The sequence below is a fragment of the Podarcis vaucheri genome, assembly GCF_965113315.1.
Source record: "Podarcis vaucheri genome assembly, chromosome: 5".
Classification (NCBI taxonomy): Eukaryota; Metazoa; Chordata; class Lepidosauria; order Squamata; family Lacertidae; genus Podarcis; species Podarcis vaucheri.
This window is the reverse complement of record NC_138763.1, coordinates 11,581,482-11,869,839: the sequence shown is the minus strand read 5'-3', so window position 1 is coordinate 11,869,839 and position 288,358 is coordinate 11,581,482. Positions and strand designations below refer to the sequence as shown.

At 44.7% G+C, this 288,358-nt stretch overlaps 3 protein-coding genes and 2 long non-coding RNA genes across 12 annotated transcripts in view; 3 read left to right on the top strand and 2 right to left on the bottom strand.

Moving 5' to 3' along the window:
• Positions 1–5,497, top strand: part of NDUFB5 (NADH:ubiquinone oxidoreductase subunit B5) — a 9,313-nt gene extending 3,816 nt beyond the window's left edge. Inside the window, exons 4-6 of the mRNA XM_082224675.1 lie at positions 603–664; positions 1,853–1,959; positions 5,265–5,497. Coding sequence (XP_082080801.1) covers positions 603–664; positions 1,853–1,959; positions 5,265–5,385 — 290 coding nt within the window. The 3' untranslated portion in view covers positions 5,386–5,497. The remainder of the gene's footprint in view (positions 1–602; positions 665–1,852; positions 1,960–5,264) is intronic.
• Positions 1–49,630, bottom strand: part of LOC309533422 — an 83,785-nt gene extending 34,155 nt beyond the window's left edge. The window contains exon 1 of the long non-coding RNA XR_014220235.1: positions 49,594–49,630. This is a non-coding gene — a long non-coding RNA (uncharacterized lncRNA). The remainder of the gene's footprint in view (positions 1–49,593) is intronic.
• On the top strand, positions 11,684–93,998 carry USP13 (ubiquitin specific peptidase 13). Of its 2 annotated transcripts, XM_082224161.1 has the most exons (21): positions 11,685–11,898; positions 23,026–23,151; positions 30,852–30,912; positions 47,445–47,566; positions 48,087–48,229; positions 50,503–50,687; positions 61,289–61,383; positions 62,675–62,862; positions 64,558–64,629; positions 65,380–65,473; positions 73,548–73,673; positions 75,363–75,516; positions 76,782–76,956; positions 77,359–77,447; positions 77,682–77,804; positions 78,535–78,561; positions 80,900–81,043; positions 82,037–82,203; positions 83,508–83,670; positions 86,567–86,651; positions 87,298–93,998. In XM_082224161.1, the coding sequence occupies exons 1-21, from the start codon at positions 11,785–11,787 to the stop codon at positions 87,389–87,391; spliced, it is 2,547 nt and encodes an 848-aa protein (XP_082080287.1). In that variant the 5' UTR covers positions 11,685–11,784; the 3' UTR covers positions 87,392–93,998. The 2 variants fall into 2 exon arrangements, with proteins under 2 accessions (XP_082080288.1, XP_082080287.1); XM_082224162.1 differs by lacking the exon at positions 78,535–78,561 and having other exon boundaries at positions 11,684–11,898.
• A 10,204-nt stretch (positions 93,999–104,202) lies between these two features.
• Positions 104,203–277,790, bottom strand: PEX5L (peroxisomal biogenesis factor 5 like). 7 transcript variants are annotated; one of them, XM_082224205.1, is made up of 15 exons: positions 277,188–277,790; positions 215,856–215,963; positions 161,957–162,061; positions 150,234–150,345; positions 142,722–142,931; positions 139,688–139,814; positions 137,574–137,682; positions 125,661–125,756; positions 114,883–114,999; positions 113,883–114,026; positions 111,324–111,394; positions 108,642–108,839; positions 107,210–107,375; positions 106,644–106,801; positions 104,203–105,504 (listed from the first exon to the last, which is right to left on the bottom strand). In XM_082224205.1, exons 1-15 carry the CDS (start codon positions 277,206–277,208, stop codon positions 105,300–105,302), a joined length of 1,947 nt encoding a protein of 648 aa, XP_082080331.1. In that variant the 5' UTR covers positions 277,209–277,790; the 3' UTR covers positions 104,203–105,299. The 7 variants fall into 7 exon arrangements, with proteins under 7 accessions (XP_082080331.1, XP_082080335.1, XP_082080333.1 ...); XM_082224209.1 differs by lacking the exon at positions 142,722–142,931; XM_082224207.1 differs by lacking the exon at positions 161,957–162,061.
• On the top strand, positions 115,009–119,166 carry LOC309533381. The gene is made up of 2 exons (XR_014220192.1): positions 115,009–115,268; positions 118,572–119,166. It is a non-coding gene; the product is annotated as an uncharacterized lncRNA (long non-coding RNA).
• Positions 277,791–288,358: the final 10,568 nt, after the last annotated feature.

Genomic DNA, 288,358 nt, shown 5'->3' with positions numbered 1-288,358 from the left:
CTGTGAAGTAAAGGGAGCAGTTGCATCTCTCCTAAAGAGCTGATCTTTTTCAATGACGTTAAATCTGGTTTGGGTTAGTACAAGAACTGCAAGGTGAATTTTCAAAATCCCCTGGAAGTAATGGTCACAAGGAGTCCTCCTTTCTCCTGGCCTCAGTGGATGGCGTGAACCAATATCTTAGTTCGCTTAAAACAAAAAAAACCTGTAGGTGTTAAAACTTTTTAATAACTACCACTTAACCAGAAAAATGCGTCTCTTGGCCAGTTTGTTTTCATGCCTTATCTGCTACCTGTAAAACTGAGAATTTTTAACGTTGGTTATTTGTTATGTAGAGTACAAAGCATGAATTGTGTTTGTAGGGACAGGAATTCCCCACCCTCATTTGCATGTTTCTCCGCAGTTTTGTGTGTGCGCTTGCTTGAATGTACGTCTCCTTGAACTTGGTGGGACTTACTTCTGAGCAAACATGCTAAGGACGGGACAGCAAACTTTGAATTAGTCCTATTTTGAAGATAATACGTTGTGGCTGGCAACAGTATTCTTTCTTGACAGTGTTTTTGGAAGTCTATTGCATTTGAACTGAGCTTCTTCTTTCTCACCAGGTAAAGCTGAACTGGCTGAAATCCCTGAAGGTTATGTCCCAGAGCACTGGGAGTACTATCGTGTAAGTAATAATAAAATATTTTAAATTTATTATTTATACCTCACCCATCTGGCTGGGTTTCCCCAGCCACTCTGGGCGGCTTCCAAGAAAGATTAAAAATACATTAAAACATCAGTCATTAAAAGCTTCCCTAAAGAGGGCTGCCTTCAGATGTCTTCTAAAAGTCTGGTAGTTGTTGTTGTCTTTGACATCTGGTGGGAGGGTGTTCCACAGGGCGGGTGCCACCACTGAGAAGGCCCTCTGCCTGGTTCCCTGTAACTTGGCTTCTCGCAGTGAGGGAACCGCCAGAAGGCCCTCAGCGCTGGATCTTAGTGTCCAGGCAGAACGATGTACAGAGCTGAGTGCTTATTGTAATCCCGGCTTGGGAAGGAGCTTTCTGGGCTGCATCCAGACTTGCCTGCCTGCAGATGAAAGGACTCCTTTTGTTCATGGAAGGGAGTTGGGTCCAGTGGAAGCTTCCACCAGAGGGAGGAGGATGGTGGCAATTTCTGCCAGTTTTCTTTTGCTCCTTAATCCCACCACCGATGCTGATCCAAACCTCCAGAGCAGATCTTTGGAGGGTGGGAAATAGGGGGCTGTGAATTCTGGAAGCGTGAATTGCTGAGCACCCGTCCCTCTAGCACAGGGTTGGTGGAACTGGATTGAGTCGGGCAAGATCCTGACATTCCCCAACCCCCGCAGGTCATGTTAACAGCTGGATTCAAGTCCTAGCAACTAGAGATGTTAGGATTTGATCCAAGAACATCATGCATACTAGGTACATGGTCTTCCAGTGAAATATTTTTTTTCCGATTCCTCCATCTGCCCATCTTGTCAGATTCCTGTATCTCGCTCCATTGCTTTCTCAGCCCCTTTCCTTCAGCAATTGGTTCTCTGGGTTCCTGACCCCTTAGATTCCTACCTTTTAGGCTCTCCTGCCAATCAGCTCTCCACCCTTAGCCCGCCTCACAACAGCTCCTCTTCCCTTGGGGTGTGTACGAAATTTTAATCCCAGTCAAACTGGAAATTTTACTTCCATTTGCTTCTCACAGGACGTTTCGTTAATGACAGCTTTGCCCCCCCCCCGAGTAGCTTGAAGATTCCATGACATCACACCAGACAAGCCAATCCGTGTCTGAGGCTTCTCTGCTGTATATGCACGCAGGTGCTCATGATTCCTTAGTGATGCCTTGCTTTGCTTTTCTCCAGCATCCGATAACAAGGTGGATTGCTCGCAATATGCTCGACCCTCCTGAAAAGGACTATGAAAAGGGGTTGGCATACCTTTATGCTGAATCCGAGAAACTTGAATTAAGGTAGGGAAAATCAACAGGTAATTTGGTGGTTTCCCAAACTTAGGGACATTAGGAAGCTGACTTATTGTATACGGAGTCGGGCCTTCGGCACACCTTCTGCAGTATGGTCTGTGGGAAACCTGTGGCCCTCCAGTTGTTACTGAACTCTGACTCCCATCAGCACCAGTCAGACTGGCCAGTAGTCAGGGATGATGGGAGTCCTAGTCCAAGCACACTTGGGTGCCCATGGGTTTGCCAATAATAATAATAATAATAATAATAATAATAATAATAATAATAATAATAATAATAATTTATTTATACCCCGCCCATCTGGCTGGGCTTTCCCAGCTACTCTGGGTGGCTTCCCAAAAAAATATTAAAATACTGTAATACATCAAACATTAAAAGCTTCTCTAAACAGGGCTGCCTTCAGATGTCTTCTAAAAGCCTGGTAGTTGTTGTTCTCTTTGACATCTGGTGGGAGGGCGTTCCACAGGGCGGGCGCCACTACCGAGAAGGCCCTCTGCCTGGCTCCCTGTATCTTGGCTTCTCGCAGTGAGGGAACCGCCAGAAGGCCCTCGGTGCTGGACCTCAGTGTCCGGGTAGAACGATGGGGGTGGAGACACTCCTTCAGATATTCTGGACCAAGGCCGTTTAGGGCTTTAAAGGTCAGCACCAACACTTTGAATTGTGTTCGGAAACGTACTGGGAGCCAATGTAGGTCTTCCAAGACCGGTGTTATGTGGTCTCTGTGGCTGCTCCCAGTCACCAGTCTAGCTGCCGCATTCTGGATTAGTTGTAGTTTCTGGGTCACCTTCAAAGGTAGCCCCACGTAGAGCGCATTGCAGTCGTCCAAGCGGGAGATAACCAGAGCATGCACCACTCTGGCGAGGCAGTCCACAGGCAGATAGGGTCTCAGCCAACGTACCAGATGCAGCTGGTAAACAGCTGCCCTGGACACAGATTTAACCTGTGCCTCCATGGACAGCTGTGAGTCCAAAATGACTCCCAGACTGCGCACCTGGTCCTTCAGGGGCACAGTTATCCTATTCAGGACCAGGGAATCCTCCACACCTGCCTGCCTCCTGTCCCCCAAAAACGGTACTTCTGTCTTGTCAGGATTCAACCTCAATCTGTTAGCCGCCATCCATCCTCCAACCGCCTCCAGACACTCACACAGGACCTTCACCGCCTTCACTGGTTCTGATTTGAAAGAGAGGTAGAGCTGGGTATCATCATACATGGCCTAGCAGAGACTCTTCAGGGTTTCAGACACTGAACATTCCCAGCCCAACCTTGAGATGCCAGAGATTGACCCTGGGACCTTCAGGGCAGATGTGGTACCACTGAGCTCTTCCTAAAGTTGTGTTGAACTGTTGCTGAGCTGTCATTTCAGGCATGAGCCAAAGTCAAGCAGGGGGTTGAAAGACAGACTTCCTGCTGTTAATTGGAAATGTTTTTGCTACTCATCGTTCTGTGGCCCACATTGTGTTTTGTGGCTGGAGATGCTGAGCTGTGATGTTAATATCGTTGGCCAACGTCTGCCAACACCCTTGGGGGGGAAATCCATCTAATCCAGTCCCCCCACCCCCCATGCTGTGAAATGACATCCAAGCAGGGCAAGGGAGGGACTTTTCCCTCCTGGGAGCCAGAGGCAAAAAGTGGTCACGGTCAGAGGCAAAAGGGAATGAACAGTGGCGACTCTCTCCTTTGAGTTGCGGGCCTCAGCTGATCTCTGCGTAGTGAATAGCATTGCTTATGGGCCTGTCCCTGGTGAATAAACAATTGCCCCTCCTGTTGCTAGGACTGGTTCAGCTCCTGTTGCCGAATTCTTCCCCACAAACTTGCAGGCAAGCACACAGCCACACGGAGAAAGGCTAGCCTGAATGCGCAGGAAACCGGCGGCCATTTCCACAGGCCTGGATGTGAACGGTTTCCAGGAGCCATAATTGTGGCTACAAGTTTCAAGCTCCCCCAAATGTTCATTCTTGTGCATGGTAGTTTTTCTCCACCTGCTCCCCTTGTATGGGCTCATGCGGAGGAATTTGGCACTGTGAGCTGGCCTTAATTGACCTAATTGACCAACTTAAGTACCCAGGCACATGGGTATTAAATAGCATATGGGTTGCAGCCTCCGCCTGCCAAATTCTACATCCAGGCAGATCCATCTGTTCTGCTGCTTTAAAATGTTGGCCTGACTGGTTGCATTTGGCTTGAACAATGGATAACGTTGGCATGGCTCATCAGTCCCTTTTGAACACGGTTAAAATAGACTCGGTTTAATGAGAACAAGCAAAATGCTACCGTAATCACAGGTGAAATATGAAACCACAGGTGCTTTCTGCTTCTGCCAGGAAACAGGCCATGATCCGGCTTGTTGTGTAGTCTGAACTTGGCCTCATGGTTTCCTTCCAAACAAACCACGGAGTGGCAACAAAGGCTTGCTTTTGGCTTACTGCTCATGGTTTTTTTTTTGGGGGGGGGAACAAACCATAACCTTGTGTTCATATGACTTAAGAATCAATCAGTTTCTGTAAACTGCTTAGAGGTCTTTCTACAATCAAGTGATATAGACATTATGTTAAATAATAATAATAATAAAAATACAGATTGTGGCTTGTTTCCTGGCATGGGGGCAGGAAAGGGTGAAAAATGTGTCCACGATTCCAGCAGTCTTCACTAATCCACTGCGCATTCACATTAAACCACAGCTTATTCTAAGTATGGTATAACGCTGGGGTCTGCAACCAGCGGCTCCGGAGCCGCATGTGGCTCTTTTACACCTTTACCGCGGCTCCGGGGCGGATACTAGCAAGGGGAGGAGGCGCATTGTGCGTCCCGGCACTCCCCACTGTGGGGGGCGCTGTACTGGCTGTGACGTCACATGGGGGCGGTGCGTGCGTTAGTCACGCACCGTCCCGACGTCACCTTACTACCCGCCCGCCCGCTACATTGTAAGGGGCATGTATGCTGGTCACTGCATTGAAAGGGGGCATGTACGCTGGTCACTGTTTTGAAGGGGAGTGAAGAACACACACACACAAAAAGGTAACTTGTTAATTTAACGTTTATTTCTATGAGGAGGAGTAATTCTGAGGGGTCAAACAAAGAAATAATTTTAAAAAGTGACAAAAAAGTTATTTTTATAATGACGAATTTTGCGGCTCCCAGTTTTTTTTTCTTCGGAAACGGGTCCAAGTGGCTCTTTTTGTCTTAAAGGTTGCAGACCCCTGGTATAACGTAACGTGCGAGCCTTTGTACAACTGCTTGATCGTCTTAATTTCCTGATTCTCCTTCCTCATCCCGCTATTTTCCTTTTATAGGAAGCAGGAGAAGAAAGCACGCAAGCTAATGCAACAGCGGGGGGATGGACCGTGGCATTTCTATGAAACCACCCCTGCAAGTCTTATTGATTATTCTAACAAAGCAACACCTGACAACTAAGCTGGTTATCCACCTGTCTCAGAGGTGTGCACCCATAAAAGAGTAGCGGAATTATGTAATATATATATATCTGACTTCGTAACTCAAATAAAAAAAAAGATTGTTTCAATTACTTGCTGTGTTGAAGGTTTCCACACGGACTTTCAGATTCTACAGAGAAAGTGCAAGTTGCTTTTGCCATTAAAAAAGAAAAAAAAAAGGATTTCCAGCTCTCATGCTTGTGGACCAGTGGTAAAGATGTGGTAAAATTTAATGGTTAACAGACACAGATTTTCCAGCGTTGTATATGGAAAGACAAGTTATGGACATAGGCAACTAATGACAAAAATTTGATATTTATTGGTTAATAACAACACCACTTATTTTAGTAGTAGTAGTAATATTTTTTAAACCATGCAGGGAATATATTAAAAATTTGGCTTCTGGTTCCTTTCCTCGCCCCTCCTCCATGCACCCAGAATCTGCTTTGGGGGTGGTGGTTTCCCAGTCACCTGTGACTTTGGGGGATAAAGGTAAAGGGACCCCTGACCATTAGGTCTAGTCGTGGCCGACTCTGGGGTTGCGTCACTCATCTCGCTTTATTGGCCGAGGGAGCCGACGTACAGCTTCCACGTCATGTGGCCAGCATGACTAAGCCGCTTCTGGCGAACCAGAGCAGCGCACGGAAACGCCGTTTACCTTCCCGCTGGAGTGGTACCTATTTATCTACTTGCATTTTGACGTGCTGCTAGGTTGGCAGGAGCAGGGACTGAGCCATGGGAGCTCACCCCGTTGCGGGGATTCGAACTGCCGACCTTCTGATTGGCAAGACCTAGGCTCTGTGGTTTAGACCACAGCGCCACCCGCGTCCCTTATTTTTTTTGGGGGGGGGTAGGCTCCTCTAAATAAGAATCTCTTCGGCAGGTGATGGAAAGAAAACAGCGAAGGCTGCTGCCTGACATCAATAGGAAGGGAGTTTCCAAAGAGTCAGCTCTGCAACACTAAACAATTGAGTCCTTACGGATGCGGTTGCGGGTATTATGTGGCACCTGTAAAAGTGCCAATTCTGCCAGTCGAAGGGGTTGAGTTGGCACATAGGGGGTATGGCAGGCTTGTAGGTAAACTGGTCCCAAGTTGTTAATCTTGAAATCGTCCCAGTCAGGAAATCAGCAACCAGTGCTGAACTCGAGTTGCAATGTTTTGCAGTAACTGCAGCTTCCGGCGCAAGCTTGGAATCAGAGAATGGTAGAGCTGGAAGGGACCTCAAGCGTAATCTAGTCCAGCCCCCTGCAATGTAGGAATCTCAGCTGAGCTTTTTGTGAGAGCAGCATTCAAAATATGCTGTCGCCCAGAATTCCGACACCTCATTCTGCGTAAGGAAATGCATAGCTTAGCCCCGCCTCCTAAGTGTGATGTTTTTGCCTACTTTTGTAGGAAGATGCTACTAGCGGTTGTTTGGGACCACTAGAGGGCAGCCCTGTCTTTCTACATCACAGCATGGCCAGAATAACAGCAGCATAGGGCAAAATCCTCACAAGCTCTCCTGCCCCACACTATTTCCTATGGCTGTGCGACCTGCATCCTTTCCAAAGTTTGATGCCATTGTTGTTCTTTCTCACAAACTACACAGACCTTGCCTAGTTCCCTCTCCATCACCTGCCCTGCTCCTCACATGGACAAGCCTGTACCAAAACAAATAACACTCCACAGACAAGCAGGGTTGTATAGAGTGATTGATTTTGGCTAGAGAGTCTGGGTTGAAATCCATGTTCTGCGATGAAGCTCACTCAGTGGCCCTGATTCTTGGGGGGATAACATCAGCTGGGGTGCAGGCAGCGGAAGACCCCACAATGTATGCATACTCCTTCCTGGAGGAAGGTAGGATTAAATATATGCAATGTCATTGGGGCCTTATCTAATAGGTGCTTAGCCTCTCTGTTATACCAGGTTAGTTGAGTCACCTGTGTCCTCTTAAGTCAGCTGCCCTCCTGATGCTGTTAGACCCCCAACTTGGAATAGCTCAGTCGGTAAAGGTAAAGAGACCCCTGACCACTAGGTCCAGTCGTGACCGACTCTGGGGTTGCGGCGCTCATCTCGCTTTATTGGCTGAGGGAACTGACATACAGCTTCCGGGTCATGTGGCCAGCATGACTAAGCCGCTTCTGGCAAAACCAGAGCAGCGCACGGAAACGCCGTTTACCTTCCCGCTGGATGGTACCTATTTATCTACTTGCACTTTGACATGCTTTTGAACTGCTAGGTCGGCAGGAGCAGGGACCGAGCAACGGGAGCTCACCCCGTTGCAGGGATTCGAACCGCCGACCTTCTGATTGGCAAGCCCTAGTCTCTCTTAATTTGTGGATTGTAGGTTCGAGCCCCAGTTAAAAAATTCCTGCACTGCAGAGGGTTGGACTAGATGACCCTTGGGGTCCCTGCCAACTTTTGCTTGATTCTGCTTGCCCTGGGGCTGAGATCTACAGGGGAGGCCCTGCTGGTAGTTTTGCAGCCATGTGAGGTTCATGGTTTGGAGGCACGTGAGAGCCTTTTCTGGGGTGGCCCCTCAAGAGTGGCATGCTCTCCCTCCGAGATGCATGTGGTGGCGTTACTGTATACATGTTGGCATCACGTCAAGGCACACTTTTTTTTGCACAGAGCTTTGGTGGTGGAAGTTGTTACTGCTCACCATATGCCTAACCCTCTGTGCAGCCATGTGGCAGAGGGGAGGCCACATACAGCCTATGAATAAACAAACCCCAACCAGCATGGCTGAGACAATCTGGAAGACCAGAAGTTCCCTGATTCCTGGTAAAGAGAGCTTTAGCCAAAATGTGCAGAGGGGCTTACTACTACAGGTTAAAAAAAAGGTAAATTAGAGGTAAATTCTTCGGACACAGGGCCACATTCACATGTAATGGCATGCCTGGATTCTTGGCTTAATAAACCATACTTTGCATATTGTAGCAGCAAAACAACTGGGGAGAAGCAAAGCAGCTGCAATCTCCCAGAGCACATATAATCGTGCTAAGTTATGTTTTTGCTCAACAAGAACTGCGAATCAGGCCATTGCATACTCCTCTAAGCCAAAATTTATAAGCTGTGCCAGAATGAAGTCTAGTTCACGTTATATTTTGATGTGCTAAAACCAAACCAAGGTGAATTTTACCACCATTTGGCATGGTTATTATTTCGTTAGAATTCATACACTAGCATTCTTTGTTCTTGCAGATTAAATAAATACTAGCTCTCCCCAGGGGAAGATGTCCCCTCCAACAATGCAATTCCTGTACCAGATTTTATTACTGTTCGAAACAGAACATGTTAATCAGCTGTGTCTCTCCTTAAAGGAACAGGCTGCTTTCGAGGTACAACTGAGGGACCAATAGCAAACACGTGTATTGGCTTTAGCAGCAAGTGATTTTCACAAGTGTGTCACACACATTGATCACCGTTGGTAGAAATTGCACAACTCTGCTTCCTGGGAGATCAGCTCCAAGCCAATGCTTTTCAATGGAAAGAGTTCACACATTTGGCTGAGAGTTGCCCAGCGCTGATCCAGCAACCAAGTGTGCAGGCAAAATCACATGACCTATAATGGTTTTTGGTGTTTACCTATAATCTGTAGAATTAAGTGTCTCTGTGGTCAGCAATAGCCTGAAATTACTGCATCAGCTTCTTTTCTGTGTATGTGTGGATCTTGCTGAGATTTTGGCAACAACTGATTACTGAGTATTAGGCTGTCCCAGAGTTTCCTCCTTTTTCCTGATTGTTTTTTAAAAATCACATAAAAAGAGGCTATAAAAAGCACAGTCTGTTATCTCAACAGGATTTCTCTTCCAGCCCTCCTCTCTGGTAAAACATTAAAAGGTAAAGGTAAAGGTACCCCTGCCCGTACGGGCCAGTCTTGACAGACTCTAGGGTTGTGCGCCCATCTCACTCAAGAGGCCGGGGGCCAGCGCTGTCCGGAGACACTTCCGGGTCACGTGGCCAGCGTGACATCGCTGCTCTGGCGAGCCAGAGCCACACACGGAAACGCCGTTTACCTTCCCGCTAGTAAGCGGTCCCTATTTATCTACTTGCACCCGAGGGTGCTTTCAAATTGCTAGGTTGGCAGGCGCTGGGACCCAACGACGGGAGCGCACCCCGCCGCGGGGATTCGAACCGCCGACCTTTCGATCGGCAAGCCCTAGGCGCTGAGGCTTTTGCCCACAGCGCCACCCGCGTCCCAAAACATTACTCATTGCTTAATAACAACATCAACATGAGAATGAGTATTTCATTTTGTTAACTGAATTTCCAGCCCACCCTTCACCAAGGGCTCATTCCTTGCATACAAAAACGCAATTAAAGCCCCATCTGCACTATATATCCAAAGCAGTATTATGTCACATTCAGTAGTCGTGATTCAGCACAAAATCCTGGGAGTTGTTGGGAAACCCCTATTCCCCTTCCGGAATTGGTAGTCAACCCCTCTTCCCAGGCAACTCTGCGAATCTTTGGGCAGAGCCACGACGGCTGTTTAAAGTGGTATAATTCTGCTTTCAAATGCACAGTGTGGACAACGCCTAAAACAGTGAGCAGCAATTCCAAATTGCAATCTATACAACAGGTTTTGTGGAGGGCACTCTCCATGAAAACCCCGCAACCAGTTCTTCAGTGCCCAAAGGCCAGAATAAACTGGTGAACCCTCAGCAAGCCACAGGAACTGAAAAGGGTTGGAGATGTGTTACTGGGGCCACCACCGAAAAGGCTCTCCCAGGAGCCACTGGTTGGTCCCCAAACCTCCGAAAGCTGGGACGACGATGGCAACCCACAACTGTGTCACCTTTTAAGCTTTCCTCCCTTTATGAGACCTCGGTTCCCCACACCTTTTTCCTCTTCCTATACTTAACCAAGTGGGTATTTCACTTCATTTCATTTGTTCTCTTTTAATTTGTATACCACCTTTTCTGTATTACTATATGCAAGGCAGTTTTCAAGCTGAAAGAAACAACAAAATAGACAGTGGGAGTGTAAAAAGGTGAGAGCCTTTTGGGAAGTGATATATAATGAATTGAAAAAAATGTTGAAATATACATTTGTTAAAAAACCAGAAGGCTTTTTGTTAGGAATGGTTGGAAATGAAATAAATAGAAAGGACCATAAATTATTTTTATATGTAGTAACAGCAGCAAGAATACTACTGGCCCAAAAATGAAAGCAGGCAGAATTACCATCGATAGAAGAATGGAGAATGAAATTAATGGACTACGCAGAATTAGATAAATTAACAGGAAGGGTCCGAAACCGACAAGATCACAAGTTTACCAAGGACTGGAGTAAATTTGTGGACTATATGAAAAGCATATGTGATACGAAAATAACGTTTGTGGGGTTAACAGGAAGCTTTGTGAAGAAATAATATTAGAAACACTGTAAAAAAGGGAACAAGGGAATAGGTTTATTTAAAATAAAAGGCAATGTTAAATTTAGAATTGCGGATAGAAGATTAGAAAACGGAAGATTCACGGATGAGCTGAAGGAAGTAAAAAATATGTATTTGTGACAATATTGAAATGTATGTTTAAATCTTATATTGGAAATTGAATAAAAATAATTTAAAAAACAAAACAAAACAAAATAGACAGCAAAGACCACCTAAGTCATAACAATCTGATCCAATGCCAAAAAGTCACGATGGCTTTAAAACAAACAACTTGTATCAAATAAAGCCGCATTCAACAATCCATAGTCAACAACGAAATAAATTAAACATCAGCAAGCAATAATGAAACAGTTTACACTGATCAGTTACAATAAAATTACTAAACTATAGTCAGTAAAAATGACCGCAAGTCACAACACATAACATACCACACAACATACAAAGCCATGGAAAAAGATCCAACTGAGAAACCAGGAGGCACAACTTGCAAAACTATTATTTTTAAAAAATAATAATCCCTGAACTCCTCTCTTCCCAGCAGCTTCCGCTGTTCCCAAAGTCTGGGAAAGGCTCCTTGGGCAGGTGGAAACAGCCATTGCCTGATGGGCAGCACAAAGTCTCCTTAAACCGCCCCTTATGCCCTGGGTTGGGGTTGAAGGAGGAGGAGGACAAGGGCGCCTCGGGGCATGTGCAGAGCTCCGGAGAGCGGGATTCCCTGGGCGTGGCCGCAGCTGGTTCCGCGAGCCCCGGCCCCGCTCCGCCGAGAGAGATTCCCCCGGGGCGGGGCGGCCCTCTCCCCCCCGCCGCTGCCATTGGGTTAAAAATAGCGGCTCGGCGCGGCTCTCCTCCCCTCCGGGAGGGCGGGCGGGCCGGCCTGGGCTGCGCTCCTTCTCCGCCTCCTCCTCCTCCTGCTCCTCCGCGGGGCTCGGCCGGCTGCGCTCCTCTCTGCTGACCCACCGGAGCCGGGCGCGCTCTCGGGGAGCGGCCGGGGGTGGCAGATGGCGGCGGGGGACGTGGGCGAGCTGCTGGTGCCCTACATGCCCACGATCCGGGTGCCCAAGGCCGGCGACCGCGTCTACAAGACCGAGTGCTCCTTCTCCTACGACTCGCCCGTAAGTCAGGCTCCTCGCCCGGCAAGGGGGTCCCTCCTGGCTGCGCTTCCTCCTCGCTGGCGCCCCCCGCCCCTCCAAGACCCACACTTCTTCTTCTTACTATTATCATTATTAATTATTATCTTCTTCCCCACCCAAAGCTCTCCACCAGTCCGCCCTCCCCACTTCTCGTAGGCACCTCCGCTGCCCTCTACTTCCTCCCCCTCCCCACTTTTCATAGGGTCCTCGGCCCCACAGAGTATTGGCATCTCCCCCCAGCGCTGTTTAACCCTCAATCCCGTTCTTAGGGTACCCCGTTGGCTCCCGGTAGCCCCAGAGAAGATTTCCCCATTGCCTCTCCCACGCCCCTCTATTCTACTTAGTAGGGGCCCCTCCCATCACCCCATATCCCGTCTGTTTCCACTTAGGGTGCTTCTCCCCTTACCCCATATCTCTCTCTTCTACTTAGTAGTGTGCCTCCCCCATATCCCTCTTTTGTTCTACTTAGTGGGGTTCATAGGAGCCAACTGCTAGGGACCGAGGTCCCTTTGCCTTCCCCAATAAAATATTTGACGGTACCCCACCCCAGTTGATGGGCAAATGGTGTGTGTGTGGGGGTGATTATGTGGTGCAGGTTGCCTGCCCCCCCAATATTCAAGTTGGCACCCCCAGTTCTGCTTAGTAGGGTGCCTGCCCCCCCTCAATATCCCTCTGGTCTCCCCCCATTCCTCACATCCTTCTGTTAGCAGGCCAGGTCTTCTATTTTTTAGGGTGCCTCTTCCCATCAGGGCCTGTATTCTGAAGGAGCTCTGTGCTGCCTTCCGCCCCACCCCATAGGGCCATAGGTTTTCCCCCTTGACAATTAGTTCCCCAAGTTTGGGTCTGTCGTTGCTGTCGACCCTCAAGCTCTTTCTCTTTGGTTCCTTTGTATCTTCTCATGATGCGCCTAGGCCTGTTGCCCCAATGTCTAACGCTCCACTGTTACTATCTTGGTCTTTCCCATGTGGGTCCAGAGGCAGATTTAGCAGTGGCTACTTCAGCCTGACACCCCCTCAGTATCGGGGTCAATGAGTTACTCCCTCCAAGCCCTGTGCTTATGCCTTTGTACTGTCCCTCAACCCCTCATGGTCCCCATTGCCCCTCAACAAACCTCCCTTTTTTCATAGTTCCCACCTTGAAACTTGGGAGTTTGCAAACTCTGTCTCTCAGCATCTACCTGGATTCGCAGAGTGTCCTCTGTTATATTCAGGTTGCCGGTCTCTCATAATAATAATAATAATAATAATAATAATAATTATTTATTTATACCCCGCCCATCTGGCTGGGCCTCCCCAGCCACTCTGGGCGGCTTCCATAAAAACCAAAAATACAATAAAATATCACACGTTAAAAACTTCCCTGAACAGGGCTGCCTTAAGATGTTTCCTGAATGTCAGGTAGTTGTTTATCGCCTTGACATCTGCTGGAAGGGCGTTCCACAGGGCGGGCGCCACTACCGAGAAGGCCCTCTGCCTGGTTCTCTGTAGCTTTGCTTCTCGCAATGAGGGAACCGCCAGAAGGCCCTCGGCGCTGGACCTCAGCGTCCGGGCAGAATGATGGGGGTGGAGACGCTCCTTCAGGTATACTGGACCGAGGCTGTTTAGGGCTTTAAAGGTCAGCACCAACACTTTGAATTGTGCTCGGAAACGTACTGGGAGCCAATGCAGGTCTTTCAAGACCGGTGTTATATGGTCTCGGCGGCCGCTCCCAGTCACCAGTCTAGCTGCCGCATTCTGGATTAGTTGTAGCTTCCCAATTCCACCTGTTTCCCCAGCCGCACCCCCAATTTCTGGTGCCTAGGCTAGTTGAATAGTGTCCCCCCATACATTCCATAATTGGTACCGGTTGCAATGTCTCCCCCACCTATGGCAACTTAAATAATTCCTGCCTGTTACTTAACCCAGAATGCACCACTCTTTTGCTGCCAGTTTGTGCCCTCCTCCTTGACTACATAATATCCCCCCCCCATCCCCAATCCATTGTGCTCCTTACCTGCAAGCCTACTCCTTTAATTCACCTTTAGGGAGCTCTCTCTTAATATTCTCCCCAAAAGTGGAAAAATATTTTAGGTTTGACAACAAAATAGAACCTCCACCTTCAGTGGCAGCCGGATACTGAAAACCAGGTGCTGGGGTTCGACTCTGTATTATTATTGTTGTTCCATTCATTGCCTGCTTTTCACCCGTAGGTCCCAGGGAAGGTTGTAGCAGTTTTAAAACTCAGAATTAAAAATAGTTAAAACAGATCACAGGAATAGGGTGGGTTGCCTTCTGTCTACTTCACAAACTTGTAATGGCTCATTGTAACACTTGCTTGGTTTGCAGTAGGTTCCTGGCACCTCCAGAGCTGGATAGGAAAGAACCATGTCTGAACGCTTGCTTCCAGTCAGTGCAGACAGCAAAGGTTTAGATGGAAGGCAGTTTCTGTGCAGGAAATAGCATACAAATCCATAATTGGGTTGTTTCATGTGATGACTGAACATGTGTATGTTTTGCTGTGTTATGTTTTAGGATGCACACGTGCACAATTGCTTTCAGTGTTGGAAATGTTGCAATGTTTGAAAGAGTTCCAGGTAGCCCTTCTCCTTGGAAGTTAGAAATTCGCCCCCGTTTCCCAGTGATAAAGCTGCTTTCATGCTGCCTGGAGCACAGTCTTTGTATGTCTACATTTAGGAGCTGCTGGATTTAGCAACATAGAAGTGTTTGTATTTTGGGAGTGGGGGGGGGGCGGGCAGGATGCAGCAACTGTGCAACTGCCAACTGGGATTTCCTAAAGCCCCCCCCCCCATTTCTTCGCATTGCAAAGTACAAGTGGCTTGGGATAGTGAGGGCTGCAGGTGTAAATTCTCCTTTTAAAATTAGCTTGAACCAGACTTGCTTTTCCAGTGCAGCTGAAGCTAAAGACCACGAAGTGGATATTGAGTAGGTTAACTTCTCCAGGAAAAAAGTTTTCCAAAGTTCTTGGGTCTCCAAGTTTGGCATTCTTATTTTACTTTGCGATCCTGATTTACAGCTGAACAGAGGGCACATTGCTGGCTGGTTTCATATGAACCTCGTGTTCTTCCTCCCTCAGGGATTTTGTAATAATTGATTAGACACAGATACTTTTTCATCCTCTGGGGTCTCTTGCTAGCCTTCTGGCTGGCCTTCTGTAACTTCGCAGAGCCTTCTGTACAGTGCTTACTTGCACACTTATATGGAGAGTGGCACAATTCACAGGCCCAATGTAATTCTAATTAATAAACACACAGATAGGCACACAGTGCTTATGTTCCTTTTAATTAATCTGTGATTATGTTTAATCACTCCCCTGGTTCCTAATTTGCTTATGAGTGTGTGTGTGTTTGCCTGCCTTAGTGTAGCAAACAGCAGTTTGCAGGGGTGATATAGCTCTGCGAAAGTCTTGAACCAGCCGCACCCCTTGCTTCAATCCAATTTGGAACGAGGTATTGTTAGCTGCTTTTAAATGAAAATTAAAATGCCTAGAAATTTGGCAACAGATTATGTATTAGAAGCTATATAAATACTTTGGAATTGGGTGAAATACCTTCTCTACCATTTGTTGTTGTTCTGGTTTGCATGTACAGAATTCTGGTTAAAGGATGTCCGCACCGAGTGATCACAAGTTCAGGGTTCTAATTTACCTCTCCGCAGATATTTGCCCAGCACTTTCTGTGGGGGTTTGATTGTCCTTATTCAGCACATCCTTATAGGTCTTGCGCTTGCTGTGTCCCACGACCTGTCTGCATTGCAGCAGCAGACAACAGCATAATCTGAAAGTGTTCTGTTGGCATTTAAGTTTGGCAACACCTGTCACAAGATTTCAGTGGCTCCGAAAAGCACTGAACGGCGTATGTGCAAAGTCTCTTAAGGTAAAATGGCTATTGCCTCAACCACAGCTTACAGGCACTTTTCATATGGAAAATGTTCGTGGTCCAGTCCTCCAGGACTTGCACCACTTCAGACTACAGGAGGAGAAAAGCGGCTCATTTTTAATGCCTCTCCATGTAATGTAATGTCAGCTACGATTGTTGTAGTCTGAATACGCTCTAATACAGATGGTTTAAAAATAGACAGTTACTTTCCTATCTTGCAATGCATGCTTATTCCTGCTCTACTATTCCTAAACTGTGTTGGTGGCAGGGCTGTCTTAAGCATATGCGACGCCAGGGTGCAAAGATCCACCTGGTCCCGTCCCCCCCCCGGTTGCCCAGTCCCAGGCGTGCAGGAGGGCGGAGCCAGCTGCCCGCCTCAGTGCCTCACTGGCTCGGTTGCCCCCAAACTTGCGGCGCAGAGCCGCCCGCAGCAGAAGAGCCTGCCACGGTTGGGCTCTTCCCCGGCAGTGGCGTAGCGTGGGGGGTGCAGGGGGGGCCGGCCACACCGGCCGCAACACCTGGGGGTTAGGGTTAGGGGGCGCAAATCCACAGGTTAGGGGGCGCAAATCCACGGGTTAGGGGGCGCAAATTATTTGCCTTGCCCCGGGTGCTGACAACCCATGCTATGCCACTGTTCCCCGGACTCAACTCTCGGGCCCTGGTGCCCGAGAGAGCTTGGCACCCGGGTGCCCTGCACCCCTAGCGCCTATGGGTAAGACGGCCCTGGTTGGTGGTTTGTGAATATTGGAGGGAAGGGGACAGTGAAATGAAAATGGAGGAACTGTGGTCTCCCAAGCATTGGGGATAGAAGGCAGGTTTTGTCCATGCTTCATTTGCGGCTTGCTGTGTTACTTCCTCCTCATTAGAAGCGAATTTTCACAATTCACTTAATGGGATTAGGGGAAAGGGTTCATTCAGGGACATCACTAGTGTGGATTTAGGCCCGTTCCCGGCAATTTGTGACACCAGCTATTAAGAATTGAGCCTGGTTCAATATATATAACCCCAGGATCCTGATGATCAGTCAAACTAGAGTGCAGCAAAGTTGGGAACTGGACAGGCTCCTTAGCCAACCCCCCCCCCAATGTTTTATCTGTGCTTGTGGGCTTCAGCAGGCATGCTGCTGCTGCTGGTGATCTGAGCATTTTAACTTTCTACAATGCCCCTGGCCGAGTGTTGGCCCCAAGGCAGCCTCATTAAACATATTTGCTGGTTTGCTGGCTTCCCAGCAACAGCCTGAGGGCACCCCATTCTGACTTAGGCTCTGATTGGGCAAGGAAATTATACACACTCACACACACCTGAATGAACACATGTGGATACCCATAATTCCATGTGAATTTTGAATGTTCCCCAAAATAGACACATTATTTCCCTACTTCACTGGTTCAAAATTGTCACTTCGCTGGTCTCTCTCTGAGTTCATTTTGGACTGTCTGTGCTCACTTGCGCATGTTGTCAATCTCCAGATTTCATACATTGTAATTTAATGGTTTGCACACAGTGGGTTTGTTTGTCTTTTGGGATAAAAAAATGAGGTGCCAGTACGAGACTCATCCGACTTTTTTAGGTGTTTGATTGCCCTCTTTTTTCTATTTTGTTTTGTGACATTTTGATCGAGAACCTATATGGGATTCAAAAGTGACTCAGCTGCCTGGTGCTTATCATCTCTCAGTGGAAGGCAGGTTCTTTTTATAACCCACACACTTCAGATCTCAAGTGTCGCCCAGCAGCTCTCTGAGCAGAGACTCACACTGATTAGGAAAGGCCAAAGAAAATTCCAAAACAGTGTCAAGATTTGCATACTTAAGGTAGACCAGCTGGAGGAAGTTCCTGCCTTGCAAATTCTCAGGCTACCACTTTGCTAAGGCAACTTCCTCTGACCCATTTCCATTCGCTTAAATGGGACAAAAATGTGTCGTAGTCCAGTCCAATTTTCCAGGCTATGGATTGGGGCTATATTTATACATAAGGAAAATGTATGCCCTTACGATGGATGGCAGGTGTGGATGGAGAGGCAGGGGCGCTGTGATTTTAGTATCCACTGTGCATGACATGCACTACACAGTGACTGTCAGATCCCTTGGGGCAGAGGCTGGCACTGTGTGTTGGTGTTCTGTGTAGGTTTTGCTCCAACGGCACGCTAGTCCCACTAGGTGGACGGGAAACAGCTTAAATTTTTTAACATCAGCAAGTGAATAGCCAGTAGTAAAGTTATGCACTTGGGGACATCCTTTGAGATAGAACCTTGCCTGATTCCAAGGTGACCTTAAGAAAGCTGGAGGGACAGCTAGATGGAGATGTCAGTTGCTCTGAGCCCGGCTTTGGCTGGGGAGGGTGGGATATAAATAAAATTTATTATTATTATTATTATTATTATTATTATTATTATTATTAACCAGGCATCCAGAGACCTCCACATGGTCGCACTTGAACCCGCGCCGGTCGCAAAAGGCACCTGGCACCTGGGTAATTTCTAACACTGCATGTAAGCCCATATTTTAGGTAAGCTATCTTGTATTAATCCTATTTATAATAATTATTTGTGGGGATCAATATCTGCAGGGCTGAAATACTTTGTGATTGCAATCTTGTGATGGAAAGACCAGGCAACGTACGGAAGCCAGAGCTCCACACGGTGTTCCAGTTGTGGCCAGACTTTCCACCAGCCTTCTGTTACTTTTAGATGATGCCATTTTGAGCTCTTGGATATTTCTGAGGAACAGATTGCTTTGGACTAGGGGGATGGGCTTTAGCTCAGCGGTAGAGCATCTGCTTTGCATGCAAAAGGTCCCAGTTTCAACCCCCAGCATCATAATAATAGTAACAACAACAACAACAACAATTTTATTATTTATACTCCGCCCATCTGGTTGGGTTTCCCAGCCACTTTAGGTGCCTCCTAGCAGAATAGTAAAAACACAATAAAACATCAAACATTAAAAACTTCCTTAAACAGGGATGTCTTCTAAAGGTTGTATAGTTATTGCCTTCACATCTGATGGGGGTGGGATAGGGCGGGCACCACCACCAAGAAGGCCCTCAGCCTGGTTCCCTGTAGCTTCACTTCTCACAATGAGGGAGCCACCAGAAGGGGGTTGGAGACACTCCTTCATAATGGGCCGAGGCCATTTAGGGCTTTGAAGGTCAGCACCAACACTTTGATTTGTGCTCGGAAACGTACTGGAAGCATCTCCAGGTTAGGGCTGGGAATCAGTACAGTGGTACTTCGGAAGTTGAACGGAATCCGTTCTGTAAGTCCATTCGACTTCCAAAACGTTCAGAAACCAAAGCACGGCTTCCAATTGCCTGCAGGAAGCTCCTGCAGCCAATTGGAAGTTGCAGAAGCCACATCAGACATTTGGGTTCTAAAAAACGTTTGCAAGCCGGAACACTCATGTCCAGGTTTGCGGAGTCCGGGAGCCGAAATGTTTGACTCGTGAGGCGTTCAGGATCTAAGGTGTGACTGTATAGAGAATATGGTTTGACTCGGTATAATATGGCTTCCTATGTTAATTTCACATGGATCTCACTCACATGTCCTTCCTTTTCCAACGTTGCACATGCAGTCCATGTTATGCACTTTGACTCTTCTGTCCTCAAACTTCATTTTTTGAATCCTGGAAAGGGTCATTTGCCTGACAAATCTATAGAACTTGGACTTGATGCAGTTTGGCTCTCTGTACCTTCTACAGATTTTGCTCATACGTTTTTTGCAAATTCAAGGAAGTGTCTTTTTTTACAGCCCTGTCAGAGCAAATTCCAGTTGCTTCAATTGCCTGACCTGCTTTAATTTTCAACCATATTTTAATAGCAGCAATTGCACTGTAGTTTCTGACTGATTTCTCTGGCCATAGTGTTTCCTCAAAGATTAGATGTTCCATCTTAGAGCCGTACCAATGATTACATAGGCATCAAACTGATGAACCTTAAAATGTTGGCTCCTGTTGCGTTTTGGCTGGCTTGAATGAGCGGTGTGTTGCTTTCATGCAGGATTCACCAAGATGCTTACATGACCTGGCTACCCCAGCAAGCCTTTGATAGTAGGCTTGGACCCATCCATGGAACCCATTGGTTTTTGATGGAAGAAAATAGACTGTTATGTAATGCCATAGAGGCATTTAATGTGCATGAATGTGTCAAACAGGCTGACAAATAGTCTTCAGGGGGGAAAAAACCCCCCATATAAAACCTTTTACTAGCCTGGCCTTCATATTGTTATACCCATCCCATTTCCCTGAATGGTAAGGAGACCTGGTTCCTACCTGGCTTTGGGTTTCCCTTGGAAGGTGAGATCCCTATATAGCTATAAATTTTCCACAATATTTGAGTTTATTTTCAAAAATAAAAGTTGAGCAAAAATGGGAGAGCACAGCTCAACATTCTTACTTTGCAGCAAATCCACTGCCCTACATAATCTTGCATCTCCACATGCTTTCTGCTTAAGAGTAACTATTCCAAACTAATTGCTGCTTCTCTGACTCGCCCTCCTCGAATACCTGTTTCTTGGGGCATTATTTTCCTTTCCCCCCATTAATAAAATGACAGGGAGGTCTTGCTGTCAAGAAACCCATCTTTTAAGAGATGTTTCTGCAGGTGGTGTGGAACACGGCAGCTAGGTTGCTTGTGGGGGCAAACATATAACACAACAAAACAACAACACCACAAACTGGCTTATAAGTATAAAACCAAATTTACTAGAATAATAGCTAGAATAGAGATAGACTTATAACCATTCAAACAACAAACATACTAAGGTGCCATGTGCAAGACAAAGCCTGGAGATACTGTAAACATGGAGTACATAAGTTACATGTACATAAACATTATACAGACTGGATAAATGAACCGTTCAACAAGTAGCGTAAGTCCAATCACGGAACGGCAAACCTGTGCCGCCACAACGGCAAGGGTAGCACACTGGAGAAGATGAAAAAGTTTTTCAAAGCTGTTTTTCAAAGATTGAACTGGAAGAGATGTTCTTCAATGGGTCTTGAGTTGGAAACACAAAGCCGTGTACATGGATCGATCACGGGAAGGCAAATCAAAGCCACCACCCTGGTGAGAATAATGCAAGTGAGCAAAAGGAGACCTGTTCTCCGGATATATTACAGGTTTCGCTACACGCTTCATCAGTCCGAAAAGCTGCGTGATACAAAATAGCACTCCAATTACAATGTGTGGTAAACCATAAAAATTAGAAAATATCAGTCTCATACTATACCTTACCCAATCATACAAAACAGTTTGCTCAGGATAAAGAAGGTATTCACAGGCACAGCTAGTGTTCAGATTCATAACAAGCAGTTAAATACAGTACAGGTGTATAGAATTAATCATCACATGATTACATGGTTAAAGGTGCAGCATCACTTTTCTGTTACAACCAAACAACAGTATGCATATTAACTCATACATAGCATTCCAGATGGAATTCAGTATTCAAACCCTTTGGATATAAGGTTCCCATTCAGTCAATTTATTAGATTGAAAAGAAATTCTTCTCTTGAATCCGATTTTTAAATTTTTAAAAAAATGTTTCATCTCTTTCCTCTTCATTAAGAAATAGAGGCTATCTACAGACTGTAATTCAAACAGCCCTTGATAGGGCTAAAATAATTTACAGACAGGGTTTGTTGGTATCGAAACCCAAGAATGAACAGAACAGGATTTTCGGTTCTATAGAGTATAATTGTTTATCCTCCTCTATTGCAAGAGTTATTAAACAACATTGGCATATCATCTCCCACATTCCAGGTAGTGAAAATTTACCAATTTTAGGCAAAAGGCAGACTAGATCATTTAGGGACGTTCTTACCCGCACTGATTTATTGGAATATCATAGTGTGGATCCTCGTATGGACTACTGCAATGCGCTCTGTGTGGGGCTACCTTTGAAGGTGACTTGTAGTCTCCTTTCATAAGGTTCCATGTGCTGGGTATATAATTCAAGAGGATATCTTGCTCTGTAAATGTAAGGTTGTTCCGTAAAGTTCTGTTGATAGTTTCAGTTACGTTCCGCCAAAAATCTTTCAATATAGGACAGTTAAAAAACCCCATACATTTTAGAGAAGCATTATCCCTACTGCATCTCCAACAGTTAGATACCTCATTCTTAACACTAGAACTTGAGGACCTCCAATGAAGCTGAATATTGAGAGAATTAGGACAGGCAAGGAAAGTACTTCTTCATGCGACACATGGTTAATCTATGGAACTCAATCCCATAAGATGCAATGATGGCCACCAACTTAGATGACTTTTAAAGAGCACAGGGCAAATTCACGGAGGATGAGGCTACTAATGACCACGAACCATGAAGGCTGTGTTCTTCCTCCGAAGCTGCTTGCTGGAAACGGAATAATAATAATAATAATAATAATAATAATAATAATAATAATAATAATTTATTTATACCCCACCCATCTGGCTGAGTTTCCCCAGCCACTCTGGGTGGCTCCCAATTAAGTGTTAAAAACAGTACAGCATTAAATATTAAAAACTTCCCTGAACAGGGCTGCCTTCAGATGTCTTTAAAAGAGAAGATAGCTGCTTATTTCCTTCACATCTGAAGGGAGGGTATTCCACAGGGCGGGCGCCACTACCGAGAAGGCCCTCTGCCTGGTTCCTTGTAACCTCACTTCTCGCAATGAGGGAACCGCCAGAAGGCCCTCGGCGCTGGATCTCAGTGTCCGGCCTGAACGATGGGGGTGGAGACGCTCCTTCAGGTATACTGGACCGAGGCCGTTTAGGGCTTTAAAGGTCAGCACCAACACTTTGAATTGTGTTCGGAAACGTACTGGGAGCCAATGCAGATCTCTCAGGACCGGTGTTATGTGGTCCCGGCGGCCACTCCCAGTCACCAGTCTAGCTGCCGCATTCTGGTTTAATTGCAGTTTCCGGGTCACCTTCAAAGGTAGCCCCACGTAGAGCACGTTGCAGTAGTCCAAGCGGGAGATAACCAGAGCATGCACCACTCTGGCGAGACAGTCCGCAGGCAGGTAGGGTCTTAGCTTGTGTACCAGGTGGAGCTGGTACAGAAGGGGAGAGTGCTGTTATGTTCTGGTCGTACGTGCATGTTTCCTATAGGCCTCTGGTGGGCCACTGTGAAAACACTTCTTTGGACTAGGCAGGCCTTTGGTCTAATCCAGTAGGGTCTCCTACCTTCATGCCGAAGGATGCAATCAGGTTTCTTTCACGATGTAACCACTCTCTCTCTCTCTTTTTCTCTTCAGGATTCCGAAGGAGGCCTCTACGTGTGCATGAACACCTTCCTGGGATTCGGAAGAGAACATGTGGAAAGGCACTACCGGAAGACGGGTCAGTGTGTGTACATGCATTTGAAGCGGCACATGAAAGAGGTAGGTGCTGTTGGGGCCAACGCATCTGAAGGCTCCGTCGAAAGCTATTTCCTTCTATTTGAGAATTAAAACAGCTAGCCTGAAAATAATAATTGAAGATTGGTATTAGGGCTTGTGCTTTGTAGTTCAGGCAGGCATATTTGGAGACTACCAGCTGTAGACAGTACCTTTTGTAAGCAATGCGCGTACGCAATTGGTTTGCTGGGAAGCTTTTGGTGGCTTTTGCATAATGGCCCAATGGGCGTTGGTTGTTGAGAACCCTCCTGGGTCAGAAAAGAAGTCTGTCTTAGTGCAACATTCTGTTTCTCCCAACCAGATCCTTGCAGGAAGTCCCACAAGCAGAACACAAGGGCTGTAGTCCCCACCCTCTCAGTGGCAGTGCCGGATTTATGTATAAGCTAAACATACTATAGCTTAGGGCCCCAGTCTCTTGGGACCCCCCCAAAAATTTAAAGGACAAAAAACTTGATGTACATTTCCAAAATATAAGATAAGTTCAACAATTACTTTCATAACATACGTATTTTGTTATGTGCAAATGGTTTTGGATACCTATTAGGTCCATAAATTACCATATACAGTGGTGCCCCGCAAGACGAATGCCTCGCAAGACGGAAAACTCGCTAGACGAAAGAGTTTTCCGTTTTGGAGGTGCTTCGCAAAACGAATCTCCTATGGGCTTGCTTCGCAAGACGAAAATGTCTTGTGAGTTCCTGCGGGTTTTCCCCCTTCCCCCCTTTTTCTAAGCCGCTAAGCCGCTTATCAGCTGATCCGATAAGCTGATAAGCCGCTAAAAGCCGCTAATAGCGCTAATCCGCTAATCCGTCAATGGGCTTGCTTTGCAAGACGAAGAAACCGCTAGACGAAGAGAATCACAGAATGGATTCTTTTCGTCTTGCGAGGCACCACTGTACAGTGGAACCTTGGGTTGCAATCATGATCCATGCGGGAGGCACATTTGAAACCCACAGCGTTCGCAACCCGCAGCGCTGCGTCTGCGCACGCACTGGTTGCGATTCGGCGCTTCTGCGCATGCGCAAAGCACAATTTATTTTCTCTGCGCATGTGCGAGCGCCGAAACCCAGAAGTAACCTGTTCCGGTACTTCCGGGTTTGGCACGGTGCGCAACCCGAAAACATGTAACCTGAAGTGTCTGTAACCCGAGGTACCACTGTAGCAAGTATTCAACACAAAAAACAGTGACAATTTGTTGTTGACAAAGGACAGCTGGATACAGTGGTACCTGGGGCTACATACGCTTCAGGTTACATACGCTTCAGGTTGCAGACTCCGCTAGCCCAGAAATAGTGCTTCAGGTTAAGAACTTTGCTTCAGGATAAGAACAGAAATCGGGCTCCAGTGGCGTGGCAGCAGCAGGAGGCCCCATTAGCTAAAGTGGTGCTTCAGGTTAAGAACAGTTTCAGGTTAAGAACGGACCTCCGGAACAAATTAAGTACTTAACCTGAGATACCACTGTGTATAAAGGGCCCCATTACCTTCAGTAGCTTATGGCCTCATCAAACCTAAATCCGGCCCTGGTGGTGATGCTGGTATCTAAAGCTGGTTGCTGGGAGATGTATTCCAATAACATATGGAGGGCTACAGGTTCCCCATCCCTGCTTTAAGTTGTGAGGTTGAATGCCCCTGATAATGTAAAGCAGTGTTTTTCAACCTTTTTTGGGCAAAGGCACACTTGTTTCGTGAAAAAAAATCACGAGGCACACCACCATTAGAAAATGTTAAAAAATATAACTCTGTGCCTATATTAACTATATATAAAGTAATTCTCTTGAATAGGAATCAAATAAACACGAAGCATGGTTTAACATTCAAGCATGGTTTAATATTTTTTTCTTTAATGGCAAACAAAAACGTTGCGGACCGTTCTCTGCTCAGCGGGGATCGATCCGCTGATCCCCGCTGAGCCGGCGGATGACAGCTCCGTCTCCGCACTGTGTGTGGAGAGGGAGATGTCAGAGCCCCGCTGCTCTCTTGGGGAATCGGATGAGAGCGGACCACCTGTCTGCTCTCATCCGATCCCATCCGATCTGATCCCCACCCAGGATGGAGGGAAAATAGGGTGGACACAGTCCAGCGCCTGCCTAGTGGGTGAAAATTTGACTTTTTTTTTAAAAAAAAAAATCTTTCGAATTTTTCAATTTTTCCCACGGCAGACCAGGCAACATCTCGCGGCACACTAGTGTGCCGCGGAACAGTGGTTGAAAAACACTGATGTAAAGGACTACGTGGGGTGGTTATGGGGAAGGCTATGCTAAGTTCACTGTGGCATATTTATCATTAGTAGTTCAGCTGATGGGGCAAAGTGCCCTTGCAAAGCGCCGTTGAGAACCTTTTCGGGTTGCCATGAAGTCTTCTACTTGTCCTCTCATCTGTTTCCCGTTGCTGAGTTGTAATTGCCCCTGCACATCCTTACCCCTTACAACTGCTGCCTACCAATCATAAAAATTGCTTCTGTTGTTACAGCAACACTGTTTTGAGTCCACTTCCAGGTTCTTTTTTTAAGAACTGGTGACTTTTAGTTGAAAAGACCAAGCATCACTTTAACGGCAGGAGGAAGAGAATATATCTTAATGCACTGTGCTTGGTCTCCTCTAGAGAAACAGTTTGCTGCCCTGCTTCTTCCAGAAACAGTGCACTCTCAGGGCAGCAGCTATAGCACTGTATTTTTATTTATTTATTAACATGGAGCAGTGCTATGGGTGCTGCCAATCTTAATTTTTAAAAGGCTTGTTCTGGTATGCATGGGGAGGTGGGGAAGTAGTTTGGGAGGAAAATCGTAGTAACGCTGTAGTGCGCATGATGAGGGTTGGGCAACAACTGGTCTCGTGGATAAATATTTACAGTGCTGCTTTAGTGTTTGGCACTGACCTCCCAGTGAAATCTTTCCAGCAGGTTGAAGCTTTGCACTGAAGACATGTACCAGTAAGTTTGGCTTCAAAGACTGTTTACATGTCAACAAGACATGTAACCTCTTCAGCCCTCCCTGGCAATGGAGGCTAACATAGCCACTGTCCCAGCAATGATAGGTCAAAGTTGGTTACCCTGTTCTGATTGCCCGTGTATTCTTCTGCTGCCCAGTTGACCACGTAAACACAGCTGTTTGCACTCTGTACCAGGGCGGTTCCACCTCTGAACCTCCCCACTAACCCCTCACAATAAATACGATAATATATGGATTTATTGGAGGCATCCAAGTTGTGTCTCTAAACCCTCCCTCTTCAAATATGCTTACTCTTGGTTTCACGAGCCATGGTTGCAGTCTGTCCAAACAGGCCTTGAAATGAACATACTTGCGTGGAATAACAGGTGTATTTTTAAAATTTGCTGACTGTTTTGTGATTAGATCATCACCCGCTTGAATTGACTTTAAAAATACCTGAATCGGCTGTCAACTTTGCTCTGCGGGATGGCTCAGTCAGTAGAACAAGAGACACTTAATCTCAGGGTTGTGGGTTCGAGTTCCACGTTGGAGATTTATGCATCGAAAGGGAGTTGGACTAGATGACCCTTGTGGTCCCATTCCAACTCTACAATTCTTTCTTAGGAGAATGAGGCTATCCATCTCTCTGCCTCGCTAAACTGTTGCTGGGATTTCAGTTTTCATTACTATGAATTTTTTTAAACTTGAGATGTTGCATACGCCTGGCCTTCCAGATATTGATCTCTGCGGCCTTTTGCCCTGCGCTCTTTGCCTTATTCTCTGGACCCAGCATATCACCTTTTGTATGAAGAACACCGGCTTATGTGTTCAGTTATCCTTTGGTGATAACACCAACTGAACCTGCATCAGTCTTTGAGAGCTGTCTCACACTTTACAGAAAATGATGCACCCCTAGATCTGTTCTGCAATCTTTGAAGAGGAACCACCTTTAAGCGAAGGGGCAGAAAACAATTGCCTGGGAGTGGAGACTGATAGAGACTTTTGAGCAAGTTTCCAACTTGTTTGTTTACATGCATCCTAGACTATGCATCCATAGTCACTTTGACTATGGGAGAGGGCAGTGGCGTAGCGTGGGTTGTCAGCACCCGGGGCAAGGCAAGTAATTTGCGCCCCCTAACCCGTGGATTTTAGCAGGGGGCAGAGAGCTGCGAGTGCGAGCGCACCACCCCGATGTTGCGCCCGGTGCGGCCGGCCCCCCCTGCACCCCCACGCTATGCCACTGGGAGAGGGGAAAATGTGGTTGGCGCAGAAGCCCCTGCTCACGTGTTCAGGGTGAAAGTGTGTGGACTTGAAGTGAGAAGGGCTGTCTGTGGCTTGGGGATCAATGTTAGAGCACCTGCTTTGCACCCAAAAGGTAAAGGTACCCCTGCCCGTATGGGCCAGTCTTGACAGACTCTAGGGTTGTGCGCTCATCTCACTCTAGAGGCCGGGAGCCAGCACTGTCCGAAGACACTTCCGGGTCACGTGGCCAGTGTGACAAGCTGCATCTGGCGAGCTAGTGCCACACACGGAAACGCCGTTTACCTTCCCGCTGGTAAGCGGTCCCTATTTATCTACTTGCACCCAGGGTTCTTTTGAACTGCTAGGTTGGCAGGTGCTGGGACCGAGCGACGGGAGCGCACCCTGCCGCGGGGATTCGAACCGCCGACCATGCGATCGGCAAGTCCTAGGCGCTGAGGTTTTACCCACAGCGCCACCCGCGTCCCAAACTTGCACCCAAAAAGCTTCAGTTTATTCACATGAAATGGAGAAGCACCTAACTGTGTTCATCTTAAGTCCACATGCATTTAACCAAACACATGAATTTATGTTTGCTTGCAACGTGTCAAGCAGCTCTCATTTGTTTTACATGTTTAAGAGGAAAACTGAAAGTTGAAGGAGAGTCAGCGATAGATGAGGGCCCTACCCCTTTTATCCTGGGATAAATAGCAAGGATGTTATCTCTAGGAATAAGGTAAAGGGTAAAGGGACCCCTGACCATTAGGTCCAGTCACGGACAACTCTGGGGTTGCGGTGCTGATCTCGCTTTACTGGCCGAGGGAGCCAACGTACAGCTGGTCATGTGGCCAGCATGACTAAGCCGCTTCTGGCGAACCAGAGCAGTGCACGGAAATGCCATTTACCATATTTTTTGCTCTATAGGACTCACCTTTTCCCCTCCAAAAATTAAGGGGAAATGTGTGTGCGTCCTACAGAGCGAATGCAGGCTGCACGGCTAAGCCCAAAGCCAGAACAGGGAGACAGAGCGCTGCACAGCGCTCCGTCTCGCTGTTCTAGCTTGTGGATGGCTGCGCAAAGCCTCCGCAGGGCAGCGGGGTGCCTTCACCCCACTGCCCTGCGGAGGCTACAAAGGCTGTCCCCGAAGCCTCAAGCCTTTGGAGTGCAGCGGGAACTCACGCTGCGCTCCGAAGTCTTTGGGTCAGCGAAAGGAACCCGAAGCCTTTGGAGCGCAGCGCGAGGTCCCACTGCGCTCCAAAGGCTTCAGGGATCTTTGAGGCTGGCGATCTTTGAGCCTTCGCGCTGTTCCCCGACCTGCTCTTTGGGGCTGGCGGTGGGGGAAAGCAGCGCTTCACTGAAGCCTGGAGAGCGAGAGGGGTCAGTGCACACCGACCCCTCTCGCTCTCCAGGCTTCCAAGGTAGCCACCTGAAGCCTCCAGAGTGCAGCGGTAACTCCCGCTGCGTGCCGGAGGCTTTGGGTGAATGCACCTTGAACGGGCCTTGTTTTAGAGGGGGAGAATATGAAAAAATCCCCCCCCCGTTATCCTCCTCCTATGGTCCGGTGCGACCTATAGAGCGAAAAATACAGTACCTTCCCGCCAGAGCAGTACCTATTTATCTACTTGCACTTTGACGTGCTTTCGAACTGCTAGGTTGGCAGGAGCAGGGACCGAGCAACGGGAGCTCACCCTGTCACGGGGATTCGAACAGCCAACCTTCTGATTGGTAAGTCCTAGGCTCTGTGGTTTAACCCACAGCGTCACCCGCGTCCCTATCTCTCGGAATAGTGTTCCATTAAAAACACACACAAAAACCTAATGATCTGGGAATTACACACTGAAGGTGTGTGCAAGAATTCACTGCTTCAAGTAGCTGTCTCAGGATAGCAACAGAACCTCAGTACAGAGCCTCCATTTTTCTGGATATGTTTTTGCACTTTGGCAGAATTTTCCCTCGTCTTTTTCATTCCCCCCCCCCTTTTTAACAATGAGTAGTGTGATAGCTGACAGATGTAGTAATGGAATGGTTGGAGAAGCAGTACATAAGATTTGGTTGTTATAAGAACTTGGAACATCTTCATTGCTAAGCATGATAGACTTTGGGTTTTGGGGTCGAGGGTTTTTTTATTTGCTTTCTATTTATTTTTGGGATGGCCCTCTTTCGAAAACCTGCCAGTTGCCATAATGTCCATCAAAAAATTGGTTTAGACTCCAATCCTTTTGAGCTTTAGGAAGGATTTAAATGAAAATGCTTGCATTTTGGGTAACAGAGAATGAGATGCAATACTCAACCCAATAGATTGAGGGTTTGGCACCCATGTCTTATGCATCTAGGGATGTGACGTTGGCCATACGAATACTACAAATATATATCTGTTTCCTACCAGTGTGTCTTTCTTGGCTTCCCCCAAATCATCCCACTGACTTCAATTTGGTGAGTGTTCAGTGTTCTGTGTTACAGACCCAGACCCTCCCTTTCCAGGGACAGTCCTGGATTTGCAGAAGCCTTCCTGGTTTCTGATTTGACCCTGGAATGACCCGATTTTCCTTAGGACTTCCCTGTTTTAATTGGAAAAATGTTGGAGGGTATGGCGTTATGTGACCTCCAAGTCAATGAGATAAGTAACTATGCAATCTTTTTAGAAGACATTTGAAGACAGGCTTGTATAGGGAGGTTTCTTAATGTTTAATGTTTCATTGTATTTTTATATATGTTGGAAGCCACTCAGAGTGGCTGCGGCAACCCAGTCTGGTGGGCAGGGTGGTATTATTATTATTATTATTATTATTATTATTATTATTATTAATTGAATAGGGAGGGCATGCAGACCCTTAGTTCCCCTAGAACAGCGGTTCTCAACCTGTGGGTCCCCAGATGTTGTTGGACTACAACTCCCATCAGCCCTGAGCTTGCTAGCTAGGGGTGATGGGAGTTGTAGTTCAACAACATCTGGGGACGCACAGGTTGAGAAAGGCTGCCCTAGAAGTACAATTACCATGATTTCATGGTGAAAGGGAATTGCTGTTAACCCAGGTTAATGTGCTGTGTGACTTCCTCAGAATGAATCTTGGAGGCAGAGCTTTGATCAACAACTCAAGGTGCTAATTGTCGACTAGGGTACTTGAAGGCAAAGGAGAAAAGAGTTCAGGTACCCTTTAAACAGGTGCATAGGAGAAAGAGTGTTAGCAGGTGTTGCTTGACAGGCAAGGCTAAGAGGAATTGCAGCTGCTGAAATCCTCTCTTCTTAACTATCTGTTAAAGCCTGATAGAAAATAAATACCCTTGGCTGCACTGTCAGCTATGATTGATGATGATTAACACTTTAGATTTCCCTTCACAACAACATTGCAAAGTGGGAAAGGATTCACTGCCATGCAGATTTTGCACTAGACTGATTTGATTCCAGTTTCCTATTTTACTTTTCTGAGTATTTTATTTTTCTTGTAGCGACGTGAGTTAGACTTTTAACCTTTCTTCTTCTTTTTCTCTCCATCTCCCTTTTCTCTCTCTTTCTTTCCAGAAAGTAACAGGGGCATCTGGTGGAGCTTTACCAAAAAGGAGAAACACCAAGCTATTTTTAGGTATTGTAAAGAGCCGTTTTCAAACCTTGTTCTGACTAACTAACACAGGTGCATGTTTGAGGTGGGTTTTTTGTTTTTGTGAGTTCCAGTGGCTTTTGTGTATTGCAGTTTCTTTTTCACAGATCAAACATACATTATTCTGATGATAAGGGGGGCATTTTTAAAATCATTTTTTTTAAAAAAAGTTCTTGTTATAAGCTTGCAACCCATGGGGACTGCTTTGGAAAAAAAAAAATCTTTTCAATTCTGTTTCTCCTGCTTTCTTTCTGCACCCATCTGTGTCCTAATAACCCTTTGCATGTGTTAATAAATTAAACCTTGAAAAGAAATTGAACGGTGGAGACAGTGTTAGGCCCCAAGGTCAGGGAAGAAGTTTGAAATTGAATTCCTGACTCCAGAGTTGCCCTTGCTTATTTGGCCACAAGGCTTTTGTTCTCTCATAAGACGGACTGAGTTAGCGCGTTCAACTGGTTTTCAGTAAAAAGGCTTGCTTTTTTTCTTAGAAATCTATTGCCGCTTGCTTGGGGTGGAAGTCTGAATCTGATTTGTGTGTGCATTTGTTTGGCTAAAATCAATTGGACTTGTGCACGTGTAAGTGTACACATTTGTACAGTGGTGCCTCGCAAGACGAAAAGAATCCGTTCTGTGATTCTCTTCGTCTAGCGGTTTTTTCGTCTTGCGAAGCAAGCACATTGACGGATTAGCGGATTAGCGCTATTAGCGCCATTAGTGGCTTTTAGCGCTTTTAGCGGCTTATCAGATCAGCTGATAAGCGGCTTAGCGGCTTAGAAAAGGGGGGGGGAGGAAAAAACCCCCGCAGGAACTCGCAAGACATTTTCGTCTTGCAAAGCAAGCTCATAGGAGATTCGTTTTGCGAAGCACCTCCAAAACGGAAAACTCTTTCGTCTAGCGAGTTTTCCGTCTTGTGAGGCATTCGTCTTGCGGGGCACCACTGTATATATGTGAAAGTGTTCGCATATCAGTTCATGTGATATATATGTGAGACTTGCGACTCTTTTTTTCGGTCTGAGCTCCTCAGCCTTTTAAGAAGTACAGATCTGAAGGGATGAGGGGGACCGGTGAGGAAACAAGTTATTTGGGACCCCCTCTCACCTTGAGACTGTGTTTAGGCAAAGGTACTTTAGAAGCCAAAAGACTGGGAGCCAGCTGTAGACTTTAATTTGAAATTGAGTCATTTTTGTTTGGTTTACAGGTCTTAGGTCCTTTAAAATACAACTCGACCGGTTCAGTAAACACACATAGTGCCGGGAGGAAGGTAGGGGGGCTGTTAATGAAAAAGACGAGCCCTATCCTTTAGCAGTTTGAAAGCACGTCAAAGTGCAAGTAGATAAATAGGTGGGAAGGTAAACTGCGTTTCCGTGCGCTGCTCTGGTTCGCCAGAAGCGGCTTAGTCATGCTGGCCACTTGACCCGACAGCTATACGCCGGCTCCCTCGGCCAATAAAGCGAGACGAGCGCCGCAACCCCAGAGTCAGTCACGACTGGACCTAATGGTCAGGGGTCCCTTTACCTTTATCCTTTGACTCCACCTCAATTTTAGCCAAATTGTCTCTCCTCCAGGCGCATAGGTTTGTAAAACCTAGCAAAGATTCAGGAAAAGGTGGCACCAGCTAAGTAGTTTTAAGCATGGGTTACAAAAATCAAATAGTTCAGTGTGCATGGTTTTGCTGCTGCTGCTGCTTCTCTTTGGCCAATGTTATCCCCCTTCCTGAACCAGTAAGTCATATTTGCATTTTGGTGTTGTGAAACTGATCCCCAGCGGTTGATCCAAAACATCTCTGTGATGTGTATTGTGATAAATATTAGAGGGAGCTCAGCGATACCCTTTTGTTTGTTTGTATGCATTTTGAATAAGACCTTGCTCTGTGTTTTCATTTATTTACTGCTTTTTCAGTCTTACAAGAAAAAGTCTCAAGGCGGCTTTCAAATGAACTAGAATGAAACAGCCAGATTTTATTTTATTTAATCATGATTTACAGAAATGAATATAATGAATAAACATAACTGGGTTCAAATAAGCCCCCTCCCCCCCTTCCAATGCCCCTTGATCCCAGAATGAAGCCTCCCCTGTTATTAGGATTCAGGTTTTGGTTGAGAAGGGGGCCTGTGGTTGCCTAGCAACTGCAGCTCAGCTTACTGCTTCCCTAGAGCTGTCAAAATGGCTGACTGAGGCTGAATGCGGCCTGGCGGTCAGCGGCATGGTCAAGGACAGGCTAGCAGCTTCTGGGAATGCCTGGCAAGCTGTTAGTTTGGCACAGCCTTTAGGGTTACCATTAGGGACAAATTCCTTATTAGTCCAATGGGTAAACTGGCTTTGACTCAACTAATATTTCCTTCTCCCAACTGTTGTTCATGAAGCTCTCTCCTTTTTCGCATTTTCTTTAAATAGATGGTTCCAAATGCCTTGACTTCTTTTGTTGTTGTTGATGACGGCGACTCTGTTTTAGTGTAGAGAAGGTGACTCATTAGGATCACAATGTCCTACTGGTTTTGCTTTATTGTTTCTGACCAGCTGGACGTCTTCTCCTTTCCAGTTTGTGTGTGTGTGTGTGTGTGTGTGTACAAGTTCCACAGAGAAAAATACCAGAGGCACAAGTAGCTGTTCGGATTTCTGTGTTGTCCATATTGGAGGGGTTAACCCCCCACCCCCCAAAAAAACCTTTCCCCTGGCTTAATCTGAACAATAGCTTAGTACCTCATCTGAGAAACTTAGATATGTGGAATGTGACTCTTAGCACAACTGAACAGTAGCCTAAATCATCCTCTGCCCTGCCTTTTTGATGCCACCTCCTTTCATTTTTTTCCCCAGCATTCAGAGTAGGGTTTTTTTTTTTTTTTGGAAAATCAGGATTGAGGATCAGGGAAAAGAAACCCTGCGAGCCAAATTAATGCAGCTGAAACTTTATAAAATGATTTCTCTGCTCCCACACCACCACAATTTATTATTGGGGAAAATCTATTCTCTTCCAGTTCATCAACTAGCCCAATTGTGAGTACAGATGAGATTCCCGCTGCACCAACATGAGCATCATAATTCTGCAACCGACATTTTTAGCTTAGAGAAACGTTTGCGTCTACCTGTGTTTTTCTGCTGCCACAGAGTGACAGCTAAGTGATGTCTAATTGACAGAAATGGGATAGCCTCTGTTATATAGGGTGGGTTTTTTGTGGGGTGTGTGAACATTCAACCTATTACCCAACTCATTTAGCGCTTAAGCCCGTAAATAGAGATGCTACTCTCTGGAACTGGGAAGAGTGCTGAATATTGGTGATTTAAAGTACCCCTGAATAAGTAGCATAGCATGGGGGGGGGGGGGAGAGAGGATGCTTTACTTGTGTAAAAAATGCAGTGGTTTTCAGGGGTGCTTGAAATCCCCCCCAACTTGGAAAAAGCAGTAGATTAATCTAAGAAGGGCAGGCAGACTGGTAGTCTACCATTGCAGTTGGCAAAGATGACACCTAGGAAAGTGGTCTTGCCTTGTTTATAATTTTATGTATCCCTGTTGACGTATCAAAATGATGTGTGAACAGAGCTGACCGCAGGTTGACCGCAGGTTATTGCAAGAAAGTTTCTGGTTAAGTGAATGGATAAGATGTTGAAGGTTGTTGTTGTTGTTGTTTAGTCGTTTAGTCGTGTCCGACTCTTCGTGACCCCATGGACCAGAGCGTGCCAGGCATTCCTGTGTTCCACTGCCTCCCGCAGTTTGGTCAGACTCATGTTTGTAGCTTCGAGAACACTGTTCAACCATCTTGTCCTCTGTCGTCCCCTTCTCCTTGTGCCCTCAACCTTTCCCAACATCAAAGTTTTTTTCCAGAGAGTCTTCTCTTCTCATGAGGTGGCCAAAGTATTGGAGCCTCAGCTTCACGATCTGTCCTTCCAGTGAGCACTCAGGGCTGATTTCCTTGAGAATGGATCGGTTTGATCTTCTTGCAGTCCATGGGACTCTCAATAGTCTCCTCCAGACCATAATTCAAAAGCATCAATTCTTCAGCGATCAGCCTTCTTTATGGTCCAGTTCTCTTTTTTTTAAAAAAAAATTTTTTTATTGGTTTTTCACCTTTTTTATAAACACATAAACACACAAAAAGACAAAAGACAAAAACATATATAATTTCAGAAGATCTTATTTTCCTAACCCTGTTCCCTGACTTCCCCCCACCCCCTCTCTTGCATCCCAATTCCCAAAATTATGTCAGCACGTTGGTATTTCTCATTTTGACCATCTTAATATTACGCCTTTTATAAAAAAAAAGGATAGATTTTTTCTAAGTTGGACCCAAGTTCGCTTCCATCGATTTCCCATTTTATCTTAGATAAAGATCATATTTAACTAAACCCCATTGTCTTGAGTGTTTTTAAAAAACCATTCTTCCCTCCCTCCCATCCCCGGTTTTCGTCCCTTCCAAGTGCATGTCCAAAATAACAGTTCTTAGCCTGGGTTCCTCACGTCCGAGGCTTTCAAGTCTCTTTCAGTCCCTCTCCGCCGGTCTTGTTGATAATCCTCTTTGTCGGTCGTCAAATCTCGAAAGAGTTCTATCACCATCAACCCATAGTCTCTTCCCATAAGGGTATTTGGAAACAGCTGCTGGTAAACTTCCACGAAACCTGCATCTTCAAAATCAAAGTCAGAGTCACAGTGAAGGCCCCAATTATATTTCTTTATTTTCAGTTCCTGTATTCCATAAATTCCCAGGACCTCCACTTTCATCTTTTGCTTCTTTCGCAGGTTGGTGGTAAATTTACTCCAAAAGTTTCCTTGCCTGTTTCCCACAGATATCAATTTCTGGTCGGTACTTTCCAACTTTACTTTCTCTTTTTCTTGTTTAGACTCTTCCATTTCTTTAGATGTCATTTCCGATGCAGCTGTGGATACTTTCTCATTCAGGTCCTCATTACATTCAACAGAGCTGCTTGTTCCAGAAGTCAAGGTCATAAGTTGTTTATTCATAGCCAGACTCTGTTCTTGTAAGATTCCCACCAAATAAAACGTCCTTTCGATTTCCACTAGTAACTTTCCATCCACAGCCATTGTAATTTCACAGAATTCCCCCTAGAGGGAATCTGGTTACTTGGTATTCTTTTCCCCCCCCCAACAATCCTCTAACTTGTTGTTATTACTTTGTTTCCAACAATTTTAGTTCAATTGTAACTTTTTGGTCCAGAGGGATCTTAAATAAGAATTCTTCCACTCTAAACTGTCTGTTTGGCAGCTTTGACAGCTGTCAAACACTGCACCTCCTGCACAAGCTCCAAAACAGGACGCTCCCGAGCCCGGGAGGGGGGGTTGTTTACAGCAGAAAGAAAGCTTCCAAAACTCCACTCTCCAGCTCAAAATTCTTTTTACCAAATCTTGGAAGTTAATGTCTTTTTAACTCACCCCTCAAAGGGTAGGCTCTCCAGCTTAGTTCTTATATTGTTGCTTTGGATCGTCTGCAAAGGAGGGGGTGCGGACTTCCTTTTAGCACACCCCCGGTCGTCTCCAATTCACAGGATAATGTTCTTAAAACCAAATTCCGTCTTACTCACGGGTTGTTCTTTTCAGTCCAAATTTCAAGGAAGGAAGTCAGCGCTCTCCAGTCATGGCTCGCGGCTTTGCTCAACCGAGGTAGCGATCGACTCTCAGTGCCACGCCACCCCCCGTATCCTCTCCGCAGCCTTTAAAAAGGCTCTTCGTGAATCGGGGGGCGCTTAAGGCACCCGCCGAGTCTTCAGTCCGCAGGCTTCCGCGCCTGCGATTTTTAAGGGTCCCCGCGTCGCCGGCGCGGCAAAGACCCGTCCTCAGTTGAGCCGATTCCCTCCGGAGCTCGGAGGGAATCCGCCATTTCCAGATCGCGCCAACCCGGAAGTCCGCGCCAACCCGGAAGTCCTTTATGGTCCAGTTCTCACTTCCATACATCACTAATGTTGACGGTACTGATGAACAATTGAGTTATCCAGTCTGACAGGGGCTGTGTAATAAAATTTGATTGAATAAAAATATGTAATGGTTTAAGTGACCTGCTTTTTATTAAATGGGGGAGCTGTGACAGAGAAGCAGTAGCAATTTTGAACTTCTGAATCCGCACCTAGTGAGCTGTATCATTATCTTGAAGATTTTTCCTACAGCTGGTTGATGGTTTGCTCAGGTGCATAAGCGCCAACACTTTCTATCCCTATTTCAAATGTGAGTCTAACCTGGAATTGAAAAAGTGTTGTCTTATATATGCGCATCTTCAATTTGACTGAACCATTTCCAACATGAACAAATAAGACAGTTGGGGACTAGTTATTTTACTTAGCTGGGGTTGATGCCTATGACCAGTGCTTCCCCCCCCTAAAAATAATGTTTAGGGGTATGAATACCCCTGCATCCTCCCAGAAAAAACAACACATTGCTTATGACTGTTTTGCAGGCTTGGAAAAGTTCCCAACGTTGCAAAAATAGCAACGAGGAAGAGAAAATAAAACTAATCACAACGTGTGAGTAAAACAGAAAGGAATTGACTAGCACAGAAAGCAGTATGCGATTAGATTCAGCCTTACTTAATCCCGCATCAAAAGGTACCCGCAAATGCAGCCTGCCAATCCAGTTTGAACATTTGTTGCATTCTTGCTTGTAATGCTCTTTGAGGTAGAAACCTATTAAGGACATTAAATTCCCTCCAATCCCTTCTGTATTAGAAGCATCCTTAATTGATCGCCTTATGCAAATTTGCAAGCAAGCAATCGCAAAGACAGAGCGGAAAAGAAGGTGAGGTTTCTTTTTCAAATATTCCATATGCGGTGGCTCCCATTTCTTGTCTACTGCCTGTATTTGTGGAGAGGGCTTCAGTCATGGTACACTACCACATACGGTGTTTCTCAGGCATTTGCAGTGCTGGTCTAAAAATTGAAACCTCTGCATCATGGTGCGTGATCCTAGCTGTCTATCCAGGGGCTGGGAGCTAATATGTGCAGGCATTTCCTACGGCTGACATTGTAGTGTGAGATAATCTCAGTCAAGCCTTAGCTTGGCCATAGATTCACTTCAAAGCCTCATTTCCCCCATCTGTGAAATGGAAAGAGTGACGCTGTGTCTCACTTATAGGGTTGCTTTCAGCGTGAATGAAGTAAAACCTATCTGAATTGCTGCGCTGTTGGAAAGATGCAGTAGTCAGTTGTTGGTTGGGACACTATTTCATTTGGCTTGGGATACCCGCCTCCCCCCCTCCCTGTTTCTATTTCATTTCGAGTCTTTAAAGGCGCATGCTGTTGCATGCATGCCACAATGCCGTGAGTGTCTCGCCATAAAATTAGGCTTCAGGGCCCTGGCTAAAGTGACCCATTCCAAAGTTAACAGCATAGCAGATTCTGGTAAGATGCATCATAAACCCTAAATTGCCCTGTAAGCTTGTTTTTCCAAGCAGGCAGATAATGGTTCCCAGGGTGCATATATTATTCATGGTCAGTTTTTATAAGCTTGATTTGCTGCAAATAGAACTTTCTTCCCCTGAATTCTGACCAAGCAGGCAGATCCCATTTTCTCAAACACCTGATTTTGCTGATTAGCAGTGGTGTTAACAATAATTTATGTCAAGTGATTGGGGCAATGTGAGTTTGACGTATATTTAATGTTTAGTTTTATCAGTATCCTTTAATGAATGTTGCATTTTCCTTGTAAACTGCTTAGAGGTTCTACTACAATCAAGCAGTACTGTATATACGTTTTGTTAAATAAAATAAATCAAGGCGTTGCTTTGTGTAAACCACTTTGAGGCTTTTGCGAATTAAGTGGTATATGAATTTTGCTAAATTTTAAAAAAATTCCAAGAACATCTGGATGATGCCATGTTGGCTACCCAATAATAATTCTTTCAATAATCCTGTATGGCAGACCAGAATTGTCTTTGATTTGGCATCCACCTTCACGGTGGTCTCTTATCAGTTTTCTCTGGCAGATGAAGACCCTCCTTTATCAAATGACCCTTCCCACATGTTGGTATATAGAGGCATACAGTTGGTATACCAAGGCTGTTGGATGTTTGTATGTTTCTAACTGGACTATTTGCTGCTGCTGCTTTTAGTTAAATTGTGGATATTTGAGAGGCAGTCAGATGTAGTGGTCAGAGTGTTGGACTGGGAAGGTCTGGATTCAAATCCCCAGTGAGTCCCAAGGCTCAGCATGTGGCAGTGGGCCAGTGACTCTCTCTGGGGGCTAACCTACTTCATAGCGTCATTATGGGGACATGAACGTTGGGCGGGAAGAGAACCGTTGAGTTCATCGGAGGAGAGGCAAGACATACTATATTTACTCGAATGTAATGCTCATCTTTTTTGGCCAAATTCCGTCACGAACATTAGCATAGGCATTAGATTTGATGGCACCAGCAAATACTTTTTTTGGTTTCAAGGTTTTGAAAATGGAGGTGCGCATTAGGTTCGATGGTGCATTTGATTCATGTAAATATGGTATATGTAAAAGGTAAAGGTAAAGGGACCCTAACCATTAGGTTCAGTCGTGGCCGACTCTGGGGTTGCGGCGCTGATCTTGCTTTATTGGCGTACAGCTTCCGGGTCATGTGGCAAGCATGACTAAGCCACTTCTGGCGAACCAGAGCAGCGCATGAAAACGCCGTTTATCTTCCCGTCGGAGCGGTACCTATTTATCTACTTTGACATGCTTTCGAACTTCAAGGTTGGCAGGAGCAGGGACCGAGCAATGGGAGCTCACCCCATCGTGGGGATTTGAACCGCCGACCTTCTGATCGGCAAGTCCTAGGCTCTGTGGTTTAACCCACAGCGCCACCCGCGTCCCTATGGTATATGTAATAATGAGCAAATGAACACGGAATGGGGTTCTCCCCGCCTCCCAGCTTTCTCATTCAGTCAAGGCTGCAGCAGCTCATACTCTCTGGGATGGGATAAAATACAGGGGTAAAAGGGAAGTCCGCACTTGTGCGCGATCCTCTTCTTATCTCCCTTCCTTGACTGCAGTGGGCATCCTCTCTGGGAGCCCAGCTCGGGATCCGATTTATACTGCTATTAATAGCACATTCAGCTGGTAACATCTAAATCTGATCTGGGCATGTCTAGTCAAGCCGCCCCCCGTTTTCTTTCCCCTTCCAGCATGTTAGCTTACGGCTCCCTTGTCTGCCTGCAGCTGGGCTTCAGCTGCTGCTTTCAGTCAGCCGGTGGCCAGGCGTTTGTCATCGTCCGTCACTAGAGTGACGTGCTCGTTGAACTTGGCCAGATGGCATCTGAAGGAAATTTACCCTACTGACTGCCTGCCCAAAAATAACAGCTTCTGGGCCCGTCTTCTCTCCCTCTGTGTTCACCCGCCTTCCCCGCAGCCTTACACCATCGCTTATTTTGCTTTGCCTGCTCTCGCCTATTCTTTTTAAAGTGCGGTTTTGGTGACCTTTGGTTGTGACTCTTCTGATGACGGCACTGTTTTAAAACTGTGGTTCTGATTCACTGAGCTTCCAGCCCCGTAGAAGGGAATTGCAACGTACTCTCTGCATTAGCTTTTTCAAACCTTTTAATAAGTTTATCTGGCAGCAGCTGGAGTCTTCGCTGAAGGGGAACAACGGAAACCCTCTCAGTGCTACCCAAACACCTTGAAGCGCTCATCAGTTTTGGAAGAGAGTTCTTTATCAAGATGGCTTCTGTGTCATAGAAGGACAGCAACATCCAGTGAATTGTTCAGTTTTCTGTTCCAGCATTTTGAAAGAAAGATACCCATTTCATAGAATTGTAGAGTTGGAAGAGACCATGTGGGTCATTGAGTCCAACCCCTTGCAATGCAGAAATCTTTTGCCCAACATGGGGCTCGAACCCACGACCTTGAGATTAAGAGTCTCATGCTCTACCAACTCCACACACATTTTAAGGGATGGTGAATTTAAATTTATTTCAGGTCTCTTCTATCTATCCCTTCATAAACTAGAAAATATTGCAGGGCTCAGCAGGGAATTTCCAGAGAGCAGAATCCTGTAAACATTAATTAGATTAAGGTCAACTATATTACGCCCTTGTAGTGGTATCTCGGGTTAAGTACTTAATTTGTTCCGGAGGTCCATTCTTACCCTGAAACTGTTCTTAACCTGAAGCACCACTTTAGCTAATGGGGCCTCCTGCTGCCGCTGCACCGCCGGAGCACAATTTCTGTTCTCATCCTGAAGCAAAGTTCTTAACCTGAGGTACTATTTCTGGGTTAGCGGAGTCTGTAACCTGAAGCGTATGTCACCTGAAGCATATGTAACCCGAGGTACCACTATACTTGAGCAAGGAAAACTTGAGTACCTGAGTATCAGTAACAGGGGCAGGAAATCTCAGGCCATGACCCTCAAATGTGGCCACACTGTCTGGCCCTTGGACTCTCTGCGAGTCCGTCAAAACTTGCCTACTGTACAAAGGTAATGTTTACATTTGTTGCTCCACCAACCTCTGACTCCGCCCACCACTGGCATGTGGCCCTCAGCAGATTGCCCAGCAGGAAATGCGGCCCTCAGGCTGAAGAAGGTTCCTCACCTCTGTGCTAAAAGGTTGAGAAGTTCTACCTTTTACTAAAGGAAAAAGAGATGGATCCCGCAGCCATCTCTGATGTGTAAAAGGGACCCTTGTGTCATCCTCTTCACAAATATCAGCTATCTTGCAAAATATATGAAAATCAAAGAGGCCCATCATAACATTCATGCTGAGCTTATGTGAAGTGATTTATGTGAAAATGTGCAGTGTCTTTTTCCTCACTACACACAGTTTGGGAAAGATCTTGGAGATCAGGTTCCAGATCAGGTTCTGGCTAAGGCGTTTTTGAATTACCAGCATCCTTGTTTGCAGGAGCGAGCATGGTGTTGTTAGGTTGTTGTTGTTGTTTAGTCGTTTAGTTGTGTCCGACTCTTCGTGACCCCATGGACCAGAGCATGTCAGGCACTCCTGTCTTCCACTGCCTCCCGCAGTTTGGTCAGACTCATGATGGTAGCTTCGCGAACACTGTCCAACCACCTCGTCCTCTGTCGTCCCCTTCTCCTTGTGCCCTCCATCTTGCCCAACATCAGGGTCTTTTCCAGGGAGTCTTCTCTTCTCATGAGGCGGCCAAAGTATTGGAGCCTCAGCTTCACGATCTGTCCTACCAATACTAAAATATAGGTTTCAGATTACAGTGGTGCCCCGCAAGACGAATGCCTCGCAAGACGGAAAACTCGCTAGACGAAAGAGTTTTCCGTTTTGGAGGTGCTCCGCAAAACGAACTTCCTATGGGCTTGCTTCACAAGACGACAATGTCTTGTGAGTTCCTGCTGGTTTTCCCCCTCCCCCCTTTTTCTAAGCCGCTAAGCCCCTTATCAGCTGATCCAATCAGCAGATAAGCCGCTAAAAGCCGCTAATAGCGCTAATCCGCTAATCCGTCAATGGGCTTGCTTCGCAAGACGAAAAAACCGCTAGACGAAGAGAATCACAGAACAGATTCTTTTCGTCTTGCGAGGCACCACTATACTAGTCACCTGCGTGGCTGGGCACCAGGAATTTTTCTAGTACTGAAATATTGTAGAGTTTTAAAAGCACTTTTGTCAATTCCAAATACGTGGCCTGCTTCCTGAAACTTGATACAGCTTTTCCTCAATGAACGTCTTATTTCCCTAGCACCTTTAGCATGATTAAAACTCTATTGTAGAAGTTTCATGTTTCCTTCTAAAAGAACCCTGTGAAAGAGATCATTAAGCTCATTGCTCAAACTCATCCGGTCCAGGAAATAGTTGCTTGCATTGAAGAAATACTTGAACCCAGGAGTTCCATATGCAGCACTTGTTTCCATTGGACTTTTTGACTCATAAATTGTCAGAAGGGACAACGCTGTAGCATTTATAAAATAACTGAAATGCTGCTTGAGACTTGAAGACCAAGATCCTAATTTCCCATAATTGCTGGGTAATTCAAGGGATTAGTTAGTTGACTGAAATAATAGAACCTTTCAACTCCAGGTCACTGCTTCACTTCCTGATGGGGGTCATTCTTGCCAGCAAAGTAATTAACATCCAGTTATTGGAAAGTATTCTGAGTTTAAGTAGGTGAAATTCCCATGTTTCCATTTGGAATGGACCCACATTTTATAATGGGTGCATTATGCCAATAATGAATTGTCCTCAGTAGTTAATGAAGTGAAGAAATAAGAATATTGGCCATTGTGATTGAAAAGAGCTTGCCGCAGAGAGCAAGCTCATCCTTTCCCTTCTTTTAGGTCAAACAATGTGTGGAAGATAAAGAAAAGGGTCCGCGGTCTGAAAGTTTTTTGTTCCTCTGGATAAATTGGCCATATACAGCTCATTGCATACTTTAAATCTGAGATTGTTCATGAAGGGGTGTGCATGTAATTCAGGTGTCTGAATTTTTGGCAGCTTATTTGGAATTGTGTGTGAATTAGAGGGTCAGACTAGATGACTCAGTTTGCGTTGTGAAGGAACCCCCCCCTAATATTACACAACATAATGCTATTATTTCCTCCATGGCAGAATTGCTTTCTCTTTAGTCTCACCGGGGCGTAGCCCCAGAAACTCTCTTCACAATGGCAGGAGTGAGACTGAGAGTACCTCTGAGCAAGTACAGTTTTCGTTATTTCTTTGTCTCTTGTCTCTCCCACAGCCCCAAATCACAGCCTGACTCAACACCTAGGACAGGGGTCTGCAACCTTTAAGACAAAAAGAGCCACTTGGACCCATTTTCAAAGGGAAAAAAAACTGGGAGCCGCAAAACTCGTCATTATAAAAATAACTTTTTTCTCACTTTTTTATTATTTCTTTGTTTGACCCCTCAGAATTACTCCTCCTCATAGAAATAAACGTTAAATTAACAAGTTACCTTTTTTTGTGTGTGTATTCTTCACTCCCCTTCAAAACAGTGACCAGCGTACATGCCCCCTTTCAATGAGTGACCAGCGTACATGCCCCTTACAATGTAGCGGGCGGGCGGGAAGGTGACGTCGGAACGGTGCGTGACTAACGCACGCACCGCCCCCATGCGACGTCACAGCCAGTACAGCGCCCGCCACAGTGGGGAGTGTCAGGGTGCACAATGCGCCTCCTCCCCTCGCTAGTATCCACCCCGGAGCCGCGGCAAAGGTGTAAAAGAGCCACATGCGGCTCCGGAGCCGCGGGTTGCAGACCCCTGACCTAGGATTAGGAGGCAGGCTGTGCCTTTGAGTTTAGACACTGAAGCTCAGGATCTCCTCTGTCTAAAAGAATGAAAGTTTACTACCCGTCTTCTCTCCCCCCTTTCCCCCCAATCTTATACTGTATACAACATTAAACTCTCACATCAAATATAACCGATCTGTAAAAAGGACTTCATGACCTGAAAACTGAGACAATGTATGTACTTTTGAAACCCAAGTAAATCATTAATAAAAACATTTTTTTTTTAAAGTAGCCATTACACTTGTGTATACTTTCCGCTTTGCATGTAAGTGTTGAATTGTGGGAGATATTTGTTCTATTAGGTATAGTGTTTCATCATTACCTTTTGGCTAAAATAAATATGATTAGTTTTAGCAATTGGGAGAAGATTCTGTAATTTCATTCCCCAATAGCTGATTGAGCATCTTTTCATACATGGGAGCTGGTGACTTCTCCTCTGATTTTCCACCCCTGTATGGGAATGGGCTGTTGGCGAACTAAACAATCTATGGTCTTTTAAACTGTGGGCTTTTAAAATTGGTTTTTGATTGTTACTGTGTTACGTACTCTGTGTTTTTACATTGTGAACCGTTCCGTGAGCCTCAGGTGAAATTCAGTCAATGAGTGTGAACTGGGAGAGAGCCACGGATATTACTCTGGTTGCATCTGGTTGGAGTTGTTGCAGCCTTTGCGATCTTGGAAGAAGCATAAGACTGATTCCTGGTACAGCCATGGCATGACCCCTGGCTGTATTGGTGACCCTGGGGGGGAGTTCCTAGTTGATGTGCATCAATAGGGCTCCCCCTACTGGTGGTTAACCCTTCTGAGACTTCCTGTAGGCGGTCAGGAATCAGATATACAGTGGTGCCCCGCAAGACGAATGCCTCGCAAGACGGAAAACTCGCTAGACGAAAGAGTTTTCCGTTTTGGAGGTGCTTCGCAAAACGAATCTCCTATGGGCTTGCTTCGCAAGACGACAATGTCTTGCGAGTTCCTGCAGGTTTCCCCCCCCTTTCCCCCCTTTTTCTAAGCCGCTAAGCCGCTTATCAGCTGATCCGATAAGCCGATAAACCGCTAAAAGCCACTAATAGCGCTAATAGCGCTAATCCGCTAATCTGTCAATGGGCTTGCTTCGCAAGACGAAAAACCCGCTAGACGAAGAGAATCACAGAACGGATTCTTTTCGTCTTGCGAGGCACCACTGTAGTCGATTTGGTTCCAATGCCTAACCCAATACCACTCACATTCTGTAACCAATAAAGTTGTGGCCTTTTTTAGCCCATTAACCTAAAATACTTGAGTCAAGTGTCTTTATTCCAACTAAAGGGGGAGGGTTCAGGGCCTTGCCACGCAACGGATGTTTCCAAAGGTGCCTATACAGTGGTACCTCGTGTTACGTACTTAATCCCTTCTGGAGGTCCGTTCATAGCAGGAAACAGCTCGTAACATGAGGCACACTTTCTCTAATGGCGCCTACCGCTGCTGCCGCACCATCGGAGCGCAACTTCCGCTCACATCCCAGGGCAAAGGTCGCAACAAGGGGCTTCTACTTCCGGGTTAGCGGAGCGCATAACCCGCAGCATTCATAAGGGGGACAGTACGTAACACGAGGTAGCACTGTATGTAGGAGAGCCGGGGGTGGGGTATAGGAAAGGGGTGGTTGGCAGAGTGGGCAAAGGAGAGAACTGACCTTGAGCGTCTGCGTGGTTCGTATTGAACTGCTATTGGGGAAACCCAAACTGAATGTACTGTTTTTGCAGCACATTTATTAGCAGAGTGAATGGAGCGATGGATGACTGTAGTCTGGGGATTGACAAGATATATTGGAGTGTTTGGTGTGTATTGGCAGAAAGAGTGACATTGGATGAGCTTGTGAGTATTGTCTGATACGTGCTTTTGCCGTAGGAAAATTAGTAGTATTTAAGAGGGATTCTGGATATTATGTGTTTGTGTGGGTAGGGCTGAGCGCTGCTCAGGGACGCAGGTGGTGCTGTGGGTTAAACCACAGAGCCTAGGACTTGCCGATCAGAAGGTTGGCGGTTCGAATCCCCGCGAGGGGGTGAGCTCCCATTGCTCGGTCCCTGCTCCTGCCAACCTAGCAGTTCGAAAGCACGTCAAAGTGCAAGTAGATAAATAGGTACCACTCTGGCGGGAAGGTAAACAGCATTTCCGTGTGCTGCTCTGGTTCGCCAGAAGCGGCTTAGTCATGCTGGCCACATGACGTGGAAGCTGTACGCCGGCTCCCTTGGCCTATAAAGCGAGATGAGCGCCACAACCCCAGAGTCGGTCACGACTGGACCTAATGGTCAGGGGTCCCTTTACCTTTACCTTAAGAGGGATTCTGGATATGATGTGTCTGTGTGGGTGGGGCTGAGCGCTGCATGTTGTGAGTCAGGCCTTGACAAGAGGGGAGGGATCCCTGGCGCTTAAGATGTTTCGCAATGTGATGCCATGTTTTTTTTCTTTTTGTGGATTCTAAATTTTGTTTGGTATTGTAGTTTATCAGTCTCAGTATTTATAGATAGGGATATTGTATTGTTGTAACCAGCTTATATGTTAACATTTGTTTATATGCAAATATATAAAATATATAAACATTTGTTTATATATTACATCAGTGTACAGGGGGCTGTACACAGCCAGAATAAGAATTCTACCCCAAAGGGTGTACAGTCGAAAACAGCCAATATAAACAATACAGTAAAAAATCAATAGTTTAAAATGTCCAGTTCACAAACCATTGCACCAGCTATACTAAAACAGCCACCCACAACTGGAACCAGAAGTCTTCACTGTTTAGGGCCAACAGGGATTGCTTGGTTGATGGATGAAACCTTGGTTTGCACCTCTGGGCGATGGCTCCCATAAGTACATACCTGAAGGGTTGGAGAAACAAACATAAGCTCAGAAAATATGCTGAAGTCTTCCAGGTGTTTCTCTCTCACTCCAGTCCTCTCCTCCAGCAAGCCAAGAGGCTGCCTTGGTATCAAGCGTTGTATATATACATCCCCATATATATTCATGAAATGAATAAATAAATAAAATTTCACAGTTTGGGTACATGTGGGTGGGAGAGAACCACGTATATAGCCTTGACCACCTAGGAAGAAAGGTTGGAATGTAATGAATAAACAAGCTGTCATTTTTAAAAAACTGACATTTTCCTCAAGAGGCTTAATTAAAGAGAGAGAGAAAATATTGCCTGAGAGTACATGGTTTGTTGAATTAACATTTGAACTATTGTTGTACTGCTAATTGATTTAAAAGTGTTAACTTGAGCAACTAGGTGCCTGGGAATTCCCCAAGCAAGGCCTGGTGTAAGTCTAGTATCTTTACCTGTTATCATTTTAATGCTCTGAGTTTTCTCTCATTCTCTCCCTCTTGCAGACCTAGAATCCAATGGTGATTTAAACAACGATGATTATGAATTTGAGGATGAAGCTAAACTTGTCATATTTCCAGACCACTTTGAAATTCCTTTACCCAACATAGAAGAGTTGCCAGCTTTGGTAAGTGTGGGTAACAGACAAAGAATGGGATTTAAACTGATTTAATCTGTTTTCACTCTTAAAGGATCATGGGTGCCAAGCCTGGGAAAGACCTATTTGTGGGATCTTGGAGAACTGCTAGAATAGGCCACGCTGAGCTTAAGTAGGTTTTTAAGGCAGAGCCTTATATTTTGGTAGAACAGGGGAATATAATGGCTGAGAGTGTATGTGTTGCATGGCTGAGTCCTTTACTGAAATCTTGACTCAGCCTTGAACTCACTTGATGGTCTTGGGCAAAATGTTGTCTTTTAACTCCACTCCTCTGCAATATAGGGATACTTTTGACCTGCCTTGCAGGACTCTTGTGAGGACTACGGAAAGAGTGCAATCATTCTAAAGTGCTATATGAAAGCTAATTGCTTATCATTACTGGTGCACTTGGTTGCAAACACTATAACGTAGGGATAGTTTTGTCTTTTGGTTTTGGTTTTTTTACGTTGCCTTTTATGTTCAGTTTGACTTTGCCCCCCCCCACCTCTAGGTTACGATAGCTTGTGACGCAGTCCTCAGTTCGAAATCTCCTTATAGGAAGCAAGACCCAGATTCGTGGGAAGAGGAGCTGCAAGTCTCCAAACATGCCAACACTCTTGTACAGATGGACAATGGAGTCAGGATTCCTCCCAGGTGAGACTGTTTCACTTTGTTACCTAAGAACTTCCCTGTGGAACAGATCCCAGAACCCACCTAATCCAGTTTCTGCATCCCGTGTTAACCAATTGGATGCCTTTGGGGATGGGTGGTTGGGATAGGTGCCTGGTTAAAGAACAAGACCAGAAAACCACACTTGCCAAGAATAATGTGATATAGAGAGAAATACCGTATTTTTCGCCCTATAGGACGCACCGGCCCATAGGACGCACCTAGATTTTTTTTGGGGTAGGGAATAAAGGGATAAATTTTTATTCCCCCCCCCCCAGGCGCGGGGCTGGGGCGGGGGAAGCCCGAGCTTCCCCCTCCCCCAGCCCCCAGAACAGGACCCAGAGCGATGGCGAAGCTGCGTGCAGCTCTGGCATGGCTCTGGGAGCTTGCGGGGCTGGAGGAGGGGGAAGCCCTCCGCCAGCCTTCTAACCAAGTTGGGGGACAGCGCCTCCTGCTGTCCCCCGAGTTTGCGGGGCTGGCGACGGGGAGGAGCAGAGCAGGCTTCTCCCCCCCCCGCCAGCCTTCTAACCAAGTCGGGGGACAGCGGGAAAGGCGAGCTGCGCCTCTCTTGCTGTCCCCCGAGTTTGCGGGGCTGGCGACGGGGAGGAGCAGGCTTCTCCCCCCCGCCAGCCTTCCAGCCAAGTCGGGGGACAGCGGGAAAGGCGCGCTGCGCCTCCCCGCTGTCCCCCGAGCTTGTGGGGCTGGCGGTGGGGCTCTCCAGGCTTCAGCGAAAGCCTGCATCTGCCCCATAGGACGCACACACATTTCCCCTTCATTTTTGGAGGGGAAAAAGTGTGTCCTATAGGGCGAAAAATACGGTAGCTAAGGAGCTCTCGGGTAAGACCTTCCAGGAGGACCCCACCTCAACCCCATAGCACATAGATATGTAGCGCAACACTTTTATAGAAACCATCTTATCTGTCACTCCTTTCATTTTCTGTCTGCAGCAGCCATTAAGTTCCCTGTTGGCAGCTATTTACGTTTTCTTCATACCCATTAACACTGCATTAATCCATTATCTGCCTCACGCAAAGGACATTAAAGTTAATTAAATGATTCTAAAGTGCTCTGCAGTACATTATATGGTTTTATAACATTTAATATACAATGTTTTAAACCATTAGCAGGTCTTTCTGCTTTATTTGACACATTTGTATTGAGTGTTCCGTATTGAATACTCAGTATAGGAGGACAGTTTGCTCACATTAATCCCTTTTTACCCAGTCCTCCCTGTTCCTGCCTTTCCATCTTTTTGTTCCCCCACTACCGAAATGTTGGTTGTAAGTTTTCCTAGAGCTTAATGTCTGTTGTGTTCCTTTTCTTACGTTGGTCTGTATATATACACACACTGTCTTTTTCGCCCCATAGGACGCACCTAGGTTTTTTTTTTTTTGGGGGGGGGAAATAAAGGGAAAAAAATTTATCTCCCCCCCCATGCGTGGGGGCTGGCGCAGGGGAAGCCTGAGCTTCCCCCGATCCCAGCCCCCAGAACAGGCTACCGCCCCAAGCCTCGCGCGCCCGGCGGGACCTCCGGCCGGGCGCACGAGGCTTGCCGACATCTGTTTGAAGCACGGGGCGTGCTACGCAACACGCCCCGTGCTTCGGGCTGCAGGCTGCTGCCCGCAAGCCTTGCACGTCTGGCCGGACCTCCCGCCGGGCACGCGAGGCTTGCGGATAGCTTCCTGAAGCCTGGGGAGCGAGAGGGGTCGGTGCGCACCGACGCCTCTCGCTCTCCAGGCTTCAGCGAAAGCCTGCAATGGCCCCATAGGACGCACACATATTTCCCCTTCATTTTTGGAGGGGGAAAAGTGCGTCCTGTAGGGCGAAAAATACGGTATATTGATAGCACCGTGGACCAGATTCAACTAACAGATCCTCCTAGTAGACTTCTCCTTGCACAACAGAGCTCCCCTGCATGTCCCCCAATTGGCTCTGGGCAGCTCAGGAGTGAACATAAGAAGGAGAGGCTTGTTTCCTCAGGCAAGCAGAAACGCTTATGTTAAGAAAACATTTGTAACAGAGCAGTACTGATTTTCTTCCTCCGTACAGTTATCGTTAATGAAGAGCAGCAGTTTTTGAGGATTGGTGATGTGGGGCTACTCAGATGGCGGCAGATTGTGGTTGTCCCATTGGCAGTTGACAAGGAGAACCCTATGGTTAATCCAATCTGGGAATCTTGGCCACTTGCTGGTTTTGGAGGTAGACCCAGGTTTCCCCAGTATTGCCAATCTAACCCCTGAATGTTTCTTGCTTTTCAGTGGCTGGAAATGCTCAAAATGTGACCTGCGGGAGAATCTTTGGCTGAATCTCACAGATGGGTCAGTACTGTGCGGAAAGTGGTTCTTTTACGGCAGTGGAGGAAATGGACATGCTCTGGAACACTATAAGGAGATGGGTTATCCCTTAGCAGTGAAGCTTGGAACAATTACTCCTGATGGTGCAGGTTAGTCAGTAAGAAAATAAGTACCTTTTATCAGGTAGCCCACATCTCTTGGTTTTATCACAGACATGTGGGTATAGAAGAGGGCAGGAAAATGAGGAAGTAAGCAGGGGTTTTACAGAAACTGAATTCGGGACATGGTACAACATTCTGCACTCTCACAGAACCGGGATATACACAAGTGTCCTGGATGATGTCTTTTCTGCATTGCAACTCTGGGCCGCAGGAGAGCTGGCTGGCTTGTCTAGGGCCTAATGACCAAGCAGAGTTTTGAACGTTGAGTTTGCTATGTTCTGTAGTTGACGGGATACGTCCTCCGAACAATACTGGAACCGCACAGAAAGGCCAGTAACACATCTGACTGCTCTCAACAAAGGCAGGCCATGTTGTGCAACTCAAAGGATTCTTATTCCTGCCCATGCACACAGTTTTGCTGCAAAGCGGGGAAACACATCCTTTCAACATTGCCACGGCAAAACAGATTTGGTGCTTGGCTTGAGTGTGCCACATCCGAGGAGGAGGCTGCACGTTTAGAACAAAGGGATTTGCAGACCCCTTCAGCATAGCCCCACGTTTTTGTTACCCGGCTCCCAGGGGCCCTGTGGCTCAGCTGGCGGCTCTCTACAGCTCTCCTTCCACCCCCAAACTCTTACCGTAGAATTAATGCAGCATCAGGAAGCACATAAATCATTGGAACTTCTGGCTGCGACTGAAAAGGGCAGAGTGGCCTCTTGTCATGTTAATGGTTGTGCACTGAGGGCATAGGGACAAAATTTATTAGGGGAAGGGATGCTAATGAGGCTTATGTGCCCATCTTGATGCACGATTGACATACTGCTCTGGAGGGCTTCCATCTGGCCAGGGGTGGGGTGGGGATCAAAGGCTCTGGTCTTGAGTCACCTGCATAATATTTTGGCCAAAGCAGGCTATTAAGAGGACCGACATATTGCAGTGGGAATTTGCGTAACAGTACAGATTTCAGTTGGTTAATAATAGAACAGAGCCATAGCAGAGAATTAAACATGCACGTAGTCTTTTAAGTATCCTAGGTTACCTTTAAAATCTTTATCATTCATCCTTGCAAACAATTCTTTTAGCAGGGAGGGGAGGAGGGACAATAGTTCTCTGTGTACTCTTCGCTCCCTTCGTCCCCCCCCCGAAAAACACAATAGGCCAGACAACGTGTTTTATTCTTGCTTACAGTAAACAAGAGCAGTTTACTAATCCTTAATATTTTCTTTTTGTCTAATTTGTGATCAGTTAGATACCAGAGGGTCCTAAATACAAAAGGAAATATGAAACAAGTTTGCAGTCAGTATTGTGAAAAATTCAGGTTTTAAAGTGTACTGATCTTTTGATTTCAGCGGAGAACTGTAAGCTTCAGTTTCATCCCATTCTTATAACTGCTAAAAGGAATTAGTGTAGTTTGCATTTCCAGGGTTCCTTGAGTGCAAACTCAAATGAAAAAAGAAGAAATTTTAAAGATATCCAGAGGGGTTGCTTTGTAATCTGTTTCTGCGAAAACAACAAAGAATCTTGTAAGACTTTAAAAGACTGACAAATTATGTTATGTCGTAAGCTTTTGTGGCTTGGAGCCTTCTTCATCAGAAATATGAAATGTAATCCTCAGTTGGCATGGATGTAATGTAAAAGTTGGAGTAAAATGGCAATGAAAGGCAAACAAAGATTTGTATCCAAGTGTCCTTAGGTGAATATCAGCACTTCAAAAGTTGACCTCAGCTGGCCTCCAGAATGGCTTATTTGCCTGGACTTTCAAATGTTATTGTTTTGTCCCTGTTTTGTTTTATCTCTAGTCAGACACCCATATGGATGTTTTTTCCAGCTGAAGTGAAATGCTTCAAATACTATTACGGATGTAACCCAAGGTTCATTTAGTTGGCTCTGATAAAGGCGACTCTGATAAAGCACACAAACTTTTTCCAGGTGTCGCACAGCATTGTGACTTAACTGGAAAAGCACGAGAACACCGAGCTCTTGTTTACAGAGGGGAACAATAACATGTACCTGGAAACAGAGACTCCTTTGGCATGCAATGGCAGCAGAAGGGCACCATGCCTATCCATAAATGCCAGCAGGGTCACCCTTGGCAGACACTGGCGGAGAGAATGCTGGACTTTATCAGCTGGACATCGCAACGCTTATCGAGAGGAACACTGCTCCTGTTTTTGCCTTGCAGGATTTAGGAGGCCAGAAATTATATGGCTGGATGATGCTCACGGTTTTAACTCTGATAAAACCTTAGTATGCTGCTTTTGAACCCAAATTAGGATTACAAGGTGATTTAGCAGCAGTAGCAGATCTGAAATTCCAGCTAATTTTAACCAGACTTAACACGGACACTGGCACCAGAGCCTGCAATAAACCTAGATGCCAACTTTGCTGCTACATACACCCGGACAACACCATTACTGGCCCCAACAACATCACACATACCATCTCGGGACTATTTAATTGCTCATCGTCTAACATTGTGTATGCCATCAAATGCCAACAGTGTCCTTCAGCTCTCTATATTGGACAAACAGGCCAAACCTTTGTTGTTGTTGTTGTTTAGTCGTTTAGTCGTGTCCGACTCTTCGTGACCCCATGGACCAGAGCACGCCAGGCACTTCTGTCCTCCACTGCCTCCCGCAGTTTGATCAAACTCATGCTAGTAGCTTCAAGAACACCATCCAACCATCTCATTCTCTGTCGTCCCCTTCTCCTTGTGCCCCCCATCTTTCCCAACATCAGGGTCTTTTCCAGGGAGTCTTCTCTTCTCATGAGGTGGCCAAAGTATTGGAGCCTCAGCTTCACGATCTGTCCTTCCAGTGAGCGCTCAGGGCTGATTTCCTTCAGAATGGAGAGGTTTGATCTTCTTGCAGTCCATGGGACTCTCAAGAGTCTCCTCCAGCACCATAATTCAAAAGTATCAATTCTTCGGCGATCAGCCTTCTTTATGGTCCAGCTCTCACTTCCATACATCACTACTGGGAAAACCATGGCTTTTACTATACGGACCTTTGTTGGCAAGGTGATGTCTCTGCTTTTTAAGATGTTGTCTAGGTTTGCCATCGCCTTTCTCCCAAGGAGCAGGCGTCTTTTAATTTCGTGACTGCTGTCACCATCTGCACTGATCATGGAGCCCAAGAAAGTAAAATCTCTCACTGCCTCCATTTCTTCCCCATCTATTTGCCAGGAGGTGATGGGCCCAGTGGCCATGATCTTCGTTTTTTTGATGTTGAGCTTCAGACCATATTTTGCGCTCTCCTCTTTTATCCTCATTAAAAGGTTCTTTAATTCCTCTTCACTTTCTGCCATCAAGGTTGTGTCATCTGCATATCTGAGGTTGTTGATATTTCTTCCGGCAATCTTAATTCCGGCTTGGGATTCATCCAGCCCAGCCTTTCGCATGATGAATTCTGCATATAAGTTAAATAAGCAGGGAGACAATATACAGCCTTGCCGTACTCCTTTCCCAATTTGGAACCAATCAGTTGTTCCATATCCAGTTCTAACTGTAGCTTCTTGTCCCACATAGAGATTTCGCAGGAGACAGATGAGGTGATCAGGCACTCCCATTTCTTTAAGAACTTGCCATAGTTTGCTGTGGTCAACACAGTCAAAGGCTTTTGCATAGTCAATGAAGCAGAAGTAGATGTCTTTCTGGAACTCTCTAGCTTTCTCCATAATCCAGCGCATGTTTGCAATTTGGTCTCTGGTTCCTCTGCCTCTTCTAAATCCAGCTTGCACTTCTGGGAGTTCTCGGTCCACATACTGCTTGAGCCTTCCTTGTAGAATTTTAAGCATAACCTTGCTAGCATGTGAAATGAGTGAAATTGTGCGGTAGTTGGAGCATTCTTTGGCACTGCCTTTCTTTGGGATTGGGATGTAGACTGATCTTCTCCAATCCTCTGGCCACTGCTGAGTTTTCCAAACTTGCTGGCATATTGAGTGTAGCACCTTAACAGCATCATCTTTTAAAATTTTAAACAGTTCGGCTGGAATACCATCACTTCCACTGGCCTTGTTATTTGCAGTGCTTTCTAAGGCCCATTTGACTTCACTCTCCAGGATGTCTGGCTCAAGGTCAGCAACCACACTACCTGGGGTGTACGAGACATCCATATCTTTCTGGTATAATTCCTCTGTGTATTCTTGCCACCTCTTCTTGATGTCTTCTGCTTCAGTTAGATCTTTACCACTTTTGTCCTTTATTATGGTAATCTTTGTACGAAATGTTCCTTTCATATTTCCGATTTTCTTGAACAGATCTCTGGTTCTTCCCATTCTGTTGCTTTCCTCTATTTCTTTGCATTGCTCGTTTAAGAAGGCCTTCTTGTCTCTCCTTGCTATTCTTTGGAAATCTGCATTCAATTTCCTGTATCTTTCACTATCTCCCTCGCATTTTGCTTGCCTTCTCTCCCCCGCTATTTGTAAGGCCTCGTTGGACAGCCACTTTGCTTTCTTGCATTTCTTTTTCATTGGGATGGTTTTAATTGCTGCCTCCTGTATAATGTTGCGAGCCTCCACCCATAGTTCTTCAGGCACTCTGTCCAGCAAATCTAAATCCTTAAACCTGTTCCTCACTTCCACTGTGTATTCATAAGGGATTTGGTTTAGATTGTATCTTACCTGTCCAGTGGTTTTTCCTACTTTCTTCAGTTTAAGCTTGAATTTTGCTATAAGGAGCTGATGATCTGAGCCACAGTCAGCTCCAGGTCTTGTTTTTGCTGACTGTATAGAGCTTCTCCATCTTTGGCTGCAGAGAATATAATCAATCTGATTTCGATGTTGGCCATCTGGGGATGTCCATGTGTAGAGTCGTCTCTTGTGTTGTTGGAAAAGCGTGTTTGTGATGACCAGCTTGTTCTCTTGACAGAACTCTATTAGCCTTTGCCCTGCTTCGTTTTGATCCCCAAGGCCAAACTTGCCAGTTGTTCCTTTTATCTCTTGATTCCCTACTTTAGCATTCCAATCCCCTATAATGAGCAGAACATCCTTCTTTGGTGTCACTTCTATAAGGTCTTGTAAGTCTTCATAGAATTGGTCAATTTCAGTTTCTTCAGCACCAGTAGTTGGTGCATAAACTTGGATTACTGTGATGTTAAAAGGTCTGCCTTGGATTCGTATCGAGATCATTCTATCATTTTTGAGACTGCATCCCAGTACAGCTTTCGCCACTCTTTTGTTGACTATGAGGGCCACTCCATTTCTCTTACGGGTTTCTTGCCCACAGTAGTAGATATGATAGTCATCCGAACTGAATTCGCCCATTCCCGTCCATTTTAGCTCACTGATGCCCAGGATGTCAATATTTATTCTTGCCATCTCATTTTTGACCACATCCAACTTACCCAGGTTCATGGTTCTTACATTCCAGGTTCCTATGCAATATTTTTCTTTACAGCATTGGACTTTCCTTTCGCTTCCATGCATATCCACAACTGAGCGTCCTTTCGGCTTTGGCCCAGCCGCTTCATCAGCTCTGGATCTACTTGTACTTGTCCTCCGCTCTTCCCCAGTAGCATGTTGGACACCTTCCGACCTGAGGGGCTCATCTTCCAGCGTCATAACTTTTATATGCCTGTTGTCTTTGTCCATGGAGTTTTCTTGGCAGGGATACTGGAGTGGCTTGCCGGTTCCTACTCCAGGTGGATCACGTTTGGTCAAAACTCTCCACTATGACCTGTTCATCTTGGGTGCCCTGCTCGGCATAGTTCATAGCTTCTCTGAGTTCTTCAAGCCCCTTCGCCACGGCAAGGCAGTGATCCATGAAGGGGAAAGAATACGCCAAAGAATAAACGGACATAAATCAGACATCAAGAATCACAAAACAGAGAAACCAGTAGGAGAACACTTCAATCTCCCAGGACATTCTATACAAGATCTCAAAGTAGCTGTTTTACTGCAAAGGAATTTCAGAAATAGACTGGAAAGAGAAGCTGCTGAATTACAACTCATTACCAAACTTAAAACCATGGAGAGACCTGGTCTGAACAAAGACATTGGATTCTTATCTCATTATACATGACTCAGCCATTTTTCACCTTCTCACCCCCTGCCTTTTCCTGTAAGACCTATTGCAGTCGTTAAGAGTCGTCAACAGGCTCATCTCAGCTATCTGCCAATCTTCCCATTCCCACCACCCTTCTGAGTAATACCCCTCCCCACCTTCTCACTATATAGAAGGATCTGGCAACTTCTGTTTCAGTGTATCTGAAGAAGTGTGCATGCACACGAAAGCTCATACCAAGAACTAACTTAGTTGGTCTTTAAGGTGCTACTGGAAGGAATTTTTTTATTTTGACTATGGCAGACCAACACGGCTACCTATCTGTAGCTAATTTTAAGTTTCTCCTTCCACTGTTCCTATGGAGAAAGAGGTCATTTGTATTATCGTTTTTCAAATAAAGAAGGTGGCAATTAGGGAAGGCCTATCCCGTTTCGCTGCCTGAGACAAAATGGGAAGTTCCCCACCTTTCTGCCCCTGCCAAAGCCTCATTTACCAGGATCGCATGCCTATAGCCTCTGCAGAAATTCTGCTTCTGGCTGCTGGTGAGCTCTTGCAACAGCCCCACAAGATCACACAAAGGCCTCATACAACCTTCTCAATACCTTGGGTAAACAAGGCACTCTGTCTCTCTTACCAGCGTCTCAGGAAGGGCGCACGAGGCTCTGCACAACCTCCTGGAGCTCTTGCGTGATTTTGCAGGGCTCTTGTGAGATCTCCCTGGAGCCTGGAAGCCACTGCACCCACTTCTCTGGCGATGGTATGTGCCTATGGAGGTGCCCCTTGGATTTTACCGCCCGAGGTGGCTATCTCAGACTGCCTCATGACCCTGGTGGAAATCCTTTGAACTTACCCTCATTGGCAATATCAGCATTAGCAGATGGCAATATATTCCTTAGCAGATGGGAAGCTATGAGATGACTTGCCCCAAAGGCACACGGTATGCTTTGAATGCAGGTCTTTCAGATTCAAGTGCAGAGCTTTAATCTCCTGGTTCGCAGTCTTGTTCATCCTTCTGTTTTGCCGCACGTACACTGAACATTAAATCCGCTACAGTTAAAACCCAAATGAACTGGTTCCCTGCTGTGCTGTAAGTGAAGAGGAGACATGGACAGGTTGCCAAAAGGCCAGAGATGCCTGCCTGATTCAAGGAATAAGGTAGCCCAGCAACCTCCTGCAGGGGATGGTTAAACAAATATAAACAAACAGACATAGGAGTCCTTAATGGATCTGCCTCATGGAGAAAAACATCTTTGCCAGCCTGTTTAGATGCCACAGCTTGGATCCTAAGTTGCTCCTCCATCCATGCAATTGGGGGTTTGGGAGGAATTGCTCCCAGCTCCTACCCCCTGCAGCCCATGACACCATATGCCACACACCATTCCCAAGGCTCCTGCAACCCCAGCACCATATTTTTGTGGGGTGTGTTCGCGTGTGCGCATAGAGGGGTCTGCAGAGGAAAAATAGAGGCAGGAAAGGAAAGTTTGGATCCACACCTATATCCACACCATGCCAGTGTGGTGCAGTGGTTAAGAGCGGTAGACTCGTAATCTGGTGAACTGGGTTCGCATCTCCGCTCCTCCACATGCAGCTGCTGGGTGACCTTGGGCCAGTCACACTTCTCTGAAGTTTCTCAGCCCCACTCACCTCACAGAGTGCTTGTTGTGGGGGAGGAAGGGAAAGGAGAGAGTTAGCCGCTTTGAGACTCCATCAGGTAGTGATAAAGTGGGATATCAAATCCAAACTCCTCTTCTTCTATAATACTATGTGTAGTAAGCACATGCTCTCAGATTGGGGGAGCACACAAGGAGTTACAGGGATGAGGAGAGCAACAGGATTTGTGGGGAGGCACATCTGGCATGTGCTGATGTCTTTTGCAATTGTACCCCACACTTCTTGGATGGAATTCTGGGTACCTCAAACTTGCTGGTAAACCAAGGCTTCATAGAACCATAGAATTATATAGTTGGAAGGGACCCAGAGGGTCATCTCATCTCCTGCAACGCACCTTTTTACTAGCTTCTTGGGCTGCTAGGGCCATCAAGGGAAATGTTGTCTGCTTTCAACTAGCAGGCTATGCAAGAACCTGGGGGGTGGGGAGTGGGTCCACCTTCTTATTTTGTACATAACAGCCCACACAGCTGCCCTCTCAGTGGCTACTAATCCTGCTGATTACATACTACCTCTAGCGTTAGAGCCAGTATGGTGTTGGTGATCGCTACTGCATCTTCTGACAGCAGATTTCATAGCTGAAGTGCAGTCCCAGGTTCTTCTGCCCCAGGGCAACTACACCCTTATGCCAATTAATTGAAACAAACAATGTAGTTTATTGTACAAAACTCACATATACATGTACAAAATTCACATATACATACATTAGTAACGGGTATGACCTCTGCTGTTTTTAAGCAGCATTTGAACACGGTTTGACATGGAGTCTACTAGTTTTGAACAGTCACTGCTGATTTTCGGATCCCTGTACCACACTTGAATCAGCGCCTGAATGAGCTTTTCCATAGTCGTATAGTCTACAGCACTGAGGCGACTATTGCATATAGCCCACAAATTCTCAGTGGTATTTACATCTGGGGAATTCCCTGGCCAATCAAATACCTGTATTTGTGGCTCTGTCATGAATTTCTTCACCACTTTTGATGTGTGACTGGGGGCTAGGTCCTGCTGCAATATCCCAGTGCCATCAGGACACCTCTTTTCCAGCTCTGGAATAACTCTATTTTGTAGAACCTCGATATATTGTGGCCAGAGCATCATTCCTTCTATTGGCTGCAGGCTTCCAACACCATAACGATCAACTGACTTTTTGTGTTTGTTGGGGGTACAGGATTACGAGTAAGATAGAAAACATGCTTTGTTTCAATTAATTTGCCCAAGGGTGTAGCATTTGGAGCAGAGTGTTCTTTCTGGCAGGTGGGGCAGGAAAGTTCTCAGCAGCTGCTCTTTCTCTTGCTGATGAAGCAACAAGGCAGTCCTCCCCTTGCTGTGTTATTTTCCTCTTGAAAGGCAGGGGTTGACCTGCGCTGCGCCCTAGCTTTTAGCTAACAGTTTTTTGGGCAGAGGAGCTACTTGCAGCCTGGTGGGGAGGCGGGGACTCTTCATTTGCTGGTAGGCAGCCACTCTGATCAAGAGAGAGCACCTGTGTGCCAGTTGCCTTGATTTGATTTCATGGAGAAAAGTGATCCCACAATCCCTGTCTCTCTTAACATTTGGAGGGGAGGATCCCTCTGGGTTTATTGGAGCAATGTTCATAACCCTTCCCCCTTCCCCAGAGACGACCTCTGAGTGGCCTTTTTGTTCTCTGGCCAATGGATGCTCTGGCCAGTGGATAGAGCCAAAGTGAGCTTATACTAAATCACTGGTTCATGCATGAGTAAGTAAGGTTAAATGATAAAGGGTAAGGATTTGCTGAATTAAATATCTGAACTGGAGTACAAAAAGGGAGGTGTGAGGAAGTCAAGAAACTAGTGAATGAAATGTGGGATATGAAAAGGTTGACCTTTTTCTGTTTTGTTTATTGGTGTTTTTATATTCTTTTTTTCTATTTTGTTGACTGTTTATTGCTGTGTACTTTTTATGTGTTTTGCTTTGTACTTCTTTTTTCTGTTTTTATAATTTTGCTTGGCTTTTGTATTTTGTGTTTGGACTTTGAAGTTTTTGATTGTTCTGTGAAACTTTAATAAATATTACTTAAATAAATAAATAAATAAATAAATAAATAAATCACTGGTTCATGCAGCCCAGCATTTTCTACTCCTGACTGGCAGTAGCTCTCTAATTTCAAGGCAGAGAAAGTGTGCCCTCTGATACCTTAAAACAGGCATGTCCAAAGTCCATCTAATCCAGCCCCTATGGCAGTTATTGGTCTATAATCCTAAAGAAGCTCAACAACTTTGGTCAGCCCTCATGCATGTTCATTTCATCTAATCTGAATGTTATTGTTATTCATGTTTTTATACTGTATTTTATGCTGCTTGTACAATTAAATGTTTTAAATTTGTTGTTAGCTGCCCTGAGCCCGGTTTTTGAACCGGAAAGGGCGGGGTATAAATAAAAAATTATTATTATTATTATTAAATCTGGCTCTCTTTGAAAAAAGTTTGGGCACCCCTGCCTTAAAAGAACTGGAGATTCCAGGGATTGAACCCGAGAACTACTGTGCGGAAAGCATTCATTCTGCCTCTTAGCTGTGACTTTCTTTCTAACACCTGAAAGCTCACTGCCGCAAGGACAGAGCCAGTTGCCTTATTCTGCGCCTCCCAAATCGCCCCTGCTGCAGGCTGGGCAATGTGGGATGAAGCCACAGAAGAGTGGCACCCCAAGCTGCTGCAGCAATGTCTGAAGGGCACCTTCGAATAGGGATCTCTTGGTTGCCAATGGAACCATTATATCGTGGAGAACTTGGTAGCGAACAGAATGTCCAGAATTTGCTTAATAGTTGAGCTGGCATGTGCGCAGCAAAATTACTATCGCTTGGCGTATTATGTAGGTGGTAAAGTTTCAAGAATATGCTGTTGTGAAATAACGCTGATGGGTAACACTCGGTGAGCAGTCCTTTTTCTTCTTTTCTCTGCAGATGTCTATTCCTTTGATGAAGAGGAGGCGGTTTTGGACCCACACATAGCCAAACACTTAGCACATTTTGGCATTGATATGCTCCAAATGCATGTAGTAAGCAGCTTTCCTTTTATTCAGGATCTGTGTCTTCAGCAGTCATGGAAAATAGCGGGGGAAATCAGTGCCTCAATTGGAAAAGCACAGTTTCCATTCTTGCGGGAGATACTTCTTTCTTTTAAAATATATAATCTGCTTTTCAGTTTATGTTCTCCTGCTAAAAGGCATCTGATAACATAATAAAATGACACCAGGCTGTTTCTTTCTTTCTTTCTTTATGAAAGATTTTCTTGTTTTACAGAAGTAAGTGTAATGCCTCGTATTTTTTCCATGTAACATTTTTACAAATTCTGAGTTTGGTAAGGCTCTAAGCATGTAGAGTGGGAAGTGAGAAAGAAGTGGGGAACCTTTCTCAGCCCAGGGGCCACATTACCTTCTGGGGAATCTTTTGGGGGCTGCTTGCAAGTGGTTGGAATGATGATTGTAAACTTAGGATCAGATACAGAAGCCTGGAATGCTGCTTTTGGCGTGAAGTTCCCCAACCCTGATGTACGATATATGTGTATTTGGAAACCAAGGCTACGCTTGCCCTCCTGCCCCCAGGATTGAACAGTACAGTCACATTTTGCAAAGTTTAAAAAAGTAAAGGGACCCCTGACCATTAGGTCCAGTCGTTGCCGACTCTGGGGTTGCAGTGCTCATCTTGCTTTATTGGCCGAGGGAGCCAGCGTACAGCTTCGGGTCATGTGGCCAGCATGACAAAGCTGCTTCTGGCGAACCAGAGCAGCGCACAGAAATGCCGTTTACCTTCCCGCCGGAGCAGTACCTATTTATCTACTTGCACTGGCATGCTAGGTTGGCAGGAGCAGGGACCAAGCAACGGGAGCTCACCCCATCGCGGGGATTCAAACTGCCGACCTTCTGATCGGCAAGTCCTAGGCTCTGTGGTTTAACCCACAGCGTCACCTGCGTCCCTAAGTTTAGGTCTCTGCAAATCGGACTCTCCATTTTCATTTTTATTTACCACATATTGCATGTGAAGCTCCATGGAAAAACGAGGGAGCTTTTTATGGGTATAGCAGTATCTCTTTCTGTGTTGCGGCTATAAAAGTGGGAGTAAGTTGTGATTGCAGTTGCTTAGATAATTCAGCAGGTGGCGACATGATTGCATTTGTATCTCAGCAAGCAGAAAGCAAACTATTTTATTGCTTAGTGTTTCATTTGGGAAAGTTCTCAGAACAAGGTGTTTTTTTCATTTTTCTATTTAAATACACCTGCTTTATAAGTTCATAACATACGCTTTTGAAAACTGCTGCTGCTTAAAAGCTTCTTTTTTTTTTGCATTCAGACGGAGAATGGCTCAAGAGATAACGACATCAAACCCAGAGTCTCTGAATGGGAAGTGATCCAAGAGTCTGGCATGAAGCTCAAGCCAATGTATGGTCCAGGATACACAGGCATGAAAAACCTGGGCAACAGCTGCTATGTCAACACTGTCCTACAAGCCATTTTCAGCATCCCTGAATTTCAGAGAGCGTAAGTCGTTCTAGGGAAGTTTTGCAGCAACCAGATTAGAACCTCTTATGTTCCTCATTGCACTACTAAGGCTCGCTACAGTACAGAATGGCAGACTCCAGGTCTGCCCCAGTGCTTATCCCCAACAGGGAGCTGTGGTTAATTGGGACTTCCATTGGTGAATGTAGTTGTTGCATCCTCACTTTACATATTTTGTTAGATGTGAAGTGAGTCTAATAGATACATGTCCAACCCATGTTTTATTTTTTCCATCTCTCTTTTTTTGAAAGCACTGCTAAGCTTGCTGGATTTTAAAGGGATCCTTCATCCATTAGGATGCGGGTGGCGCTGTGGGTAAAACCTCAGTGCCTAGGACTTGCCGATCGCATGGTCGGCGGTTCGAATCCCCGTGGCGGGGTGAGCTCCCGTCTTTCGGTCCCAGCTCCTGCCCACCTAGCAGTTCGAAAGCATGTCAAAGTGCAAGTAGATAAATAGGTACCGCTTTATAGCGGGAAGGTAAATGGCGTTTCCGTGTGCTGCGCTGGTGCTGGCTCGCCAGAGCAGCTTCGTCACGCTGGCCACGTGACCCGGAAGTGTCTCTGGACAGCGCTGGCCCCCGGCCTCTTAAGTGAGATGGGCGCACAACCCTAGAGTCGGACACGACTGGCCCGTATGGGCAGGGGTACCTTTCATCCACTATTCCCACCCCTGCAGCAACCATCTGTTTATTGAGTGCATATATAAATACTTCCCCTGAGAGACCCCTGGCCAGAGGGGATGGCTCTTCATTAGAATCCCTTCCCCCTGCACACTCTTGCCTAGCAACATAGGCAAGAGGCATAGCTGTCCTAGGAACTAATCCACTCCATCCTTCAGCCAAATGGAGATGGGGAGACAGAGGATCCCCAACTGCTGTTTTGCTCCCAGAAGGAACTGTATTGCTTGTGGAGTTCTAGCAGGTGTCTCACAATTCCAACCTCCAAAATTTGAGGATAAGCATTCATTTATTTATACACCACCCTTCTGCTGTTGTACTTAAGAGTGGCTTTGCAGCAATAAGGATAAAAACAGAGCACTAAAACTATAAATATACAAATTGGGCAGATCGTTAGAACATACAATGAGTGGTTTTCACTGCTTCCCCTTTGCTGACGTAACGGAAGGGAAGGAACGTCCAGTGATTCCTGTTTTTCCTCTCTGCAGCCCCCTCTGCCCCGGAAATCTGTTCCTGAAGGACCCCCAGTCCTCCAGAGCAGATTTTGAGGAAGTGCATGGGAAGGAGGAACAGGTGAACATTTCCTTCTTCTCGCGTTCTGCTGCCGGATGCCTTCTGTCAGCAGTGTGGAAGCATTGAATACCACCCAATGCAAAGAAAAAACCAACAGTGAGAGACTAAGAATGTTAGCAATTAAAATCCACCAGAAGTAGAATTAAGAGATGCTATATGTTCAAAGCTCATTGAATCAGATGGAGATGGTGTCTGACTGATGGATTTTGACTTGGGGACCTCAGCACTGTTATAGGAAAGACCCGGCCTCTCATTCTTGTCACACTGGGTATATTGAGATGGCAACAAGAGCAAGACCTCTGAAGTAGATTTTAAGGCCTAGGGAAGACTATATGGGAGCAAATCGTCTCCTCAGCAAATTATGTCAATGGGAAACAATCTGCTCTGTTTGAATGTTCTCTTCTTCTTCCACAATTCTCTCTGGATAGGTACGTCGGAAACCTTCCAAGAATATTTGACTACTCTCCTCTAGACCCAACACAAGATTTCAACACACAAATGTAAGTGGCAGGTTTTATATTAAGCAGCAGATTTCTCTGAATGGTTGAATCTCCCACATTGTTTGTTGCTTTAATAACCTTTAGGAGGTACCCAGACAAACACCGTTCGGGACATGGGGGAAAATGTCCTAATTACCTTTTGGCATTCTTATTAAATGACAGATTTTCTTTTGAACTTGGTTAGTGGCACGGCTTGCAGCGGCAATTATTCACGGTAGCTTTATCTTATAGGATGTAATTGATTATAAAGCTGACTTTAGCTGTTTCCATTCTGTGGATAGTGCCAAGCATTTGTTGATTTTGTTTGTTCAGTATTTATCTTGCTGCTTTACAATTTTCATTTAATTTATTTTTGGAACCACCTGTGACATTTGAGAAATGATTGTGCTTGATTGACTTTGATCTGATCGCTGTCTTTTGATTTGACCTGGACTTTCACCAGAGTAGTCCTGTTGTTTGTAATAAGCATAGCTATGTGGTATGGAGAGTATTTTCTCCCACATAGCTAATGCTACAGTATTTTGTGTGACTTGCTGCTTTTTGAAATGGGGGTGCCAAGATGGAAGAAGCTTAGGTAGATCATAGTAAGGATGTGTGTTCAGTGTGTGTGTTAACAGGTGGGCCACATTTAGCCTTACTTTCACCCTCCTGCTGTTTTCTCCCTACTCTGAGCCTGGTGGGAAACATTTTGTGTGCTTTCTCTCTCCTTCCCTACTCCCACCCCACCCCTACCCCCTCCCTCTACTACAGGGCTAAATTGGGACATGGCCTCCTTTCAGGCCAGTACTCTAAACCACCAACGAAATCTGAGCTCATTGAACAGGTGATGAAAGAAGAACACAAGGTATTTACCTAGCATGCACAGCTTGATAACTAGGTAGAAGATGTCAGGAGTTCAGCCTACACTCGAGTAGGACCCTGGCAGAGACACATGCACGATTGGCATGTTCCCTCCCTCCTGGACGATCGTTCGGGAGCTTCATAAGCTTTCTTCAGCCTGAACATCACAGTGACCGATGCCAACCGACACCGGCACACTTAGGGATCCGCAGAGTATGCGCAGTTGCGTAACAGACCTCAGCAACTCAGCATTTTGGCTAAACTACTTTACATATAAACACACACAGAGCACTGCAACATGGCTCCCTCTCTCTCTAGCATCAGACAGCAAAGAGAAAAAGAACAAAGGACAATAGTCCCACTTCACGGAACACAGTAACATAAACATCCTGTCTCCATCACTTCCCACTGTGTGGAGTCAAAACATACACCGTCATGTGAAAGACAAAAATCCAATGACTGCAATCATGGAGCAGGAATTCTAACAGAAGAGGCATCCAGACAACAGCATAGCTAGCTGCTTGGGTGCCCAGGGCAAGCTGCCCATGGGGGTGGGGCAAGCTGCCCATTGGGCGGGCCGAACCGGGGCAGGGCGTCCTGTGTGGAGCCTCACTGCCACCTCACCTACAGCTGTAGGGAGGCTGAGCCTGGGGGAGGCGGGCAGACGCAAGCCCCATGCTGCTGTTTTGGGCAGCGCAGAGCCTGCAAGCACCCAAGCCACCCAAGAGGCATGCGTGGCTAGGGCGCTTGCAGGCCCTGCGGTAAGTGCCGCCCCCCGTGGTGTGCCACCCCCCACCTAGCTACGCCTCTGTCGACAGATCTGGTCTGTGCCCTGCATCAGCTGAGCATGGCTCCCCAGAACATGTTCTTAGACACATCTATAATGTGTCTTGACATGAGCCAACAGTGTGACGCGGCAGCTAAAAAAGCCAATGCAATTCTGGGCTGCATCAATAGGAGTATAGCATCTAGATCAAGGGAAGTAATAGTGCCACTGTATTCTGCTCTGGTCAGACCTCACCTGGAGTACTGTGTCCAGTTCTGGGCACCACAATTCAAGAAGGACACTGACAAACTGGAACGTGTCCAGAGGAGGGCAACCAAAATGGTCAAAGGCCTGGAAACGATGCCTTATGAGGAACGGCTAAGGGAGCTGGGCATGTTTAGCCTGGAGAAGAGGAGGTTAAGGGGTGATATGATAGCCATGTTCAAATATATAAAAGGATGTCACATAGAGGAGGGAGCAAGGTTGTTTTCTGCTGCTCCAGAGAAGCGGACACGGAGCAATGGATCCAAACTACAAGAAAGAAGATTCCACCTAAACATTAGGAAGAACTTCCTGACAGTAAGAGCTGTTTGGCAGTGGAATTTGCTGCCAAGGAGTGTGGTGGAGTCTCCTACTTTGGAGGTCTTTAAGCAGAGGCTTGACAACCATATGTCAGGAGTGCTCTGATGGTGTTTCCTGCTTGGCAGGGGGTTGGACTCGATGGCCCTTGTGGTCTCTTCCAACTCTATGATTCTATGATTCTATGATTCTATGATAATGCATTGGCAGTGCCGTAGCAAATCTGCTGTGGTTTCTTGCCAAGGTGGCTCAGTGTGGAATGAAGCCCTGAAGGCAGAAAGCCTGATAACTGCTGGTGGCAGATATACCCCAAAAGCAGCCCAGAGTCCTAGCCAGAGCAAATGCATATAGAAACAGGACAAACCTGAATATTTTTAAGAACTGCAGCAAGGAACGCAGCACAGATTTGACTTCAGCACCTCTGAGCGGTTGAGGACAGCCTTCTCTCTATCTTTCCTTTCGTAAGGTAGTTTTGTTGCATTCTGGAAGCAGTGCTCGGAGCTAGTATGTTTGGCCCACGGGGGGATTTTAAAAAATGATATATTTATGGCTGCCTGCCGTATAATCTTTGCTTTTATTAGGACACTGTTGGACATAGTTCAGCTTGTGTCCAGTTAGTGTTTTGTGTCGCTGTCAATCTTTTGTTACCCTAAAACTTGGAAACTCACAATGTCCCCACCCTTCCTCTCTAAGGTGGTGTGTTTGGAAAGGAAAGGTCACCATGTAATGGATACAGGAGATGCAGTAGCTGGAGAGGAATTTTTGTTCCTGGAAGAACTACTCAGAGTAAACGCAGTGGTGTATTTATAGCAGGGTTGCAAGTTCAACCAGAAGAGTAATTATTTGTTTGAAATCATTTTAAATCTGCAACACATTTTTTTTTTTAAAAAGCTTAAAACTTTGAACTGAGTAATTACTCAAAGCTAATTTTAGTCAGCTAAGGCAAATTCTAATGGGCTAGGGCCAAGAGTTAAAGATATGCACCTTCTGCTTTTTGGGAGGCTGTTTTGGTTCTGGTATGTTCCTGCTTAAATAAGGGATTAAATATAAAATGTTAAAGATGGCATAACCCCCATCCTTTTTTAAAGGACTCACCTCCTGTACCTATTATTCTTATTCTTATTAAAAATACATCTTTCCCTGAATTGGGTTCTTAGTGGTCACCCATCCAAGTTGCAAATTGGGGCTACAGTGGTACCTCGCGTTAAGTACTTAATTCGTTCTGGAGGTCCATTCTTAACCTGAAACTGTTCTTAACCTGAAGCAGCACTTTAGTTAATGGGGCCTCCTGCTGCTGCTGCACCGCTGGAGCAAGATTTCTGTTCTCATCCTGAAGCAAAATTCTTAACCTGAAGCACTATTTCTGGGTTAGCAGAGTCTGTAACCTGAAGCGTCTGTAACCTGAGGTACCACTGTATATTTGTTTAGCAGCAAGATGGTCCCAAAGATGGCATTTCCTTTCTAAATGATAGTGGCAGCTTTTCTTTATTAAAGTCTAAGCTATTGCACCCCTCAGGATCTGTAGAAAGGTAGCTGTATGGAGGCTTTGCTAAAACAAAAATTTATTTAAACGTGGTTGGTTTATCAATTAGCTAACAATTCTTTAATAGCAGTCCTCAGTTTATAGAGTCCCTAAAGAAGATGGGGAGAATTGGAGCTTATTCACATGACCAACTGAGCGCAAATTAGTTCTAGGGAGAGCCTATGCATTTTAGCTCCTGGTCTGTGATGAGGTGGCTGTGTTGCCTCTGCCAACATATGAAATGTTTTGATGTACCGCTGCAGATCTTGCTTCTCGGTTGTTTTTAGTGGTGTTCCAAAATCTGAACCCCGTGCATAGTAGAACATGTGTATGACTGGCTCAAGCCAGGATGGGAGCCAGTAGTGGTGAGCTTTCTCAGTGGGTTTTCTTTTACTACTCTTCATCCACCCCCTATTATTGCCTTATGGCAAGAGCAGAATTCTTGTTTTGCTCACCCCTGCAGCCAATGGCTGAGGCCAGGGGAATGGGAGAAACCACAGCTGCCCTGCACTAGAGAGAAGTTAGGGGCTTGCATGCCTCTTTGCTTCCCACTTTTGTATCCTGCCTATCCTCTGGAGTAACTCTGGAGTAACATGCATGGAATTCCGTTTTACCTTCACAACAATTGTGTCGTTGAAGATAGGCCAAGAGTTTTAGGCCAAGTTAGGCCAAGGGGTTTTGTGGCAGAGTAAAACCACTCTTGCCACTCTCGTCTTGGATCAGCATCATGTTTCTAGTAGCCTTTTCCCAAGGGTCATGCTATCTGCTGGAGATGCTGTGTTAATGAAGAGGTGCAGATTGCAGCTATAACAAAGGCGGCATTTTTTCATCTCCGCCAAGCTAAGCAGTTGGCTCCTTACCTCTCTCGCCCTGACCTAGCCACTGTGATCCACGCGACGGTCACCTCCAGACTGGATTATTGTAACTCGCTCTATGTGGGGCTGCCCTTGAGACTGACCCAGAAACTCCAGCGGGTGCAGACTGCCGCGGCGAGACTCCTTACGGGGTCCTCGCTGCGAGATCACATTCACCCGGTGCTGTACCAGCTGCACTGGCTCCCGGTGGAGTACAGGATCAGGTTTAGGGTGCTGGTTTTAACCTTTAAAGCCCTATACGGCCTAGGACCCTCATACCTACGGGACCGTCTCTCCTGGTATGTCCCACGGAGGACCTTACGGTCTCCAAACAAAAACATCTTGGAGGTCCCGGGCCACAGGGAGGTTAGGCTGGCCTCAACCAGAGCCAGGGCTTTTTCGGCTGTGGCTCCAATCTCGTGGAACATTCTGTCACAAGAAACTAGGGCCCTGCGGGACTTGACATCTTTCTGCAGGGCTTGCAAGACAGAGCTGTTCCACCAGGCCTTTGGCCAGGGCACAGCCTGACCCCCTCCTTTGGTAATCCTCACAGAACTCTAGCCTAATGGTTGCCATTAGTTTGATTTGAACTGATTTTATAATGAATTGATTTTAGAATGCTGTATTATTTTACTGTTGTTAGCCACTCTGAGCCCAGCTTTGGCTGGGGAGGGCGGGATATAAATAAAATCTTATTATTATTATTTATTATTATTGATGAGGAAAGTGTTGAGCCTCTATGTGATCGGTGGAGTAAAGGGTGTTTTGACTTGGCCATGGGCGGAGGACTGGATGAGAGGCATCAGCGGAGCCTCCCAACCACTGTGGGCTGGGGTGCCCAAGCTCAGTGCAGCCAAAGAGTTTTCTGCCTATATAACCTACAGAAACAAAACAAGACAAATGCAAATCCCGTTGCTGATGTTTTGCAAAGCTTCACCATCCAATTCTCCGTGTTGCAATTGAAGGATGGTTTCCTTGCTCTCCATGTTACTGCCCCCCTTTGCCCCAATCTCTCGGGCTACCTGTACAAAATCACGACTTTCATATTATGTGTGACTCCAGAGTAACTTATCGGATGTTGGGATATTGGGCAAACTGCTTTCTCTGACCGTCTCAGTGGAACTACCTGTTTGCCTGCCCCCGCCCCATGAAAAACGTAAGTTCAAAACCTATTTAACAAAGGAGCACATTTCAGCTTTAGTTCATATTAATGCACTGCCATCATGAGAGGCAATGCAGTCGAAACAGAAGTGTCATAGCAGTGATTAATTTTACATTTTCTTCCTCACACTCTTATCCCTAAATGGCCTTGGTCCAGTATACCTGAAGGAGCGTCACCACCCCCATAGTGCTGCCTGGACACTGAGGTCCAGCTCCGAGGGCCTTCTGGCGGTTCCCTCACTGTGAGAAGCCAAGTTACAGGGAACCAGGCAGAGGGCCTTCTCGGTAGTGGCACCCGCCCTGAGGAACACCCTCCCACCAGATGTCAAAGAGAAAAACAACTACCAGACATCTGAAGGCAGCCCTGTTTAGGAAAGCTTTTAATGTTTAATAGACTATTGTATTTTAATATTTTGTTGGCAGCCGCCCAGAGTGGCTGGGGAAACCCAGCCAGATGGGTGGGGTATTAATAATAATAATAATAATAATAATAATAATAATAATAATAATAATAATTTATTATCTCTGAGAGGCAGTGCCAAGTTTAGTGTAAAAATGGTCCATCAGATTTACTCGGATATATCTACCTTGTTTTTCACGCCAATACCGTGGCACATTACATGGTGCCTGTTAACACACTTCATAGAGAGCTGCTGTATATTTTAATTTCTTGCATCTTTGGAATCCATCCATCGTTGGACGACGTCATTGGGTGCCTCCTGCCCAAAGCGTTCATGTGAGAGATTGAATGATCTGACCCAGCTTATTTTTAGCTAAACGGTTTTGCAACTGTTGATGGGGAAAGCGTTGCCAGAATTTTCTCTCTTGTTTGCTCTCAGTGTGTGTGTGTGCGCGCTCTCTCTCTCTCTCTCTCTCTCTCTCTCTCTCTCTCTCCCCCCCTCCCACACAAAACCAAGCAAACACACACACACACACACACACACACACACACACACACACACACACTCTTTAAAATCTACCTGTGCACTGCAGCAGATTAGCTTGGCAGGAGAAGGAAATTCCATAGAGGACCGTTTATCAAAGTAAATAATAAACAGGAGATTTGGGGGAGGGTGGTATAAGGAGGGGAGTGTTCAAGGGTAGCAAACATGGTGCCCTCAAGATGTTGGATTACACCTCTCATGAGCTGCAGCCAGCATCTTCCGTGTTTGTCAATACCAAGAGCAAGAGCAAACATGGCAGAAGAGCAATAGCCTTAATGCCCTAAACAGATGGACCCTTGATCTGATCTGCCAGAGTTCCTCACGTGTTCTTATCCTTCTCTCATGCAAACAAAACTACAGGCTTCACAAGAGGGGATGGCTATTAAATCAGTTTCAGCCCATAGTGTGACTGCATCCAGCATTGCATTGCCCAGGTTCCCAGTTCTCCTGGCCCAACAGTTCGTGTCGGGACGCGGGTGGCGCTGTGGGTAAAACCTCAGTGCCTAGGACTTGCCGATCGTATGGTCGGCGGTTCAAATCCCCGCGGTGGGGTGAGCTCCCGTCTTTCGGTCCCAGCTCCTGCCCACCTAGCAGTTCAAAAGCACCCCTAAGTGCAAGTAGATAAATAGGGACCGCTTTATAGCGGGAAGGTAAACGGCGTTTCTGTGTGCGGCACTGGCTCGCCAGTGCAGCTTAGTCACACTGGCCACGTGACCCGGAAGTGTCTTCGGACAGCGCCGGCTCCCGGCCTCTTGAGCGAGATAAGCACGCAACCCTAGAGTCGGTCACGACTGGCCCGTACGGGCAGGGGTACCTTTACCTTTAACAGTTTGTGCATCTGCATTCCTCCTGCCCCTTACCCATGTGCTTTCTGGAAGACAAGGTCTACAGCTCCCACCATCTCCAATCACTGACCATGCTGGCTTACCTAAAAACCCTTGAATCTTGATACGTCCCTCTTTCAACAAGCCTTCTGAAATCTTTATCCTGGCTGTTACCTTGCCTTGTGTTTTGGATTGATTTTTATGTATGTGCCATTCCAATTTTTATATTTATAATCATTTTTTAAATGTATTTGCTATATGTGTTTATATTGTCAATGGCTTTGAGATGCCTCATGGGCAGCGATTCAGAAATGAAATGAAATAGATAAATAATGCTGCTCTACTTGCATTGCATGAAGGCAGCATTGACCCTATGGCCCCTGTTGCCTGGCAGGTTTGATTTTTAAATTTTATATTATTTTTTCTAAAGCTTTCTGACACAGAACTAAGCAGCATACAAGGTAGCTGGAGTTTTGTTCAGACTTCTGTCTGCAGGGCAGTGGAGGCCATATGCGTATTGCCCAAAATAGTTTTCAGAATTCCCAGTATCTCCCTTCACCTCCCTGAAATCCTTCCATAGATGTGGGGAAATGTAAAGACAATCCCTGCAAGGTGTGTTGGTGCATGCTGGTCTCTGTCCATTTAGTAGATGGGCAGGAGGAGTGTTACCTAAAACAACCATAACTAAACTAAAATTAATAATAACCCTGCTTTATTGCAAATTATGTGATGTCATTACAGTGGTGCTTCGCAAGACGAAAAGAATCCGTTCCGTGATTCTCTTCGTCTAGCGGTTTTTTCGTCTTGCGAAGCAAGCCCATTGACGGATTAGAGGATTAGCACTATTAGCGCTATTAGCAGCATTTAGCGGCTTTTAGCGGCTTATCAGCTTATCGGATCAGCCGATAAGCGGCTTAGCGGCTTAGAAAAAGGGGGGGGGAGGGAAAAACCCCGCAGGAACTCGCAAGACATTTTCGTCTTGCGAAGCAAGCCCATAGGAGATTCGTTTTGCAAAGCACCTCCAAAATGGAAAACTCTTTCGTCTAGCAAGTTTTCCGTTTTGCGAGGCATTCGTCTTGCTGGGCACCACTGTATGTACATTTGGAGTCACACATGCATGACATTTCGTCTTTTTCTGGGATTGTGTGGGTACCTGAAGACTTGCTGTCACCTCCCACCTCACGTAGAACATCCATACATTATCAAGCGGTGTTGTGAATTGCACTAGTTCATCCCTAAACTTCCCATGTGTACCATTGGGTTAATAATTAAATCCGTTCCTCTCCCAATGGGAATAGCTCTTTGGGTAACTTGATACTGAGAAAGATGGGAAGGAGGATCATAACCGTGGTACAAACGCCGTTTTTGTCACATGCACCAAAGCATTAATTACAAAGCGTCATGGCATATTTTATTCTGTCTTTTTAGCCTCAGCACAATGGCATCTCTCCTCGCATGTTCAAAGCTTTTGTGAGCAAAGGGCACCCTGAATTCTCCTCCAATCGGCAGCAAGATGCACAGGAGTTTCTCCTGCACCTTCTACATCTCATAGAGGTGAGCAAGGGTTAGCCACTACTTGTCTTGTCTTTGCTTGTATCAGACAAAAATGGTATGTTAGGCTTATGTAGTAGTTTTGGTGTAAAATGATTGATTGATTGGCGTGGTACCAGAGGTGTACATGGCACCTTTGTCGATTTACATCAGCAAAATAAGATGTGTCTTTGCCCCAAGGAGCTTACACTGGAAATCTTGCTGCTGTTAGATTTATTACGCGGACTTCACCACCAGGTCCCATGGTGAGCCACAGCAGTAGGGAAGACAACGGAAGAAAGGGAGATGATTCTTTGATCTTTACAAAATAATAGTAATAATAATAATAATTAATTGCTGGGTTAGCAGAGTCTATTTCCAGCAACCAATTCAGCGAAATCGGGACATTTACTTTCAGATAAATCAATTGAGTGAATTGACATGTAGTGCCTTATCATATTTTATCTTGAGGAGTTCCATGAAATAAATTAATAAAAATCAATTCATGAGCCTCTTAAGTATTGACATGGGAGATAAGTACTTACTGAAAGCTTTTTTTCCTTGGACACTGATGACAAGGCCTGAAAAACTTTCACAGTTGTGTCCATAGAGCATTGTAGTGCAGAAATAAAAGATTATTTCCCACCATACAGTTGTGTCGGTACTACTTGATTGCAAGGTAGGCGTTGTAGTCCATGTGAGTCCTACTCAGAGTAGGCAAAGGCAAAGGGACCCCTGACTATTAGGTCCAGTCGTGACTGACTCTGGGGTTGCAGCGCTCATCTCGCTTTATTGGCTGAGGGAGCCGGCGTACAGCTTCCAGGTCATGTGGCCAGCATGACTAAGCCGCTTCTGGCGAACCAGAGCAGCGCATGGAAACGCCGTTTACCTTCCCGCCAGAACGGTACCTATTTATCTACTTGCACTTTGACATGCTTTTGAACTGCTAGGTTGGCAGGAGCAGGGACTGAACAACGGGAGCTCACCCCATCGCGGGGATTCGAACAGCCGACCTTCTGATCGGCAAGTCCTAAGCTCTGTGGTTTAACCAACAGCGCCACCCGCGTCCTCCTACTCAGAGTAGGATTAACTTGTGATGCTGAACTAGTTGAGCCATTGGCCTTGACCCAGCAGGCTCTTCTTATCATTTCTTCCTTTTGGAGTGTGAGAAATTTAAATTTCTGCCTGTCTTGTACTCTGTGTGATGCTTTTGAGACATAAAACATCCCCTAAAATGTAATAGGTATCAGTCATGACAATTGCAAGTTTTCAATATGGCTGTTGAAATTTCACGCTGAAGAGGTGTTATGTCAGTTTGGACTCTTAATGTCTTAGTGCTTCGAGTGTTAAAACTAAACTACTCTTCCTATGTTATTGTGAGAGTATGGGAACAGCTTCAGTGTGGCTCCTTCCTATCACCAGCAACACTTCTGAATACCAGTTGCTTGAAACCACGGGAGGGGAGAGTGCTCTTCTGCTCATGTTCTGCTCCCTAGATTCCCACAGACATCTGGTTGGCCACAGTGAGAAGAAGATTTTGGACTAGATAGGCCTTTGCCCTGATTCAGCAGGCTCTCCTTAGGTTCTCATCAGCATCACCCCATCTCAGAAACCAGGACAAGAAGGAGATGTACTTTGGATCTTCGCATGTGGCCTGGTTATTCTTGGGCTGTCATGATTGTCCAAGAGGTCTGACCTGTTTTCTCCCTTCAGAGGAACCCCATTGGTTCAGAAAACCCGACCGATGTCTTCCGGTTCTTGGTGGAGGAACGTACACAGTGCTGCCAGTCCAGGAAAGTCCGATATACTGAGAGGGTGGACTATCTCATGCAGTTGCCTGTAGCAATGGAAGCTGCAGTGAACAAAGGTTAGGCGGGAATTAGGCTGCTTTGCATGTGTTGGTTTTTGCGTCCTTCAGAAGAAACTTCTGGGTTCAGCTCAGTTTATTCACGCATGCATGTTATTTCAGCATCACAACGGCTTGCATGTGTGAGTGAGCCATTACAGATTTAACTAGATTTAACTTCACAGATAAAACTTTGCTGAGAGAGAGAGAGAAACCAGTTCATTCATCCAGCCTCTAAAGTAAAGGTAAAGGGACCCCTGACCATTAGGTCCAGTCGTGGCTGACTCTGGGGTTGCGGCGCTCATCTCGCTTTATTGGCCAAGGGAGCTGGCGTACAGCTTCCGGGTAATGTGGCCAGCATGACTAAGCCGCTTCTGGCGAACCAGAGCAGCGCACAGAAACGCCGTTTACCTTCCCGCTGGAGTGGTACCTATTTATCTACTTGCACTTTGACGTGCTTTCGAACTGCTAGGTTGTCAGGAGCAGGGACCGAGCAACAGGAGCTCACCCCGTCGCGGGGATTCAAACCACCAACCTTCTGATCAGCAAGTCCTAGGCTCTGTGGTTTAACCCACAGCGCCACACACATGCATGTGTGATACCATCCTTAGTTTTACTGTGATGCAAAATACCTGAAATGCTGTCCTTTAAAATATCCTGAAAGTCTGAGACCAGATGGATTAAGTGGAATACTTCATGACGATCAGTGGAAATTTGCACTTTGAGGGAACCTCTTCTGTGTTAGCTGAGATGGAATCCCAGAGTGTTACAGAGGATTATTTTCATGCATGGCACTAGTTAGGCCTGTTGGGCAACACCTGTTCGAAGTGACAGTTAGGTTCACCCCTTTGTTCTGTATATTGCATCATGGGGGAATGGTGAGACAGGAAATTGCCTTGTCTTGTGTCAGACCATTGGTCTATCCAGCTCAGAATTGTCCACACTGACTGACCTCTGGGAAAAGGTCATAACTCATCTCTGGCTTCTTCAGGTAAGGCTGGGAAAGACACCTACCTGGAACCAAGAGGGTTACTACCAGTCTGTGTAGACAAAACTGATCTGTGTGGACTTGGTATGAGGCAGCTTACTATGTCTTCCTAACCAACTTCAGCCTTAACTGTAAATCCTAGATATCAAAATAACAAACCATGCTTATGGTTAGTGAGGGAAGAAACTTGAAGGAGGCTGCATGTGAGAATGCAGTATTTATTATCTCAGTGCTTCACATAAGGTTGTCCATTCTCCACACGCAGTGGTCCTCTGTTGTTGCTTGTGTTCCTGGTTAGATGAACTGATTGCTTACGAATTGAAGAGGAGAGAAGCTGAAACTGCAAGGAGGCCCCTGCCCGAGCTTGTACGTGCCAAAATCCCTTTTAGTGCCTGTTTGCAGGCCTTTTCAGAACCAGATAATGTAGAAGATTTCTGGAGCAGTGCCCTTCAAGCCAAGTCTGCTGGAGTTAAGTGAGTCTGCAGTTTGTCCTATACATGGGTATGCATGTTAAGAGAGTGAGATGTCCTTAAGAAGCTTCAATCGCAGCCTCCTGAATGGCTTGGGAATACAAATAAAAATAGGATTAAATTCAGGAACCTTTGTATCTGTGTTTGTGGGGACTGGCTTTTCCTTGCTCCCCATTGCCTCCAAATCCCCGCTCCCAGCTACGTATTGAGTACATAAAAGGATTCCTCCTGGATCAGACCAGACTCCAGATTGCTTTTGAACAAATTAAAAGTCACTGGTCCCAATACGGATCCTTCAGTCTCCTTCCGTTCTTCCAGCGTGAATCTGTTTTTGAGTGCAGCACTCTTTTGGTTTTGTATTCCTATGGCTCAGCTTCATTCACTTGAAATTGCTTTTGTTTCCAGAACCTCTCGCTTTGCCTCGTTTCCCGAGTACCTAGTAGTACAGATAAAGAAGTTCACTTTTGGCTTGGATTGGATACCTAAGAAGCTTGGTATGTGCTCTGAATATTCTGTTCTATATTCAACTGTCCTGGGTTCTCCTGTAAGGTTTCATGGGATTCCCTGAGAGTACAGAAACCATTGTTATGGAGAATCAGTCCCTACTTTTTTTTGGTTTAGGACTAAAGCACTGGGTTTGGGGAGCTGAGTATGGGAGCGTGCTTTAATGTTCCTGTAACATATTTGCTGTGCATCTATAGGCTTTTTTTGCCCTGCTGTGTTTGCAGATGTTTCCATAGACATGCCAGATCTTCTGGACATCAGCCACCTCCGTGCCACAGGCCTCCAACCAGGAGAGGAGGAGCTCCCAGATATCTCTCCGCCCATTATCATTCCTGATGACCCCAAAGGTACTGCCTGCTACCACGAGGATCTCTACTCCCCCACCATTCTCCACCACAACTGTTAGTTGAACTTCTTTTCTGTTCCTTTGTCACTTTTGCTCCCTACCTGTTCATATGGGACTTCTTATGGGATGACAAGCTCCAACATCTCCATGGCACATCCTTTGCACCGCAGCCATTGGGCGCTGGGCTCATGGGTGTGAGAGAAGTAGCCAGTTATAGAACTGAGGCCTGTTTCCTGGTTTAGTAAGTGGGATTCCATTCCTTGACAAAATTTTGCGTGGTGTGCAGGCAGGAATTGAGACTGAGCTCCGAAGACCCAACCTGGAAGTAATATGAGGAGCAAGCAGTGGAGAATGGGGAGCCCAGGATCAAGGAAGTCTACTCAAGCATAGGCATTGGGGTAGTTCTGGTGGGCCACAAAGTACATAGAAGATTGAGGACCTGATTTAGAGGAGATGCATAGATGTGGTCAGCCTGCAGGTGTGTGCACACACCTATGCAAAGAAGCAGGGGAAGGTGGGCTGAGCATAATTGGTTAGGCCAAGGGCACAGATCCCCATGACCAGATCTGAAGCCCTAGTCTTATGGAAACAAGCACATCTAATGTCCGAACAAGGCCTTGACTTTATAGCAGTGATGGGATCTAGTGTTTGCACCCAACGCAGAACTGGCCAGCTTCCTCTCTCTCGCCATCCCAATGCACACTCCCTCACTTTGCCTTCTTCACTTTCAGATGGCATGACGAACCATTTCATGGAGCGTATGTATTTCATTATGTTGGCTTTATTTTATTTTTAAGGCTGTTTTAGTGAACTTATTTGCTGCTGCACAGGGGCTCTCTGTCTGTAGAGAGATGCATGGAAGCTCTTCTCTTTGGGCTTTTAATTGCGCCATTGTTTTGAATGTCTTCCAACCTATTCTTAATGTTTGCTTGATTATTTGGTGGAAGATGTGAAAAGTACCAGGGAGACATCAGGGACTGTTCTCCTGTGTTGGAATCGTCTTCATCTTTACTCCCTCACAATTGGTTCAAGGCTTGGGTATGCTAATTTTCTTTGGCATAATTCTTTGCTCCCACATTGGACGGAGCATCAGATTTATGTATTGTCATTGGAATAGCCTTGTTGGATCGAACCCCCAAAACAGTCTTTTGCTTCCAACTGTAGCCAGCCAAATACTTCTGGAAAGCCTACAAAGTAGGGCATGATGACAAGAGCTCTCCCTCGTTGTTTGTTCTGGCTTCCTAGTATTCAGAGGGTGCTGGAGATTCCATTTGGCCATTGAGAGACATATTTTCTTTTTCTGCAAACGAACATCTTCTGACCCCAAGGCCCAGTTTGTCAGATGGGAATAAAGAGGAGCAGATTTAGCTTTTTAACAAATCCCCATTGAATTGAATCAAATCACCTTGGAATGTGCCTGAATATGGTGGTGGGAGAATTGCATAATTGATTGTTAAAAAAAATAATTGTTGATTTTTGGTATTTTATATAGGCTGCTCAATAACATTATTCAAGCAGTGATTCAAAACATAAATATTGCAGGGGTTTTTTAAAGTCCTGAGAATTTTTTTAAAAAACTTTACATTGTGTGAAAATAACCACAAGGAACATTCAAGGTGAGCCTCTCTGGGGAGGGGCACACCACAACCAGGATGCCCAATGCCAACATAACCCAGCAAGTAGAAATATAAAACATTAAACCTAACACCAAAGGTTTGCGAAAAGCATTGTGGGACTGAGGAATTGGGCAGGGTCGACTGGGGAGAGGCCCAGAGGTGAGATGGGAATGTTCTCTGGACTAGAGGTCCCTCGCTCTGCGTTAATTTGAAGACTTCCAGCCTTAGCTGTCTAGTAGACAGAGCACTGCTGTTGCACCTGGAATATTGGGGCTGTTTGCATGACAGTTAATGGCTCACCTGAAGCTAATATTATGGTCTTCATTCTGTATTCCCTATGCCAATTTGCTCAAGTGGCTGGCTTTTAGTGCTAAGGGCCAGAGTGTCCTAAGAAATGTCTGCTTCCAGCTGTGCAATAGATTATGGTTCCAAGACTATTGGAAGTTGCCCTCACTTTGCATTCTGCCTTACACACATACATCCCACAATGGAATTGCGGATTCCTGTGGACGATGAACCATAACATTGGCAATCCTGTCTGAGCTTAAATTGACTGAAGCTATTGCCTTCAGCTCACCCTTTTGCAAAACCTTCGTTGAAAATCTGTTGCTGAGGCTCCAGTAATGTATGTGAATAAACCTTAAAATTTGGAGTAGCTGTGGTTCAGAAAAACCTGGGAAGCTAGCGTTGCTATGCCTCTGAAATGTTCCTTTGTCTCAGCATAGGGAATATCAAATGCCTCAACTGATCTTTGTAGGCTCTCATAACCATTTATGTGCTTGCATCTCAGTAGTGCGTGTCCATATTTCTCCGAGTGATTTATGCTGTGTTATTCTTTAGAGTGAAACTGAGCCTGTGTAAATGCAAGATCATTGTAGAAAGTTGCACGGATGTTCAGTTGTCTGCTGGTCTTAGCAAGTATAAAATTGAATGTGACATTCCATGCACACTAATGTGTGCACATTCCATGCACACTAATGCTTGGGTTGTGAGTTCTGGACAAGATTTTTTTTTAAAGCCTGAACGTTACAATTTGAATAAATTAACAGGAGAGCAGATCTGCTAAACATGCAAAATGTGTGAGAATTAAAAGGCATTTTCAGCATTTGGAAACCTCAAAAACAGGACCGGGCTCAGAAATGGAAAAAAGATGAGTGATTAATATTAGAGGTGAGAGTAAGGATGGTGGCAGCCATGGGAAGGGATATAGAGCTGTAAAGTTAACTGTCTTTCTCTTTTTACTGGATAGTTGGAGTTTCCAACAGATGCTGCCTCAACCTTTTTATTACAATTATGAGGGCCAGAAAGGTTTCGAAACGGGTAGCAAATTGTAGGTTCTCAATTCTATGAAAACTGCACATTTTGTGCCACTGTTGAAACACAAAGCCCTGTCCATAGATGGGATAGGGTGGTGTTTTGCTTTGCTCTTGTTTTGTTTGACAGCTTCTCACATTGGGTATGTCCTCTCTCTCTCTCTCAGCTCCAGATATTGATGAATCCTCAGTGATGCAGCTAGCCGAGATGGGTTTTCCACTGGAAGCTTGCCGTAAGGCTGTCTACTATACAGGAAACATGGGTGCTGAAGTGGCTTTCAACTGGATCATTGCCCACATGGAAGAACCAGGTCTGTAATCTGATTGGGTGCGCATATGTCTGCAATAGACATCGCCATGCCCGCTAGGACAGTTCTGTGCTCTCTATGCTTCCTTTTAATTGGATAGCACTGCAATTCTTATTGCATGATATACATGATTCAGTACAACAAAAACAAAATGTGTACACTTGTAAATTCTCTAATATATTTGAAATCAAATGAACACATGTCTGTCAATCTTTGAAAGTTTGTAGAAGTATAATAAGTCTATAGTTGAAACAAAGTAATAGATACTATCCTGTGGGCTAAGCGGTAAAACTTTTTTAGGCGTTCATGGTGCCGAAGTAGTAAGTGAATAACAACGGAGGACAGTGATCCCGGATAATCTGACTGTTTCGCTGGAATCTTCTTCAGCACAACTGCGAAAGAATTCAAATATGAAACAATGACCTGTGTACATGAAAACTATATAAACTTCACACAGAAGTGCAGTGTTATCTAGTATACTGGTCTTCGTGTCTGTATTCACTTGTATATATAAATTTGTATATATAAACTTCACACAGAATTGCAGTGCTATCTAGTATACTGGTCTTCGTGTTAGTATTCACTGATATTGTTTGTTGTGTTAAGTGTGCAACACAGGGGTTTGTTGTTTTGTATTCCTTTAAATTGGAAGCAATCCACAGACAGCTTCACCAGCTTCCTTCACTGTTCCATCCTAGATTAGCTTATCATTGCAGAATCATGGGTGTGGGGTGGACTTTGCGGGTATTTAGTCATTTGCTTCCTGCCTTGCAAATACATCTGTATGAACATAAGTGGAGACCTGCTTGATCAGACCCAAACATCCACCTAGTTCAAAGTTTCTGCTTCCTCCCCATGGAGCCCACAAGCAAGGCATAAAAGGAACAACCCTCTCTTGTTGTTGCTGTCCGGTGACTGGAACTCAGCTTCTCCTGGTTTAGGAATAGGCGCTCAATTTGTTTGCAGAGATTTAAATATTTGCCGCTTATGTTCCAGATTTTGCAGAGCCCTTAGCCATCCCTGGTTACGGAGGAGCCACTTTTCCTGGGGCAGGTGGAGCAGCAGTTGTTGGGCTGGATAACCAGCCCCCAGAAGAAATGGTTGCCATCATTACCTCTATGGGCTTTCAGCGGAATATAGCTTTCCATGCGCTACGGGCAACAGTGAGTCGGCAAATTATTTGGGGTCTATTTTTAGCACAGATGCAGACGTCCTCCACTTCCTCATCAAATATGACTTTCAAAAGCTGGTATGGTAAATTAATGTCATTATCCAAAGCAGAACAGGCCCTTTTTTGCCATTAGCAGTGGCAGCAGGACATTTGACAAAGGAAGACCTTGCACTACTTTTCCTTTGGGGAATTAAGTTTAGGCGGCATCTTGTTCATAGGTACTGGTCAGGGGAAAATCTTGGCTGCAAAATCTTCTTTGCCAATAGCTTATTGAGGGTTGGGAAGCAGCTTTAGGAAGACTGGCTTGAGACTTTTAAAGAGAAGGCAACTCTTTGACCAATACTCAGAACTTCTCTGTTTGAGGTGCCTATTTATTATTTCTATAGCACAGCCTTCCTCAACCTGGTACCCTGTCATTCTTTGTTGCAACGGATGCTTTCAGAGATGCTCATCTTGTGGCGACTCCTCACTGAGGAGCCCCAGTCTCCGGGTTCCCTGGAACTCATGCTAAAAGTTAGTACACTAGCCAGCAGGTTGATGCAAAAGGCATTCTCACCTGGTGAGGATGGGAAAGAGCTGGAGTGGAAAATTCAGAAATGTGCAGTTTGAGTAACAGTGAACTGAATAAGAGGCTTATAGAATCGTAAGGACAAAGTTATTTGGGCCTGAGATTGATGGGCATGAGCTGACATAATTAGATGAATGACATGGATAAAGTAGACTGTAGCTTGCAAAAGCTGATGCTGAATTAAGTTAGCTTGCATTTTTTATTACTGCTGCAGCAGCAGCCTGAAGGCTCCATTCATTTGTTGCCCTCCCTGGCATCATAATATTTGTAACACTTGCTCTTCCCATTAGTTAAGATAGAGGATTACTTGTCCAGCTATGGGAGGGTATCCTTAGTTTGGTACCAGACCAACACAATCTGTCCAGGCTATGTGGGTGGAAGTTAAACATGACATAGGAGCAAATACGGGATTATGGCAACCACATTGCACAACCTAATACAGCTGCTCTGCTGAACTGAAGGAGACTCTGTTGAGGTTGTCACTGTCCATGGTGCTTAAATCAACTCAGTGAGCTTCAGACACGTAAAGATGAAGAAGCCTCTCTGCTGCAGTGGGAATATTTCCATTTGCAGCAGGTTTTGTCCCTCCACCTTTTGTTTGTGTTTCCTATACAAAGGGAACAAAGCAGCAACAGGTTTTTTTTATTTTTGGGAAAAGGCACACAAGCCACAATGGTTGTACTGATGCTGATGGCTGTTGGCTATTTTATCTTCCTATTGGTTGGCAGAATAATAACCTGGAGCATGCATTAGACTGGATCTTCAGTCACCCAGAGCCAGAGGAGGAGAACGAAACGACTTCTGAAACCATGGACCTAGAGAACCATGTGAATGCCAACATCCTTGCAGAATCTGATCCAGAAGGACCCAGGATCAAAGACGGCTCTGGGCGTAAGTTTCCCATAGACACTTTGCTTTGGTTGTTCATATCTTATTCCCTTTTCCCAAACGTATTTGCTGCGGCTATGAATCGTTTCTCCACCATCAACGGAAATGGTGATGTACAACCATGTACAAAACGTACAATTATCAGTCAGTCTTAAAATGACAAATACCAAAATCAGTTCACTGAAACTGCCAACACGAACTGAATGGCTAAAGATCAACAGTAGCAGTATTAAAACCCCAAACCCTCTCCAGATACCCTGAAATGCCTGTCAGAATGGCTAAGTTTTGTCCAACCTTGTGAAGGTCAGCAAGGAAGGATAGGTTCATTTGTCTATTTTATTCGACAAATGAGGTTATTTTGTGCTGCCTGAGTAAGACCAAAAAAATGCAGAAAAGAAGAGTTTGGATTTGATATCCCGCCTTATCACTACCCGAAGGAGTCTCAAAGCGGCTAACATTCTCCTTTCCCTTCCTGCCCCACAACAAACACTCTGTGAGGTGAGTGGGGCTGAGAGACTTCAGAGAAGTAAGTGTGACTGGCCCAAGGTCACCCAGCAGCTGCAGGCGGAGGAGCGGAGACTCGAACCCAGTTCCCCAGATTACGAGACTACCGCTCTTAACCACTACACCACACTGGCTCTCAAAGTCATATTTAGTCTTTTTTAAGAATTCTAATTATGGCAAACTAAAAACCCTAAATCAGCAAGTTGGCTTTTGATTTCTACAGACCTCTTCCTGATGCAAAAAGGGAATGGGAAGAAACATTTTCATAAGCACACCTGCAAATGTACAATATTCATTGTAATGATGCACTCATTAAGGAGCCAGGATTCACTGCAGGCCCCCTGTTGAATGTATGCTTGATGGCAAACCTGGGCTTGTTACTGTGTAATGTGAGAAAAAAATCTTTGGTGTGCAACAGTCTTCAGGTTTAGCCCCTGGCAACTCTCATTAAAGTGACTCTGGTCGCAAGGCTGCCTTTGTCTTAAGATCCCATAGCCCTAGTTAGGCTAGATAGTGCAAGCTGTGTGGACTATTGATTTGAAGCAGCTTTTGATACAGATGCCCAGAGGGGGCAGACATTTCTCTGTGCTGCTTGGACACATTTAGACTCACGTTTTCTCCTCATTTTTATATCTGGCTGTTACAAAAGATAATCTGCTTCGTTTTTTACCTTGATGGTGACAATGATCCTTGCAGGGGGGAAATCTAAAACCAGCCACAGGATGGCGCTGTTGGACAGCAGCTGAAGAGTACTGAGCAGAAAGAAGTAGACCACAGTCACCTTAGAAAGCCTGGAAGTAGCAAATAGTGCTTGACTCTGTTTCTCACAAGGTTTTTGCGGGGCCATGTGAATAACAGGTCTCGGTGTTTCAATTTCTGGGAATGGAGTTGAGAGACGACCTAACCTGGGGAGAAAACAGCAAAGACCTGGTGAAGAGAGCACAGCAGAGGTTATATTTTCTGAGAATCCTCCGGAAAAACAATCTCTCAAAGGACCTGTTGATGGCATTTTACCATTGCACTGTGGAGAGCATATTACCTTTTGGTCTGTGTGTGTGGTTTGGGAGCTGCACGGCCAGGGAAAAAACACAATGCTTTCCAGGGTTGTAAAGATTGCAGAGAGAATAATTGGGTGCACTCTTCCCACCTTAGATCAAATCTATGCTGCCAGGTGCCATAAGAAAGCGGCAGAGATAGCGCAGGATAGTACGCACCCTGGAAATGATCTCTTTCAGCTTCTGCCTTCTGGAAGAAGGTACAGGGTTATAAAGGCCAGGACTAGCCGCCTGAGAAACAGTTTCTATGCAAAAGCAATTCTGGTTCTAAATGCAGCATAAGGGGTCTCTATAGTATAGTGTATTTTAAAATGGGGTTTCAGAGTTTTTAGGGGGTTTTGAATGTTTTATGTAGTTTTTATGTAGTTTTATGTAGTTTTTCAATTTCATTGTCCTGCATGGGACAATGACAATAAAGATATCGTATATCGTATAATCGGAATATGAAAGTGTATTTTGGGGCATCATAATAATTATTTGGTTGGAGTGCAGTGGTGATAACGCCAATGTTGCAAGTTCTATCAGTTTAAAATATATTCAAAAAAAACAAGCTATAAAATATAATATCAAACATTTGAGCAATTTCTCATTAATTCAAAATACCATTAATCCCATCTATAATACAGGGAAGATTAGGTGTGGTTGAGATTGTGCTATGGCTCCTCTTTGTGCTCTTTGTGCACGACAAAGTATCAAAACACATGGTAGATAATCTCATATAACAGTTGCTACGCCAGCCCCATTACATTACAGTAGAGATAGGTAGCCGTGTTGGTCTGCCATAGTCAAAATAAAAAAATTCCTTCCAGTAGCACCTTAAAGACCAACTAAGTTAGTTCTTGGTATGAGCTTTCGTGTGCATGCACACTTCTTCAGATACATTGTGTATCTGAAGAAGTGTGCATACACACGAAAGCTCATACCAAGAACTAACTTAGTTGGTCTTTAAGGTGCTACTGGAAGGAATTTTTTTATTTTGACATTACAGTATGTTTCTCTGCACAAGCATGGGGTGTAGAGGGGACAGAGAGACCATTCCCGGTTTTTACTTCCGGGTGTGTGTTTACATCAAGAGAAGAACATGAGAGACTATCTACATGCATGTTCCGTGCTATTTTCCAGATGTCTGTTTCATTTAAAAATGGATTTCTTGGGTGGGGGGAAACAGACAAGCATAGTATGTCCCCCTGTATCCCCTGAGGGAGGGGAAGGTTCAAAATATGAAGAGTGAACGAATGGATAACTAACATGATGCTTGCATGATGCGACTGCTGGACTTGGCTTGCTAAGGATATCTCTTCACATCCCTGCTTCTCATATTTGGTATTTTCCTTGCGCAGGATATGAACTTTTTGGGTTCATCAGTCACATGGGAACATCTACAATGAGTGGCCATTATGTTTGTCATCTCAAAAAGGAGGGAAGGTGAGTAGGTGGAACTGTTAGATAATATAAAATTTGTAAAACTACCAGGTTTGAACAAAGCTCAAAGTGCGCTTGGCACTTTGGTCCTAACCACTTTGTCGTGGAAGCAAATTCCACTGAAAGGACTAGGGCAGGCTTCCAAGTTCGCATTGCTGGATCTACCTGATCTCTTTCTCTTCCTTTCCACCTGCCTCAATCCAATCATGCTCTTGTCTCCTAAGCTCTACTATTCCCCCTCGCATTCTGTCCTTTCTGGCAAGATTCACCTGCCTTTATGCTGGGCCCATGCTTATTGCTTCTGTCCAAATGCTGACATGGACTCCAATCTGAACGTGGCTTTAATCCTGCCTATGAAATACAGCATGTGCCAGCAGATCCCTGGACGCAGTCTGCAACCCCCAGTTTACAGCAGAAAAAGAATCCTAAGATTTTCAGCAAATGAGATTAAAAAGACCAAGAGGTATCCAGATTGGGCAGTAAGTTCCTTTGCTCTTTGAGAACTCTCCAGGCTAATAATCCAGACAAAAGGATGCTGGGTAAGGGTAGGATTCTGACCTACGTGGAGCCCCCCAGGATTGGGCATTAAGCCTGATTTCTCAATACACTCATTGCCTTTTTCATTTTTTCTCCCATCTCTTTGTTTCAGGTGGGTGATCTACAATGACCTCAAAGTCTGTGCCTCTGAGCGACCACCCAGGGAGTTGGGGTATATTTACTTTTACCGCAGGATACCAAGTTAGGCCTTAGTAAACGCCCCTTGGCCTTAAGAAGCCATAAGCCTTTTTATTCTGCCAAAAAGTCGTTTCAAACATGCAAAGCCTTTGGACTGCCAAAAGGAGCAAAAAGGAAAACATTTGGGTACTATTTATAGCTTAAAATCAGGATCAGTCATTTGATGCCTTCTTAACACTGTAGTGGAGGAATTTCTGTTGGGTCACAGCGCGTTCTAGGATTTTGAAAAAAAAAAAATGTATACACTTTGTGGCGACCTCAAGGCTGTTCTGATCACTAGCCGAGATTGCAGCAAGCAACTGGAGAACACGAGACTGCTCTCAAACTCTGAAACACCCACCTCTTGCCTCACAAGTCAGTTTCGACCCTCAACAACTGTTACGGAATCAGTGATGGTAGCCAAGCCACTGCCTTTGACTGGGGAGTTTACCACCACCCTGAAGGGAATGTTTAGTGGAAGATCTGTTTGCCAGCCTGAAAAAGTGGCTTATTTGTGATCTCTGTTGTATCTCCATGGTTAGATTTCCTTTTTTCCTTTTCCTTTTTTGAATAGCACTGTGTTATCCCGGGATGTAACGGCCCAGAATATGTTGCAGATGTCAGCGTGTGAAATCAAGGTTAATAACTGCAGCCAAGGGAGCTTGCAGTTTGGCCAAACAAACAAAAAAATCGGGGTGTTCATTTTTTTGTTTTAAAAAAACGGTGCTTTGGGTGGCTTCAAAACATACCTTCCATTTCTATGCCTTGACCTAGCAATTGCTGATGGTTTGAGAACTCGCTTTATAAGAAAGGGCTCATTTCACCCATTTCAGTGGATCGGTATGCACATTTGTGTCTGTGCGTGAGTCTGCTTCTCCCATTGTGAGATAAATGCTCACACATGCAAAAGCTCTGTGTAGTCCTCAGGGTTCATGTAGGGCTGTGGATCAGCAAGCTGCAGCTTGGCTGTTCTTCCTCCTCAGTTATTCATGCTTTTGCATATACTGTAAAGGGAATCCACTCCATGGGTCCCCATGGCAAGTATTCCCATCCTGCTTCATAACGTTTACAAGGGCTCACCTTGTGACTAGCCCTTGCCCCACCTTCTTCCCCTTCCACGGCAACCAAAGGAACTAGAGTTGCTAGGGCGACAGGATGGGGGAGAGTCACATGGTGAGGACATGCAAATGTTTGTGGATCGGTTGGGAATCCTTTACCACAGAAGAAGACCTCATCAGGGTCGTAAAATGTACCGGACCCGAAGTCAGTCTGCTTTGATTTTCCTTCCACTTTTATGCCCCACAAAATATTTTAAAGATAGGGACCCTTTATGGAGAAGCTAAAATATATAACTTTCCCTGGCAATGACGCTCCCTAGAGGAACCGTGTCTAGCAAATATGCAGACAGCCCTTTTCCTCTGGCATAGCTTGTTTAATTATTTAAAATTTCTTCCCATGAAATAGCCTGCTGATGGATTGATTTTTTCCCCCCATTTTAAAACCATCATATTGACTTGTCAGCAGTTTGCAAAGGAGCCAAGTATCCCTTTCTAAAAACCTCCCCACTGCCTCCAATGTCTTCTTTTCAGTTTCACACTATTTTCACTGTACTATTTGATGGGTTTGCAAGTGTAAAAGGGGTGTGTGTATTTTTGTTTATTTGTTTCAATTCATTGTGTGAACTCATGGGCCTGGTAAGTTCTTTTTTATTACTTTTTTGCCTTTGTTGAACTACTGAATTGTTAGGGAATTTGCAATGGCAAATAAAGTGGTGCCTGCTGATTTGGGGCAAGCCAATGCCGCTGTTACCATAGAAAACAGCAGACGAACCTGTATCAAGTATAAATCTTCAGTAAATGACATACTACTTGCGCAGAAGTTCAGGAGACATTACAGTGTGTGTGTGTTTGCGTGTGCGTGTGTATACATGCACATGCACAGAGTTTCTTTATGGAAAGATCGGTGTTGCGGCTATTTATGCTTGGAGCCAGCATCATTTGAGGCAAATGTGATGCAGCTTAAGACCTTGTATCTCAGGTTAGATTCTACAAATCAACAGCCACAAAAGGCAGAAAGAGGCTTTCGAGCCCAGCAACACTGCGAGTGGTGAATCCAAAGCCTATATCTTGGGGCCTATTCTACCATCACCACTTTGCTTTATTTACAGCACTGCATGTTAGAATGCTGATCTGTCTCGCAACCTAGTCCCAGGCTACCTTCAGTTACAGCTTCTCAAGTCACTATGAATGTACCACAAAATTTGCTGGCTGATCTGCTGTTTGCTGTTACCTTAGAATGTGTCACTGGGGGAATATTTGTCTAATTCTGATGATTTCTGCAGAGTCTGGATTTGTCACGATGTGCTTATTTAAACAAGGTCTCCTGTGCCTGCGAAAATTCAGCAAAGTGGTCTTTCCTCCACCTTGTGGACGTATAAGGGCTAGTTCAAAGCAGGCGAGATCTGCTATGCCAGCATCCTGTATCTAAGTGTAAATAATGGGAACTCTCAGTGTGTTCCTTCTTGAATCTGGGAGCCAATTTCCCAGAAGCAAACTTGTTAAGCTATCTGCCTGTATAGAGACTCTGGTCTAAAATAGCCTTCTCTCGCGCTCTGAATATTTATATATGAGAGTGAGAGATGAATGCATGCAAAGCACAGTATCCAAACCCAAAGAACAACAGCCGAGAACATGGGTAGGCAAACTAAGGCCCAGGGGCCGGATGCGGCCCAATTGCCTTCTCAATGCGGCCCGCAGACGGTCCGGGAATCAGTGTATTTTTACATGAGTAGTATGTGTGCTTTTATTTAAAATGCATCTCTGGGTTATTTGTGGGGCATAGGAATTCATTCATCCCCCCCCCCCAAAATATAGTCCGGCCCCACACAAGGTCTGAGGGACAGTGGACCGGCCCCCTGCTGAAAAAGTTTGCTCACCCCTGGCCGAGAAGCTCAGGCATTGGTGCTTAAGGTATTATCTGGCTCTTTACTATCAAACATTTGCTCCCTGCTTCTCCTTCTGGAATGTTCTTCATAATAATAATAATAATAATAATAATAATAATAATAATTTATTATTTATACCCTGCCCATCTGGCTGGGCCTCCCCAGCCACCCTGGGCGGCTTCCATAGAAACCAAAAATACACTAAAATATCACACGTTAAAAACTTCCCTGAACAGGGCTGCCTTAAGATGTCTTCTGAATGTCAGGTAGTTGTTTATCGCTTTGACATCTCGTGGGAGGGCGTTCCACAGGGCGGGCGCCACTACCGAGAAGGCCCTCTGCCTGGTTCCCTGTAGCTTTGCTTAGCACAAAGCTCCACACATATTTGTGTGCATGTGCACGAGACAATTTAAAAAAGCAGGGTAGAAAAACTTGACAGAACAGCATTCAATGGTAGTTGAGATATGAGGGTGGGGTTTGAGGGGGGAGCTGCGTTTTCCTCCAAGTCCTCAACTTCTCCCTCACACAGGCTATGTTTGGGGTCGGTAAATAGGCTTGTATATCTTGGTGGAATTTGAATCTTGGATGCAGATAAACTCTGGATGCCACCTCCCAGGTCTTCCTCATGAGCCCTGTTGAAATGAAATGGGATCCAAAGCACAGATGATTATTATTAAATTTGTGTACCACCCTTCATTCGAAGATCACAGGGCGGTTCACAGCTTAAATTCATTGAACAGAGCTTGCAGAGAGAGGATTTCGGTGGATGGTTCCATCATTTTACATCCGGGCCTGTGCGCATAAAGGTTGTGGGCCAACCCAATGTAGCTTCTTGCTGTGTAATTACTAAAGTGGGGAGTGCCGACAATGAAATAGGTACACGCATGACTCTGGAGGATGAAGGCAAGACTTTGCTTTTAAAAGCACTTCCTCCTCAGTCCATTGGCATTTGAGCTAGGATGAAAGGGCAGTTCGTTCAGCATGGCAAGTACATGGTTATTAGTGATGGACAGCTGAGGGCACTGCCCTTAAATCTGGGATTAAAGCCTAAAGACTCCCAGCTAAATATAAACAATGGGGCTTTTTTTCACCCTCTGGGAAATTTAGAGAATTTGGCTGTGGGATCTGTTTTGGGTCAACACCCATGCTATACTCTTTTGTACCACTTTAACATTCATGACACCCCACCCAAAGAAAGCTGGAAGCTGTTGTGTGTTGGCAACTGTGTCTCTGCGAAGGGACTCAAAACAACTCTCAGCACCCTTAACAAACTACAGGAGAAGTCATGAAGAAGCTGTGACTGTTGTTGTTGTTTAGTCGTGTCCGACTCTTTGTGACCCCCTGGACCAGAGCACGCCAGGCACTTCTGTCTTCCACTGCTTCCCGCAGTTTGGTCAAACTCATGCTGGTAGCTTCACGAACACTATCCAACCATCTCGCCCTCTGTCGTCCCCTTCTCCTTGTGCCCTCCATCTTTCCCAACATCAGGGTCTTTTCCAGGGAGTCTTCTCTTCTCATGAGGTGGCCAAAGTATTGGAGCCTCAGCTTCAGGATCTGTCCTTCCAGTGAGCACTCAGGGCTGATTTCCTTCAGAATGGATAGGTTTGATCTTCTTGCAGTCCGTGGGACTCTCAAGAGTCTCCTCCAGCACCATAATTCAAAAGCATCAATTCTTCGGCGATCAGCCTTCTTTATAGTCCAGCTTTCACTTCCATACATCACTACTGGGAAAACAATAGCTTGCTGTGACTGTTAAAGTGGTATAAATGGGGGGCATTAAATATATGGTTTGGATGTCACCTTAGTTGTCTTCTCTGCTAAATGGGGTTCCTAGCAGCTCTCCCTCCTGTGTGCAGTTGGCAAGCACAGCATTTTTGTCACTACTCCATCGCATCATTGATTTTATCCCCTTCCCAAAAAGGTGCAATCCGCTGGGATGTTTCCCTGCAAGAGCGGCATTGAAATGAATGCGAGCAGCAGAAGAAGACCCTTTGTGTATGAAAAAGCCCCATTGGATCCTGTACGGAGCCATACAATAGGAATAAGGACCTCTTTGCTTCCACTTTCTATTAAGTTTGATAAAAAGACTGCTTCACATTTCAAATTCTTCTGCAAAGTTAGTTGTTGCCTTTTAAGAGAAAGAGGATGATAATTTACTTGGATTAGAATTTGGTTGACTTTTGTTGTAGATTTGTAAACCGAGGAAGAAACCCCAAAGTATTATTTTCCACTTGTTTTCACCATGGTCAACCTGATGGCTGATGTCCACATTTTGAACACCAATTTGGCAACACTCAAGTGACAAAGAATCAAAACTTAATCTTTATTGGACACGGGAGCTGGTCTCTTCCCTCCAATTTGTTCCTTGTCAATGTTAATCATATGCAATCTAGGAGAGTTGCTCTTCCTTGCCAACAAACAGTATGGTGCTAATAAATGAGACCTGTGTACCAAATGTTACACTGGAATAAGCCATTGTTAATGGGGTTAAATGTCTCCTTGATTAGCATCATCCTGTTTGTTGGCAAATAAGAGCCAGTTTGTTGAAATGATCCAGCAAATGCACACATGTATGAAAATCACATCCCCATGACTTATCTTTTCTGGAGGGCAATCCTGCGAGTGGAACCTTTCATTCCTGTTGCACATCAGGGACTCTCCTTAAAAAAAATATTCCATGGATAACTTGCTTCATGGTAACTTTCCCGCATTTAATGCACTGACAAGATTAGTGTTCATGCCCCGAGTGCCTGATGTCAGCTGCGTTAAAATCCCATGCTGGTAAACGCTGCTCAGATTGTGTCTGTCCCACAAATTACAGTGCTGGCTTAGCGTGACGTGTGAACCACTACTTGTAGTTTTTTCTCTTTCCAGTCATGGGAGGAAACCAAGGTTTGTTCTTGCCACCCTGTTGAGGTTTATATGGAGGAAATCAAGCCATCAACACTGGGCTGGTTTGCAAATAATGCTAAGCCAACACTGGTCTGTTTGCAAAGGGAGACACAGGGCAGGCAGTATTTGAGCAGCGTGTACCAGCATGCTTGTTGGTTCACAGTAAACCATGGTTTGTTTGCAACTATGGCTTACTATTATGTGTATGGGGCCCAAGTGACCCCATGGGAAAAGTTGCATCTGGTGCAGGATGAGTGCTATTTCAGGCACCACTTCATGGCAGCAGCACCTGTGAGTGTGGTGTTTGGCCCATAAGTGCCGCGGCACATTCTTCAATCATTGCAGTTGTAACTATGGATGTGGCTTATTTAAAAGTATCTGAATCTGCCATTGTGTTGCAGATCAGTAAGGCAAACTGTATCTTAAACTGTATCTCCAGTTTCTATCCTTTGTTTTCCATCCTTGTGGCAGTTTTGCTAGGTCCCACCCTCCTGATTTCTGAGGCATTGAACGACTATGCAAATTTATGGTGGAACTGGCTGTGCCTTTTAATTTTAATCTCTTACATACTCCTTCCCTTTTCTGCTTCTCACATTGGATCAGATTACTGTACGAATCCTGCCCCACCATTTGAGGTTAACTACTGTATCCTGGAAATGTTTGCAATTTGGATGAGTTTTGCACTGTTCCGAATTGTCGGCGTGAAATGCTAATCATCGTTTGAAGAGAATCTGTCTGCCACAAGAAGGGATGTGAATGAGATGGTTGCAACTGTTTTAAATTAAAAAAGCAAAAAACAATTTTGCATGTGTTGGTTTATGTTGTCTCTTCCACACAGAAACACACTTTTTTTGTGCTCACTATTTCCAGATGATTTGACAGGGTTGCATGCGTCTTCCATCAAATCCTGGATGCATTTGGGGAATGGATGAACAAAAGCGCAACTCAACTCTGGTTCTTAACCATTAACACAACAAAACAACTTTATGTATGGAGGAGGAAATAGCTTTCACCCTGGCAGAAATAAATCCTTCTAAATCTCCAGGCAACAAATAACTTGAAGCCACAGACAAAGTTTATTTTAGAACATATTTAAAAATTGCATGATTTTATAAATACAGGAAAATAAATACAATTTAATAAGTGGAAAAAGAATCAAAGGAAGGCATGCTTCCATTACCGTACAAAAATACATTTACTGTGGTGCTCTGCAAATTTTTTATCTTACCAGCCTTATAAATAAAACACACTAAATATCCATACAGTTCCAAGTTAAAAGCATAGGTTACATTAAAGAGCAGAGCACGGAAACGTCACTTTGAAGCTTCATTAAACTATAAACTGTTGTTTCTTTAACTATTATATGTGGCTAGTAATGCACTAAGTATTTAGAGGCAGAAATGTTTTGTTATTTGCAGGCTAACCTTAAACCACATAGATGTTTTCCTCAGACTGGATTTCTCTTGGAAGTGAATGTAAACATTCAACCATTTATTTGGTTTCCAGTGGCATCTCTCATATTTTAAGGCTCCGCATCCTGCAAAGACGTTCTCGTGTTTGCCTTTATCTCTAGGAATTTTGAACCTAATAGAGTTTGCGAAAGTCAGTATTATATTCTGACCATACTTTAAACTTATAATTTGGAACACAGATGTTTTCAGCAAAAGCTCTTGACCTACCATCATTGTATGGAGAATCCACAAGTAGAAGCTCCCAGGTCCTTTCTCTATAGTTTTCATGCCCCCATTTCTAAAGTATTTACAGTGGTGCCCCGCAAGATGAATGCCTCACAAGACGGAAAACTCGCTAGACGAAAGGGTTTTCCGTTTTGGAGGTGCTTCGCATAACGAATTTCCTATCCTATGGGCTTGCTTCGCAAGACGACAATGTCTTGCGAGTTCCTGCTGGTTTTTTCCCCTTTCCCCCCCTTTTTCTAAGCCGCTAAACTGCTTATCAGCTGATCCGATCAGCAGATAAGCCGCTAAAAGCCGCTAATAGCGCTAATCTGCTAATCCTTCAATGGGCTTGCTTCGCAAGACGAAAAAACCGCTAGACAAAGAGAATCACATAACGGATTCTTTTCGTCTTGCGAGGCACCACTGTATAAACCTCCACAAATCTGGGGTTTCTTCAAGCCTTTTGCTACCACCTCCTTCACGATACCATTTTGGTCACATAAGGATCCAGACTTAGAAAAGGGGTTTGCTTTTAGGATATAGGTTTGCATGAGAAATAAGATCCTTTGGTAAATGACACCTCAAAAAAATAAATAAAAAAAATTTTTTTGGTAAATCTTTGCAGGATTGGTGCCTCCACGAAATAAATTACCCACCAAGATGCAAATGAGCTGCAGACTCGTAAGCTGTTATTGACTGTACTTGAGCTTTAAAATAAAATTTAAAAAAAGACCCAGACTTGTTTCAGGATATTGAAAATTCGAAACTATCGTGTAGCAGAGGCAGCATAAGATTCTGTTCAAAACTATATACCGTAGTTTTCGCCCCATAACACACATTTTTTTCCTCCTAGAAAGTAAGGGGAAATGTCTGTGCGTGTTACGGAGTGAATGCTTCCCTCCTCCGTGGTTTCCAGCGGGAGAAGAGCCGCTGAATGGGGAGGAGAGAGGGACAGAGTGCCTGCTTCTTTAAAGGAGCAAAGCAGGAGGGGAGAGGAGCCACTTACACGAGTGTAAGCGGCTCCTGTCCGGTTGGCTCCTTTAGCCGGGGGGGGGGGGAGAAGCAGAACCTGCTTGCTTTAAAGGAGCAAAGCGGAAGAGGGGAGGAGCTGCTTACACGAGTGTAAGCGGCTCCTGTCTGGTTGTCTGGTAGGCTCCTTTAAAGCAAGCAGGCTCTCTGTCCCTCCAGCAAAGTTTCTCAGCTCGCTAAGGGGGGGGGGGAGGGAGAGAAGCAGAGCTTGCTCCATGCATGCTCCTTGTCCCTTGAGTGCTTTTCCTTCCCTCCCCACTTAAAACGTGGTTACAAAGCACAGATCCATATGGATCCTCAGGATTTTTGCACTGGGTCACCCCAAATTCACCATCAGATCACATAGCATGTCCATGGCTACAGTTTGCACCAAAAAAATCACGCACCCACTGTTGCCTGGGGCTGCAGTGGTGCAAAAACGTGGTTACAAACATGGATCCACATGGATCCTCAGGATTTTTGCATTGGGCTACCCCAAACTCACCGTCAGATCACATGTCTGTGCCACGGCATGAACCACAAAAATCATACACCCACTGTTTCGTTTAGAATATTTTTTTTCTTGTTTTCCTCCTCTAAAAACTACATGCGTGTTATGGGCGGGTGCGTGTTATCGAGCGAAAAATACGGTATGCTTTTAGTTGCATCTATTTAACCTTACACCTGATATATAAAAATATATATATTTATAAACATTTTCCCTAATTTTACAGTTGATAAATAGTACAGATATTTTTTTAAAAGCTGCAAACGTAAAATGCAATCTTCATCCCACTCATGATGCACAGAGAGGAAATTATCCAAACGGAGGAAGAGGAAGCATAGGAAGGCCAAGGTCTTCCAAATACAACTGAGCCATGGATTTGTGTCAGCAGAGCTAGGAGCTGGCCTTTAGTACGTTTTTTCTCCTATGGCAGAGAAAGGCTGGAAGGAGAGTATGAATAGGAAGAGCACCGTGACCTCAATTCTCACCTCTGCAGTGTACGCACACAAAGAAATTCTACGGTTCAATGTCTTTGGCAGCCATTCACCCACCTCTATGACAGACATACATATACCGTGCAGACAAATCTTTTCTTCCAAGCCTTAATGGCAGCCCAGGGATGTGGTTCTGGGTGGGGGTGGGGAGCAGGGACAGGGAGGGTGCAGTTAACCCTTCCTTCCCCAGCTGCTGCCCCTGGGAATCCCATCCCTGTGTTGCAATTTGGCCTAGGAAGAACGGTTCCAGCTTACTTTGTACGTCTTAATTGCCAGGTGGGGAAGCCCAGATTTGAAAGCATCCTGAGCGGAATTCTGCCCACATACAACTGGTTCCCTGAAGTCACTTTCTCTGAGGAGCTTCTGATGGGATAACAATCCTTCCAGCACATCCCTGTTGAGATGAGGGCTCATATTCCCTCTGAGGAGATATTGTTTAACACCCTTGACCCAACACCCTCAGACCCAAGGTGGATGATGGTGGGTGAGAATATTGACCAAACCCCTGCTAGGAGAGTGGGGAATCCACCCGATTTCCCAGCAGTACCTTCAAGCCTTCATATGTGTCAAAGTGACTGTTGTAGATGTATGGGCTCCCAACAATGGCGTAGCGTGGGTTGTCAGCACCCGGGGCAAGGCAAGTAATTTGCGCCCCCTAACCCATGGATTTGCGCCCCCTAACCCGTGGATTTGTGCCCCCTAACCCTAACCCCCAGATGTTGCGCCCGGTGCAGCCGGCCCCCCCATGCTACGCCACTGGCTCCCAAGATGGCAGACATGTCTACACCACCATCTCGAGCTGTGTTAACTGTCATGGTTCCCTCTCACACACACCCCTCGAAAATAGCCAGTGAGAATAAAGGCTTTATTACTATTTAAAAAATTGCAAACCCTAGACTTGCCGATCGGAAGGCCGGCGGTTCAAATCCCTGCGATGGGGTGAGCTCCTGTTGTTTGGTCCTTGCTCCTGCCAACCTAGCAGTTCGAAAGCACATCAAAATGCAAGTAGATAAATAGGTACCACTCCGGCGGGAAGGTAAACGGCGTTTCCGTGCGCTGCTCTGGTTCACCAGAAGCGGCTTAGTCATGCTGGCCATATGACTCGGAAGCTGTCTGCCGGCTCCCTCAGCCAATAAAGCGAGATGAGCGTCGCAACCCCAGAGTCGGCCACGACTGGACCTAATGGTCAAGGGTCCCTTTACCTTTACCTTACAGCCCACTGAAGAAAACTATGACAGTTTATGGCAGGCAAGCCAACCTTGCTCTCTTGTTCTTGTTGACTTGCTGACTTGATGGATGTGGGAATCCTGATGCTCAGCTGCATTCTGAGAGATCCTCTGACCTAGAGGCCCTGCTCCTTCCTCTGCCTCCACTCAGAGGTAGTCTTAAAGCACATGAGTGGGTTTGTGTTCTCTCAGCCCCACTACGTGGTATGACTCACATGGTAACTCTATGCTGTCTGTGCAATAGAATAGTATGGTATGTTTTTCTACATTTGGAAGTGCAGCTGCTGTTCCACTGACATGTTAGGCAAGAACAGTGACCATGTTTTGAGCCGAGGGGAAAAAAGCTGTAAAAGGAACCAAACAAAGAGTGCAAGACCTTTACAGAGAATTAGGCTGTAGCCCAAGGCTCTATGTTTTTCTGTCCCAGCCTGTCACTAGTGGTTTGGTATCCCCACCTCAGCTACTGCTTTCTGCCCCAGCATGGGAAGAATATATATCTCCAGGTAACTGTGCCCCAATATCCCCATCACAACAACCCCATATCTTCTGCAGGCCCCTTGATTCCTGTGGTGGTTAATGGCATGCCCTCCTTTGCTAGCAGTGACTGCATCCCACTTTTGACTCCTTTCTTCCTGCCTCAGTGCTCCTTTTGGACTTGGCGCTTTAAAGCCTGTCATCTTAGTCTCTCCTCCAATTTGTGAGCCATGCAGAATAGCAGCAAATCTGTAAGCAATGGACCACAGCTGGTCCCAAGGCATGTTGGTGCCTGTGGTAGAGGAGTCCTAAATGGGACTCATTCCCCTCCCCACAGTCTGGCAGCAAAACTTGCAATACCTGGCCATTCGCCACCCTGGCAGGCCCCTCCATTTGGCCCGTGGGGCTGTTTTTGCCAAGCTGTGCCCATCTGCCCTGCACCTGATGCCGTATCTGACTTCAGGCATGGGGCAGGTAAGGATGTGGCAAAGCAGGGTCTGCCTGCGCCTTTGTAAGTGCTGGTAATTGACAGATTGCCAGCCCTTGCCTGGCAGTGTTCCTTTGCAGGCAGGGTTTGGATTCAAACCCCGCCTGCAAAAGGAGAGGGGAGATGTCCATTTGCAGGCTAGTGTAAATCCTCAGAGGAGCGCAGAAGTATGGAGCTGCCTCACCAATGGCTACCTGGGGGGGGGGGGCACCTCCCTGGCTAATGACAGGGTCAAGGTGTGTTTCTTACCATCCATGCACCTCTTATAACTCCAAAGCAACATAGCACTGTCCCCTCATTTTAAGACTATATAGCTTTCAAACTATAGAGCTGACATAGCTTTCAAACTCAGTTACCTAAGGGAAGTGAACCGCAGCTTGGTGTGTTGATTTTGCTATCTTAATGATGTAGTCATGCACAGCATAAACTTACGTTTAAAAGATTTGTTGCTTTTTGACATGCATTATACCAGTAGTGCGCTTTTTAGGCTGGTGTTAAATACAGCTCGCATGCACTACGTTGCTACCTGAGGCTATGTAATTCCTTAAAATATATATATATATTTACAAACTTGCACTGCTATTAGAAAACCCCCCTTAAATATATATATATCAAGAGAGGGATATATATACTAACTCAAACAACAATATTTATATGTAGATATAGTTTCTCAACTAGCCATAAAAACAATGTCTTGAATGAGAAAGAAGAAAACCAAAGTTTAGGAAAGTGGTTTTATATATATATATATATATATAAAATCTCAAACTGCAGGAAGAGAAGGCTTTGTTGAAACAGGAAGGCTCCTTTTTAAAACTGCTCTGCTAGAATAAATTTGAAGCTGCAGATACTATGGGTGGTATTCAGCTATGTTTTACTCAAGAGTAAACCCAATGAAATTAATGAACATGACTAAAGTTATATCCACACCACACAAAGCAGTATGATACTTTTTTGAACAGTCATGGCTTCCCCCAAAGAATTCTGGGAGCTGTAGTTTGTTAAGAGAGCTGGAAGTTGCTAGGAGACTCTCATAGAGCTACAGCCTACAGAGTGATTTAACAATCAATCACTCTTCACAAGGGATTTTGGAAATTGTAGTTCCGGAAGGGGAATAGGGGTATCCAACAACTCTCAGCAACTTTAACAAAATACTACAGCTCCCAGAATTCTTTGGGAGAAGCCATGACTGTTTAAAGTGGCATTGTACTGCTTTAAAGGCATGGTGTGACCTTAGCTGAATACCACCCTATGATTTGCAAGAGTGGATCTATGCGTGGCACTTGACAATGGGCTGCTGCCAAAAATGGTATCCCTGTGCTCAATTCTCTCGCTCCCCCCCCCCTTTTCCATGTTGAATTTCTCTTCCTGCTTCCGTAAAGTTTGGTCAGATGTGCCCATGCTTTCGCTCCGCCTTGTTGCTCCACATCACTGGCAGGAAAATGACATGATATGTTTTACTAAAAGAAAGGAGAAGATGTGTTGGCACAGGGATGTCATTTTGGGCGGCGATCCTGCATTGTCCACTGCAAGTAGCTCTACGATGAAGACACAGCTTATAACGTCAAGTGTCAATGAGTTCCAAAGCTTGCACTAAAAGTGAACCTGAAAGATGGAGGCATGGGACAATGTGTGCACTTTCCCCCCTTCAAGCAGCTGCTTATTTCCTAGGATGCTGCACACCGGTGTGTGTGTGTGTGTGTGTGTGTGTGTGTGTGTGTGTGTGTGTGTGGAGGAAACCCGTCTTCATCCTGTCCTCCGCAAGAGCAGGACCAGAGCAGCAAAACGACACTGGCCACTTCCACACTATGGATTTAAAGCGCTATGACGCCGCTTTACACAGTCATGGCTTTGCCCCAAAGAATCATGGGAGATGCAGTTTGCAAAGGGTGCTGAGAGGTGCTAGGAGACCTCTGTTCACCTCATAGCGCTACAATTCTCACATTGGTTTAGCAGTTAATCACAGGGAACTCTGAGAGAACTGTAACTCTGTGCAAGGAATAGGGGGTCTCCTAAAAAAAACACCTCTCAGCCCCCTTAAGAAACTACAGTGCCCAGAATTCTTTGGGAGAAGCCGTGATTTGTGGTTCCCTAGTGCTTTAAAGGTATGGTGTTAATGGGAGCACAATGAGGTACACAGGAGAGGATGGAATCAGCAGGGCAGCAGAAGTAGTTGCTCTAAGGCTACTACTGGAAGGAGCAAAGTCTAGGTTTCCTTCAACAGACAGTAGATCCCTTCTATAGATGAAATACACATGATGCTAAAATTGCACTCTTTTGTAGCATGCATCCTTTAGAAGCCACTGGTCAGTAATTTAACTACTGCCCTGTGATTTAATCAGCATGGTGGTGTGTAGATGCAAGAGTTAGGCTTGCACCATAATCCTGTAAAAATAAGAATAAAAAATAATCCACTTCCCCACCCCAGGCTGCTATTCATTCAGAAGCCCCCATCAGCAATGATATGAGCTGCCCACCCTGTTGGCTTGGGGATGAAGGGAGATATTTTCTTCAGAACCACGAGGAGGGGAGGGAAGGTTAACCGCCTCTCGGTACTGTTGAAAACCACCACCACCAATTCTGGTTGACTATACAGTTTGTTTTTAAAAAGTAGATGCCACTTGTGTGTCGTCTGACCCAAACTGTTGTCCATTTCAAAGGGGCTGGAGGACATCACTACCAGATTGTGCTCCTTGGCTCCCAGCTCTACTCACATCTGCCCTGTCCAACAGACTACACAGCAACAAACTATTCTGAATGGTTTCCAGTGTTGCTAATGAACTGTTGCATCTGGACAATGTGAGCAATGAGACAGCAAAGGTGTTTGTTCGTAAGCCATAAAAATAAATGGCCGTTTTCACCAGATACGCACTAGTAGCATCGCTGCATGCAGAGAAAGAATGGCAAGATGGATTGGGGCATTTACATCCAAGGTTTTATTGCTGTCTGTGTAAAGATCTTTGCTTATTACTACTGAATGGTTAATTTTTTTTATTGGAATGCACTCTGCTTCTGGGACCTACCGATTAGCGATGACAGCTGAACAGAACCTCCATGTCCTTGGGCAGTATATCTTTCAGCCAGGGACAAGCGCCAGGGGAAGGCTTTTAGCTATCATATCCCCATTTATGAATTTACCTGGGGCATATAGCTATCAGCTGTTGGAGACAGCAGTGCTGGCTTCAGCGATGACAAAGAAGAATTAATTTATATACCACTTAATGCCGAAAACAGACTTCTAAAGCAGTGGCTTTTAGACTTTAGGCTCGCAGGACCCACTTAATTGCTTATTTGCTAGAATCCTGAGACTGACCAACCAGGGCCAGGGACAAATGATGTACACTCTAAATTAAAAGAATTCTGAACCCAGAAATTTGTTTTGGATACCATAACTGAGTTCACACTTCTTTCACATTAAAATCCAATCCTAGGTAACCTGTCTTGCCCCATCTCACGTCATCCAACAATGATGCAGTGGATGAGGGTGTGTGTGCCATTTTGTTTTGCCATTGTTAAATGACTGGGAGTTGGAAACCCTTGCCAATCTACTTGCCAGGCTTCTCCCAGCAGATCCTCAACTATTCTGCCCACTGCCGGCCTAGATAAACCTTTGGTCTGAGCTAGCAAGGCAATTCTTAAGGTGCCTTGAATTTAGAGCAGGGGTGGGGGACTGTTGGCTTGGCCAGGCATTGCTGAACTACAACTCCCATTAGCCCTGGCAAGCATGGGCCCATGGCCAGCAGGGATGATGGGAGATGCCGTTCAGCCACACCTGACATTTATGGACATGGTTCTGGGTGATCATTTAAAAGAACATCATTACATTTAGGAAACATTCTCCGCTTGGGCTGTGCCAGCACATCCATGTTTTCAATGAGGTTTGAGAACAGACTGCCTGCTAAGCCAAGTCACCAGCACTGATAAACAAGCCAAAGCGATCAGGCTTCAAGCGATACCCTGTGTGTAACATTCCCAAGTATGAAACGCTGCATAACCTCCCTTTCCCCGTTTTTATACCATAGTTTGTGATTTATTTATTTTTTAAAAGAAAATTACAAATATTCACCATTTTAGAAAATGGAATTATTGATACATCCTCTCTTAGAAAAAGGGGCATGGGGTTTTGAGAGACAATTCTTGGATGGAAGGTTCTTCGTGTGCCTTATCTCTGGCACTTAACGTTCCATTCAAATGTCTAACATCATCTAAAAATCTAGCATTTTGTCTACTCCTGAAATCAACTGGAATTAAAGGGCACTTTATTTCCTCGGGACCCAATGGATCAGGACATTTCTTCCGTGTAAGCCCCACTGAAATCAAGAGCTTCCTCTGCTCGAGTGTGACTCCCATTCATTTAAATGGGGCTCGCTCAACTTCCTGGTGACCTTGAGTGGATTTTTTAAATTCCTTCAAGCACCGAGTTTGAAGATTTTGGAGCTGATCGTGTACCGTCAAGGAGAGTGGAGAATTTTGCCATCCCTTCTCAAAATAGTTCAGCATCAGCTGAAGCACTTTTGCTAGACTAGGGGCTGCAAGCCCATCTGCTTGTTTTCTTCCAAAAGGGCGAGGGAACAGATGCCTGTCCTTCGATTGCTGACATTTGCCTCCCATTAACACCCATGCTATATCCTCTCCCATTTCTTGACTGTAATTTATGGCTCCTATTTGCATTTTTTAAACAGCCTGGAAGGAAGCTGCGTCTTGTGTCAAGTTCCTTATTGGTCCTTTGCCAGCATGGCTGAATCTGCATATTTCTCTCCAAATGTGTATATTATATTTTTTCTCTCCCCCCTAACCCTTTACAAATAAAAACAGAAAAGCTAGATTAAAGTGCAAATGAACCCATTGATTGTGGTCCTGTTGCGAGCTCTGCTCAAAACAACACTTGGTGGACACAGTGGGCATCTGGCCAGAGCACTGGGCAGCCAGCTGCTGAACACTCTGCCATCAGCCGCTAACAGTGTCCGCTTGCTTGATGGAGGGGAAAGAAACCTGCGTGGCAGCTACCTAGCAACTGCACAAAACACTCCCTGACTGCTTGGGAAGTGATTTCAGGTACATTCCTGCACTGCTAGGTACCAACTCACAATTTCGACTGCAACATCCCTGCAGAATCACTGAAAACAGACGTTGGTAGGCTACATTCTTAGCAACAGGTTTACCTCTCTTAGAAAAAGGGGCATGGGGTTTTGAGAGACAATTTGTGGATTCAGGAAGGGGTTCGAGGTGCACCCAGGTACCCATCCTCGGTGCCCAAACAGTTGGGACCAGCCCTACCCATGCATACCCCCCCAAAAAAACCCCCTCTAGTGCAAATTGCAACTTAGCAGCTGTATTTAATGCTGCGCCAGAACCGTTCCACTGGTGTAATGGAACTTCCGTTTCTTCTCCTCTCCCCATGCACCCTCAACATCTGCTCCAGAGGGTTCCCCAAACCATCTAGAGCTGGTTTTGAGGGCACACAGGAGGCTGGAGAGAACAAGAGAGGGAGAGGAAGTTCTGTTGCACGTACAGAAACCCCCTGCATCAGCTGTGCTGCAGCATTAGAAATGGCCCTATGTTTGCACAACCCATCCCCTACAGCATATGATTCAACCTTCAAATTCTCCATGCGTAGACTTCTCGGTTCTTATGAGATCTCTGCTTTGGAGGGCTTCACGGGATCCAGACTCCAGAATCAAAATCCAATTAACGTTTCAGCCGTAGATGGTGGGGAAAACACAGCTACTCCAACGTTTACATATGGATGGCTGCAGATGTGGGAAAGGAACTGTGGAAGATGGAAGTGAGAAGCCATCCACCCTCCCCTCTGCTGCTATATTTGAGGGGCAGAGGAGCTCCTTAGGAAACGCTACTCAACACCTTTTCTGTGCTCTTATGCACATGGTAGCATGATATTCAAAACCCATTTTCTTTGTACAAGTACATGTCGTAAGGAATATCCAGGTGAAATTGTTTTGTCCAGTTCCCCTATGCACCATAGTAGCTGTTGTTCCCATGTGGACTTGAGCAAGGTGATATTTACAAGGTTTTGTGCTTTTAATTTTCTGGAGATCTGGTGGCATCCCGTAGAACCCTTTCTGCTGCAAAGTGTCCACGTTGTCTTTCTCAGTCCAAGAAGGGAATTCAAAGATATTTCTGTATAGAACTAGATGGGTTGGGCTTTCTTTTTTCTTTTGAGGGCTTGGTTAAGTGTCTCTCTGTGTGAGTCTTTCTCTCTCCCTGTGTGCATCAGGGTTCGATGTTGAAAGCTTTTAGTAGGACGTCCAGATCGCCCACATTAGCGGCCTGGAAAAGTTCTGGCTGGTCCATCATAGACAAAGCAATCCGGAGAGCTGCCCAGATATTACCTGAAATTGCAGGGTGAGGAACCTGCTGCTGATTCCGGCTCTTTCGTTGCAAATTGAGAGCTGTGAGGAAATTGCTGACTGCCTCTCTGTTGGGTAGAAGAGAAGATGTGTAAAAACTGGGGCCAACACTTCTGCAGAACAAGAATCCGACGCAGCAATTTGTCATGAATCATATTCAGCAATCTCATTTTTCTACACTTCTTTCCAGAATCACCTCAGGTAATGTAATCCCTTTAAAACAAAATTGCTCTGGCTCATCAGCCCCACCCAATATGGCTAATGGAAGTTGCAGTCTAATATCTGGAAGAGGTCAATCACTTGCAAATATCCAGAGCCCTGCCACTGCTAATAAATCTAAGAAATTGCCATCCCATGCATTTTGAGTTTAAGACAGCTTTCTTCCACCAAGGGAGACCTAGTACACTCTGGCCTACCAGCTTTGCAGGGCAATGGCATGTTATGAAAATGAGAAGCCCCTTGAAACTGCTTGGGGTAAAGGCCACTTTTTCTGAGGGTGATGCATGACCTCCCATTTCTCGTGGCCTTCATGGGCTGTGTCTGGAAGCAGTGATCCCTGTGTTTCTAATTGGCACACAGGAAACATCTGCTGTCTTTGGTGTCCTTCTTTACATGAGCCACAATTTGCACTGGAGATCTGATGGAGAAGCTCTACTCAAATATAGGGGACCATAACCAGGTGGGGAAGAGAAACAATCTCCTAAACCTCTGGAACCAGGCTCATTTGAACTCATTTTTACAAGTATTCAGAAAAGGGCTAAGAACACATCCCCATTCCTTCTTTAGACATCAGTCTTTGAGCCATAAGCTAGCAAAACGGTCATCAGCATGGCAGGTGGGCTGTAGGACCAGGATGTGGAAGCTGTGGACCTCCAGAAGTTGCTTGAAGACAGCTCCCATCACTCCTGACTATTGGCCATGCTGACTGAGGCTGATGGGAGAGGCGTCCATTCAACAACATCTGGAGGGTCCCCACCCCTGGTGTAGGTGGAAATAAAGCAACTTGTGTCCCCAAGTGGCAAATGTTAACAGTATATGGTCTCGGGTGGTCCCTTCTCTGCTTCTGGTCAGCTAGCAACTCAGGCCATTGGAAATCAACCCTTCTCCAGTTTGCATGCCCCCATTCTAGACTCCATTTCATGGTCACACTATAGAATTATGGGAAGAACCGGCTGTTCCATGTAAAGGGTGGCTGAACTGTTCTCACCTGTATGCTCCAAGGTTGATGCAGCTTATTCCTAAATTGTACCTGGACCTGATGAATCCAGGCTGGATTTCCAGTGCTCTCGTGTAAGCTTCTACGGCTTCCTCACTCCGATCTCCATTTGCTAAGGTTGCACCGAGACGGTTCCACAATGAATAATCCTGGCAAACACAACGGCAGCTTTCTAGTATTGGTGCAATCCTTGCACATATAGCTTTCTCTCTCTTTTTGCCAGCAGCCTCAAATTAATGACTGGTGGAATGGAGGGTGAAGGGGGTGGAATTGGAATTAATTGACTTTTCCATTAACTGGCATAGAACATGAGAACATGTCTCGTAGCTGTGGATAACTCCCTATAAAACAACTTTGATTCATTTGCAGGCCAGTCAGAAATGGGGCAGGAATAGAACTTCTTGAAAATGGGACTCTCTCCTTGCAATTAATATTTCTATTTCAGGCACCAGAGTATTAATGGCAGGAGTGACAGCTCATTAATGCAGGCCCGACTTTAAGAATAGACAGAAGAGGAGAGTGTCAAAAGCCTGTTAATGCAGAAGTGTAAAACTTACCTCAGGCCGAACTGTGAGGGCAGCGCTGAATGCATCTATTGCTCTGTTGAATTCTCCGTTCAGGTGGAAGAGCACGCCGAGTCCTGTTTGTAAGTCCGGGTCTATCATCTCCCCGTTCTGATGGGCTCCCTCCAGGTATAGCTCCTTCACCTCTTCCAGCAGTGAACTGGAATAAGAGAGCAGCACAAGACAAAGGCAAGTGTAACATTTTAAGAGCAGTGTAGGATTTGTGAAACGGCCATCATATGGTCCATTTTTTTTGCCTTGGGTATGTGTGAACCCTACTGAAACCAGTTCTACAAATTCTTATATGTCAGACTGAACAGGCAGAGCTTTCCACCAGGCCAGAGCCAGTGTTGAAAAGGCCCTGGCTCTGGTTGAAGCTAATCTAACTTCCTTAGGGCCCGGGACCACTAGGGTGTTGCTATTTATGGACCCTGAGGCTCTCCGTGGGGCATACCGGGAGAGGCGGTCCCATAGATACGAGGGTCCTAGGCCGTGAAGGGCTTTAAAGGTCAAAAGCAGCACCTTAAATCTGACCCTGTACTCCACCGGGAGCCAGTGCAGCTGGAAAAGCACTGGGTGAATATGCTCCCATGGCAGAGACCCCGTGAGGAGCCTCGCTGCAGCATTCTGCACCCGCTGGAGTTTCTGGGACAGCTTCAAGGGCAGCCCTGCGTAGAGCGAATTACAGTAATCATTAGTATTATTAGTATGCCTCCCATCATCTGCAGATCTCAGGGCAGTTCACAACATTAAAAAAACCCACAAAATGCATAGTAAAAATAAGAATAACAACAAACCCCAAATCCCCCCTCCCACAACATGTTCCAAAGGGATGTCAATCAGCCCAAGGCTGGTTGAAAAGGAACGTTTTTGCACGGCACCTAAAGGTGTATAATGAAGGCACCAGCCAAACCTCCCTGGGGAGATCATTCCACAAAAAGGGAGCCACCGCAGAAAAGGCCCGTTCTTGTTTTGCCACCCTCCAGACCTCTTGTGGAGGAGGAACATGAAGAAGGGCCTCAGAGGATGATCTCGGGGTCCGGGAAGGTTCATAGGGGGAGAGGCAATCCTTGGGGTATTGCAGTCCTGAGCCATTTAAGTTGTAGTCCAACAACATCTGGGAACCCAAAGTTGAGAAAGCCTGGTCTAGGATGATGGGAGATTTAGTTCAGTAATAATAATAATAATAATAATAATAATAATAATAATAATAATAATTTTTATTTATGCCCCAACCATCTGGCTGGGTTTCCCCAGCCACTCTGGGTGGCTTCCAACAAAATATTAAAATACAATAATCCATCAAATATTAAAAGCTTCCCTAAACAGGGCTGTAACATCTGCAGGACTTTCTTAAATTACTGTGACTGCTTTTAAGAACTCCCAAATCTATTTCGTAACGCCCATTTACCAGACCTTCTATTACCTTTCTTCTGCTGCCTTGGACATTCTCCTGGTAAGCGCTGGGGATCCCTTTTTACTCCTGACGATGTACTTGTATTTAGGATTCTGCTTGATCCAGTTTCTTAGCGCTTCATAAGCCTCCTGCTGGTGGCTGGTGTTTGTAAAGCTCACAGCCAAGGCCATTAAGGCTTTCAAGTTGTTTGGCTGGAGCTCCAGGCACCTGAAGAGAATAGCGGAAACCCGTATTAGTTAGATCCCTCTCGATGCGTTGGCATAAGGCCGGCTCATTTTAATGCAACACTTAAGCTGAGCAAACAAAGGACTTTGCTAACAAAATAATTAGACATTTATTATTTTTTGGTTTGTTTATAATTAACAATGCAGGTTTACTTGGCAGCAAAGTCCCAGTCTGCAGACTTTGGCTGCAATCCTAACCCCATTTAGCTGGGAATAAGGTGCATGGACTTCAGTAGGACTGAGTAGACATAATTTGGAATGCCCTGTTAAGTATACATAGGATTTCAGACTTGGCTCAACAATTTATCCTTGGTTCCTAAAAACCACCATCTTAAGCATCTTAAGGTCAAATGATATGACTATCCAGCCTGGGATGGATGCTGCGATGGCTTTGTTCGCTTATTTGTTTGTTTGCAGATTTATAAACCACTTCACAACCAAAAGTGATATACAGTGATACCTCAGGTTACATATGCTTCAGGTTACAGACACTTCAGGTTACAGACTCCGCTAACCCTGAAATAGTGCTTCAGGTTAAGAACTTTGCTTCAGGATGAGAACAGAAATTGTGCTCCGGCGACATGGCGGCAGCAGGAGGCCCCATTAGCTAAAGTGGGGATGAATTAAGTACTTAACCCGAGGTACCACTGTACAGTAAAATAAGATAGAACCAGGGCTTTTTTCCCCCAGCCAGAATTTGCCGGAACTCAGTTCTGGAACTTCTCAGGTAGGCACCATTGCCGTTATAAGAGAATAAGGGAGGCGATTATAATATTGTGGCTATGATCTGATAGAAGATAGGGTGAGGCAGAAGGGGGAAATAACAGCTCTACGGGAAAAGGGGTGGGAAGTCGACAAAAATAAGAAAAAAAAGACGAAATCGTGTTTTGACTGTATATCTTAAAAATCGTTGAAACTTAATAATATATATATGAACAAGGGAGGCATTCATGGTGAATTCCAACACCTCTTTTTGTAGCAAAAAAGCACTGGATAGAATACAAAACATTACAAACTCAGCAGGGTTGTATCCAGTGCTGCACAAGCCTACAAGCCCCCTTCGTAAATGGAAGGTTTTTTTGGTGGCGTTGGGGTGCAGGATTCATGCGCATTGTTGTTTCCCACCCCTCCAGTTTATTTATTGTACCCCGGGAGGGAACCTGTGAAAGGGCTACAGTAATGGAAGCATTGTTAGATAAACGGATTAGCTTATTAACACAGCTAATATCATTAGGTTTGGAGAGTATATACTCAGTGTGAGGAGAAAATGAATATGACGCAGCTAACTTTCTGAGCACAAGCAGAGAATAATAACTAGCATTAGAAAATGTGGCACGACCGTTATCTGCCTAGTACTGGAACAGAGGCAGCAGCAGAAACGATCACCATATACTTAACATGCGGCTGTCGGATTGAGTTTAGCTCAATTAAGGAGCACTTCTAATGAAGAGATAAACTTTTAGAAAGTGCGCAAGTGCCAGGAATACCAAGCAGGCCTCCTGTTTGCAGAGTTCCTTGGTTGTGTTTGCCAGACGACATTGCCTCTTCCCACGTTCCCATTTGCTTGATTCAGTAACATACCGGATTAAGTTTTGCAGATCCCTTTAAGGATACATAAGCCTCTGTGCTGTGTGAGCTTAAATACTAATACAGTGGTACCTCAGCTAACATACGTTTCAGGTTACATACGTTTCAGGTTACATACTCTGCTAACCCAGAAATAGTGCTTCAGGTTAAGAACTTTGCTTCAGGTTGAGAACAGAAATTGTGCTCCAGTCGCGCGGCAGCAGCAGGAGGCCCCATTAGCTAAAGTGGTGCTTCAGGTTAAGAACAGTTTCAGGTTAAGTATGGACCTCTGGAACGAATTAAGTACAGTGGTGCCTCACAAGACGAAAAGAATCCGTTCTGTGATTCTCTTCGTCTAGCGGTTTTTTTGTCTTGCGAAGCAAGCCCATTGACGGATTAGCGCTATTAGCAGCTTTTAGCGGCTTATCTGCTGATCGGATCAGCTGATAAGCGGCTTAGCGGCTTAGAAAAAGGGGGGGCGGAGGAAAAAAAACCAGCAGGAACTCGCAAGACATTGTCTTCTTGCGAAGCAAGCCCATAGGAAATTCGTTTTGCGAAGCACCTCCAAAATGGAAAACTCTTTCGTCTAGTGAGTTTTCCGTCTTGCGAGGCATTCGTCTTGCGGGGCACCACTGTACTTAACCTGAGGTACCACTGTAATATTTGAGCACCAAGGTGGCTCAAATATGGCACACCACAGTTTCACACCCATGCAAATTAAAGCAAATTTACATATACTTTGCATAATTTGTTTTGATGGGGAGGGGCAAGGACCAGGCATTGTGGTCAGTCTTTAAAGTCTGTCTTCCTTGCCTTAAGGACTAGAAACTTGACTTCTTCATTATTATTATTTTTAAAAATTATAGCTGAGTGTCTCTATGCAGCAATTAACTATATTTACCTTTGGAGTGCAACAATTGCTCCCTGCTCATTTTCATTCTCAGCTTGTGTTGTCCCAAGGTACTGCCAGGCCTGCAACATAAAAATGGTAAGATTACTGCACAGCTGTGTATCGAAAGGACTGCAATACCTCAAGGACCTCCTCTCCCCATATGAGCTGCCCTGACCTTGCAATTATGATCTGAGGTCCTTCTTTATGTGCTTCCTTCATGAGTGATCCAGAAGGTGACAACATGAGAACGGACCTTTTCTGCAGTGGCTCCTCATTTGTGGAATGCTCTCTCCAGGGAGGCTCGCCTGGCACCTTCATTGCATATCTTTAGGGACCAGGTGAAACTGTTTCTCTTTAACCAGGTCTTTGGCTGATTAAGATTCTATGCCCCTTTAACTGGGTTTGTGGGAGGAGGGTTATTGGTGTGTGTTTGTTTTCTTATGTATTTTGTGTTCTCATTTTGTACAGTGGTGCCTCGCAAGACGAAAAGAATCCGTTCTGTGATTCTCTGCATCTAGCGGTTTTTTCGTCTTGCAAAGCAAGCCCATTGACGGATTAGCGGATTAGCGCTATTAGCAGCTTTTAGCGGCTTATCTGCTGATCGGATCAGCTGATAAGCGGCTTAGCGGCTTAGAAAAAGGGGGGGGGAGGAAAAAAACCAGCAGGAACTCGCAAGACATTGTCGTCTTGCGAAGCAAGCCCATAGGATAGGAAATTCGTTATGCGAAGCACCTCCAAAACGGCAAACTCTTTCGTCTAGCGAGTTTTCCGTTTTGTGAGGCATTCGTCTTGCGGGGCACCACTGTATTTTTATGTTGTGAACCATCCTGTGATCTTAGGATGAAGGGTGGTATACAAATTTAATAAAGAATGAATAATAGTAATAAAAAGTTGCTTTGCAAGTCATTTTACAAAAGTCCAGTCCAGAAAAACCAAAGAAATGCAAGCAAGAGTTGAAAATATAATTTGGGGGATTTTCATTGTGCCTTACAGACATCCATACAGCTAGTGGCCAGGGAACAAATCAGAAATACCTAAGTGTGACATAGGAATTAACAACAACAACAATAACAATACAGTGGTTTAATTTCATTGTACACAGGTTGTACAATGATAGTAAAAGTATTAATATTATTAGTGGTAGCTTGGTTCCCAAATGGCTTAGTTGTTGAACAAATTGGCTCCCGATCGCCACAAACCTGGAAGTGTTTTGGTTTGCGAACATTTTTCAGAAGCCAAACGTCCAACGTGGCTTCCGCTTGAGTGCAGGAAGTTCCTGCGGCCAGTCGGAAGCTGCGTCTTGGTTTCTGAATTGTTTCGGGAGTCAAATGGACACCCGGAATGGATTAAGTTCGAGAACCAAGGTAACAACAACAACACACCACTTATTACTCAACTAGGCTTTTAAACTGTTTACAAAGTATAAAATTAGTTACAGAAGCATTAAAGTATAAACACTCGTAAGTGAAACTTTCAGTAAAGCAGTCCCCTTAAAACAGCAGAAAATTAAAACAGGAGACTTCGGTTGAGAGCTCAAAGGTGCGTCTTCAAAAGCTGGCAGAATGCCAATGCATATTATTGAAATTTACTAAATTTGTATACTGCCCTTGATCCAAATATCACAGCTTAGGCAGTTCACAACACAAAATACACAAGAAACAAAAACAAAACCATAGACAACAGAAGTTAGGCTACCCCTGTCCAGATAGGGGCACAGCTGGGCTACCAGCCAAAACTGATAGAAGGCACTCCATGCCACTCAGGCCACCTGAGCCGCAAGTGACAGCAAAGGACCCAGGAGTACCCCTAACCTGTGTACCCGCTCCTTCAGAGGGAGTGCAATGTCAGCAAAAGCAGGCAACCTCCCATCCAGTCATATCTGGATTGAGCTTTAGTCTGTTGGCTCTCATCCAGTCTTCACATGACCCCTGGTCAAATTACGCTGATTACAACATCTGATGGGGACGCGGGTGGCGCTGTGGGTAAAACCTCAGCGCCTAGGACTTGCCGATCGCATGGTCGGCGGTTCAAATCCCCACGGCGGGGTGAGCTCCTGTCGTTCAGTCCCAGCTCCTGCCCACCTAGCAGTTCGAAAGCATCCTTAAGTGCAAGTAGATAAATAGGTACCGCCTTATAGCGGGAAGGTAAACGGCGTTTCCGTGTGCTGCGCTGGTGCTGGCTCGCCAGAGCAGCTTCGTCACGCTGGCCACGTGACCCGGAAGTGTCTGCGGACAGCGCTGACTCCCGGCCTCTTAAGTGAGATGAGCGCACAACCCTAGAGTCTGTCAAGACTGGCCCGTACGGGCAGGGGTACCTTTACCTTTACAACATCTGATGCAACCGAATATATATTGCAGGCTTTGTATTGGATGTGAAATGTGGGTTTATCCTTAATTTGTAAACTTTCCCCTTTTAATACAATGGTGTATCCCCATCCAGCTTGATAGTACTGGAGACATCATGTTGATCATGATATTAAGCATGACTGCTAAAGGCTTTATTTCCATTATTAGCAAATAAGTTGAAGCCTATGCATTCCAGTTTCAGAATATTAACCAGAGCGGATACCTCGGAGTCGTGAGGATCTTGGAGAATAGCAGCTTCCAGGTATAAGATGGCCAGGGGCAAGTCCCCCTCCCTTAACTTCTTGAGGCCTTCCTCAAAAGCGCCAGGCCAGTCTTTGAAGGGGTTCTCTGTATGAAAATAATAGCCCTAGGAGAGAGAATGAATGTGGTGACATTGAGGCACAGTACCTCAAAAGGTGAAAACAGCCTAGAATTAAATCGCTCATTTCCTGCACCAGTGGTTCCCAACTTCCCACCCCCAGACCACTTGAAAACAGATGAAGGTCTTGGTGGACAACTTAATAATCTTTCTGCCTATTAAAGCAATGGTAATAAATGCCTGTGCGAAATGGGGTGCAATTTTTAATTGCATTTTAATTCCTGCTTTCATTTCTAATACAAATAAGAATCAATACAAATATTTAATGCGGCGGATAGGTCATCTCCCATGTTCAACCACAAACCCACAGACCACTTGAATGAACCTCCATCCTGTCTTTTTTTTTGCGGTACATGAGCATAAAAAGTTGATTAAATAATATAATAAAGCCTTCGCCAACTTGGCGAAGCCCTCCGGATGTTTGGAAACACAGCTCCCATCAGCCCAAGCCACAGCAGTTATTTCCAGCAGCAGAACTGGGGAACTTGATGGACTCACTCGTCCTCTTTTCAGTCTTTTTCATGCTCACATTACACACTCTTTGAATAAGGCCCTGCAACTCCTCTCCTCGTTGTCTTGTGAGTTCCCTCACTTTGCCTTACTAAATGCCACAGAGGAGAGAGGCAGCAGGCATCTTGGGACCACTGCCATGTGGCGGGCGGCAACCTGTATCCCTGGTTTGCTGCTTAAAAGCTGCCATTGGAACAAATTAAAAAGGCATTTGCCAAATTATTTCACCCTCCTCTAGCTACTGGCAAGGGCTTTGGCCTAGTCAAGCTTCCATGGTTGCCCCTGGCAACCCAGCGGCCCTACAAGCCTTCTCTCTCCACAACATCAGCGTTACCTTCTCATTAATGGAGACGGCTGCTTGGCCTTGTGCTTCTTGGCTGTCGGAGATCCAGTTTCTGCGAGCCATTTCTTCCCACTCTGCTTGCATCTTATCCCAAAACTCTGTGTCTGACTAGGGAGAGGATAAATCAAAAGGAAAACAGGGAAAGAAAGATTTAAAAGAAGAAGAAAAAAGCGTGTGCGTGAGAGAAAAACATCTTTCAGCTTCACAGCATCTTCTGTTTTCGTTTTTTCTGTTTCCAAAACTGCAAACTCTGAATACCTAATGCCTCCAGCTGATCTTGGCGGATATTCATCCCAGGCCACCTGTTTAAAATGGCAAATAAAAATGCAAAGTAATGCTGATGACTACCTGTTGATGGGAGGGCAGAAGTCTTTCAGGTGAGCAGTCAAGGGAGGAAGAATTGAACATTACCAAGCCTGAACATTTGCATACACAGTACAGTCACCAATGGATGATTTCCCAATGCATTTTTAAAAATTATATCTACAGTGTTCATGATAGCACATCTGACTCTCTCCTCCACCCTCATTTTTTCATCACTGCAGCCTTACAAAATAGAAACAAAACAAGGTCTTGCAGCACCGTTATTATGATGACACAAGTTTCTGTAGACTACGGTCAATTTCGTTATGTGCATAAGTCAATGAAAGTTTATACCATAACAAATTTGTTAGTGTAGGCACCACAAGCTATTTTTTTATTCTTCTTCAGCAGCAGAGTAACAGAACAACCGCTCTGGAAACCTTTACGAATGAAGTAGGTTGGACAGGGAGAATGTGACTGGCCTACCATAACCCAAACAGCTTCATGGCTGAGGAGGGATTTGAACCCAGTACCAGCCCAAGGCTCTAGCCACTATGCAATGCTGCCTTTCACCTTTTTTCACTCCATGCACCTTAATGAAATGCCACGCTGCAAGCTCTGAGACTGTGTCTTTGCCACCTCTAGTTTTGCATTGCGCTTCAAGCCTGGGATGCATGAATCTGTCAATTTCAGTGTCTCATTTCCCAGTCTTAAATTCATCTACCCACATTTCCAAATCCATCTGCACTGTCCTCGTGAAAATCCATCAAAGCAAACTTCTCATAATGTGCACATTTTTGTATGCAATTTGGCCAAATATACATAAATTTAGCAAATGCTGCTAAATAATATTCCTTAATATAATGTAGGGTTGCCATATGTCTGGACATACTGTAGTCGGAAGCAGTGCCTGGGCAGAAAGCGGCAAAATGTCTAGGAAAATCCGGACGTATGGCAACCCATGTTGGCAGTAGCATTTTTGCTGATTTTTCTTAAAGAATAGCTCAAAAATGTCAATTTTCCCAAAAAACCTCAACAACTTTGCCCCCCCCAAAGCTCTATATAATGCATTTTTGTATGTTCTCTTTGCTAATATTTGCATGCTTATGCACACTTCACTCTGGTATCTTCTTCTTCTTCTTCTATCACTCGTTGCCGAGTAAGATCATCTTCCATAAACACGGTTTTAACAATGAGTCTGTAAGTGACTGTGAAGGCCAATTCTGGATCCACACGTCCTTCCACAGTAGGGACATTGGTTTCTGGGTGGGAGTTGATCATGGTGTGGATTTGCCAAGTGTGCCTTCCTCTTAGCACATTTCTCCCTTGCGTCCTGAGTTCGAGCGTCTTCAAAGCCCATGACCACCTTTGGCAAAGGCTGTTCTCTCTCACCCTAGTATACCCATTCTGGGACACATTACTTGGCTGGAGAACTGCACTACAAAGGTTGGAGAAATGGGGGGTTTGCAGGATGGCTACGTACCATTTCAGGAAGTGCGAATTTGACCATTAAATGTGAACTGAATTGAATTTCTCCTCTCCCCCTTCTCCTTGATTGCTAACATTCTTGGTGAGTCAGAGTATGCCTGAGTTTCGGGAGTGGAGAAGGGAATGAGAGAGAGTAGAACCCCAGGATTCCTAAGAAGTGGGGAGGGGGAGGAATTGTTGTTGGTGTTTAGTTGTTTAGTCGTGTCTGACTCTTTGTGACCCCATGGACCAGAGCACGCCAGGCACTTCTGTCTTCCACTGCCTCCTGCAGTTTGGTCAAACTCATGCTGGTAGCTTCGAGAACACTATCCAACCATCTCGTCCTCTGTCATCCCCTTCTCCTTGTGCCCTCCATCTTTCCCAACATCAGGGTCTTTTCCAGGGAGTCTTCTCTTCTCATGAGGTGGCCAAAGTATTGGAGCCTCAGCTTCACGATCTGTCCTTCCAGTGAGCACTCAGGGCTGATTTCCTTGAGAATGGATCGGTTTGATCTTCTTGCAGTCCATGGGACTCTTAAGAGTCTCCTCCAGCACCATAATTCAAAAACGTCAATTCTTTGGTGATCAGCCTTCTTTATGGTCCAGCTCTCACTTCCATGCATCACTACTGGGAAAACCATGGCTTTTACTATACGGACCTTTGTTGGCAAGGTGATGTCTCTGTTGCTACTAAAATTCAACTAAGTTGCTAGACTTAACTTGGACTTTGCAACTCATAAGAAATATCTAGAATCTAGAGGTAATTTAGCTCCGAATGCTACCAAACCGTAAAGACAGGGCAGGCTCTGTCCGCCTGCTAGCGAACATGATTTGGTTTGAATTCACAGTCTGACAGTCCTCCCAGGGGCTTATCAAAGAGCAGTTTATATAAAACTGGACTATGCTCTCTGTACTTCCTCCTTAATAAAGTCCAAGCAATATAGTTTTATGTGGGCACTTTTGGGAACAACGTGAGGTTATTGTGTCTGTTGTCTTCTTAGCTCTGCTTCTCCTGGACGCAAAATGAAAAAGGCAAATCATAAACAGGATTGTCTTAAATCACCAGCCAGAGCCCCAGGAATAATCCATCAGCATTGTGGGTACTTAGAATTATAACTGCTTGCTAATTAAAGTTTGGCAATCTCAACAACCAGCATTCACAACACAAACACTTTGCTGGTTCAGCTAACATCCAGATCCCCTTAAAGATTCATCATGCTACATTTTGGGTCTGGGAGGGATATTTTCACTTTGCTTTTGCTCTGGTTATTAGTGCAGCTGAGGGCACATTAATTCCATGTACATTAATTCAATGGCTTATTTTAAAATGCAATCTGAGGTGCTTCCTTCCCTCCCCAGCCTTGATCTTGATGGGATTTGGTCCCCCTGCTGCAATTAGCAGTGGAAAAAAGCTGCCTGGAATTTTTGGAGTAAAAGTGTTGTTTCAAATGTGCTTTAAAAGGCATAGTGTGTATGCAGCTTTAGAGAGTTTAAAAACGCACACAACATAATATGATAAGATGCAAGGAGATGTTATATTGTGTATCCCAGCCTTGTCCATCCTCATGTTTTCCAGCAGTTTTGGACTAAAACTAAAGTGGGCTGGGGCAAATGGAAATTATAGTCCAAAACATCTGAATAGCACTGAAGGCTGGCATACTTTGTAAACATAAAATAATACGTTAACATAGACAATGATCTCTAGTTTTTCTTGACTGTTGGGACAGAGCCTTTAGAGTTATGAACAATCAATAACCTGGTTCCTTTTTCACATGGCATGTGAAACTCTCAGTTCTATCTAGCTCTGCAAGAGCCCTCTCAAAGTCCAGACTTGGCAAGGCGTATCCATTTAGATCTGCATATCCCCGTCGCGCCTATGCTAATTCACTGGGCACTTTGATTTAATTTCAGGGATATTCCATCCAAGCTGCACCACTAGAGCTGGATTCCGCTTCTCTTCTTTGATCCAGGAATAAACAGCCAACTGAAACAACTCCTCCGCAGAAGGGCAACTGGTCCGAGGTCTCTATAATTAATGTTTCTTCTCACACACTGGAGTTGGGTTTCTTTAGCCAAAAGACCTTTATCTTGCAGGCAGCATCTGTTCCCCGTGATGCTGGATTTGCTGTAGCTTAGCCTGCATTTTGCTGACAACAAAAATTAACTGTTACAGAGAATTCCATGAAATGAGAGTGCAGGGAAAGCTGCACTCCTTCTGAAAGCTGCCCCCTTCTGAAAGCATCCTCCTCTGCATGCAAATTTACAAATAAATCTGGGGCAGGAGGAGTGCAGCAGACCATTCTCCATTCATGAAAACGTATAGCAGTTGGTAAAAAAAGAGAAAAGAACCTCCAAGATCCTACGTGAGTAATACCCCATAGAACCTATGTACCCGAAGAAAGATGGAGAGCTGTTTTTCGATTCATCTGTGCTCCTTGAATTGTGCATGGAATAGAACTGCTGAAATTAGAAAGAGCATGTTCAAATAAATCCATTATCCTCTTGACCTTGTGATGTATGTAGCCTTTGAAGGTGGTGAGTTGCCTGGATCACGTTCAATTAATCTCGAGCTTTGCTAATATATTGACTACTAGCTGCTTTGCATTTAGCATTGCATGGGAATTTTAAGGAACAAAAAACGCCCCTATCACAGTCTTGAAATCTGTGGTTAAAATCAATGCCGTTTGGATAAGTTCAACCCACCACCTTGATTCAAAATGGCGTCCAACTGTATCCAAACATGGGTGCAAATCTACTCCTTGATTTCAGGAACAAACATGCAAAATTTGGTTAAAATCAGTTGCCTCTGGTATAACCCAAGATGTATGTTACACTTGGACACAGGGTAACCTGTTTAAGTCTACATAACACCGCATGCACTCAATCTTAAAACACTTATAAACTGCGGACAGAGCTTTTCCACCACACCTAGCAATATATTTTCTCTTCCTCACCCCCTGTTTTTTTTGCTCAACAGTCAGACTGGATAAAGGTTCTGGTGCACTTGAAAGCTTGCACACTACTTTGTGACATTTTCCTCAGTTTTAATAAATGGATTATCATACTGCTGCTTTTGGATTTTTCTTTTCTTTTCAAATGGATCAGGGCAGCTACCCACAATTTTTATCTGGATTATGTCTGTTTCACAGAATCAGCATTCAAAGAAGCAAAGAATTTCTGGTTCAGCTGCTACCACAAGTCGTCTAACAGATCATCACAGTACACATGGCTTGCTTCTCAAGGTTGGTTTGTGTTCCAACTGCTCTTGCTTCAAATATTTGTAGTGTGGCAAATGACTGGGATAGGATGGTCAAAAAAACCATGGTTAAGGAAGAGTGTTGGACTCATGTGTAAAGCCAAGCCATAGCTAAAGCAAACCAAAGTTCACAAGTCAACAAACCATAGCTGCAGGCTGTGGTTCATTAGCAGTAAAAAAAACAACACATAGCTAAGCTGCTGAGTAGGGATCACACATAACACTAAGCCAAGGTTTAATCAGCCATGGTTTATTGTCATATGCAAACCAGGCCAGTGTTTGTGTGTGTTAGGGGTGGTAGGACAAAGGGTACATGCCTCCCCATCATAATTCGAGTGAAGGTGCTGAGACATGCCCTCCAACATCCAGCAGAGGAAAATATTTTGGGGAGATGCTCCCACGCGAGTCATGTGACTCACATGAAAGCATGGTCCCCCAAAACACGTGTCTTTGGGGGGCTACGTTCTCAACAGAGTCAGGTGACTCATGTTGAGTACACTTCCCCCATAAAATGAGTTTCTTCTGAGGCCACCCTCTTGCAAGAGCCAAAATGAGACATTCTGTGATTCAATCAAAAGAACAAGTGGCTTCTGTAATTCTGGGGTGTCCTGCTCAAATCAGGACAGTTGACGAGTGTGTTGAGATGGCATGATATAATCTAAGTAGGCCTAATCATCAGAAAACAATCAAATCATAGCCTTATTGCCCTTTCAGTCATACTGCAGTGGCAATTCAATACAGCTGATCTTCTTTTCATTTTACACCCCAAATTTAAGTAAGCTGTATTTTAATTACATTCCAATCTAATAGCTGCTTCGCTCCCACCCCCCACCCACCCCTGGCCATAATATGAATATGTTTTAATTATCTCTCTAGGTGAAATGTTTTAGAGAAAGGATGCTATTAAAAAGAGTCTCTTTACTTTGTGCAGAATGTTTCATAATTGAAAAGCATAGCTGCCAGCATTTTAGGCATATTTGAAGCCTGAGTTTTATTCAAAAGAGAAATAAAGTCTCCTCCCCACTCCCTGCTAAATAGCCAGAAAACCCACAAAAATCGCATGATCTGTACTAGAAAACAAATTGTGGGTTTAAGGAATAATAAGAAAAAAGACTTAGAATTTATATAGCACATTTCAAATGTTCAAAGCACTTTGCAGGAATGGCTTCAATAACACCTTATTATTTTATTTATGATTCATAAAGCACCATTACTCTGCATTAGTCTACTAGGAGCTGGCAGTGTAAATAATGCTTAACGCGGCCCTGAAACACAGACAATGTATAAATGTCACTAGTAATAGGGCTGATCTGGATTGGGTTTGGATCTGCCCACCAAAATTGTAGGTGTGTGCATCAGTTCCACCCTCCTAAATGTCAGCTTCCCAGGGGAAAAAAGAACTCTGCAGCCTCCCCAGTGAAGCTCAGCAGATCCACAATGCCTCAAGGTCCTATTGTGTTCCCCACAACATTGTTGGGAACATAATGAGGTCTAGATGCTTTCACCTCTTCTCCCTGCCAGCTGCGCCACTTGGATGATTCAATGAGGACTAACACAAGGCAGTGCACAAGGTCCAGCATGCAATTCAATATTTGTTGGGAATGTTATGTACTGAAGTTCTCACCCTGGGCCAGCAGGGGGATACTGTAGATAGTTCAGGTCCACATATGCAAATAAGGGATCGAAAGTGACGTTCAGTGATTGGATAGTTACAGAAAATGGTTATTGTTGCGTTCTAGTGGAGCTCTATATAAGCAGGCTGGCTGAACCATTCGGTTCAGTTCTGTCCTGGCCTGTGAATAAACAAAAGCTGTTTGAAGAATCGCTGTGTTGTCTGATATGTTCACCCACAACTTAGCAGGGAATATCAAAGTGCCATTGTACACAGAAAGCTAGCATGTCAGGGAGAAGGCTATGCAGACCACCTTTCCTGAAAAGCTACTTTTCCAAAGGCATCGCGGGCACTTCAATCATGTGACACCCAGTGACAGGCAGCAGAGCCAGACCAGAGTCTGGTAATGCAGTCCCTCAGAATTCCACTCAACAAATTTGAGGGTTTCCTAAAAACACACACCCAACAACAGAAACTGAAGTGTAACAACTGATTTCTGAGTAAATGAATTTCAAGAAAAGCTGTGCATATACTACTGTGTTTAAGCCTGTGACATCTTTATGTTTAAATAAATAAATAATAATAATAATAATAATAATAATAATAATAATAATAATAATAATAATTTATTATTTATACCCCGCCCATCTGGCTGGGTTTCCCCAGCCATTCTGGGTGGCTTCCAACAGAATATTAAAATACAGTAGTCTATTAAACATTAAAAGTTTCCCTAAACAGAGCTGCCTTCAGATGTCTTCTAAAAGTCTGGTAGTTGTTTTTCTCTTTGACATCTGGTGGGAGGGCGTTCCACAGGACGGGTGCCACTACTGAGAAGGCCCTCTGCCTGGTTCCCTGTAACTTGGTTTCTTGCAGTGAGGGAACCACCAGAAGGCCCTCAGCGCTGGACCTCAGTGTCCGGACTGAATGATGGGGGTGGAGACGCTCCTTCAGGTATACTGGACCAAGGCCATTTAGAGCTTTAAAGGTCAGCACCAACACTTTGAATTGTGCTTGGAAACAGTGGCGTAGCGTGGGGGGTGCCAGGGGGGCCGACCGCACCGGGCGCAACATCTGGGGGGGGGGCGCGCTCGCTGCCTCCGGAGTCGCCGAAGAGCCTCCGGCGCAGGCTGTAGCAGAGCCCCATGTCTCGTGGAACCGGCGAGCTGTGCGCGCCCCCGGGCTGAAGGCGTCCGGCAGGCAGCGGCTCTCAGCCCCGTGCGTCAGGGCCGCGGAGGACGCGCCAGGCAGCCCCTCCTCACAGCCCGGCCTCCGCTGCTGCTGCTGCAGCTGCTGGGCCATGTTGCATTTTCCTCGCCTCTCTGCCCCCCTCCTCCTCCGGGCAAGCGGCGTGGTTTGGGCGGCAGCGCCAGCGGCAACTCGCAGGTTAGGGGTTGGGGGGGGCGCAAATTACTTGCCTTGCCCCGGGTTAGGGGGCGCAAATTACTTGCCTTGCCCCGGGTGCTGACAACTCACGCTACGCCGCTGCTTGGAAACACAAGCACTGGGAGTTAACTTATAAGTTAACTTATAAGTTAACTTCTACCTGAAAGAATACATCTCTTGACCCAACCTTGTTTCACCAACTCTCTATCTTTTTTGTAAATAAAACTGTTCTTCTCTGATCAACTCCTGCCCGTGACACTCTGAACTGAAGTTTCCCTCACATAAGAGAAGGCAAGATAGCCTGTGGTAAATTATAGAAATCCATTTAATTGTTGTACTGTGCAGTGGGCCTGCTATATTTAATTGGGGGCAGTTAGCGGGGTCAGTCTGCTATACATCCCATGCCTGTTTGCATTCTGAAGTGGTACAGTCCTTGAAGCGCTGTCACAAACAGCTGTCCTGAATGTGGAAACAGCTGCCCAAGGCCTATGTGAATTGCTGACTTAACTATGTGAATTGCTCTGACTTAACTGCCTAAATTTTGCCTTATGCTTTTCTGAAAATGTCTCCCTAGGCACAGTCCCTAGGCACAGATCTCTTAGTGGCCAGGCCCAGCCTTTTTGCATTGAACAGGGACACTGTCCAGATCCCACTGAGATCCCTGAAAATAGTACAGTAAAAATTCATCCCAAGCCACATATAAGCTGCTAAATCATTTCACGTTGTGCTAAAAGAAAGCCCAGCTTTGGAGTATCAGGGATGCTGTCAGTCAAGGAGAATGTGAATAGAATGGCAAAGATCTTGGAGGAAAGGCTGAAGGCAGATTGGCAGAAGAAGATCGGGAAAACAGAGCCACAACACCATCTCTCAGTCTTTTGGAATCAAGCTGGAGATAAACAAGCAAATGCAATTGCATAAAAATGAGAGAACAGCAATTCTTCCTCACCTAGATTTGCAGCCGTTGGTTGGGATAAATGGTTTTACTGCATGCTGCTAATACAAGAGACTTCTGGATGAGCTCCTGAGACCACAAACAAAATAAACTTATCTTTCAAGGCTCCTTCCCAAATTCAATTTCAAGGAAGGATTTGGAGCAGATCTGTAGTCTGACATTGGTTGTCAGGACCGATATTTTTTGTGCTGGGGTGTGTGTGCCTGGGGTAGGGCACCCTTTGTAAATGCAAAACAAAAGAATGTGAGATCCAAATATCCCAACACAGCAAGGGAAACCTGTGTGTATAACTAGGGTCCGAATTGCACAGCTGATTTGAGTGTCTCTCTATTTGCATCAACCTCGTGATCCTCACCAGGGACTCACACTGAACTGGCTGGGTGCATGTTTCAATGGGTGTGTGTGTGTGTGTGTGTGTGTGTGTGTGTGTGTAAAGTTTGTTTCCCCTCTTCTCTCTTGCTCGTGCAATTCTCGTTGCCCATTCTCTCTGGGCACTTCCAGCCAGTTGATATTTTCGAGTGGGATTTAATCGCATACTGACAAAGAGAGGTTACACAATTATAGTTGATACATGACTAAGCCATCTTTCACCTTCTCACCCCTTGCCTTTTCCTGTAAGACCTATTGCAGTCGTTAAGAGTCGTCAACAGGCTCATCTCAGCTATCTGCCAATCTCCCATTCCCACCACCCTTCTTAGTAATACCCCTCCCCACCTTCTCACTATATTGAAGGATCTGGCAACTTCGGTTTCAGTGTATCTGAAGAAGTGTGCATGCACACGAAAGCTCATACCAAGAACTAACTTAGTTGGTCTTTAAGGTGCTACTGGAAGGAATTTTTTATAGTTGATTTGGTTCTCTTGCACAACCAACTCTCCCCACCTCCCCAGCTTACAAAAAAGCAGACTTTGTAATAAGGAAAGTGAAGGGGGAACATATTGGAAATGGGGGTGACAATTGCTCCATGCGAGGTTTGAGGTTTTGTACAATCCAGCAGTATATAAACTTTATGAAATGAATAAATACACTTTAAAAATCAAATAACTTCTCACAAACAAATCAGAATGAACGCTCACTAAACAGCTAACATTGCTAAAAGGTCTAATAATAATAATAATAATAATAATTTATTTATACCCCGCCCATCTGGCTGAGTTTCCCCAGCCACTCTGGGTGGCTCCCAATCAAGTATTAAAAACAATACAGCGTTAAATATTAAAAACTTCCCTGAACAGGGCTGCCTTCAGATGTCTTTTAAAAATAGGATAGCTACTTATTTCCTTCACTTCCTTCACAATATGTGGAGGAAGCAAGTTTGTTGTGCAAAAGCTCCACCCAAACTTTAATTGTGCAACCCGAACTTTGTAAAATGTGATGGGATCCCAAAGAAAAATAGCAATGGTCTGAAACCACCCTTCTACTGATTGGGGGGGGGGGTCTGGTAACCTGCTGTGAGAAATACCTGAAATTAGGTCTTTTGCTCACCTAGTTACACATATGTTTTTTGAATATTTACCCCAGACTCAGATGAATGGCTATCAAGAACACTCCTGTGCTTTAAACTGTTTATGCTAGAAGCTCCCCTTTGGTAGCACTCCTAAGCGCATCTACTTGAAACCATGTCACAGAGAAACTTGCTGAGGATCACGCCATTATTTTTCCAATGGAAACACAATCACTTTAGCTCCATTTAGCTCAAATTGCCTAATGCCAGGTTGTGCTTTTGTTGCATTAAACAAAAGGCTGCTTTGCTAGATCGACTTCAGGTGGGACATTTTCCAAGACGTCAAACAATACCTCAACAGCTGCTTTCGCTCTTTCAAATTCCTCCTCCATAGAATGATTTCGTGAGAGGAGGGCACCTCCCCAACGTTGGTCTTTGGTTGATCGTGCCTAAAAGAAAAAGTAAAATAAAATGCAGTCAGCACAGAACATTATTTGCTGAGAGTCAATGTCGTGCATTAAGAGCCAGCACAGCCAGACGTATATCCATAATGTATATTTAATGCAAATGGCTTCTCCCACAAAAAAACCTCTGCGAACTGGAGTTTACCCCTGACATCTGGATTGTTCCTCAGTCCTGCCTCCTGCTTTGTCCTCTAGTGTATTATTTATTTAAGCAACTTTTTAAACAAAACCGATCTCTATGCAGTGCACTTAAAACTGTAGTTCTGACTGTTAGAATTCCTGCGCCGTGATTGCAGTCATGGGATTTCTGTCTTTCACATGACATTATATGTTTTGACTCCACAGAGTGGGAAGTGACGGAGACAGGATGTTTGTGTTACTGTGTTCCATGAAGTGGGACTATTGTCCTTTGTTCTTTCTCTTTGCTGTCTGATGCTAGAGAGAGAGAAGGAGCCATGCTGCAGTGCTCCGTGTGTGTTTATATGTAAATAAAGTAGCCAAAATGCTGAGTTGCTGAGGTCTGTCACGCGCAAGTTGTGCAAACTCTGCGGATCTCTAAGTGTGCCGGTGATGGTTGGCATCGGTTGATGTGATGTTCGGGATGAAGAAAGTTTATGAAGCTTCCGAACGAAAGACCAGGAGGGAGAGAACATGCCAGTCGGGCATGTGTCTCTGCCAGGGTCCTACTCGAGTGTAGGCTGAACTCCTGACACTGACATGTCCTAAGGCTTCTGGTCCCTGGCTCACCTCAGCTGCCTATGGCCCAACCCTGAAATTGTGAGAGAAGATTTTGAGTAGGTAAGTAGCCCAGAAGGAAAACCTTCAGCTCCATGTGGCTACTCTTTTGCTCCTGATCATAGGCTCATGTCATGGACTGGCTGGAGAGGAGTAGTGGGAGGTACCAGCTGGAGAACCCCCAGGGGATGAAGGCTTAGAGCCAGGGGTGGGATGGTGGTGGGATGGTGATATGTGGTCAGAGGGAGAAGAGGGAGCAGACTGCGAGAAGGAGATGTCGGAAGCTGAAGAGGCATCAGGGTTTAGTGAACAAGCTGAAGCTGGGACAGAGAGCACTCCAGAACCTAGAGGCAGAAGAGGAGGGGAGTCAGGAGACTAAGACAAACTGCTGAAGAATCCAGGGAATCTCCCCCCTCCTGCTGTGACCAGCTCCCCTTCCCCCTGGCCTCCCAGGACACACAGAGAAATGAAAGGAGCAGAGGAGAGATCGGTTGCACACAGACACAGTCTCCAATTGCTCGGAAAACCCCCTGGAAAGGAGGGGACCAATCAGCTGTGGAAAGAACCTTCAGTCCTCACAACTGCCACACTGGGAAGAGCTGCTGGGATCACTAAGCCTGCACTGTTTTGGTTTCTTTGAATAAAGAGTTAACTTCGCTGACACCGGCGATTTTCAATTGCTGATCTTCACTTGACGCCATTTCCTGAGAGCTCCTTTCAGACAAAAAAGTCAGCAAACCCTCAGCAGAGGGGAACATGCATGATGTCTTTCAGCCCTCAATATTCAACAGAAGCCCATTGATATTTAAAGGCTGTCTACTGCAGATGCTATCCTGTCTGCTGCAGTTGTCACCCCATTACAAAATCTAGAAGAGTTTCAGCAACCTTGTGCTCTCTAAATATTTTGTGCTACAACTGTCATCAGCCCCAGCTAGTGTGGCCATGCACTTGTTCAATTCTTACCAGTCAGATAATCCTTTCAAAAAATGACAAAACCAACCGAGGCAGACGTTTGGAAGTGCTTGGAATAAATTTGTTCACTTAAGTGAAGTTTAAGTGCATTGAACTAAAGGTGCATTAGGTTTACTCTGGGGTAGAACTTTGAACAATTTCAAGTTTATCTGCTCCACCCTGTAGGAGGCCTGGTCTCTTAGCTTTCAGTAAATAAAGAAAAGTAAGACAACTGGACTCCTATAAGTTATAAAGCAAAACATAGTGGAGTTCCAAGGTTTATTAGGCAGGATCCAGAGGTGCTGCTGTTGCTAAGGGTACTTAACCACTTAGTCATTATTGCTAAGCAATCAGAAGGAAGGGATAGGAGGAATTTCCTGTATCTTCCCTGCAATTGAAAAGTATACAAATAGGAACTAATTGAATGATGCCTTGTGCCTTTAACAGTTGTGTGCCTGGCACAAATTAAGCAATGTTTTCTAGTATGGAAATACTAGAATCATAGCTTCACTCGCTGAAATTATGTCCGGCAGAGATCATATTCTTTGTGTGTGGTCCCTGATTTAGTTGTTGACCCTATACTTCAGCCCAGCAGCTGGTAACACTCAGAATACCGAAGTAAAACTTTTCTGCTGATTAATTATTTTATGAATTAAAAAGTTCACTTGGGTGAACTTGAACTAGTTCATTTTTGGTACAGGATGAACTTGAACTAGTTCATCTTAACGTTCCAAACACCTGAGCTTGCTTGATGGAGCAAATTTTTTTGCGTTTGCTTTCCATTTTGCCTGAACAGGAGTGATTTGTCATTTCTCTGCTATTCTTGGCTGCTTCCTTTGTTCAGCTTCCTTCCCAGTATTCTCCCCATGGGGAAAGTACAATGCAAGTTTATAAGCACCCTTTCGTGAAAAAAACTTCTGAATTCATGATCACAGTGAAAAGAAACATCCTCTTTCACTGGAGGAAAAATAGTGCAATGACCTAAAAAGCCTCGATTCTGCTAAGCTCCTGACCCCACACTTGTCTGAGGTTAAACTCATTAGCCAGATGCCTGCCCAACAGCAGATCACAACAGCTTCCACTTACATAATTATGCATTATTATTATTATTATCCTTGGGGGTTATTCAATTGCAATGAGCTGTTTTCATGCTGGCTATAATTTCTGTTGCATTAAAATGAGTCCAGACTGATTTGGGGGGGAGGTGGGGGGTAGGAGGTGTCCATCAACCTTGCACTGAACAGTACTGAAAAAGGAAGTGGTCAGAGGATGTTAAGGTTACCAACGTACATGCAATGCAATCCCTACTAGGATCACTTTAAATTCCAGTACTATACATCCCAGATGTAAGCCCATTGAGCTCAGGGGGAATTACTCCCAGGTAAGCATGTCTGAAATTATAGTCTCAGAGTAAAATGGCTTTGCAGCATAAATGTATAAGCAAAGCATACAGTGTGTTGAGCAGGTTATCTAAGATCCATAATCTAAAAGCAGAGGACAGCTGGTGTTTGCATGGTTTTGGTTCTCCCGCGGAACATAGCATTGGCAGAGAATTAAGCCCAGTACTGTGATCAGGCATGACACTGACACCTTTCCTTTACAAAATGATGGCATGAGCTCTCTTTATGCATGCCCATCACATTTGGACAGTCTGCTCCTCGCCACTGCACAGGTTAAATATGGGTAACCTTCACACAGGGCATTGGAGAGGAACGAGACAGTTGGTGCAGTGTAACTACTAAAAGACTGAGCTACAAATTAGGAAGTCTCTGGTTCATATCTTGTCTCTGCCCTGACCTCATTAGGTGGCCATAGGCAAGTCAATCTCTTTCAGCTTCAGTCACCCCCCCATCCACCGCACAGCATGGGAGATAATATATAGAACAGTTAAGTATTATTGAGAGGAGCATTGATGATGGCCATGTGTTCTGTGTCAGACTTAGGGCTTTTATGGAAAGAGAAGGAGGGGAAAGAGCTTCACTGAGCTCTTTGGGACTTCCCACAGGTGGGATGATGGATCATGTCTTTGTAAATGATAAAGGACAAATCAGTAGTTGAGTACATGGTGGGGCAGAGCTGTGAAGCTACCTTCTTGACACCAGAACTGTTGCTTACCTGGATGGGCCAGCGGCAGGGCAGAGGGGCCAATAAGTCAAGGTTGTGTGAGTGCATCAGTGGGAACAATCTGGTGCTCCCGTTGGAGCACTTATGGGGCCCAGACCTTACTACTATCTGTCCCTTCCTGGTGATGTTGGTGTCAGGAGAGCAGGTATGTAGCTCCACCACAACACTACATACCATTACTATGGAAACAAATGCCACCACAATTATTTCCATGCTTAAAATACAGAATGGGAGGATGACATGCTTGGATTTCCTTGTTCCCGTAATCTAAGCAAGATGTGGAATCTCTGAGCATTGTGAAGGAACCACACGTGCGGAATTGTGGAATTTTTGACAAGATGAACCCTAGCACTTAGCTCAGCTACCCCCAACCATCCATGCTGGCTGGGGCTGATGGGAATTGTAGTCCAAAGTAGATGGGGGGGGGGCACCATGTTGAGGAAGTCTGGATTAGGTAGATGACAGACGCATGAGCTTGGAGACCGTAGTTAAATATGAAGGGCATGATTTGCTTTGTGCATGCAGACGAACAATCTGAGAAACAGAGACCCTGAGGGCATCATTTAAAGTGTTTCTAAGCAGCCAAGATGTCAGAGAATCTTTTCAGTTACGCAACGGAAGCTGCAAAGTTCGAATCTGTCACAGCAACACCATATTGTGGGTGCCAGATATAGCAGGCCCTGTCTCACTCCAAAGGAAAAGGCTGCAATTCCCTTCACGGTTGGGCAGTTTAAATCCCACAGAGATAAATAGCATTTAACCAGCATGGACAGCATTACAGCCTGGCAGCCTGACCCTTTGCATGTGGACCCAGCAGTAAATCCCACAGAGTTCAATGGGGCTTACTTCCGAGTTACAACCTTACTGAGTCACAACTAGGCCTGGCATCTGATAAGCAATACTTGGATTAAAATCCTTTTGATAATAATCTATCAGCTGTTAATATTAATTTCAACCTTTGTGACATTTTAAACTGTTAAGATTAATAAAAATGCTCAAGATTCAATACAAGGGCCTTTTGAAGATTTGAAAAAGGAAGCACGGTAGGTGTTAAAAGATGGTCAAATTGCCTAACAAACTAGATGTGTAGCATGTAGTCTGTTTTTGTCTTTACATTGGGATTTTGGTGCCTGGGGAGGTGAGGTTTAGTTCCCCACTCCCTAAGGGGGAATTGTTCCCCCCACTCCATGGCTAAGGGGCGGGGTAGGCAAATCTGTCAGTTTCAGTTTCTATCAGTTCCTAAATTTTTTCCATTCTTACATTGAATTTGCCACATTTCTGCATTCATTCTGTGCTAGTGACAAGAGAAGGCTACATTCCCCTTAAATAAACAGGACAAAACAACAACAACAACCTGTTCCCTGAACTTAGAGAAAGCTCCCGTCCGGGTGTCTGAGCAGATTTTCTACCTGCAGATCTGAATCCAGTGGTACCTCAGGTTAAGGACTTAATTCGTTCTGGAGATCCGTTCTTAACCTGAAACTGTTCTTAACCTGAAGCACCACTTTAGCTAATGGGGCCTCCGGCTGCTGCTGTGCCACCAGAGCAAGATTTCTGTTCTTATCCCGAAGCAAAGTTCTTAACCTGAAGCATTATTTCTGGGTTAGCAGAGTCTGTAACCTGAAGCGTATGTAACCCGAGGTACCACTGTATGTGAATTTTTCAAATGAGCAAATGGAATGCCTTTCTGTGAGTCATGTATGGATACAAAAAGGAGGAAAGGCCTGGAATTATCCAGGAACTATCCCAGGAATTATTCACCCACTTCCTTATTGAGAATGCCTGCCGGAAGGAGAAAACGAGGTGCAAAGAGCCAGAAGACCATTATTGAGACTAACAATTCCTCTAAAACAAAGAATCGGCAGAGAGCCAACGCCACCTGCCCTGGCTCAGAAACAGAGTGGGTTGAGGAAACCGAGAAATCAGAGCAAATAGAACAAACAGTGAGCAACAACGTTGGGGGAAGCTCACCCCCCCTTAAGGAGGATGTCAATGACCCGACCCCCCTCCTCCCAGAGAAAGCTAATCCGTCCAAGAGGGCAAGAGCAGGAGCAGGAGGGATTCCTCCCACTCCTAACGCTGACCCACCCATGCCTCTAGAAGGCAGAGGAGCCTGCTTTCAACCAATTCGGGATACGCACCCCTACCAAGAGATTTGCATGTTGTCTGCAGAAACTATGGTTCTGGTTCTCCAAAGACTGGATGAAATCCTCACCAGAATAGTTAACATTGAGAAACAATTGGATACTAGTTCCTCCCCTTTAAATGCCCAAGGGCTTAAAAGGATGATAAGAAATGACTCTGTTAACAACTCACCAACTCAAACTATGGATGAAGTGAGGTCCTGTCAAGTCTTGCAAACGAACCAGATAATGCTTGAGATTCACTGATACACTCATAGGTGGATGAACCGCAGACAAATTACTATGTCCTTGTCTCAGCTCCTGAATTACCATTACCGAAATGTAGATCTAGAAAATTTCCACTTCCTGCCTACCTTGAGAAACACCATGCGCCTATTTATGACCTTTAGGTCATCAACCCTCCCATCTCGACTCATGGAGATAAAGGATACCCTATGGTGGTTCCATTCTCTCCGCCCAGTGAGGGTATTTAAGGACAAAAATAGGAGGCAATTGGTCCCTTGCATAGAGTCAAAGCTAATGCGGATAAAGGAAACCAAGCTCAACACTAGAAATACTAATTGCCCGAAGGAAGAAAAGAACTCTGTAAGCCTAGAATTACAAGACCTGAAGAAGAGGCTAATGAGTATAAAGACCGAGATTTCTACCCAAAATATAAGGACAGTAGAGCCTAGAGCACAATATTTAAAGACGTCCAATAGCTCTTTATCCCATAGAAAGACATCAGTGCAACTCCCTGTTCCCTTTTCAAACGACACCAAATTAGATGAGGAATTTGGCACCTCCGACATTTCTATGTCAACAACACCTAAAGAATTCTATGTTGCTAATAATCTGGAGATATCCAGCACCAACTCTAAATCTGGACCTTTGCCAAATGTTCCAAAAACTTATCAGAATGATCATCCTTCTCTACTGTACTCCTGGCGAGACAGGATGGACAGATCTTCCGAATTCAAATCTGGCTTTTTGTTGGCCAGTGATCCACATTTTATAACACATACCTCATTAATACTTCCACAGCCACAGATAGAACCAACAATCCTCCAATTAACCCAGGAGGGCGAGGGGGATTGACAGTTAATGAAACACCATGGGACTGTCCCCCCCGCTTGGGGTGCGGTTGGTTGAGTTTTGTCTTCTAGGGATACTTACCCTATCAGACCTCCACCTCTTTCCCATACCATTTTGACGCAGGAGTCCTGGCCCAAGGATGACTTGTTATTGAGGGGATGTTATCCATCTATTGGGGAGGCTAGTATGGGATCTGGGATTTCCACAATTGAAGGGCTAGGGAGGAATGGCGGTGGGGCTAGATATCTCTATCGGCGAAGGGTTTCGAGATGCAGTGATCCTCGAACCCCTTCCAATCTACGCCCCATCCCAAGGGATGAGGGTAGGGAGAGCAAGGATTACACACCTCCGTCATTGGTGCTGTGCAATGCCAGGTCCATAGGCAACAAAACTGCCACCATGCGTGACTTTTTTTGTCTCGCATTGCGTGAGGATTGACCTGGCTTGCGTGACGGAGACCTGGGTACGGGAAGGCGAAGCAGTCTCCCTACATGAGATAACACCCCCAGGTTTCTCTGTCCTCCATCAATCGCGGACTGTGGGTCGGGGGGGAGGAGTAGCGTTGTTATTCCGGGAGGATTGCTCTTTCAGAGCTCTGCCATCACCGGCGATCTCGGGCATTGAATGTGTTGGTCTCGTGTGGGGCACCAAGGAGAGCTTGGCTGTCTGGCTGGTGTACCGACCACCCAGCACACCTGCAGCCACCCTGTCAGATCTGCTGGAGGCGGTGGCGGGCTGGGCCTTGGAGTTCCCAAACCTACTGGTTTTGGGAGACTTCAACGTCCATGCCGATGCCGCTCCCTCCTCACAGGCTCTGGACCTAGTGACTTCCATGGCAACACTAGGGCTCTTCCAGTTTGTTTTGGGCCCCACTCATCAAGCAGGCCACACGCTGGATCTGATCTTTGGGGTTGGCATAGATGTGATCATGCTCCCCGCTGTGAAAGTGCCATGGTCTGATCACTACGCTTTAAAAGCCAAGATGGACTTCCCGCTCCTCCCCGGCTCGGGTGGCGAACCTATTTGGGCTCGTCCGCGAAAACTGATGGATCCTGATAGATTCCGACAAACCTTGCGGAACCCTGCTCCTCCTGGCGACTCATTAGATGACCTTGTTGAGGACTGGAATAACCGGCTCTTGGCAGCCATTGATGAGATCGCGCCTAAGCGCCCTCTGCGACCCCGTCGAAACCGGGCCCCTTGGTTTACTGAGGAGCTCCGGAAAATGAAGCGGGATCTCAGACGGCTAGAGCGAGTATGGCGACGGACTCGTGACGGAGCCTCAAGAACATCTTATAGGACGCTTATGAAAGCCTATGAGATGGCTATGAAAGCTGCTAAGAAATCTTACTTTGCAGCTTCCATTGCATCTGCTAGCTCTCGCCCGGCACAACTTTTTAGAATAATTAGGTCAATAACGTCCTTAGGAGGACAACCAAATTTAAGCACAAATTCGACCCACAGCTGTGAGGCATTCGCGAGCTTTTTTGCGGAGAAAGTCCTGTTGCTCCGCCGTGACCTCCCTGCCAATTTAGATACAGTAACTGAACTGGAGGCCCCTCGACTGACTTCAGGTCCAGTGTTGGACCATTTTGATCGGATACTCCCTACTGATGTGGATAGATTCCTCCAAGTTGGTAGGCCCACCACCTGCCTCCTTGATCCGTGCCCGTCTTGGCTGATTAGGGAGTGTCCAGATGTTGCGCGGACCCCCCTGGTTGAAATTATCAATTTGTCCCTTGACACGGGGACATTCCCAGGGGAACTGAAGGAAGCAGTGGTGCGTCCACTCTTAAAGAAAACTTCATTAGATCCCTTAGACCTATCCAATTACCGCCCAGTTTCAAATCTTCCATACCTGGGTAAGGTAATTGAGAGAGCGGTTGCTGAACAGCTTGGTAGGTTTCTGGAGGAAACATCGGCATTAGATCCATTTCAGTCCGGTTTCCGTCCTGGTTTTGGGACGGAGACGGCTCTGGTTGCCCTAACAGATGATATCCGTAGACAACTGGATCGAGGCGGGTCAGGGCTGCTGATCCTTTTAGATTTGTCAGCAGCCTTTGACATGGTCGATCATGATCTTCTGGACCATCGCCTCGCAGACGTGGGGATACAGGGCATAGCCCGTAACTGGTTGTGCTCTTTTATCTCTGGTCGGGGACAGAGGGTGGCACTAGGGAGGGAAATGGCGTCACACCACTCCTTGGTGTGTGGAGTGCCGCAGGGCGCAATTCTCTCCCCGATGCTTTTTAACATCTTTATGCGCCCCCTTGCCCAGATTATCCGGAGCTTTGGGCTGGGCTGTCACCAATATGCTGATGACACTCAGCTCTATCTGCTGATGGATGGCCACACTGACTCGGCCCCGGACACACTGACCAGATGCTTGGAAGCTGTGGCTGGATGGTTTCGTGGGAGCCGATTGAAACTAAATCCTTTGAAGACAGAGGTCCTATGGCTGGGTCGGGATGGTATGGGGATGAGGGACCAACTCCCTTCTCTTGAGGGGGCCCAGTTAGTGCCATTGCCTTCCGTTAAGAGTTTGGGTGTAATCCTTGACGCCTCCCTTTCCATGGAGGCGCAAGTTACAGCAACAGCCAAGGCGACATTTTTCCACCTTCGCCGCATCAAGCAGTTGGTCCCTTACCTTTCCCGCCCTGACCTGGCCACAGTGATCCATGCGACAGTCATCTCCAGGCTTGACTACTGTAATTTGCTCTATGCGGGGCTGCCCTTGAAGCTGTCCCAGAAACTCCAGCGGGTACAGAATGCTGCAGCAAGGCTCCTCACGGGGTCTCTGCCATGGGAGCATATTCATCCAGTGCTTTATAAGCTGCACTGGCTCCCGGTGGAGTACAGGGTCAGATTTAAGGTGCTGCTTTTGACCTTTAAAGCCCTTCACGGCCTAGGACCCTCGTACCTATGGGACCGCCTCGCCTGGTATGCCCCACGGAGAGCCTCAAGGTCCATAAATAACAACACCCTAGTGGTCCCAGGCCCTAAGGAAGTTAGATTGGCTTCAACCAGAGTCAGGGCCTTTTCAGCACTGGCCCCAACTTGGTGGAACGCTCTGTCTCATGAGACCAGGGCCCTGCAGGATCTGATTTCTTTCCGCAGGGCCTGTAAGACAGAGTTGTTCCGCCTGGCCTTTGGCTTGGAGCCAATTTGATTCCCTCCCCCCCCCAATTTTCTTTTTTCTTTTCCTTCTCCTGCAATGAGGCTACATTTTAATATTTTAATGTTCCATTATTTTAATGTTGTATTTTATTTTTGTTTTTAAGTTGTAATCATTCATCTTGTTTTTATTATTGCTTGTAAGCCGCTCTGAGCCCGGCCTTGGCTGGGGAGGGCGGGGTATAAATAAAAAATTATTATTATTATTATTATTATTATTATTATTATTATTATTATTATTATCTATCCCAGAATGCTTCTGTTGTGCAACCTCACTAGGTTGTTGTAAGGGGGGGAAAAGGGAGGGTGAAGAACTGCGTATACCACTGTGAGCTCTTTGGAGCAGAGATGGGATATGAATGCGCAATAAATAATTTTTTTTTTTAAAAAAGAGAAAGTAGAAGCCCACTCCTCTGTGTGGTGGCACAGCTGATAACCCATGGTCCTCTGTGCTCCCCTTGGCCATGCTGTGCTGTGACCATCAGGTGCTTGGACCTGTATGATAAGCAGCCTGACTTTTAGTTCTATTAAAAGCAATAAAACCCCACCACATTCCTTAAAATGAATTTAAGTACCGGACGTTAAAAAGCTTACCACTTAGGAAATGGGCCAATGTTTTGGTTACGCGGTCTTTTTTTATTTCTTCTGCTTTTTAGTGCTCTTTTTTTTTTTTTTACTGCACTATCAATCTTCCAGCATGTCTGCAAGAGCTGAGCTGCAGTCACTCTGATTTATGCCCATAAGAGTATTTATGGCATGGAAGTGTTGTGTCAAAAAATCTCATGTTTTTCCGACAGCCAACTGGTGGTGATCTCCACCCCCACCTTGCAATTGACTTTCCAGAGCCTTATATGAAGCAGCACACAAATGATAGAAGCAACAACAAACTGGCAAATCCTGGTCATCTGTAGGATTCATGTCACGGAGAGATGGTCCTAAGTCTCCTCCTTCTAACATAAAAGGTAAAGGACCCCTGACAGTTAAGTCCAGTCGCAAACGACTCTGGGGTTGTGGCGCTCATCTCACTTTACTGGCCGAGGGAGCCAACGTTTGTCCACAGACAGTTTTTCCGGGTCATGCGGTTCGAAGCCCCACAGTGGGGTGAGCTCCCGTTGTTCGGTCCCAGCTCCTGCCAACCTAGCAGTTCAAAAGCACGTCAAAGTGCAAGTAGATAAATAGGTACCACTCCAGCGGGAAGATAAACGGCGTTTCCGTGTGCTGCTCTGGTTTGCCAGAAGCGGCTTAGTCATGCTGGCCACATGACCTGGAAACTGTACGCCGGCTCCCTTGGCCAATAAAGCGAGATGAGCACCGCAACCTCAGAGTCGGTCACGACTGGACCTAATGTTCAGGGGTCCCTTTACCTTTTACTAATGGTCAACTAACTAAGCATGGATGTTATTATACTCCCTCTGCTTAGAGCAGAGAAAAGGCAGAGGGAGTGATGTGCTGAAATCCATCCCCCCGCCAAAGAAATAAATTTAGCTGCTTTTCTCTGGTTGGGGCTGATGGGAGTTGTAGTCCAAAGCAGCTGGAGGACACCAACTGGGAAAAGCCTTCCTTGAACGAAGAACTAGTCCAAATGACGCTGACCTCTTACCTTTGGTGCAAGTGCAGGAGCAGGCGCTAATTCTATATCCGAGGCTGAGTCAGATTCCAGTGCGGTCTTGACAGTGGCCAGCTCTGACTGAGACCTGTTCTCTGCAGACCTAAGGGAGGGAAAGGATTTGTAGGCCCCATCACTGCAACACTGGCAGAGCAGATGCACTCGGGACAAAAGCACACAGAGTCTTGCCTACATCATAGGATGCATGCTTCGTGATCCTAGGTATGTGCAAAACAGTGAACAGAGGAACAGAGGAAGAAAGGGCAGTGATGTGATATGACAGAGGAAGAAAGGGCAGTGATATGATTTTGGCACAACTCATTATAATTCCCAGGCTTGTGGTGAGAGAAAAATGGTTCTGTCCTCGCAGATGTTGTAGAGAGGAGCAACAGTAGTGTTTCTGTGAAAGTGAGCAAAGTCAGTAGCAAAGGTGGGTTTTTTGTTTTGTTTTAAGAAAAGCTTTTTGAGGTTGCTTCCGCATCATATGCTTAAAGCAATCTTTCATCAATTTAAGGGAGATGGCTCTCCCCCAAAACTCTAGAAACTATAGTTTGTTAAGGCTGCTGAGAGTTGCTGTTGTTGTTTAGTCATTTAGTCGTGTCCGACTCTTCGTGACCCCATGGACCAGAGCACGCCAGGCACTCCTGTCTTCCACTGCCTCCCGCAGTTTGGTCAGACTCATGCTGGTAGCTTCAGGAACACTGTCCAACCATCTCGTCCTCTGTCGTCCCCTTCTCCTTGTGCCCTCCATCTTTCCCTACACCAGGGTCTTTTCCAGGGAGTCTTCTCTTCTCATAAGGTGGTCAAAGTATTGGAGCCTCAGCTTCAGGATCTGTCCTTCCAGTGAGCACTCAGGGCTGATTTCCTTCAGAATGGAGAGGTTTGATCTTCTTGCAGTCCATGGGACTCTCAAGAGTCTCCTCCAGCACCATAATTCAAAAGCATCAATTCTTCGGCGATCAGCCTTCTTTATGGTCCAGCTCTCACTTCTGAGAGTTGCTAGGAGACCCTTAACAAACTACAGTTCCCAGGATACTGGGGCAGAGGGAAACCATGACTCTTAAAGTGGTATAACAGTGCATTAAATATACAATGTGGGTGTGAACTTAAATGCAATTCAATTAGGAATAATGCCCAAAACATTGAGCACTATCGTAAAGTTGTCCCTTTTGCTGCTGTGAGGCTTGCCCCAGTGATCTCTTTACAAGCACCTTTTCATTTCCCAGGAAAGAGTGCTTGCAAAATCTAGAAGCAGCAGATGGATATCTTCGCCCTCCTACCTCTGGGAATAGTAATGCCAAGAAAGCCATTGGCGCATGATGAATTGGCCATCCCTGCCATTAATACATGACAGTTTGCTATCCTTTAATGGTAGCTCTGCTAGCTAATATGGTTGCAGGACTGAATTCTAATTGTTGGCACTGTAAACAAGCCAAGGGATGGTTTCCCCATATGTACTGGGAATGCCCAGAGGTAAAGGAATTCTGGAATAAAATCCTAAAGGTTATTAATGAAATTTTTAAAGTGAAGCTTTCAATAGACTTTGATTTCATGACAATGGGTATACTTGGAAACACGGCTATAGAGAAAGGTGACCAGTGTACCTTCAAAGCTATGATATTAGCGGGAAAGGCAATGATAGCTTTAGGTTGGAAAGACAGAGGAAAAAAGGACAGTTGAGGCATGGAATAGTTATTTGTTTGAACTTATTCAGTCGGACATTGTCGCAGTCATGTCACAGGAAACAACGTGGAAGGTCAAGTCCACCATGATAAGGAACAGATGGAACCCCTATCTTCAATGGATAAAAACTACTGGAACAAAAGACATTTGGTGGAAACTAAAGACGCTATGCCCACGGCTGAGGATAATTGTTTGAACCCTTCCAGTGGATATGTGGGGGGGAGGGAGGGAAAGGAAATAATTGTATGGGAAATTTAAAATTGGAATGAGATAATATAACGTATGTAAAAATCCTAAACTTGAATAAAACATAAAAAATAATAAAATAATAATGGTAGCTCTGAACCTGCTGCCCGAGGCAGGATGCTTCACCCTGCACAACAGCAGGGCCGGCCCTGTTGCAAAAGCTGGTAAGTATGTTTTACCATAGAAATTCTTTTGATGGAGCTCTAGTAGATGAAGGTTTTCTCTCCGGTGCTGGGAAGCCTTTGCTGGCTCTGTCTCCATGAAACTTCACATCATCCCATTTCTCTAGCTGCGCCTGGATATTGACTGAGAAGGAGAAAAGAAAACAAGATCTCTCGCAAGGGCTCAGGAATACATTGCTTTCATTCCAGAGCCAAACAAGTTCAGGGAGGAAACAGTCACTCTGTGGAGCTAAAAAATAAATCTCATCCACTCCAAGTTATATGCTGCTCTTATTGTTATCAGTGTTGTTACAGCTAAGGACAAGACGAGCTTGAGAGCCAACAAGACATTTGCACAAATGGTCACATTTCACACAGACATGACACTTTGGGAAATCACTGCGACTTTGCTAAAGGTCATTTCATTCAAAATAGCTTTTGCACCTGCCACTTTCCTAAGCGATGGGGAAGATTTACAGGGACAGTTTCCTTGTGAGGAGAGAGGACTGGAGACATGTGTGTGTTTTGTTGCATCTGTCTCTTTTACAAAAATTGGATTTAACTCAAAAGCCTCTCCTACTTTCAGCACCCTTTCTTGCATGCTGAGAAGCTGGGGAGCATTTTGATGATGATAATGATGTATGTGAATATGAAAAAACATGCAACGACAATCATACTCCCAGGAATACCAATGTTCTAGTGGTTGTCATTTTCTTAACCAGCAGAATGCATAGTGAAGGGAATTTTGTTTGTTTGTTCTCACTCTTAACTGGCTTTGTGATAACCTAATACATCCTGCATCCTGAACGCCTTGGTACTTGGACGTTTTGGCTCCCGAATGCCGCAAACCCAGAAGTGAGTGTTCTGGTTTGTGAATGTTCTTTGGAACCCGAACATCTGATGGGGCTTCCGTGGTTTCCGATTGGCTGCAGGAACTTCCTTCAGCCAATCAGAAGCCATGCTTTGGTTTCCAAATGTTTTGGAAGTCAAATGGACTTCCGGAACAGATTCTGTTTGACTTCCAAGGTACGACTGTATTGCTCTGAAGCCATGAGGGCGATACTTCCTGCCCTCATTTTTAAGCTCGGTAACGCTAACTGGGATTCATGGAAGCATGACAAGGAAAATGGTGAGGCAGGGCAGGGGGTAGTTCTACAAATTCTCCCTAGGATGGCTCCAATTTCAAGCCAGAAATTAATTGGGACAGAGACACACAATCGCAACCCCAAAGTGATACCAGCTCCAACACCCTCAAATGCCTATCGGAGACTTTTTAGCAACCTTTCCCAGCTTAGCTCCCAAATTCAAGAATGTTTGCTTGCGGGCCTTGCCTTGAGGGTAGGTGTGACGGCAAGTACCTCCCAAGGTGTTCAGCTTTTAAAGAGCTAGGGAAGCACAGCAGGTATTGGCAGAAAAGCATTCCGAGCAGAAAGCTAAAGAAAAAGTGCAACTACATGAAAAAGAGTTCTAGGGCCAAGCTGGTGCTGTGAGCAGCTGTTTCCAAATAAAGGCCTGGAGGAATTGAACTGGATGTCTGCTGTGAGGCTAGCAGAATCACAGAGTTGGAAGGGATCCCAAGGGTTATCTAGCCCAATCCTCTGCAGTGCAGGAATCAATGCAGAAAGTACTGCTCTTTCCACTAAGTAGGGATCATTGTATCATTACACCTGCACCATCCATTTAAGGAATTATCATCAGTGGCATAGCGTGGGTTGTCAGCACCCGGGGCAAGGCAAGTAATTTGCGCCCCCTAACCCGTGGATTTGCGCCCCCTAACCCTAACCCCCAGATGTTGCGCCCGGTGCGGCCGGCCCCCGCTGCACCCCCCACGCTACGCCACTGATTATCATACCACTTTAACAATCATGGTCCCCAGCCCCCAATTCCTGGAAAGTGTCGTTTGTAAAGGGTGCTGAGAGTTGTTAGGAGACCTGTATTCCCCACACAAAGGTACAGTGTGGCCTAGGACCCACGTACCTACTGGACCGCCTCTCCTGGTATGCCCCGCAGAGGACCTTAAGGTCCACAAATGACAACACTTTGGAGGTCCCAAGTCGCAAGGTGGTTAGATTGGTCTCAACTAGGGCTAGGGCCTTTTCAGTACTGGCCCCGACTTGGTGGAATGCTCTGTCACAAGAGACTAGGGCCCTGCGGGACTTGACATCTTTCCCCAGGGCCTGCAAGACAGAGCTGTTCCACCTGGCCTTTGGTTTGGACTCAGTCTGACCCTTATGTTTCCCTCCCCTAATGGTTTTGATCTATGGGCTACTTTTAAAATGAGGCTGCATTTTAAATTGCATTTTAACCTGTATTTTAAATTGGCCCCCTCCTCATTATGTTTTATTGTAATTTTATTGGTGTTAGCTGCCCTGAGCTCGGCTCTGGCTGGGGAGGGTGGGGTATAAATAATAATAATAATAATAATAATAATAATAATAATAATAATAATAATTAATGCTCAGAGTTTTCCGAGAAGTGGGATTCATCAAGTGAGCAGGGCAATAGGGGTCTTGTAACAACTCTCAACACTACAAACTTCAGCTCCCATGATTCTTTGGGGAAAGCTATACTTGATCAAAGTGGTACAATACTGCTTTAATATATAGTGTGGATTAGGCCATAGAGCAGGAGGGCACACCGCAGACCGTACAGTCTAAGGTCCCCAGCTCAATGCAGGGAATCCAGAGCATGAGTGTCCCCAATAGATGGCTATCCTGGCTCTGCTTCAAGACCTCTAGTCTACTATCCCCTAGCTCTGATTTCTTGTATCAGGCTTAGCAATTGCAGAGGCTTCCTACCACTCACTAACCAGAGGGCTCAACATCACGTACCACTACTGCATGCCCTCCAGCTACTCAGTTGTAGTTCAGCAACATCTGGATGGCCAAAGGTACCCCACATCTGCATGCAATGGGTAGCTCGCCAGGCTGTGTTTCAGCCTGGCTTCCTGAAGCCCAAGCCCTGCAGTCAAGCAAGGCCTCAAAGAGTGAGGGAAAAGCAAAGCATGTGAAAAATGGGGAAGTTGTAGCTGGTGATCGAAGATGCTAAGTACCTAAATCCAGTGATGACTTCTCGGGAGCTCTGGCAGGCTGGATTTTCTGCTCAGCATCCACACTGATAAGGTCTGGATTGTCTGCCTTTTTCCTGTGAGTTGAAGCCTTCAAGCTTTCCCCTCTTGAGGAATTCTCCAGCTTTTTCACTTTGTTTTGGGTTTGGGAGACTGGTTCGCTCAGGTCCAAGAGATCCAGCCCTGTAGACAAAACTGTCGTAGGCCCAACATAATGAAACCGTTTTAAGCACTCGCTTTTATTGGATGTCGCATTTCCAGCGTCTTAAGAAGAAATGTGTTAAGGGTAAATCAAATTCTCAGACCTTAGAGCAAGTCAAGCTATATGTGACACACAGGTGAGTGGAGATTACACATCTCCTGTATTTGGACTGGGTGGTCTGCCCTGTCCAAATTGAAAGGACAATAAGGGTGTGCTTATGTATCATATCTAATATGACTTCACAGCTAATAGCAGCTCCATGGGGACAATTTACACCAGGGAATCAATTTTGCAGGATTTGTGTGTGTGTTAAGGGCTAAATCCTTCTCCCTATTCTGATTCAAATCAGCTGCTTCTCTATTTACCTTAAATAAATGCTGATTTAATTTTCCACAAGTAGAACTAAAATGTCAAACGATGGGATCAGCCAAATCATATGGAATACTATATAGCTCTCCTGAGTCTGTACTGGTGCAGTGAAGGATTACTTTTCTCTGGCATGAAAAGTTCTCTGCATGGAGAAAATAAACACACCACGATGCAGGGTTCCTTGTGTCTGCCCACTTCCACTTTCATTTGTTTCTTAAAAAGTGGAACATTCAAACATGCAATCCCTCTCTTGCTGCCTAAAGTGGAAGAGTGAAACCATATGCTTTTTCTGCACATGTAGACTGTGTTACGGAAAAGCAGCAATGCGGGAGCGAGCTGCAGGTGGCTGGAAAACAAAACAGGATGTGAATGTTTGGGACTGTACCGGGGAAACAAAGGGGCAGTCTATTCACTGTACTGAGCACCGGATGTTAGCTCAGAGTGTCATTTGACCTGTACTGGAAGTACAGGGGTGGAGTTTGACTCTCTACTGTTGGAGTCTGATGAGTGCAGACACGTTTCTCTGTAATGCTGCAAGGACAGAAATAAAGGCATGTAAATACATTTCTGTCTGTCTCTTTCCCCTCCCTGGGGAAGCAGGGAAGAGAGAAGAGTGGTGTGTTCTCCTCACGCTTGAGGAGGATCGCCGATAGTGACCTAGCCTGTATCCTGCCGGGAGTCGCAGACGGGGAGGTCAACAAGGATCTCAAGCCGAGTGCCTGGAGAGTGGCCAGTTTCCTCTGATAAGGCTCAAGGATCCAACAGACTGGACATTAGGCATAGGAATTATAGCTTGGTGCAGGTGTGGAGCTGCAGCCACAATCATTCTTCCATTTGCACTAACAACTGTGCCAAACTCCAGCATTTTATATATTTGGGTGGCGAGGTACACCCATGGGCAACACACCTCCAGTGTGCCCTGAAAGTTGCCACCTTTGCCACCATGGTTCACCTGTTTACCTATGGACCCAATCCATGCTACTGGCCAGAAGGAAGGGACAAGGCAAGTGGGGGCTGCTGCCCTTTCTGCTGCTTCCTGTCTTTTCCTGAATCCCTGAAGACAGAAGGGGAGCCAAAAAGCAATGGCAAAAAGGAGGAGGAAGGGCTGGACCGGGGAACTCCAGGGGGTCAGCAATGAGATCCCTGTTGAGGGGTTAGCAGGTGTCTGATGTTACCAACCACTGACATCAGCCTTGATTATCAATCCGTTTCCCTTGCAGTTAGTTTGTGTTTCCATATCAAGGATTAGCAGCGGAGTGGTTTGGCGTTCAAAATGAATTGGAAAATATCCTTGTAAAAACACTACATTGTTAATGAGACTCAAGGGCTCATTAAGAAACAGTTATTAGATTCCATATGACAATAGGAATGATTGTGAGCATTGTGTTTAATTAAATCTTGCATTTTCTGCATATTGTTTTAGGGGAGTGCATTAATTAGGGATGCAGATATACATAATCAGCCGGCCCAATGTCAGAATTGGTGTATTTAGCCATTTGAGTTGATGCATGTTTTAACCTTGGATTTCCCTGTCTCCTCCATTGGGATTGTTTGTGTTTCTTTTATACATTGGGGGTTTTGGGTTAAAAAAATGTAAAAACAACTCAGAAATCTTTGGGCATAATCACTCTTAAGACACAATAACTCCAGTGGAAGAGTATGAGGCAGTGTTGTCCAAACTTTTTTCCAAGAGAGCCAGATTTGATGAAGTGAAGGGCCGTGAGGGCAGACCAAAGGGCCAACCGAAGTTGTTGACCTTTTTTTAGGATTAAGGAATTAAGGAAATAAACTGCCACAGGGGCCAGATTAAACCAACCAGCGGACCAGACTCCTTGGCAGGTTTTGAATAAACATACACAAATTTAGTGACTGATAACATGGTAGATAGATAATATAAGGATTGATATACAGTGGTGCCTCGCAAGACGAAAAGAATCCGTTCTGTGATTCTCTTTGTCTAGCGGTTTTTTCGTCTTGCGAAGCAAGCCCATTGACGGATTAGCGGATTAGCGCTATTAGCGGCTTTTAGCGGCTTATCGGCTTAGAAAAAGGGGGGGGGGAAGGAAAAAAACCCCGCAGGAACTCGCAAGACATTTTCGCCTTGCGAAGCAAGCCCATAGGAGATTTGTTTTGCGAAGCACCTCCAAAACGGAAAACTCTTTCGTCTAGTGAGTTTTCCGTCTTGCGAGGCATTCGTCTTGCGGGACACCACTATATTTTTATAATATGCAGAGAATAACATGTGCTGAGAAATCAGACAGAGGAGCTGAGGGAAGTCTCGGGGGGGGGAGGGTTTGATGGGGAATGGGAAAAAAGGAGAAAAATAATGTATATGATATGTTTTGATACATTGTTATGTTGAAATTGTTAATAATAATAATAATAATAATAATAATAATAAACCAACCAACCGGTGGGCCAGAATAGGCCTCCGAAACAGACTTTGGACATGCCTGATATAAGGCATGTGATATAAGCCTGACCTTTCCCATAGGGTTGCACCACAGCACCATAGTAGTAGAGCATCCGATTTGCATGCAGAAGAGCAGAGGTTCAGTTCCTGGCATCTTCAGGCAGGGCTGAGTGACTCCACTGGCCCTGCCTGAGATCTGAAGAGGCGCTGCTAATAGACATTACTGAGCTAGATGAAGCAAAGGTCTGACCCTGGCAGCTTCCTGTATTCCTATGTGACCTCTGTGGCCTCAGTTTTAAGGAGATACCAAATTCTGTTTGTCATTCGAAGGCATGCTCAACACCAGAGTATTTTCGTTTTGTTTGCTGTGCAGATTGTGCACTTTCACAAACAGCTTCATGCGATGCCTATTTTGTGAACACCAGTACCCTGGTCCAGTAAGGAGGATCTGACCACATGGAACCAATGTGGATGAAGATATTCATGAGCATTCTCATCACCTCTGTTTGCCCCACTGCTTTCCTCTGGGGAAACCCGATCTTTAGCGCTAAATTGGAACAAACAGCAATTAAGTGAGGTAGGAGAACTTAGGGGGGGGAAGACAATATATTTCACATCTGGCAACCGATGAGCCCCTATGGTTTCAGATAGTACATGGGTAGATGAGTCTATAAAGCCATTTTTTTAATAACTCTGGAAGCGTATGAAAAATTGTGCGCTGGGCTTTTTAGACTCATACCCATGTACTATCTAAAACCAAAGGGGTACATTGATTGTCAGATGTGATTCCCCTCCCCCCCTAGATCTCCTACCCCACTAATTGGGTTTTGCATGGATTGCTGTTTGTTCTGATTTAGCTCTAAAAAGTTTTCCGGTGTGGCAAGGCAAATGGAGAACTGAAGCAGAAGAGTTTGAATTTGATATCCCGTTTTATCACTACCCAAAGGAGTCTCAAAGCAGATAACATTCTCCTTTCCCTTCCTCCCCCACAACAAACACTCTGTGCGGTGAGTGGGGCTGAGAGACTTAAAAGAAGTGTGACTAGCCCAAGGTCACCCAGCAGCTGCATGTGGCGGAGCGGAGATGCGAACCCGGTTCCCCAGATTATGAGTCTACCGCTCTTAACCACTACACCACACTGGCTCTCTGCTGGGACTCATGCCTAGAAAGCACGAGACGAGTGGGAAACCACCAGTGGCGTAGTGTGGGGGGTGCAGGGGGGGCCGGCCGCACCGGGCGCAACATCTGGGGGTTAGGGTTAGGGGGCGCAAATCCACGGGTTAGGGGGCGCAAATTACTTGCCTTGCCCCGGGTGCTGACAACCCACGCTACGCCACTGGAAACCACTAGGACCCATGCTTCCTAGGTACAGGACAAACAAAAGGTGGATGAGCCCTAGGTCCCAGGCAACCGAATGGATGCATCTTGTGACATAGAGGGTGCTATGCACCCTCACGCCTGTAAATAACTAGAGCAGAATTGAAGCCCTTCATTGAAATCCTAAACAAAACGACTGGTATTCATTCCCCAGTGGGACTTATTTTTAAGCAGCTGTGTTTCTAAGCAAGCATCACTAAGTAAGCAAGTCCAGTAAGGTAGAGCCACCCTCCCGACACCTACAATTCCAGCACCCTCAACAAACTAGGATTCTTTGGGGGGGGTGAGTATACTACAGTTGGACAAAACCCCATTTGCTTGGCCCCAGTGTCATTCAGAAAAAATGAAGCTGTGTGGGATTCTTTTAGGTGACATTCTGAAGCTGTTTCCCTTACCCGTTTTGCTGATGCTGTGAGTTTATTCCCTCCCCTCCCAACTCGCTCGACTTTAACGTGTTTGAACATCTGTGTCAGTGTGGCTTAGCTAAGTTGGCATATACATGGTTCGTAAGAGGATTTCGACAAGCTCATGAAAGGCATCAACAGTTATTAAGCAGAAAAGAGGATATAGAGGTCGTATACAGGATGTCCCCAAACCTCTGGGACTGGTAGAAAAACGGGGAGTGACTGACAGAGGATGGAAGACGTCTGAATGTTTCATGGCATCTCCTTCCTTTTTGCAAAATTATAGATGGATGCTGGGCTGGCTGGATCTGTGGTGTACCAGAGTTTTGTGGTCATTTTGGTATTGGCTATATGTCAAAAATGCAAATGTCTCTTTTCCCAGTGATAGACATGAGAAGAGGTCAATTAGGGTTACCCCAACTTTGTGCAAATCTCTGGGTGAATTACAGACACAGTTAAAATGCAACCATCAAATTTAACATTAAAGCAACAATATCTCCAAATATACAGATTAGGGGGTCAAGCCTTTAGTATGGCAGGCTTGCCCTGTGGAACACTTTGCCACTAGAGGTTTAGCAGGAACTGTCTCCCTTCAAATTGTACTGTTCAGACAGACCTTCACAATATGACTTTCTCTTATTAACCAACTGATACCTGTTTTATTGATTTATTATGTTTTATGGTTATTTATAGGCTGGCTTTATTATGTTTTGTATGTTGTGAGCTGCCTTGGTCAGCTTTATGAAAGTGCAGAGTACAAACATTATCTATTCACTGCATGTCTACCCCACCTCTTCTCCAAGGAGCTCAAGCTGGTTTACAAGGTCCAACCCTTCCTCAGACAACCCCTACAACAATTCTGTGAGGTAGGGTAGAGCGTGACTGGCCCAAGGTCGCCCCGTGAGCTTCATGGCTCAGTGGGGAATTTGAAGGCTGGTCTCACGGGTCCTAGTCCAACACACTAACCTCTGCACCACACTTAAAATCTATCTATCTATCATCTATCTATCTATCATCTATCTATCTATCTCTATCTATCTATCTATCTATCTATCTATCTATCTATCTATCTATCTATCATCTATCTATCTATCTATCTATCTATCTATCTATCTATCATCTATCTATCTATCTATCTATCTATCTATCTATCTATCTATCATCTATCTATCTATCATCTATCTATCTATCTATCTATCTATCTATCTATCTATCTATCATCTATCTATCTATCTATCATCTATCTATCTATCATCTATCTTGTGCCCCACAAGACAAATGCCTCGCAAGACGGAAAACTCGCTAGACGAAAGAGTTTTCCGTTTTGGAAGTGCTTCGCAAAATGAATTTCCTATGGGCTTGCTTTGCAAGACAACAATGTCTTGAGAGTTCCTGCTGGTTTTTCCCCTCCCCCCCTTTTTCTAAGCCGCTAAGCCGCTTATCAGCTGATCGGATCAGCAGATAAGCCGCTAAAAGCCGCTAAAAGCCGCTAAAAGCCGCTAATAGCACTAATAGCGCTAATCCGCTAATCCTTCAATGGGCTTGCTTCGCAAGACGAAAAAACCGCTAGACGAAGAGAATCACAGAACGGATTCTTTTCATCTTGCGAGGCACCACTGTAAAGCATCCAGCCCAGAATATTGTCTCCAGTAGCAGCCAATAAAAGCTCTTAAGGGAGATGCACTCAGCGGCACAAAGCAGTCTTCTGATGGAGACTTAAAGATGTTTTAGAAGTGATGACAACCCTCTTAGGTAAAATTTCTGTTTGAAAACAGTTTTTATTCCTTCGTAGAGGGAGAGAAGGAAGCTGATAAATGGCTTTCGAGGGAGAGAAAAAGCAATGGGCACCAGGAAGTTAGCAGAAGAAGATGATGCAACAGCAGATATATTTGGACAAGGAAGCAGAAGATTAAGTCAGGATCAAACACACGAGGACACAGAGAACAGAGGACTATGGCGAAGGATGGGAGTCAGATGAAAGGCTAAAAATATGAAAGTAGGTCAAAAGATAGATGTAAATGTGCCTCACTTTTTCCTCTTCAAGGGCAGTTTCACCAGCAATTAGGCCAAGGATGGGGAACTTATGGCCTTTCCATTGCTGTTGGACTACAACTGTTGTAATGCCTAATGACTGGCCATACTGATTGGTGCTGGCAAGAGTCTGACAACTGTTGAAAGCCTAACAGAGGGATCATTCACTTAGTAAACTAAGGGTTAATTTTGTTGACAGGCAGCTAACCAAGAGAGGTGGTGACAGTGGAGATGTTTCCTAGGAACCCGTCAGAATGGCGTGATACTTGCTGAGGTAGCGCACACTCTGATTGGCTGTGTAGTTCTGAGGGAGTTTTCTCCTGTGTGTGTTGTTGTAAATCTTCCTGCTGTGAACAAGGCCTGAATGAAGAAAGGCAAAACCTCTCTGTTTATTTCGCTTCATATTATCTACAGCTTTAGTTCCTTTTACCCAGCAAAATATTATCAGTTTCTTTTGCATTCTGGACTCTGCCTGCAAGTGGCTCTGCTAACACCAGTTTGCCCTTCCTTGAATTAAGCCTTCAGTTGTGTGTGTGTGTGTGTGTGTGTTTGCATCCCTTTCTATTAAGTTTATGCTGGACACACATAACTCTCCACTTCATGAGCTTTTGAAGGGTGGTGGAGTAGGGGAATAGCTCAATGCCAGAAAACATCCAAGAATTGCTTTGAACATGACCAACAGTAGTAGAACTTTCAGTTACCTGCTGTATTGGACGTCACAGGCCTTGCAATGGCTTCTGATTTGGTTTCACAAAGAAAGTCATCGATGGAGGGGCTCAGGAGGGGTCTGCTTTCTTGTTGCTCATTCACCAGCTAATGACAGAAAAGCACAAGTGGATGTGTGCGTTTGTGTGTGAGTCTCTCGAATGGCTGAACTATGCATAATAAGTCTTTCGAAAGCACAAAACAAAATGGATATAACAATTGGGTGTGAGGCAGCAAATAAAAAGAGAGACACCATTAAGCAATACCTACGACACTCAACTTTAGATTTCAGCATTGTATTCAGAATTCGAAAGAAATGTTTTACACAATTTATGACCAAATTAACCCAGATTTTGCATGGCACTTCAGTAGCTGGCAGATACATTTTTGTATTTGTTATTTTCCACCTGGTAATTAGTCAGTGTTGTAACATGCCCTTGCGTCTGAAGTGACCTTCCTCCACCAGATGTTGTTGGACCACAACTCCCATCAGCCTCAGCTAATATGGCCAGCGGGGGGCACCAGGTTAGAGTTGTTTGCCCAACAGCAACATCTGCAAGGCACCAACTTGGGGAACGCTGCTCTAGATTACGCAAGAAACTTCAGGAAGTCCTCCAACTCAGGCTAGAAATGCAAAAGAAGAGTCGCATCAACACCATACATTTAAAACACTTTATGCCATTTCAATAGTTACGGCTCCCCCTGTAAAAAAGAAGAAGAAAAGACAATGGGAACTATATTTTTTAAAGGGTGCTGGGAGTTGTAATTCTGATATGTTTTCCAACAACTCTCAGCATCCTGTATGGTGTGGATGTGACCATGGGGGCAGAGATGTGCTTGCGGATTTCCCCTCATCCAATTTAGCTGTACAATTGCCTAAGTAACCAAAAAGCGAGCTTCCAATTTGGACTTTGAGGACATCTGAGATGAGCTAAAGGGCAGCAAAACACCAGTGGATATAAAGTAGGGTCAAACCTGACTAACTGCTGGGTGGAGAGCAAACCAGGGACTCCTAGCAGCATAACCAAGCAAAGAGTTGGGGATGCAATCCTAATAATAATAATAATAATAATAATAATAATAATAATAATAATAATTTATTATTTGTACCCCACCCATCTGGCTGGGTTTCCCCAGCCACTCTGGGCGGCTTCCATAGAAACCAAAAATACACTAAAATATCACACATTAAAAACTTCCCTGAACAGTATGTTGAAGACGGCATACACGCCTTACATTTAAAGCACATGGCTTCCCCAAAAGAATGCTGGACACTGTGGCTTTTTAAGGATGCTGGGAATTTTAATACTGCAAGGGGCAAACTCCTTCTTTGGAGAAAGCAATGCGCTTTAAATGTACAGTGTGAACGCAGCTCAGCAGATCTCAGAAACCCCCTTTCAGGGTTTTCAAGGACCGATTGACTAGGACACTCCAGTCCTTCAACACCAATGGCAGACATACGGGCCACGGACTGTAAATCTAGAAGGCACCAGGTTGGCAAAGCTTGCTAGAGCCAAATGCCAAACTCATTCTTTGAGTGTGGATCCTTATTGAGGGACAATGGGACCATCCTCACACAGGCCACCAGGCTTGGGAAGACCTAAAGAGCTGCAAGAGGACCATTGGGGTTTTGTTTTTAAAGGGGTGGGACTGGGGGTGAGAGCCTCAACAACAATCCACAGTGGACTGACCAAGCAACTCTATGTGCCGGTGGGGTGTGGAGGATACAGGAAATTAGGGTGTCATGGGGAAAGATCCTGCCTGGAATCCCAAACAGTAGCTTTCCGCACAGCAACATTTTCTCGCAGTCCCCACTTGCCTGTGATCATTGCAACCCTTTATATTTATGTATACAGGCTGTGAATGCCTTGTGGAGATTTGCTGTCATAGAGGGGGAGAAATAATAATAATAATAATAATAATAATAATAATAATAATAATAATAATAATAATTTATTATTTATACCCCGCCCATCTGGCTGGGCTTCCCCAGCCACTCTGGGCGGCTTCCAAAAGAATATTAAAATACTATAATACATCAAACATTAAAAGCTTCCCGAAACAGGGCTGCCTTCAGATGTCTTCTAAAAGCCTGGCAGTTGTTGTTCTCTTTGACATCTGGTGGGAGGGTGTTCCACAGGGAAGGCGCCACTACCGAGAAGGCCCTCTGCCTGGTTCCCTGTAACTTGGCTTCTCACAGTGAGGGAACTGCCAGAAGGCCCTCGGTGCTGGACCTCAGTGTCCAGGCAGAACGATGGGGGTGGAGCCGATCCTTCAGATATACTGGACCGAGGCCGTTTAGGGCTTTAAAGGTCAGCACCAACACTTTGAAGAAAAAGGATACATCAATCTCTCCCTCCTGTTACCATCCATGGGTGACCTGCACACCCATCAGGCTCTGGATTGCACATCAATGTGCTAAACCATCAGCTCCAGTGCACATGTGGGAATTTGGAAGGGCAAATGGTGGCTACATTGCTCACTTCAGGGCCAATAAATGCTCTGCGCATATAATTGTACTGAAACAATTGTGATATTCCTTATGCCTATGAAACTACATGGCCACATCAGACCCCCTGATGTGGAACACAGGGTTTACTGAGAACCCTCAACCTGCGTCTGAGTTTTCATTGATTACCTGTCCTACTTTTCAATCTATTATTCGACTCATTAAGTGGCTAAAATAAATCATTTTGTGGCACTATGCTGAGGCTATTGAATTAAGATAACTGCTTCATCTCATGAGTGAACATAACCAGATAATATATTAATTTGAAAGGTCATCTTAGAAGAAACTTGTTGTACCATGATACTGTTTGCCATCAGGTGATGGGGATGAGGTCAGCTCCCTGTTGTTGTTTGTAAAGCATTAAAAAAAAAAAAACAGATCGGCTGATGGAGTGATAGCAGTTTTATCCGCAACTTTAACGGAATTCTGCCATTTCAAAAATAAAATAAAGAACGCTAGAGAGACAATGAATAATGCCATGTTTTGAGGTGGAAAAACAACTGTTTAGCTCTACTATGGATCTCTATGGGCTGCATAAATCAAGGGTAAGAGCAGAACTTTTTTTCAGCCTGAACTCGCTGCAACTCAGTTCTGGCACGTCTCAGGTGGTCGCCATTGCCATTATAAGAAAACAAGGGCATTCTGGCACCTCTTTTTCTAGAAAAAATAGCACTGGGTATGAGGAAATGAAAGGTTGGGAAAGGGCTTGGGTAAAGATAGCGAAGAGAGTTTCCTGAGGGATACCAGTGCAGAGGGCAATATGGAAGTCAGCTTGAGCAACAATGTCAACACAACCCTGGGCTGTGTACAAATGTAACACGATTCATTGCTCATATCCTGAGCCTTCCACCTGCTTGGACGAAGGGGATGAATTGCAACAGATAAGAACTTCCCAAATGAGTTGCTTGAGGCAGGCCTTCAATCACCAACTAGTTTTGCCAGAAAACCTATCCACATTGGCCAAGGTGGAACCAGTCCATTCAGACCCTGCAATGTGCCTTCCAGCAGGGCAATCTTTGCTTCCTGTGGATGGGAGCTGTGAGGCTGGTCCATCACAGCAAATGGAGCACTGCCCCACCAAGCTCAGCTAGGCCTCCCACCGGCCGCCATCTTACTTACATCCAGTCCACTGGCTGTTGGCTTCCTCCTGCTTCAGTCTCAGTGCTGCCATTTGTGGAACCCAGCAGAGAGGAGATTGGGGGCAAAACTAGTTGCCTCTTCCTATTGTTGACTCTGGCACCATCTACTGCTGGCCTCTCTACCAGTCCTCTGCCCCACCAGCCTAGGTGGGCACGGTCTACCAAGAGATGAGGGAGAGAAGGCTGGGGAAGTGACAGATTTGGCCCAGGTTTTTCAGAATTACCAATCCCTGATCAAAATGTGAAGGATTGTCAGTGTACTTGTCAATGGCTCCTGGCTAATTGCCCAGGAAATCAGAGAGGCAGAGAAAAAGCAAGCTTTTCAGTTCTTTCAGAAACTCAAAGAAGCCCAAGAAATGCACCTACTCAGAACCAATGTTACTTCCCTATCACTGAGACTCCTTCTGCTGCTTATGGTGGCTGCTAAGGGCAAACTTCCTTTGGGCTCTCTGTTCAGTTATTCACATCGAACGTCAGATTTTGGAGAAGGTGGGGGCTCTGGTAGACTCTCCACAGACAGCTGGTCATTTAGCTGCTACACAGGCTGTCTCTGTCCAATGCCACCTTGTTCCTACTCTCTGCCACCCATTATTTCCCAACTACTATCTTCTTCTAGCATGTGCCCTGTCTCATGGGATGCGGGTGGCGCTGTGGTCTAAACCACTGAACCTTTTGGACTTGCCGATCAGGAGGTTGGCAGTTCGAATACCCATGACAGGGTGAGCTCCCGTCGCTCTGTCCCAGCTCCTGCCAACCTAGCAGTTCGGAAGCATGCCAGTGCAAGTAGATAAATAGGTACCGCTGTGGTGGGAAGGTAAACGGCGTTTCCGTGTGCTCTGGTTTCCGTCACAGTGTTCTGTTGTGCCAGAAACAGTTCAGTCATGCTGGCCACAAGACCCGGAAAGCTGTCTGTGGACAAACGCCAGCTCCCTTGGCCTGAAAGCGAGATGAGTGCCACAATTCCATAGTTGCCTTTGACTGGACTTAACTATCCAGGGGTCTTTACCTTACCTGCCCTGTCTCAAACCATGCTTGTAGGTCTATACTCTCTGTCCCTTCCTCCTCTCTGAAAGGCTCCTGGGGAGGCAGTCTCTGCCAGTCCTCCTCAACTGCCGAGCCCCTGACAAGGATGTGCTTCCATCTCCTGACGCCCCCTCAGAGTGCTTTGATCCCCTCGGCCTTGCAGGCCAGTGGAACAGATGTTGTTAACTACTCAGTCCCCTTTTTCTTACAACAGACCAGTACAGCTGCATTTTTTAGAATTTGTACATAGACTTTAACAGAATATCGTGTGGTCTAGCTATTCAGCAGTGGCAACTATGCTATGGCATGCCCTCCAACACCTTGATTCCACAAACCGGGATGCACATCTTCCTCTTCGTGTTACCACACGAGTCACGTGACCCACACAAGGTCACGGAGGCCATACGGAGGTTCTTGCGAAAGTATCTTGCGTCCTTTTCTAAGCTTAAAATGCCCCGATGTCAAAAACTTTCCATTATGAGCACGAACACTGATGTCATTATTCTGATTCATTATTAGTAATTGAAGTCATTAGTCACTTAAAAAAAACACAAAAGCAAAAGTAGCTCAAAGTGGCTTACGGCAACAAATAAATAAATAACATATACATTAAAAACTGGCATAAAACTAATAACATGTAAAATATGTTCGTATTTTTTTAAAAGGCAGGACTAAAACATCCCACCCACTGATAAAAGGAAAGCCTGGTGGAAAAGATTTAAAAAACAGGCACAAAAAAACCCTGGTGCCTAAAGATAAGGTAGGTGAGCCTCCCTTAAGTTGTAAATTGTCAGTTAATAAAGATAATTATTCTGTGAGGTTTTGCTCCACCCCGTTGTTTTGTTTATGTTGGATGAATGGATTTGTAGTTCGGGATTTATTTATTTAATTGATGAGCGGTTCAAGTTTCATCACTTGCAATTTGCAGCCTGGGTTAAGCATAAAAGAAACAAAGGTACAGTGGTACTCGAATGGCTTGGCTCCCGAACAAATCGGCTCCCGAACGCCGCAAACCAGAAAAGTGAATGTTCCGGTTTGTGAACGTTTTTCTGGAAGCCGAACGTCCGATGGGCTTCCCGTTCCCTACACCCTCCTGCCCCAATTCACTGTACTGGAAATTATTTATTACTTCATAAAATTTATACACTGCTTGATTGTAAAGAGAACCTCGAAGCAGTTTATAAAGAGAATAAAACAATAGAATTATCAGTAAAAGCAGTTAAAAACAACAATTTAAAATACACATTCAACATTTCCGGGTAGGCTTCTCTGAAACAAAAATATTTTTAGCATTCCTTTGATCTCTCAACCTGAGCCTCCTATTGTTTAAATGGGGTTGTTTCCTTGTGCATATTAATTATGGGCGCTTGTATTTTCAAGTTGGTGTAACTGGTTTTTATACTTGTAAACCGCTTAGAAGCCTATTTTGGCATAAAGTGGTATATAAATTGATAAGTAATAGCGTCAACTTCACCACCGGTGCTGGGGAGAACCCACAGCCACTCCTAGCAAGGGATGGAGAAAGAAGGCAGAGAGACGTTTTCCTCCTCCTCTCTTAATACTTGAACCCACAGCCGTCCAACAAAGCCTAATGTTGGGAGATTCAGGAAGTACTATCTCATACAGTGCATAGTTAAGGTATGGAATTTGCTACCCCAGGATGGATGGTTTTAAAAGGCAACTAGACAGTTTTGTGGAAGATGAGGTTATTAGTCATAATGTCTGTCTGCTCCCTTCAATATTGGAGGCAGTGTGCTAGGAAACGCAATTGAAATTGCTATTAGGGTCACACACTGCTTGTGGGCTTCCTGTGAGCATCTGGTTAGCCTTGGTGAGAACAGAATGCTGGACTAGATGGGCCTTTACTTTGATCCAGCAGTTCTGCTTTTACATTATTACCGTATTTTCCGCTCTATAAGACACACTTTTCCCCCTCCAAAAATTAAGGGGAAATGTGTGTGCGTCTTATGGAGCAAATGCAGGCTCCTTGGCTCCACCGATAGCAATGTGAAGCCTCCGAAGAGCAGAGGGAGAGCTCCCCCCGCGCTCTGAAGGCTTCGCGTTGCTTTTGTGAAGCCGCCTGAAGTCCCCAGAGTGCTGCGCTCCAGGGGCTTCAGGCAGCTATCCGCAAGCCTTTGGAGCGCAGCAGGAGTTCCAGCTGCACTCCAAAGGCTTGCGGATAGCCTTCTGAAGCCTGGAGAGCGAGAGGGGTCAGTGCACACTGATCCCTCTTGCTCTCCAGGCTTCGCTTCGCTGGAGAGGCGCTCCCCTCTCTGCGCAGAGCCCCTTCAGCAAAGTGGGAGGAGAAATGGAAGGGGCTCCGTTTCTCCTGCCGCTTCGCTGAAGGGGCGCTGAGCAGAGAGGGGGAGAATTATTTTTTCCCCTGTTCTCCCCCTCCTATGGTCCGGTGTGTCCTATGGTCCGGTGCGTCCTATAGAGTGAAAAATACGGTCTTTTTAATAAGTACAAATAATAATACACAGCCTCATATTAAAATGCAGCTCAGTGGTTTTCCTTCCAGTTGTACCAGAGTCATTGTGTGTGTGTGTGTGTGTGTGTGTGTGTGTGTGTATATACATAAAATAAAAAGTTAAACTGAAGTTCTTTGACTCTCATCCTTTCACGCTTACTTATGATAAAAACCAGCTAACAGAAAAATCTGCTTCATTTATATGAAGGGAAGGCAACTCAACTTATAGGCAGCCAGCCAATTTCTGAAATCTGTAGTTCAAGGCGGTTTTTATTTTATTTTTTTAATTATTCTCATGGGGATAGTATGGCAGAAATTATACGCGAAAAATAAGTAACAGAGGCAATAAAACATTAACTTACAAACTGTCTGATTATGTGTTAATTGTTATGGCTTAAGAGTTCTTAGAGACAAATAAAGCCTACTGGCAGTTGCCCAGAGATGATTTTTCAAGCTATGTTACAAATCTGGTTTGCTTAGGCGTATGAGGAACAAGGATCAAAACTCAGAGCAAGGTCATCTCTACGATTAGGCAGAAGGAAGCAACTGCTTCGAGCAGCTACTTTTTGGTGTCATGAAAGGGCAAAAGGTTACCGTAATTTTTTATGTAATATAATTATCGTATTATAGAAGGGCTTGTGAGACTTCCTGTCTCAGGGTACAAGATAGCTTGGCCAGGCTCGAGTACTACTCACCTTGAGGTGGGGTTGTGTGTGTGTGTGTGTGTGTGTGTGTGTGCGCATTTGCTATTCCATCTCAGGCAGCAAAATGTCTTTGGCCAGTGCTGATGGCTGCAGCCCATTGGACGGTTGCACCACATTCCTCTGGAATATGGACTCTTGAATGCTCCCCTTTAGGAGTCTTGCCTGATGCAGTCTCTGATGCGCAGGCCTATTTATTGACTCAGACGTCAAGTTCTTATATAACATAATCGCCTGGCTTTCTGTCGTTCCTGTTGGGTCTTCCAAAACACACTTTACCATGGTTTTAGTCCTTCCTTATTTTAGCTACTCAGAGAGGTTTTACCTGAAGAGTGGGAAAGACCTTCCTTAAATAAGTAAACGAAATAACCAACAGAACATTTGGCAGTTTAAGCAGATCCACGGGGGGCTGCAATTACCAGCTTAAAACACAAGTAGGCCATCCTTTTCCTCAATTTGGATCGAAGCTGGTTTGGAGGAAAATGTACCAAAACACAGTATTCCACAAGAAACAACATGGCAGCTACAGGCTAGAAATAGATTTGTTTGTACACCACTTTTTAAGCCAGTGGTGATAGCTTACTGCATACAGTGTTAATGGGAGTGTATATTCAGCCAGGGTTGTAGTAGTTTCCCCTATAACTATTCCCTGTACAAACTATTGTTTATTTTTGTCCATTATGTAGCTGCTGTATCATATAGTACAAGTGACACTTTTAAGTATTACACAGTTTCCAAAACAAGGACGTTCTTGATAAATTGACAGATGGTATTTCACTCCCTCAACCAAATGGGCATACCCTACTAGAAAATACCTGGTATTTATGAGCTGATCTTGCTTAGAAAATATGCTGGCATCCATTCTGCAATGGGTGGAAATATATATTTGAAATCCTGTTGCGTACTATGTTCTCATTGTTAAGATTCTGCCATCCAGGCAGGCAAACCTTTATTGGCCTCATTTTATGCAGAAATCAAAATAAACACACTAAAGTACTTGGCAGATGATCCTGCCTTGGGCAGACAGTTGGGACTTACTAGTCATTCTTACGGTTCTATAATTCCAAGGCTCAATTTACACCAGGGTTGGGTAATCTGTGGCCCTCCAGATTTGGTTGAAAGAAAACCCGCATCATTCCATAGCTGAGAGAGAGGTATGCTGGAGTCTAACAACATCTAGAGGGCCACAGGTTCATTCCTGATTTGTACAATACCACTGTGGCATGGGAACTATTGAAAAACAGCTTTCCTGTGAATCGGTTTAGTCATTTGGATTGCTTGGTTACTTCCCAAGTCAACAACAACAACTCCAAAGGAGGCAAGCTGGCACAGGAAATAGTCACATTACCAAAACAAGCCATTGGTTCAATGCTTATACACATCACTAATGCAAAACGGGAGTCCTGCTACAGGAAAGCATTATTTGTGTGGGTTCCTTGCTGCAAAAGGAATGCATAAATTGGGTCCAGGTCTTGCAGTTTTCCCTGTGGTATTACATTATACCAGACAAATGTTCTGAACAAAAGGTGCACATGGGAAGGCAAAGGACAAAGGCATCATAAAACAGCAAGACATTTATATAACAGGTATGCAAGGGAGAAAGGCAACATGACCCTACTGCAAACGTGGGCACACGCAATGTGGAGACAATTATTGAAAATACTCACTCATCCACTTGGTTTTGCCTTCTCTTGGCTTTGTGTAGCCAACTGGTGCGTAACAAGGATGAAGTCAACTGGTACACAGTGAGAAAAAAGTGTACACAGACTAACAGATACAACATTTTACTTTGAAGGAGTGTATCACAAATGATTTATGGTAAACTGTTACATACAACCAATACAAATGGGGCACAAAACACATTATGAATCAAGTGTCTCGACAGGTACGATTCATAAGCTGATTTATGTAAAATCCAAATAGGATGTAAGAAAGGAGAGCATCCTATTCCATCACCCAGTCATGTCCCAGTGTAGAGATGTTTCACAGGATGTTTTTTCTACATGGGTACATCCATGTAAGAAGACTGTTCATGTGTCTCTTACCACATGTATATATATGTTGGGGAATCTCAGTGGGCAATGGATTCCCAAGGCATGTGCACATTAGAAGCCCAGACTGCCACAATCTTCACACCATTCAGCGTAATCCATGTAGGAAAACTGCCCTGTGTAATGCAATCTAAACATGGGACATTTTGAGTTTCTGTATATATAATGCAGCATTGTAAATCTGTAAGAGCAATCGAGAGAAAGTGATATTTAGGTATAGGATAACGTTGGCAGTTGTTATGCATCATGAACACACAATCTGGACAACCCAGGGGGAAATTTTGAGCTGACCTTTGGTAATTATCCTAGATTTGTCAAATAAACCACCCAGTATTTAGAGAATAGTGGGACTGTGGAAATGATTTTGGAATTCTAATCCAGATAAAATTTTAAACTATTGATTATCAGGGGCTATCAACCTTCCTGCTCACTTGTGGCTAGTATGCTTAAAATCATTACTTTTATTTTACGCATATGCTCCGATCTGGCATTCAACTTAGAATGTATTTAACTTATGCTCCTATTTAATATATAGTACGATAAATATCACTGGAAGATAACTATCACCAAGCAGGCATGCATATTCTAAATTTAGTTGCCATCTAAATTGAGTGACAGAGTACAGAGTCTCCACGTGACAAGCATCACAGCTTAGATCAAAACGGATGCTATTTTATCCAATTCATGTTTAATAGTGTAATTTACACTATTCCTGGTTCGGATGTAATGCTAAACTATGGTTGAATGTTATGTACATGAGCATATGCCCAAACTTTAAATTGCAGTTCATCTTAACTTTGGTTTATTAAAACAGCTATGGTTGTTTGAAGCTGGCTTGCATCAGCAATCAGTACATAACCCTAACCCTATAGTGCGATTAGATAAAAAGAGAAGAGAAAGTTTCAGTCTCTTGCTCGCAGTTGTGCCAAAGGAGGAGAGAACAGAGCTGACAAGCCCAAAGCTCATTCGTTATATTGCATCTGAATGAAGCCAGAATCTCATATGTTGGCAATAGCTAGACCAAAAGCACACAGTTTCAACAAAACAGGTTTTCATTTGATTGGGTGTATTGTTGTTGTTGTTGTTTACAGAAGAACCTATTAAAATTTCTCTACACTTTTACAGCAGTCGTTTCAAACTATGGGTCTGCATATTGACTTTTACTCGTTACGTGAGAAGGGATTCAAATCGAAATGAGGGAGGTCCAGTGTTTTACAGGCACTGAAACATATTTTGCAAAATGACACACACCTCTATGGAGAAGATGTTACATAAAGTTTTATCAACATACCTTTTGCTGTGAATGTGCATTTATATATACTCTGTTATGCAAGTATGGACAGCATGAATCACAGTTGACAGTTTCAATTGGTTTTAGACACTCTACTGGTAACTGACATATGTACGCTGTGGTTCTGTAAATCATTTTCCTCAACTCCTCTGTCGTTTTTGGTTTTTAAGCCCCAAGCCCTAATACACAAGATCAGGAAACACAAAGTGATTTCTTTCACTCTCTCTTTCTGTATAACATTGCGTATTATGCATTTTGGGTTTTCTAAAAGACCAAGCTGAAGTCGATTAGCTAAAGATAAAATGCATCAGCCGAAGTACTAACTATTGAAAAACAATGGCTCCCCCCCCAAAATAAGCCCCCAATGTAATTTGGGGTGGAAAGTGGCCTTACATAAATATCTCTCCCAACCCCTGTTTTTCAGTCTTATGAAACATTTGACTCCAAGAACAGAAATCATTCTCGGCTCATTGTTGGTCTCCATGAAAATCAACATATGTCAGCTTCCTCCTCAGAATCCTACCATTCTGCCCACCTGTGATTTCATAGTAAGGAGGGGCTTTTCCTCGGCAGACTCCTCCCTCGGTATCTCCTTCATCACCATGGCAACAGCCTTATCTGCCGCCCTAGAGCCTTTCCCCTATAACAGTGAAATCAACAATGACTCGTGTCAGGAGGAAACTTAGCAACCTGTTACAGATACAGAAATAGCTTATTATTATGGTTATCATTAGTACTGAGCCCCTAAAAACAACACCAGCCCCAAAATTAAACTAAGGCGTCAAGTGGAGAAAAAGCAATTTTCGGTCACTGTAAACAAAACTGTGAATTTTGCAATTAAAACAACAAGTGTAAAGTACTTAATAGTGATAACGAATAGATATATGATGCCCAATGCTACAGGCTTACTTCATAACAGCCATTCAAGATCATATCAGCATTAGCCATGGGATCTGTGGTTTTTTTCTCAGGTCCCCACAGAAATCCAGTGTATTATGTCGGGTACACTGATATATGGCCAGGTAGTGACATTCAGCTTTGGGATATAAAAAAATATAATAACAATAATTTATTATTTATACCCCGCCCATCTGGCTGGGTTTCCCCAGCCGCTCTTGGAATGCCAATTGTACAGTGTTTTGTTTCCCAGAATTAATTGCTGGCCTGGCTAGTGCAGGACAGCTATCAGACTAGGCTACAAATCAGCAAACCTCCGGTTCGAATCTTGCTTCGGCCATGAACTTACTCAATAACCGTAATATGGAAATAACATTATTATTAATTGATCATGAATTTATTTATTATCTGCCCTTCACCCTAAGGTCCCAGGGCCAGTTACCACATTAGAAACAATTTGAAGCAACTTATTGTATTATTCAACCTTACAGGTTCTTGTAAAGTTCACATTAAGCTCTTTAAACAGTCTAAAAAACTGTATTATTACCAACTGAATGACTGGGCCTTGCATTATTGAAGTTCAAGCCATAGAATTGAGCATCATGTGTGGTATTAATTATAAGAGATGTTAAAGCAAGTGGCATAAACAGTTTTTCTAGCTTTCATTTGCAAACGACATCAAGCCGACCTCATTCATTGTTGGTAGTTTTGGGGTGAATGCAAACAGTCTATAACAATGCAGTTACATGTTCATAAAATCTCATCAGGTATCTACTTTACCCCACTGATAGCTGCTATTCTTAAAAGACAAAACATTAATCTCACGGGAAGTCACCATGTGACAAAAGCTTCAAACAGGCAGGCTATCATGCAATTACTGTAATTATCAAGTGAATGGCACAGGGAGTTGAACATTCATACTGAGACAGAAGCTGCCTGTTGCTTCTGAACTTTGAATTCTTAAAAAGAAGCGTTTAGTTGTAGTTAACATTTGATGCAAAAACTAGTGGTATCCAAACAGAATGTCAAGAAACCTCTTTGAAATAAAATCCTATTTCTCTGAGGAAAATCTTCTCCCTAGAAAATTGAACGAGTTCTCCTTTCAATACAAGAGCAAGTCACAGTAGCAACACAAGCTGCCTTAGAAGAAAAAAGTTATAATAAAATAAATAGAATTTTAAAATTAATGTCAGATGCAGAAGAGTGCATTGGTCAAGAGGAGATCCTAAATTCTCAGAAGTAAAAAAAAGCTTGTTGTAACTCCCATTGGTTTTAACACCCCAATGCAAGTGGAGACTGAATCCATTCACACCATGAATGTCAACTGAAAATCAAACAAAGCACTTCTTTCAAAGGATGTGTAATTTCTCGTTAAAAGCTCAAGAAGAATATGGTAAACTCAGTGACATAAACATGGCAGAGTTGACATAATGCCATTCATACACATTCACAGGGAAGCATCTGAGCAATGAAGCATCTCTTTAAAAAGCAGTATTGTCAGTTTTGAGTCAGTTCTGATATAGCATTCTGGGAAAAAGCCACCAACCTTTTTTGTGTGTACCTTACAATGTGTATCTATAGCACCGAGAACCTGCCAGTTTAACATATATTAACCAACCCCCCCATCCCTGAATACTTTGATGATATAATTTGGTATTCTCCTGAAAAAAATATACTTTTCATAGAGGCACATCAGTGCCAAGACTGGCCACACATCAGCTTGGTCCTCTGAGGAAACTGAGTGATGGACAAAATGGCTTCTTCAAGCACCTCCTACCATGGCTGAGCCATCCTTTGCATTAAGGTATATCTCTTCCAGCTCAAGGCATTCTGGGCTATCATCCAAGATTTCAAAGTTGCATTGGATCTCGCCAGTGTGATCTTAGGTGACAGCAAATTAAACAGATTGAATAAAAATGGGTTCCTTGGTGTGAACTCTTGTTTTGCAGCTTGCCTGATGCATGCAGTCAAATTTTGGATTGACTTGCACTTTGACCCCTCCCCTCTTCTGCTCAGATGGGCTGCCTGACCCCCTCCCACCTTTTAAAGCACCTTCTATGTTTGCCTTTCACATTACCAGAAAAAAAAGAGAACACAGTGGTACCTCGAGTTACAAATGCCTCAGCTTACAAACGCTTCAGGTTGCAAACTCCACTAACCTGGAAGAGTTAACTCGAGTTGAGAACTTTGCCCCAGGATGAGAACGGAAACCGTGTGCCGGCGGCGCAATGGCAGCAAGAGACCCCATTAGCGAAAGCACGCCTCTACTGAAGAACAGTTTCAGGTTAAGAACGGACCTCCGGAACGAATTAAGTTTGTAACTAGAGGTACCACTGTATTTTAAACACAGTTGTTTTTAAATGGCTTCAGGGTTAAGATTGGTGCGGTAACGGAACATGTCAAAACAGCCCTAAACCGTGTAGATGTGGAAAGGCAGAACACCAGACACACTGCTCATTCTAGAGGCGTGGAAAAGTTAATGATACATCAGAACTGGACATCAAGATGACTGCACAGCTTTGTGTCTCTTTGTGGCTCAGCTGGTGAAAGGATAGAATGGGTGGGAAGGGCCTCATGGGGTTAAATATGTGGGGATATTACAACTGCCTTGGTCCCCCCCCCCCATGCAAGGAACCTGGGAGGAAGAATGCAGATGGAAGCTGGTAGTGATGTTCATAATCAAAGGCTGCACACCTGGATTGGACAATGTACAGTGGTACCTCGGTCTATGAACAGTCCTGTTAATGAACGATTCAGGAAACGAACTCAGCAAAACCGGAAGTAGGTGTTCTGGCTAGCGAACTTTGGCCCGGAAAATGAACGGAAGCTGAATGGTGGAAGGGCACTGGCGGCGGGAGGCCTCATTAGGGAAAGCGTGCCTTGGTTTAAGAATGCTTTCGGTGTAAGAACGGACTTCCGGAATGAATTAAGTTCATAAATGGAGGTACCACTGTATTGGGAAAGCATGGTGGAAAAACAACTCTCCTTTGTGTGTGGGGAGGGTAATATGTGGATTCATATACTGTATTTGTACAGTGGTACCTCGGGTTAAGTACTTAATTTGTTCCAGAGGTCCGTACTTAACCTGAAACTGTTCTTAACCTGAAGCACCACTTTAGCTAATGGGGTCTCCTGCTGCCGCCACATCGCTGGAGCACAATTTCTGTTCTCATCCTGAAGCAAAGTGAGAGCCAGTGTGGTGTAGTGGTTGAGAGCGGTAGTATCGTAATCTGGGGAACCGGGTTCGCTTCCCCGCTCCTCCACATGCAGCTTCTGGGTGACCTTGGGCCAGTCACACTTCTCTGAAGTCTCTCAGCCCCACTCACCTCACAGAGTGTTTGTTGTGGGGGAGGAAGGGAAAGGAGAATGTTAGCCGCTTTGAGACTCCTTAAAGGTAGTGAAAGGCGGGATATCAAATCCAAACTCTTCTCTTCTTCTTCTTAACCCAAGGTACTCTTTCTGGGTTAGCGGAGTCTGTAAGCTGAAGCGTATGTAACCTGAAGCGTATGTAACCTGAGGTACCACTGTACTGTATTTGTACTGTACTATAATAACTATACATAATTATACATAAAACCTGCATAACCAGATTTCAGATGAGCAGAGTTTAGACTTTTATTTTCCAGTATTTCATCTTTTCAATTGGCTTTTTTCTCTCCAAGGGAAACAGTTATTTATTACTGGGGAAGGGGAACCAAGCTTATTTGAGGGCTTAAAAAAAATGATGTTGGGGCATGTTGTATCTAAAACTTCATTGTTGGCATCTACCTATCAGGTTACTATGCAGAACTCTTTCAATCCACGGAGAACAAAATAAGACATGTTATTTCTCATATCTGTAAAATGCACCCATAGAGATGTGATTTCTGGAAACATCTACGACCAAAGCAAAAATTTCAGCATATTCATTCAGTGCTTGTGTGGTTACCCTACAGTACATGCTCATACCAAATATCGGGCAATTTAATAAGCATGCTGGTTCCTTTACACTCCACTGATATCCGAAGAACCGGAAAGAAAATGCCTTATAATGGTGTTTTTAATCTGATGAGAAGCACATTCTAGTTGCTAAGCATAGCAAAAGGTCTCTGGCCAAGTATGCACGATTCCATTTGTGATTCAGTCAATCAATCTGTGACAGCATCCTCTTACATGATATGTGGGGCTAGCGGTAAATATCATGCGACTTTGGCAAAGTTAGTCCTTTCGTGCTGAATGTTGGGATGAAGCAAGTTCTGTCAGCTAGGAAGGATGCATTGGAGAAAGAAAGTAAAAACAAAACAAAACATGCAGTGCCTTTTACTTCTTGCACAGGAGGAAAAAACCCACCAAGGCAAAGGTCAGCTCACATTTCTGAAGCCAGAGCCACTTTTTCTTCAAGGTCTCACCTACTGCCTGAAAAGAGTTATGATACCCATGTTAGTGCCTGATATCAGGTTCTTAAATAATCAGTCCATTGGACGGTTGTGATCAGAACACTACAAAACCTTCCACTGCCATCTCAATCTTAAGACATGAGACCCTCCCTTTACTTTGGTCACAAGGGGGCTTTGCTTTGGGTGGGGGGGTAAGGTGGGGGAAGAAAACTTGCAGCCCTTTTTAGCCCTTGTGAACAGTGGCGTAGCGTGGGTTGTCAGCACCCGGGGCAAGGCAAGTAATTTGCGCCCCCAAACCCATGGATTTGCACCCCCTAACCCGTGGATTTGCGCCCCCTAACCCTAACCCCCAGATGTTGCGCCCGGTGCGGCCGGCCCCCCCTGCACCCCCCCACGCTACGCCACTGCTTGTGAAAGCTGTCCCCGTTGTGCTTTTTGAGCTGGTCTTTGACCGTAATAAATTATGATGATGATGACGAACCTGCAGCCATCCATAAACCCTTATAGCAGGTTTACTAGTACACAGGGGAGAGTAGCTGGAAAAGAAGCTCTGTGCTACAGCTGTTGTCTCTCTAGACACTTAGGAACAGCTGTGAGTCTATTTTGTAGCTGCTAAAACAGGAAGAGTGGACTGAATGAATCAGCCCTAAAAGTCAGGATAACACAAAGAAATTTAAAATGAGCCACTGTCCTCTCTCAAAGTCTACTCTTCCAATTTGAGCTATTGTGATACTGGTTTTACAGATGGACCAGGAAGAGTAGTTGAGCGGGTGTTTATAGAGGAGATCAGGGATATTAAAGGACTTGGAAATATGCAGAAAAAGAGTAGCGGAAGCACCTTCCAATTGGGGAATCAGCCTTCCCCAAGCTGGTGCCCTCTCAGTATTATGGACTATAATTCCCATCAGCCCCAGTCAGCATTTCAGCCTAATGAAAAGAATTATAGAAATCTGCCAAATTATAACAATGAAGAATAATGAAGAAAGTTAACAGATAGAAATTCTGTTGGGTGACCTAACAAAATTAAATGGCAAAAGGTGGACTGTGCTTTTCAGCTTCCAGGAAGCATCTGAATGGACACTTTTGGAGACAGATCAATGGGAAAGACAGGCCTTTGGCAGGACTCTTATGTGTTTATAGTATCTCTAGACTTCCAACAATTAGACGCTCCAAAGATTAGACGCTAATGGGGAAGAGAGCACAGGGCACAGCATGTTTGAGCCTGAGTGTTTCTTCGCAGCGTTCAAGAGCTTCATTTATGGGCAGCCTGAGACTTAGGAAGCCTTACATGATTAATCTTTTAAAACAAACACTGAAATCCCCATCTTCTACAAATCTTGCATCAAAAGCTCAGCAACCGATTGCGACATCTTTTCTTTTTTGATCCAAATCACATATGAATTTTGCACAGAGAAACTTGGGCCTCGGTTCGTCAAAGAACTGGGCTGCAACCCATTGCACAGTCAGGGTGCTTAAATCCTATTCAAATCAATGAGGTTTAGCAAACTATGCATATAATTACAACCTTGAGGATGCTTCATATTCCCTTTTTTTTTAAAGGTGTACCCTTCAGATATTTTCATGCACCACTAAACACTAGATGAGTGAATGTAACACATGTCAGAGAGCCGGGGTTAGCTTAGGATCTCTGCCAGATGTGTCCTTGTTTGCAAAACTGGATTTCTTGCATATGAAACAGCAGCCCTACTCAGTCTTTTAACATCTCACGGAGAGAGAGCAGGGTTGCATGCACTTGCCCTGCCTTAACTGTTACATCCTAAGCCACTGCCATCCACATCATGTTCACATGTTGAAGGCATGTCTGCTGAATGCCCATAGGCTGTATTTGTGTAAAGGAACCGTGGCCACAAAGGCTTTAATTGGATGCAATGGTAAACCATGGTTTGCCCAAATCAGAAAGTGAGGAAAGAAATCAAGACTGTGCAAGAAAGGAGGGAGTGTGCCAACTCAAGTCATGGCCCATGTTTTAGCTACTATGTGTGAACTGAGCCGGTCTTTCTAGGACCATCACCAAAAATAAAGGATTAGTCCATCAACGTTTGGAAAATGTAACACAACTGATCATCTGTTTGATGCTGCTGTTAAAAACTAATGATGCCCATATCAATAACCATAATAATAACAATAACAATAATAATAATAATAATAATAATAATAATAATAATAATAATAATTTATTTATACCCCGCCCATCTGGCTGGGCTTCCCCAGCCACTTTGGGCGGCTTCCAAAAGAATATAAAAATACTATAATACATCAAACATTAAAAGCTTCCCGAAACATGGAAGAATGGAGTTAGCTGTAATTTTCTTTTTTGCTTCAGATGCTCTCTAGTGCTAAATATTTTCCATTAAGGTTGGCTTCCTGTACCTTTTACCTGTTTTGTTCTGAAATGACTAATTTTACACTTGCCAGTTTCTGATAATGAATAGCTCATCATTGCTTAGAGAAACAAGGGGATTGGTTTTTTCATAAATGCAGCACCTCGGAGGACTTGGTGGATGAGCTTGACAAATACAAATCTGGTCTGCAGTGTGCAGATTTTAAGATCAGCATGCATAACACACAATGTAACGCTCAAAGGATTGGGCAAGGCTTCTTTTACAGGGAGGTGGGACAGGGTAAACTCTACTTTCAGGGAATACAATTTAACAGCCACTTCTAATGTTCCAGTTTTCATTCAGTGGGGTTCGCAAGGAGGGTCAAATCGTAATGTTGGAAAAGCCCAAGAAACATCACAGCATACCAATGTTGGATTTACAAGCTGATGCCAGGAAATGACTTGTGGTTCTAGCAAAAATGGTAATGCCCAATGTGGCACGAATGCAAAGGATGCCCTGAAACATGCAGTTCCATAATCAGGATACTGGGCATCTGGGTTTATTTATAAGCTACACTTCAGCTGAAAGCTAGCCAGAAGGACAGAACTTTCAATATTTAATATTCAATATTTTAACAGACGTTTTTGTTCAAGAAGTCTTTCCCTGAAGTGTGTTCGAGTCATTATATGGAATATTAATTGTATATACTTGTAGAAATGGTGTTAGTTAGTTAGTTAGTTAGGTTTGGGGTTTTTTGCACTGCTTAGATGCCTTCAGGGCATGAAGTAGATTATAAATCTGTAAAAGAAATGAAGTAACATGCATGCTGTGGTATTAAACCACTTGCCACAGAAATCTCTTCACAAAATATTTATTATTCCATACAACACTACAGGGATGTTGGGATAAGCTTTTAGAGTGCTTTGATTAAAGCCCAACAGCAACTGCTGTGTCCTGCGAATCAGACTCCTTGTTCAACCACAACCTCATCCTTATTTCTCATCACTTCTTATTTCTCTTTTATCTTATACTTGCTATTACGGTATTTTTCATCTTCCTATTTATCTAATTGAAGAAAGACTAGATTTTCCAATAGTTTCACAGGGGCCCAATATATAACCAGGTCCTAATTTAATGATTAGAAACGTTTTTCTTTTTCACCAGAGTTATGTATCACCCAAATGACACATATATCTGTTTTTTTCAAAACTGTTACCGTTTTCGTTCTAGTTTTAGTTTGTCTCCTTTATATCCTATTATTATTTATGGTTATAGGTACAGATAATGAGTAATGTGATTAAGCTACTGAAGTAGGGAACACTGTATGGATGTAATCATATTGCACCTCAATCTACTTTGCATAAAAGTAGAGAGCCACTGAGAGCCAGTGTGGTGTAGTGGTTAAGAGCGGTAGTCACGTAATCTGGGTAACCGGGTTCGCGTCTCCGCTCCTCCACATGCAGCTGCTGGGTGACCTTGGGCCAGTCACACTTCTGTGAAGTCTCTCAGCTCCACTCACCTCACAGAGTGTTTGTTGTGGGGGAGGAAGGGAAAGGAGATTGTTAGCCGCTTTGAGACTCCTGAAGGGGAATGAAAGGCGGGATATCAAATCCAAACTCTTCTTCTTCTTCAAAGCTACTTACCTTCTAACACGCTTTTTGTACCTAATTTTGCTAACTATACACATTTTTGCAAAGCGATTTCCCATAAAATAATGCATTTTTGTATGCTTTTCTTTTACCACTGTGCATATTTATATGCATTTGTGTACACATTGCTTAGCTGCATAAATTTAAAGTTCACATTTAAATCTGGGGTGAATCTACACTGGTTGGTTGTAACATAAAAAATGTGTTATAAAATGTGACACCAGAGGGCGCTGTAGAACAGCGACCCATTGTCCATGGGAAATTGCATTGAGAGCTATATTACTTTTTTACAGCATTTTAACAGATCAGTGTAGATCCAGCCCTGGAATTTCTTTTCCATCCTTATTTGTATGTCACACTAAGCCAAACCATAGTTTAGGATGAATGAATGCACAAGTGTACAGTCCCCAGCAAAGGACATTGTACCCACTTTGCTCCTGCCTGGCTGATCTGCAGCTATACCATGCAGCTATAACATGAGCTAAATTGCAGTTTGACTATGTGTGTTGTCTGAACCTGGGCTCATGGCTTAGCTGTCCTGGACAAACCACAAGACACACCTTGATTACAGCTTGTGATGAGTCGGGACTCTGGAGAGAGCTAAATCATGAGCCCGGGTTCATGTGACACACTAAGAAGAAGAAGAAGAAGAGTTTGGATTTGATATCGCGCTTTATCACTACCCGAAGGACTCTCAAAGCAGCTAACATTCTCCTTTCCCTTCCTCCCCCACAACAAACACTCTGTGAGGTGAGTGGGGCTGAGAGACTTCAGAAGTGTGACTGGCCCAAGGTCACCCAGCAGCTGCATGTGGAGGAGCGGAGATGCGAACCTGGTTTCCCAGATTATGAATCTACCACTCTTAACCACTACACCACACTGGCTCTCAAACTATGGCTTAGCTCAAGCATCAGCTCATCTCCAGAAGGGCTTAGCATGGCACCAAGCCTTTAGACACCATGCACTAATTGTCATACCACCATCATAATAGTCACAGTGTTTTCCCACTCTACTAATATAGAAAGGATGTTGTGTGTGAAGCAGCCTTGAGCCAGAGACTTAATGAGACAGTTAGATTAAACCAGTAATTCTGAAATACGTTGGCACTTCTATTAGTTATAATTGCTTTGTTATGAACACTGGCAGAACACTTTGTTGTGGGCCAGGCAGAAGAGACTTTTAAAAACCTGATATTTGCAAACCATGTAAATTGGGGGTGGGCTGGTTTTATTTCTTGCATGGCCAGTGATGATGATAACGACAATAGAATCCTTGTGGTCTGCTGGTATATTTTAGATTTACAAAGCAAGGGGACATGGTTAGGATTTCTCAGCTGCTATAACAAAAATGTAATTAATTTGTGCTAAGTGCTCCCCAAAAGGCATTATTTGCTTAAGAACACAGATGTGCTAAAAAGAGACATTCAGGTCTGTCTGGTTCAGCGTTCTTTGCAAAAATACAGGGAGTCAAAACTAGGTAGCTCACCTGAAACTGCCCAGTGGACCTTTGCTTACCCTCTGCTCAACCCTGATTGAAAACATTCCTGTAAGATTCAACTGGGTGGGTGCAGGGAACTCCGTTTTTCTAGCAGCTGGTGCCTCTGTATAACAGCTCACAATTAATTTCAGCCCGAGCTGCAGAACTTGCAAGAAATATGGTACTGCTTAATGAGGATTTAATTAAGCTACTGCCACAGAATATTAATGTGATGTTACGAGGCAATCTGAGAGTGCTCTCCTCGCTGAGCAAAAGTAATTCATCACTCAGGAACTCCAATCACAGAAAATGAGGAAATATATATATATAAAAATCTGCCCTATAGTACTCAAACACCTGAACTTACTTTCTGTTGCACACTTTCAAAACCTTTAGGAACACGCTGGTTGCAAAGAACAGGTGAAGCATCTTGGCCACTTTGTGAAGCCTTTAAAAAATCTCACTACTTTCCTCTCACCACTCCTAGTTTCCACATCTGCTGGGCCTGCTCTTCCCTTTGTCTCACCCGATTGCACTGCAGGCTCTTAGATGAGCAAGGAACCTTTGCTACTGGCGCTATTCCATGACCACACTAAGGATGCCACCTATCGGTCCTTTATTAAGTATTTATGTTATGTGATGTTTGTAGTTGGGACGCGGGTGGCGCTGTGGGTTAAACCAAAGAGCCTAGGACTTGCCGATCAGAAGGTCGGCGGTTCGAATCCCTGCGACGGGGTGAGCTCCCGTTGCTGGGTCCCAGCTTCTGCCAACCTAGCAGTTCGAAAGCACGTCAAAGTGCAAGTAGATAAATAGGTACTGCTCTGGTGGGAAGGTAAACGGCGTTTCCGTGCACTGCTCTGGTTCGCCAGAAGCGGCTTAGTCATGCTGGCCACATGACCTGGAAGCTGTACGCCGGCTCCCTTGGCCAATAAAGCGAGATGAGCGGTGCAACCCCAGAGTCGGCCACAACTGGACCTAATGGTCAGGGGTCCCTTTACCTTTACCTTTTCAATGTTTGTAGTTATGTAGGGTTGCCATACGCCCATAATTTCCGGGGCATTGCTGGGATTCGTCCGTCATAAATGGCGTCCGGGCGGAACTTCCTAAAATAGGTAGAAATGTCCAGGAAAACCCAGGTGTATTGCAGCTCACATCGTAAGTGTTATTCCCCGCCAACAACTTTTGTGTCTGGGTTTTGACTTTTTGAAATACGCCAACCCTATAGAGCTTGGTTTGAACTTTGGAAAGGCAGCATACAAATAAAATGACTGATTGACCTGCAGCTAGATCTTAAGAGAAATTCTCTTTTGCACCTTCCTAATAATTCTGCTTGGTGCTGGAGGAGACTCTTGAGAGTCCCATGGACTGCAAGAAGATCAAACCTATCCATTCTGAAGGAAATCAGCCCTGAGTGCTCACTGGAAGGACAGATCCTGAAGCTGAGGCTCCAGTACTTTGGCCACCTCAGGAGAAGAGAAGACTCCCTGGAAAAGACCCTGATGTTGGGAAAGATTGAAGGCACAAGGAGAAGGGGACGACAGAGGACGAGATGGTTGGACGGTGTTCTCGAAGCTACAAACATGAGTTTGACCAAACTGTGGGAGGCAGTGGAAGACAGAAGTGCCTGGCGTGCTTTGGTTCATGGGGTCACGAAGAGTTGGACACGACTCTGTACTTGGAGATGTGGGGAATCAACCTGGGACAAAGCATGTGCCCTACCACTGAGCCACAGCTTAAATGGGAATCTCAGTCACATTGCAGCTCAGAATGAGCAATGTTGTCTCGCCAGCAACTGTGACAAACATGGTTCCCTTGGAGAAATTGCTGTTCTATGGCTACCTAGGTTGGCCTAATAACAGGTCTCAATCCTTAGAACTAAATTCCACAATCTAACATCTTTAGTACGCCTGGCATCAGTGGGTTTTTTTCAGGGGGGGGTGTAGTGGTACGCATACCCCTAAATATTTTGTGAATCTTTGTACTTTTGTCCATTTACTGTATTTATTTCCCCCAATTTGAACTATAAAATGGTGGTTTTCTTGAGTCGAAATGAAAGTAACCCTAAACATTTTTTAAAGATGCCTGACATGACTGAGGAGAAAATCATTCAAAAATGTTGCATTTCCTTGAAATAATTTCACGTGCATACAGAAAGAAAAATGTAAAGAGTTTAATTGAAAATAATTTAGTTGCAAATACTTCACAAGTTAATTTTGTAAGCTATGTGGGTGGCATTTCTGTCCAATAACTTGGTGGGGCATAGATTCTGTCATCTATTGTGTGATCTCAAATTTGCTTTTGGTGAACATGAATATTCAAGTAGTTGACTTTAAAGATTTGCATTCTCATAAATATTCATGTTACTCAGTCTTGAGTGCTTTAATGTTAATATAAGGCAAGCATGAGAAAAATGTGAACATGGTCAAAATGGAATTTGCTTTTGAATTAACTTAATATTAGTAGAGCACTTAGTTTAAAGGAAACAAGCTGGGCAGCTGAATCACTCTTATATGCAAAACTGTGGATGGCCAAAGCCTTGCTTTCTTACAAAGGTTCTCAAATCCCTCAAAGTAGACAGCTTTCAGCCCTCCAGATGTTGTTGGACTCTAATTCCCATCAGCCCCATCTGGTATGGTCAGTGGAAAGGGATGGTGGGAACTGTAGTCCAGTAACCTTCAAAGGACCACAGATTCCTCACCCAAGCCTTATGAGGAGCGGTTGAAGAAGCTGGGCATGTTTAGCCCGGAAAAGAGGAGATATGATAGCCATCTTCAAATATCTCAAGAGCTGTCACATGGAAGAGGGACTCCCAACAATAACAAGATCTAGCTAGATCCAGCAGCCCAATTGATTCTCCAGTCCACCAGCACCCAACAACACTGGACCCAGCATCACGGCCGGGCCTGAGCTCAGTAGATCTGAGCCTGCTGAACTGAGCCTAAGACTGTGATGAATCCAGACCTCTGGTGTCCATAGCCAGAGCCAGTGTGGTGTAGTGGTTAAGAGCGGTGGACTCGTAATCTGGTGAACCGGGTTCGCTTCCCTGCTCCTCCACATGCAGCTGCTGGGTGACCTTGGGCTAGTCACACTTCTCTGAAGTCTCTCAGCCCCACTCACCTCACAGAGTGTTTGTTGTGGGTGAGGAAGGGAAAGGAGATTGTTAGCTGCTTTGAGACTCCTTTGGGTAGTGATAAAGCGGGATATCAAATCCAAACTCCTCCTCCTCTTCTGAGGAACCAGCTCCTTCTACTCTGGAGATATTCACCCCCTGTCAATCTGCCAGTCCTACTGAAAGGAACAGAAGAAACATGCTAAGGCTCAAACTCGGAGCCCAGTCCTTTTAAGACCTTCCATTCCTCCAGCAAGGGGACAGATCCTGAAAGGAAGGATCTGGTCCTGAGAGAATGAAAGCCTTCAGTTCCCTCTTTGCTGTAGTAAGCCGTTCACTTTGGGCTTTCCTTTTCGCTGCCCTAAACTCCTTGCTAACTGAAGGAGAACCAGTGTGCTGTAGTGCTTAGAGTGTTGGACTCAGACCTGGGAGATCCAGAGTTCAAATCACAATTCAGCCACACAGCTCACTGAGGTGACCAGGGGCCAGTCACTGGCTCTCAGCCAAACCTACCTCACCAGGCTCTTGTGAAGATAAAATGGGGAGAGAACCACATATACCATCTTGAGCTCCTTGGAGGAAACATGGGATGTATATGTAATAATAATGATAAAAAACGATGATGATGATAACCACCTCTAATAATAATAATAATAATAATAATAATAATAATAATAATAATAATAATTTATTATTTATACTTCGCCCATCTGGCTGAGTTTCCCCAGCCACTCTGGGCGGCTTCCAATCAAGTGTTAAAAACAATACAGCATTAAATATTAAAAACTTCCCTAAACAGGGCTGCCTTCAGATGTCTTTTAAAAAGAAGATAGCTGCTTATTTCCTTCACATCTGATGCGAGAGCCTTCCACAGGGCGGGCGCCACTACCAAGAAGGCCCTCTGCCTGGTTCCCTGTAACTTGGCTTCTCGCAGTGAGGGAACTGCCAGAAGGCCCTCGGCGCTGGACCTCAGTGTCCAGGCAGAACGATGGGGGTGGAGACGCTCCTTCAGGTATACTGGACCGAGGCCGTTTAGGGCTTTCAAGGTCAGCACCAACACTTTGAATTGTGCTCAGAAACGTACTGGGAGCCAATGCAGATCTCTCAGGACCAGTGTTATGTGGTCCCGGCGGCCACTCCCAGTCACCAGTCTAGCTGCCGCATTCTCCAAGGCAGGGAAAGCTGCTTTTGCCTTGTTGGCTCACAAGGTTTGAAGGCCTGGCTTAGAAATTTTCTGGGACATCAGGCCGAATATCCAAATCTCCAACCCAGAGGAGAAAATAACATTCTGCACTACAGTGACCTCAATTCTCTGCCAAGCAAAGTGAAATCCTGCAAGCCTGAATAAATTTTGCAGATCAAGCCAATGTGCATGCAGTTATTTATTTTTGCAGAGTCTTCCCAATCCTGCCTAGCTGAGGGTCATGGACCTCTCAAAGTAACAGCACCCCATCCTCTGAAGAGCTGAAGCTCCGCTTTGAGATTTTATCTGGCGCCGGCCTCTTATTTTCATGCTTATCACCACAGCCAGCCGGCCAGTCAGAAAGACTATAGAAAAATATGTTTTTATAAGCAGGAGCTCAGATTGTTTGCTTGTATGCCCAACCACCTTAAAGCATTTTGGCATAGGGGCATCTCATTTGAAAGCACATTTTAAGAAGAACAAAAAAACAACAACCCCTTTCTCTATTATTAGGGTCTTTGCAAAGAAAGTGAATTGTGGGTCCTCTGTTGAAGTATAGGTGGATTCCCACGAGGCAAGACACAGCGATAACAGAAAGAACCTTTATTGAACTACATAACTGGGAAACAGGGGCAAAGTATCTGCTTATATACATTCCTGAAAACCTGGGCCACTCCCACTCCCAACCTGATTGGCTGTCTAAACTTCCAAGCTGCGAATCACGACTCAGATTTCAAGGGCCAATGGCAGAGGTCCAAATCCTGAAATGTTCTGTGATTGGACATCATGTATCGAATCAGAACACAGGAGCTCAGAATCCATAGTCCAGACTCAAGCTCAGGCAAACACAGACCACTGAATATATAACACCTGTTACCCTCTCTCTTGATTATCAGGGCCAAAGCAGAAATGGTTGCACTGGAATACCTCTGTGTCAGCAGGATCAGATGTTATCTGAACCCCCACAAAGCAAAAGCAAAGGCCACCCCATGTTTTCCCTTCCAAAACTGTCTTTTAGAAAAACCACGAAGGGGAGAGATAATGCCTCAGCCCTAGGGGTCAAATGTTACTTTATGGAACTCTCAATCTGCCGCTTGGGTCTGTTCCCAAGCCACACACCTCTAGCTACATCCTCTCCCTGCAGGCCACACACCCCACCAGCCTTGCTTTAAACTTCCTTGAGTGCAGAGCCACTTCCTCAAAGTCTGACGTAGCTACCAGGTCTGTGCTCCTAACCTTACTGACATTCTGCCACTTTAGCAATGACCATCAAATAATTCCAGGCTCTTTTCAGCATTTCTAGCTTGGAAATACGGGGTGAATTCCAGGATAGTGTGAGCAAGTGTCTTCACATGCAAAGGAAGGCTTCTTCTCCTTCTCTACTGAAGCAGCCATAATATGCTTCGGAGGGGATTGGGAGGACTGACGCAGATTTTTGGGGCACGCAGTGAGCTGCAGGAAGGACAAGAGGAACCGGAAGTCCTGTTGCACAAGTGGAATTCTGTTATGTACTGAGTTGAATAGGATCCAAAAGGCAGCAGTCTGATTGGTCCTAGAACATTAGGATTCAGAATGCAGCAGTCTGATTGGTCCTAGAACAATAGGTTCCAGAATGCAGCAGTCTGATTGGTCCTAGAACAGTGCAGCAGTATGATTGGTCTGCAGGAGCCACCCAATCCAGCTCCAGGTGGAAGTGAATCCACAACCTGATTGGCCTACAGGAGAATCCCAGAATTAGCCAATCACGTGCGGCCCATTGTGTAAATAATGTATATAAAGCAGATATTTTGGGGGAACTTTCATTCCTCACTACTATGAGCTGAATAAAGAGCATGAAATCCACACTCGTTTCCGAGTATATTTCAAATTCCATAGCACAAGCAGGTAGACCAGGCACCCCCAAATTCAGCCCTCCAGATGTTTTGGGACTACAGTTCCCATCATCCCTGACCACTGGTCCTGTTAGCTAGGGATGATGGGAGTTGTAGTCCCAAAACATCTGGAGGGCTGAGTTTGGGGGTGCCTGAGGCAGACCACACTGAATGTCATGCAAGGATATAAAAAAAAACCACTATGAGCCAGTGTGGTGTAGTGGTTAAGAGCGGTAGTCTCGTAATCTGGGAAACCGGGTTCGTGTCTCCGCTCCTCCACATGCAGCTGCTGGGTGACCTTGGGCCAGTCACACTTCTGTGAAGTCTCTCAGCCCCACTCACCTCACAGAGTGTTTGTTGTGGGGGAGGAAGGGAAAGGAGAATGTTAGCCGCTTTGAGACTCCTGAAGGGGAGTGAAAGGCGGGATATCAAATCCAAACTCTTCTTCTTCTTCTTCTATAGAAAACCTTTGGACTTGGATGTGAGTGTCCTGAAAAGTAGCTTCCAAGCTTATATGCTATATGTCGGCAAGCAACAGTTGAAACGGAGGATTGTTTCAAAAGCAGTTGCACTGAGAAAAGATCTCAAAGAGAGCTTTGGCATGGCTTGAGTAGCAGATCTCTGGATTGCAGCCAGACGAGGCAATGGAACTTTAAAGGGAGGCATTGGCTTTCAAGCTTTCTGCTTTTCCACACGGTCTGATCTCCCAAGGAACCCCTGAACATCTTCCACAGATTCCCTGTAGGCTTTTCTCATGACATAGTCCCAGAGGACCTCTGCTGCTGCTTGCAGCCTCTGGGCATTCAGACAGAGGATCCCAGTCATGCAGGGAGGGAAAGGGACCATATGTCCATAGGCTCCATTCAGACTTCAGTGGTAATGTGCAGAGGTTGAGATGGGGCTGGAGGGTGTGATGTTGCTCTAGGCTGTTGTGTTGCAGTGGTTTCCACTGCTCAGCTGACATGGGGCCCTGGCCAGGCCTGGTGTGCCTTGCCCTTGCGCCTGCTAACTCTGCTATATACCCAACACTATCCTGTGTCTGCACATCGCAGTAAGTTTTGGAAGCTGCAGTAAAATCAGTAGTGGGCGGACAAGCTGTCTTTCAGGAAAGCTTGCCTGTCATAGCCTTCCAGATCTTCTTCCCGAGAAAACCACTGAACTGGCATACTTAATTTGCACGATGTAGAAGCAACGCCTTATACCAGCGCTATGGTGATTTAGCCCAGGCATTGTCTGCTCTGACTGAGAGTCTCTCTCTCTCTCTCTCGGGGGTTATACATCTTTCAAACCATGTGCTACCTTATCCCGTTACCTGGAGAGGCCAGGGATTAAAACTGATGCATCTTGCATGTAAAATACTGCTCCCTGCTGTCTTGATCTAGGCAGATAATTCAATGTAATCTGAAAAAAGGGGAAGTAGTATAGACACATGACCACAGTCGATACCTAGAAACTTCTAAAAATTCCTGATATCCAAAGGTTTCGTTAAGTGGGTCATGTTCTGCAGAATATTTTTGATCCGATATATTTGGTAACAAGTTACCCAGATATATTGGGCCACTAACAGCGCTGTTTCATAGAGTCAGTGATGCAATCCCAGTTACAGCAGCACACATTTGGGGCTACACCCCTTCCCCCGAGGCTTAATTTTTAAATAAATAAACCAACATGAGAGTTTATTTAGTAAAAGGGCACAACCCTAAGGCTAGATGTGACGCAATGAGTTGGGTTAGGAGTCAGTGGGATTTTGCCTAAACCAGGAGATCCCTGGCTCAATCAGAAATATGTTGTTCCAAATCCTGGCTCTGCTGGGGTCAGCTAGCTGATCCAAGCCCTTTGAATCTTAAACTAGAGTAAGACCTTAAAAAGGGGTGTTGGGGGGTGGTGGGACCAGAAGAGGGATTTAGGGTGGATCCTTAGCCAGTTCAGCTAGGTGATGCGACCTGCCAACCCAGCAAAAACTCAAATGAAAAATGTTTTCTTTCTCCCTTTACCAGGTTTAGGCAGCCAATTCAGCCAAGGCTGTAAACTTAGAAACATACTGTATTTTTCCGTGTATAAGACAATGTTTTTTTATGCGGTCACCTTATACACAGATAGTGCAGAGGGGGACAGGCAATTGATGACAGCTGCGGGCAAAAGATTGTCAGTGGCGATTGGGCAAGTGATTGGTGGCTGTGGCAAGGCCTGCTGATGATTGGCTGCTGCTGCGGCAATTGGGTGGGCGCTTGGCGGTTGCTGGCAGCAAGCGTGCAGACGACAGGTGGCTTCGACGAGGCATGAGATTGGCATTGGCGGTCAGGCGGGTGAGTGCTTTGTGGCAAACCCCCCCCCCCAAGCTCAACAACCCTAGGCAACCCCGCCCCCCATTTCCCTAATTTGGTGTCCCAAAAAATAGGGTCATCTTATACCCCGGGGCATACGGTCATTTTATAGATCAATTTGTTTAGGCTTTGTTTTTCAATCAATGAATTGTTTAAAGCAACAATTAAATGGAACCATTCCACAGTCCTCATTGTGTTCTTGGTCTGTGTATAGTCTAAAAATGACAAATATCTAGCACAGAAGAAAAGCAAAACCAAGCCAAAAAAGCTTTCAGAATAGCAAAATGAGAAATAAACCCAAGCGTTAGCCTCCTATATCCTTCCATTTTAAATAACCTTCGCAAATCTGTTGGTATGGACCACATTAACATTTTAAAAGAATCTTGACTTGCACTCTCGAACCCTACTCAATAATGTATTGTGTCCTTTTAACTGCTAAAACAGAAGTAACAACACGATAGTGATATCCTACCAGATAGGCTTAAATTGATACCAGTTCCTGGGAGGTAGAATGAATAGAAGGAGGACTGCGTATTCGCAGTGAGACCCCGGCAGCCAACAAATCAATGCCTGTCTTTTCTTAAATATATAATAAATATATAAAGCAAGATCTCTATCGCGTTCTCTTTCTTTGATCTCAGAATGCCTTTAATCTTTAAGGCCATTTAATATGGCACAACTTTCAGAGTGAGAAATCTCATACTCTTGACTTGTTTGGGGGAAAACAATTTCATCTTTTATCAGGACTCTCTGAGATCAGGCATGCCCCACTCCCACCACCACTCGGCTTTAATGGGCTTCCTGGCACTGAGAAGCATTTCTTTATACAGCGGGAAACTGTAAAAAATGCAATGTGAAGACAGTGGAACAGAAGCTTCCAAGCAAAAATGACTATGTTTTGGTTTGGGTATAATTTTGGAAAGATCGGTACAGGAATGTTAATCTTCAACTGTGGCCAAAAAAATAAATAATTTTTTTTAAATGAATCCATTTTTTAGCCTCCACCTGAGATCCCTTCCTAGATTCAAGCCTAGGTCAAATTCAGGAGTATCCTTAGAAGTGACTCCTTCCACATCTGAACTGTCCAACTAGCAAACATGGGAAATCCCTGTTTAGTTATAAAGACCTAAGAAGAGCCCTGCAGGATCTGTTAAGTATAATTGGTTTAATCAACACAGAAATGAAAGTGCCTGTATATTAATGAAGGTTTAAAATAGAAAATGGCTAAATGTGTATTGCTAACACTGGAGTTTCTCCCGCAGTAGTTTTTCTAAGTGGTCTCTGAGCTCTTGCTGAGTTGATAATTAACTAATTTTCTGCTAGCTAACATGTGAGTGTTGTAACCTTAGATCAGGTGACAAAGGTACTGAGCTGCAAATCTGCCATCTTGAAAGGGCATTTTGATTTATGAAGTTATCTTTTATTTATAAGACACTGAGCTTGTTCTGGACAGCACAATACATTGCATGGATATTTTGGGTATATCTTTGGGGCTTGTGTACTGTTTTTAAAGAGTTCTGTGAGTAAAAGTTTGAATAATATTTTTATGGGTCTGGGCAATGCTATCTTCCAAAATGAGTCAGTTCTTATACTTCTAGTTGCTTCAAACTACACAATATTAATATCTGCAATAGGACCAGACCAAAGGCCCATTTAGTCCAGAATCCTGTTCTCACAGTGGCCAACCAGATGCCCATGGGAAGCCCAGAAGCAGGTCCTGAATATAGCAGCACTCCCCCTGCTTGTGATTCCCCAAAATTGGTATCTAGAGGCATGCTACATCTGATAGTGGAGGTAGAACATGATCCTCACAGCTAATTGCCATTGATAGACTTATCCTCTACGAAGTTGTCTAAAGCTATTTTAAATCCAAGTTGAAGACCATTGCTACATCTTCTGCTAGCTATGGTTTATAAAAGGAACTATCTGGGTTCCAGCATTGATTATGCTCACAAAGGTCTTCATTGACCTACTTTGATCTCCTACTTGCTCCTTTTCCTACATGTCTGTGATTACACATTCAATGAGATATGTGGTACAAACCTATCAGAGCAATGGGCCTCAGAGAAAAACTGGAGGACCACCCATTTGGCAGGGCCCTGCCTATGCAAAATATATCCTTGGCATGTTAGTTATCCATGTTCGTTAGATTCCCTGAAAGTGCAGAGAGACCTTGAGAGCATCTTCTCTTCCAGGGCTCAGCTTGCAGAAGGGTTCATGAAAGCTTAATGTGAAGGGAATCCTTCCTAAGACACTTTCATTCCAGGAACACAAGCAGATTAAGCTTCCCTGTGCTTTATCCTTTTGTGCACCTGGGTAGCAACTCAAATCCTTCCGGGCAGCTGATATAACATCTAATGTATCAATTAATCAGGCTATTCATGACAGATTTGTGCAGAACCAATTGTTACATTCAGTGTCCTTTTGAAATAACTATGGCTGTGCATGGTGAGCCTTTTCTGCTATGATAATGCAGCCCTTCCGCTTCTCTAAAAAGAGTCAGTCCAAGATATTGCGATAGAGCAACCTCTTTTCTCCATCCTGGGATCTCTCGCTCATATACACGCATCTCCTCCATAACTTATTATGCTACTGGATTCTTCCTTGTCCTATTTTAGCATCCCTTTTTTCCTCCCTCCGGGCACTTTTTCTATAAACCACTAAATACCACTAAATATCCAATATCCACTAGATACAACGAGGGTTTTTTTTTCAGCCGGAACGCTCTGGAACTTAGTTGCGGCACCTCTCCTGAGCTTGGCCTCTGCCAATGGTGCAAGTTGATGCATCCACACATTTTTGGCGATTTGCTTCTCTTCTGAAAGAAGCTATTTACGGAAGGCTATGTGGCATGTGTTTTTGGCGGATCCCTAAAAACAGCTTTGGCGCTTCCTTAAAAAATCACCTGAAAGAAGCTCAACAACTTAGGGTTGCCCATCAAAAAAAAAAAAAAAAAAAAGGTGGGAGTTCCTGCACCCATTTTTCTAGGTGGGAAAGCACCGGATGCAATCTTGAGGCAGTTAATTGATGAAGTGGTGGGGTCAATGTCTTGGAACTCTCTCAGGAACATTGGCTCAGAACTGGCATAAAAGTTCTCAGTATTGGCTCAGTATTATCTACAATGACCATCAGTGGTTCACCAGAGTTTCATACTAGGGACATCTGCAGCCTTACCTGAAGATCCCCAGGATTGAACTTGGGACTTTCTGTGTGCAAAGCAGATGATCTACCACTGAGCTATGACCCTTCTTCCTAGACAGGTTATGTCACCCTACTTCAGCATCAATTTAAACCTTCCATATGTTTCCAGGTGGGTGACATTGACTGTCGGCTTCTCATTTTTCTAATCTCATGTTCAGTTCTCTACATTTCCAAATCAGTTTGTGTTAAAGAAAAAGAAAACCATCAAATTATATTGATAAAATTGTAATGCTTTTTTTAACTGTTTAGATGTGTTATCCCAATCACTTTGTATATAATTTTTGTTAAATGAATAAATCAGTATCTTTGTGAAAATTCCTCCTTATACATGTTTCTATGCAATTTTAGTGTGTGTGTCTGTGTATTTGCAGAGCAATTTTTCCTAATATAGCTTGTTTTTACACATTACTTGGCTGGAGAAGTGCATTGCAAAAGTGAGAATTTCAAAGGATGACTGTGTTTCGGCCCTTGTATTGCTTCAGAAAGTGTGAATTAGGTAATTAAAGCTAAAGGGACCCCTGACCATTAGGTCCAGTTGTGACCGACTCTGGGGTTGCGGTGCTTATCTCGCTTTATTTGCCGAGGGAGCTGGCGTACAGCTTCCGGGTCATGTGGCCAGCATGACTAAGCTGCTTCTGGCGAACCAGAGCAGTGCACGGAAACACCGTTTACCTTCCTGCCTGAGCGGTACCTATCTATCTACTTGCACTTTGAAGTGCTTTTGAACTGCTAGGTTGTCAGGAGCAGGGACTGAGCAACGGGAGCTCACCCCGTGGTGGGGATTCAAACCACCAACCTTCAGATCGGCAAGTCCTAGGCTCTGCGGTTTAACCCACAGTGCCACTCGCGTCCCGTGAATTAGGTAGGTTCACCTTTAAATGTAAACTGAAGTTCCCTTTCCACAATCACCAATAAGTTTCATTCCAAAGTGTGTCCATTTGTACAGTTTCACAGACACATTAAAGCTTTTTATTCTCTTTAAGTTTAAATAGAGATATGTTTCTGTATATGTACATACATACCCATATGAGATTAAATTTACACATAAGATTAAATATACACAGTAAGATTAAATTTGAGCCCAATCACAAAAACATTCAAGATCCAGAAGGACAAACCGTTTAACACTTCTAACATCAATTGGGCTTAGACATAACCTATAATTAAAAACCTTGTATTAGTTAAGCAAGAAATGCTGTTCAAGTTGTATAATACCTTCAATTGATAAATTAGAGCTGAGTACCTCACAACAGCAAAAAAACAAAACCAAAATAAAACACAAAACCCAACAACAACAAAGTGACAAGAAACTTAAAAGCCTGCAGGGATCTATTTTTTTTTTACTTCAGTCATGAATTTCTGATGAATGAAAATGAGTCGAGAAAATTAGCAATTTTCAATGTCTTTGTTAAAACCATAAGACACGTCTCCGGAAAGCAGGAATGCAAAATGAGTCTCGCTTCTAGCACACGCTCATCTTTCTGAGTGACTTTATTGTAAGGGCAACCAGGCCCTGCCAATCTCCTTTTTAAGGAAGTGTTTTATAATCTGTCAAGGATGACTTTCCCTGGTACAGAAGAGATTCATCTCTCAGCGGTAATGGGCTTATTTTTTCCAGTACATACAGTAAGTGCTGGAAAATGTGGGCTGGATCCAGTGCAAGGCACACTCAGAGTAAACCCACTGTAATTAATAAGAATGGCTACCTACTGTCTACCCTGAGTAGAAATTGCTTGCCTCCAACCCTGTGCCTTCTAAAAATCCTAATATGGGATTCAGAGGGGCAGAAATGGCAAAACCCTATCTCCAAAATGGTGCCCCCCACTTTTAAGCACTGATTTGTTGCCATTTCCACAATTTCCCCAAGGGCCAAGAACCATTCTTTGTTGACCCTTATGTCCTGGGCTATTGAAAATTTTCCCTTTCCCCTACATCTGCTGTGTCTTCTGACACGACTGTGTCCATTACCACTGCCCAGTGGCGTAGCGTGGGGGTGCAGGGGGTGCCGGCCACAACATCTGGGGGGCGCGCGCTCGCACTCACAGCTCTCTGCCCCACCTGGCTCACTCACTCTCTCTCACTGCAGTGCTGGCTGTGCGAATCCGATCCGAGCCGCTGGGTCGCTGCCCACTGTGGAGGGGGTGGGTGCCAGGCATGCAGTGTGGAGAGAGCACGAGGGACTATCTGGGGGAGGGACAGTGCAGCGGCCGCCCAGCGCAGCGCTGAGCGTGGGAGAGAACCACACCAGACCAGACCAGGCAGCAGCAAGAAGAAGCTGGCAGCGGCGGCAGGTTACGGGTTAGGGGGCGCAAATTACTTGCCTTGCCCCAGGTTAGGGGGCGCAAATTACTTGCCTTGCCCCGGGTGCTGACAACCCACGCTACGCCACTGCTACTGCCACTATCTTGGCATCCGCTTCTCACAAACAAACCAGGAACGCAACAAACAGTATTGCCTTCTGTGCTTTTTCCGTCTTCATGTACTGTAGTGCAGAACCATTTGAAAGCCTTAAGCCTCCCCTCTTAGGAAATGCAAAAGAATAAAACAAAAATCACCTACAACTCAACCGCAAAGCACCACCTCCCGCTCCGAGTCCCTACATGACACACTTTCTGTTGGAGTTCATAGTCTACATGCAGCTTGGCAAGTGAGCAATTAGTGTTTTGACTACAGGCTAGGGCAGGCACCCCCAAACTCGGCCCTCCAGATGTTTTGGGACTACAACTCTCATCTCCCTAGCTAACAGGACCAGTGGTCAGGGATGATGGGAATTGTAGTCCCAAAACAACTGGAGGGCTGAGTTTGGGGATGCCTAGGCTAGGAAGACAGAGCACGGGAGAAATTTGCCTGGAGATAAGAGGACCTAGTAACAGCTCGGTGATTGGCTGAGGTCTCTCTTATAGGCAGCATGACCTATGACATTGTTTGGCTAGTAAGGAGTAATCTGGAGTGCTTGGAGAGTGATGAAGTTCGTGTCTGTATATAGTAACTTGTATATAGCTTGTGAGTTTACTGCCCTATATAATAAACTATGAAATCAAGTTACTAGTCGTCAGCTTTGTTCCTGATCGTCATCCTGACTGAGCAGCCTCGATCGTTGCCTAGGAAAAGCTGCACTACTCTGCTAAGTTGTGCATCACTGAAGAAGTTCAAAGGTGAAGAGACTGGTCCTAGTAGCATGCGAGAGGATTTCAGAAAGTGTCCACAGGCTTCAGAGTTTTAACACTTTCTAACTACTAGAGTCCTTCCCAATATCTCAGCACTTGAGCTGTAGTGCAGGGGGGAAAAGAGAAAAGGTTTCTAAAAGGGGTATTGTATTGTGCAGCCCCACCAGGTTGGTGTGTGTGTAATAGCACTGCTGGCCGACTGAGGAGGAGGCCCCACAGGGCTGTTGTGTGGTCCCCACACCAATGACTGGATTTCTACACCGAGGCACCCAGAACAGTGGAGAAGTCACCTGGGGAGTGCAAAGGCAGGCGAGCAGGCTCCTAGGCATTCCAAGCCAGTGTGGTGAGACACAATTTTTGCACCTCCTTGGGCTTGCACCCTTGCCTGGGGCCAATCTAGCCTACACCTAGGTATGCCCCCGGTCATGACATTCTCATTGGTGGGGTTGGCTACCAGAGTCAACCATCAGGTGACTTCAATCCACAATGAAGTGCAATCAAGAACCCAAATCATCTGGTCACTGTATCTCTTAATATACGGTATATCTCACTGGCATAAGTTTGGTAAAAGGCAGTCATGCCATTTCTAATGTCTTTCTCTCTTCCCCACCTCCTACCCCCAGTGGATTCTGTCACCTGTGTGTCTTCCACTTATTATTCCAGTTTATCAGATAAAAAAGCCCAGGAAGATTGAAGTCTTTGTTGAGTCTGTCATGCTAATTAAATTGAGATGATGAAGGCTCAGTATTGAAATAACACATAATAAATCAGCCTGATTTGGAAGTTACGTTCATGCTTTTGTTGAAGAAGGCTGTGGGCTATTCAGTCAGGTCCTAATGGATTATATGCTGCAAATTTAGAAATACAAAGGAAGGTGGGGAATAATAAAACTTGAATGAGAATAAGGAAGAGACCCAGTTTTTACATGATGATGAGAATTCTATGCTAGCAAATCTTTTCTGAGTCTATTTTTCTTGCGTATGTTGGAATGAAATCCCATGTGTTTTATCTGAAAGAATAAATACATTATGCTGCATATAAACCTGCACCTTCTAGACTTTTAATGTCTTCCATTTTTAGAGCTTGGGTCAAACCTACAAGAGGGCGGCTTCCAGATGTTGTGGACTACAACTCTCACTGTTTCTAGCCCACCTCACCTCACTGCATCCAAGTCCAAAGCCCAGAAACAATGTGAATCACTCCACTAGTGATTCTTAGAGAATTTGGGGCTTTATTGGTTAGAAACATCTCAACAACGTCATCATCAATATAGCTGGATCAGTGTGCATGGTTCTTTATAGAGTACGAGAGGGCAGTTTCCTGCCCTGATAAGCTTACAGTCTAAAGCGGTAATCCCCATTGTGGCAAATAATCTACCAATTTCCAAAGGGGGCTTCGATACGTGTAGAAAATGATATCAGCAACTACCAGCTGACTGTGGCAAACTCTGCATATATCTGCCACCATTTTGTGGCAGGCGGGCCTAAGTGATTTTTAGCCATTGGTGGAAAAAAATTAGGATGCTTCCTTATATTTAGTTGGACCACTGGCCCATCTGATTCATTATTGCCTATACCAGGTTTCCTCAACCATGGCCCTCCAGATGTTTTTGGCCTACAACTCCCATAATCCCTAGCTAGCAGGACCAATGGTCAGGGATGATGGGAATTGTAGTCTCAAAACCTCTGGAGGGCCGAGGTTGAGGAAGCCTGGCCTACACTGATGGGCATCAGCTCTCCAGGATTTTAGAAGAAGTGAAGAAGAAGAGTTTGGATTTGATATCCCGCTTTATCACTACCCTAAGGAGTCTCAAAGCGGCTAACAATCTCCTTTCCCTTCCTCCCCCATAACAAACACTCTGCGAGGTGAGTGAGGCTGAGAGACTTCAGAGAAGTGTGACTAGCCCATGGTCACCCAGCAGCTGCATGTGGAGGAGCGGGGAAGCGAACCCGGTTCACCAGATTGAGTCTACCGCTCTTAACCACTACACCACACTGGCTCCTACTTGGATCGAACCTGAGACCTTCTACATGCAAATCAGATGTTCTATCATTAAGCCAAGACCCAATTCCATTAAAAAGTGGACCCATGGGGCAGAAACATTAAATACACCTGCTATAGATCATTGGCAGTGCATTCATTGCGTGTTCACATGGGAGTAAGTCCAAGTATCTTCAATGAAGTGTGCATAGAATTGTGGCCTACAGACCTCTGAAGGAATCAAACAGATTGGCTAGAAACCCATACATTGGAAACAGAGAATACATGCTGCAACATTGGAAGTGGCTTTCAGAGCTGGCTATGTTTATCTCACGGACCTGTGATATGTCAGCAATTAAACCTGCCAGGAAGCCTCTTTGGAGCTTTGCTTTCTTGGAATGTAACTGATACTGCTTGTATTTCCAAATTGGATTACAGTACATGGAAAATCCCTCCGATGAACCAGAGCTCTAATTAGCAGAATCCTCAACAAGGATGACAAATCAGGCAACGGCTTGTCCCATGTAGTTAAGAGTAAACTCTAAAATGTTCTCTACAGTTCAAGACATAATCATCTATAGTGTGGGAGGTTAAATTGTGTGACAGTAGTTGTCAGGCTGGCTTCTCTTCAAGCACTCACGAAACACCAGCAAAAATTCCCATTAGCGTAGCCTGGCACTTGCGTCCTGCACGGTCTGCTTTTGAGCCTTTCTGCAAGAGCAGGTTTGTTCAGAAGACATTGTTCTCATCCATCAAAATCAATTCTGGTCAAGAGGGAGCTGGTGGCTGTAGCTGCGGACAATCACAACTTGCTTGCTTGTTAGGGGGGGAAAAGCGGCAACCTAATGAGTTGGAGGCAGTGTTGAGCTTCAAAGCCAAATGTTTTGCCCAGAAGCAAGTAAAAGTGGCTGCATACATTTTAAGCCAGGGTCCATAGAGCCCAGCCATTCCCCTTGAAACAGAGCTTGCCTCAAGTCAGGCAAGCAGTGTATGATAAGGCTTTGTCTTCCACTGGTAGAGTGCTAACCACACACAATATTTCCTGAAGACTTAGCAGAGTGCAAATAAACGTTCTTCACCCATTACCCCATAGAACGCATACCAAAAATGAACAACCCCTTTCACATAAGCACGGATAAAGAAAATAATCATACCTGCTTACCAAAGCGTGCCTTTTAACAAGGAATTACTTAGGCTGTAATTCTATGCATGTGCAACTCCCACTGAACTCCAGGGACATATCTCTGAGAAAAAATAAAAAAATTCCTTCCAGTAGCACCTTAAAGACCAACTAAGTTAGTTCTTGGTATGAGCTTTCGTGTGCATGCACACTTCTTCAGATACACTGAAGTGTGCATGCACACGAAAGCTCATACCAAGAACTAACTTAGTTGGTCTTTAAGGTGCTACTGGAAGGAATTTTTTTATTTTGACTATGGCAGACCAACACGGCTACCTATCTATATCTCTGAGAAGACATGCATAGGATCATGCTGTTTAGTGAATTCATGGCCCCAGGTGGCATGTCTGAACTTGCCAACACCCTTTAAAAGTGTGGTTCCAAATTCTGTCTTCAAGGAACTCACCTTCTTCTCCCAGAAGGTGTTCCTTCACATTAAATGTATCTCAACCTATTTGCCTATTTTACTTTATTTTGCTGTCAAAATCACAGTTGCAAAAATACGTTTAAATGTGTTTATTTATTTTTTTGGTCAAGTATTGGGGATTTGGAGATTGCAGAGGTGGGCTGGAGTGGAAAGAGCCAGAATGTAAGTGCAGTGGAGGGAATGCAGAGCTGTTGCAGGTTGCTAAAGTCACGGCATCTTATCACAAGCCTCCCTGTTTAGACCCCTCTGGCACCTGGAGTTTCGCCAGGCCTTGACTGACTGCAGAACAAAGCTAGAAAAATTTGTGGGCAGAGATGTTAGAAGCCTGCTGTGTGTCTTTGCAAAAGACTGAAGGCTGACCTTTTTGCAGATCCAAGTTCCATGCCAGATGGCAGAATTTCATCATTCATGACAATCCTGTGGACACGTGTGACACGCGGTTTCATCCCCCACACTACAAGACTAATACTTCAATACCAGTTGAAGTAAATCTTCAATTCCTGGCCCAATTCCTCAGCTAGAGTAAGGATAAGCAATTGCACAGGCTCAAGGTCCCAATCCAGCCTGTAACATGCTGCCTTCTGGATCTGAGGCTCTCCCAACATTTTCATTTTATAACAACAACAACAACAACAACAATTTATTATTCATACCCTGCCCATCTGGCTGGGTTTCCCCAGCCACTCTGGGCGGCTTCCAACAAAACATTAAAATACAATAATTCATAAAATATAAAAAACTTCCCTAAACAGGGCTGTCTTCAGATGTCTCCTAAAAGTCAGATAGTTGTTTATTTCTTTGACATCTGATGGGAGGGCATTCCACAGGGCGGGGGCCACTACCGAGAAGGCCTTCTGCCTGGTTCCCTGTAACTTCGCTTCTCGGAATGAGGGAACCGCCAGAAGGCCCTCGGTGATGGATCTCAGTGTATAAGCAGCAGCAGTGGGGAAGGGAGTTTACCTGATGTCTTCATTATCTCAATGACATCTGAATTGACAAATAGAACTCCTGTACACAATAGCCTAAGGGGAAAAGCCAGAACCCAGAGCTTATTCATGCTCTGGATGCAGATGGTCTGAGACCTAATTTCCAGGTAGGGGCATCAGAGACTTCTGTCTGGAACCTTGGAGAGCCACTGCTAGTCAGTGCATACAGTGGTTTTACTCCATATAAAGCAGATTATTATGCTCTCTTTTTTCTAGGAATACCCCTCTGACTGCCCAGGGAAGATGAGTAAAGGGGGGCAAGTTGTCTTTCAAAGACAGTTTGCCCACCATTACTGACTTTTGCATTGAGGAACCCCTGACAGTCCTCCAAGGAACTCCAGGGGTCCTTGGAACAGTTTTGAAAACAACTGCTCCATTAAATTATTCCCAGCAGGACCGGCATTTCGTAAGATCTGCATGAAAAGCACACACAATGCAACTCGATTGCTCAGTTCCTGGCCAAAAAGAGGCTGCGTTCGTTACTAATCCTGCAATGACAGGAATAAATTTATTTGAGATTGTTTTGGTGCTCTTTCTCATTTCCTTGCACATCACAGAATGTTCTTTTCAAGAACGCATCCTTGCAAACTGAAAGCAGCAGAGAGCAACTCCATGTCTTTGAAGTTCCTGTTCTACCAATAATGGAAACATGACTCAATAAGTGCTGCCCAAGACTGAAAATGATTTTGATTTCCAATGGATTATTGGTCATCGCTCCTCTTTAGTAGCACGAGTTGCGATTCTCAGAAAAACACTTTTATCTCCCTGTGGAGGGTCTCGCAAATTAACTGTGGAGTTCTAAATTACCATTTTTGAGTGCTGGAATCAAGGGAATGCAGCACAATTGTTGTCCAACTTCACACAAGCAAACTGGGGTATGCATGCAGTAAGCAAAGCTACCTGTGCAAAGGCAAGCCAAATTCTGCATGAAGAAAAAATTAAACCCCCTGATCTGTAAATATCATGTGAATCTGCATATTTTCTTTACTTTTTATACAGTTCTTTTGGTTTTGCTGGCTGCTGCTGAATCCCTTGGCTCGAACCAACAGTTATGAAGAACAGCTTCTCTGAGATATAAGGGAGGGAAGGAAAAAGGTTTCTACCAAAATAGGACTGAATGCATTTGAGTACCTTACTTGTAGTGCAGTGAGTTCTTATAGGGGCTACATTTGTACAGGAAATTCTAGCTGTGTTGAAAGGAAGCATGCCTATATGCCACCGCAATGTGTGTGCGTGTGTGTGTACACATTACTTGTGGAATCCACAAGGCCAACCTGTTGCAAGGACTCAATCTTTTCATTCTTTAATCGCTCCAAGAATATATTACAAATACACTTGAGTTTCACTATCTTCTTAGATGAGGTCAGGAGTACAACACAATAAAACCTTATTTCATCTAAATGCTTATCCAGGCTAAGTCGTAGTCAGATGTTGCAATAAGAATTCTCCTAAGCGATTTTAAAAAGTGATGGCTTGTTACAGGCAAGGTCACAACAGATGAGTGTTGAGAAAATATGGATAACAAACAACAGCTGCCCCATCCCATGTTAGAATTCCTGCTCCATGATTGCAGTCATGGGATTGTTGGCTATCACATGACGGTATATGTTTTGACTCCGCAAAGTGGGAAGTGACAGAGTCATGATGTTTGTGTTACTGTGTTCCGTGAAGTGGGACTATTGTCCTTTGTTCTTTTTCTCTTTGCTGCCTAATGCTAGAGAGAGAGGGAGCCATGTTTCAGTGCTCCGTGTGTGTTTATATGTTTATATGTAAATAAAGTAGATTAGCCAAAATGCTGAGTTGCTGAGGTCTGTCACACGAACTGTGCAGACTCTGCGGATCCCTAAGTGCGCCGATGTCTGTTGGCATCGGTCGCTGTGATGTTTGGGCAAAAGAAAGCTTATGAAGCTCCCCAACGAAAGACCAGGAGGGAGAGAACATGCCAGTTGGGCATGTGTCTCTGCCAGGGTCCTACTCGAGAGTAGGACGAGCTCCTGATATCCCATCCTGGCCACATCTTGGAAGCACTAGCGGCTGTTGAGGTGGTGTGGACGAGGCATTGCTGCTTTTCTGACTTTCCAAAGCATCAGATTGGGGGCACTTGCTAAGAGGGAGAGATACAAGCTGCAAGGAGTTTGCCTAGCGCAGGAGTGTCAGATTAGCTCCCTGCACCTCCCATTTTTCTTTGCCTCCCCCTCTTGGGAGAGCTGCCTCTTAGAAGGAAATCCTACTGACTTAAGCATAACTCACTTCCATATATATCTCCAGCCTTAAGTAGTAAGCACCCCAAATTTTGTGTGGCCTACTTCTGTGGGGAAAAGTACATTGAACTGGGCTACCTAGGTATACAGGTATACAATCCTAGGTATACAGGTAAATGCCTGGAGATGCATATCACTAAATTCAACATAAAGAAGGCTGATCGCCAAAGAATGGATGCTTTTGAATTCTGGTGCTGGAGGAGACTCTTGAGAGTCCCATGGACTGCAAGAAGATCAAACACATCCATTCTTAAGGAAATTAGCCCTGAGTGCTCACTGGAAGGACAGATCCTGAAGCTGAGGCTCCAATACTTTGGCCACCTCATGAGAAGAGAAGACTCCCTGGAAAAGACCCTGATATTGGGAAAGATGGAGGGCACAAGGAGAAGGGGACGACAGAGGACGAGATGGTTGGATAGTGTTCTCGAAACTACAAACATGAGTTTGACCAAACTGCGGGAGGCAGTGGAGGACAGGAGTGCCTGGCGTGCTCTGGTCCATGGGGTCACGAAGAGTCAGACACGACTAAACGATTAAACAACAACAACAAAAATTCAACAGGTCTTATTCGCCATCATTCTCTGTTTGTTTGGGTGTCCATACACAATCAGAACATAGGAAGCAGCCTTACACTACAGGTAAAATAGAAAAAGGCAAGGCTGGTCCAAGGGGTTTTGCTGCCTGAAGCAAAGGGCAAGAAGTTGCCTTCTTCCAGTCCCATGTATGAAACCTCAGTAGACCACTGGCTCTTACCTCAACACTCTCCATGGCACGCCAAGGGCAGTGGCTTAGTTTAGTGGATGCAGGACATGATGTATGGTGCATGCACAGAGACCTCTCCACTCACGGTCCCTCAATTAGGGCTGCCATATGTTCAGATTTTCCCGGACACAGCCGGGAAACAGGCTTGAAAACGGTGTCCAGGTGGATTTTCCTCAGAATTGGCAAAATGTCCAGGAAACCTGGACGTATGGCAAGTGGGGTGTTCTTTATTTAAAATTTATTGAAAAGGAAAGTTTTTTTTTGGGGGGAGATGTTCCCCAAAAAACAAAAACTGCCACCAACAACCACTCAACCACTTTGGGAATATGGCAACCTTATCTCAACATTTGCCACCTGAGGCAGCTGCCTCACTCAGCCTCATGGTAGGGCCAGCCCTGGAGTTGGGTATGTGTGAGTCTGTGCAGAAACTACCCTACTGTACAAAGGTATAATTTGCATTCATTCCCCCACCTACATTTGCTTCTGGGCCTTGAGTCCCAGTCTAGTTGCGTGTTGAGTCCCACAGTGCCACCCACCAAAAAATTCAGACTTCACACGTGAATTTTGTTTAAGGTTTTTGGCATAATTTTTGGCCACAACTTTATTTAAATACAAAAAATGTGAGTGGTTGCTTAGGCATTGGTTATGACTATCTGTCCTTGCCCTCAAGGACAGAGCTGGCCCTTCCGGACACCAACGGAAGCCAGCGTGGGAAACAAGTACTGGGTGAGAAATCTGAAACTGGGCAACAGTCCCTCACTTCTCACCCTCATGTTCCGGTGGGGCTTGCACGGCCGCAGGTCCGACTCCGGGGACAAGGACAAATTGTATGGCAAGCCCCTGGATTCCTTTAACGGAATTCCCTTCGCATCATTTGGAGGGATAGGCACTTACCCCTCCAAGCACCAATTTAACCAATGCCTAACTGCCAACCTTACAAGTTGTGACGATTTGCTATGTAGTAGGCAAAAACCAAATGGCACCAGCCAATCAGCCAGATGGCAAAATTCCTACTAGGCCCCCGCACCAAGGCGGACGACCCCATGACAGGCAATAGCAAGGTCAAGCGAGCAAAACAAAAAACCACCCTATAAAAGGGCGGGAGGGCGGGTGATCCGATGCAAAACGGCCAAGAGAGCGTCCAACGTCTGGCCCCTGTATTTAAGGACTCTGACCCCTCCCCCAAACTGGCCACAATTCAAAACTCCCCAGCAACCCAATTTAACCACTTAAAGGCTTGGGTTCCTTACCAAATTTGCCTAGTCACTGCAGGGTGGCCTGTTCTTCCCAACCGCAACACGTGCTCTCTGTTATGGAGAACACGCTGAAAAGCTGAAGAAGGAGATAATAATAATAAAAATTAAAATAACAATGGGATTCTAACAACTGACTCCTATTCAGTGGGAAAGTTTCCTGGCATGCATATCCCCACCTGCTTTTCTGCCTTGCCTCAACCCCAGAGAAAGGTTTATCTTGAAAGAGTGGTTACCAGGGGGACATCATTCGTGGAAAGGAGCATTCAAAGTATATTTCTTTTCTTACTGCTCATCTTCACCAGAGTTCTCTGAGCAAGCTGAAAGGGCCGTGGAAAAACAGCAAGGCCACAGGGAGGTAAAGAGATTTCTTAGCTGTTATGGGAAGACAGAAAATCTTTGCCACGCAGGTCTTGAGAGATTGCTGACTTTGATGGCGTCTCCCTATAGAACCGTACGGTTGGGTAAGGACTCGAAGCAGAGAAAACCTTTCCCATGCAACTTTGCCCCTTATTAACTTTTGCTTGTTTGGTATGGAAACCCAGCCCAATAGGCACTGAGACTTGAGGGACTTGTACCCATTGCAAAAGTGACAGAAATGCCCAGTAAATAAAAGAAAATGGTCAAAGCTGTCACGGGGAAATCTACAGGGGACACACAATCAACTTTGCTCCCAAGCTATCTTGATGGAAACGTTTTGGGCCAAACAAGATGTACACAGTGTAAATCTGCACTAAAATATTGCAACCATTTCATGCTAGTTTAACTGTCATGGCTTCCTCCAAAAGAATTCTGGGAGCTGTCGTTCTGCAAGAGTCTTTTGTGTCCCTCGTGGGAGTACAGTTCCCAAGATGCTCTGGGGAAAAGGAAATGGCCATGAAACCAATTTTAAGGATGGAACTCCACATTTGGGGGAGACAGTGCTGCCACTGAAAATGGCATCCTCATAACCCTCTGTAACGTTTACTAATAAAATAAAATAGCAATAATGAATTGTTCGTGCTTTTTTTGTGCAGACCTGACTGTTCAGGGAAAATGGAAAAATCTGTCAGTTTCAGTTCTTTCCATTTTTGATTCTTTCAATCTTAAATTCAATTTCCACATTTCTGCCTTTTAGTGTGAATTTCTCCTGATAAACACATTTTTATCTGCAGCTTCGACAGATTTATACATTTTTGCGAGCTTTTTTTTTGCTAATCAAATGCAATTTTGCATGTTATTTTTCACTCATATATTCATTTTTACATGCAGTTTCCCCTAAAATGTGCACTTTTTTCAACATTATAGAGCCGGAGAATTGCATCAGAGAATCCGGAAAAATGTGAATTTTAAAGGATGGCTGTGTTTCAGTTCTCTTATTGTTTCAGAAAGTGAGAATTTAATAGATTTGCCTATAGATGTGAACTGAATCAACTTTCTCTCCCATCCCTACTGCTCATGTGTTTGAATGTGCACCTCATACAGCCCTCTTTACCCCTCTTTCTATATATTAATGTAGCATAATATAAGGTAAACGTTCAAAATGCAGAAACCAGACCCATAACCTATAGTACAGAATTCACCTTACGTGGCTCTTTAAGCCTAAATCTAGCATGTCTAGAGAGCCAATTATGCTTTTCTTTTCTTCTCTAGTCCAGCCAAAGGCTAAATCCTAAGACCTAAATATAATGTTCTATTTGTGGACAGCACATTCTGTGCGACAGTTTGTGTTAATCTGTTCTTAACCTGCAGTTTATATAGTTTATCCAGGTGTTAAGGCCTTTCAAGATGCTGAATAACTTCGCCTTAGGTAGCCTTGAGGAAGAAGCACAGGAGAATGTTAGCAGGTTCTGTTTTTACTTTTCTGGTGTGTGTGTGTGTGTGTGAGAGAGAGAGAGAGAGAGAGAGAAAGAAAGAAAGAAAGAAAGAAAGAAAGAAAGAAAGATAATCAATGCTGTTTACTTTCTTTAAAGTACCAGAAAAGTCACAGAACAATCTACTCAGAAATAAGTCCTATTGAGTTCTATGGCGTTTACTCCCAATTAAATGGGTATAGTACTCCAGCCAAAATGTAACATAATTTGCGGCTCTATCCTTGGTAACAGGAAGAGAAGATTGGTAGCTGAGTCAGTAGACTAGAGCATGGAACTCTTAATCTCAAAGTCATGGGTTTGAGACCCACATGGGGCAAAAGATTCCTGCATTGAAGGGGGTTGGACTAGACTAGATGACCCTCAGGGTCCCTTTAAACTCCACAGTTTTATGATTCTATGAAAGAGATTGTAAACTATGAAATACTTTCGGAGAGCGATGGGTGTCTGGCAAGCTGTGTGCCAGATACTGCCCCCAAAGCAATTAACGGATCCCTTTGTTCAGGTGGTAGCCCAAAGCATTGTTCAGAAAGGTTCATTTAATATCACATGTCTTCTATAGAATTTGAATGCAAAATGTACATAATATATAAAAGCGCATATTTGTATGTAATACTGTGCTGGAGTATAAGTGCTGTGACTCCCTTATTGTTGGATGATGCAAACATCACTCAGACTCCCAAGCACTCGCCAAAGGTTCAGTTTGTAGCTGGGACGAAGTGTTTAGACCAACACTTTTTTCAAACTTCAGTCTAGAAAATGCCCTTCTAAAGACTGGATCAATCTTTGAGGAAGGAACTTTGCCACTTATGGAAAAGCTGCAGCTAAGCGCATCTAGTTACTGGGATAGATCAGTCGGTGGAGCATGAGATTCTTAATCTCAGGGTCGTGGGTTTGAACCCCATGTTGGGCAAAAGATTCCTGCACTGCAGGGGGTTAGACTGTTAGGATACAGTTCTGTTCCACCTTTAGAACAGGCATGTGGAGTTGTATGTCACATGTCTGTTTACTTCCAGCACAGTCTGCTGGGACCTTCCGTTGTATATAGCTTTTTCCAATGCTGTTTGCTTGGACACGAAGGGAAGCAGACATGTTTTTCCTTTGTCCTGTTGCTGAATAAATGCTTGTAAATATGCTTACATATGCCTCTGTCTGCTACTTCTGTTGCAAAGAGTTCTTATCTCTGCTGGCTTGCGTGCTCAGTCTCTAAAGGTCTTTGAGGCTTGAGATGACTCTCAGAAGTACTGTTTTTGGGGGACAGGAGGCGGGAAGGTGTGGGGGACTCCCTGGTCCTGAATGGGGTAACTGTGCCCCTGAAGGACCAGGTGCGCAGCCTGGGAGTCATTCTGGACTCACAGCTGTCCATGGAGGCACAGGTCAATTCTGTGTCCAGGGCAGCTGTTTATCAGCTCCATCTGGTACACAGGCTGAGACCCTACCTGCTCACGGACTGTCTTGCCAGAGTGGTATATGCTCTGGATATCTCTCGCTTGGACTACTGCAATGCGCTCTATGTGGGGCTACCTTTGAAGGTGACCCGGAAACTACAACTAATCCAAAATGCATCAGATAGACTGGTGACTGGGAGCAGCCGCCGAGACCATATAACACCGGTCTTGAAAGACCTACACTGGCTCCCAGTATGTTTCCGAGCACAATTCAAAGTGTTGGTGCTGACCTTTAAAGCCCTAAATGGCCTCGGTCCAGTATACCTGAAGGAGCGTCTCCACCTCCATCATTCTGCCTGAACACTGAGATCCAGCGCCGAGGGCCTTCTGGCGGTTCCCTCACTGCGAGAAGCCAAGTTACAGGGAACCAGGCAGAGGGCCTTCTTGGTAGTGGCACCTGCCCTGTGGAATGCCCTCCCACCAGATGTCAAAGAGAAAAATAACTACCAAACTTTTAGAAGACATCTAAAGGCAGCCCTGTTTAGGGAAGCTTTCAATGTTTAATAGATTTTTGTATTTTAGTGTTTTGTTGGAAGCCGCCCAGAGTGGCTGGGGAATATTTGCATGTGGGCAGGTTCTCAGTGGTGAGAGGAGGAAAGCACTCTGTACATGCTCTGTGGTGCTTGCTCATTTTCCAAAGACTACATATCTCCCAGGGCTGAAGTATTATTATTATTATTATTATTATTATTATTATTATTATTATTATCATGGCCACTTCCAGTTCTTCAAGCCTGTGATTCTATAAAATGGTAAAGTATCAACTTTGCATACAGAAGCTCTCTGGTTCAATCCCTGACTCTGTTACGATATAGAAGCAATGCGGCCGCGAGCTGCTGGTAGCTTGAAAGCAAAACATAATGGGAATGTTGGGACTGTTCCGTGGGAAACAGAGGGACAGTCTATTCACAGTGCGAAGCACCGGAATTAGCTCAGTGTGTAATATGAGCTGTACAGGAAGTACAGGAGGAGTTTGCCTCTTGGCTGTTGGAGATTGAAGAGAGCAGTCGTGTTTTTTGTAACGCTGTAAAGACAGAAATAAAGGCATGTAAATACTGTCTATCTCTTTCCCCTGCCCGGGGGGGGGGGCAGGAAAGAGTGGTGTGTTCTTCTCACACCGAGAAGGATCGCCTATCGCGACCTAGCCTGTATCCTGCCGGGAAATGCAGACAGGGAGGTCAAGCCGGGTGCCTGGAGAGTGGCCAGTTTCTCCTGATAAAGGCTTGATTCCCAACAGACTCCCCCAGGTGAGATACTTCTGCCTGAAACCCCGCAGAGCCACAGCCACACAGTGTCAATCTCTGGGACCACCGGTATGCAAAGCTTTGACCTTTCCACATGGGCTCCCTAGTGGATATCACTCTGATTCTGCAAGGCAATCCTTATGCTCTTAATCTTGCATAGAGCTGAGGATTTCAGAGTGGCGGATGAGAGCACAACATTTTCATGAACTGCAGCGAACGAGGATAGTGAGTTTAAAGGAACTTTCCCCCAGCCCTGATGCCCCCCTGCCCTCTTCAAAACAGAAGAGAATTTTAAGCTCCAGCTGGTCAGGCATCGTTTCCTCCAGCTGTTATTGCTAGAACATAATATTCTCACATTGCCATCTGCGGAGTCCCCCCGTTCTTCCTGTGCATGTTCCCTCTTTCTACAGCTTAAGGATCATTATCCCAAACCATCCTCATTTAAACAAATGAATGTTCAACCTTCGTTAATGCAGCTTTGTTTTAACTGCTTGATCCTCCTGCTACAGTCTTTTTTTAAAAAAAAACAACAACAACCAAGTAACACACATAAAACACAGAACAAAACTGGCACTTTTTAATCACTTCCCTGTATTGCTATCGCTTTCACGTGTCCTCTTTTTTCTAATCCGCTCAGAACATTTCACTTTCCCTAATTTTTGTTGGCATTTCCCCAAAATACACACATGGATGAGAATCCATAGGAAGGCTCCTACTGATCCTGTTTGCAATTCGCAAATGATGCCCTGCTATTGCCTGCTATTATATAAATGGGAAGGAAAAAGTAGGTCCTTTGTGTATTCCTTTGTGCAAAAGGTACAATGGAACCAACTACACAGGATGCATCATATAAAGTGTCTCGCATGAAACCGAAGCTAGCAGGGTCCCTAAGTATATCCATTTCATATCAGACAGGAGACTTCTCTGTTTTTCTTTTTGGTGCCGTCTAAAGAAGTTCCTCTTTCAACAAGCCTTCTAAAAAAAAAAAAAAAATCCCCATTGGTAGCAGTGATTTTATGATACGTGTTGTTGTCTAAAACTGTTTATAGTTTAGCTATTTCTTAAATAGTTTTTCTACGCAATTGTTTTAAACTGCTTTCATACATATAACTGTTTTATATAATGTCAGTCTATCATAAAGACGCCTCTTAGGAAGTGATCCATGAATGAAATAATAAATAAATAAATAAATAAATACACAATGTCTACCGGATAGTTGCTACCAATACTTAATGACACTCTCAGAGAACTCTAAAAGGTAGTTTTACTAGACTTTCTCTTGAAGAAGCCATGCTGATTCTTTTCCAGCAAGACTTGTTCTTCTCTGTCCTTCAGCTTTCTGTCGTTAATTATGCTTTCCAGCTTTCGCAGAACTGATGTCAAACTAACCAGCATGCAATTTCTCTCCCCTTACCATATCCCTGATGTTGCAGACAAATTAATTTTTGTTTTGTTTTGTTAGGGTATAAGCAATTTCATCTGTTGATGGACTGTACGGAAACTTATGGCATGACAGATGTGTTAGTCCTGAAGGCATCACAAGACTCTTTGTTCATCTGAGAGCATGGAAACCTACAAAGTGGTCCCAAAAATGGCTTGGTGGAACAGGATACAAAACCCTTTATCTGCTTTCATTTCTCAAAGAGATGGCACACTCTTTGGGCTACATGTACAAAATGAAACAGAGATACCAGCATTGTAGCTGACACGGGGTCATCCACACTCCTTACATTTTGCAGGTTTTGTCAGTGGTACATTAGTGAGGTCCTTTCTGAGATGGAGAGCAGTGATTGGGATTAAAGTTCATCATGGAGGTGCTACGCAAGGTATATTTTTAACGTGTCAGAACACTGCTTTTCACATTTCCTCCAAGGTTTTATATATGGCTCTATCCTGCTCTTCAGCTGCACTGGAAACTAATTGGGTCTCTTGGCACACAGCTCTGTGTGGCTCCGCTGCCTTCTTGCTCATTATAAATTCTGCAGGTGCTTTTTAAAGAACACTCAGGTGATCAGGGCAGCAAGTCACACGGGAATACCATGGTTTCCATTGAAAGAGCTTAAGACCTTGCCAGCACCTGGGTCTTCCAGGGCCATTTCAAATTTGCCAAGCTGGCAAATCGTTAGCTAGAGCAAAGGAGCATTACTTGTAATGCATGGGATGGGGGAAAATCTAACTGTGCTTCTCCTATAGAAGAAGGGCAAGCTATCCCTCCCTGTGTGACACCAGCCATAAGGACATAAGCTGAGCTCTTCTGGATTAGACGCGGGTGGTGCTGTTGGTTAAACCACAGAGCCTAAGGCTTGCCGATCAGAAGGTCGGTTCAAATCCCCACGACTGGGTGAGCTCCCGTTGCTCTGTCCCAGCTCCTGCCCACCTAGCAGTTCGAAAGCACATCAAAGTGCAAGTAGATAAATAGGTACCGCTCTGGCGGAAGGTAAACAACATTTCCGTGCACTGCTCTGGTTCACCAGAATCAGCTTAGTCATGCTGGCCGCATGACCCGGAAGCTGTACGCTGGCTCCCTCAGCCAATAAAGCGAGATGAGTGCCGCAACCCCAGAGTCGTCCGCGACTGGACCTAATGGTCAGGGATCCCTTTACCTTTAGATCTAGTCCAGACTCCTGATGCAAACAATGGCTACCTGCACATCTCTGGGTAGCCCCCAGAGACAAGAAAGCAAAAGCCCTTTGCTGTTGTTGCTCTTCAGCAATTATTATTATTATTATTATTATTATTATTATTATTATTATTATTATATCACTACTACTATTATTATTGTTATTTAATATCACATCCTTCCTCTTAAAGGATCCCAGGGAGCCAAACACATCAGAACTATTAAAAACATGCTAAAACAAGTTTTAAAACAACCACATTCTTGTCAGCCAATGATTTCAGGGTTGTCAGGAATGGCAGGTTTCAGACATTAAATGCCTGTGTAAATAGGAATGTTTAAAAATTTCTCCTGTAATATAACAGTAAGTAAGACAGAGGTGGGACGTGGGTGACACTGTGGGTTAAACCACAGAGCCTAGGACTTGCTGATCAAAAGGTCAGCGGTTCGAATCCCCGCAACAGGGTGAGCTCCCGTTGCTGGGTCCTTGCTCCTGCCAACCTAGCAGTTTGAAAGCACGTCAAAGTGCAAGTAGATAAATAGGTATTGCTCCAGCGGGAAGGTAAACGGTGTTTCCATGTACTGCTCTGGTTCGCCAGAAGCGGCTTAGTCATGCTGGCCACATGACCCGGAAGCTGTACGCCGGCTCCCTTGGCCAATAAAGTGAGATGAGCGCCGCAACCCCAGAGTCGGCCACGACTGGACCTAAAGGTCAGGGGTCCTTTTACCTTTACCTTTAAGACAGTGGCACTTCACCAGCAAGGGCGTTCCACAAATGGGGAACTGGCACTGAGAAGACATTACTTGTATTTTATTATATATTTATTCCATTTGTATACCCCCTTTATCTTTCAATGAGCCCCCATTTCATCCTCATAAATAACTCTGTGAGGTAGGTTAGGCTAAGAGATGGTGACAGGCCCAACGTCGCCCAGTGAGTCCCCTTTATCTTCCAATGAGCCCCCATTTCATCCTCATAAATAACTCTGTGAGGTAGGTTAGGCTAAGAGATGGTGACAGGCCCAACGTCGCCCAGTGAGTTTCATGACTGAGTGAGGATTTGAACCCTGCTCTCCCAGGCCATAGTCCAACACTCTAACCATTATGCCACACTGTAGTCACAGATCCATTGATAGATTCATCCTTCACAACAGGAAGAATAAGAAGTGGTCCCCTAGATGATTCTTGGGGTTCCTTCCAAGTCTACAATTCTAGGATTGTTCATTTCCAATCTCACCTAGTCCACCTTTTACACCACAAGGGCACCCAGTGAGCCAAAGCACAGAAGAAAGCATTTATGAAAGGCACAATCCAGCCAGCATTAAGTCCTTTTGAGTTCAGCAAGAGGGAATGAATAGCTTCCCCAATTTCCCCACTGGAATCAACAGGAATGAAACACGCTTAACTTTGTTTACAGCATGCCTCATTTATTATTATTATTATTTTACATTTATATCCTACTTCCAAGAAACTCAAGGTGGTATACATAGTTCTCCTCCTCCCCATTAGAAGAAACAAGTAAGTATTAGCGGTCACGTTTATACCGCTTTTTGGGAAGTGTATTATGCAGTTTTGATGGGAAAGTTAATTTCAAGCAATTGCTTAAACCCACCTTTTCTCTTGATGGCTCAGTTAACTTTAATTTCAACTAATACACTCTGATTGTGTGGTTCTTCGGAAACGCAGGAAAGGGACACTGAGGTCCTCACTCATTTGCCAACATCCCTTCTACACTAGTGATATTACAGATGCTGCTTTTATAAAAAGGGAACAGGGCAGAGTGCTGTGTTTTGCCTTGTTAAATTTCAAACCAGCTCCCAAAACAGTCCAGCGATCTTCCTGTCCCATTCCCCATATGCGGGTACAAATACAATTCCCGTTTAATGCGCAAGGCATTTGTTTCAGTCAAAACACTCAGACAACAGCAAAATAGACTGCACGGTTTTAATTACTGACTTTTGCGTTTTGGCTCCCTGCGGGCATTTGAACTTTTGCTGAATGACAAAGGCTTCTCTTGCAGTTTGTAGGCACGCAAACGTAGTTAAGATGTCGGGGGTGAGAAGGGAACGTGGTTCCCATTTGATAAGCTGAAGACATAACGGAACAGAAAGACATTGCCAAAACATCCTTGACACGCTCTCTGTCATGATCATAAAACCCAAGCGAGGCCCTGAAGTGAGGCTTTATAAAATACACACACTAATCAAATGTAGCGCTCGTTTCTCCAGACACTAAGTACATTTTGTGGAAATAAATTCCATGAAAATCACCGGAACATTCCCATTACGACAACTCCTTCCAAGGAGAGGCCGAGCTAATGTGTTTCAGAGAGAGGTGGCTGATCTCAGGCTCCAGGCGTTATGGCCATAAGACGGCCAGAAGGTTGGTATCTAGAACACTGTCAGCACCTCTCTGCATTGGGGAAGTACCCGCCTCCAAATGCAGTAACTCCTTGATAATTATTTTTTAAAAATTTGATGCGCTAAAGATTTGTGATATTAAAAGGTATTTCCATTTTGACAGAGATTCATGTACACCTAAGGCTTTGAGGTAGTGTATCTCTTATTTTTATTTGACATGATTTACATATATATTGATTAATAGAGCAAAAGTCTTGTAAGCAGCTTACAACAGACACCTAAAAGTTTCCTTTAAAAAACCCAATAAAAAACAAAGATCAGAAAAAGGCTACATAAGTACAGAGGTACCTCTGGTTATGTACTTAATTCATTCTGGAGGTCCATTATTAACCTGAAACTGTTCTTAACCTGAAGCACCACTTTAGCTAATGGGGTCTCCCGCTGCCACTACGCTGCTGACGCACGATTTCTGTTCTTATCCTGAAGCAAAGTTCTTGACTTGAGGTACTATTTCTGGGTGAGCGGGGTCTGTAACCTGAAGCGTATGTAACTTGAAGCGTATGTAATCCGAGGTACCACTGTATTTTAAAATATAAAATAACCCCAGCATTCATCCTCACTAAAATCACTTGTTAAAAGTTCATGCTAAAATTACGTGCCGCGGTAGTGCTGCTGGAACAGAAAATGTTTTTAGCAGCTCCTGAAAACAATATAGTGAAGGCGGCTGCCTAGTATCAGGGAGTTTCAAATTGTAGGTGCTGCCACATTCAGGAGCTGATTTCTTGAAAGAGTGGAAGAAACATTACGTGGCATTTGTAAAGTTCAACAGACTCCTGTGGAGTGAGGTGATCCTTCAAGTAAACTAGTCCCCCTGAATACCACATGCCAGGGACATGTGTGTTGGATTCATGCCTCCTGAAGTCATCTGGCTGGCCACTTTAGGAAGGAAAATACTTCAGTGGGTGGGACTTTGCCTGATCCAGTAGGTCTCCTTTTTCGTTCTGACATTGTTTCTTGTCAACACACTGTTTTGAAGCACTGAAAAACCTGAAAAGGCTGTGAACTAAAGCAACAGTGGCATGCAGGCAAACACCTTGGCCAAAAATATCACTGTCATGGAAGCCCATTTTCAGAAAACTCAACCATCATGGATTGGGTTTCCACTAATAAAAATTTGGAGACCTACATAAATTAGGCAAAGTAAGCAAATTTGCAAAATAAGCAGATTTGTTTCCTTCGAGGCCCTCTGCCTCATGTGCCAGGCTTTGTTTCTGCTGGGGACAGAAAAGCATCCACAGTCTGCTTTTGCTCATGTCCGACTTGTGCTGTCTTTGCCACTCAGTAGCTTACCCCAGTCTTAGACTGTAAAACCCTTGGAACAAATGCTACACATGTTTTAGCTTTGTTATTTTGCAGACTGCTAGTATACATAACAAAAGACATGTTAAAAACAATTATATCAATACCACTGGATAGGCAAATATCTGTCCAGGGTACTGAAGTTCTTCCCTCGACTAAGGTAAAGGTAAAGGTACCCCTGCCCGTACGGGCCAGTAGTGTCCGACTCTAAGGTTGCGTGCTCATCTCGCTCTAGAGGCCGTGAGCCGGCGCCATCCGAAGACACTTCCGGGTCACATGGCCAGCGTGACGAAGCTGCAGCTGGCGAGCCAGCACCAGCGCAGCACACGGAAACGCCATTTACCTTCCTGCTATAAAGCGGTCCCTATTTATCTACTTGCACTAAAGAGTGCTTTCGAACTGCTAGGTGGGCAGGAGCTGGGACCGAATGACGGGGGCTCACCCCGCCGCGGGGATTCGAACTGCCAACCATACGGTCGGCAAGTCCTAGGCACTGAGGTTTTACCCACAGCGCCACCCGCGTCCCATTCTTCCCTTGACTACTGGAAATTATCTCCAGTCCCTCTTACAGCTTCTTGATTTTGCCATCCATTCACTATCCATGTACCAAAAACCTACCCAGAGTGGTGTGGCTAACGTTGTGTCCCTCAGATGCTGTAGGAATCCACCATCTCCCATTAGCCCTGGTCAGATTGGACAATAGTCAGAGATGACGGGCACTATGATGGCTACTTTTAGGCTGGGATATTGGGTCAGTGTCCATGGTGACATAAGTTCAAATCCCAACTCATCCAGAAATGCTTACTGTCTGTGTTCAACCCACCTCACGGGGCTTCTGCAAGGCTGATGGCTGAAGAATTGATGCTTTTGAATTCTGGTGCTGGAGGAGACTCTTGAGAGTCCCATGGACTGCAAGAAGATCAAACCTCTCCATTCTGAAGGAAATCAGCCCTGAGTGCTCACTGGAAGGACAGATCCTGAAGCTGAGGCTCCAATACTTTGGCCACCTCATGAGAAGAGAAGTCTCCCTGGAAAAGACCCTGATGTTGGGAAAGATGGAGGCCACAAGGAGAAGGGGACGACAGAGGATGAGATGGTTGGACGGTGTTCTCAAAGCTACCAGCATGAGTTTGACCAAACTGCAGGAGGCAGTGGAAGACAGGAGTGCCTGGCGTGCTCTGGTCCATGGGGTCACGAATAGTTGGACACGACTAAATGACTAAACAACAACAACAACAAGCCATGAAAGCTGCATTGAATTTATTGGAGGAAGGGTGGGCTGAAATTTAAAATATTTTTGCAGTCTTGATGGCTAAAAACTTGCATTTTGGGGCTGTGGGGAAGAATAAGACAAAGAAGAAGAGGAGGAGGAGGAGTTTGGATTTGATATCCCGCTTTATCACTACGTGAAGGAGTCTCAAAGCAGCTAACATTCTCCTTTCCCTTCCTCCCCCACAACAAACACTCTGTGAGGTGAGTGAGGCTGAGAGACTTCAGAGAAGTGTGACTAGCCCAAGGTCACCCAAAAAGCTGCATGTGGAGGAGTGGAGACGCGAACCCGGTTCACCAGATTACAAGTCTACCGCTCTTAACCACTACACCACACTGGGGAGATGAACATAAAACCTCGTCTTTCTAGGATGCAGAAAATACACATTTCTAGATCTTCTGCAAATACCACTGCAGAGTATGTATCCAAGATATATCAGCATTATCCTGTGTGAAATAATTCTCATGTCCAAGGACTAACAAGAAACTGGTGCAAATTTCTTTTTCATTTGTAGAAGAGCAGAGACAATCATTATCATATAGGAATGATTATTGAAACAAACTGAGCAACAAATTAATCCTGAATTCATTTACACTGACTCTACCAGGCTCTTAACTACCTCCACTCATTACTTACTCTCTCTTCGCCTAACACACCTCAGCTTTCTCTGTTTTTCACTCCAAATCCTCAGTCTCCCTTAAATGAACTTAAAGGAGTTTTTCACTGCTTAAGATGTTGATACCACTCTAAAGCATCTCTCCCTCAGCATGTTAAGGCTTAGGGATAACATAGCACAAGTTGGACCAGCTGCAACAAAAAAAGTTTCATTCTCCCATTCCCCTCTACTTCCCGCAACAGCTACTTAGCATTCTCAAGCTAGCTATTGCTACAGAAGGATCATTACTCACTCTGAAAATTGGTACTAGAGGAAATGATTCTGCAAAATACCAGTCACCACCACTAAAGAAGCTGGTTCAGTAATAAGTTACCATCACATCTATCTTCTCTGTATATCTCCCTCCACCGCCCATGATTAACATGGCATTACTTCTGTGCTCATCTATTTTCAGCCAGGTAGAGTCCTTTTTTCCCCTTGGTTAGACAGGTATTTTCCTCAATGGGCTCCTTAGTTGCTGCTGGCTTCTTTTGTCCGATTTCCTGCTCTGCAAGCCACCTGTCACTTTTATTAATATTCAAAAGGGTACTAAGGCTAACGATCTTTCTGCTTAAAAGAGATCACAATATAGCCGTTTTTGACATGTTACAAGGTTAATGGTACCAGAGACCTATGACTGTATGGAAAGGAAAGGAACAACCACGAAAAAACATTTTATTGAAAGAAGCAAATCTTTGGTTTTCCCCACATGTGAACATCATACCTGTATTGTGACGGACTTTAGAGAAAAGGAAAGCGAAAGGGAGCATGAAAGAGGTATATAAAATTATGCATTCTGTGAAGAAAGTGAACAGTGATAAGCCCCTCCCCAATAATACTACAACTTGGGGGACATCCAATCAGTGGCGTAGTATAGGGGGGCTACTAGTCTAATAAGGGAAGGCATTGTTGAATAGTGGGTAGACTTGGCAGACGACACAGCGATTTCTCCAAAGCAGCTCTTTATTTTGTAAGCTGGAACAGAACTGAACAGCAAACAGCTCAGCCGGCCTGCTTTTATAGGCAGCCGGCTGTCAACATTGTAGCAACAACCACCCAGGGTTTCCCGCCTAAAATAACTGACGTGGACCTGAGTGAAAACTATCTACAGTATCCCCCTGCTGGCCCAGGGTGAGAACTTCAGTACATAACAGGCATGATTGGCTAAAATTGAGCAAGTCAGTGGATGACGTTCGCAGATTTCATTATGGGGCCTTCTACCTCCCCACCCCCAACCCCACTTGGTTTGGGAGCTGATTACGCAGCAGATGCATTGTACGCATTACTTTGAAAGTGTATCCAATTTTGATGAGCCGCTGGTAATATGAAATCATTGTTTATCTTAGCCCCAAGGTATTGTGTGACATACCTAGGACCGTGGGAGATTATTATTATTATTATTATTTTAAAAAGCACCGCTTCATGCAATGACTCATAATGGGAGAAATGTTTAAATAACCTAGTACTGAAAGTATTAGCGTTACATAAAAATAGCATATCTATAAATGTGCCATCTGGTTCAGAAGAAGGTATATTAAAAACAAGTAAGAACTAATACAATTTGCATCCACTTGATAGAAGGAACTACGCCTGAAAGTGCATTGATGTTCAGTCTTGTGTAGTTTCTCGGATTATGAATGCAACTGAGTGATAAGTAGCTACTGCAAAAGCATGGCAATGAACCAGTAAAAAAAACCACACAACAACCACAGTTAATTTGCTAGCATTGTAACAATGAAGCCAGTGATCCTTCCCCCATCATACCTTCCTCCCTAGACATTCTGGGCCTAAAAGATACTTGACAATGCTACCTCCATCCTTAGGCTCCATCACAAACTAGCTCTGACTGGGGACACACTTTGAGTGCATCAAGTCAAGGTTATGCAGGCATACAGAAAGGTAGCCTTGGTGGTTGATACTCAACTGTAGAATTTCCTTTCACTGGGAACTTGCCAAAGCTTGAGTATGAGCATCTCCTAGAATAGGTGTAACTTTTTAAATAAAAAAATCTAGTTAGTTTTTGATGGCCTTGGTAAATTGAGGTTGTTTTGATCACTGTGATCAGGGAGTTCATTATCTGAATATATAATAATAATAATAGTAATTTATTATTTATACCCCGCCCATCTGGCTGAGTTTCCCCAGCCGCTCTGGGCGGCTTCCAATCTAGTGTTAAAAACAATACATCATTAAATATTAAAAACTTCCCTGAACAGGGCTGCCTTCAGATGTCTTTTAAAAAGAAGATAGCTGCTTATTTCCTTCACATCTGAAGGGAGGGCATTCCACAGGGCGGGCGCCACTACCAAGAAGGCCCTCTGTCTGGTTCCCTGTAACCTCACGTCTCGCAATGAGGGAACCGCCAGAAGGCCCTCGGCGCTGGATCTCAGTGTCTGGGCTGAACGATGGGGGTGGAGACGCTCCTTCAGGTATGCTGGACCGAGGCCGTTTAGGGCTTTAAAGGTCAGCACCAACACTTTGAATTGTGCTTGGAAACGTACTGGGAGCCAATGTAGTTCTTTCAGGACCGGTGTTATGTGGTCCCGGTGGCCACTCCCAGTCACCAGTCTAGCTGCCGCATTCTGGATTACTTGCAGTTTCCGGGTCACCTTCAAAGGTAGCCCCATGTAGAGCGCATTGCGTGATGCCCAACACTCAAGGAAAGGGCTGCAACTCAGTGGTAGAACATCTGCTTTGCATGCTGATAGTCCCACAACTCACCCTAGCATCTCCAGGGTAGGACTTGGAATGTCCCATCTCAGACCCAGGAGAGCTGTTGCCAGCCAGTGTCTACAGTACTGAGATTGATGGACCAGTGCTATAATGGCCTTGCTATAAAGCAGCTGCGAAGTTTCTATGTACTCTCCCCTTTGCTATAGTTCAAATACAATTACAAGGTGAACTCTCTGGGATGCGGCACCTCTGCATATCCCAGTTTACTAGAAGCAATCGATTTCCTTTCTGTTATTAAGCCTCAGCCTCCTCACAATAAAGGAGAATATTTTCGGAGCAGGAAGCAACGTGATTATATTCCTCATGGGTTCATTTATAGCTCTGATGCCAGAATTTCAAAATGCAGGGCATTTATTACACCGTGCCACAGATCCAAGACTGCCCTGACAAAGTCTCCTTTTTTCTTAACGCATTGTCACAAGTAAATGATCTACAAGCTGAAGACATTAGGAAGCAAGAGTCGATTCATTTTCAATTTACCTTTATTGCAGCAAAGCCAATTTTTCTCCCCTAGCTGTGGGGAACAATACGCTTTGCAGTGTGCATTTTGTTGCCGGGGTCAGAATAGCCACTATTTTATTTACATTATCGCACCATGCTTTGAAAGCTCTGGAGCAGGCCTGTTTATATTTTCTCCCTCTCTTTAGAATATAGAAAATATTCTAGTCCCTGTGTGGGAGACCAGGTAAAAAGGATCCCCCAGGGTAGGAGGCTGTGGGAAGGAACAGAAGTTCCCAGCTCTACTTTTCTGTAGCTGGATAAAGAATATGAGACAAATGTGATAGAGGGTTTTTATAGCTTCTCCTCTCTCTTGCTTCTTTATTTTTTGTTTTTTCCTCTTATTTTGACTTTCCAGTGTCTTTTTCTTCTTTTAGATTAGTTGCTTGGCTTTTATTGTACCTTATGTTGAAAACTTTCAATAAAAACATTTAACAAAAAAAATTGTAGAAATTAGAAAACATTTATGGATAGCCAACGCTCTCCTATGCATGCCAAGTGCAGATTTTTTTGGGGGGGAAATATACGATGAATTAAAAAAGATGATAGGGATAACTTTTACTAAAAAAAGGAGGCATTTCTATTAAGTATTTTAGATAAAGAGATACCAAGAAATCTAAGAGAGGTATTCTTGTATGCAACTGCAATACTTGTGGCCAGCAAACTCAGAGGAAATTCAAAGCAAAAACTTGCAGAAAAATGGAATGGTTATAGAGGATATGTTCAAAAATACAATAATAGTTTTGACTCCGTGCTAGCATTTGAGTGACAAAGGAAGTAAAAGGAGTTGGATGACAATTAAGGATTTATTATGTTTTCAGAATGTATTGGAAAATTTATATAGAAAGGTTTATTGTTTTGTGTACACTCGATTGTAAGATAAAACATATGCAAAGGGACTTGACAGGAAGTCAAAATTGAAGAAAATATTTTGTAAGATAAAAGGGGGGAAACTATTTACTTTCATTATTATCATTTTTGTGTGTGTGTGTCTGTACATATGTGTGTTTTGTATGGAATGTTTGGGAGGAAATAAGATGGTAAATAACAAATAAACTAAATATTGATGTATGTAATTTTTATTTCTCAATTATATTTAGTGGTAGTATGGTTGTAATTTTTTGTAACATAAAATCATTCAATAAAAATTATATATATATATATATTTAAAAAGTGCAGCTCTGCACTCAGGAGAGGAAAACCTCATAGTCGGTAACGAATTTTAACAGGGACTCAGCAAAGGCTGAAGGAACCAGACACCCATTGAGTTCCACCAACTGACTGACTCCAATACAAATCACGGTACAGATAGATGGTTCTCCACAGGGCAAACAAGTAAATCCCATTGAACTCAATCTTTTGATGCCATATGATGTCAGGAGCAGGAAAGTTAAACCAAAGAAAAAGGTAGCAAGAATCAAGAGGCCCCTTCCTTTGCAGCCGTGACTTGAATTCTGTGCTTTTTTAATTGAACTGCCTCACGAAACAACATTAATTCCCTGCATGTAATGACACACACAGCAGCAAGAAAAGTTGACTATAGCTGTTTCCATGATGTGTTATTTTGCTCCCCTGCAGGGTGCTTTTGTTGGAGGAACAGCCCAGAACTCTTACCATCTCATTGGGGTGTAAAATATAGATGAGCTCAGCGCTTGTTGGCTACACTGAGCCATTCCTATGTCAGCTGGAGTTATTACTAGACAAGTAACATATTCCCTTGGGAACTTTCCCACATTCTCATGCTTCTCACTGGTCCATCTACTTATTGATATATTTATTGCATGAATTTTATATACCGCTTGATTGTAATAAAATCTCAAAGCAGTTTACAAGAAGAATGAAACAATATAAGTGAAAAAGGGCAGAAACTATTTTAAACATTTAGAAAATCATTAAAATCAACAATAAGCTAAGTCCAGATGAAAACACATCAACATGTCTGGATAGGTTTTGCCTAAACAAAAAACAGCTGCTGAAAAGAGCATTATTATTATTATTATTATTATTATTATTATTATTATTAAATTTATATACCACTGTATACCCAGAGGTCTCAGGGCGGTTCACAGAAGAAAATCAAAATATAAAAGCACAAAATACATAATCAAAATAAAAACAACAGCCCAATAACCCAATAACACCCTCCCGCAGTACAGGCGACAACCATTTTAGGCACAATTGCCAACACTCAGGTCCTTTAGGACCTGGGAAAAGACACAATGGGGGTGGAATAGGGTGGGGCAATGTACACAAAAATGCAGAGAGGCGGGACTTAGGTTGACTCCAGTCATGTGACCTGGAGACCTGACACTAAGCACTTGCTTTCCTTTTGCGTGTCGAGGTCCCCAGGGCCACCCCAATAACTCACACATCACACAGAATTTTTTGTTTAAGATTTTTGGCATAATTTTGGCCAGAACTTTATTAAAATACAAATTTGTGAGTGGTTGCTTAGGCATTGGCTGCGACTATCTGCCCCCACCATGGGGGACAGACTGACATTCCGCACGATGCGAAAGTCAGAATAGGGGAATACACTTGGGGGTAACGACGGAGCAGGGAACCTGCCCTCACCCCCAAATGCAACCAGGAGCTCATTGCTATGGCCCGAGCCCCCTTGACAGAGTGGGCAAGCAATAGTTAGCCCCCAATTCCTTTAACGGAATCCCTCGCAGCAGCAGCATTAGAGGGGCAGGCACTCAACCTACCAAGGGCAGGCACTCAACCACTGCCCCTCAACCAACCAAACCACAAACCAATGCCTAACCGCAACCTTACAAGTTGTGACGATTTGCTACGCAGTAGGCAAAAACCAAATGGCCCCAGCCAATCAGATAGACAAAATTCCTACCGGGTCCCTGCCCCAAGAGCAGACGACCCCATGACAGGCATAGCAAGGTCAAAGCGAACAACCCTAATTCTAGGGAGGGGGGGGGACGGGCAATCCGATGCAAGGGGCGAAAAGAGGAAGCCCTAGCCTCGTGCAAGGAGTTTTAGCATTTCTGGCTGTCAGTCAACAAATGGCAGCATTAACTTCTTCCCAGCAACAAGGGAAGCCCCAATTGCATCAGTGGCCAACGATCAATTAGTCCGCCCCCAACTTTGGAGTGTCCTGGCGGCCCCCAACGCAACACGTGCTCTCCATGAAGGAGAACACGCTTTGCCAGACTTAAGCAGAGCAGCAGCCCCACTGCTGAATGGAGTTTGGATCTGGCGTAACTTTATGCTTGCTTAACTTACGCAAACTTGCTTAATGCCAGCTTCCTGTGCATAGGATTGCTCCCTCAAAGAATAAAGAATATTAGCTTATTATTTTTTTTGCGGGTTGGGGGAGCTATTCAGTGTTATGTCTTTAAGCAGGAGGCTGGTACTAATGGCCTGAATGTTTTTACACTTCTGTGTGTGTTTTTATCCTGTTTTTTGTGCGAGAAACAGAATATCTCCTGAGAACCTGAGTGTTCTGTTTTGTTTTTAAATTCCGAGGTGCCAGATGGCTATGGCTGAGGTTGAAAAGTATATTTATCTTGCATTTTGAATAACTTTCTGTGTTATATTAGCTGCGGCAGCCTTGGAACAAAGTCACCTGTTTCATTTCGGAAACTCCACATTTTCCATCAGGGATCGAAGCACATAATTCTGCTTCTGGCATGTGTACTACTAGCTTCTTCATGAGATAAGCAATGAGTGGGGAAAAGAAGACAAGCTTGAATTATGGGTTTAATATTCTGAATAACAGGGCAATATGTGAATGAATAGACACAATAAGGAAACGAGACAGGGCAGCTTGGTGGGAGCATCTGGATTAAATATGGAGTGAGAATGAGAGGAAGACTGCTGTGTAAAAACGGCCTCTCAAAACTCTGCCACTCTGCTTTTGGACAGGGAAATTGACGGGGCACATTTCACAGAATTTCTCCCGGGGGATTAGACATTGTACAACAGTTTCCAGAACTCACCATTAGCCATGATTGCAGCACAGCTTCTTTCCTTTCCTCCCTACAATTTGGCTTGTTTGTTCGTTTGTTTTTAGCTCCTTTCCTGTCAGCACTCGCCATCGAAGTTTTCTATTAAAGGGAGCGATATATTGCAATGGAAATGCATTTCTTAGGCGTGCAGAAGAGAAGCTATGTGTTTATTATTACATTTTAAGTTGCATTTTTGTTTTTTACAAAAGGCAACCCAAAGCAACTTGCAAATATAACACAGACTTTAAAATGAAATATGAAAAGCCAGAAGAAAACAAAAGCCTAAAAACCCACCTGTGACACATGCCAAACAACAACAACCAGTTCAAATACATTCCACTACATTTAAAAAAGAAGAAGAAAAGGCAATGGCGGAATATCAATTAAAGCATCCATGACAGATGGCCACCCAAATTAAAAACCTCCAAGGAAGGAGAGTCCACAAACTCCCTACTTGCCATAGAGGAAGAGGCCATTTATTTAGTCACAAACCTGCAGTAAGAATGATCTCATTTCCCCCTGGAAAGCTTCACCCCCTGCCACCCGGTCACTGCAGTCATTGCACCCAGTCACCCCTACATATTACTTTGTTCTTCAGTCATAGAAGTGGCCTACGATATTAAGACAAGGGACAGATGGCTGTTGGAAGAGGCGTCACTTCCCATGAGGTGAACCCCCTGTTGTCTCTGATCAAGGTAGTATTTGAAGCAATACAAAGACCTGTCAAACCAGACAAAAGTACCCATCACCAGCAGTCACCACCTTTACCCACCTCCTTCAAGCCTCCAAGAGAGAGAGGGGGAATAAACAAACTAGTGTCTGCCTCCAGCTAAAAAAAAAACGCAGGGCAATCCAAATATTCCCCAGCTCAATACCAACAACAGGAATTGTTCCAAATGCCCCAAGCAGACCTGCACGCCATCATTTCTCTTCAATGGAATGCAAAAAGGCTGTCATCCGCCATATTTCTTCTGTCATGGAAAGAGGCTTGGGATTTCGGATGCCCATCTGAGCAGGAACCAGAACTATGGAGAATGCACATATGATGTCCATCTGACAGTGCTGTTTATTATTACACTGAATCGGTGGGTTGTGTGTCTGTGTGTCTGTGTGTGTAGGAGGGGAAGGGCTGGAGGAACAGGCAGGCAATGCAAGTTGTCTCGCACAGCGATAGCCTCGTGTAATGTGCAGTGCTGCATTTGCTTCTTGCTGAGCCCTGACAGCAGTGGGACAGCTGAGTGGCAGGTACTGCTGATCATTTTAATAAGGTCTGTCCAGTATATTTCACCTTCATCATTGCGGAGCTTTTGCTCTGCAATGCTTCCTCCTGCAAACAAGGAAAGATTGTCTGTTGGACACAAACTCTGAGGCTGAAGTAGAAAGGAAGATGAGCAGAGAGCCTTTGATAACCCTCTTTGGGTTATGTATGCATGTATTAAATTCATATGCCACCCATCATCCGTAGATCTCAGGGTAGTTCACAATGTAAAAATACAATATAAAACCCACGAAACACACAATAAAAATAAGAACAAAAACAAACCAATAACCCCCTCTCCCACAGCACATTTAAAAAGGTAGTGGATGTCAATAAGTCTGAGGCCTGGCTGAAAAGGAATGTTTTCGCCTGGCACATAAAGGTGCATATTGAAGGTGCCATATTGGGGAAAGCATTCCACAAACAAGGAGCCACCACAGAAAAGGCCAATTCTCGTGTTGCCACCCTCCGGACCTCTCATGGAGGAGGCACACTAAGAAGGTACTCAGATGATGATCATCGGGTCCGGGTAGGTTTATATAGAGAGAGCCAGTTCCTGAGCAGCTGACGTGCTCTTTGGTAGCTACAAAGGTATCCTTTCATCTCCACTGCCTCAAATCCAATTTAAGCATACAGGAAAAGCATATGGAATAGTTCATGGACTATGTACGATTTCACAATGCAGGCGGAGTGGACATGAAGCCACTGTGGTGTAGTGCTTAGAGTGTCGCACTAGGATCTGGGAGAGACCAGGGATCAATTCCCCCACTCAGCCATGAAGCTCACCGGCTGACCTTGGGCCAGCCACTGTCTCAGCCTAACCTACCTCACAGGGTTGTTGTGAGGATGAAACGGGGAGATGGAGGCCATGTACACCACCTTGAGCTCTTTGGAGAAACAGGTGGGTTATAAATGCTATACATCTTATTTAAGTAAATAAATACATGTTCCCACATATCAAAACACCCCTTCCACAAAGAAATCAAGAACAAGGGGCGGAGGAATCAAGGGGGATTATGAGTATAATAAATAAAACCCTATCCCTAACATATGAACTTTCCATGTGCAGAATCTAGCTAAGTTATCAGAATTAGGGAAGGTCTAAATGTCAGCTGTAGGCTGCTCAGGGCAAGGACCTATATTTTCTTTACATTACTCTATAAAGCACCCTCTGCCTTCTGGGTACTACAATAATCCTCAGCAATGTCAGTGTGGGTATACGTAAAAGGAGACACTGGAGCTATAGCAGCAAACAATCCCTATAGGGATCTTGCCGTCTAGTGATTAATATCTTATCAGTTAACTGACGTCTTTCAACAACAAAGGATGGTTATCAGGAAGGGAAGTAATAGAGCAAGCTAGCTGGACCACATTTTATCTGTTTATTTTTAGCAATTTTAATTCTGCACACTCTAAAATAGTCACAAATGAGCTAAATCCCTGATGCTATTTGTCAAAAATAATGGCGACACCTCTCTTTGCTTTCCCCCATCTCATTTACTCTCATTAAACTGACCTCCTATACCCCAGGTGTCATCTGTTCCGCAAAAGAAAAATGATACCCAAGCAGGGGACTCTTGCATGTGTTTCATTATTCCTTTGCAGGCCACAGTGCATGGAGCAATGTCAGCTCCTGAGAAAATCAACACTAATAAACTACTTGCTGTGGGATGCAAATTGGGATTTATAACAAAGTAGGTTTATTGTTATTTGTTTTGTTTTTAATGTCAGCCACCAAGACCTTGTGATTTGGAGGTCCTTGCCGTATTACTTAAGAAAAAAGCATTTGAAAAGCAGATATATAAGAACACAAGTAGATCCCTGCTAGATGAGGACAATGGCCCATCTAGGCCATCATCCTGTTCTCACAGTGGCCAGTCAGGTGCCTGCAAGCAGGATTCGAACACAAGAGCCCTCTCTCCTCCTGCGACCAGAAGCATTACTGTCTCTGTCTGTGGAGGCAGTATAGCCATCATGGCTAGTAGCCAGGGGTAGCCTTTTCCTCCATGATTTTGTCTAATTGCTTTTAAAGGCCCTGCATACCTGAAGGAGCATATCCACCCCTATTGTCCAGCCTGGACACTGAGATTCAGCACCGAGAGCCTTCTGGCGGTTCCCTCAGGGGACACGGGTGGCGCTGTGATCGAAACCACTGAGCCTCTTGGGCTTGCCATTCGGAAGTAGGGCAGTTCAAGTCTGCACCACGGGGTGAGCTCCCACTAGGGAAGCTTTTAATGTTTAATAGACTATTGTATTTTAATATTCTGTTGGAAGCCACCCAGAGTGCCTGGGGAATGAATAATAAATTGTTGTTGTTGTTCCGTCTCAGCTCCTGCCAACCTAACAGTTCGAAAGCATGGCAGCACATGTAGATAAATAGGTACCACTGCGACGGGGAGGTAAACGGCGTTTCCGTGCGCTCTGGTTTCCATCATTGTGTTCCTTTGCGCCAGAAGCAGTTTAGTTATGCGGTCATGCTGGCCACATGACCTGGAAAGCTCTCTGCGGACAAACACCAGCTTTCTCAGCCTGAAAGTGGAGATGAGTGCCACACCCCACAGATGAATTCGACTGGATTTAACTGTCCACAAGTCCTTTACCTTTACCTTTACCTTTACCCGTGGTTCCTTCACTGCGAGAAGTGAAGCTATAGGGAACCAGGCAGAGGGCCTTCTGGGTAGTCACTCCCACTCTTGGGACGCCCTCCCGCCAGATGTCAAGGAAATAAACAACTATTTGACTTTTAGAAAACATCTGAAGGCAGCCCTGTATAGGGAAGCTTTTAATGTTTGGTGTTTTACTGTGCTTAATATGTGTAATTTGTTGGCAGCCACCCAGAGTGGCTGGGGCAGCAAAGTCAGATGGGAGTCATATAATTTATCCTCATCGTCATTCATGTTGCAGCCATCACTGCCTCCTGTAGGAGCGAATTCCATAATTTAGCAATACACTGCATGAAAAAGTGCTTTCCTTTTAAAGAAGTAAGTAAAGGGACCCCTGACCATTAGGTCCAGTCATGACCGACTCTGGGGTTGCAGCGCTCATCTCACTTTATTGGCCAAGGGAGCCGGCATACAGCTTCCGGGTCATGTGGCCAGCATGACTAAGCTGCTTCTGGCGAACCAGAGCAGCGCACGGAAACGCCGTTTACCTTCCCGCCAGAGTGGTACCTATTTATCTACTTGCACTTTGGTGTGCATTCAAACTGCTAGGTTGGCAGGAGCAGGGACCGAGCACCGGGAGCTCACCCCGTCGCGGGGATTCGAACCACTGACCTTCTGATCAGCAAGTCCTAGGCTCTGTGGTTTAACCCACAGCACCACCCGCGTCCCTTTTTGAAGAAGTACTTTCTTTCAAAAGAATACAGGAAACCAAGAGCTACATTCAGGGCTCATTCACACCTTCATTTGTGCTGCACCTAGAAAGCACAGGTCTGAGCAGTTTTCTGCTTGGCTCGCACTTTCTAGGCATGGGTCTGAGTGGTTTCCCCATTGCCCACTCATTTCCAATGGAAAACCCACTCTTTAATGACAGATCAGAACAAATGGCAATCTGGTGGAAACCCGAATTGCCATTTGCTCCGATTGAGAGCGAAACAGCAGTTTCCCCGGGGGAAAGCAGTGGGACAACAAGAAGTGTGGATAAGTCCCTACGCTTCACTTACAGAGTCCATGCCAACTCCAGGTACAGCTGCAACAGACCCCTGCCTAAAACCATGGAGAACTGCAGACAGCCAGGGTATGTCAGGGGTCACCTACATGGTGCCCACACAATTATTAAGTGGGGAGAGCTCTGTTGCAGTCTGGTCCTAAGTTCTGCTGTTGGCCACAAATGGAAACCGGATGCAGGATGAGATGGACCTTTGACCTGATCCAAAACAGGTAGGATGCGCCTGCAATTGTGAGCTCATTCCTAGCTTGAACAATGAAAGCCCTCTCTCCGCGGCTCTTCCAGGTGAGTCATTCTTCAAGGAACAGTATCTTTGGGCTGAGTCACATCAGGATAAGATGGGGAAAGTAAAACTCCAATTGCAGATTGCTAGATCGAACAAATGCACCGTCTGATAATGGAAACAAGCATACCAAAATCCTTATCGCAAGAGAGCTGTCACCTCAACAAACTATGTGAAGAAGCCCTTATAGTTCTCTCTATGGGACTGTGTTTCTCTTTGGGAAACAACGGCAACTTTTTCTTTTCTTTGGACTCAGTTAGACCTGGGTTGAAGCACTGCTGCGGCAGACCTTGGGGTGGAAGAAGAGCTGGTGTGGCCAAGGCAGCAAGAAACTGAGGGTTCAGTGCATTCTAGAAGGTCAACTGACCCTTGGGAGAAGCGTCCGAGCCGTCCAAAGGACGGGTAGGCACTTTATCCATGTGCAGTGCTGGCACAAACATGAATGCACGCAGTGCAGCCAGTGGCGTAGCGTGGGTTGTCAGCATCCGGGGCAAGCCAAGTAATTTGCGCCCCCTAACCCATGGATTTGCGCCCCCTAACCCATGGATTTGCGCCCCTAACCCTAACCCCCAGATGTTGCGCCCGGTGCGGCTGGCCCCCCTGCACCCCCACGCTACGCCACTGAGTGCAGCACATCTGGCAGGGCTGCGTGAGGAAAGTGCAGTGCCTTATTTCAGAGGGTAAGGGCCATAGTACCTGCTTTGTACACAAAAGATTCAATCGTTGGCAACATTTCCAGGTAGTGCTGGGAGAGAACCCTGCCTGAAACCTTGGAGACACATTGCCAGTCATTGAAGAGATTCCTGAGATCAATGGACCAATGGGGCCTGACTTCCTGGAACTTCTCCCTTTGCAAACTTGCAAGCTGCTTCCCGTGTCGGAATCTGCAGTTCAGATTTCGAGAATTGTGCCTTCGGGTGAGACAAGGGATCTCCGGATACACCCCTCAGACTACATGCCGCAGCTACTCATGGCAGCCTACTTTATTCATTCATTCATTCATTTGATCCCATTTGTGAATCGTTTCCCATAGAAACATCCTCAAGTGAAAATTGCCTCGCGCAAACATTTGAAGACTCATTAGAGAACAGTGCCTTTTACAATCACTCAGGAGTATGTGTAGAATTCAAGATTTATTCAGAAAAGTTTCCAGTGCTCCTCACAGGGGGTTTATTCTGCCAATAACCCAGCAAGTCTCGAAATTTACTGAAGCAGAGGGAATGTCTTTACTCAAGCATTTACAGATTTTGCCTCCAGGGACATGGCACTCTTCCACTAAATCCAAAATTTCCTCAGAGCAAACGAAGTGTGTTCTGGCTGTTTCTAATTGTTTGCACGGGGAAGAAATAACGAGGGTAGACATTTCAAGAATCATTTCTCCCCACCTCAACCATTTTTCTTTATAACTTAAGTGGCAACTTCCAAAGAAACGTCAAGACTTATCAGTGTTTTTGGCACACCTCCTATCTTTAGGCTAGCCTAAATGAAAACGAAAAGTATTTGTCAGGCAAATAAAGTGCCATGACATAGCACAAGGGTAGGCAAACTAAGGCCTGGGGGCCAGATCCGGCCCAATCGCCTTCTCAATCCGGCCTGCGGACAGTCCGGGAATCAGCGTGTTTTTACATGAGTAGAATGTGCCCTTTTATTTTAAATGCATCTCTGGGTTATTTGTGGGGCCTGCCTGGTGTTTTTACTTGAGTAGAATGTGTGCTTTTATTTCAAATGCATCTCTGGGTTATTTGTGGGGCATAGGAATTCTCCCCCCCCCAAAAAAAAATAGTCCGGCCCCCCACAAGGTCTGAGGGATAGTGGACCGGCCCCCTGCTGAAAAAGTTTGCTGACCCCTGACATAACAGAAACCAAAAGGCCTGAACACATGCCAGTTAGAGGGGACCCAATTAAAAAACAACAGCTCTCACCTATTGCAGATACATTGGAATTGCAAGAAGGCTCTGAATATTCTGGTTATTCTAACAGAAGTAGGAAGCACAAAGGCTGTATGCTGCTTAGGTACTGAATATAATGATTATATCACCTCTTACACAGTGATAGGAACTGGCCGGACATCCTCACTCACTCAGTGTATTGAAACAAATCTGCACACACCCTTTCTCTCTACAGCTCAGTAATCCTGGAAGACCACGTATGGCACACAGGAATATGCATAACTCGGTGATGCTAATAACAGTGACTCATGTTCAGATCATTGCTGGATTAGTGTGGTCAAATGCAAAAGGGGCCATGGCTTCTGCACCTTTAACACTTTTGTAGGAAAGGTAATTTCTGCAGATAAGCTCTGGCTGCAGTTTCCCCTTCTACACACTTGCTAGAGGTTCTGAAGCGTTTTTTTGTACATGTTCACCCTAGACTGGGTACCAGATGCTAGGTGATCAAAGGATAATTATTGCTACCTTGCAAAGGTTCACATTTCAGGAAAAGATCCCGCATATGTATGAAATCACTTACAAGATTTTCAGCATTTAGCACAGAGCTGGGCTCCCGGACCTGGGTGACTGCTGAAGTTCAAGGCTGGTCCTGACTGGTGTTGATATGTAGGGTTGCCATGCATCCAGGAAAACCCAGACTTGACCTCTTTTGGGGGGCTCACATGCCCATCTGGGCAGATTTTTACATTTTAAGGAAATGTCTGGGTTTTATTTGGGGGGTGGGTAGGTTGGGTCTCAAGCTGCTCTGCACGCTGCGGCCGCTGCCAGCCCAAGCTGTCCTCTTTTTTGCTCTTCAAAATATGGCAACCCTAAGATATGTTCTCTGGAATAGGTCAGGGTGGTGCTGTGTGTTAAACCACAGAGCCTAGGACCTGCCGATCAGAAGGTCAGCGGTTCGAATCCCCTCAATGGGGTGAGCTCCTGTTGCTCGGTCCCTGCTCCTGCCAACCTAGCAGTTCGAAAGCATGTTAAAGTGCAAGTAGATAAATAGGTACCACTCTGGCGGGAAGGTAAACGGTGTTTCCATGCACTGCTCTGGTTCGCCAAAAGCAGCTTAGTCCTGCTGGCCACATGACCCGGAAGCTGAACGCCGGCTCCCTCGGCGAATAAAGCGAGATGAGCGGCACAACCCCAGAGTCGGCCATGACTGGACCTAATGGTCAGGGGTCCCTTTACCTTTACCTTATAGATAAAACAGAGACCAATCATCAGTGCTACCATTTCCTTTGTTTTCGTTGGCATCCATCTGTCTCGAGAGACAATGGAGTGTGCTTCTGGGGGTGAAATCAAACCACTGTACAACTACTCTCTCTCTCTCTCTCTCTCTCTCTCTCTCTCTCTCTCTCTCTCTGTGTGTGTGTGTGTGTGTGTGTGTGTCTGAACGATGTAGCATTTCTTTTCTTACTGAAAAGTGGAACAGTGGCTTTTCCACTCTGCAGAAAGTTGCCAGCATTAAGGAAGCAACCTGAACAAAACAATTTCTGGCAGGAAATTGTATGTGTTTTTCCTTTTGAACACATCCTGAGATAATCAAGCCATTCTGAAATGGCAGGCTCTCACCTCTCCACACGAAGCGACTAATTCCAGGACTTTAATCTCACCTGCCTGTGCAGGGAAAAGAAGAAAGGAGGTTTCCCAGAGGGGAAATGACATGCCTCTACTGGTATTAGCACTGGTGATTTACACCTGAGTTAGCAGAGTCTCCTGCAGATTATTAGCCTTTTCTCTTTTTGACCCTTGAAGTGATTCCATACATATAGTTGCTACCGAGAATGAAAGTAGTATTATGGGAAGAGCAGCAGATCAGCGCTAATGCGAATGCGGAGCTAGCGCAGACAGATTTTGGAGATCAACTACATCCTCAGCAGACGTCAATGAGTCTGGGAATTCAAATAAATAATAATAATAATAATTTATTATTTATACCCCGCCCATCTGGCTGAGTTTCCCCAGCCACTCTGGGTGGCTTCCAAGAGCTTCAAAGTGTTTTATGGTTTATGTCAGTTTCCTATAATGAAATTATTGAAGTTCTGTGATTTGCAAAGTTGACTCCCCTAATCATGGTGCACAGAGCTTTGCAAACAACTGATGTATCCCATCAGCTGTATGCCAGAAAACCTACCAAGGGTGGAAGGCTCAGTCTAGTTCCAATTCGTGTCAATTACACGTGTTCATTCATAAAACCATTCCATCCCATTTCCATATAAATCTCTGATTCCCCCCCACACATTTGCATGAAAATTTAAGATTAAATGCATATTTAAATAGTATTTTAACACAAACGACACTTTTAAATATCAATTTTGCCTCAATGTATGCATTTCTAAATATGTATTTTTTTCCAGATACGTTTTGGTACTTTTCTGAGCTGGGGGCGGCATCGCACAATTCGGAGCCGTGCAAATTCCAAAGTATAAGTTGCGTTGCAATGCACCTATTAGTCTTGGAGCTGAAAATTAGGTTGCTTTTCTTAAAACTGCAGACCAAAAAACGCCCCCTCCATCTGCACTGCTAACACACAAATGCAAACAGACACAAAGTGAGACTGCACCAGGCATGGCTCACTTTCAAACTTCTATTCAAAAGCTAGAAACTTTTCCTTTAAAGGATTTCTCCACCTAATGCTGGCATTATTTGCTTGTGTGGCATGATAGCAGGAGCCAGGCACCTCTGGTCTTGGTACATTCACCCCATTTATGGCCACCTTGAATTATTTATCCATTATTAATTTTCCACTCTGTACTGGATATGCCATATGCGGTTGTTTTCTATGGCAGCTTTGTTCTCCTTCAGCGGGAGCAGCCATGGGGAGCCTTTGAATAAAACAGCCAACTCACAGTCAGGTGCCTGTGTATCTCAAAAGAGAAATAAGACCTCTAATGTTACTGTATCATTAAACAGAGAGGACGAAAAGGAAAAAGAACACAACAGCACTGACGGGAATTTTCCCGTAATGAGAAATGCTTCTTAAAGCGTTCTCAGCGTTGAAGCCATCATGCTATTAAAAGTTCCCAATTCCAGAAAGCTTAAGCATCTCTCCTTTCTCCGTTGCTATACATTATTTAGTACAGTGAAGGATGAAGTTGCCACTGTGAAGTCACACAATCGAGATTATGCAGAGCCCAAAGCCCGGTATCTCAGGCAGGACATCTCTGAGCATGTACAGAATTCTTTCTCTTAAAGGTGAAACACCCCCCCCCCAAAGGACCTGAGGACAAATTATTTCCCTCCACTTCCTTTGTGGAGGGAATGCTCCTTCACTGGTCCAGAGATGGTACAGGTTCACCATGGAGGAGCTATTCATCACTCTCAGTTCTCCTGCCTATAGTTGCAGCAGCTCCACATGCATAATAATAATAATAATAATAATAATAATAATAATAATTTATTTATACCCTGCCCATCTGGCTCGGTTTCCCCAGCTACTCTGGGCAGCTCCCAACAGAATATTAAAAACACAATAAAACATCAAACATTAAAAAATTCCCTCAACGGGGCTGCCTTCAGGCCCCGCAGAAAGATGTCAAGTCCCGCAGGGCCTTAGTCTCTTGTGACAGAGCGTTCCACCAAGTCGGGGCCAGTACTGAAAAGGCCCTGGCCCTAGTTGAGACCAACCAAACCACCTTGCGCCTTGGGACCTCCAAAGTGTTGTCATTTGTGGACCTTAAGGTCCTCCACAGGGCATACCAGGAGAGGCAGTCCCATAGGTTGCAGACTCTCCTTCCTTGGAAGTTTTTAAGCAGAGGTTGGATGGCCATCTGTCATGGATGCTTTAGTTGAGATTCCTGCCTTGCAGGGGGTTGGACTAGATGACCCCTGGGGTCCCTTCCAACTCTACAATTATGTGATTCTATGAAAGCCTCTCTCTCCTTACAGAGGTGTGTCAGTGAAATTATACAACCTCGCCTGCAAGTAGGCAACAAACATGAGCTTGTTTAGAGATGAAGCAGGGAGTTTAATTTATCTTCCCCGAGAAAGAATAAGCAGCTGGGAAACTGAAAACGCACAATTTGTCCTCAGAATCCAGCACACAGTAGCTGCCCTTTGGCAGCTGCTCAGTTAGGCATGACTCTGCAAAAAAGAAGGAAAAAAACCCTTTCCAGAGAGCAAACATGTGATGTCTAAACACATGTTCTGTAAAATTCGTGACATTACAATGCTAGTGGCAAAAGTTCCCAGACCTGAGGGCAATGAATAAGAAGCAAAAATTCTGTGTGCGGTTGAGAACCACAAGACAAAAAAGAGACTTTGAAAGCCTTCAAGATCTGCCAAATATGAAGAGGTCTCATTTGCAAGCTCCTTTCAGACTGAACTCCAGCTGCCAAACTCTTGATTTCTTTCCCTCTCTGATTTAAAATTGTCAGCCTGCTTGAAAATATTTACTTTTAGAGTCTGTAAGGGTCAAAAACAGGTGTGACATTAAACGCATGGCAGCATTTAATGTGTCTCCTCCCCATTGGTGTTAAATGGGGAAGGGGACGTTAATCCTTTCTCTCCTGCCAGAGTAGGCTGAAAGTTACCTAAAGGCTTAAATTATTAGTTCAGGAGGGAAGTTTCCATTAGCTGTGCACACACCATAAATTTAAAGCACATTTAAAGCATATTTCTACACTGCTGAGAACTATAGTTTATTAAGGGTGTTGAGAATTATAAATTTCTGAGAGCTAAACTACAGTTCCCATTATTATTTTTTGTGGGGAGGGGGAAGGTGCTCTGAATCTATAGCATGCATGCATGCCTGTTTGGGCCCTGAGAGTAAAAATTGCTTACCCTCAAGGGCACCACTTCCCACTGTTCTGGGCATGCTTCCTGATTGAAGGGAAGCAAGTCCAGCACCATGACTCATGCAGAGATGCTATGGGCACCCTCCTCTGAGGACTGGTAGTTCCGTTGTGTCCATCTAGTTCAGCATCCTGTCCTCTGAGTGGCCAACCAGGTGCCAATAGAAGTGCAAAGGTGGGCTTGAAGGCACAGCACTCTGCACACCTGTAATTTCCAGCAACTAGCATCCAGAGGCACAGATTCCACAGGTAGAATGTAGCCATCATGGCTAGTAGCCATCAATAGCCTTCTCCTCCTTGATTTAGTCTAAATCCTATGTCTAAAGCCATCCTATGTCAAGGAGCTGTCCAGGAGTCAGGTCATCCACAGGGCAGGCACACACACACACAAACACACACACTACAGGTAGGTAGCCATGTTAGTGCTGTGGGTTAAACCACAGAGCCTAGGACTTGCCGATCAGAAGGTTGGCGGTTCGAATCCCCGCAACAGGGTAGGCTCCCGTTGCTCAGTCCCTGCTCCTGCCAACCTAGCAGTTCGAAAGCACGTCAAAGTGCAAGTAGATAAATAGGTACCGCTCCGGTGGGAAGGTAAATGGCGTTTCCGTGCGCTGCTCTGGTTCGCCAGAAGCGGCTTAGTCATGCTGGCCACACGACCCGGAAGCTGTACGCCGGCTCCCTTGGCCAATAAAGTGAGATGAGCGCCACAACCCCAGAGTTGGTCACGACTGGACCTAATGGTCAGGGGTCCCTTTACCTTTACCTTAGCCATGTTAGTCTGCCATAGTCGAAACAAAATAAAAAAAATTCCTTACAGTAGCACCTTAGAGACCAACTAAGTTTGTTATTGGTATGAGCTTTCATGTGCATACTTCAGAAGTGTGCATGCACATGAAAGCTCATACCAATAACAAACTTAGTTGGTTTCTAAGGTGCTACTGGAAGAAGAAGAAGAGTTTGGATTTGATATCCCGCCTTTCACTCCCTTTCAGGAGTCTCAAAGTGGCTAACAATCTCCTTTCCCTTCCTCCCCCACAGCAAACACTCTGTGAGGTGAGTGGGGCTGAGAGACTTCAAGGAAGTGTGACTGGCCCAAGGTCACCTAGCAGCTGCATGTGGAGGAGCGGGGAATCAAACCCGGTTCCCCAGATTACGAGACTACCGCTCTTAACCACTACACCACACTGGCTCTCAAAGGAATTTTTTTATTTTGTTTCAACACACACACACAGAGAGAGAGAGAGAGAGAGAGAGAGAGAGAGAGAGAGAGAGAAGGCACGGAATGCAATTCGCTTTTTACTAGCAGAAAACAACACAGCAGTGTCCCTGGTTCACCTTCACTCTACAGAGGCCTTCCTGAAACTAAGATCTAGGCACTCCATCCCCCCCTCTAGCTTTTCTCTCTGGATCCCTCCCAAGCAGATGGAGGCTACGTCGAGGGGATGGGCTCCTCCTCTGGGCCTGTCTGACAAATTGCTCAGCAACATGCAGGACCCTCCTAAAGCGAGGGGTCAGAGGGGGAGGAGAGTCATCAGGACGGGGACTGTCTGCCCCTACACTGTGACTCTCAGCTTCTAATCCTGTCCTGGAGGGTCCTAATAATAATAATAATAATAATAATAATAATAATAATAATAATAATAATTTGGTGGGAGGGCGTTCCACAGGGCGGGTGCCACTACCGAGAAGGTTCTCTGCCTGGTTCCCTGTAACTTGGCTTCTCGCAGTGAGGGAACCGCCAGAAGGCCCTTGGCGCTGGACCTCAGTGTCTGGGGTAGAACAATGGAGGTGGAGATGCTCCTTCAGGTATACTGGGCTGAGGCCGTTTAGGGCTTTAAAGGTCAGCACCAACACTTTGAATTGTGCTCGGAAACGTACTGGGAGCCAATGTAGGTCTTTCAAGACCAGTGTTATGTGGTCTCGGCAGTCTCCCAACCACCCTTGATCACTCAAGTCTCCTACTTCTATCAGCTCCCAGCTCGCCCCTTCTGCTGACTGCTCCTCAGAGTCCCACCACCAGGATCCAGGCTCGAAGGTGTCATCTTTGGAGCTCCCACCACTTTGCCTCATCCGGCCGGTCCCTGACATTCAAGCTGGTAGTCATCACTGCCTCCTGTTCCCTGGTGCAACTTTGCCCTGTGTGAAGAAGTGCTTCCTTTTATCTGCCCTGTATCTCCCAACATTCCACTTCACTGGATGCCCATGTGTTCTAGTGTGGTAAGAGGGGTGGGTGGGTTTTACTCTCTCTACCCACCATTGCCCATGCTGGCTAGTGCTGATGGGAGTCGTAGTCCGACAACATCGGGAGGGTACAACATTGGATGCCCTTAGTTTGGAGAATTTAAGGGTCCAACTCTAAAGGAACCAGGGAAAAAACCCATGAAATTCTGTACCCACCCGAATTTTTCGGACTCCGCCCTCATCACTAATCATTGCAGCAATTCCAATGCATCGCATTCATGCAACTTGTTTACAAAGCATAGTGATTCGACTATATATATATAACAAAAGCCTACCGGTCTGCTAATTAATGCAGAAAATAATTAAGGAACTTTCTGCTTTTAAAGGGCAGTTTGAATCATATCTGTGAATTTAATTAAAAGAGAGGCAGCTGGGAAAACTAAGGTTAATTATAGGGATGTTAATAAGTCCCTAAAATTGCATTTTGACTACCGTACAAATTGATTAACCGGGCGGGTTGGGGAGGTATTTAAAAGTCATTTGGAAAGATCGGTATGTCATGTGCCAAATACCATGCAGGTACACAATGGCTTCAAGGTCTAGAGCAGGCATAGGCAAACTCGGCCCTCCAGATGCTTTAGGACTACAACTCCCATCATCCTTGACCACTGGTCCTGTTAGCTAGGGATGATGGGAGTTGTAGTCCCAAAACATCTGGAGGGCCGAGTTCGCCTATGCCTGGTCTAGAGGCACAACATTCCTATATAAAAGTATAGAGGCATTCACACCTGCAGGAATAGCGGTGGGATTACAGAGTGGTGGGATAAAATATCGGGACAATTTAGGCAAGGAATGACATCTCCTGATTTCTCTTTGCTTGATAACAATGCACACCTTCAAGGTTGGGTGCCTTTGTGGGACGGAACACCCTGCCTGGGGCATGAAGGCAAGGTGTTTTCCCAGGCTGGCAGAACACCAAAAATCAGTCTCTGATAAAATGCCATGGCTATTCAGCAAACACAGGGCGGACAAATCCAAAATCACTTAGAACATGGCATATACCAGAGCAGCAGCATTTGGGAGGGAAGGAGAAGAGAGGCTCGTATGTGTTGCATAATGCTGCGATTTCCAAAAATAAGGTGCCATCCATTCTCTTTTGTATCCTGATGGTCTTGGTTAAGAGGGAACTTTAAACAAAAGCATCCCTGGAAACAAAAGCTGCCTAGTAAGCCTAACCCAGAGAGCCATGAAATTTAAGTCTGCTGTTTCGTAAGCCCCTGGGGTTTACAAATGCATGAACGTGCTTGCATTTCTCTTCTTTCTGTAGTGTAATTATATTAGATGATAGTCCTGCGATACCTACTTTGCTTCTGCTTTGCCTGGCTGCATTGTAATTACTCACAGTTTACTATTTGCATCTCCTTTGCTTTCGGCGCACTTCTCAAAAGGGTTGTTCATACATGAGCTTGCACACAATATGGACGGAGCCTGATTTCATAAATGCTGTTTGTGCCACTTGTCGGAGGCTTTCAGTCCTAGAGAGAAGGACCTGCAGGCCGCCACGGGGAAGGACTCAGAACCTGATTCTGACCTTGCAGGTACTTATTGACATCTATGCAATCAAGAGTCAGTCCAGTTATCTTGCTACTGGGTGAATTCCTCATGCCTTTACTGACACACAGACTCCCTTACAAATCCAGCACTGAGGTCATAGCCGCACTCTACATTTAAAGCACATTTAATACACATGGCTTCCCCCGAATAATCCCGGGAACTGTAGTTTTCCAAGGGCGCTGGGAACTGCAGCTTTGTGAGGGGTAAATGTTAACTTGTGGCTGAACATATCAGATGACACAGCGATTCCTCAGACAGCTCTTGTTTATTCACAGGCCAGAACAGAACAGGGCTGAAGGGTTCAGCCAACCTACTTATATAGAGCTCAAATACAAAGCAACAGTAACAACTTTCTGTAACTATCCAACCACTGAACGTCACTTTCAATTCCTTATTTGCATATGTGGACCCGAGAGAAAACTATCTACAGTATCCCCCTGCTGGCCCAGGGTGAGAACTTCAGTACATAACAGTACAGTGGTACCTCGGGTTAAGTACTTAATTTGTTCTGGAGGTCCGTACTTAACCTGAAATTGTTCTTAACCTGAAGCACCACTTTAGCTAATGGGGTCTCCTGCTGCCGCCGCACAGCTGGAGCACGATTTCTGTTCTCATCCTGAAGCAAAGTTCTTAACCTGAAGCACTATTTCTGGGTTAGCGGAGTCTGTAACCTGAAGCGTATGTAACCCAAGGTACCACTGTAAACTAATATTCTTCAGCAGAAGCTGTTTACTTTAATAGTGTGTGGTATGGATGTGACCTAAATCTCCTTCACTCCTCCCCTCACAGGTCCTCTTTTTTAAAAGAAGAAGAAGAAGAGCAGGAGGAGGAGGAGGAAGAAGAGGAGGAGGAGGAGGAGGAGCAGGAGGAGCCTTACATATTGGGGCTACACAAACACAAAGCTGGCTTCTTTTGGAATCTAACACAGCTGTCCTCCTCTGAGCTCGATCCTGCAAAGAAAACCGTAAATCTGATCAAAATGGGGTGAGCATGATTCTATGGCAGCTTGAGCCCCAGTTCTTTGTCCCACTAACACAGAGCTTTCCAAACTGTGCATCATGAAACATTAGTGTGTCGGCTGCAGTGTGTAGGTGTGTCACACAAACATTCCCCGCACTGGAAAGGGGTCAGTTTAATCTCTGGTTTGCTAGTAAAACTGAATGACTGTGTTACAAAATGATGCACGTCTAAAATGTGTGTCCCCAACATGAACGGTTTAGAAAGCTCTGCACTAACACATGAACCACTCCTGGATGTGACGCTTCTGTAAGCCTCCAGCTGAGAAGAAAGGCCGGATACTTCAAAACCACATGCGCTGAGGCTGCTATGAATGGCTTCAAGCGAGAGAGTTGCCCTTTAGAAAACTTCTGCAAGCAAACAGCCGAGAGAAAAGTCTTGGGTTTCAGCAGGAGGCCTCCTCTACTAACCAAGGGCGCTGCTGGCATCTGCCATTTGTAGGGGCAATATCTAATATACTTTGGGATCTCTCCCACAGAGAGCTGTGGCCAACAAGGGGACCTAACCTCCTAAAGGATATTCCAGGAGCCTTTTCTAAATGTTAGCTTTTAAAAAAAATGTATCAAGCTTTGTGTTTGTGTATAAATATAAGGAACAGTATGCAATCTGTATTATTATATCAGATTCACTGAGAAGTAAACCTCATCCCACATTCCATTATTTTGCCCCACTGATGCAACAGACAACCACAAATTGCTCATTTAAAAACAGAGGGTTAATCTGTGACTCTCTAGATCCAGGGTAGCAAATCCTCAATTTGGGGGCTTCATCCAGCCTCCCAGGAATTTTTTTTAACTGTTGCCGCCATTGCAAGAGCCTACCAATTTTGATGGTGGCAAGAAAAAGTTTTTTTTAAAAAATGAAGACAATTTTGACATTTTTTCTAGAAGTTTACACTTCACTTATCACAGCACCTTGATGGGGGTGCAAACTGCCCCATACCCTGGTCATCAGACTGATCCTCTGATGAGCAGGGAGGGTGCAAGAACTCCCTCTCAGCTCATCTACATGGATCATCTGAGATGGAGGCTGTGGCCACACCCACCACTGGAATGTGCCTCTTGCCATTGGGTCGGACAAGGGTGAATGCAGCCCTGAGGCCAGGAAAAGATGAGAGAACTTCTGTTCTCCAGGTGTTGTTGGATTCCAGTTCCCATCAGCCCCTGCCAACAATGGGATGGGATGATGGGAGTTGTAGTCATGTATACCACCTTAAGCTCCTGGAAGAAAATATTTAGGTGTTGCTTATTTTGCCATTATTCCCAGTCATCTGCATGCTGTGCAGCCTTAAACTCTTCTCTTTTTTAAGTTTTAAATGCTTTATTGATCATTTTCCATATATATACAACACATAAATATGTTCATTTCAACCAGTCCAATAAGAATGTCTATGTTCACACACAAAAATTGCATGCAAATTCAATTATGCGTTTTCTACACAAACCTATGACTTAAACCCTTCAACTCAACAACCATCCGTGTTCTGGTGACAAGCCTTCTCTCTCAGATCCCACAGTCCCTGTTATCTAACTCCAGGTGTCAAATTCTCTGCAGTCCAGTGGATGCTGCCAGTGAAGTGGCCAGTACAGGTATGGGGGAATTCAGGAAAATACTTGCTGATCTTTTTCGCCTGGGAAAATCGCCATCATTAGCTTAATCCTGGGGTTCCCATTAACGTTGCTTCGCTTATAATGCTTTGGGGGTACAGCTTCATATTTCAGTGGAAGATGTTCAACGAAAGGCAGCATAAACAAAAGGCACCATTAAGGCAGTGCACACAAATGCTGCAATGATAATGACCCTCAGAGCCCATTCTAGCACTACAATTCTATGACTCTATGATTTTATCGCTTCGCCGTGTCACCCGTATCATTTATCAGACGCGGTGCCATTTTGAGCGCTCGCTTAAGATGGAAAATGAGACTCAGAATCTCTGCGAAACAAATAAATGTTTAGCAGCGGAACTAAGCAGGATTCCCAGGTGAATGATGCTGTTTGTTTTCTGACGCTGGAGCAGCTGGTTCCTACTATCTACACGCAAATCAGCCTGCCACAGGGTTCCTCCAGAGAGTAGTTATTTTTGTTCTGAAAAAAGTCACAGGTGAGTGTATATCTACAGAGTGTCTCTGGTATCATACTGAAGTGTCTTTGTGGGCCACAGCACCTGTCTTCATAAGAAATCACAATAATGACAATCTTATCACATTACTTATCCTTTAGATGGCATGTTGCACTCAATAAGCTTCACATGCATCACTGCAAGCATGATCACACGGGAGCAAATGCATTGTTTTCTGCATTTGTGCAGAAACTGAAGGAGTGACAGCCGCATCTCTCTGCCTGCCTCCACAGTTGAGCCCTAGCTCCCATAGGAAGTAGATGGATTCCTCTTGACATAGATATTTGACAGGAAGAAAACCAGAAAGGTGGGATGGAATGTAGTATCCTGGGAAAGGGCATGGTTGGCTGACTGAAAAGGAGCATTTTGTTGCAGGTCCCCCTTGCATAAAAATAGTAAACAATGAGCAGAAGCCAGTGGCGTAGCGTGGGTTGTCAGCACCCGGGGCAAGGCAAGTAATTTGCGCCCCCTAACCCGTGGATTTGCGCCCCCTAACCCTAACCCCCAGATGTTGCTCCCGGTGTGGCCAGCCCCCCTGCACCCCCCACGCTACGCCACTGGCAGAAGCTTAAATGTGAGGGGAAATATTGATCACTGCAGAATCATCAGTTACAAGAAGCCCTTCCTCCAGGTAATTGGAAGGCAAAGGGGAAAGGAAATGAGAGGATTTCAGTAGGAACAGCAGAACTTATTGGGAGGTAGTTGAGTTGTCCATTCTCCACAGCTTTGGACCAGTTTGCTCACTGCATTCCCACACACTTAAGATATTTTAAATGCCCAACTAAAACTTGAAAGTGTGCATGCAACAAATATGGGTTTTCAAACAGATATATCCTACAAGCTGTACTCATCAGAAAGCTGTGGCTGGCTGCAGCTGCTTGGTGACTGCACATTCAGTCACAAACCGAAATTTGTCTTCTAGTAATATGGGTGGCTGGTTCTTTGTCACAACAACTGTTCAAGGTAGGTTGGGTCAACAGTAGGGGTGGGAAAATCTGTCAGTTTTGGTTTGCCTCAGTTTTCCTATCTTAAACTCATTTCTCCACTTTTCTACATCTGTTTGCTTCCCTGTAAAAAAGAAAAGTTCTCAAAAATTATCAGCATTTTAGCACTAATCTCTCCCAACTTGCAAATTTTTGTATGCAATTTTGCCAAAAAATAAAAATTTGTGTGAAGATGTTTCTCCCTAATATAATGCACGTTTGCATGTTATTTTCACCAACATATGCACACTATACCCTAGGATTTGCATTTTTGCACAAATCGCTTGGCTGTAGAACTGCATAGCAACATTCAGAGAAGTATGGATTGGCTGTGTTTCAGTTTGTGCATTGTTTCAGAAAGAGAAAATCAGGCAGATTTACCTTTAAATGAGAACTGCATTGACTCTCCCATCCACAGTTGATAGTGCCTTGTCCAAGCCCACCCAAGACTGCTATGGACCTGATCACAAATATGAGCCCACATTTACCAGGTCTAAGCCCCGAAACATCAGCCATTCTGCACCACACACCCCTCAAACCTAACCAGCAGTGGCCAACCAAGTATCCAAGACAGCAGGAGATGGAACGAAACCAACTAAGGACACGCTAAGAGTCACTCAAACCTATTGAGACTTCATCTAAATAAAACGAACAGGTTGTGCTTCATAAACAAGTCAAGTGAGCGGTCAAAATTCCCTATAGTGAGCCAAGTGTTTCCTTTGTCACAAGGTAGAGGAAAACACATATTTGGTTCTAATCTGTACACCAAGGAACCTGCGTTAGCTACCAAACTGGGTAAGAGAAATGACTGCAATCATCCTACTTCATTGAAACCAAAAAGGTGAGAGACACTGAAATGAGAAATATCCAAGTTCAGTAAGAGAGATCGAAGGCTCAGGTCTGAGATGTTTTTCGTTTGTCCTGTGATGGGACTCCCACCGCTTTCCCCAGCAAACCTGCTTTTTGCTGCTGAATCAGAACAGATGTCAATCCACAGAAAACCTGTTTGATGCTTGTTCCAATTCAACAGAGAGTTTTCTGAGCGGAAATGGGACGACGAAAGAAAAACCTCTCAGACCCATGCCTAGAGATCACAAAGTGTGGATGAACTCCAAGTGACAATGGCCTATGAGGATGGAAGAAGGGAGAAACTTGCAAATTCAGAAGAAGAATGAGTGGGGATGTTATTATTGCTAATGATAAACACTTGTTAATCGCCTTCCATGAAAGCATCACCCAGCAGATATGCTTAAAACAAAACAACAAATACAAGCAAATCTCAATTTGTGCACGCTTGATACACACACACGACTGCACATGCGCATGTTCTGTTTGGCACCAGAAGATAGTGGAATGGGGGCGGAATGGGGTTATGCGCACTCCACCAACATGTGCGATGACCCGGAAGATAACCCCCATGTAAATGGGGGTTTTTTGTCTGTACAACACAATACAGTTCAAAATAGACACCCATGGCAGAGACCCTTTCATCCACCTGGGAAAGCTTCTTGGAACAAAAGTGTATTTAATTGTTTCTGGAAAGTGCCTGCCATATCTTGACAGGAATGCTGTTCCACAGTACAGGGGAAGCCACACGGAAAGCCCTGCTTTTTATATCTTTGGAAACTTCTCCCATAGACCACAGTGACCTACTGGGTATGTAAGGGATAGATTAGCTATACAGTGTTGAAGCAATGATTCTTCAACATCTACTTCATTGGACTGGTCATGTTTTGCAGATGCCTGATGATCATCCTCCAAAGCAACTACTCTATTCCAAACTTTAAAATGGGAAGCGTAATGCTGGTGGTCAACAAAAGAGGTTTAAAGACTGTCTCAAGGCAAATCTTTAAAAAATGTAGTAAACACTGACAACTGGGAAACACTGGCCTGCGAGCGCTCCAGTTGGAGAACGGCCTTTACCAAAGGCATCATGGGCTTTGAAGACACTCGAACTCAGGACGCAAGGGAGAACAAAAAAGAAGACTGTACATCGTATCGCAAAGCTATGCTAATGGAGGAAACAGGATGCTATATAGCCACACGGAATCAAGGGGAGCACTCAACATTCTGCTGGCTGAAGACCAGTGCCACAACCTTCTCTGATTCCTCCTCATGTTGGTGGTGGTGTTTAGCTCTCCAGGGCCATCTTCTCAGTCAGTAATGCCTTGCCTGTGGGTCAGGCGGCCCCAAAAAACACCTGCGCTGCCACTGTTTTTGCTGTGGAAGCAGCAAATACTGTTCAAAATCTAACAGCAGGCAAAGGTCTCCATGCGGTTAGTGGGTAGGCCGGCCCTGCAAGTAATTATAGTGGGTTGACATGAAACTGTTCAGTAAGATTTGATTAGTATAACAAGAATGGTTAGCAGAAAAAGGACTTTGTTGTTCATATACTTTAGTGATAACGGGGTGCTGGGGGGGGGAAAGACTTTGCATCTAACACTTAAGTTAGTGTTGTACAGCATTCTCGAATCCTCACGAATTCTTGTGTGTTGCAGAAACCTGGCTACTCTCTCCCTCCTGTCCCCATCCTGAGTAGATATAAGGAAGGCTACCTTACATTCATCTGAAAACCATTCCCTACTAGCAACCAACTGATACCGGCGCAGTACAAAAGAACATGCGCAACTGATTTCATCTGGAGTTCAAGGCTGATTCCCCAAATGCCCTCCATAGGTCGGACTACCTCGTGGAGAGCCAGCTTCTATTATGTGCTTATGTGAACACCAAGAAACTGTTCTAAGCTAAGAATCTAATTGCCTTCCTTATTGGAAGATGTAAAAAAGATGGTTAATTGTGCTGATATGACGTTGGTAAAAAGGGGTGCAGGAGATTGTGTTGGGAGGGACGCGGGTGGTGCTGTGGGTTAAACCACAGAGCCTAGGGCTTGCCGATCAGAAGGTCAGCGGTTCAAATCCCCGCGACGGGGTGAGCTCCCATTGCTCGGTCCCTGCTCCTGCCAACCTAGCAGTTCGAAAGCACATTAAAATGCAAGTAGATAAATAGGTACCACTCCGGCAGGAATGTAAACGGTGTTTTCGTGTGCTGCTCTGGTTTGCCAGAAGCAGCTTAGTCATGCTGGCCACATGACCCGGAAGCAGTACGCCGGCTCCCTCAGTCAATAAAGTGAGATGAGCACCGCAACCCCAGAGTCGTCCACGACTGGACCTAATGGTCAGGGGTCCCTTTACCTTTACCTAGATTGTGTTGGATCCCCCTTACTCTTGTTTAGTTGGTGACTGGTTTTACTTTGTAAACTGCTTTAGAATTCCTACAGCTAGATTTATTTATTTTTTATGCTGTGGCCCTCTCTCCACCGTGGCCAGCTGTACAAACCCTACTTACACATCCACACAGATTCCCTACCCATTTTAATAATGAGCAGGGCTTTTTTTTCCAGGGGGAACTCACAAGAACTCAGTTCTGGCACCTCTCAGGTGGGCACCCTTGCTATTCTAGGAGAAAGAGGGAGGTGTTCACCTCTTTTTCTAGAAAAACAGCACTGATAATGGGCATTTCCCTAGAAAGGATTCACGGGCGCATTGTTAAAACAAAGGGTAATCTAAAGCAACAAATCCATTTGCGCGTAACTTTCCTTCTCCCTCAGAAAATCAGGAGCTACCAGCGATTGTTCTCCACAGCTAAAGTGGCCTCGCAGAACTAACCCACCATTGTTGTGTGTGTATATCTATATATTTTAAACAACAGCATTACACATGCTTACCTAGTAGTAAGTTGCACTAAACATAATGGGACTTACTTCTGAGTAGACATGCATAGGATTGCATTTTACATTCAATTAAAAGAGACCCAAAGTTGGGTCGCCAGCTGTTTTTGGACTACAGTTCCTATCATCCCTGACCACTGGTCCTGCTAGCTAGGGATGATGGGAAACCTGAAAACAGCTGGAGACTCAAGTTTGGGAAATCTTTAAAATAAATCTCCAAATGGCTCATTAACACACACACACACACACACACACACACACACACACACAACACAAACAGTACAATGTGCTAAAGTCAATTTCACATACCCTCTCAATAATGAGAATAGGCAAAATAATAAGATCCTGAACAACTGAAGCTTCTCCCTTAAACTTTTTGAAACAGTCCTCTACACAGTACTGAAGAAGGACCAGTGAAACGAACTGAATTAATCCCAAGCAATGAGGCTGTTTGCACACACACCAGTATGGAAAGCTAATGGCAGTAAAAAAAACTCTTAACTCCACATGTCCTGGTGCCTGAACTTTTGAAGCAGCTGCATTACTACCTTCTTTTTATTTAGAGCTACTGCTAAATGTTACTAGAATGTAAATTTATTAGTATTTACTCCCCCCTCCCTATCCCCCCCATTGTCTGCCTGCCACACGCACAGATTTTTAATCTTCTCTTTAGGGAAGACTGTGCTGGAATTCATCAAACTGGATGATGAAAGTGAAGTGAAATAACTTCAGGGAAGTGAAATAAACTTAATAAACGGGGAAAATGTGAAAATTATGTTAGTAAGTGACTGAAATTGCTAGATGAATTATAAATGTTATCTTTGATGAAATTTACAAATAGACTCTCTAAGGAGGTTTTAAAAAACGATCTATGGAAAAAAAGCAAAACCCAACCCAGCTAATAATCTGGGCATGAACTGCATGGCTACAACTGCAGAGGAAAGCAGAGAACAGACCCAGCAATCCAAAGGAGATTGCAAACAACAACAATGCCCTGTACCCTGCTGTGTGCTTTCCTGTTTCTGCTATGGAATTTGATTCTGCAGAAAAGGCAAGCCACTGTGAAATTTTCAAAAAGGCTTGCGTCTTTCCAGTGGCAACTGATGCAACTAGTTCTGAATGACTGTGCATTTGCTCTCCACCCACAGGAGTAGGTAACGCCTTATGAATACTGCCATGGAGTCTAAAGAGAAAACACTCACTTATATTTGCTTCATAGGTTCACCAGTGCAGCCCGGACCTTGCCCCTCCCAGTAACCTCAGTGCTGCTGCTGCTACCAGGAGACACCAGGCAAACCGACCTTGGCTTTAAAGCCATCCCAACAGCATACGAAGTAGGCCTTCCAGAACAGATGAGACATTTCTAGGGAAAGCCATTGCCCTGTGGTTGCACATGAAGAAGGACCCTTCTATTTGGACATGCACTTTTTAGCAAGATCTCCCTTTCTGCACTGCATTTCTCCTCCTTCTTGTTTTCCAAGGTGCTTGTTTGTAGCAACACCCCCAATGGCTTACCTTGCAATATTTTGGAAGCATGCTAGGGCATCCGATCGCACCTGCAGCTTGGATTTGCGTCCTGAGAGAAATCACCTGGTAAAACCAGTAAAGTCCCAATTTTTTTTTTTTTGGTAAGAGTAAGAAGAGGCAGCGGCAGCGGGAGTCTCGTTCTTGTTCACCTGTCTCACCGCAGGAAAGCAGGCTACTTTGCTGTGCGGCCCTAACAATCTAAGTGCAGTGAGGCTGCTGTAGACAGCTGAGGCCGTGCTCCATATGGGCGGAGAGCTAAACTGAGAGCAGGAAGCTTTTACCATGGCCTAGTTCCTGCCAGCCCTACTAATTCAATCGCTCTTATACCCAGCAATAAATTCACATGAAAAATTAACCGAAATCTAGCTGGCAGCCGTACTCTCTGTTCCCTCCTCACCCTTTCCCCGCCGCCAACTCCCTTGCTTTATCTTAACAATCGTTTCGCTCTTAATGGCTTTAAGATACTAGCAGCACATTCCATATTTCTGCACTCAGTGTAACAGAATCCCGGCTCTGTTGCCAGATCTCTTCACTCGCACTCAATTTAGATAGCATCTCCTCCAGCATCTGGGTTTGAGATTTGTCTGTACAATACGCTCATGGGACCCCTGTGACCCAGGCAGAATTGCTTCAGGGCTGTGAAACCTGCCATCCACTTATCTCTCGACCTCATGTAGTTCAATGCATCCTTATTCTATCCTAGAACTCCTTTGCTCTTGGTAGAAATTAAGACCTTCGTAAAGGTCCTGCTACTCCCTCAAAAGTGGGTACCTACAACCGAATCGCTCGCTTGCCAAGGGGAGATATTCTTTCCTCTCTTTGTGCCAGAACTGGTGCGCTTGAACTGATGGAGTCTAGGGGAAAGTTTACCTCCCCTCCTTCAGTCATGTGACCCTGAGGTTTGCCCAAATGTGGCTGGTCTTGAAGCGTTCTGAATTGAGATGGGGGCGAAATTCGCTCTGGAAGGTGAAACCTACCTAATTTGCACTTTCTGAAACAATGCACAAAGCAAAACAGAGCCATCCCTTGAAATTCACACAATGCTGAATTTTGCAATACAGTTCTTCAGTCAAGGAATGTGTACGAAATGCAAGTACTGGGGAAGCCTATGCATTAAAATACATATATATTAGTGAAAATAGCAAACAAGAATCCATTATAGAAGAGGACATTGCTTTGCAAACGTGTATTATTAGGAGATATTCACACTAAAATGCTGGTGAATTTTCATAGGACTTCTAAGTCTCAAACTGATGTGGAAATGTGGAGAACTAAACTTAAGATTGGGGGGGATGAGAAGCTTGTATTTTTGCAAGCCATTTTCTGCCATACAATGTAGTTGTGTATGTTATTTTCACTGATGTTAGTTATTAATTTTGTTTTCACTAGCATACCAGTTTTCATGTAACACTTTCATTGCAGAACTACATCATGAGATTCAGAGCCATGTGGATTTTGGAGTACAGCTGTATTTGAGAAAACCAAGTAGGTCTGCATTAAAACATGAACTAAATGAATCCCACCCACCCCAATGGCTAGGGCCAATTATGTAGAGATGCAAGTGTGCTCACAAATGAATAATCTCACCCATCGCGATGGCTTGCAGAGGAAATAATTTGACTCTTAACTCCTTCCACAGAAAGTGCAAAGCAGGCATCTTCAAGTCGCCCGTAAGTCAATTTTTTAAATCAGAATCTACTCCAAGGCCGAAACTTTCTCAAAGCCTCTGCTAAATAGGAAAAGGGAATAGATGTCACTCGATATGTCTAGAGAATCCCTTCCCTCTCACCAACAGAGCTGCCTGAAGTCTGAGACAAAACCCTTAGCATCAAATCTCTGGTGCCACCTGTCACCTCTAGCCGTCACACAGCTCGGGTTTCTTTAGTGTGTAAAATTTTAGCCTTCGCAGCACATTGCTTCCTTGAAACTGTCAACACCTTACCGTGCCATCGACCGTTCCCTGAGAATGCCGAGTCTATTACACTCCGGACAAAACCTGGTTTTCCTGATTTGCTTTTATTTGGAAATAGCTCCTTTGTTCCATTTAGGTTCTGTGAACATTGCAGGAGTTAAGTGGCTTGTATTTGATTGACCCACAAACTCCAGTTTTTCCAGACACTATATTCATTGCTATTCTGCTGCTTTCCATCAACGCCAGTCAGTAGAGCTTGACAGAATGTATCTATACTGGTTTTGGGTGTTCTCCTCATGGTTGTTCCTCCCTCACCCTCCACCATCTTTCTCTATTCTATGCGTGGGAACAAGTATTTCTTTTAAAAAAACAAAAACACCTAAGTATACAATGGTGCAACAGCATTGTGAGACAACGGACAAAATTGAGGCTTGTGCTTTTGCGGTGGGTTGGGAGATATCCTTTAAAAAAGGAATGATAATACTGAGATCAATCAGAACTGATATTTACCTGAATAAGCCTTGTGTGGTGCAGAGGCCATGCGGAAAACTTAAGTATTTATTTTAAAATAAAAAAGATCAATGTATACAGTGACATTCTTCAAGGAGTAATCACTCATGTGAACTGGGTGGAGATCATGGGAGGGCAGCTCCCCTGAATCAAGCTGTTGAAATGTGAACATGCCTGGGAAATTTGTGGAAATTGGCTTGCTCCCATTGTTTGGGCCACTTTACACGAAATCGCTCAATCCCATCCTCAGAAAGCAAGGCTGGCAGGAAAGTTATGGTGGACCCCTTCTCACGCTCCGAGCAAAGCAGGTGCAGAGCAAATGGAAGGAAAGGTGAGGCAGCAGATGCAACCCACACAAACACCAGCATATGAATGAAAAACTGCCCTGCCCCAATATCTCAAAGCAGCTATGATACTAGCACTGAATGCAGATTTAGAACAGGTTATTTTTACTCACTGAATTTCATGTGGAACAAATGAATCTGGCATGAATGGGTAGACATTTTGATGACAATGCCATCATGTGGACAATGGGGGGGAGTATGTCTGTGAGCAGCACTGATTCTGCAGTAAATTTCCACCCTGAAGCCCCCTCAGTCCACACAATTGTGACCCCAGTGGCTAATGTTTTAGCAAAAACCACTGATCAATTATCAGTTCAAGCCCCCTTTCCTGCCTTGCTATTACTAAGAAGTCTCTAGACAGATTTGCATGCAGTGTAAGATCCAGCTCTTTAACCTGGCTGGGAAGCATCCAATAATGTTTTCTGAGCAGGTGTCAAATGAGCACAGGGAGTCTCTTCTGACTTTGGATCACAACCCTGCCTTACAAGAGCTACGGCAAACTATGCACCACCACAATACATCCTAATTTCCCAAGTGAAATCAACAGGGGTCATTTCCCAAAGTAAGCATCTCAGCAAATCATTCCCCTGTCTAAGAACATTTTAAAAATAAAGTTTTGTCTTGAAGCTGAGTGACTAGAAGATCTTTGAACTTCAGGTTTCAGGCCTATGTTGTTGGGTGACTGGCCCTGGATTTACCTGTGGTGGTAGCAGGCAGCTGCAAGACAACATTTTGAATTTCCCACAGTCTGTTCAGAGTGATGCTAACTTGAAGGCACTGAGAAAAATTCAAAATGGCGGCTTACCTCTGGGACCTCGCAGTTGCCTGAGGGAGCTGGGTGCTAAGGCCAGGCCTGATTTTATGATTCTAAAAAAAATTATAGTAAGTGCCACATTACCTGACAAAAGTTTGAGGTTTTATACAAGGAGAACTGACATAAGAAAAAAAGATTAACTGAACAGTACAAGATCAGTTTATACAAGTATGTTCATCACTCCTTGCCCATAGCATTAAGTGGTGATTTGTATGTTTCAGTGGCCCGTTACAGATTAATCTCAGAAGGCAGAACTTTTGTCTACCATCCCTGATGCTACCTCAGACAGGATCCGTACAGAGGGCCATTTACCATTCAGTGTGTTTGGAAGCACCTGGCAAGCTTGCCAAATGGTGAGGAAAACCATAGAGGGTAGAGAGGGGTGTGTGGGCAGGTGTGGAAACTAGAAGCGTTCCAGAATGCGGACCTTGACTTGAAAAAGGTATCCCACCCCTGGCACAGGTTATTGGTTCCCTGCACACTGTGGCAGGATGCCTTGTGGGAAATGTGTTCTGCATGCTCCCTCGGAATGTGGCATTGACACAACATTATACACACACAACAATGGACAGCCGTCTATGTATTTGTCCTGGCTGAGATGCCGGATCAAGCCACAGAACACTGGCAATGGTACCTGACATCTGTTTGGGTGGAAGGAGAATAGGCAAGAAGGATCGAATTCTTCACCCTTCACTTTCTCTGAACAGATTTTTGGCAATAAAAGATTACAATTTTGCTTGTTGATCTGGCTCTTTGGAGTCTGCGTGTGCCTTTCAGAATCCAGTTAGGGATATAGCTGAGGAAGCTTGTTCTCTCTCTCTCTCTCTCTCTCTCTCTCTCTCTCTGTGTGTGTGTGTGTCACAAACAAATTACTAAACCTACCGCTCATTATTACAAGGAAAGGGCAACTTTAATAAAGTCAAAAGCGCCTTAAGCATAGCCACTGATTAAAACATCCCACCCCTAATTAAAATTGGCACCCACCCATTAATCAGCAAAGGCTTTAGATGACTAATATATCGATTAAAACAGGCTGCAATGTTTATACATTATATGCAGCTTGCAACCCATTTGCATGCTTGAAAGTAAATGCAGAGCCATAAGTCAGTCGCAGACTGCAGGTGGTCTCGCATTTAATCTGTGGAAAGCCTAGCACCATGGGATGTGAAAGACCCTCTGATGGAGACCATGGAATTGCACTTTTGTCTCCAAAGATAGAGAGCGCCCTGCATGCTTCCAGAACTTCCAGTTAGTTTTAGGTAAAGGTAAAGGGACCCCTGACCATTAGGTCCAGTCGTGACTGACTCTGGAGTTGCACTTTCATCTCGCTCTATGGGCCGAGGGAGCTGGCGTTTGTCCACAGACAGCTTCTGGGTCATGTGGCCAGCATGACTAAGCCGCTTCTGGCAAACCAGAGCAGCGCACGGAAATGCTGTTTACCTTCCCGCCGGAGCGGTACCTATTTATTTACTTGCACTTTGAAGTGCTTTCGAACTGCTAGGTTGGCAGGACCAGTTAGTTTTACCAAGTGGCTAATTCTGTCCTGCTCTAGAGCACTCCAAATGAAATCAGTACAACCAATCTGGAGTAAATGATCTGAGTCTCACAATCTCACAGCCTTACAACATGCAATTTCAAGTCCTTCCTTCCTTCCTTCCTTCCTTCCTTCCTTCCTTCCTTCCTTTCTTCTTTTCTTTCTTTCTTTCTTTCTTTCTTTCTTTCTTTCTTTCTTTCTTTCTTTCTTTCTTTCTTTCTTTCTAAAAAGTGATATACGAAAAGGTCCACTCTTAAAGACTCAAGGTGTCAATAACTTATAAAAACAACAACTGGGCTGCAAAGGCCACTTAGTATTTCACATGCTTCTCTCTTGCTGTGGCAGAGGGGGTGATAATGGCTCCCAACCACAGAAATGACCTTCAGTTCTTCTTTAAAATTAATGATGTCAAGCATTCCTTCACAATCATCTGCTGCGTCTGTCACTAAATACTTGCTAATGACCTTTCCATCTTTTATCTGCTGTCCCCAGCACCTTCTAATTGCTGCAACGAATTCATGTAATAAAGCAAATTTCTGAATGGATATGTTAAGGTTCAGATTCTGTAACTACGGCTGACACTGAGTAGCAACGTAGTGTCCAAAAGTAGTTTCATTAGGGTTAGCAAAGATGTTTGAAAGCAACTGCTGTATATACACACACACACAGTGTGTATATTAAAAAGATAAAGGACCCCTGACAGTTAAGTCCAGTCGTGAACGATTCTGGGGTGCGGTGCTCATCTCGCTTTACTGGCTGAGGGAGCCAACGTTGTCCGCAGATAGTTTTTGCGGGTCATGTGGCCAGCATGACTAAGCCACTTCTGCCAAAACCAGAGAAGCACAGAAACGCCATTTACCTTCCCGCTGGAGTGGTACCTATTTATCTCCTTGCACTTTGAAATGCTTTTGAACTGCTAGGTTGGCAGGAGCTGGGACAGAGCAATGGGTACTCACCCCGTCATAGGGATTCAAACTACTGACCTTCCGATTGGCAAGCCCAAGGCTCAGTGATTTACACCACAGTGCCACCTGCGTCCCAGTGTATATTCCATTCGGTTTAACTGCTTGACGTTAGTTGTTTATTTAAAACTTTGCAACTGAGGGCAATATGCCTCTGAATATCACTTGCTGGAAGCCACAAGTAGGGAGAATGCTGTTGGACTCATGTCTTGTTTGCCAACTTCTTGTAGGCCTCTGGCTGGCCACTGTGAGAACAAGTTGGTGGGTCAGATGGACCTTTGATCTGATCCAGCGGCCAGGATTGTTCTTAATCCATTTTTCAACAAAATGGGATCCTCATAACAGAGGGTCCTGGTTGCGCTCTGGCAAACCAGAGCAGCACATGGAAACGCCGTTTACCTTCCCGCCAGAGCAGTACCTATTTATCTACTTGCACTTTGACATGCTTTCGAACTGCAAGGTGGGCAGGAGCAGGGACCAAGCAGTGGGAGCTCACCCCGTTGCAGGGATTTGAACCGCCAACCTTCTGATCGGTTTAGACCACAGCGCCTGCAATTCCACGTTCTGCTTATTTTGTTAAGAAAACAAACCCTTCTGTTTAAAGTACAGTTTAAAGTACAGTATGGGATCCCATACAGCTAGTATTATCTTGCCTTGGGCCTTTCGGCAAAGCTAAAATAGTGTCCTACTGCTCAATATTCAGTCGGTGGTGGCAGCGAACTTTCCGCTGGGTTCTCCAACTGTGGGTTTAATATCAGCTTCAAAGGCAGGGCATTCAGAGGCCCAGGTGAACTGATCTTCTTAGGGACTACCAGGGAGTAGTCAGAGATAAAATGGATCCAAATCCAGCAAACACAGAAGCAGAAAATAAGATAGAACCACAGAATCATAGAGTTGGAAGGGATCACAAGGGTCATCTAGTCCAACCCCTGCAATGCAGAAATCTTCTGCCCAACCTGGGGCTTGAACCCATGACCCTCATGCTCTACTGACTGAGTAATAATAATAATAATAATAGTAATAATAATTTGTTATTTATATGCCGCCCATCTGACTGGGTTGCCCCAGCCACTCTGGGCAGCTTCCAAAAAAAATGACACATTAAGCAGATAAGCAGTCCAGAGTCTGCTAAGATGAAATAAGCCCACAAAAATAGGGGCTCATAAATATTGGGGTGGCTTGCCAGCCAGCCATCAATCCCCTCCACTCCCTCAAGTCTTCCAGCTCATGCAGAGGACTTGCAGTGGGAGGCAAGAGTCATCTCTCATTTGTGCAGGGTATGAAGACGATAAGAAACTGTGGGAGCCTCTCCTGCTGCCCTCACTGAGCTATGAGGAGCAGGGCCTTGTTGTGGTGGCACCCCTTTTATGGAATGCCCTCCTCAGAGAGGTTCACTTGGTGATCATGCCATTGCCAATGGGATCAGGGATGGAGAAACGGGGGAGAAGAAATGGAACCCCTTCTAGGCTTCTGAGGAAAGCCATTCTTCTTCAGTTAGCATTTGTACCTGCGGCTTCTCACTGTGTTAGCCTCCCATTTGAGTGTGGCTGGGTTTTGCCTCTCCCTGTTGATTACATCCAGGAGGCGTTTTAATGCAGCGAGAGCAACTATTTCCTCCCCTGCTGATATTGCCAAATAGGATTGCAACTTTTTTAGAACTGATGATCTTGCAAGGAAGCCAAGACACTCAAGGCAGCCTGTCAGAAGTGATAGATGCAAACTACTGCACAGGGACTTAAACAGCTTCTGAACAAGCATGCCTTAAAGGACTTGGGATTTTTGCAATGGCTCGAGTCCCCAGCGCATTCCTAGCAGAGATAAGTGAAGCAGTCAGAGCAAACAGGGCCTTCTTTTTTGTGTGTGCCTCCTCACATGCATTTTCAGAGACCTGCAATTTTTGCAGCGGACCCTTTGTGTTAATTTACGGAAGCTGGTGTGCATAGGCTGGAAGGAAGAGGAAAAGGAAGGACACGTATTGGGTCTCCAAGATGTGTTCCCTAGCACCAAACCCTACAAGAATGGTCAGCCTTGATTCAAACCAGAGGCCATCAGTGTGCTGTGAAGATTGCAAAAACTTTTGAATTGACTTTTGCTGAGGATGTAGTTGTCCTCCAAAATAAGGGAGCTGGGCATGTTTAGCCTGGAGAAGAGGAGGTTAAGGGGTGATATGATAGCCATGTTCAAATATATAAAAGGATGTCACATAGAGGAGGGAGAAAGGTTGTTTTCTGCTGCTCCAGAGAAGCGGACACGGAGCAATGGAGCCAAACTACAAGAAAGAAGATTCCACCTAAACATTAGGAAGAACTTCCTGACAGTAAGAGCTGTTCGACAGTGGAATTTGCTGCCAAGGAGTGTGGTGGAGTCTCCTACTTTGGAGGTCTTTAAGCAGAGGCTTGACAACCATATGTCAGGAGTGCTCTGGTGGTGATTCCTGCTTGGCAGGGGGTTGGACTCGATGGCCCTTGTGGTCTCTTCCAACTCTATGATTCTATGATTCTATGATTCTATGATTCTAATTTGTCTGAACTAGCTCCACTGAACTAACTCCACTGAACTAGAGCCAGTGTGGTGTAGTGGTTAAGAGCGGTAGTCTCATAATCTGGGGAACCAGGTTCGCGTCTCCGCTCCTCCACCTGCAGCTGCTGGGTGACCTTGGGCTAGTCACACTTCTTTGAAGTCTCTCAGCCCCACTCACCTCACAGAGTGTTTGTTGTGGGGGAGGAAGGGAAAGGAGAATGTTAGCCGCTTTGAGACTCCTTAAAGGGAGTGAAAGGTGGGATATCAAATCCAAAAAAACCCTCTCTCTCTCCATATTTGCACTAGCACTGATCCATGGCACTTCCCATAATACTAAGCCCTGCGATCACATACAATGGAGAACAAGTTGGTCACTTTATGGCTGCAGCATCAACCAACAACTTGCACGCATGGATGAACCAAACATCACAGATGAGGATGATTTAAAGGAGGTATACACCACCTCTTCATTCTGAGTAGAAATACCAGGTGGTACACACAAAAAGACAAATAAAAGGCAAAAACAATTAATAAGAAGAAAACTGGTCATAAGAATACAGCTACCCATATGTAAGACACGTAGTACAATGATTTCATCAAAGTGATCCATAATTAAAATATATAACAAAAAACCCCATTAGAACAGAGTAATAGCTAAAATAATTAGAATGATAAAAAAACTGGGCGCTCAAGTCAGAGGGAAAACCTTGAGCAGCTTAGAGTAAAGGTGGGATATAAATGTAACCGTCATTGTCATCGTTATCTACTGTCATGTATTCAAAGGATAGACCTAGTTCTGATGGGTTTAAGCTACAGGAAGGTAGATTTTGCTTGAGCATTAGGAGAAGCCTCTTACTGGTAAGTGCAGTTTGACAATGGAACCAATTACCGTATTTTTCTGTGTATAAGACAATGGTTTGTTCCCCTACATTTGTTAAACTTGGGGATCATCTTAAACACTGATGGTACTACTTACCTTCCCACTGCTGCCATGAAGAACCTGCAGGAAAATGCTGGTGCCACCATCCCTCCTGGGTGCCCGATGATCTCCCCCAAAAAGTTCAACAATTTTGGGCAATCTCAGGTATTGGTGGGGCACATTCCACTGCCCACACGCCTGCACCCCCCTGCTGCCGCCGCCACCCCAGGCATCAACGGTGGTTGCTACACCAGTGCTTTGAATATTTAGCAAAATATCAAAGTTCTGTTTTGTGTTAAAAATATTGATTTCTTAATTCTGGATTCAAAAACAAGGGGTCTTCTTATACATGGGGGTGTCTTATACACGGAAAAATATGGTAAGTGTGATGGTGGTGGGGCCTCTCCTCCACTGAAGGTCTTCAGGCAGAGGCTGGACAACTCTCTGTTGAAAGTCACATCCACACCATGCATTTACAGCATCCTCGTACCACTTCAGTGAACATGACTTCCCCCAAATAATCCTGGGAACTGTACTACACTTCCCAGGATACTCTGTAGGAATATAGGAAGCTGGGGTCCAGCACCGAGAGCTTTCTGGCAGTTCCCTCACTGAGACAAGCAAAGTTACAGGGAACCAGGCAGAGGGCCTTCTCGGTAGTGGCTCCCGCCCTGTGGAACGCCCTCCCATCAGATGTCAAAGGAATAAACTATCTGACGTTTAGAAGATATCTGAAGGCAGCTCTGTTTAGAGAAGTTTTTAAATAACTGATGTTTTAATGTCATGACTATTGGAAGCTGCCCAGATTGGCTGGGGAGACCCAGCCAGATGGGCGGGGTATAAGTAATAAATTATTATTATTATTATTATTATTATTATTATTATTATTATTCCTTATACAAGCTCAGTCCATTGGTTCAGTACTGTCTACACTGATTGGCAGTAGCTCTCCAGGCTTTCAGATAGGAGTCTTTTCCAGCACTACTTGGAGATGGCAGGGATCGAACCTGGGACCTTGTGCATGCAGTGCAAATGCTTTGCCATTGAGCTACGGCCGTTTATTGACTGTTAAATGTATGGTGCAGATGGGACCCAAGGTACCCTTGCTCTGGATTCCTTGCAACATCAAGCAAGGCGTTGAAGTTAATAGCTTACAAGGACCCCTTTCATCTCTACAGTTTTTGAAGTCTACTTTTGCTGCTCAGAATGGCTGGCCATTATGAATTTGATTGTCCCATAAAACTCAAACCAGTCTCTCGTTGAGTTAGCTAGCCATTTGAGGAGTTCCACTGGGCATGCACAAACAAATTCAAAATGGCAGCTCCTACCCATGTCATCTTGACTACAAGTGGAGCCCTTGCATTTCTGGGTGGTAGTCAAAGTTTGGGACGAAATCCATCGATGCATCAAAACCAATGCATTTCCATATCATGGACATGTGTCTCGGGTACCTAAGGAGATTTCACTCCTCCCATATCCAAGAATCTGCTGATGTTCTCTGCTGATTCTCCAGAGAGGAGGGGGCAATTTCTGCTCTCTACTTATTTCGCTCCAGCCTCATCAAAGAGAGAGAGAGAGAGACAGTGTTAGAGAGAGATCGTGTGTATAGATAAGGTTGCTGCTAAGAGCAGCTGCAGACACTCAGTGCAGTTCAGCATTTTTCGTTTAGACCTCATTTAGCTCTGTACATAGCTGTGTATTATAGTTGTAGATAGAATAAAGAAGATATTCTACAGAGCTGCTCTCCGAGTCGTTTATGCTCTGCTATACTCTGCTGTGCGACGACTGTCTTATTGTTGGAGTGAATCCAGTGCTCACAACTCTAAGCTGTGAGTCCACAGCACTTTGACCAGTTCCTGTGCAGAAGGTAGTCTCTGGAAGTGCTACCCAGCTCGCCTGGCCCAGTCAGGGCTGAAGTGTGTGAGTCCAGTTGGTGGCACTGGCTCAAGGGCGATGCTGACAGTACCGCCAGCTCTGTGTGGACTTTTAAATGTACAGCTTCCATTTAAAGAGCAGTGAGACCAGCGCAAGGCTGAACGTAGCAGTCAACACCACACAACTTTGGGGTGCAAGGTTGTGCTGGTGAATTTTGGGCTCCTCAGTCAACAGGACCACCAGAAGAATCCACTCATTAAAGTACACAATTGCGCTGCTGAAACTCATAATGACAACTCTTGCTTCTAACCAGCCTGAATTTGACTCCCCACCCGCCACAACAATGTGATATTATTTTGGCCCTCAAACTGAGCTATTTTAGCTTCAGAAAGCATGCAACATTATTGGTAGGAACCAAATGAATGCTCTCATTTACACCTTCATTTCCTTCTCACAAACATGGCAGCTCCTGAATTGTTGACAAAGCTCGGCAAGATGTGGATCTTGGCAAACCAACCAACAATCCTATTACCGAGAACTGGCAAAGGGAGAGCCAGTGCCTCCGAGTGCATTTCTTCATAACTGTCAGCACAGAAGAAGCAAGCAAAAGATATTCTACAGCCATAAAAATAGCTTACAAGGCCTGTTTAGTACTTGGCTAGGAGACTGCCTGGGAATTCCAGGTGCTGTAGGCTTTGACTGCTTAGTGTGGTATAGAGGATATAGTGTTGGACTTGGACCTTGGAAACCACAGTTCAAATTCCCACTTAGCCACAAAGCTCATTGGGTGGCCTTGACCCAGTCACTGCCTCTCAGGCTAACCTAGCTCACAGGGTTCTTGTGGGGGATGATGGGAGTTGTAGCTCAAAATATATGGAGGGTTTGTGGAAGGCTAGGTTGGAGATAGATCTATCAAACACTATTGGCCACAATGGCTTCAGAAAACCTCCATGTGCATAAGTAGTATACCTCTGAACATCTGGTATAGCAGGCTTATGCCATCAGCTTTGTACTTTGCTTTTGATTACCTCTAGCTGATCACTGTTGGAAGTAAAATGATGGACAAGTCGACCTTGGACTGATCCAACAAATGAATCTTTATATACTTAGCAAAGAAATTCAGCTGTACCTGACAACTGCAGGTTCCCAGCAGATGTGTAACACATTCAACTGGGGATGCTTGAAGAATTTGTTTTTTGTGAATTCCAAAATCAACTGGCCTAATCCTCGCTTCCTTGACGGGTGCACGGATCAGAATATAGTAATCCTTTACATTTCATACAGCTTTGAATTTTGCAATGCAGTTCTCCCAAGTTTAGAAGTATGTGTTTTGAGAAAAGATGCATCGTTTGAGAGAAAATAGTTTCCAAGTATGCATTTAAACCTGCTTCTTTAAAGTTGATTTTTTTGGTGCAGATTTAAAAAAACAAAAACTAAATGCAGCAGCTTAATGTGGAAACAGGATGGAACAGACTTATGAATGAACACATGAATGAACACATCAATAAGCGATTCAGACCAGAAACAGTTTGATCCTTCTATCCATCGCTACTGCGGTTCCGCAACTGCACCTTGCTTCATTAATAACTGATTATTATTATTAATGGTTCTTGCTACCATTGCTGAACAGAAAAATGAGACTAGAACTCTTCAGAAAGACCCAGCCTCCTAGACATGTGCAGGATGAAATTAGCATTTTAATAAATTGGAAGTCTTTTTATCACTAGACTTATCCCAGAAGCATGAAAAGTCAATAGGCATTGATCTCATATATTGGAAGTCACTTTTTGGCATAGCTGTTGAATGTCTGCAATGTGATAAGCAAACAGAAATTCCAGTGGGGGAAAGAAACACCAGCCACCTAGGAAGGGATGAACTGAGTGCTGTTCTTAAACAGTGACCTGCGTTGGGTTATTCTGCATGCTCTGAAGATGCAAAATGAGACGAGCAAGGTCCAAAATGTCACAGCAATCAATGAGAACCCAACTTAAATTATATTATGAATTTTGATTATGCCGTGGGGTTTCCAGCAGATGACATTGTCAGAAAAGTAGATTCGTGTTCTTCTTCTTTTTTTAAAGGAATGTTCCTGTAGTACTAGCAGAAAACATTTTTATTAAGTCGATGGGGAAAATTTCCTTGTAAGGGTGGCAAGACAGGCTGCCTTGAGTGCTCTCATGTAGTCCTACTTGTCGAAGGGGGAAAAGCTACATTTCATTTCTGAGGATGGTGTCCATTAGGGCTGCTTTGAATGTTCCCAAGAAATGCCGATGCAGAACCACAGAACATTATTTTTTTTATCTGCACTAGACACCATCAAATCTGTATGTGCACAAAGTGCCTTTGAGGGGCTGGATTTCATTACAATTTGTAGGACATTAAGCTAACATGCCTAAAATGTCATATGAATCAGGCCGGACAAAGGCAGAGACAGGCAGTTTCATTGCAATTGCAACGGTTAAAAGTAATAATTTCATTAAGGAGATTAATAAGATTACTGGCCAGTGGACACAGCCATCTGCAACACTGGTGTTGTTAAATACGTTTCTGGATAGAAATTTAGATCTTAATCACAAAGGCATGTTGCGTCATTCACTTTCAGCTGCACAATAAGTTGTGGCTCGGAACTGGAAGATGTTTCAGAACATAAATACTGACCAGTGGCATCAAATTTTTTGGCAATGAGAAACTGACTGAAAAACTAAGGGGACAAAAGTTTAAGGACTTCTTTGAGAAAGCACGGAGAGCATTTCTTTATTATTCAAGTGTAATGGTTAATGCCTGTTGTCTTTGTCCATGGAGTTTTCTTGGCAGGGATACTGGAGTGGCTTTTCTGTTCCTGCTCCAGGTGGATCATGTTTGGTCAAAACTCTCCACTATGACCTGTCCGTCTTGGGTGGCTCTGCACGGCATAGCTCATAGCTTCTCTGAGTTATTCGAGCCCCTTCGCCAAACCTAGACAGAATCTTAAAAAGCAGAGACATCACCTTGCCAACAAAGGTCCTTATAGTTCAAGCCATGGTTTTCCCAGTGGTGATGTATGGAAGTGAGAGCTGGACCATAAAGAAGGCTGATCGCCAAAGAATTGATGCTTTTGAACTATGGTGCTGGAGGAGACTCTTGAGACTCCCATGGACTGCAAGAAGATCAAACCTCTCCATTCTTAAGGAAATCAGCCCTGAGTGCTCACTGGAAGGACAGATCGTGATGCTGAGGCTCCAATACTTTGGCCACCTTATGAGAAGAGAAGACTCCCTGGAAAAGACCCTGATGTTGGGAAAGATGGAGGGCACAAGGAGAAGGGGACGACAGAGGATGAGATGGTTGGACAGTGTTCTCGAAGCTACGAACATGAACATGAACAACAACAACAACAACGGTTAATGTCTGCTCTCCACCCACACTGCATTCTAGACTATGGACCTATTATTTCCCCTTCATCTCAAAAACCCTTAAAGAAAAACCCTGTGAAGAAATTTTTCAGCAGAAAGTGTTAAGATTATCAGTGTATCTAGTTACAGAGCTGCCTTAGCCTGCCATGTTTACCCTTTTGCATGCCTTTTGTTTTGCATTTGCATTTTCCAAAAAGCTTACCAAAAAAAGAAATAAAGAAAAACATGAACAATGATAAATGATACTCATCAGAATAAAAAATACTTAGCATTCTCGTAGCTTTCAGTGTTCAAAACACTTCACGTACATTAATTTATTTATGCTCACAACATTATTTTTATCCTCAGATTGCAAGCAAGGCGAGAAGGCTGAGAGGCAGAATCTTTCTAAGGCTGCACCTTGCAGGCCTGGGGAAGGGATTTAATTCAGAGCTGGAGCATCTGCTTTGCATGAGGAAAGTCCCACTTTCATGCTTTTGTCCGCACAGTGGCGTTTAGCACATAGGCAGGTCATGCTGGTCTAATTTTTCTCTGTGTGAATTTGTCACATTTGCCCATGGATAAATGATTTTTTTAAAGAAAAAAAATGTTGATGTTTCCAATAGACAGTAGTGCATAATGTTCTATGGACAGAGCATTCCACCAGGTCGGAGCCATCACTGAAAAGGCCCTGGCCCTGGTGGAGGATAGTCTGACTTCCTTAGGGCCCGGGACCTTTAAACTATGGTTATTCCTTATATCTTAAGGTCCTCTGCAGGGCACAACAGGAGAGGCGGTCCTGTAAATACAAAGGCCCTAAGCCACAAAGGGCTTTAAAGCTCAAAACCAGCACCTTGAACCTGACCCTATACTCCACCAGGAGCCAGTGCAACTGGTAAATCACTGGGTGAATATGCTCCCATGGCAGGGACCCCGTGAGGAGCCTCGCTGCAGCATTCTGCACCCGTTGGAGTTTGTGGGACAGTTTCAAGGGCAGCCCCGCGTAGAGAGAATTACAGCAGTCAACCCTGAATCATTCAGATTCTCTTTGTACACACCTCGGGTGTTTCATTGCATTGCCAAAACTGCTTTAAAGCAAGTTGCTCCAAATTGTACACCTGGATCACACTATTGGCTTTTTCATCACCTTGCAAGAGTAAATGTCTTTAAAGACCATAGGGGAGCTTTTTGTGTGTGTCCATGCACATGAGTTAGCAACATGAAATTCTCAGAAGGTCAAATTTGTTTTATTGCTATACAGTGAAGTGGATCAAGAAGGCATGACTGTAAGAATGCATCTTTTGGGGGGAATGGGAGGGGCGGAGGGCAAAAAACGACTTTCAGTGGGGGGGGGTTGCTTCTGATTTGCTTTTATGTAAATAGTGTTCCATTTACAGACTCCTTCACTGCAGTAAACAAACAAAAGTGGAGGCCTTTTAATGGACTGAAATACAAACTGGTGAGGCAAGTTATTTTACAAAGCCAGGACTGCAGGATCTTTCTAAGGCAAGCCGAATGAATAGGACAGTCACCTTTATTGTGGCACTGCTCCTGTGTCCCTTAACGTCAACTTGCTCATTTAGCAGCCTGAAATTCAGTACATGAAGCCTTTCTTATTACTTTGTCTGCATGCCAGAAAAGGGAGGGGGGAATCATTTCTCTGTGTCAGGCACAGAGAAAGGAAAACGAAAACAACTGATAAACTTAATCAAGGCAAGAAACTAAAGTTTTGGCAGGATCTCTGGCAACTCCAAAAATTGAAACAGGTTCTCCTAGGAATAGAGTCTCCAGCTTTTGAAATGGCCGCTATAGATGTGTCTTAAGAAGAAACACAAACTGTGGACATTAGCAGGTGATAATGGCTTCATTCCACACAGTTGTGAAGCACGCCGCCTGCTGATTTTTACAGATCAGGCTGCTGAAGGCACAAAAACAGAGCAGACCAGCTTTTTCTAATCAGTTGTTGTTTTCTTGATTTATGAATTGCCTTTTACATATATGTCTCCAATGTGATTTACCGTCACATCATACAAACAGCTAAAATAGATTTTAAAATGGTGCAACCCCCGATCCCTAAATAGTTTATAACAATACATAAGAAACACCCAAAGTAGAGGCCCTTTTGAGCCAGCTCATCAATGCAAATATACCAGTAATGGATGGCTATCATACCTCAACATGAATGCTGTGTCACAGTTTTGCTCCCTTTGCCTGTCACACGATTCAAGGATCCCACATGGGTATCCACCTTCCCTCACTCCAGCACAACTCTAGGACCTGCTCCCTGGATTTTGAGCACCATACCTCAATCCCAAGAACATGTGCTGAAGTAGTGCCTGGTGGGGCGGAGAAGGGTGGGGAGCCATTGCTTGCCTGACTTGCCCAACATAGAAGTTGCTGCTGGCAACTGATATGGTGAAGGACAAGGTGGTGGGAGGTTGGCATGGTGCAGGTGCAGCAGCAGAGCCAATCCAACACTTCCGCTCCTGCACCTGCACCTCACCAGACTCCCTGCTGTCTCATCCCTCTACATACAGTGTTGGATACCAGCAGTGACCTCTGCACTGGGAAGCCAGGTAAACAACATTATTGTTTAGTCATTTAGTTGTGTCCGACTCTTCGTGACCCCATGGACCAGAGCACGCCAGGCACTTCTGTCTTCCACTGCCTCCCGCAGTTTGGTCAAACTCATGCTGGTAGCTTCAAGAACACTGTCCAACCATCTCATCCTCTGTTGTCCCCTTCTCCTTGTGCCCTCCATCTTTCCCAACATCAGGGTCTTTTCCAGGGAGTCTTCTCTTCTCATGAGGTGGCCAAAGTATTGGAGCCTCAGCATCACGATCTGTCCTTCCAGTGAGCACTCAGGGCTGATTTCCTTAAGAATGGAGAGGTTTGATCTTCTTGCAGTCCATGGGACTCTCAAGAGTCTCCTCCAGCACCATAGTTCAAAAGCATCAATTCTTTGGCGATCAGCCTTCTTTATGGTCCAGCTCTCACTTCCATACATCACTACTGGGAAAACCATGGCTTGAACTATAAGGACCTTTGTCAGCAAGATGATGTCTCTGCTTTTTAAGATGCTGTCTAGGTTTGTCATTGCTTTTCTCCCAAGAAGCAGGCGTATTTTAATTTCGTGGCTGCTGTCACCATCTGCAACATTACCCTACCCCAATAGCACATCAGCTACTGATGTGCTGCCACCAGCTACTTTCCTTTTACGGAATATATTGACTGAACTTTCAGTCTACTTAAACAAGACCAATAGATTTTCTTTCTCCCTGGAAAGGCAATCAGCAGAACATAGTACTAAGTTACCCAGAAATAGAAGGAAGGAAATACTTCCTATCTGAAACACTAAGTTAAAGCAAGTACAGTGTGGGTGCTGTTTAGTTATCACAGGAGTTCCATATTCTGTCTGGAACAAGATTATAGTGTTGCATGACAAGAAAGCAAGACTGCCTCCCGAGCTGAAATATGGCTTATCATTCAAGAAGCAGGTTCTCAGCCATGAAGGCTAATGGCAGAGTTACACACGGCTGGGTTTGGACGATCATATCTCATCCAAATGCGGCCATTATGTCAGTCACAGTGGATGATATCCAACATTACTCAGAGTAGACCCACTGAAATGAATGGAACTCAACTTAGTTCTCATTTTGCCAGGACAAGGATTTCTCCTTGTGCAGTGGAATGTTCTCCTCCTGCCCTCCCCTGTTGTGTGCCCCTTAAATTTGCTGTAGGGTTTCCCCCCAACCCTTTGGGATGGGTATGGGGTACACAGAGGGGAGAAAGGAGGTGAGACCTGACTCCTTGCACTGAGGGACACAGTAGTTGAATACCACCCAATGGGTCTACTCTTGAGTGTAACTTAATATCACCCAATCAAGGTTTCCAATCCTGTGTTTGCTAAATGAGGAAAAGAGGGGCATTTGCAAGGGAGATTTGGCAGGCAGTGAATGAGGTGCTTCACTGTCTCCTTCATGCTTGCATTTTCCTTACAAATTCCCTCCACACATTCATTTTACACACACATAGACACCCAGCATTTTTTAAAAACTTACCCCCCTCTCTCTCTCTCTCTCTCTCTCTTAAAGATCAAATTTTTAAGGATTTGCAGAAACTGAGGTATGAGGCAAAATGCACAGGCACTATTCTTTGTTTTTTGTATTGAGAAACTAACCTGCTCCCACCTTTAGCATTTTAATCCTCTCCCCCTCAGACAAATTCCTGCAGGCTCTTATTCCTCTAGTTCAGCTTATTTTCCATTTTAGAGGCCAACTGGCAAAAAAACAGGACAAAATGCTGAGATGGAAAAAGCAGTGGGCAAGAGAATAAGTGGGTGATATCTTTGCACAGCAAAATGCTATCCCTTTCTCCTCCCCACCATGCCCCCTAAATCTGTTCTGGGGTTTTCCCCACCACCACCCCTCTGAAGCAGACTTGGAGACAGCATGGTGTGTGTGTAAATCCCATTGCACTAGTGCTAATCCTTACACTAGTGCAAATATTTCATTTCACACAGCCCACAGTTGAGAATTCACACATATCCCTAAGAAGCATTTCAGTGGAGACCAGGCCCACATTTAATGGAAAATCTAGCCTTATAATAGCCCGGGGTGGGTCTGTTTTAGCCCCAGTGACTTTGGGCTAATCAGATCATTCCTCTTACAGTGACCTCATGGATCTCTCAACTTTATTAAATATGGAAATAAAGGGCTGACTCAAATTGCTACCTCAGCATATTGGTTGTTGCCAAGAATAACTTCTGTCTGGTCAGGGCTTTTTGCAGCTGACATAAAGTTTAAAGCAGGAGAAGGAGAATTGCAACCATGTTTCATACTTATTGTGACTGGAAAGGAAAGCTAACTTCTCGAAATGCCAACTTTTTCTTCTTCTTGGTTCCATCAGGCCCTGTCTGCACTTGACATTTAAAGTGCTATAAACCCACTTTAAGCAGTCATGGTTTTCCCCAAAGAATCCTAGGAACTGCCATTTGTTAAGGTTACTAAGTTGTTAGGAGACCCCTATTCCCCTCACAGAGTTATAACTCCCAGAGTTCCCTGGGAGGAGGGATTGGTTGTTAAACCACTCCATGAATTGTAGTTCTGTGAGGAGGGGGAGACAGGGGTACCCTAACAATGCTTAGTGTGCTGGAAGTTTATTTAAGAGGGGAAATGGCCAGAAGTGAAAAGGTTTTATGTCTCCTTCAACTGTCACTCCTTTCATTAAGAAACTATCCTTTATATTTGTTTAGTGGTCAAGAGGAATGGGCCATTTTTAGAAGACATCTGAAGGCAGACCTGTACAGTGGTACCACGGTTTTCAAACATAATCCGTTCCGGAAGTCTGTTCGAGTTCCAAAACGTTCCAAAACCGAAGGCGGAAGCCTCAAAACGCAATCCTCAACATGGAAAACTCATAACGGAAGCCATGTTTCAATTTCTGAGGCACGTTCAAAAACTGAGGCACTTACCTCTGGGTTTTTGGCATTCACGTTCCGAAAAGTTCGACTACAGGGGCGTTCGAAAACCGAGGTTCCACTGTATAGAGAAGTTTTTCATGTTTTACTGTGCTTGATGTTTTCATTTGTTGTAAGCTGCCCAGAGTGGCTGTGGCAACCAGTCAAATGGGCAACATGCTATTATCATTGTCATTAGCAGTGTCTATAGTGTGGAATTCGTTGCCTCTACATATTAGGCAGGCACCTTCTGTGCTTGTTCTTAGATGCTGGCTTAAAACATTTTGATTTACACAAGTTGCCCTTGCCATGTCATCTATCTTACGTTCCTCTGATCTTTCCCTTTTTATGTTGTTACCTTTCATTTTATACCAAATCTGGGTTCGCTATGTGAACGTTCTGTGAGGGCATGGATTTCTGCTTGTGCAATGGAATATTCTGCTCCCCTCCCCACTAAACCCATTCTTGCACCCTGCACCCAGATTTAGGAAGGGCACAGGGTGCATGCATATAAGCGGAAGTCCTATATCCTTAGCAGTAGAGAAATTTACTCATCTGTTTATTTTTAAAAACTGCTGGCAGGCTGATACACAGATCTTCTGTGCAACATCTCATTTACTTGATTTAGCACAGGCAGGATGAGATGCAAGAGATCACCATTTAATTTTGCCATTTGGAAGCATGATATGTGGTAGATTTTGAGAGATAAAACAGTGGAAACTATTATGGTCAGAGGCAGGGAGGCAGCCTGGGAATTTCTGCCCAACAAAGCTGGAACAAACAAGTTTTTGGATTTATTAATCTTCCTTTATTTTAATTTCTTCTCATGGAACTGCTAGTGAAATGCCTACCACATGACCATAATATGTGGGGAAATATGCCCATAAAAATGGTCTGGCAGCTGAGCAGCTAGATGAATGTTTGGTTTTCCTTTGTTGCTGCGTGACCACATTTATTGTTGTCCTTTTGCTCCCAGGCTTATAAACAAAAACCTGTCCCTTGGTTGCTAGGCATGCAAATAGGACTCAACTGCAGGTGGGAATAGGTGTCAAGACTGCTGATGTCCAAGGTACTGGTGCCTCCATAAAGCAGCAATATTCCCATGTACCTTTCTTAAGCTGAAGAGACATTTGGGAGACTTTCACCTGGGGGAAAGGTTGTAGGCAGAGGAAGGGGAGACATTTGATTTGGTTTGCATTCAAAGGCAAATCTGTCAAATTCAAACTTTCTGAAACAACATGAGAACTGAAACACAGCAATCCACTGAAATTCACACTTCTCCAATTTTTTGCAGTGCTGTTCCCCTGCCAGCCAATGTTGACAAAAACGAATGTGTTACAGGAAAGTCTGCATAAAAGTTAATAAATACAAAAGTGCATTATATTAAGAAAAACTGCTTGCACAAATGTGTACATTATTCAAAACTGAATACAAAAAATGTGCTTGCTAGGGGAAATTCACACTAAAATGCTGGTGAATTTTCATTAGCAATTTTTTTCCCAGTGAACCACTGCAGAAATGTGGAGGACTGAATTGGAAAAAATGAGGAATGGGAAGAACTGAAATGGACAGATCCTTCTATTCCTAGTTCCTCAACACATACAATATCAGCTTTCTCTACCTCTCCTGGTTGTTTTAGTGCCGTGTTGCCTACTCATACTAGTAGACAGACAGACAAATTGTGTACAGTTATCTAGAATATTACTATGGAAGATATCCAGATATGATACTGCATGAAGGTAACTTTTGAGCCTGTCCAATTTACAACCGGTGAATTTACAACAACGAATTTACAACCAGTAAAATTACTTCATTAACCAGCTAAATAACTGGACAACCAAATAATCAATCATTTTATTTGTATGTCACCTTTCCAAAGTTAAAATCAAGCTCAAGGCAGCTTACAACATATAAAAAATTATGTAACTATAACCATAACAAAAGTAGTCATAAACAATAAATAACACAACAAAAAGTACACAACCAAACTGAACAATTTCCACACGATTTATGGAAGACCCAAAATAAAAATATAGTGGTAACTTGGGTTACAGACGCTTCAGGTTACAGACGCTTCAGGTTACAGACTCCGCTAACCCGGAAGTAGTACCTTGGGTTAAGAACTTTGCTTCAGGATGAGAACAGAAATTGTGCGGTGATGGCGCGGCGGCAGCGGGAGGCCCCATTAGCTAAAGTGGTGTCTCAGGTTAAGAACAGTTTCAGGTTAAGAACGGACCTCCAAAACGAATTAAGTTCTTAACCTGAGGTACCACTGTACAAAGAATTAACCACAACATCCCCCACCTCCAACAAAACCGCCTAGACCAGGCATGGGCAAATTTGGCCCTCCAGCTGTTTGGGGACTACAATTCCCATTATCCCTAGCTAACAGGAGCAGTGGTCAGGGATGATGGGAATTGTAGTCGCAAAACAGCTGGAGGGCCAAATTTGCCCATGCTTGCCCTAGACAATACCACAGCTGAGGAGTCCATTCAGCAGCCTTAACTTTTGTAGCTGGAGTCAGTCAGGGCCCTGCCCTCCCAGGCCAGGTGGGAAAAGGCCTTCAAGGCAGGGAGCAGGTCTTCCAGGACTCGCAGACAAGATGGTCAGGCATACAAGATCAGGACTTTCCCTCTAAAAAGATGTTTCTAAACATGTAAGAGGATCTTCCGTGATCTCATGTAAGTTCCTTCTTCTGATTTCACATTGCCCAAGTGCAGTTCTTATGCACAGGGCGAACAAAGTGGCCGACAAATTGTCTGAACCAGCTCTTAACTGAACTTGACCTAGTATTTCAAGTGCTGTCCTATTTATGTTATTTTATTGGAACAAACTATTAATGGTACTGTGAGAGTTTTCTGTCACTGTCACAGAATTTGCTGAACAGGGGTCTTTATCACCCTTGAATAGCTTGGTTAATAATGCCACTAGACAGAGATGAGAACTACATTGAGATGGAAAATTTGTTGTTATAGAAGGAGTTTTGTTAATTTGCATTTACGCCTCCTGATCTGGAACAAGGCATCTACTTGAGTCCATTTCCTTTATGTCAGCTATTTTAAAAATAGACCATACAGCCATATGGAGTAACTGGTCGGTAGATTCACTAGAGTTGAACAAAATACCCCAATTAATATGAGAAACCTTAAAACATCAATCCTTTTAAATGAATCATCATTACTAAAGGCAGCATTATGAAAAGTGTGGTTTAAACCAGGTTCTGCAAACATCTATTTTGGACTTTCTCTTAGCTTACTCGAAAATGCTCATATCATGGTTTAAAATTAATACAAAATAACATGCATCAAGGCTGTCACTCAATTTGACATGTCTTACATTAATTATATTCATTAATTGCAATCAATTGCTAAATCTGCATACACTGGCATGTGAGTAGAGACACGGTATTTAGATTCTGTGCATGTGCACATGTGCACACATGCACACACTAAGGTAAAGGTAAAGGGACCCCTGACCATTAGGTCCAGTCGTGGCCGACTCTGGGGTTGCAGCACTCATCTTGCTTTATTGGCCGAGGGAGCCAGCATACAGCTGTGGCCAGCATGACTAATGGTCATGTGGCCAGCATGACTAATCCACTTCTGGCGAACCAGAGCAGCACACGGAAATGTCGTTTACCTTCCCGCCAGAGTGGTACCTATTTATCTACTTGCACTTTGATGCGCTTTCAAACTGCTAGGTTGTCAGGAGCAGGGACTGAGCAACGGGAGCTCACCCCGTCGCGGGGATTCGAACTGCCGACCTTCTGATTGGCAAGTCCTAGGCTCTGTGGTTTAACCCACAGCGCCACCCGCGTCCCTCATGCACACACTAGGTGCTTCCTAAAACAAAGATAGACTATCTGTGCTCCTCCATTAGTTCTTCGACTCCATCTCCTGTCAGCTCTAACCTGCATGGCAAACAGACAGAGATCATGGGAGTTGAAAACCAACAACATCTAGAGAGCCACAATATCTAAGACACTTTTCCTGCAAGAGAGGAAGGAGGGATATCTTCTCTAATACAGTGCCAATTATTTGTTTTTTAACTGTTTTTATGTTGTATTTTGTATTTTGTTTCTTTTTATTTTTCATTTTCATTGTTATATTTTAAAAACTTTAATAAATATCTTTTTTAAAAAAAGATATCTTCTCTAATACAGTGCCTTACCACACATGTATTTTTGTATCATTGTATTCATTTAAATCTGCAATTAATTGAGCACACATTTTAATCAATCGTCTTTTAGTTGATTTATTGTTGCTGCCCGGCTTAGCGTTTACATGGTGCTCTAGATTGTTTGAAGAACTTCATATGCATTAGCCTAGTAATCCTTACCAACAAACATGTTGGGTAAGTCGGTATTATTGCATTATAGAGATGGGAGTGATGGGCTGAGATTAAAAGGCTGAGGTGAGATATGAAGAAGGGACCTCAACCATGTTGCTGCCCAGGACTGACCTGCTGGGAGCCTGAAGGGCCTGCCCTGCCTCTCTCCACCTGGCTTGGAGCAGGGCCTAGCGGGCTCCATAAAAGACTGCTGCTGCTGCTGAGGGCTCCGTTTTTGTTTTTTAAATTACATTTATTTATTTATCTATGAAATTTTAAATTGTGATTGATATTAATGCTGTATTCTTAGTTTTAGATTTTACGATTTACGTGGTAATTGTTTTCCGTTTGGTTGTGTACTTTTTGATGTGTTTTATTTATTGCTTATGACTTTTGTTATGTTGGTAATTACCGTATTTTTTGCACTATAAGACTCACTTTTCCCCTTCTAAAAAGAGGAGAAATGTGTGTGTGTGTGTGTCTTATGGGGGGAATGCAGGCTGTGCAGCTATCCCAGAAGCCAGAACAGCAAGAGGGATGGCTGCTTTCACTGCGCAGCGATCCCTCTTGCTGTTCTGGCTTCTGAGATTCAGAATATATTTTTTCTTGTTTTCCTCCTCCAAAAACTAGGTGCGTCTTGTGGTCTGGTGCGTCTTATAGAGCAAAAAATATGGTGCCGTATGTAAATCTTGTCATGTTGTAAGCCACCTTGAGCATTGTTTTAACTATGGAATGGCGGCATATGAATAAAATGATGATGATGATGATGATGATGATGATGATGATGATGATGATGATCCTGTCTTACAACGGCAATGATAAACCTGTTATGGGTTGAAGCATTTCAGAATGCAGGTGGGAATGAATGCTCCTCCTTATAAATAATAATATATCTTTTTTATTTATAACCCACCCTTCCCGGTTTAAAAACCGGGTTCAGGGCAGCTAACAGCAAATATAAAACATTGATTAAAATGTGACTTTAAAACAGCATAAAACACAACATAAAATGCAGCATCAATATCAATAAAATTCAAAAATTCAGGGGTCATTTTTTTTTGGGGGGGGGAGAACCCAGTCAGTAGACATCGAATGATCACTAGGGCTAACTGGCCAAGTTGGTGCTACTAGTGCCAGCAATGAGACCAGGGAAGAATTTAAATGTGGGGTCCCAGAAAGGGTTTCTTCATAGAAAAGGAAAGGGAAAAGGGAATAGAGGATCAGGCTAATTCAAATTGAAGGCCAGGCAAAATAGCTCTGTCTTACAGGCCCTGAGGAAGGAGTCAAGTCCTGCAGGGCCCTAGTCTCTTGTGACAGAGCATTCCACCAGGTCGGAGCCATCACTGAGAAGGCCCTGGCCCTGGTGGAGGATAGTTTGGCTTCCTTAGGGCCTGGGACCTTTAAGCTATTATTATTCATGGACCTTAGGGTCCTCTGCGGGACATACCAATAAATGTGGGGGTGAGGATCTCTCTCTCTCTCTCTCTCTCTCTCTCTCTCTCTCTCTCACACACACACACACACACACAATCTATCCATCCCCATTTGGGAAACTAGTACACTGAGAATGGTTCTAGCCTAGCCTTATTTTTGACACACAGTTTTCTATGTGTATGAATCTTTATGCATAGGAATCTCCCTATTCCATGGGAAAACCTTGGATTCCCTCCACCGTCTGTTGAACTGTAGAGCTGGAAGGTACCACAAGGGTCACCCCCTGCAATGCAGGAATCTTTGGCCCAACAGAGGGCGTGAACCCACAACCCAGAGATTAAGAGTCTTGTCCTCTAATCGACTGAGCTATCTTCTGCCTGAAGTGCTACAACCCTGACAAAGGGTTCACTCTAGTGAAAACTAGGCCAGCGAAAAGAGTGTAAATTTTAAAGACTCTCATCCATCAATGCCGTACATCAGCTCCTACTGCAATCTTTTTCTGAATGCAGCAATGGTACAGTTCAGACTCAAAATAACTGTTCTTCTAAAATGCCACTACAACAGGAAGAGGCTGCTTCCTGATCACACACCTATGCCTACCCTGTCCATCACTAACGAAGGTCAACAAAATAAAGATGGAGGACAGTGACTCCAAAGGCAATAAGAAGCACTGGCCAGAGCATGAATATTTCAGAGCCTGTTTTTTGTTTGGTCATGGAATACATGCCACAAAGTGACAAATTACTGCAAGCAGTGATGCTTAGAATGTCTGGTAACCTTACCTTGGGATCTGCTTAGAAATACTAATCTCAGGCACAGAGGGAGATCCATTGCAGGGAGTTGGGGGAGGGGAGAGACCTCAACAAAATAACATTCTTTAGGACTATCCCACATATTAGTAGGGTAGCCACTTGTCCTCCTTTATAGAGGACAGTCCCTCACTCTCCCCTCAGTGCCTCTCCAACTCCTTGATCCATCTTTGTCATGCTGGAACGTGAGCAGAGGAGGGCAACCAAGATAATGAAGGGTCTGGAAACCAAGCCTGATGAGGAACAGTTGAAGGAGCTGGATATGTTTAGCCTGGAAAAGAGGAGGCTGAAAAGAGATATGATAGCCATCTTCAAATATCGAAAAGGCTGTCACGTGGAAGATGGAACAAGCAGGTTTCTTCTGCTTCAGAGGGAAGGACCCAAACCAATATTTTCAAGTTACAAGAAAGGAAATTCTGACTAAACATCAGGAAAAAACATTCTGACAGTAAGAGCTGTTCAACAGTGGAACAGTTTCCCTCAGGACCTTGTGGACTTTTCCTTCCTTGGAGGTTTTTAAGCAGAGGTTGGTGTCTTTTAAAAACTGCGTTATTCAGGCAGACCTTTGGAAACGTGAATCTTTTTCTTGTTGATGGTTTTACTGCAGTACTGTGTTTTTAAGTTGTACACCTCCCGGTTCTGTTTTCTATGAGAGCACAGTTTGTAAATATTTAAATAAAACAAAACAAATGAAAAATGAATCGCTGAACAGAGCCATAGAGCTCATGCAGACAAAGAGCAAATACATAACCTAGCCAGCTTCAAGTCCACCCACTGATAGATTCCCAACATGGTCTAGAAATGCAGCTTAATGTGTGGCCATAGCAAACACCTACTCTTTCTACAACTTTGAATTGGTTCTCAGGGGAATCCCTTGGGAAGTAAAGTGCATTAAGTGGTTGTCGAAATGAAGTAATTGTGTGAAGATGGTCTTGGGACATGAAGCGATTTCAAGCTGTTCCCGCCACCTCCCAGTGCTTTGAAGAGAAAAGAATGGGATGCAGAAAATTTTAGTGGAGTTTGGAATTTATGAATCCCTGCTATTAAGGATTGGCAAAGACACCTTCCAGTCATTACTCGAGATTTCTCAGGGCCGCTTGGTTCTAGAGCTTTGTTTAGGCTTATGTTATAGCTTTCAAAGATATGATTTTGCTCTGGGTCTGTGTGATTTTTTAATTTTTATTATCTTTTTTTGCAGCAACTTGTTCTTTAAAAGGTAAAGGGACCCCTGTCCATTAGGTCCAGTCGTGGCCGACTCTGGGATTGCGACGCTCATCTTGCTTTATTGGCCGAGGGAGCCAGCGTACAGCTTCCGGGTCATGTGGCCAGCATGACTAAGCTGCTTCTGGCGAACCAGAGCAGCGCACGGAAACGCAGTTTACCTTCCCGCCAGAGCGGTACCTATTTACGTACTTGCACTATGACGTGCTTTCGAACTGCTAGGTTGGCAGGAGCAGGGACTGAGCAACGGGAGCTCACCCCGTCGTGGGGATTTGAACTGCCGACCTTCAGATCGGCAAGTCCTAGGCTCTGTGGTTTACCCACAGCGCCACTCGCATCCCAACTTGTTCTTTATGACACCTTTAAAAATGCACACACACACGTAGATACTGGTGCAGGGAAGACTACATTCATTTAACTATGTCCAAGTCTATTTCTCAAACCATTAGTCAGACAGCTGAGGCCTCTGTCATTTTGGTTGTTGTTTTTCTTTAAAAAGAAGATCAACACAAGTTGGATTTTCTACAGTCCTCTGCCTTAAGAGTACACTTTTCGCTACTAGGAATTTCTTGTCAATTTACTGCTCAGACCATCACCAAGAGTACATCTGCAGCGGTAGAGTCTCAAGTGTGAAGACTAATCATTTGGCTTTAATAGGTAGGAAAGACCCCCCTCTGAGTTCCATCATCCAGAGAGAGAGAGAGAGAGAGAGAGAGATTTGGAGTGGACAGAAGGAACTGGAGCCTTTTCCACAATAATCCTTAGGCTTTGGGGTGAGTTCCAAGAATCCCTTCATATGATTTAGGGTGGCCACTTGTGCATTGCCAAAAGGGTGGGGCGATGCATCACCCAAAAAAGAGGACACAGATCTGCACATAATCAATATGATAGAAATATAATCCTGCTCACCATAGTGAGGGAGAAACGTGAAAAGGTGGAAGTCTCTGCTTGCTCAGTCCATGTGATTATTGTTGATGGGCTACATTATGCTACATTATCTTTAAACAAGACCAGACAGCTCTTCCAGCAGAGGACTGAAGGAGTCCATGCAGCTCTTCAAATAGAGGACTGTCCCCTGACAGCCCTTGAAACAGAAAACGGTCATATGTTAAGTAGGGCACATGCCTACCCTAGTCTGATCTCCGGTTGAAATTCTTTCTCAATTGTATCTGTAGTTCATCTGCTCATATTACTTTGGGAACATAGGAAACTGCCTTAGGCCAGGTCAGATAACCAGGCTGTCCATCTTGTTCTCTACTGTACACACCAGGGGCCATCAACTTTGTAAGGCCTGTGGGAGCATTTGGATATTTGAGTGTGACTCTCTCCCCCACCCCCTGGATGTCAAAGGAAGAGCTGAAAACAAGACTATGAAGCAGACTTCCCACCAAGGCATGGACTCCTGCTATGAATGTTTTTTGCCTTAGTTCTCTGCACCAAAAGTTTTTATCATGCACATTATATGCAAACAGATATGCACATTGCTTTCCAATGTGTGCTTTTTACATATTCCTTGATATATAATTGTTGTTCGTGGACTGTGAGTGTGAGTCGTTTCTTTGCTAGAGGCAACCTATATGTAGCGGGGCTGCAGTCCTAATCAGTATACTCAGTAAGTAAGTGCAATTGAATTCAATAAAAACTCAATACTCCCCATCTCAGATAATGCACCGGGTGGTTTTTCTTTTACCTGCTATTTTATTCTTAGCTAGCAGAGCAGGCGTGCTCTGGTCCATGGGGTCACGAAGAGTCGGACATGACTAAACGACTAAACAACAACAACAGCAGAGCAGGGACAGAGGCAGTTGGAGTTTTTCTTCCATTTTGCTTTTTTTAATTGTATGCCACCCATAGATCTCATTGTGGTCCACAGCTTCCGGGCAAGAATCAGGTGTTTGCTTGCTGTGCAACATTTATAATAAAAGTTTAGAAAGTGATGTTCCTGATGCATGACAGAATCATCAAAAGTTAGGCATGACGCAAGTCCTGTTGCAACCAGCGGACTTAATTTAATCACAAGCACAGCAAAATCCTATTCCCTTCCTTTCATGTGGGCTTGCTGGATTATGCTCCTTATATTTACAGGATCATTGTGGGCTAAATCTGTACTGTATACTTGGAGACTACAGACTGGGTTTGTACACACTACTGCATATCTCGAGGTGCAGCTTTTCAGCCTACCAAATTGTCTCACTAATTGTCTCTCTAAACTAACAGTGCATTATGGCTGCTTGTGGAAACATACTGAAAAGATTCCAAGATCTTTAAGGAAACAAAAGGATTGCAATAGTGTCAACAGAAGCATCCAGACATCAGGTTTATGGTCCTTCAAACCATGGTTGGAAGGATTACAAACAAGCTGTGCTCCTTTATTTCCCACTCCCCTCCCCTTCACCTCTCCTCACACACAGCTTGATGAACAACTTCCTGGTTTAATGAAATGATAGCTTGCTTTTAAAGCTGAACGGGCAAACCATGGTTTCAGCAAGTCCTCTGAACTGGGATTGCAAACCAGGGTTAGCTCTACATTTGCGGCATAATGCAAAATGTGGTTTCATTAAACCAGAGAGTAATTTGTTGCAGCCCTGTGCAAGAGAGGAGAAGGGAAGTGGAAGTGGATGAGGGAGCACCAAGCTCATTCATGAACCTTCTAACCATGGCTTGCAAGATCCAAAGAATGACATCTGAATGCAGCCAAGAGCTCTTTTTAAAGAACTCCCACTGAATTGAACAGGCCATCCCTAAGTTAAAAGATCTGATAAATCTGAGTTGAGGGTTCAACAAAGGTCTACAGCTTTGATTGTACAGAGGAACCAAAGTACACTGCCCAGAGCTTGGGGCATTCATAAATGCCCTATGAAATGCCCTATGCTTCATGCTCTGAAACACATTGGCTTGGATCTTCAGATAAGGCACTTCATGGAAGGAAACTTTCACATCTCCTCCTCCCCCTGGAATCACCTACACCCCCAGAAGAACCTCCTCAGTGGGTCAAGGGACCCTCCTCAACAGTGTGGGGTGAGGGACCTCTTGAACAATATGGATTGTTTTTGTATGATTTGGGGCAATTCCTCCTTCCACCAGCAGTCCTCATATTGTTTAAGAGGGGCCCCTGGCCCTTCAGAGAAACTTTGCAGGGGGCTCCAGAGAAGAGACAGGGATGAGAGTCTTTCCTTCTCCTAAACTTCCCTAAGTTAACATCTTAGGATCCAAAGTATGCTTGGAAGTAAGTCCTGCTGGTTTTGATGACACTCAGTGATGTATTTGGAATCCAAGTCGAGAAGGCTGGAGGTATATTGTGATGGCACCTTGGCAAAGGAGGACTAGAAAGCCATTATTTCAAATGCAGAATCATATTGTGTGAGCTGGCTGATCTCTGGTAAGGCCAGCAGTAATTTCTTGCAATTGTAGCAGCACTTTCTTTAGCCGCCACAATCACAAACATATCCGTGATTGCCTGATCTGCACAATGTATTTCTCAGTGCATGAGCCATGATTGCCTGGTCCTTGCTCTGCAGAATTACCATGAGGAAATTGGTATACATGATTCTGTGACTGGAATAGGTTGTGGTGCCCAAACGTGACGCAGTGTATGTCTTTTTACCCTGACATTTGTTCATTTGTTTTAAAGATGTCTATTCCATCCTTCCTTTCTAAATGCCAGAGCGATTCACAAGAACTCTTTCAACCCAAATTGGTGATGTAAGGCTTCAGCAAGGGAGTGGGTGCCTAACTCTTTCCCCTCTTTCTGCTCAGAACTGACAACCTCATGCAAGCTACTTTTCAATGGGGGAGTGGGGTGGTTAGGTGTTTATTTCCCATTGCAAGCAGACAAGCAGATTAGGGAGAAGGAGAGTGCAGCTATTTTGAACCAGAAAATGGTCAGAGGGAGGATGGCCATGCAAGTCCCTCTGCTTAGCCCTTTAAACTCACAGCATCCAGGGGCTGATGCTGGTTGCAAAATGCTGGTGTGGACAGGTGTAGCCAACAAGCCTGTTCATGGGTGGGGTGCAGCTGGGTACACTTCCCCCAGGTCTTGGAGAGCTAAGCCAGCTGGGGGCCCCACCAGGGGCCTGCCAGACTTATGCTGTCATGCCAAGAAAGCCCCATGCCTCCCAGACGACCAGGGACTTAATCGGCGAAATGGCCATGGGCAAAATGCCAATATGCACTGTAAGGCTCTGGTTATAAAATCTGGGCCTGCGTTACTGCAGGTCCCTAATTAACCACAGTTTCTCAGTTTGTCTGAACCAGGAATCTATGACTACCAACTTCAGAGCAAGCCTGGATCTTAAACCGACTCCAACCTATGGCATAAGATCCTAGGTTGTCCCAAAGTTGGCTACCATGGTTTCCTAGTTCAGATGACACAGGAAACTATGGTTAGTTAGAGATTCCTTGGTTAATCGAGGCATGCCACGAAGGGAGGAGTAAAAGGGCTGCATGCCAGGGTAAAAGGCTTTTGTATCTCGGTTTATTAAGCTGACATACAATTGTATAAATGCTTGTAGTCAATGGCCAAAACAGTTTCCCACGCACACTGCAATCAGTTGCTGCAACAACAAAACTTTTAGAGCAACTTTGTAGCCCCACAGAAGTGTTTCACACCTGCCCCAACAAGTGGATCATGGAGAATGTAAGAAATCCATGATCAGCATTCCCGACACCTTCAGGAAGCTTAAAAGCAGCCGATGGGGAAAGGGGAGTAAGTTGACGCAGGACAGTGGAAAGAGAGTGTTTGATTCTATCCTTCCGTGCTGCTTTGCCAATCAAAATCCCTCCCGCCGAAAGCTGCTAATGCACCCACCAGCCTAACAAGGGATAGGGATGGGCCACAGTGGTGAAGTATCTGCTTTACATTCATAAGGTCCCAGGCATCTCCAGCTATGGCTGAGAAAGAGCCCTGCCTGAAATCCTGAAGAGTCTCTGGCCAGCCAGTGTAGACAACACTAAACTAGATGGACCAATAGTTTGATGCACTATTAAAGTTAAAGCAGCTTCCTATGTACAGTATAACTATCTATCTATACCCCTCCCATCCCAGTGGGGCTAACAGCTGCTTTCAGGGGAGCAAGCCAACCCAAGCCAATGGCACACCACAGCACCTTTTAAGTTTTGGGTTTTTAAAAAAATAACGCCAGGAGATCCAATTACAGATATCCAGCATCACATGCAATTTGACCCTAGAGCATCAGAGCAAACACAAAACAAAACTTGACTGCTCTTGTGGAACTTGTGAGCTGCCTTTCTCTCCAAAACCAGGACACTTTTTTTAAATGAAAGAGCCTAAGAGCTCCAAAAGGCAATGTAAGCCGATTTGATCTAGCTGGCTTCAACATGACCAGAAAGACAGGCTTAGAAAGCGGGCCATTGAACTGTAAGTTAAGCTCAGATGTATCAGGTTTTATACCCAAGGCATTCCAATTTATCTTACCCTGCTTGAAATCTTCTACAACATCTCTGCTCTCCTTCACTCCTTTGCTGAACAGCTTTTGGAGCCAAACATTTAACCCTCAACTCCCAATCCTCCTTTGATTTGGACCCTCTTGTTCTGAAGGTCCACAACTAATTTTTCCTAACAGGAGACATAACTGTGAATTAAGTGAAAAGAGGAACTGGATAAACTTTTTAAAGAAAATCTGTAGCTGGCTAACAAAGCTTAGCAAATAATAACAACACAGGGAGGCTTTACAAATTTGTTACTGTCAACATCACAGGTGGACATGATGGAAAAAGGTGGAAATGATGGGAAAAGAAACCTTCAAGCAAATATCACATTATAGATTAATTAGCTATGCCTATTCCCCCCATACACACTGTGTTAATCACAAAAAGGAGAAATTCTTTTTTTAAAAAAAATGTACGTATGTGGGTGGATGGGGAAACTGATGTGGTTTTTAAGAAACATTTTACATTGGGTCAACAATAAGAAAGGAAAGTACTTAAAGCTGGGACTCTAAGCATATTTGCTCGGAACAAAATTATTCAGAAATATTTTTCATTTTCAAATAAACGAGTCAATGATCACTGCCTATAAGTCTACATAAATACCTAATATATAAAACTAAAGAGGACAAGGCGGTCCGGCAAACTTTTTCTAATCATTTAATTAGACATTTGTTCACTGAGCCTATTCTAGATACCAGACAAATGCCTATTTAGGAGTATATTTTATGACTTGAAACAGCTCATCATTACCAACTGTTTTTAGCCTGAACAATTTCCAAATCTGCACACCTAGATGCAAATCTCGTAAAGGAAAGCTTTAAGTGAGCTTTTCTTGATTAAACAAATGAGCACGTTACTATTAATTAACATAACGCCTCCTTTCTGCACTTATATGAAGTGTGCAGTTTCCAGTAGAATTCATACTATGCCAGCGCAAAGTTTGCAGATGCACAAAAGCTAGGCGCTGAACCCAATCTTTAAGTCCAGTTAAGTGAAAATACCTTTATTCCTGTTGAAATGAAGTTAACATAAATTAGTTTGTGACCTGATCCTGTGCACTGACTTTATTGCAAGTTATTCCATGTAACTCCATGATTTGAACTGCAGCCTTAAAACCACGAACTAACCCTTAACTATCTTGTAGATCAGTCTAAAGAGGTACAGGTTGGTGGGTAACACGATTTCAGTGGTCAGGGCAATGTGCATTTCCCCTCATTTAAGGCATAGAATGAAATCAACATTTATTTGTGCTTTTTAATATTAAACTGTGCATGATTTTCTTGATCCAAGCCTTCCCTAGCTCTTAAATATTGCTGAGCTGCACAGTCTTTTATATATATATATATATATATATATATATATATATATATATATACACACACACACACACACACACACACACACACTAATTACAGAGCCAATTCAGTGACCATGAAGAGTTCTTACAGCATCTAGCTCTATAAAGCAAGAAGTGCTGAGTCAGGATGCTCATTTAACTTTCATGTGTCACATTACATATGCACTCCTATGGTTGACATTGACGTGGGCAAAAGCCTGATCAACAAGCCCTGAAATCAGCCAGAAGTACCGAAAATAAGGGGAAAGGCAGGGATTTTCCCTCTCTGCTCTCTGTCCTTATCCTTCCTATTCACGCATGTTAAGATATGGATCTGGATACATACTAGAGGTGATTTTAAAAGTGGGTTGTTGCTGATGTTTTCTTTTGGCAGAGGGAGTTGAGCAAGGGAGGGAGGTTAACCAAGAAATTAGATTTGGTTGCATATAAGGGAAAAAAGGCTCCAAGCAATGGGCTCAATATTTCAGCACTCCCTCCACAATAAGACCTGTTTTCTTTAAGGGAAAAGGACCACGTGAAGAAGGAAGAGAGGGAGTCAAGGTTAAAGCCACCATCCCTAGCGTACCAAGGGAAAACAGCACCCTCCGCTTTCAGGGCTATATACATGGATCGATAGCAGTCGGAGGCTGCGATTCTATCTAGAGATGCTGGAAGACGTGCGTTTGAAATTCCAACCTTTGCAAAAAGCTTCTCTCTCCGTCGCGCGTCCCCCGCCCGCCCGCCCCCAAATTCATTCATTCACTCTTTTTGCTGGGCCAGATCAGGCGCCGCCCGTTTAACGTGGAGAGGAGGCGGAAGAGGAAGAGGAGCTCGGCGGTGTGCGTGAGAGAGACAAAACAAGCACACCCCAAACAGCGGCCGGGGAACCAGATGCGCTTCTGAGGGCGCAGAACCTCCGTCCACAAAGGGGCAGAGGGAAAGAGGATGCACAGGGGCCGGAGTTTGCGCGCGAGGTTTTGCAAAGCCAAGCCCACCACCACACAAAAAAAGTAAAGAGGGAGAGCGCCTCTTATTGTTTGCCCTTCAGCTGACATACATGCAAGGATGCCTTGAAAGCAGGCGCTGGAAAGGAGAGGTAGTGGGGGGGGGGCGTTGTCGGATTTCCACTAGCTGTTTTCCTAGACGGTTTTGTCTTCCCGGGAAAGGCTGACCTGGTGCGTAAAGGTCACCGGTCCAACCGGCGTCCAGGGCAAGACCCCGAAGTTAGTTGCAAAGTTCACCTGCTGCAACCTCTAGCCACCGGCCTCCTTTTCCTGAAGTGAGGCAAGAGCCCGGTCCACCTGTTGCACGAGGCGCAGGCGATGCGTCCCCCTGCCCACCCCAAACCACCCCAGAGAAACTTAACCGAAGGTGGATTTCCACCTTTTGCACAGCTCGCTTCTTGCTGCCTCCTCTTACCTGCATGTGTCCCTGGTACATTCTGCTTTGCCTGCTTCAAGATCCACCCCCCGAGGCCGACAGGTTGTGGGACTGGGGGAGGAGGGGGTCGTCTTCCCCGACTAGGCAACTGCAAGCAGGTACAAGGTGAGAGCGGAGCTCTGGAGGAAGCGGGAGTCTCGGGCGCCTGCAAGGGCTGAGTTAGGTGCCCGGCAAGCTCGCCGCGTCTGTTGCTCGCCGGTGACCTCCGCCGCCTCCTCCTTCCCCTTCAAGGCGGCTCGCCGGGGATTTCTGGCGCGCAGAGAGTGCCAACGGGCAAAGGGAGCTGTCCTTCTCCCCCGGGGTGCTGGAAGAGGAAGCAGGCAGCTAGGCAAAGAGGGGAAGGGATGCAGGAGGGCTCTGTTGCTGCTGCTGTTGTGACTGTTCTTATTTTTGCAAGGCAAAACCCGGGGAGGACTGCAAGCAAACTCTGGCCGCCTCCGCTGCCTTTATAACTCTGCTGGTCTCTTTTTTCAGGCGAACTCTTTTGGGCTTCCTGCTTGGCTCCTTCATTTCGCTTCCTCTCCAAAAGCGACCCCTCCTCCTCCTCCCTCCTCTTGCTGCTGCTGCTGCTGCTGGACGGAGAAGGAGCCTCCCCCTCCTCCCTCTCCTTCCTTCCCTCCTTCCCTCCTTCCTTCCCTCCCTCCCTCTGCAAAGAGCGGAGCGCGCGCCATCCGGGGATCGTTCGAAATACCAGCGCGCGCTCGGCCACTGCCTGACTGCATAGCCTGCAAGGTGCAGCGGGCATTGCCGTTAGGCAAGCCTTGTTTCCCTCTCTGTCTCTCCCTCTGTTGTTTGTTCCAGCCCGCAGGATCCCTCTTCCGGGCTTAAGTCAAGCTGACTGAGTCTGGCTGCTTCCACTGCTCTTTATATATAATATTACTAAGAATAAACCTGTTTCTACGGGAGTGCAAAAGTGACATTGGGAGCCCACGCGCTCCTAGCTCTTCGGCTCTGGGTGCTTGCAGAGGACACGCCGGACGCCCCAAACGCCTCTTGTATGGAGTAGCCAATGCAGATCCGTAGGCCTTCTTTTGTTGACAAACGCAGGACTGACCTAATCTGAGCTCGTGCAGAGTTCCTGGCCTTCCCCGAGAAATCTTGAAAGAACTTTAAGGCAAAGTGTTCCTGAGCACGTGCAAAATAGCTTTCCTAGGTGAAAGGGAGGGTTTTCCAGTTTGCACCTTTCAAGAGGCTATAATTCTGGTCGGGCCAGGAAAATTCTTCTGAGGGCATTGCTGCAACCAAAAAAGTTAAGGACATGGCCAAACAGCTCTAATTAAGGGTATCATTTGCGATGTTGGTCCTTGCACTATACTGTATATATGACTGACCAGAATCAGTGCTTGAGCTGTGTGCAAACCCCAACAGCTGGCTTTTCCTGAAACTCCTCTGTGCTTCCTCCATACATAGTCACCCCAACACGGTTGGGTTGAGCCAAGTGTTGTAATCGGGCAGGAAACCATTATCACAATTCAAACCTAAACAGACAGAATCAAATTTATGGATAGTTATCATTCAGCAGCGCTGGGTGGCGTTTCCTTTTACAAACTTCTTGGAGAAGGGCGACGTTGAGGTCAGCACTAGAAAGTCCCAGGGGAGTTTGTGTTGCTTTTGTGGTTTTGGAATGTTGCCATTTCTGATGTCAAATCAGTGCCTGATTCTGTACTGCTTTTTATGTTTGGGTTTTTTTAAAAAAATAATGATGATGCTGTACACTGCTTTGATATATTGTGAGAGGGCAGTATAAAAATAATTAAATAAACAGATAAAAACAAATATTCCTTTGCAAGGAGACTGACCTGTGGCCGGCAAAAACCTGTAGAAAGCAGAAGGGTATATAGTATGTATCACATTGGAACACGTGTAGATAAGTCCTTGATGCTGTGGATGAAGGTACTAGGGACGATGGGAATTGTAGTTCATAAATAGCTGGAGGCACAAGTTTGGGAAACACTGAGCTAATGGAAGAGGCTGACATTGCCCTCAAGCTTTCAATCATAAAGGCTAGAAACTTGCTTTTAAAAAAAATAATTGAAACTGATTCTCACAAAGCTGGGATCTGTGACAAGTTTCCCTTTCTTCACTTCTCTCTCCCTCCCCCCCTTCTGCCGCCACAACTTTCTGTGAAATGGCATACAGAGCTCTGAGCCTAGATATCACCAAAGCCTTTCAAAAGAAGTGTCACTCTACATAGCATGTGGAGTCTGCCATCTTTTAATTGCAGTTTCTGAAATGTTTGTATTAACTAAACTTCCAATTTTTTTTTAAAGGTGTGTTGCAAACTGGCAAGTGTAGCATTGGGACGGATGGGGAGGTGGAGAACATGAGTCAGCATTCGGCAGCTGGCCATTTTAGATTCCTATACCCCAAATTAGATTCGCATATGCAAAGAAAAATGAGCAATCTCTGGTCTGGTTTCTCTGAGAAATAAATAAATGCATGAACATTCAATAGCACTGCAGAGTTGCTAGCTCAGCAGCCACTGGACCTACCAAAGAAGTAATCAGACTGGATTGCCTTAGTAGACAAATAATTCTCAGTAAACCAGTTACTAAGAATGGTGGATGCACCCATTTCTGCGCATACACACACATACAGAGAGAGAGAAAGAGAGAGAGGGCAGTGGGGAATACAATGCTGGAATTGTTGGTATGTGTACCTCACCCATATGGTCTGCGCAAGCTATAAAATAAGGTGGCGAAATCTTAAGAAAGGACAGTGGACTGCACTACCTCATGTAAACAAAATAATGGAAGCTCCTCACAAGGAGAAGACCAGCAAATTGGAAAGACAGGTCCTAGCCCAGTCTACCCCTGTTGTTTTAGCTTTCTGTTTGCGGTGAGTTTTGAGGATTGTGTCTGCTTGACTTGGTTTTAAAGAAGGGAACAATGCAAAAAAATATGATACCCCTTTGTACTTTGCAGTAGCACATTCCATGATGCTACCTCAGGCTTGTACCATCTCATTCCCATAGAGCGACATTATGCTGACTGAGGTAGAATGCTGGAATATACCACTTCAGTTGTGTGGGCTGGGTGTGTGCCTGTCATATTTTCTATCACTTTAAAAAACATCCCACCCTACCTGGAGTAAACTAACATATCAGGGAAACAATTCCTTCTCAGATGTTCTGTACCCACGGGAACTAAACATGTAATGCAGAAATATGGGACGATGTACCTACCCCTGATGATGTGGGTGTTGGTCACAGTCCTCAGCTATCACATAAGTGACTCAGTCTGAAGGGTTGTGTAACACAACAATCCTGATTGGTCAGAATGAGGAACATAGGAAGAGCCAATCCAGTCCAGCATTCCATTCTCACTGTGACCAACTAGATGCCTCTAGTGGTTCCCAACCTTTTTTGGGCCATGCCCCACCTAAGCATTTCTAAAATCCTTTTTTTTTAAAAAAAAATTTATTGAGATTTTAAACAGTAAAACCAACCTTCCAATCAAACCAAAAAAGAAACAACATTATCACACTCAAAGCAAAACAGATAAATACAATAAAAACATATAAAAGGTAAGAAACAAAAAGAAAAAGAAAAAACGTAAAAAAGACATAAAAAAGACATACAAATCCAAATTTTTACTTATTGTTTTCATAACCCTTCTTCCTGACTTCCTCACATCTCTCTTTTCTGTGTTCCTTTTTACACAATCATATTCAGCAATATCTTACCCTCTTTCAAATCTTAATCTATATTATGCATTTCAACCCATTGTGTCTCCAATTTTCCCCTTTATATCCTTTTGATTACATTTGACACAGTGTACTCTAATTTTTTCACCCTTGTCTTTTGAGACATTTGTTACATACTCCTTTTACTTATATCACTAATGCCACATTGGCTTTATATCTTGCATCATTTTAGCATTCCAACATTTTAACATTCCAACATTTTACAATGTTTTTGCAAATAGTCTTTAAACTTCTTCCAATCCTCTTCCACTAACTCTTCTCCCAGGTCTCGGATTCTGCCAGTCATTTCTGCCAACTCCATGTAGTCTATCACTTGCATCTGCCATTCTTCCAGGGTGGGCAAATCTTGTGTCTTCCAGTATTTTGCAAGCATTTCTAAAATCCTGATGCCCCCCCCATGACATATAATTCTTATTATTCAAAAAGTCAACTCCTGTTCACATGGAGGAAGCCTTAAAGGCCATTAACTGTTAATAACTCATTCTCGAATTGCCCCCCTTAAAAATCAAATTGCTCCCCCCCCCCCCCCGTGGGGCACGTGTCCCATGTTGGGAACCATGGCCATAAGTTGAACAAGAGGCCTTTTCCCGCTCTGTGGTTTCCAGCAACTGGCATTCAGAGGCATGCTACCTCCAACAGTGGAGGTAAACCACTAGACAACATAACTACAGTGGTACCTCGGGTTAAGAACTTAATTCGTTCTGGAGGTCTGTTCTTAACCTGAAGCACCACTTTAGCTAATGGGGCCTCCTGCTGCCGCTGCGCCGCCGCCACATGATTTCTGTTCTCATCCTGAGGTAAAGTTCTTAACCCGGGGTACTATTTCTGGGTTAGCGGAGTCTGTAACCTGAAGCGTCTGTAACCCGAGGTACCACTGTAGTGGTCACAGATAGCCTTATCCTACATGAATTCCTCTACTCTTCTAAAGTTATTCCAGGTTTTAATCATGTGATATGTGAGGAATTGCTTTCTTTTGTCTGTCCTCAATCTTCCTATGGGAATGTTGTGGCAGGAGAGGATATATTATTTATTAATATCCTTCCTAACTTGCACCAGCAAGCTCCTTTACTTAGCAGAGTGCATTCCCACTTTACATGGCAGAAAACTGGTTTAATAATAATAATAATAATAATAATAATAATAATAATAATAACAATTATTTTATTTATACCCCGCCCATCTGGCTGGGCTTCCCCAGCCACTCTGGGCGGCTTCCAAAAGAATATTAAAATACTACGATACATCAAACATTAAAAGCTTCCCTAAACAGGGCTGCCTTCAGATGTCTTCTAAAAGTTTGGTAGTTGTTGTTCTCTTTGACATCTGGTGGGAGGGCGTTGCAAACTCATGTGAGTTTCTTAAGACAATAAGCAATTCAATCTGGCTTGTCCAGGTTGAAATGTGTTCTAGTATTTTCCTGGTAAGACTCCTTGAATCCCTCCTAAAAGAATAAAGGCACCACAGTCTAATTCATAAGCAATAAAAAGAAAGTTTACTCACGATCAGGCAGAGCACAGTGTGATCCCTGAAGGCAGGCTTTTGGCTAGAAGTTACAAACATATACAAACAGGTTTACCCCATAAGGGAGATGACCTGGGCTGGCAGCCAGTGGTTCAGTCCAGGAAGTTCGCAGGACGAAAGGAAGATGGAAGAAGAGAGAGTGTGTCGGCATGCCTTAGCCTTCTACCAGGTCTGGAAAGGTCATGCCCACCCACTAGTCACATGCAAGGAAGGATGCTCCAGCCAGGTGTAACAGGAAGTTTGACTGGCTGGACCAACAGCGCCCTGCATGTCCACTCTAGGAAAACAAGGAATGTTGTATTTGACTGCTCCCATTGGATTACATTCCAAACTTCCAACATTCAGGTTCACTGGATGACGCTGAGTTTTAGAGAGAGGGAGAAAAGCATTTCTCTATCTATATCCTCCTCACCTTGCACAATTTTATAAAGCTGTATCATGCCCCCTCTTACTCTGTCCCAGTGGAGGAAAATCCATGCATGCTGATACAGCTCTTTTCAGACAGAGACAGTCGTGCATTAGTTGGGGATGTCTTCAGCATATGTGGTGGCATCAAGGCAGGGTCAGGCCTTCTCCTTGGTGTTGCTTGACATGTAACCCTTAAACAGGAATCTGTTGAATTTAATATTTCATTATAACAGCAGTGGCTACACACCTGTATGCTCCTGTTTTTGAGGTTTATTTCCTAATCCTTGTCATGTGTCCTTGGAAGCAGGTCCAATGGATTTTAGTGTGGCTTCTTTCCAAGTAACCATGCTTGTGGTAGCAGCATTAGAATTTTAACACATAAAGATCACATCTTCCCCAAAGAAGCCTACAGTGTACCCCTTGAAGAACTGCAATTCCCAGCACCCTTAACAAATAATAATAATTTAATAATAATAATAATTTATTATTTGTACCCCGCCCATCTGGTTGGGTTTCCCCAGCCACTCCGGGCGGCTTCCAACAAAGATGAAAAATACACTAAAATGTCACATATTAAAAACTTCCCTGAACAGGGCTGCCTTCAGATGTCTTCTGAATGTCAGGTAGTTGTTTATCGCTTTGACATCTGGTGGGAGGGCGTTCCACAGGGCGGGCACCACTACCGAGAAGGCCCTCTGCCTGGTTCCCTGTAACTTGGCCTCTCGCAGTGAGGGAACCACCAGAAGGCCCTCGGAGCTGGACCTCAGTGTCCGGGCAGAATGATGGGAGTGGAGACGCTCCTTCAGATATACTGGACCGAAGCCATTTAGGGCTTTAAAGGTCAACAAACCACAGTTCCCAAGATTCTTTGGGGGAAGATATGAGCTTTAAAAGTATGGCCAGAGCCATACAACTTAGTGGTGCATTGCACCAGGGTGCCGGCCTCTCAGGGGCTCCCCAGCGAGTGGGGGAGCTGCGCGGCTTTGCCGGCGGCCTCCCCTTTCCCTGCACGCCCGCCAGCTGTGCCCCGTCAACCATATGGCTGGTGGGTGTGCAGCTTGCCTCCCTAATCCTCCGCGTATGGCATGAGTATGGCATGGATGTTACTTACCTCCGGCTTTCTATAGAATTTCCACTGCCTGCAATGTTGTTGCTTTTTCTCAATAGTCATGTGCACATATATCTCTCCACTGACAGAAACATTCTGTGCATCTGCTGGAGTGCGCTTTAGCCCATGAAAGTTTAGGCCATGATAAATCTATTGGGCTACGATCCTAACTACACATACTAGAGAGAAAGGATCCCTGAGTCCATTCAGTGAACTAATAAACAGGCTTAGGATTGCATTATAAGTCTTTAAACTGTCCATACTCTCTTTGTTGTCTGAAAATTTTAAGAGTTGTTCCCAAGGGCAGAACTAGATGTGATGCCAAAAGAGGACTTGTTGCCAGAATTTATATGGAAATTCAATTAATTAACTGACTTTGTATAACAAAAAGCTCATAATGGGAATTCTCTAGGAGGCCCACAAAGCAAAAAAACCAACCTGTATTTTTTAAAAATTGGAATTTTTGATTTACATTGTTGTAATTTTGCTTGACCAGCTTGTGACAGATTTGTTGTGTTGTTTATTAGCCCTGTATATACGAATATGTATTTTCTGTGTATTTCAGTATTTTGTTTTTTCTCGGTTTTATTACTTTGCTCCCCACTCTGGTATTGAAAACATTCAGTAAAGAGCGTGCTATAAATCTTGTAAACAAGCAAACAAATATGCAGTAAAATGTAGGGTATTCCGTTAAAGGAATCCGGCGGTCGTGGATCCTGTCCGATGCCCTGTCTAGGGCTAGGGCCATGGCACGACCCCCAGTGACATCAGGGGAAGCTTCCAGTTGTATTTGCATCAGCAAGCTCCTCCCACTGTTTGTTAACCTTCGAAAGACTCCCCGCTGCACAGGTGGGGTCATATATACATTGTTTTATCCAATGCCTAAGCCAATACCACTCACATGCTGTAACCAATAAAAGTTGTGGCCTTTTTCAGCCCATTAACCTGAAATTCTTGCATCCTTGTCTCTTATTTACCACCACGAGGGTTCGGTTCCTCGACTCACAAATCAAACTACAGGCAGCACAGGGCAGGAGAGCCAGAGAGTGTACACTTGACTTTGTGCTACAACCAGGTACAAGGCTCCTGCCTTGCTCCTGTCCAGGTGTTCCACAAACTCTCACTTCCTGTGCTACCTGTGGCACCCATACATCACTTCCTTCACATTTCTCTCCTTTGGAACATGTAGGAAATTAGAAGAAGAAGAAGACGAGTTTGGATTTGATACCCCGCTTTATCACTACCCGAAGGAGTCTCAAAGCGGCTAACATTCTCCTTTCCCTTCCTCCCCCACAACAAACACTCTGTGAGGTGAGTGGGGCTGAGAGACTTCAGAGAAGTGTGACTAGCCCAAGGTCACCCAGCAGCTGCATGTGGAGGAGCGGAGACGCGAACCCGGTTCACCAGATTACGAGTCCACCGCTCTTAACCACTACACCACACTGGCTCTTAGAGTGCTGCCTTATACTGAATAAGTTCCCATTAGTCCATCTAACTCAGTACTGTCTACACTGACAGCGGATCTCCGGGGTTTCAGAAAAGAATCCCTACCCTGGAGATGCCAGGCATTGCAGCTGGGACCTCTTGCTTGAAAGGCTGCTGAGCTACATGCCCTTTCCTTCTGAAAGATAGATCTGCCTGTTTCCCACATGCTGGTGCCCTTAATGCCACCCTACATCCATCACCCTGTCTCACCTGGCCTTATGGCACATCCTCCTCCACGTGAGCTGTTCTGTAAATATGTATTTATACAAAGGGGAAAGGAAGCATCTGTACACTTTGTTCCTTCACTCACTGCCATATCTCTTTGCAAATTTGCCTTTCTTCATGAATGTCAAGATCTTTTCTTTCTCCATCTGTCCCTGGTTTGAAATGAATACATATTTTATTCTTCATCTGCAAAGCATTATAGATGGATGGGTGGATGGAAAGATATTTAAATACATAATTCATAGTGGGGTGGGAAGCATTAGAGTTATGCAACCTTGTTGTTCAACAATAAAGTCTAGGTTGGGGTTTTGTTTTGGTTTTGGTTTTTTGAGTAGAGGGTTGAAGGATCTTCACCCTCCGTCGTGATATTTTGATCCTGCTCCTGATTCAAATGCAAACAACTCTTTCATCTCCAAGGATGTTGCTGCACTTGTCAAAGGCTCTATTTCAAGACTGCACTTGAAAGTCTCATTTGCTGCTGTTTGCTCCTGGTATGGCAGCACCGCTAGTTGAGGCACAGATGTCGTTGGCTTTTCAGCTTTATTAAGGAAGAAAATCACATGGAGGGCAATAACAAATCAGGAATGGAAAACGTTGGGTCCTCTTTTGAAAAGAGAGAGGCCATATTTAATTAACCTGGGAGATAGGCATGGAAGAAATAAAATAGCCTTTGGGGTAGTTCTCCCCTTCCCCCAAACTGAATGGCTTTTCTATTCCACAGGATATTTTCTTGATCCTACGGTGCTGGTGACTGGTGTTCATTGAGGATGGTAGGGTGGAAGGCAGGGAGGCCAACACTGTTGGGGAACTGTGTATGTGCAGCTACTCACACAGAGTCAATTAAGGTTTGGCAGACAGCCAGAAGGCAATCTGAAGGAGTAGGTCTGCCTGGAGATAACAGAGACATGGAGATCGCTCCCTGATTGGTCAAGCTCTCTCAAGGGAGTGATAATTAATGGCCTACTAACTGGTAGTTCAGAGTTCAGTGTTTGTGAGTTCAGAGTTCTGTGTCAGTGTAGGAGTTGTGAGTCGTGTCAGAGAGAGCTAGCAAAAGATTCGTGTTCTGTTCCTGTAAATAGTCCACTGTATATAATAAACACCTAACTACAAGTTCCTGGTTCCTGCTTCGTCTATCCTGTCTCCAGCCAAGTTGCCAATTGCTTCCGTGGATTCTCCATGTACTCTGCTAGGTCTGGCTAAGGTCCTGCAACTTGTCAGAAAATTGCGAAACACCAAATAGGTTTTGCCAATAAACACTAGATAGAGCCAGAGGCAGAAGCAATGAATTCTCGTTTTGTCCCCATCATCCTCCCTGCTAAGTTCTACAAGGGCAACACTGAGTGTAAGGAGGAGGGAGCTGAAGGTTATGACCACCTCTTGAATTGGTTGGAATTAAGGAGATAGGCAGGTGGAAGCCAGCTTGGGGAAACTGAAGTATGGGGGGCAGTGTCCCCTCCACTGTTCTACGGAGAGCTACACTCAAGCACAGACGGAAAGCCCATTTCGCCGTTCATCCTGTTTTCAACACTGGCCACCCAAATGCTTCTGGGCAGTACACAAGCCAGGACATGAGTGCAACAGCATTCTCCCAATCCTGTTCCCCAGTAATTGGTATTCAGAAGGTTTGGGTGAGAAATTTGACTCAGTTCACCTTTGAAGGTGAACTCACCTAATTCTCAGTAAGCGGGCCAAAACACAGACAGCCTTCCAAGTTCTCTGAATTTTGCAGTGCGGTTCTCCAGCCAAGCAATGTGTACAGAAAACATACACTTTCAGATAAAACATGCAGATGTTACTGAAAATAACATACAGAAGGGAAAAAACCATATTATATGGTAGGAATTGCTTTGCAAAAATGAACCTAGCAGGAGAAATTCATACTAAAGTGCTGAGGAATTTTCAGGAGGATTATTTTTTAAAAAAGAAATAGTAAACTGATCTAGAACTGTAGAGAACTGAATTTAAGCTTGGAAAAAGAAGAAACTGAGAGAAACTAGAAGAAAAAGAAGAAGAAGAAGAAGAAGAAGAGGAGGAGGAGGAGGAGTTTGGATTTGATATCCCGCTTTATCATTACCCTAAGGAGTCTCAAAGCGGCTAACAATCTCCTTTCCCTTCCTCCCCCACAACAAACACTCTGTGAGGTGAGTGGGGCTGAGAGACTTCAAAGAAGTGTGACTAGCCCAAGGTCACCCAGCAGCTGCATGTGGAGGAGCGGGGAAGCGAACCCAGTTCCCCAGATTACGAGTTTATCGCTCTTAACCACCACACCATGCTGGCTCTCCACAGATGTGCCCATCCCTACTTCGTGGCATGCTCCTTCTGGTCCTGGAGAAACAATTGTGACCTTCGCCATCATGACTAGTTGCCATTTGGTAATGAATCTGTCTAATCCCCCTTTCAAGCTGTCCAAGTCGCCACATTTTGCTGTAGCAAATTCCAGAGTTTTCACAATGTGCTGTGTGAAGAAGTGCTTCTTTTGTCTTAAATCTCCAATCATTCTGCTTCATTTGAGGATCGCTAGCTCTAGCTATGTTAAGAAGAAGAAAAAATACAGTGTGTTCAGGCTGGTAGCCTAAAACATTTTAATCCCACCTTTCCACAAGCACTCAAGGAAGCTCTCAGAATTAATTAGAACATGTACAAAACACAGGAAGATTTGAAGCCCATCAAAAAAAACCTTCAGAAGTGGGCAGGAGGA

Coding starts and splice junctions, on each gene's coding strand:
- PEX5L (XM_082224205.1), bottom strand. CDS start 277,208: ATGTACCAGGGACACATGCAG. Junction 125,757..137,573: donor CTCCTGCACTTGCACCAAAG/GTAAGAGGTCAG, acceptor TTTTTCTTTTAG/GCACGATCAACCAAAGACCA. Junction 114,027..114,882: donor CCGTCTCCATTAATGAGAAG/GTAACGCTGATG, acceptor TCTCTCTCCTAG/GGCTATTATTTTCATACAGA.
- USP13 (XM_082224161.1), top strand. CDS start 11,785: ATGGCGGCGGGGGACGTGGGCGAGCTGCTGGTGCCCTACATGCCCACG. Junction 64,630..65,379: donor CAAGATTTCAACACACAAAT/GTAAGTGGCAGG, acceptor CCTCTACTACAG/GGCTAAATTGGGACATGGCC. Junction 75,517..76,781: donor GGAAGCTGCAGTGAACAAAG/GTTAGGCGGGAA, acceptor GTTCCTGGTTAG/ATGAACTGATTGCTTACGAA.